This window comes from Perca fluviatilis, chromosome 7 (assembly GCF_010015445.1).
Source record: "Perca fluviatilis chromosome 7, GENO_Pfluv_1.0, whole genome shotgun sequence".
Taxonomy (NCBI): Eukaryota; Metazoa; Chordata; class Actinopteri; order Perciformes; family Percidae; genus Perca; species Perca fluviatilis.
This window is the reverse complement of record NC_053118.1, coordinates 29,748,009-29,976,936: the sequence shown is the minus strand read 5'-3', so window position 1 is coordinate 29,976,936 and position 228,928 is coordinate 29,748,009. Positions and strand designations below refer to the sequence as shown.

At 40.3% G+C, this 228,928-nt stretch overlaps 5 protein-coding genes across 9 annotated transcripts in view; 4 read left to right on the top strand and 1 right to left on the bottom strand.

Annotated features, from left to right (window-relative positions):
* si:dkeyp-72a4.1 (uncharacterized protein LOC100148058 homolog) overlaps nucleotides 1-1,423 on the top strand; it is a 67,579-nt gene extending 66,156 nt beyond the window's left edge. Inside the window, exons 3-4 of the mRNA XM_039806154.1 lie at nucleotides 458-563; nucleotides 1,308-1,423. Coding sequence (XP_039662088.1) covers nucleotides 458-563; nucleotides 1,308-1,423 — 222 coding nt within the window. The remainder of the gene's footprint in view (nucleotides 1-457; nucleotides 564-1,307) is intronic.
* Nucleotides 1,424-53,665: 52,242 nt separating this feature from the next.
* syngap1b (synaptic Ras GTPase activating protein 1b) lies at nucleotides 53,666-99,728 on the top strand. Of its 3 annotated transcripts, none has more exons than XM_039805610.1 (19): nucleotides 53,666-54,047; nucleotides 58,888-59,009; nucleotides 64,733-64,886; nucleotides 65,252-65,350; nucleotides 68,041-68,280; nucleotides 69,903-70,238; nucleotides 70,371-70,515; nucleotides 71,908-72,052; nucleotides 72,209-72,445; nucleotides 73,217-73,418; nucleotides 74,059-74,261; nucleotides 74,566-74,767; nucleotides 75,144-75,737; nucleotides 76,369-76,806; nucleotides 77,622-77,795; nucleotides 78,185-78,396; nucleotides 83,816-83,888; nucleotides 88,716-88,777; nucleotides 97,078-99,728. In XM_039805610.1, exons 1-19 carry the CDS (start codon nucleotides 53,862-53,864, stop codon nucleotides 97,193-97,195), a joined length of 3,942 nt encoding a protein of 1,313 aa, XP_039661544.1. In that variant the 5' UTR covers nucleotides 53,666-53,861; the 3' UTR covers nucleotides 97,196-99,728. The 3 variants fall into 3 exon arrangements, with proteins under 3 accessions (XP_039661544.1, XP_039661546.1, XP_039661545.1); XM_039805612.1 differs by having other exon boundaries at nucleotides 74,023-74,261; nucleotides 75,444-75,737; XM_039805611.1 differs by having other exon boundaries at nucleotides 74,023-74,261; nucleotides 75,204-75,737.
* Nucleotides 99,729-103,532: 3,804 nt separating this feature from the next.
* Nucleotides 103,533-125,194, top strand: smg5 (SMG5 nonsense mediated mRNA decay factor). Its single transcript, XM_039806497.1, has 21 exons — nucleotides 103,533-103,987; nucleotides 104,369-104,467; nucleotides 107,516-107,639; nucleotides 108,913-109,069; nucleotides 110,959-111,048; nucleotides 111,388-111,477; nucleotides 113,610-113,688; nucleotides 113,783-113,908; nucleotides 115,861-115,929; nucleotides 116,791-117,017; nucleotides 117,894-118,031; nucleotides 118,453-119,370; nucleotides 119,484-119,653; nucleotides 119,737-119,812; nucleotides 120,654-120,829; nucleotides 121,775-121,933; nucleotides 122,179-122,238; nucleotides 122,929-123,088; nucleotides 124,386-124,476; nucleotides 124,646-124,720; nucleotides 124,837-125,194. The coding sequence occupies exons 1-21, from the start codon at nucleotides 103,923-103,925 to the stop codon at nucleotides 125,051-125,053; spliced, it is 3,366 nt and encodes a 1,121-aa protein (XP_039662431.1). The 5' UTR covers nucleotides 103,533-103,922; the 3' UTR covers nucleotides 125,054-125,194.
* A 2,387-nt stretch (nucleotides 125,195-127,581) lies between these two features.
* paqr6 (progestin and adipoQ receptor family member VI) lies at nucleotides 127,582-164,008 on the top strand. 3 transcript variants are annotated; one of them, XM_039805689.1, is made up of 8 exons: nucleotides 127,582-127,814; nucleotides 141,817-142,088; nucleotides 143,776-143,903; nucleotides 148,925-149,130; nucleotides 152,366-152,492; nucleotides 155,606-155,702; nucleotides 156,950-157,094; nucleotides 159,514-164,008. In XM_039805689.1, the coding sequence occupies exons 1-8, from the start codon at nucleotides 127,754-127,756 to the stop codon at nucleotides 159,777-159,779; spliced, it is 1,302 nt and encodes a 433-aa protein (XP_039661623.1). In that variant the 5' UTR covers nucleotides 127,582-127,753; the 3' UTR covers nucleotides 159,780-164,008. The 3 variants fall into 3 exon arrangements, with proteins under 3 accessions (XP_039661623.1, XP_039661625.1, XP_039661624.1); XM_039805691.1 differs by lacking the exon at nucleotides 127,582-127,814 and adding an exon at nucleotides 127,977-128,284; XM_039805690.1 differs by lacking the exon at nucleotides 127,582-127,814 and adding an exon at nucleotides 131,368-131,613.
* A 1,139-nt stretch (nucleotides 164,009-165,147) lies between these two features.
* Nucleotides 165,148-196,758, bottom strand: ntrk1 (neurotrophic tyrosine kinase, receptor, type 1). The gene is made up of 17 exons (XM_039805688.1): nucleotides 196,273-196,758; nucleotides 190,765-190,839; nucleotides 189,596-189,667; nucleotides 186,128-186,196; nucleotides 185,356-185,510; nucleotides 183,768-183,913; nucleotides 182,487-182,625; nucleotides 179,750-180,082; nucleotides 178,529-178,549; nucleotides 178,342-178,400; nucleotides 178,144-178,246; nucleotides 175,999-176,154; nucleotides 175,521-175,651; nucleotides 174,541-174,713; nucleotides 171,079-171,319; nucleotides 170,166-170,324; nucleotides 165,148-166,604 (listed from the first exon to the last, which is right to left on the bottom strand). The coding sequence occupies exons 1-17, from the start codon at nucleotides 196,467-196,469 to the stop codon at nucleotides 166,419-166,421; spliced, it is 2,415 nt and encodes an 804-aa protein (XP_039661622.1). The 5' UTR covers nucleotides 196,470-196,758; the 3' UTR covers nucleotides 165,148-166,418.
* Between the last annotated feature and the right edge of the window lie 32,170 nt (nucleotides 196,759-228,928).

Sequence of the window (228,928 nt, the reverse complement as noted above, 5' to 3'; positions counted from 1 at the left end):
CCACTGTTCATCACACCCCCAACCGGCTCGTCAGACACCGCCTACCAAGAGCCTGGGTCTGTCCGAGGTTTCTTCCCAAGAGGGAGTTTTTCCTCGCCACTGTCGCACTGCTTGCTCTTGAGGGAATTACTGGAATTGTTGGAATTGTTGGGGCTTTGTAAAATATAGAGTGTGGTCTAGACCTACTCTATCTGTAAAGTGTCTCGAGATAACTTATGTTATGATTTGATACTATAAATAAAATTGAATTGAATTGAATTGAATAGCAGTATTGCGTTTTTTTTAATCATCACAGTGTGAACACAGTGTTTTCTGTGAGAAAGAAGTGAAGGACAAAGAGTTTATCTAGTGTGTTCATAATTTGTACAGTCAGGTGTGTGTTTGTGTACTAACCTTGTGCTCTCTGTCTCTGTATCTGTCTCTCTCTCTCTCTCTCTCTCTCTCTCTCTCTGTGCAGGTACACCCTTTGCTGATGCGCGAGAGGCGCTCAGAGTCTCACAGGAACAAGCTACTGCGGCGGACAGTCAGCGTTCCTGTTGAGGGAAGGCACCATCCCGAGATGGGTGAGCAGAAAAACCTTTAAACGGCTTTACTGTAAATCAAAAGTGTTCTAATCAAGGTCCAACCAACAGTTATTTTCTTTTTTGTCTCACTTGAAAAAAAAAAAAAAAAAAAAATCCCATTAAATACATTTAGGACACTCTTGAACATGCCAGCCTGAAGTATGTGCTTGACTTTACAGAACATATTTTGGGTGATGCCCTGGATGTGTCTCAACTTTATTTCAACTTGTCTTCCTTCTTGTGTATTTTGATTTAAAAAAAAAAAAAAAAAACATCACCTGTATTACTTTCGGTCAGCTTGCTTATAATAATAGGACAGTTGCATAGCAACGGCAATGATGTAAAGCTCTTTGCATCCTTTGAGCCATTACTTTCTGTGTTACTACAGTAGCAAAGCTCACAGCAGTGCTCTGCATCTGAGCGGAGATAAAAGCCTCCCATCTGAGGCTTACAGCAGCTGTTTTCTTTCTACCGAGCTATTCTTTTGTGAGGATGGGTGATTGATCACTTATCTTGCTTTGAAATGAAATTAATGTATTGGTACCTTGATAATCATGCAAATGATCTTTTGAGTTGTCTGTCTCTTTATTTGCTCCTCAATCTATAAAGACGTTTTATTTTCTCACTCTTTTTTCTCATTTTCCTCTCTGCTTTTATATGGCTGTATTGTCCTCTCAAACTCTCCACTGACTCTGTGAAACTGACCCTCTAGCTGCCTTCCTCGGTTTGTTTTGCCTGACTCAGTCTCTCTGGGCCCTCTACAAATGTCCCGCTCAGTTTCTCCCTCTTCCTTCACCCTCCACCTCTCCGTCTCACTCAGCTATTTTAAGGGCCTCCCCTGCGACGTCCTCCGTCTATGATTCTGCCATTGCTGCCACCTCAGCAGTTGTGCTGAGTCAACTGGATAAATATTCCCCTCAGTTTTCATATGAGTGGCTCTCTGCACTCGAAGCAGTCAAGCACTGACACATCAGTTGACATGTGCTGACACAGCAATGCCAGATCATAGCCAAGTGTATTGTAAATGCATATGTTAGCATGCTACGCTACAGGCTATAATGCATTGACACCATTATGGACCATCTGTGGTGACAGCTCCCAAAGAGCCACAAGAGATTAATGTGCCCCAGGCAATTAGTAATTATCAGATCAACAAAAATGTAAATGAAGGTTGTCATAAGGCCACAGTTAGAGATTAAGTTGACATGTAGCTACATGAGCTGTTCAATATAATACCTTACATATAACATTAAGCTGATGAAGGTTCAGTGACGTTACTAATTCAGTGTGAAGAGGTGTTTAATGTGCATCAAGATAGTTTAAGTCATTGTATGAAAACTAATTATATCAAATGTCCTTTTAAGGAGTAGTGTAAATTGTGGATTTCTGTCCCATTTAAGGTGCAGTCTAATTGGAGGTATGTGCTGCACTGGTGCTGCACAGTGGCCAACCGATCACACTGTGGGCACTTTCTCATTTTCAATATTAGTATCTGTATTAGGAGCTTTGTTGGAAAAGTTGGTTCGTTCTCAGCAAATGAATGAATCAATAAGTAAACAGATTGACTAATAAAGCCCAAAATGTTAGTGCCCTGTGCCAGCTTGCGCTCACTTTGTTTGACATTTTGAAAAAAAAAAACACCCATTTGCTTTATTGCCAAGAATCAGATGAGGAGATTGATACCAGTCTCATATATGTATGCAAAATATAAAGCTACCTTAAGGAAATGGTTAGCTTAATTTAGCAAACACTGGAAACGGAGAACTGCTAGCCTGGCTCTTTTTCAGAGGCATCAATATCTGCATGCTTTATGTTGAACCTTTGCTGCATCTTCTTAAAATATAGCTGTGTGCTCCAGATCTCATCTTTCCAGATCCTGTAATAAAATCTGCATATCAGCACCTCAGGAAGTAATTAACACTTTATATCTTCTTTGTTTAATTGTACAACAACTTAGAAGGGTGAGGTGGAGGGGTGAGTCTCAGGCTGCTATATCTGTCTGTCTTTATTTAGATAATTTGATTCAGTGTGCATTGAGGCTATTCATATACTTCTAAATTAGGCTTCCATTGAGCATTTTTTGGAAACATTTAGGACCATTCATTCCTTTCCAAAATAATGAATGAATTGTGTCTTTCACCAAATTAAAAGACATGGCCTCACTGTCATCAATAGATTTAAATTCTGTCCGTTCAGAATATTTCCATGTTCTGAGAGAAGATTAAACTGCAGCTACTGCAGCTGCCAAACACTCGTCTGTGTGTTTGTGACGACATTAATACGTCACCCTTGATTCATTATTCATCAGAGGGGTAAAAGCCTGCATTTTTCACAAGATATTGATGAATGGAGACATTTGACAACAATCCCAGCTGGATTCCTGATATAGTGACACACTCAGATGGAAGATATTGGGCTCCACATTCAATATGCGATTAGTCAAAAACATAATGCCTCAATAGGTTTTTTCACTCTCATTTCACTGTCACTGTCATAACACATCAAGCGATGCAGATGCATTGATTTTGCTCTTTCTTTCACTTCTCTGTACCTTTTTAAGGTTCCAAAAAACATTTGAAGTTGAGGAGGCAATTATCGCATAATGGAGACATTAATTTAGCTGGATAATTACAGTGCAGCATAAGCATTTTATGCAAATATAAGGCTTAATTAACCTATCATGATTGTGACAGGGGGAAATGACTTTTCTTGGCTAGACAAAAACTTATTTCTTCCTCTTGTGTTTGTTTTACGTTTGGTTGCAAACTACTAAGAATTAATTATATTACAAAATGACTACCTTAGTACTTAGTACTTAGGATTACTCTACTCATGAGTGATAAAAATGTAGATGTCACATTAACTGATAATGGATTTCTGAGGGTGATTCCATATTTAATATTCATCTGATAATGATGAATTGACTGATATTTAAGTTTAAGTTTTTTTTTTGCATAAACACATAACTTGAACAACGATTTTGGCAAAGAGTTGTGGCAAAAAATATATTCTGCAGAATAGGGATGTCACCAGAACCGATACTTCCGTACCAACTCTGTAACAAAATTCTAAAAACGTGTCGGGACTCATTTTTCCAGGTACCGGGGAATGCAATCTTTCCGGACCTGACGGGGGCAGTATATACGCCTAACGTTAAAATTGTTCTAGATTGCTGCTAAATGCTGAAGAAGAACACCGACCAGGACGGAAAAACAGTGAATAGCCCCTCATCTCCCTGTACGGCTTGACCGCATTCAGCTTCTGGCTTTACCGTACATCTACGGCGGTGGCTTTCACGACTTCACCTGGAACTCCCAAACCGCAAATGAGTCTATTTCTCTCTGCCGTTGTCTATCACAACCTAACGTGTGCTCTGATAGCGCTTGTTTTAACGGACCTCTATAACATCAGTTAACTTTAACCAGCCCAGTTCTTTGTGGAAAAACAACAACGGCAGAGAGAAGCAGACGTAACTAAACATGCTTGCTGTCTGGGAGTTCCAGGTGAACTCATGAAAGACGGTTCCGTACGCTGGCTGTGTGGTGATGCCAGGCTTCAAAGCAACGGGCTGTGGGGTCCAGAAGACTGACGGTTTCGTAATGGGCGTAAATCTGATCTAACAGTTGGGAGGGACAATAAACATAACATTTCTGAAGAGCAACTTTTGAAGGGGACACAAATAATACAGCCACAATGATACTTGTGTACACAGAGGAAAGCCTTAATACTATCATTAGTGTAGCATGGCGACTGAACAATTATCCTTCTTTTCAGTTTTTCTTGATTCAATGAAAAAGCTGACTAAATTGACCAAAAATATTCTTCTTTAAAACCATTTATTTATTTTGAAGTTGTTTACAATCAAGCCACAAAAATACCTTAAAACATAATGACTTATTTTGAAAAAGTGTCCCCATATAAAAGAAATACAATACTTTTGTACACTTGTTAAATTAGCTGATCATAATGTAAATTAGGGAGCCACTAGAAAAGCTCATCTGCTCAAAATATGAACTAAGCTCAACAGACTTACCTGAGACTCTCCACCTGACTGTTCCTGGTCTCCCTGAGACTCTCCACCTGACTGTCCCTGGTCTCCCTGAGACTCTCCACCTGACTGTTCCTGGTCTCCCTGAGACTCTCCACCTGACTGTTCCTGGTCTCCCTGAGACTCTCCACCTGACTGTCCCTGGTCTCCCTGAGACTCTCCACCTGACTGTTCCTGGTCTCCCTGAGACTCTCCACCTGACTGTCCCTGGTCTCCCTGAGACTCTCCACCTGACTGTTCCTGGTCTCCCTGAGACTCTCCACCTGACTGTTCCTGGTCTCCCTGAGACTCTCCACCTGACTGTCCCTGGTCTCCCTGGTCCTCAGTTCTTTCTGTCTCCTTTGCCTGTGACAAAGATGTTACCAAATTGTCTTGATAGGAGGACTGATTGTACTTACTTGGCGTTTTGGTGTACTGAAAAAGGATCTTATGTCTGTTTTTCTTTTCTCTGTCATTTTATCTGGACAACAACAACACAAATCTTGAACGTCAGATGTCTAAATATGAGTCAGGTTCATAGGTTCACCACACGGTCATATTAGAAATGATCTTGCGTCCGCCACATAAAAATTAGGTTTCGTCTGGGACAGAGGATATATATTTAACTGCAGCAAACCTACTGATCAGCCACTTAACATCATATTGAGCAAAACACAACTCTAGATCTTCAATATTAACCCTAATATCAGTTCACGCACACACAACGTTAGGCTTATCGCCGTGTTAACGTTAGTTGTAGTGGGTGCATTTCTATCCAACAAGCTATTAAACAAGCTAGGTAACGTTACATTATATTACACTAACATTGTACATTACATAACATTTGTTTGGGGTTTATATTGTTTTACTACTTACACAGATATTTTAAGTATACATCATTATGTTATTTACAATACACAGCATTGTTTTTAATGATATTTCTAGGGGGGGGGACAACCCTTAGATGGGACCCCTCCGACCCCCATGGGATTTACACCTATGGTTTTCGTTTTTGTAAATCACACTCTCCTTGCCCCCTCCACTCCACTTAACAGAAAGTTGAAACTAAACACCACCCACCCCCACAATATTTAAATAAAGGAATGGATGTTTAATGTAATATAAAGTATTATTATTATTTTCTTCCCATTAGTATTGAGTATCATGTACTTTTGTTGCTATCGGTACCGAATACTAAATTTTTGGTATCGTGGCATCCCTACTGCAGAATATTTTACAGTACAACAATAGATATTGTCATAAAAAGAGGACAGTCCTTCTGTCTCTTTTCCCTTCATTGGTTATATGGCCAACTGTATTGTAACGTGAGGATCAGGACAGCTGGATGTGAGTTGAGGACACTTTCCAACTATTTCCATAGGATTATGAGATCCTATCCTACAGTCCTTCATATTTCAATACAAGTTGTTGTATTAGATCCACAGTGGGCAAACAAAAAGAAAGCATTCACATTCTCCTCCCTCTCTCCCTCATTAACCTCTCTAGAAAGTGATGTGATAATCCCCACTAATGAATTTGGCCTTTAATGTTTTGTGTTCAAGTTGTAAATTGACTTCATCTAAGTCTGCTCTGTTATAAGAGGAACCTTATTATCTGAATGACTTAGCCACAGGGAGAACAAAAATTGCAGCACTACCAAGCTGATTGGTTGTTAACAGTGGTTTAAGCATACTGGACTTCTCCTCAGTTTGTCCTTGTAGATCTCACTTATTCCTTCAGCCACCTCAGCTTAGCAGACAATTGTGATAAAGCAGGCTCAACTGAGCATTTGTTCCAGTGCCTTTTACAATGTGTGACCTTCATACAATCTGTTGGTGTATTTCTGCAGGGGTTCTGCATTCTGAGCATACTGCACCTTTTTTCAGTGTTTGCTTTTAGAATTTGTTCAAGATTTTAGATATAAATTATACATTATCAGTATGGATGCTAGATTTTGAACCTCCTCCTAACTAGGGATGTCACGAGAACCGATACTTGCGATACCGTTCGGTTCTAAAATGACAAAACACCGACGATGCCCATTTATTTGAAGCACCGTAAGCACCGTGAGCGCTGATGCCAGTGTTAGTAGCATCGGTGCTACGCCTCTTCTGGAACTGATGGGGGCAGTATATGCTTCAGAGTGTTCCAGGGACCTATCTTTCGAAAAAAATATGAACAAGAGTCAACCGAGATAGATTCTACCTGACCTAAAAAAACAGTTGCATGAACAGAGACGTTACAAACCTGTCTGGGTAAATATTGGAGATGTATTTGAAAGATGGAGATAGCTTAGTATGGAGGAAATATTTATTCATAATTCAAATTGAAAGTCCAAAGAGAAATTGAAAGTCCAAAGAGAAAACAAAGCAAGATCAAATTAAAAATATAATTTTTTTTTTTTTATTTTCCATTTGGCTTTGGCTTTTGAATTTCAATTTAATATTGGCTTTTAATTTTCATTTAATATTTGGCTTTTGAATTTCAATTTAACATTGGCTTTTCATTTTCATTTAATATTTGGCTTTTGAATTTCAATTTAACATTGGCTTTTCATTTTCATTTAATATTTGGCTTTTGAATTTCAAAAGGTTTGAAAATTAAAAGCCAATGTTAAATTGAAATTCAAAAGCCAAATATTAAATGAAAATTAAAAGCCAATGTTAAATTGAAATTCAAAAGCCAAATATTAAATTCAAAAGCCAAAGCCAAATGGAAAATTAAAAAAAATAATAATATTTTTAATTTGATCTCGCTTTGTTTTGTCTTTGGACTTTCAATTTCTCTTTGGACTTTCAATTTGAATTATGAATAAATATTTCCTCCATAGCATAGCACATAGAATTATATAGCTAGAGTGCCCGAGTTGGTAACTCGCAATACAATTGAGACACAGCCAGTAAAATGATCCCGACTGGTCCAGGCAAGCGGCCACGGCGGTTTACAACGTGTGGCCTGTTCAGCGGCCGTAGCTGACAACGGTGAGTTATTTGAAGCCAAGAGAGGGGGGCTGTAAATTGGAAAGAGGGGAAAAGTGTGTCTGGCGTGTGAAGAGGACGGCGAGGTTGTTGTGTTTTTAGCGGTTCCTACCGTAATTCTAAGCCCTCTCATCTTGTGGAATGGATGGAGGCACAATACCTCAACTTACAGAATTTGTAAGGAGGTATCTCTGCATTGCGGCTTCAAGCTGTGCTTCCGAAACGGTCTTCAGTGTCTCAGGAATCATTGCCAGTCTAAGAAGTTCCCGACTTACCCAAGACCATGTTGACATGTTAGTAGTTAGTTCGTTTGTAAAAACCTTGAACTAGCCAAGAAAAGGTGTGAAATGCTGTGAAAAATTATGCAATTTTGCCAAAACCATGTTCATCTTGTTAGCTGAATGGCTGCACTGCTATATCCACTGTTTTGTTTTGCACTGTTGTTGTTTTTGCACAGTACCTTTTGAAAAGATGCTTGGAAGTCTGGAATGTGTCTGGGGGCACTAGTTGTTGCACTATGACCATTAATTGCAATTTATTATGTTGTTCTATGCTCTATTGCACATGTTTTGTATGTCTTGTTATGACATTTTGATATTTTTCAAATATTTTAATAAAGAAGTTCATGTTTCAAGTTCAAGTACATGGAATCTTAGAAAATCCTTTTTTTTAACCGTCGAAATTGGAATCAAGAATCGTGTTATTTTACTGGTATTTGAACCAACTACTGAATTTTTGGTATCGTGACAACCCTACTCCTAACCCTATACTGTCATTCTCCCCATCCAGCCGTTTTTATTCTGTCTCACCACACAGCCTTTACCATGTTCCCTCCCTGCTCCACAGTCCTGACACCATCCCACTCCACTCATTAATTGCGTTAGCTGTACATTTTAAATATATATTTGTATTTTGTGAAATGTAGCGTAATGTGAAATAATGTCTGTGTGTGTGTATTGTGTTTTAATGTGATGTTGTAAATTTTATTGTCACGAGACAGATTGTAGGACCCCAGGAAGAATAGCTTTTAGCTTATGCTGAAGCTAATGGGGATCCAAATAAAACAAAACAAACTCACCCACTGCTACGTGTTCCCTCCAAAAAAGAGGAGGATAAAACAATGACACTATAAATTAAAAGACCGAAAATACATATCACGTAAGGGAAAAAAGGTGTTAGACTTTCCACTGTTAGTTTTGAGATGAGTATCATGAGCCATTCCAATCTGTCATCCCAGGAAGACTTAAACATAAGAGTATAGATGATTTCTCTGCATTAGTTTGGTTTCTGTCTTTTAAGGCAAACTTAGGGAGAATGAGGTACAAAAAAAGCAACCACATTGTATTAGCTAGCATTATCGGCTTATTCACTCTTTGACTTTTCTGTTTCCCAGAATACATGTAGACTTGGGTCTGACCTGTGGCTTGGCGACACATTGAATTAAGTTAAATCTCTGTTTTTGCATGATGTGTAAAATGTCTACATTGTGAAAACCGAGTTATAAGCACAGAAAGATTACTTTTAGTCAAAGTAAAACTCAAGCCCGCTGTCTTGAGTCACAAACTATATATGTATATATATATATATATATATATATATATATATATATATATATATATATATATATATATTAGAGATGCACCGAATACAATTTTTTAGGCCGATTCCAATTTTTCATTGAGTTTGACCTGCCTATAAAGATTTTGGCCGATTCCGATTTCATTTTTTCTAACCACTTTACAGCATACACAAATATTTATTTTCTATCTTTTCTTTAATAGAAAATTTTACATTTTGCATAGAACATAGAAAATTTTTTGAATAGATAATCGATTGCTATAAAATAGAACTATATAAATTACTCCTGGTGTGGAAAATTCACACACATCTAAAGTGCAATGTTATGGAAGAACCCTTTCCTTCTTTTCACATCCAATATCCAACAAAAGAAATTTGCTATATTTAGCAAACTAAACTTCTGTGTGTATGAAAACAGGGAAAACAGGTAATGGCAATAATATATAAATAACATATAAAAATAAAATAAATATAGTCTTAATGCTGTATAAAGATATGTCTCAAAACACACGCACAGGCCTGTTTGAACGTCAACAGTAATGTTACCTGAAAACAGCGTGTAGTTCCTTTTTTAGCAAGTTTGCTTTATTTGTCAACTACCGTTGCTGTCAATGGGCTTATTCAATTAAATTTTATTTCAAGTGCAATATCACCATAAGACATGGTCTCAAAAGACTGTACAACAGGGAATTCAGTAAAAAGTTAGGATTAAAATACAAAACAAAAAATACATTTAAAATCATTGCGGGTATATATGTACATAAAAGTGAAAATAAAAAGTGGTACAAGGTTAAAAACAGAAGATAGAGGAAGTCATAATAATGGTCCATAATGTCTGGAAAAAAAATGTTTTGAGTTTTGATTTAAAAGTGGTGATAGAGCTGGCTTCTCTGACATATAACAGAAGGTTATTCCAAAAGTGTGGTGCTCGATAAGAAAAGGCACGGTGGCCTGCCGATATCTTTTTGACCCTAGGAATTTGTCTAAAAGATTGGTACCCACGGAGTGGAGTGGTCGTGCGGGGGTGTAGGGGTTAATCAGTTCGGCTAGGTATAAGGGTGCAAGGCCATTCAGCGATTTGTAGGTTTAAAGAAGGATTTTAAAGTCTTGCCTGTATGGGTAGCCAGTGGAGTGAGGTTAAGACTGGAGTTATCCACTTATCTGCTAACGTTGGCTACCGACAGTTACCTCGGAACAATCCAGCAAATAGACGGTGCCCTAGAGTGCCGTTACTTGAAATAGATGATTTAACGTCGCCGCTCATTTTACACAGTTTAGCAACAAAACTAAACGCTGAGGGAAGATTACTTTTTTTACGTTTTTAATGTTGGTTTTGAGCGGTATGCATCCCCACTAACCTGGAAAGTTAACCTGTTAACCTGTTTTAAACAGTAACGTTAAAACAGCGTGTCTCTTTTAAAAAAAATTTTTAATACAGCGTGTCTCTTTTCATGTTCCAGTTTTTCAGCCTCAGAGGGGAGAGAGAGCAGCTGACTGTTCGCCAGAGTTCAGTAGAGCAGACAGCTCTGCAGAGCCGTGTATAATTACGACTTTATGACATTTCATAAACCGCTGATTGAGTGGCAGTGCGCCGCTGATACATGCATAGCGGAAACCCAAGTTGTTGAAACCCTGCATGTGATGTTGCGCGATGTAAATTATGTTGCGCGATGTAAACCTTATATACTTATATATAAGTATATATATACTTATATTTACATACTTATCTGTGTAAATGTTAAAGCTACGTTTATTAACCGTGCGCATGCACCTGTGGTGCTGATGTTGCGCGATGTAAATCATGTGGCGCCCGAGTTAATTTGACCGGCATAAAATCGGAATATGTCAGACTGACCGGCCGGTCGCCGGTCATGGCCGATGTCGTGAAAATCGTCAAATTACGGTCACCGGCCGGTCAATCGGTGGATGATGGATAGATGGATGGATGGATGGATAGATAGATAGATGGATGGATGGATGGATGGATGGATGGATGCACACCAGTGGCAATTTATGGGACTCTTTGTGGTGGCTACCTGGCTCTGTTTGAATGTTATTGAATCTAACTGTAACATCTATGAAAGGGAGAAACAGAAAAAAGACATGCACACTAACATGAGCTTTCGGTTTGTTGACGAGGTATCCTCTCTGGCAGGGATGTAACAATTACCGGTGTAACGGTAAACCAAGGTAAAAATGTTGATAACAATTACCATTTTCATTTAAAATACCATTATCACGGTGGATTACCACGGTGTGGAAACCGCCTGTTCCCAGCTTCAGCCGAGTCTCCTGAAGTTGCCGCGCGGGCGCACTGCGTAGCCTACAGTGCATTTCTTGAAGTTGGAATCATGACTGAAGGAGGAGATGACAGCGCTCAGGACATTTATCAGCCTTGTAAAAAAAGGCCATAGTAACACTTGCTCTCTCTCCTGAGATGATTGGTCAATCAGTGACGAGAGTCATCGCTTTGATCTCCTGCCAATCCCTCGTGCTCAGACAGGAGAAGGGGACAGATACATCCGTTTTAAACAGACTTTTTTCGTTATCGTTGCTTTCCCGTTTTCGGACTTGTTGAAGTGATGTGTGTAGCCCAGAACGGAAGTTAAAACTATTCTGTAGCTTGCTAAACTGTCATGGGTTTTACTGCCTCGTTATCTGTGTAAATGTTAAAGCTACTGTGTATTCATATTTCAATAAGTGTTCTGCTACGATGTGGAAGTTGTATCTCTTAAATGACCCCACTAATAATGCCCGAAATTATACCAAAGGTCTACACTAGTATATATAGGTTATGCACTCATAAAACGATGGATTGGAAAGTTTGTAAGTACACCAGAAGTTTATGAACACTTGCCTGCTCTCTTCTGCTCTCTGTTGCTGTTGCTGCTGCTGCTGCTGCTACCTGCAGTTAGACGAGTGCTTAGGGCCGTCTATAAATTACTACACCGAAAAGAGATACAACAAAAATATGTATTAATTTAATGATTAAATAAGGTAATGTCTCCAAAATTACCTCAATTATTACTTGTCTCCTGCTAGTTATATTACAGCACTTACTTAGTAAAATAAGTTAAATAAAAAAATATTTTTGTTGCATCTCTTTTCGGTGTTGTAATTTGTAGATGTCCCTAAGCACTCGTCTCACAGCAGCAACAACAACAGCAGAGAGCAGAAGCCAGCAGGCAAGTGTTATTTACATAACCTTCTGGTGTACTTACAAACTTTACAATCCATCGTTTTATGAGTGCATAACCTATATATACTAGTGTAGACCTTTGGTATCATTTCGGGCATTATTAGTGGGGTCATTTAAGAGATACAAACGTGGGTCCATTAGCCCCGCGCTAAGCTATTCAGCGGCTAACGCTACTCTACGCTAACTCGCCCAATGTTAGACCCAGGTGAAAAAAGCTTCTGGGGGGGTGTTTGGCTCAAGGTCATGGTGCAAAGGACCCTAGGGTGAATTACTCCGAACCATCACTTTAATGTGCATTATTATTTGCTTATATTTCAGAACCACATCCAACTTCACATGTAACGTCAGATTAGGGCAGCTCGATTATGGGAAAAAATATAATCACGATTATTTCGGTCAATATTGAAATCCTGATAATTTAACACGATTACTTGTTGACTTCTGGAAAGATGTTGCCATTATTGAACTTAAAAAAAAAGTGGAAAAAGTTAAATAAATCCACAGTAAAAAAAACACATCTGTGAACTTTGCTGTAATACTTTTCCTATTTTAAACTTTATTTTTTCATTCAGAACACGAGAGAAAATAAGAGTTTTCTTGCAAAACGTAATGAGCTAAATAATTGTTTTTTTTCGATTATTCTGTTTTTGTGATCATTAGGAGCCAAAATCATAATCACGATTAAATTTCGATTAATTGCACAGCCCTACATCAGATTCAACTTCATATAGTTAACTTCATGTTGGAGTTGTAAATAAATCTTCCTGGATCTCAAAGTCAGACATCTTTGGTTCAAGTACTACAGCTAATCAGTGTTTCAGTAGCCAGATTTCAGTAGTTTTTACAAGCCTATTACCTATAATTTTGTAAAATAATGAACACTGTTACACTCTTTGAAACTATTTCAGCTTGTGTAGGCCTATCAGTGCTTTCTGAACATATTGAACACACATATGCAATAATACCGAAAACAGTGATAATTTTGGTCACTATAACCATGAGGTTAAATTTTCATACCGTTACATCCCTAATCTCTGGTAACGAGACGTTCAGTCTGTCCCTACCTGCTGGGTAGCTAACGCTAGCTAGCATCGGTCTACAGATGTCATGCTGATGTCAGAAAGCACAAACAGCAGGACCAGATAAATTCCTTTGCAAACTGTTCTGCTCTAATCTGTCCAGAAACTGATTATTCAACTAGTTCCCTGTGCTCTACATAGCAGATGCAGTTATAGCTGTGTGGGATAACCTTTATTTTATTTTTTTTAAATATGCATAACAATGACAGCCTTTCAAGTGGAGCCAGTGTTTTATTATTCTTGCTTAACTGTCTTGCATCCCACATCTGATCATTGTTTTGCCAAAATAGACTTAAAATATTCCACTTCTGTCTGAGCTTTGCAGCTTCAAGGGCAATAACACAACGCAAAGGCTGTATTTTGCAGATTTGCAGACCAAACTACTAAGCATGAATGTATAGCCAGCACCTAAATGGATTTTGCTGGTTTGAGAATTTTGCACAGCTGGATTTATGGATGTGTTATATGTTTTTCCCTCTGCGATGCACTTGTCTTCACTAGAATCCATTGAAAAAGGAAAATACAAACCTTACAAACTTAATAGCCTACAGAGGGTGCATGTTTGATACTTTTAGTTTTAGGGATTGCTGCAGTATCACCTTAAAGTGATGCATGTGTTTGTGAGTGCATATGTATTGTTGCTTCTTCCTGTTTGTGTGTTGTTTCTTTTGTGGTAATACCTGGTATTACCACAGAATATCTGAAAATGACAAACGTGGTACCTACAGAATGAAATATCAAAGCAGGCATGAAACTCAAAATGCCATTGTCGGATCCTATCCTGTCTGTCAGTGCACCAACTCTATGCTACTAACCTGACAGAGTCACAGTGCTGTATACCTAGAATTCATTACTAAATTTCTGTTGAGTGAGCCTTACATACATGTAGACTCAACGCTGATTTCGAGTGCTTCGCTACAGTTGACCTTTTGCGTCTGTGATCGTAATGTGCAGTAAAATTAGCACAACCAGCAATCTGCAAAATCCTTTTCTTGTTAAATCAACTCAAGAAAGACCTGCCAACTGAGCTGAGCCCTCTGTCATGGATTTTAATGGTCTTAGTGAGGGCTGGAAAACTGTCAGGCTGCAACTGTAGTTGTCAACAATCTGAAAAACCTGATTGATTTATTAAGTAGGTCCATGAAAAGTCACAGAGGTACATTTCGAAAGATATTTTTCTGCCTTTTTAGTATTAAACTGTTATCATGAAGAAAAGCTGGATTAAAAAACAAATTTACAGTCTATCGCTATGTGATACAGACCAGGATAATTAGCTGATTCAGTGTTTTGCTCAGAGATAAGAGTTCATTTAGAGTGTTATGACAATAGAGGCATTTTGCGCCAGTGTGAGCAGGAGTAGTAGTGTTACTGTGCAGGGTGACAGTTTATAAAGCTTGTGATTCAATCCCTGGGAAAAGTGAAAATCTGGCCCTAAGAAGCCCGGGCTTGTGTTTAGAGAGATTTGCTGCGTCATCTCCTTGTCTTGCCTTTGGAACTGCGAATGAATGCAAATGGTTTGCTACACTGTTGTGTTCGGCTTTTGATGAACGTGGACCCAGAGGCCTGCTGAAAACCTATGCAGTACTTTTCGAAGCTCCATGTCCGCTGGCTTTGATCAATAGACTGTCTAAGTAATGCTGCACTTTGCTAAACTGTTTTATATGTACTGATTACTTTACAGAGTTGCATATGTTAGCTAAATGCAAACAATGACTCATTATCATACTGGAAATCATAGAGAGTTGCTTCTTGGAATCAAAGGCTTGGTATCACTTGACTTAAATGAATAAAATGATGAGTTATCAGATAACTGTCAGAAAGAATGACAACATCTTTGTATTGTACAGTTTTTGGTCTTTGTCTTTGTTCCTCTTCACCAAGGACTCTCCACAGGTTTGAGACAGTTAAAGCAAAAGTACCAAACTGTTTATATGTAATATGAATATACCCAAAGAATTATCTAGCATCTATATTTCTTACATCTTCGACTTTTACTGTCTGTGTGTGTGTGTGTGTGTGTGTGTGTGTGTGTGTGTGTGTGTATGTGTGTGAAAGAATTTCGATTTAGAATCTGCCTGAAGGTTTCATTTTGGTTGTAGGACCAGCCAAATATAAAATGGTTGTATGCTTTTGTTTATGTCTTGAATTAACTAGTGATTAATGGAGCCACCTGAGACATCTTGCCTTAAAATTGCACCACAAATGTGCCGTCCACCTTTTTGGAGTTTCTGTCTAACTATCTAAATAAACTAGGAGGGACTTGTTGTAGAGTTGTAGTGGATGTGGAAATTTAGCCATGGGGTATGGAACTATTTTTGTGAAATACTTTAGATGTATTCCTTAGCTGTGGTAAACATTACTGAACAACTTTATTCACCTAAGCATCAAAGGCTAAAACTTAGAATCGAGTGGTCTTAAACAACATTGCGAGGGCAGAGCTTTACATTCGAACATCCAAGGTCTTTCTCAGTTGAGACGAGATATAAGTCCTCCTCCGGTGTTTGGGTGGGTGGTTAGAGTCAGATGGAGCGACATTGAGTTTTTCTGACATTAGAAAACAGCTAAAGATAAAGACATTTCTGATATTTCAGACGGAACCTTCTGACCACCTGAGTGACAATCAGTTCTCCTTCACTTCTTTCTTGATTGTGTTTGCTCACAGTTGGCATGTTGAGATAATATCGCAGGGCACTCTTAACGAACACCATGCACTGACACTTTTATGCAAAACGATATGTAAATGGAATGATTATGTAACATGGAATGTCTTTCTGAGTGATATACTTCGTGGGCTGGTGTGACATAACGGACAGCTATATTATCATACCTTAACAACATGCATAAAGTGAAAAATAGCGAGAGAAAGCAAGTAGCCCGGCCTCTGTTTGAGTGACAGTTGGCCACCAGCTCAGCGCACACAAAGGTCTTTAGCTCTCCAGCACTGCAGTTCTTAGTCAGCTTCAGGTGTGGTAGTCAGCTTACGCGCGCACACACACACACACACACACACACACACACTCTCTCTCTCTCCCTCTCTCTCTCTCTGTCTCTCTCTGAGCATCCCCCCGGCTCTTTAGTCCATGTGGACTGCTTCTGTCTGCCATGCAACGATGAGAGGATTTAAAGCCTCTGTGAAAGGGTCACCAAATATCACCAAACGCTACTTCTCTTCAAGGTGTTTGAAACAGATGATTTCAGAGCAGTCCATCTGTGTTTGATGTTTTTAGGCTGCATAGATCATTAGTGTAAAGTATCCATATATCTATATAGTATCATGTATATAGTATCTGCATTCATTAGTTTTCTATAAATGTTCCAGGTATGTGTCTTGACGGCGTTGGCACTGAGAGATGCTGATGGTTTCATCGCAACACTTCAATGATCTTCACAGTGCATGAATATCACTGATCTGCAAGCTCAATGACCAATTAAATGCTGGTGATCTACACCAGTGATTCTCCACCATGAGTACTTGTAACCAAGGGAGTACTATTGCAGTCGTGAAAGGGTACGAGAAAAAAAAAAATATATATATATATGATTTGGTAAAATAAAATAAAATATGTCCACATAATTGTTTTAAGGAGGAAAACAAAAATAGGTTTACTCATACAATAGCAAATAAATGACAATGTGCTACAATGTGCAGACTGCCGCCCATCAATCTGAGACAGTCCTAACACCTTAACACCACCTGCTGTAACTGAGCGCTCATTAAAGGACAATTCCAGTGCAAGTCAACCGTTCTCTGGGATATGTTTTCATGCTAATCAAATGTGTCTCTAGCTTGAAACAAGCTAGCGCAAACCGCTGATTAGCTTATAAAGCTAGTAGTCGGGTCATGGGTAAAGTAAAATGAAATTGTTATTTCTATGCCACTAACAAGGCTCAAAATAGCACCCAGGGCTCTAGAGTGTGACCAATTTGGTCGCAAACGCGACCAAATTGTCTGTCTGTTATTGTTGTTGAAAACAAGTGAAGGAGCTTTCTCAGATATATATATATATATCCTAGGCTATTTATTTCAGATAACTTTCATTTACATGTGTTGCAGCTGTATATTTTCAAACTGGTAAAGGAAACCCTGTCTTTGCATATCTGTTTTAATAAAAGAGCTTGTGAAAAGTGGCTTTGACTTAAAACTGAACATTTAGCCCACTTTGTAAAAAAATACAGAGCTATATATCGTGTATCGGCATTCAGTGGTAATGGCGACGCAAGGAAAAATTTGGGTGCACCTAAATTTTGTGCTGGTGCACCTAAATAAAAAAGTTAGGTGCACCAGTGCAACCAAGGCAAAAAGTTAGTCTGGAGCCCTGGCACCACACTTCCACGGTAGCATAATGTAAACATGTAAACCGAAGCACTGAGAACTTTGTAAGTGTACGGACAGTTTATTAAAAAGATATAGCGTTCACGTATACAAGCAGGCGCCATCTTGGGAAAATAGTCATGACCAGTCGAATGACGAACGCCGTGCTTGAGCTCTTTTACTGGTTACTGGTTGCACGGCGTTCGTTGTGGCGCCTGCTTGTATACGTGAACGCTATTGTCTTTATAATCTATCTTTTTAATAAACTGTCTGTACACTTACAAAGTTCTCACATGTAGGGACCCTTATTATGCTACCGTTGAAGTGTGGTGCTATTTTGAGCCTTGTTAGTGGTGTAGAAATAGCGATTTGTTTTTACTTTACCCATGCCCCGACTACTAGCTTTATAAGCTAATCAGTGGTTTGCACTAGCTTGTTTCAAGCTAGAGACACATTCGATTAGCATGAAAACATTTCCCAGAGAATGGTCGACTTAGTACACGTGTTATTAACCCCTAGGTTCATTTTGCGTCGGAATTGTCCTTTAAGCCGAAATTATACCATGTGCGAGGGTCCACTGGATTCTGCGTGACGTAAATGTCGTCATCAGAGGGTATTCGCACAGACTCTGTGTGGACTTCCGCGTACCAGCAATTTTTTGTGGTCGCACGGACGTGTTCGCGCAGCCACTTCTATCCAAGTGGTAGCGTAGCGATCTACTACGCATGTGTGGAACTCGTCCTCCAAGCGAAGTATAAACAGAGCTACCCTGCGCCTGTGGGGTCTGCAGCTGTCTGAGTACGTGTCCATTCTGGAGTATAATCAAGCCTTTAGACAGCAACAAAGTTAGACAAAGTTATTGTGCAATGACGAACTGTTTCAGAGATTTTGAGTATGTTCTCTTTCGGTTTTACCTTCAAAGTAGTTTGAAAAATCTGGCTAAACTGCTTGTTTACGACTTGTTTGATCATCTGACTACTCGTGTTTCTTGCCCTGTCTTGCAATGTTGCCGTGTTCCCAGATCTCAGCAGTTACTTTGCTGAGTAACAAAACGACTGATAGAAATGATGGCCAAATTCTAAAAAATAAGATCCAAGTTGAAATGAACCAGAATTAACCTCAAAAAACAGATGTTGATGTCTACAGACCAAGCACGGTATTCTTAGAATTTTTTTATTTTTCATTTGGTCTGTTAATACTTCCCAGTTGGCATCAAAAATGTCTTCATGACATTTTCAGTCAGACATCAAATGCCTGCACATATGCCACATCAAACCACATCACCTAATTTGACAATTTCCCCTGGGGTGGCATTATTTAATCTGCATACACTCTCTCATACAGCTGCTGGTTAATAAGTTTCTCCCCCAGGACTCAAACTAGTCAGCATCAAACACCAGACAAGATGGCATGTCATTTTCTCACTGCAGTTTTCTTCTTTTATAGTTTTAGCTGAGTGCATGTGCTCAGTGACAACCTGCTTCACACGGAGTTACACACATTCACACCTGGCAGATGCCAAGAACAACCAGTCTTTTACTATTGGGCACTTCACAGCTCTTCAGGCAGAGTTTTGGGGTGAAGTGTGATGTTCAGGCTCATCTCAACAGTAGCTGCAGGTGTGGGAGCGTGTCTCATTCACTGCCCTACATTTTACCGAAATGTTCTTGCTTTTCCACACATTCAGACCTACAGAGTGTGTGTTAGCGTATTACGAGTGAGAGATCAAAGTACATTGCATAAAAAGTATGTAAATAGGTCTGAAATGTGTAAATGCAATATTGTAGAGCCTCTCGACTGATGCTGGATATCAGTCCAGCCTGCATATTACCAACATTAGAAGCCATTAGTTTGTAGTACAGTTTTTTTTTTTTTCAGTCATATAGTAATATATTGGCAACTGCTGTTAACTTGTTTGCTACACTTTTAATCAGAATATTTCCCTAATGTTCCCTAATCAAAAGCTTCCTCCAACACAAACAATACACTATATCAAATGAAAGCTCTCTGTGAGATCTTTTCAGTTCCAAAAGGACACAACTGAAATGATGACCCATAGGTTATTATTAAAAGAACACTGAAAGGCGTAACAGTAAGCATCGTGGGTAAAGCATGTTAACAACATGTAAGTCAAAATGTCCCGGAGAAAAGAATGGCCAAACATAAAAAAAATATATATATATATATATATATTTTACAGCAGAGGAGGTTTTAATGATTTTGATGAAGAATGAAGATATAATAGCAGTGTGCATAATGTAGCTCCAAATCCTGATGTGTATTGGATGCACGGTAGTGTCAAGCATCAAAGAAACAAAACACAGGCACTCCGTTTTTTTTCTTTGATGGAAGATGAACCAGATTCATTATAGATGATCTTGATAGAAAGGTAAAATCTTTTATACTTTCCTCACTCAACATTAGCATGCTAGCAGCCTGAGCATGCTAGGAACATGATCACATCATTTTCAGTAGCCTGTCTAGCCTAATATTAGATGAATGAAAATAGGATAATATTCCTATTAAATGATTAGGCCTCTAGATTCAAAATGTTATTTTAAAACTTAAGAGCATAAACTAGCCAGAATGAGCTGTGGCTTTGGTTAAATTTAGCCTATGAATACTATAATGAGTACCCTGTAATGCATACATGCCATGTACCTTACACACATGTTATGCAACACAAAAAGCATAAATGATATGCAAAGAGGAAGGAAAAGAAGAAGAGATACTGAGAACTGGAAGAAAAGGAAAAAAAAGCAAGAAGACACTAACATTAACACAGTTAATGTCCGGTTGATGGAGAAGAACTGGGCCTCTTGTCAGTATAAATGCAATGAGAATTTCCTAGAGTCAGACGGGTTGAAAATATTTGATATTAATAATTATATATAGATAATATGGGAAATTTTGTCCAGGCCAGTATATTACTGACCCAGTTGCCTGACGGGGCCAACAGCAACAAAAACATTATTGTTGGAACCTGCCTGCATGAACACAGTTCAAGCACTGGAGACTCATCAAGAAAAGATGGTTGTAAAATAGCTTTAATTTATGTACGTCTATCCTCTGGCCTCGATACAAACCAGCAAACCTGCGTATACCGTATAAGCCCAAAGCTCTTTTCTAACCTTTTAGCTTCCTGCCAGCTCCCAGCGACTCATCAGCCACCCAGGTGTGAATCATGAATAGCTTGATAAAAGCTGCAGCGCCATGGAGCTACAATAAAGAAGAGAGATGCACAAAGAAACCAAGGTGCAGCAACCTTGACAGAGCTGCTGGCCAGTTGGCAATACATCCGCCTTGACAAAAGAGTAAAAATAGACTTGAGGAAGCTGTAGACAAATGGCCTGGACAAGGTGATCAGCATGGCGACAGCAGTTACTGTACCGCTCGCTTTAGAGGGTTTGTGAATGGAGACGTCAGTTCCAGCTCTGCGACAGGAAGTTTAAATGGTGTTACTGTAGATAATTTGGACTGTTCTCACAGCCAAGGCGCTCCAAAGTTTGGGGATAAGATGATAGTGGAATAATTGTCTGCCAAGTTTTAGATTGTGTCCTGTCCTCAGTTTCATCTCTTTTCCCCATTTGTTATTTTAACAGTACATTAAGGTACTATGCCATTTCTAAAGTAAATCTCCAAACCCCTCTTCACTTTGGAAGAATAATTACCTGAATCATCAAATAGCTCTAAAGTAATGATGATTTACTGATATATATATATATATATATATATATATATATATATATATATATATATATATATATATATATATATATATATATATATATCAGAGATGGGAGTAAGTCACACATGGGCAAGTCACAAGCAAGTCTCAAGTCTTAACCTTCAAGTCTCAAGCAAGTCAAGTCATAGCTTTGGTCAAGCAAGTCACAAGTCAAGTCATACAAAAGTTTCCATTTTTAAACAAGCTAAAGACAGTGGTTATGAACTCCTGGAGTTTTATTTGCATTTTTCCTACTCAATATTCAAAAGACATTGCGTCCAAGCCACATACATCTGAACAATTTAAATTCACTCAAAATAAAATCACTCAAATATTGGTGAGTGAATGTGTGTATGTGCGTGTGTGAGAGTGCAGTGTGTTGTGTATGTGTGCCTAGCTTTATTCACATAATTATGTCTGCATGTGTGTGTGTGTGTGTGTGTGTGTGTGTGAGAGAGAGAAAGAGAGAAAAGTTAGTGTTGTGTATGTATGTATGTATGTATGTATGTATGTGTGTGCCTTTTATTCGCTCTTACCGCCACCTTGAACAAAGAGGGGAGGGTGTGCTTATTCATGGCCCAAAACTGAAGAGAGTTCTGTCCATCACAAACGTCCAAATAGTGGTTCAGCTGAATATGGGGACTGGAACCCGAATCTCTCCCGATTTGAAGTGTCTGATGAAATTCGACGTGGTGGTGGTTGTCATTTGTTTCTTCTTTGCCTGGTCAGATGGGTAATCCTTATAGCCAAACTTTATTATTTTCGGTGCAGAGGGATCCATGATGTTAAGTTACTAGCCGTAGCGACCAGTCTCGTTTACTGCAGGTCTGCCACCGCGTGCTGCGTCATCATATCAACAGGTTCCAGCGCATGCAACAGCACTAAAATCGTAAAGTTAACTCCTCGTCAATATCTGAGTGGAAAAGTCAAGTCATTTCAAGTCATTTGACTCACGTCTAAGTCAAGTCTCAAGTCATGAATATCAAGTCAAAGTCAAGTCCAGTCTTTTATGAATGTTTATCAAGCAAGTCCTAAAATTTGCGTTTTATATACACACACACACACACACACACACACACACACACACACACACACACACACACAACCTTTCTGCAGATGTGCTGTATTTTTAAGCTGGTCCAGCTGTCCCTGCTGCCTTAAAAATATGAGTTGATTAATTATTTCAAAGTTGTCTCATGAGTTTTAAACTTGAACTGGGGAAAACAAGTTCAATTACCCTGAGGTATTACATTTAACCAATTAGGCAGTTCGGACGGGATGCTCCACGGTGAAACAATTTTTTTTTTGTCAGTGGAATTAAAACTTTGAAATGAAATACCTCCAGCAACTCCTGCAAAATACCGGTATTTTGAGTCTGTACTTGCCAGAGGGACCAGAAGACAAATTCATCACAGATGGCCAAAACGGACAAGGATTTAGCAACTTACTGGTGTTCATTAATTTCTTCTTTCTTTTTTTGTTGTTTGATCATTTCTAACTCTCAAAGCAGCCAGGCAGTTTTCCATTGAGGCATATTATTAAATGTCAAAGTGAGACACTAATCAGTCGCATCACAAATCATGCCCTACGGTGGTAGTAAATTTGGAAGTGATAATTTATGAATGAAAAAGCGAATGGGACAAGACAGGGAAATGAAGGCGAAAGCTGCATCGCATATTAACTCATTTTATATTTTCCTCGCAGGCAAATCAACTTCTCAAATGAATTATTCCTTATCTTAAACAGATGTTTGCAGCATGCAGAGACAAAGATAAACAGCTGGTGGTAGTATAGGAAAGTGTACTTCTTCCAGATAAGAGTTTTCTCCTGATCATTAGCCATGTAGGACTTATACATACATAACACCAATTTGTGCTATATTCTACACAAAGTGTCTTGCAGAACTCGTCTCCACTGTGCTCTGCTTTTCTCCCATACCCCACAATGTAGCAGAACACATTTTGAAGAATACAAATATGCATAAGAGAAGAGTTTTGCGACCTGATTTTCATTTTTTTCACTGGACTCAAACATTACTTGTATGCTCTCAACAGGTCTGCACCTTGCTCTGAGTGCACACTTTGAATTCATACTGTATTGACTTATTGTATATTTACCTTATCAAACTCGTGCAGATGAATCCTGATCATTCTGGGTCAGAAAAAGGTTGTGCATTGCACTTTTCACTTCTTAGAAAACACAAAATGCTGCTGGTAGCAGATTCAAATGCATCACCTTGGGCTTTTGTGAACTAAACTATCCCTCTGAAGTATTTTAGTCTCTGCGATCAAGAAGGAGGCGGCTGCTAAGTAACACCTGGCTTTTCTTGCCCTATAGACAGTTGCCTAACTCTGCATAATGAACGGACTGACTGTGGGTCAATGCCAGAGAAGTCTGCCAGAGAAATAAGTCACCTTCTGATTCCATAGCAGAGAAAAGCATCTGTAGTGTGCTAGTTAAGGGATGCTTTGGGATTAGCTAAGAAATGGGTCTTTAGTAGGCTCTACAGAAGAAGGTTCTGTGCCTTCTTATTTTCCTCAAATTGTTGGGGGAAAACAAAGTCATGCATCCTAAAAGGAGTGTGTTAGTAGGCTTTTCAAGATTACAGTGAATTAATGGGATAAATATGATCTCAAGCATGCCTCCAGATTTTGCAAATAAGGCAAGTGTTCTTTGAATGCATCCCCCAATCCAGGGTAACTCAAAGGATAAAATAATAATAAATGTCACCAGCAGTATATCAATGCCATTAATTCTTTGATTCATTTTTCACAGAGAATTAATCTGAGAGGAAAAATAAAACCTTTTTGTAAGTTGTGTTCACCACAGAACAAATAAAAAAAAACTGGACTGAAAACTGTGGAATGAGCTTGATAATATCTGCAGCTGTGTATAACTCTCGCATAAATCCAATTGTGCCTCAATGACAAATATCCCAAGATCTCCCCATCCCTTTGAACCTACTGGTGTGTGATATTAGTCTGCGTCTCCCTTTCACTCTCGTGTCTGTGTGTGTGTGTGTGTGTGTGTGTGTGTGTGTGTGTGTGTCTGTGTCTGTGTCTGTGTGGTATCATTAGGCTTTTCAGTTTGTACTCAACAGCCTTATAATTGAATATCTGCACACAGCAGTGTAATGCAGCTTGGGAAGAGAGAGATAGAGGGCGGAAAGAGGGAAGGAGGAAACGGGGAAAAGAAAAGGAGGAATTGAGAGAGAGAGAGAGAGAGAGAGAGAGAGAGAGAGAGAGGGGAGTGACGATTGTGAAAGAAAGTAAGAGGCTGGTGTTGTCAGGCCAACACCAGCTCTGTGTCTCGCTGTCACTTCAAGGCTCTTCGCTGTTCTATGCTGATGCACACAGTCTTCTTCACCCTGGAGTGTGTGTGTATGTGTGTGTGTGTGTGTGTGTGTGTGTGTGTGCCCGGCGCCAGGGTAAAATGACTAAGGGGGCAGGTAAAAATTGAGAGGCGGCGATTTTTTTTCTTTCTTCATAAAGTAGGCTAAAAATAACTAACGTTAATTTACCCAGGCTTTACCCGCTGCAGCAACAGGGTCAGCACTCACGAATATGGCATTTCTTGAAGCAGTTAAGTCCATATTTTTTGGGGCATTTCTGCCTTTAATGGATAGGACAGCTATGAAAGGGGGGAGAGAGAGAGGGAAGACATGCAGTTAATCATCACAGGTCGTACTCGAACCCTGGACCCTCTGTGTCAATGAATAAACCTCTATATATCTATGCCAGCTCTACCAACTTAGCTATCCTGGCCACAGTTAAGTCCATTTTTATCTATATTTTAAATATATTTACGACTTGACAAAGTCAAAGTTTTAAAACTCGCTGGGCGCTCGTCGTCATCACATGAAGAGTCGTCATCAGATTTAAATGACGGGTCATTGATCTCTCCCCGATCTGATTCTCCCTCACTCATGTCCAGATCTAGCTTCTAATAATGCACAAATGTCCAAATGTACACAAATCGCTTTGCTAGGCTACCGGCGGTGGTCTGAGCGCAGCACAGCGGCTTTTATAAGGGGGTTAAACTCATGGACATATGAATGTAAAGGAAAGAGGACGGCAGAAGCGGTCGCTCTCTGTCAAATATTGCCCGGATGGGATAACATTGTAACTAGTCGAAAGCAGTGGTGTAGTCTAGTTTTTTGTAATGAGTTTACTGTAATTTTTTCCCTCCCAGCATTAGACTCGCCCATCCCAGAGGGACAACCCCATAGGTTTTTTTGTAACGTTACCGCGTAAAGCATCAGCCTCATCTGGCTCATTTTCTGTAGTTTCTGTTGGCTTAACGTTAACGTCTGCTACAGTATCACTCGAAGCGCCAGTAGCTTCAGGGGCAGGCTTACCAAAACACTGAAAGAGTGTAGTTTAAATTTGTTTCTTTCGTTTCATGTATCTACTTTAGTGATTCACATTAGTTAATTTCAAATTAGCGTAGATAATGACAGCGTAATATCAGCTGCGTTGTTGTTCCTAGGTGACTCACAACACAGACGGGGTGAATTTATAAACGTAAGTGTGGAAGTTCTCTCACAAAACAATCATTGTTACGTAACGTTATCCTTGCGTTTTTGCCCCCTCGTGGCACCGTGTGTGTGTGTGTGTGTGTGTGTGTGTGTGTGTGTGTGTGTGTGTTCAGCCTCACTCCTCAACACAGAAACCCAAGTTCTGTGCTAATTTCTGCCTACACATTTGCTTCTGGTATGTCAGCCACACCTACCTGCCTATAAAATATATTTCCATATGCATCACCTGTTGCTGTTTGTTTTCTTACTCAGTGTAACTCAGTACGTCAGAGCAATGTCTTGTACAGTATGTGCAGCACAGTGTTCCTACAATTGGTTGTTTTTAATATGTATACATACGTGTGTAGGTGGAAGTGACAAAGCCAGCAATATGTTCATGTTGCTGTGCAGGTTTAACATATGTTAGTGCTCAGGGTGTGTGTGTGTGTGTGTGTGTGTGTGTGTGTGTGTGTGTGTGTGTGTGTGTGTGTGTGTGTGTGTGTGTGGGAAATATCAAATCCAAGAATGTCTTTGTTTGTGCTTTACACCTCATGGTGAACATTCTTTGCAAGTTATCTTGGTGTTAACAAACTTCATAAGGATCTCAGTGTCCTTACAGTTTTAAATTGACTGTGGTTGATGTCATTGGAACAGTTAAAATGCACAGATCCTGCTTTTGTTATCTGTTTACCTACAGAACAACATACTTAAATAAAATGCTGATGTGATGTGTTGAAGACACACACATTAATCTGTACTCTTCCTTTTCATTCCCGGCTTGGCTCAGTGGTTGGAAGTATGAGTTACAGTCAGGACAATGTCAGGTTTTGCTCCTTTTTCTCAAAATGCATCATTTTGTCTTCAATGCACTTCAAACACAATATTATATGGATAACAGTCAGCCAGGGATGCATTAAGGATGACTTGACCAAGGTTTCAAATCCAAACCGAACAGCCTTGTATCTGGACTGATGATGTCTACTCAACCGTCCATGTCAGAATGCAGAATTACAGCTTTCCCTTAAAGAGATTGTCCTCTCCATGACAACTTGGAAAAGATTGCTTCCCACAAAAACACATGATGAACGGCTTGGCTCTGTTGGATCTGATAGTCACCTCTTCAAATCCTTCTACATCCCCTGGCACAATAGAAGTTGGCGAGGCTTTGATGATTCACAAATGACTTTGCAGTAACTGGATAGCAGAAAACAAGAGCTGCAGAGATGTGATTGTGTGGGTGGTCGGTGCACCATTGGCAGGTGGCAGTATTTTAAAGGTTAAGAATGTGGGTTTTTATTTGGAAATGCTCTGATTTGAATCTGCAGGAAGGCAGAGGAAAAATTATAAATTCAGGGCTAAATAATCAAAAATAGTGACCAGAAATGCCAGCATTTGAAGCAGCGTGTTGCAGATATTTGGTCATAAATCATGGATATCTATACAAGATTTCATGGCAATGCATTTAAAGATTTAGTGCGTAACTTTTTTATATTAATGAACGTCCGTTAACTTTCAAGCCATTGCCAAATGAGTTGATAAAAAGCTAATTAAGACTATCAGCTCCACACAACTCTCTCTGGATTTCTCAGTATGGCTATGTTCAGAAACTGTTGTTGTCCGGCGACTTTCGCGCAGAAAATCGAGCAAAGATATTGACCTCTTCTGAGGAGTCCATCATGTTTTTTAATCCTCCGTGTCCTCCTTGGCTACAAGCAACTGCATAGAGGAGGGGTGGGGGTGTTGCACGATCACGGAAGGCTTGTATCATGTGGATGTGCCGACAGTTTTGTTGTCATTTCTTAGAATTCCTCATGGGGGAGACAGAAACTACGCACTATAGCTTTAATAGCAGTTGAAATATTTCAGTAAAAGCCAAGAATTGGTCAACCTGCTGGTGGCGCTAGAGGTAACTTTAATGGAATCACCAAAGTAAGTAGACTTCATCCTCTGGTTGCAATATTTCTGTCTGGACCAAAGTGCTGGTCCGACCAGCAACAACAAGTGCCCTTAATGCCAGTGTGATGGACTTTGCGCAGCCATTATAAATTGAGAAGTGAAAACACTATCGATCAGAGTGTTCCAACTGGTCTCATAAAAAACACTTACGTTTACATGCCAGCCCATTCCACACTGGCATCCTCTACACCTCATCGTCATCCTGCCTTGGCATTAGGCCCAGCCAGGTGGCAGTATGCACATGTCTAGTCCTGTCCTCCTTGTTCAACCATCCATCATCCCGTCTTTCTGTGGCACTTCTTAAAATGCAACATTCGTCCCCCTCCCACCATCTTTCTATTTTCTCCTCCAGCTCTTCAGGGGTCTGGCTGTCAAAGTGTGTTTCCTGTTACAACTCTTCAGGTTCCTTTCTCTGCTGTCAGCCCCAACATTCTCTTATCTATCCATCTGAAACATGGAGGCTGACATTAGCTGATCTCTGCAGTGGTTCCCCTGGAGTTGGTCAAGTTTGGACTGGTGGGGGGTCCGATAGACATGGCAGTGTGAGATTCACATGTCATACCACCTGCAATGAAAGCACTGGTTCCCTGGCAGTTGAGCTCTGGGTTGTTAGTAGACTTTAAGAGAATATGTCTAAAAAGTAGTTTCATTAGCATGGTGGGGTTCTGAGGGGGCTGCTGCACCCCCTGCTGGCCAGAGTGAGTGAATTCTACCCTTTTTAAATGATCTCTTATAAAAAATAAAAGTAATTTTAACACTTTCTGTTTATGTGCTAGTGGATGCATTATTATGTTGTGTTTCAAGTATACACTAAGGTATCTGAACATCACTGCCCACCCTCATCGCATCTAAACATTTAGTGGAGCAGCTAAACACAACTGGACATAGCATATTAATGGCACACAAGAAACAGTATATTTCTTCATTTTAGATTGTCCAAGTAAATAAAAGGCTATATGGAAAAAGGCAATCAATAGTGAGAGGGAGGCTGCATGCTTTCTGTACATCCTCAGGCACATTTGTGCGGAATTTACACTAGTTTTTCACAGCTTTTATCCAGTAAATCCAGTGTTTTGTTATTTTATTGAAGCAGAATATCTGTGTTATTTTATGTGCACAGAGCAGCAACCAACCCACTGTAGACTTGTGGAGGTAAGAAGATAAAATCTTTGCCATCATGGAAATCATTAATATGTGTATTAAACTGCATCAGGGATTCATGACATGAGAAAAGAACAAGAGACCTGAGGGATCTCCGACCAAGACAAAGAGACAGTCTCCTATAATGCAATAATTTCCCTTTATTTATATTTGAATACGCAAAAGAACAAATAGTCCTGCTGTGGAAAACAGCTGGATTACCACTGGTTGAAATGGTGTGACATTTCATTGGCAAGCATGCTGCAGCTCTGATTTTACAGGGGAGAATGGACTCAAATCTATACTAAAGAATCATGTTAACAAGACACTAAACCTTTGAACATAGTCATGATGTAAAACCTGAATTCCAGGTGTGAGTGCAGGGTCAGGTTCAGCAGAGCTCAGCTTTCAATAGAGTTACAAAGCAGGAGACGCCGCCTGTTCTTGTATTTTTTATGACTGTAAAGTCCCGTTCAATGATGTTCTCAGTGGTTCTTTTACATGCACTGTCTCCTGTATAATTTAACAATACTATAGGTTTATGTACTAAGAAGATGTTTTGTCCATGGCAACATTGCACCCACAGAAGCCTTTAAGCTCAGTGATCAGTGATTGAACATTTGAGGGTAGTAGATGAGAAGATGGATACCACTCTTATGTCCAGAATCAGTATTAAGCTACAGCCAGCTGCCGGTTAGCTGCTGGGAATGAGGGAAACGTTGTCCTAACTGTCCACAGGTTGCTTACTAATCAATGCATTCTCGTGAACGGGTTTGTATGATATCGTACGAAAACTTATGCACAACAATTTGTATGATATCTTACAACGGAAAAATACTTTTGCACAACAGTTACGTGACACGTGCGTAGGAGAGGGACAAGTAGTTCAAAGGTTGCAAAGAAACTACCGTGTCTAACTAGCAACGATAATAATGGCAAAGTTTCGGTGCTAGACTTCATCAGGCAAAATGTTAAAGTATATTTTTGCAGTCACCATGACTGCAGCCGTGACAGTTCAGTTTAGCCTAGGGGTGCATGATATAGCGACTCAATATCATTATCGCAATATCACGTTGTGCAATATTATATCGAAAGTGTCGCAATAAGTATGCAATATTTTGTTTATTTTGTAGGAGCGCTGCGTCCCGTCCGTGGGCTGTGTGGCTTAGTTGTGTTTGATTTAGAGCCCGCTTGAAACGCTATAATGCTCATGTTTCATTGGCCAGTTACCGTGCCACTTGCACATGTTAGTACATGTCAGCACACAGGTCCACTACTTGACAAACACTATGTAGTATAACAACTGTGTGCATATTTCGACAGAGGGACAGTGTAAGTGAAGAAATAGATAGAGTCAACAAAACGGAACGAATCAGAGAAGCAAAAGAAAAGTTGTGTCCTGTTCTCTTTATATATTTTCTACTGTCCAACCAGTAAAACATGTCCTGTTCTGTAGACATGGTCCTTATTTATTTATTCATGTTATACCAGTCCAATATGACATAATAAACCTTGTGTTGTATTTGTTATTAATCTATTTTGATGCGTTTTCCCATAACTTTTGTGATTTTACATATGTTTAAAAATATCGATATTGGTATTGCAATATTCATAATCGATATCGCAATATCACATTTTGTCAATATCGTGCAACCCTAGTTTATCCACAGAAACTTGATTGTCATGCAGCCATGACCGTTTAGGCACCAATATGACTAGTTAAGATAAAAAAAAAAAGTTTGTGGCTTGTCTTAAAACACCGGGACATGGACACCCGTTTCCTCGGTGAAAGTTTTGTGTCTCGTGTCTTCTTTCGGGACGCGAGCTCCCCTGCTTGGAAGTCTTTTTGTTGTGAAAGAAATGGTCCTGCACATAACCCCCCCCCCCCCTCTCAAGACAAGATATGATATATTAGTTAGTGAGCTTTAGAGGTGTTGCTAGGTGGATTTTGTTAACTGTGGACCGAGCCAGGCTAGCTGTTTACCCGTTTCCAGTCTTTATACAAAGCTAAGCTAACCAGCTGCTGGCTGTAGCTTCATATTAACCGTACAGATCTAACCACTGGATTGCACCAGGCGCAGATGCCACCATGTTCCGGCTGCGCTGTGTTTTTGTTTCGTTGTTCGCCATGTCCCATACCACACCAGGAGCGTCTCCGAAATAGCGTCTTGCCACCCCGGCTCGCAGATTTTGTTGTTTTAGTCATTTTTTTTAGTAAGTGGTGGTTCATTTAGTCTATTTATGAACGACATGGATCAAAGATTTGTGGCTGTGTTTTAGTTAAAATAGTGTAGTGATATACGATGAGTAGTCTGCAAAGGATGTTTATTTTGAAAATTGACTGGATGCTCAAAAATAGAGCTGCAAAGATTAATCGATTCGTTGTCAAATCTTAAATTAATCGGCAACTGTTTTGATAATCGATTAGTCGTTTTGAGTAATTTTTAAAGACAAAAGTAAAAATTCTTTGTTTCCAGCTTCTTGAATGTGAATAATTTCTAGTTTCTTCTCTCCTCTGTGACAGAAAACTGAATATCTTTGAGTTGTGGATAAAACAAGACATATGAGGACGTGATCTTGGGCTTTTTGGAAACACTGATCCGCATTTTTCATGATTTTCTGACCAAACAACTAATCGAATAATGGAGAAAATAATCAACAGATTAATCGACTATGAAAATAATCGTTAGTTGCAGCCCTACTCAAAAATAGACCTAGCGCGTATTTTTAGCGGAGCAGAGAGCCAGCTGGTGGAATAACAAGCATTGTCCACGACGCTGCCAGAACGCTGGGCAGACGCGCCTGGTGGAATTTAGGTGTTAGAGTGACATCAATTTTCTCATCTAACTCTCAGCAAGAAAGCAAATAAGCACAATCCCCCTTACGTTGTTATTTATAAATTTGTATGCATTTTACTTTTGATCAAAGAACCAGCTATTTTCTAACACAGTTGCTCATCATTTATACCGATGATTCATGCCCATCAGACCTTGGAAGTGCACCAACTGTCATCTCACATTGTGTTTATGCAAAAAATGAAGGGACTTTTATTTCCAGAATCCTAGATAACCATAATAAAGCATTTCACTTTGCTACCTTAAATCTTGCTCAAAAACACCTTTGACAGGATGGGTGTTTGCCATGCACCTTTTGCTTCTGATCTACCAGCCTCATGCAGTGTCTCACACTGAGAACTACAGCAGTATGAAACGATCTGATTAATACTTATGGGACAGGTTAACTTCCTTACATATGGATTACATTGGTATGAGAAATGTTTACATGTACTGGAGCTGCATAAGCTGCAAAATGAAATGTTGGTTTTAAGCAGATTGCAGACGTAGCAACAGGAAAAGTGCTAGAACGGAGAACGTAAGAGAAGGCTGCAGAGACTCACGCAGCATAAGAAGAAGCAGAAGCAAGAAGAAGAAGCGACAGATGAGAGGGCAGGACAGAGGGAACAGGCTCAGGAAAGGACAAAGATTACTACCAGAGTACATCAGGCTTAGCTTCACATCCTTAATGGTAACCATGGAAATAATTATAGAGCAGACAGACAGGCTGTGTTAGAGAAAGAGGGAGTGAGAGCTAGAGAGATAGGGAGGGAGAAGAAAAGACAATGGCAGAGGAGGAGAGAAAGAAAACCGTGGGGGGTAAAGTAGCTGAAATGTTTGTTGGAATTCCTAAACACTGTCTCTGCAGTCCCTGGTGATTGGGAACTATTTGAAGGTGGCATGAGCAGGGATGTGGTGGAGGTTAACCCTTTGTAAAGTCAGTTTAACCACCTTCTTACAGTAGCTGCAGAATAGTTTATCGTATTTTTAGCCTGAAATAAGTCTTCTTTTTTTTAAACATGAGACTACACAGAGATAGGGTATCTTAAGGTGGGAAACAAACATTAATGAAGATATCCATCACCTGCAAAGAGGTCATATTTTCATCCATCTTCATATCTAACCAGCGATAAGTGACTGGTGCGGTGAGTACAGCAACAGTACAGTGACATAATACACCAATGGTTAAAAAAGTTGCTTCAAACCCACAGTTGTCATGGAAACAGATCTAAGATACCCTTTACCCCTCTGGAAGTGCTGATTGCTTATCATTGCTGAAAGCCCAATCAATGGTGATGTCTTTAAGACTGGAATTAAAAAGTACTTGATGTCACTTGCATCATTTATACAATGTCAGATACAGCCTACACTGAGACATATAAGTGCGTGGCTGGTTTACATAATTGGATGGATTTGCTGGCTGGTTATTATATGGATTTCTGAGCAGTATTTAAATATTCCTATGGAGCAGCATGGGAGCTCGTGGGAAATTAACAGGAATCATGCAAGGGTTGGGTATAAAAAAATGAGCATTCTAATTTTGATTGGTCATGGTTGTGTGTGGCGTGTAACAGTATGCATGGGCAGGCACACTCGGGGCTTTGAGAATGTATATTGGATAATGACATGATGCTTGCAATGCTTCCCACACATTTGCCCCTGGCCCTGAACTTCACACTGCTATGTGTGCGCGTGTCAGTAAAAGGTGAAAGGGAAACAGAAAGGGGGTGAGAGGCGAAGGGAAAAGGATGAGAGGAAGACTTGGAGAGAAGATAGAGGAAGGAAAAAGTGATGAGGGCTTCTTGCAGAGCTTACAATCACTCCAAGTCCCAGTAGGGATGCAGCCAGCCCCCTCTCTCTCTCTCTCACTCACTCACTCACTCACTACTGGAAATACAGAGAGAGGGAGGTGGAGAGATTAAAGCGCAGGGCATCAGTGCGCTGCTGCTCCCTCCCTAAACTGTAGTGCTGTCCACCTGTCCAGAATTATTTCCGCCCAGGCAGCAGACAGGAGACACTTCAACATCCATCGCTTGCCAACGGATTACTTGAGGTTGATCCGCCGTTTGGTGCGAAGGAAGACGAAGGACTAAGTTGCCATTATCGCCTCGTTTTTTTTTTCCTCCTGCTGCCTTTCAGTTACTGGCACACGTTCAGCTTTTTAGCCATTGCAGTTTTTAAGACTACTTTATTTTGTGGCGGTTGCTTGTTTCTTTGCCACTCTCTCTCTTTCCACAACGCTCTGTGGTTTTTGGGGCTTATCCACATATATCCGCCTGCATTGGAAATTAAAGCTTCCGTTTTTCTTTTCCCTGCTTGCTCGCCGGCTGCCGCGCTGAAGGGGTCCGATCAGGACAAAAAAGGCGCAGTACAGAGAGCGGAGCGGAGCGCGTCTTCAGCGAATTCCTGACATCGACGCATAGGGGGGGGGGGGGGGGGGGGGGGCGCGCCCCCCCCCCCCCCCCCCGCGCACGGGGGGGGGGGGGGCCCCGCCCCCCCCCCGGGCGCCCCCCCCAAAATAAAACCCGGACCCCCCCCTTTTTTCCCTCTGGGTGCATACCTAGCTTTTGATAGAAATTAAACTCCAGAGTTCTCTATTGAGTTTAAAGCAGGAACGCGTTTCCGTCCACCCATCCATCCACCCTTGGCAAGTTAATTTTTGAAATGCACAAGACGGACACCCACTAAGGAAACCATCGCAGAAACATTCCTATCTAAAAGATGAGAGAAATTGGCCCCAGCGGATCTTCCGTCGGTCACCGGAACAGCGAGTGCAGGGTCGGGGCGGAGGGCACCGGGGAGAGAGGACAGGGAGAGGCCGGGGAGGAGGAGCTCTCAGCCGGGCTGCCCGCCGCGGAACAGCCGCTGCTGCCGGTGCTCAAGAAGCAGGCTGCTGCTGCCGGGGGGAGGCGGGGGGAGGATGAACAGTGCCTCAGTGTAAAATTATAACACTCAGCTGGCTTTGGGAGTGTTTGTTTTTCTGTCGTGTTTCTTCTCTCTAATTAGTCTGAAGATGCGAGATAACGAACAGTGGCCTACTTAATAACTGTCATCCTGTACTCTTATCAACGTGGCACTTTTGGGTCACCTTAAAGGTAAATTCAGCACTTTGGAGAAGTAAAGGCCTGCAGTGGCGAATTTACCTGTGCAGTTGCGTCTGGAAGGACATCCTCCCACCTACAGGCCACTTACACCAGTTTAACTTTGTGTAATTATTACTTTTTCTTGGTAGTGTTTGTAGTTGATAAATCAGATTTACCCAATAGATAATATTCCTATAATCTTCGTATAGGGACTTCTAGTGTGTCTGTGGTGCTCAGTAGTGAGTTTATGGTCACCATATTGCACTTGATGGTATTTTATATCTCCTAAATGTTACTAGGCTATAATATTTCTTTAGGATATTATATATAAATATATAGTTTATAGTTTTCTGTGATATTTGTATAGTATTGCACTTTAGATTTATTATAAGACTACTATAGTTCTTTTTCTAACATACCTTAAGAACTCACTTGTTTTAAGATATATCTAGATAAATTGAAGGAGCCCTGTTTCCAGGTGCCTTGGTAGTGGAGACTAGCAGTTTATCATTTATTCATATCCCTATTTGTCTATGAAATATTTAAAGGTCATGGATTGATTTAAGGCCATCATTCATCCAAAATGGAAGTGCTTCGCTATATTGGGCTTTTGTAGTGTCTTCACTGGCTTTGCTTTAGTTATTTTATTTGACAGCTGGCTATTTGAGCAATACTTCTCTGTATGGAACTTGAACACGGCCTTATAAACCCTCCAGAGGATGGTCACCTCCTCAGAAAAACACATGTGTGTCATGACACTTGTTGGCAGCTGCCGTTTGCTGATACACCAACACGCTCAGTTATTTATAGACACTAATATCACTGTGTGCTTTTGGAGTATCGATTCAGAAGTGTCGATGCTCGGTGGAATGTAACACAAACTACTGAGCTGCTGCAGTTTCATACAGACACCGACATTCAGTGGAATGCAACTCCAGTCTCCAGTACTGTCATATAGACTGGAAACCCAGAGACATTGCCTCTACAAGTCTGGACACAAAGCACAGCAAGTCCCACCTGATCTAGGTAGGACATATATGTCTTCTTATTTGACTTTTGTTCCCCATATAGTTTATGTGAATCCAACTCATATCATCTGATGCAGGCATATGTCTTCTCTATGTCGAAAATTGTACATGTTTTCTTTCATTATGTCCTCTAAAACTGCAGTTTTGTAATTACAAGATTTAAAATAGATCAAACTGACCATCATGTTTAACGGTGTATACACCGTTAATACCAGCGTTCATGTTTTCTGTTTTCAAGTGGGCGTATCAATTTCCTTGCCAGATATCTAATTTTGGGGAGACATTTGTGTAAATTACTTACAGTATAAATACTACATAAAACATGTCCAAGTACATATATAGCTGTAATATGCTGCTAATCTTCACCCCGTTTGCACCCATCTCTGGTACGATGACATCACTTTTCTCTGTGTGTTTCTGTGGGTTTGTTGTCAAGCTCAAAAGCACAATCAGACCACAGCATGCCATCTGCCGTTTCCTCACATGCAATGTGATATTCAAGCAAAAGACTCTCCATAAAACAGTATTCATGTTGCTCCTTCAATGCTGGACAGTTCAGTCCATTTTTTGCGTTAAAACAACTTTACCAAAGCTAAAAGCTCAAAAGACTTCATAAATCCAACACCTGTTATGTGCCACTCTGAGCATCACTGAGTAGCTCACTGAGGTGCAAGATCACTGTTTGGTTTTCAGGGTTTAAGTGCATGGTGGCTCCTGATGTCTTTGTGTTGCACTGTGGGGAAAAGCACATGTACAGTAAAAAATGTACAAGCATTAGCTTGGTAAGTCAGATCAGACTTCTCTTTGCTTTAAAAATCAAATAATTCCCAACGTGAAACATAAGATTGATCCTAAATTAGACCTTTCTTTGCGTTAAAGCTGCAGTAGGTGCATTTGCAGAAAAGTTTTGAGACACTCGCTCGCTCTCAGCTCCCTTCACTTCCCACAGAGGCAAAAGAAATCGAGTTGATTGACAGCTTATAAAGACAGTATCGTTCACGTATACAGGCGGGCGCCATCTTGGGAGCAGTCACGACCAGTCGAACGCACGGCGTTCTTCGTTCGACTGGTCGTGACGGTTTTCCAAGATGGCGCCCGCCTGTATAGGTGAACGGTACAATCTTTATAAACTATCTTTTTAATAAACTGTCTGTACACTTACAAAGTTCTCAATGCTTCGGTTTACATGTAGGGACCTTCATTATGCTACTGTGGAAGTGTGCTATTTTGAGCCTTGTTAGTGGTGTAGAAATAGCGATTTCTTTTTACTTTACCCTTGCCCCAACGACTAGCGTTATAAGCTAATTAGCGGTTTGCGATAAAACTGGTCACATTCAATTAGCATGAAAACATAACCCAGAGAACGGTCGACTCGCTACACATGTGTTATTAACCCCTAGCTTCATTTTGCGCCGGATTTGTCCTTTAATGTTGACAGCAAATCGCAGAGAAATGTCACTACCAATATTAGCAAAATTCTGACATTATTTTAGTCATTTCTCTTAACCCAGCATGAGAACTACTTTTTCCTGATTCAAACAAAATGTCAACTTATAGAAATCTACTCATGACAGCTTAAGCATCATACAAGTACTCACCAAAGACAGAAAAAATAACTCATTTTCTACTAGTGGCTTGTGGATTAATCGGTTTTGAGAATACAAAGGCTTGTCCAGAATTTTGGTCGTCTGCCAACTTGGCTCCTACTGTTCATGTAGAGTAGAGAAACTTGTGATCAGCAGTCAAAATGTTTCATGATCGGGCTTTGGCTGCTGCCTTTCTCTCTCACACTGTCATTTTTTGAGTTTGCAGTTACAGTAAGAGATATTTGAAAGCCCCATCATTTAACTGTACGTTTCGGTATTACTGTATGTTTTCTATTTTCAGCTGTTTTGTAACGTTTCCATTCGAGATGATCTGACTTATTAATGTAACAATGTGTTTATGTCTATCTTATGGTTCTTCCAGTCAGGGTTTGCATTACATTTTCAGACCTGCCAACATGCACGCATTTTTCGTACTCGGCACGCATTTTGACACTTAAGTACGCTTGTACGATTCACTGCTCTCTAGGTACGCATTTTGTTGCATCTCGCATTTCTCCGGTTTCAGTTTCTATGTTTCTATCTATGACGTTGATTCTGCCGCTGAGCAGTGGAGTGAAAAGCTTTCGGCCAATCAGAGCGCTGCATTTTAACCCTCCGCCCACCTGCCCCTCCTAGCCAAATGCTTCGCGCGTTTAATTCACTTCAGTACCTCAGCAAGCCAGGCTGTCCGGATAACTGTAGGCTTGCATGCCATGGCTGAACCGCCTCAAAAAAAGGTCCAGAATGATAAAACGATTTCTAAACGGAAGAGATGGCCTTTCCTCCACACGTCCAGGCTACCTCACATAGACAGTATATAGAACCTCCTCAGGCCTCCACATGTCCAGGCTACCTCACATAGACAGTATATAGAACCTCCTCAGGCCTCCACATGTCCAGGCTACCTCACATAGACAGTATATAGAACCTCCTCAGGCCTCCACATGTCCAGGCTACCTCACATAGACAGTATATAGAACCTCCTCAGGTCTCCACATGTCCAGGCTACCTCACATAGACAGTATATAGAACCTCCTCAGGTCTCCACATGTCCAGGCTACCTCACATAGACAGTATATAGAACCTCCTCAGGCCTCCACATGTCCAGGCTACCTCACATAGACAGTATATAGAACCTCCTCAGGTCTCCACATGTCCAGGCTACCTCACATAGACAGTATATAGAACCTCCTCAGGTCTCCACATGTCCAGGCTACCTCACATAGACAGTATATAGAACCTCCTCAGGTCTCCACATGTCCAGGCTACCTCACATAGACAGTATATAGAACCTCCTCAGGCCTCCACATGTCCAGGCTACCTCACATAGACAGTATATAGAACCTCCTCAGGTCTCCACATGTCCAGGCTACCTCACATAGACAGTATATAGAACCTCCTCAGGTCTCCACATGTCCAGGCTACCTCACATAGACAGTATATAGAACCTCCTCAGGCCTCCACATGTCCAGGCTACCTCACATAGACAGTATATAGAACCTCCTCAGATCTCCACATGTCCAGGCTACCTCACATAGACAGTATATAGAACCTCCTCACGCGTTCTGCACCGTGTGCAAGACAGACATCAATATCAGTCACCAAGGGGCAACAGGTAACAAACACAGTCCCATAAACAAATACTCCCCACCCCCTGAAACATAATGATATAACTATAACTAATATAATATATATATATATATATAATATAAAACTAATATGAATAAATTATGATGTATTAAAGTGGATAAAGATGAGACTTTGTTGACCCCGTGGTGAAATTCACAAACTACCTGCCAAGTATACTTCCGCTTCTATTTTGGTGAAAGTAACTCAAAAGTAACGCAAAATTAGTGTAAGCATTACAATTCAGAGACAGTAATATTGTAATATAACTAATTACTCTCAAATGACAGTAACTAGTAATCAATAATGTATTACATTTTGGAATTAACTTGCCCAAGACTCGTGTCAATAGGCTAGCCTATCACATCTGCCATCCTTCCCATTAGTTGGGGGCAGTTAGACAAGTGGTGGAATGGCTAGAAAACTAAAAGGTTTTAGAAAGGCCAGGTGCTGATTAACGTAAGATAAAGGTAACAGTTAGGCTATTTATGTGATGTGATGGCAACTGACATAATGCAATGTCACCCATGTCAAATTTTTAAAAGCGTATCTGAAAATATCTGACCTGTTATTTATTAGCCTATAATTGGGTCTCTGTCAGGCTTCAATCTTGTGCTTTTTTAGTAGTTGCTTTAGGCCTATTTAAAGGTGCTTTATGAGTAAATCATTACTTAAACTACTTCATTTCCCTTCAGTAATCAGAGGAAGGCTATGTGTTAACCTGGTCTAACTTTCATCTTTAACACAGAAGTAGGCATATTTACTAGCTCTCTCTGCCTCCTGTTGGTTAGACTAACAAATATATGGGCACAAAATATTGGACAGGATATAAGAAAACATTTGTATAGTAGTTTCACTACGCGTACAGCCATTCATCCACTCCTCTACACAGTAATAATAATTTATTGTAATCTAGAAGGTAGTAGTGATGAGCCAAACAATGTATTTTCAGGTGGAAGAAGTTTCCATGGGCTATGTCTCCTGTACAACAGTTTGTTTTCACTTCAACGTTAGGAGTGATAGCAGTAATTGTATAACATTTATGGTCTACTTGTATATGATTATGGAGTAACTAATACATCTTAATCATCTTAATAGTGATGAAATGATTTGTTGATCAACAGAACAGTTGAATAATCATTTAAGTGGCACTCCAGCTGTTTAGCACGGTACTTCCATAGAATTGGACTAAAAAAGATAAGTCAAAATTGCTGCAGCAGAGGCAGAGATATCCTGACTTTTAGTATCTAGTATAGAGAGCCGAAGCCATGACGTCACATTCGGGTTAGCTTCTGTTCCGTTAGCTTCCGTTACTCAGTGCAATCTCTCATTTATCAGTCGTTTAAAAATAAAATGAAGTCTGTTCCTGGGATTTACTTCCCAAATTGTAAGGATAATTGACTGCAGTTACCATAAGAAGTTGAAATCATGATTTTAACAAAGAAAAACAAAAAAACTACGGCTCCATCTTTTCAACTTTTTAGCTGTAATCTTTCTGTAAAGAGCTGTAAACTTCTCCACTGTTCTGTCCTGCTGTCATTACAGCAAAGGCTGCTAAAAATCGAAATATTGAAGACTACGCTATTAGATTGCTTTTTAAAATGATAGTACTGAATCAGACAAACGGAGTACACAAGATACTGTTGAGAATGCATTTGTTTTTAGCGTGTGGTTTTGAACAAGGTATTCTTACTTCTGAAACAGCACCTGGTTCTGTTTTCACTCTGGCACTCTATTAGTCAGAAACTCTGGATCTTACATTTCCATAATATACGATTTGATAGCGTCTTTCATAAGACCCTCCCTGCCTGCTAAACACCCACATCTTTCAAACTCCACACCTCCTGTTTGTAACACAGGCTCTTTGTTGAAAAGTTTAAATCTCAAGCCGAAACTGAGATTATTTTTTATTAAAGATTATTTTATTTTTTTCCCATCCGGAGCCACAGAAGATATTATACAACTGAGCCATGATGAGTAAACTGAACTCTGGTGGAGTCCACATGCCATTTATCAGTGCAAAAATGCAAAATATTTGCTCTTCTCCAGCTTCTCAAATTTGAGGGTTTGCTGTTTTATATGAATTTAGTGTTGGTCGGACAAAAGAAACAATCTGATCACGCTTTGGGCATTTCTTGCAGATATTCTATATCTAAAACTAAATGATGACTCAATTTATTATGAAAACAATCAGAATCGGAAAAAGGTTTATTGCCAGGTAAGTGCTTACAAGGAATTTGCCTTGGTGGTGGGTGTATACGTAAACAAACATATTGAACATTAATAGTTAATTAGTTGCAGCTGTATTTATATGCATCACCATCAAAAGCACTTCACAATATTGCTGCTCAACAAAGTGATCATGCCACAGTTAACTTGTAGACTTTCTAAATCACATTTATTATTCATGGAAACATACCGTACTGTAGCTGTTTGCACACTGTCCACAATTTGTTCAGAAAGCAGAATGGACTTAGAGAGGTCAAGGTTTGCAGAGGAATGCTGCTGTATGAAGTATTGAATCCTTGCACGTTATCTGTGTTTAAAATCAGCTCTGTGCCAAGGTTCCTCAACATCCGCACACATTTTCCTCTTTTGGATCGGTTTGAACAGCCACTGCAGAACGACCAAGACTCGTCCAGATAAATGTTTCCAAATTATTTCATCGATGCAAAATGTTCTGTGTATCTAGCTACTGTAGGGAATGAAACCCCAAACCTCTTGCATGGCTAGTGCCCTGCTTTACCTGCTGGGTTCTAGGTGACAGGAGTTATACATTACATTATGTAATGAGAGGAACAGAGGAGCGACTGCCTTGCATTTGTAACCAAAGTTCATGGATCAAAAGCAAACAGGGAGCCAACCAGCGTTCTATTATAACAAAGGCAAACATACAAAAAGCCCTGAGCGTTTCAGCGCTATTAAGACACCCACTCCCTCTCCAGCCTCCATCTCTGGCTCTTTTGCTCCCTCCCTCTCTCCATCCAACTCCCTCTTCCTCAGTGCAACTCCCCCTCACCCTCCCTCTCTTGTTACCGCTCCCCCCAGATGCATTTCCTCCATTTCACTCTCTTCCTTTTTTCCCCTCCATCCAGCTCTCTTTTTCTGTCGTCCTGTCTTCACTCCACATAGTCTTGCACTTGCGCTGTCCCTCCTACTCCTACACGAACACTTACCCACCACCCCCATACACACACACTGTTCCTTTTACTGTTGTTTTTTTTTTCAACCAACCTCTTACTCATGTGTGTCTACATCCCTCCCTCCCACTCTTTTAACTCTGTCTCTCTCTCAGTTCTCTCAGAGGGTCTAAGCTGGAAGCGATTGCCACCCACACATTCCCTCTTCAGCTTTCAGCTCGACATCAGATTTACATTCACAATGAGCAAGCGCAGCATTTCACATGGTGCCTCGCACATGGCTGTCCACACAAACATGTGAACATGCAAACTGGTTGTCTGCACACATGAACACACATGCCTGTACCGTATGTGAGATGTAAGGTTTTGTTACCTGTGTGTACATGCGGATCCTATGCTGGAATAATTAGCCAGTAAACCAGTTAGTTGATTGACAGACACGCAGTTGGCAACCAACACATAACGCCTGAGCAATGGAAAAATTGCGTTAAAAAAACAGACAACAGCGTGTAGAGATGAGCTGGTATTTTAAACTTTTGCCAAATCCTGTCAGAAGTACGGCATATACATCTTTCTTCTTAAGAAAAGCTTTAGGTGCATTTGATTTTTCTTCTTTACGGAAAAAATACCGTCCAGCTCGTTCAATACTGACGCCATATGTGGAAGCAGGTTAATGCAATTTACACAATTGGGCCACATTCTTTAAAAGTAACTTAATGCACTAAGAACCTTACATTTTTAATGCACTAACATTGTCGCTGACACAGCGACAATGGCTCTGCAAAATTTGCTTTGGTGGGACATTTGCACATACAATATTAAATGAAGTTAACTTTTCACACAATACAGTAACGTGAGCTGTTTAAATTAACTGGATACACGGTTAAACATAATTTGCTCTTACCAGTGTATCACTGTGGGTACTTCGTCCATAGCAGTCCTCTCATATCAGTCCCAGAACGTCCTAGTTAGATTGTAAATGCCGTAAACCTATTCTTTGTAAATCCTTACAATCATTCCCTGAAAGAACCAAGCACTCAAAACTTTCTTCAAAACTTGCCATTTTCAGTGTGTAGCTTGCCGGTCCGACGGTTGTTGTTATTTTCCGAATCACAGAGAGCTGAAGGCGAGGGACATCCGTCTTAACATTCATCTTACGCAAGCCCAGCAAAATGCTATACAGACCGACAGTGGCGCAAAAAGTGGGTATGCGCTATATGCGGCACATAGGGGCGCAGCACCATAGGGGCACCAAAGTTATGGTAAATTATTTAAAAAAAAACAACATTTTAGAGGACTAACTAGAGTAGGTGCCCTCTCATAAGATTCCATCATCGTAGGTTGACATAGAAGAGGGAGCGGGGGTGGGGGGCGCCTTGACGCTGAGCGAGCAGGTACGAGCGTGCGAGTATTGAGTTGTTGTCCATGGAAAAAGATGGATAAAGCAAAAAAGCTGTCGGGGGGGCTAAAAATAGAAAAAGAAAGAGGGAAAAGGAGATGGCATGTCAAGGTAAATAAGTGGATGGTGAAAGGCAACAGGTAGGATTTAAAGTGTGATGTGACGTCTGTGCTTTGAGGCTTGCAAATATTCATGTTAACAGACTTGCTAGCGTTTGCTAACACTGGGAATGTAGCAGCCAAATGGGGGGTTACCGTGGAGTCACATCATATATTTGCTACCAAACTTGGAGGCTTGGAAATATTCATGTTAAAAGACAGCAGCAGCTGAAGTGGGGTTTACGGCTAGCTTAATGCAAACCAATTTTGCTTATAGCTACATTTAGATTTAGAAAATTGTTGCTGCATACCCATCTGACACTGGGTAGTTGCGCCCCTGCAGACCAATACTCACCATTTTTGTTGACCAGTCCTCCAGCTTCAGCTTCCTAATTTGCCTTTTGAGTCCAGAATCAATATGACAAGAACTAATATTACCAGGGGTCTCATTTATAAAACTGTGCGTAGGATCCTTACAATAAGTGTACGTATGCCCATAAGCCCAAAATGGCGTATGCCAAAAAAAAATGCCGATTTATCAAACCGTGTGTATGCACAACTGTAAGCAATCTTCCCTTTATAAATCAGAGATTACCTACAAACGTGCGTACGTGGATCAGCCTCTTATCCCGCCCTGTACACGCCCATTTTTAACCATAAATAGTCAATGCAAAGCACCTCGTGAATGCTAATCAGTGTATGAATGACACTGGCAGTTGTTACACCGTATCATGATGACTGGCAGAGAAAAAGCAAAAACTTCTCAGACGTTCAGGAATTGCTGCAAATTGAATTATAATTTCGGCCTGTTCTTGCACAGTGTATGGAACCCTGATCTATAACTATGTATTAATAATACGTCCAAAACGGCAGACATTACGGCACTCGGGGACAGCTTCGATATACCAGACGTATATAATAACATTTAACAGAACTATATATTATATCCAAACAAGGCTTAGTGATTAAGTTGAAGATTATATATAATATTTATTTAAAAAAACACTTAGCTGTCTGACATTTCCTTCTGGAAACATACCCCAGAAGTGGCGAGGACCTGTATTTGGACCGGGATGGCACGGTTCCGGCGCGTTGCCCTCTACTGGACCCAATTCAGTGCATAGATCCAAGAGCTCAGCTTTAGAAAATCTAAATTGGCATATTAGCCAGTCATTGTCATGGTCCCTGAAGTCTCTTTTTCTCCTGATTCTTCCATTAGCGTAGTCCTCCTGCAGGGCCAGATGGGCCATCATGCAGCATTACGCACGGGGGTCACCGCAGTATTTACAACAATTTTTGATTGTTAACACCTTGCCAACACAGCATCAACTAGTGGTATCCCCCACCCCAAGATACAATTTGAAGACAAAATAAAGTGTAATAGGCAAACACACTTTTCTTCATGCAGGTTTTGTAACAAACAGTATTAAAGTTCGGACTGATAACGAGGACATTAAGGGTAACAGTTGCGCCAGAGCTCAACGGCTGTATTTCCAGACTTTGACATTTTATGATATATGCACAGTTTTAAAGACAGATATTTAGTTATTTACACTGTGTTCTGCAGTTATCTAATGGTAGGGTATTTGATGCTATCCTGTATTCCATGCAGTCGGACCATCTCCTCCTCCTGCGCTCCATAGCGGACAATGTGACGGCGAGACAGCGCCGATTAAATATTTAGAACCAATTTTTATTTAAGATTTGAGTTGGAGGTGTTTATGGAACAGTTATCACTCAGTACAAGCGCAAATAACACTGCTGGATTTCATCTTCATGGTAACGTGGATGATATGGAGTGAAAGAATGTGCGTGAGGCATCAATACTAGAAAATATTAGAGTAATCTTATTCCCATTTACTCTCTGCAGTCTGACTTCAGTTCACCACCTCGCGTTGCCAATTCCTATTTTGTCTCCAAAATGTGCGTACGCATGGGTCAGAGTTTGCGCGGAGGGCCGCACATTCTCCCATCAGGTTTGTTTTTTATAAATCACAACCTTTGCGTGGGAAGTGGCGTACACACATTTTCAGCACCGTTTTGTGCATACGCCACGTTTATAAATGAGACCCCAGGTGTAAATACAAAGACCTTAGATCAGAAGTCACTACCTCGTTCACTAACAGACATTCTACTGTTTACTCTGCAGTGAGCGGTAATAAGGAATGCCTCGCGTCGTAAGACTGTAATATTCACATCTATATAATGGGAAGCATAGCACTGTGGGATTGTTACCAGGAAAAGGTGCACATGCCATGGACACCTTTTTATGAGGGCAATATATTGTGGATGAATTTCCCACTCAGAACCTGGACAATATACAATGTCGGACAATATAATACACAATACAGGAGTTATTTTGGACACAGCCATAATCTCACATTGAGTCTTACTTGTGATCTCAGTAATCTACCACCGGGGTTTATTCCACAAGTTTTGGCAAGACTATTTTGTCCAGTTTCATTTTGGGATGATTCCATGTACCTGGCCATCTTTACAAACATTTCAACACAGTGATGGTAAGAATGAGCAACTTGAACAATGTTATTTCAGCACAGGGATGATTTATTAAGCAGCTAAATAAAAGAGACAAGCACATCTACCTGCCACATTACCCCAGCCATACTGAATTGCAGCCTCTCATGTAGGGCTGCACGATTATGGAAAACGATATAATCACGATTATTTCGGTCAATATTGAAATCACGATAATTTAGCACGATTTCTCGTTGACTTCTGGAAAGATGTTGCAATTATTGAACTTAAAAAACACAGTGGAAAAAGTTAATTAAATCAACAGTAAAAAAAACACATAGAACTGTGAAATTTGCCTTAATACTTTTCCTATTTATACTTTATTTTTTTCAGAACACGAGAAAATAAGAGTTTACTTGCAAAACGTAATGAGCTAAATAATTGTTTTTCTCGATTATTCTGTCTTTGTGATCATTGGGAGCCGAAATCATAATCACGATTCAATTTCGATTGATTGCACAGCCCTACTCTCATGTCATGATGACCTCAGCCAGTCTGCATTTGTCAAGTCTGCTTTTCAAGCCTTTACATCAGCCAACGTCAACTGGCGGCCCGCGGGACATATCCGGCCCGCCAAAGCTTTTAGTCTGGCCCGCAGAATAATCATGAATTCACAAAATGTAAAGAGGAAACAACGCGTTCTGTTATTTATCATTTCAAGCATTTAGAGCAAAAACCCAGCCCTCTGTATTTGCATCTCTATTCACATGCCGGGATTCTGTACAGCGATGCCCGAGCTCCACACATAGAGCTGAGCCGAGATTTGTGTGCGTTAAAACACGCAGCACCTGACTGGGAACGATACAGAGAGGATTACCAACGGCCACTGGGGCAGGTGAACTCACGCTAGTCTCTTTTCTGTAAATAGGCTACAATTAAGCGAATTTTTACAAACAAGCTGTCGGTTTTTAGTCTAACTGTTTATCTTAGTTTGCCGGGAATCTGGAAATTTGGACAAATTCTTGTAAACCTCACTGCTGGCTGAACAAACCAAACTTTCCGCTCGAGCGGACAATCTATGGAAGTATTATAAGACCAAAACAGATACATCTGTCTACTTTATATGCACGTGAATGACGCGATCGTTATGTTCGCGTTCTTCGTTCTTGATGATGATTATGCTGGTTGTATTATTTTGCAACAGCATCTTTCATTGCAAATGATACATACATGACGAGTGCATAGCCTGCTTATCAGTCCATTCATCATTAAAGCTGGGCTTTTCCACGTCAACTTTTCGCTTCAGGCCTCTTTGACAGTGACATGTTTAGCTGACAACAGCCGTTTCTTTCTGCAAGCATTTTCCACCAATCAGGACACTGCATACTACAACAATGTTTCCATATATGGCATTAATTCAGTAAAAATTGAAAATTTCGAACAAGAATAGGCGTATTAGGTATAAATTCATTTTATTTTCTTTATTTGAGCTTCCGGCCCCCAGAGTGTCTGCTTAGAAAAATTCTGGCCCTTGAAAAAATGTAGTTGATGATCCCTGCTTTACATCATCTCCAAACGATACACTAGTTTTATAATTGCATTTTAAAAGAGGTACAACAAGTGAATCAAAAGATGTTTCTAGATGTCTCCACACGTACTGGTTCATAGCTTTGTTGAATGGCATGTTTGAAACAAAAAATTTAAGGTACTTCAGGGTAAAAAAAAAAAAAAAGTGTTGCCATGGCAACGAAACACAGAGCCTGGGTTGGTATCAAAAAGAGATTGAGTGAGAAATAGATTTAAATGGACCTATCCAGACTTTTATTTTCGTTCCAGGCCGATGCTTTTGTTAACACTTTCATAAACCATTAAAGTGAGAACACAGGTGTTGAAAAAAGACAATGACCATGCCATTTCTTTTGGGTTAATTTGTCACGCTGCTCAATAACTCCATCCATCTCACATCCTTTCATTTGCATAAAGACTGTGGATCAGAAGATTTATACACTGATTCTGAATGGGTCTTTGCACGCGCTGCCGCCCACATTTCTCCACTCTGTGCATGTTAAGTGTAAAAAGAGGCAGGTAGGGCGTATTACAGTATGTTTGAAAAGTGAATTTTGGTCTGTATTCAAATTGAAGAGTACCATTTTCCTAAATCTGCTCTTGGCGCCTACTCTTACTAAATTATAGATAATGCAGTATGTGGAGTAAATCCAGGTGCATGTCCAAACCCGAGTAAGGGATTTATTCTTGGTTCAAATGGTGTAAAAAGTCTCTGTTTCGTCTATTTCCAACTATCTTTCTAGGGCAAAAAGTGACTGTATTCTTTAAAATGAACAGGAGGAGGTAACCTAATGGCCTTTCATTGGATGTAACCTGTAGCAATCCTTTATATTTCTGAGATTCTGAACTGCATATGTTTAAAAACTAAGCTTTGATTTTTTTTAATATCATTTTAGTTTGATTTTTAAGTTCATTCAAGATTAGTATTGTTTGTCCATATAAACTATTTCAATAACTGATTTAATTTTTTCTGATATTCTTTTTTTTAGGCTGAAGTCTGTATGTAACATCTGTTCAGCGACTACAGATGGCTAATCCTGGAACATTTACAGCAATAATTAACTATGTGCACTGTCTAATAATCAAATTATATAATTATTTATTTATATTATATAATATAAATAAATAAATAAATGAATAATATACTTTAACGGGTTACTTAGTAGTCCCAGTAGGTAGTAGTAGTTAATTGATGAATAGCATGCACAGCTACAGATGTAGTCAGTGCCACTTGTAACAGCAGGCTTTAGTCAAACATGCACATTTTTATTGCATGTTGGCACTTCATGCAAATAATTGCCAGCAGTATAAGTGCAGGATGGTTGAATGCATGAGAGAGCATTTAACCTTTTACACTGCTACCACTGCACAGGGCTCTCAGTAAGACATTGTGTTGCAGACTTATGTGTCTTTAAATTAAAGTCATGATTTAAACACTGTATACTGTACTGTAAGTCAATTGTAATCTGCCCTCTGTGGGCAGAGAAAGGATTAATATGCCCCATTCAGGTCTCCACCCTATGTGTGGTTACGCATCTGAATAAAAGCAGACAGTGTGTTCTCACCGGTAGAAATATCATGTTTTGGAGGACAAACTGCATTTAAATTCCAACAATGCTTCAGAGTCTGTTTGGAGTTAAGAAAGAAAATTCCTCCATGGTTCTGGGGATTCTTGCTCAGCAATTTCGGAATGAAATATAATGTGAAAACTGCTACAGTACAAGTGGCTCTGAATAAACATAATGCTTAGTAAGACACTTCATCACTTGTGAATAGTAATCATCATAGTTTTGTTTTGCTGGTTACGGATCACTTGATAATAAATTTTTTTCCATGAAGCCATCAAATTAATTTCTCCATCTGTTTATCACAACATGACTGCCTTTATATCCCTCTGAGTCGCCGGTTTAGGCCGAATATTTTGTAGTGGCTCCAGCTTTTTCTTTTTTTCTTTTATAAATACTCAACATTATTACTGATGTGTTTTTCTTTGATTATGAGAAATATATTATGCACGGCCGCCAAAAACTAAACAACTTACAAGTGAACTCTGATTTGAATCTTCAATGTTTAAGGGAGCAGTCCTGGTGGGTAGTCATATCACAACATATAAACTCTTCAAAACATAGAAAACTAGGTATTTCCTAGTATTCACTTTCTGTACTTTTGGGGAAAAACAACAACAGCTGCAACCACCTAAAGCAGACAAAGACTTGGTTGATTTCCAACAGAAATCATGACCCCAATGAAACCCTCCATTGGAGGATGTAATAAAACACATGCTCTCTCTGAATCTTATGACTCCAAATTTGCACCAAAAGGACCTTTGTCAGAGGGGTTATGTTGGTACACTAACTCACAGACTGCTTGTTTATCGGATCTCACTGTCTAAAGCTAAACCCACAGAAACGGCGCAAATATTTATAGATTTTCTTTACCGTGAGTCCTAAATCACCATTCTCTGGTTGGCACAATCTGCTCCTCCAGGAGAAACTAATTAGTTTGGGAAACAATATATTCTGAAGAGGATCTTGATATCACTGTTCTGAGGCCTAATTGAGATGGCTGCAGTTACGATGCATATATAATGATGGCATAACCTCCAGCCGTACAGGGCAGCCCCCATGATAATTGCTGTTAATTAACACTTCTTGCAGAGTAACAAACACCTAAGAAACTATGAGTATGACTGTGAGCGAGTTATGGCAGCCACACAAGATAAATAAATATTTGGAGAAAGCTTCTAAGGTTCATGACCCGAAACTCAATATCTCTAAACTGAAGAAGATCAATTCCTGGAACAATTTAGACAATCAGTAACCTCTTGAAAATGTACCAGGTACCAAACAGTATTATTTTCTTAAATCTTGTGTCAGTCCTCCTGTAAGCGAAGCTTTAGGTTTTTGAAATGAATAAGTTTGCCATTATTTAACCCTATTACAAAACGCACTTTTGAGGAGATTAAAATTAACTTACTTTTCATAAAAGTGCGATTAACTGTCAAAAGCGCTCTTGACAACTTTTAATGGAGCTAAATGTGGAGTTTTCCCACTCTCCTGTGATTTGTCAGTTATCTTTTCATGTACGATCCCTGCTCTCTCAGATTTCATTTAGAAGACTTCTCCACCAGTCAGTCATCCAGCCTACAGAGGTTGATTTGGTAGTTTTGAAGATGTGCACTTAGGCAAACGGACACGGCCATAGTTTGATGTCTTAGCTGGGTGATAAACACCGTTGTGGTCATCTTTTTCCCTCCGTGCGTCGGTTGGAGAAAATGTTAGGTTTGCAGACAGAAAGACAGGCAGGCTTGTGGTGAGAAGATTGCCATTTGGACAGGTAAATGAAAGAGCGTGGAAGGAGAGTGAAAGGGGCAACGAGGATGAAAGAGAAATACAGATTAAGGTAATGTGGAGAAGATGGAGGGTTCTAGATGTCACATATATCTGAAGGGGGAGGGAACGAGAGGACAGTATGAAAAAAGGAGAGGGTGCAAGGAGGAGAACGAAAATGAGAGAGAGAGAGCAGAGATATCAGGGACTGAAGAGAGGTAGAGGGATAAATGCACACACAATTATGTAAAATAGCTGCGTGGGAGTGAAGGGGTGTGTGTGTGTGTGTGTGTCTGAGTATTAGTGTGACTGTGTGACAGAAGAGGCTGAGAGAGGGAGAGAGCAAAGGAAAGAGCAAGATAGACAACATTAAGAGTCACGGGAAGATGGCTGCAATGCTGGAAAAACTGACAAGAATTATGAACAAACAAGCAAACTTATATTTTAAATGACAGTTATCATGCCGTATATTTGTCTTTGATAAGGCCATGCAAAGGGAAAAAATGGGGGGGGGGGGGATTAGGAAAGGAAGACATTAAAAGAACATACAAAATAGGGAAAGAACAAATCATGCAGAATTGTAAAGGAGGCTTTGATGATAAAAATGATTATGAGTATATACAATGGTTTCGTCTTCATCTAGTGGAAATGTGCAACATGCTATTGACAAGCTATAACGTTACATATTCAAGTCAAACCCTAGAAACGTTTTTGTACTCCTTTGATAGCTGCATGTCTCTAGGGATGGCAATGTCTGTCTGAAATATATATTGGATGATTTGCCATTAAATTTTGTGCACACATTCATGGTCCTGGGAGTGTTCCTCCTGCTTTTCATTTAGCTCTAACAGTACATCAAAATGTTCACTTATCCAGTGAGACCTACCAGATGGATTGGCACAAGGTTGTGTACAGACGGCCGTGGTTCCAAGATGATGGTTTCTCTGGCGTCTCCATGAGGTTCACATTTGTGGTTTTAAGTGAAATGTCTCAAGAACTGTTGGATGTATTGGCATGAAATTTGGTACAGGCATTCATGTTCCCCTCAGAATGAAGTATGCAGACCTTGCTTCCATTCAATGGCATAATGAAGTGAAGAACAATTGAACAAAATGTTCATGTAGCTATGTCCATCACCACCGTGTCGCAGCGGATGATAATAACTAGTGGATATTTGATGACCAAAGCCAATATGGACATCTGGTAGCTGTGGTAAAGGTCCACACCACATACTGTACAGTAACCGCAACGTTACCCCCCTCTCTCTCCCCACGCATTTTGTCTGAATCTCTTTTGTTACTATCAGATTTTGGCAAAATGTTAGTTTAAGCCTGCCTTTAAAGGTGGTCAGACACACCTTAGTTCCTCTGCTAATTTGCTTCACAAGTGTCGCAGTTTCATACTTTACATGCAAGTCAGAGATGTATTTGGTGGACAAACCATTTATTGATTCATTGACACGCAGTGAGATTTGTAATTATATTCTGTGAAACATGAGGGCCATTTATGGTCATTATTTTTCTCCAAAGTCACTTTCATCATACAGTGCATGCACATTTTCCCCCTCTTGAGCACAGTGATGCAGAGACAGAGCTACAGTCCTGACATTTCATTGAGTTTTTCAACATTTGGTGACAGGGCAACAGGGATGGGGAAGTGGAATACATGGCCAACACAGGTGATACCTGGAATATATTTACGCATTCAACTTTCACCCTGGTTTTTTATGCAGTTTGTTGGTTCTGCAGTGGTTAAACAGGCAGGCCAGGTCAACCAGGTCTCCTGAGTTTTGTTTCTTGTGTTCTCTAACTGTACATTTACACTCTCTCCGTCAGCCATTAAGCGTAGGACAGGAGTTTATTCCCTTACTGACCAATTTAGTGCATTAGGCACCGACTCACTGACGGAAGTCAATAAGTGCTTTGTTTGTTTAATGCTCGCTCCTCTCTATCCGTGCATCTCCCAGCCCCTCCCCTCTCCCATCGCCATAACCTGCAGACTGTTAACATTCGCCTCATCTGATGTTCAGACAGAAAATCTATCCCTCCAATAGTCTCTCGCCCACTTTGACAACCCTCCTACCCTCCACGTGTGAAGGTGCATTTGAGTTTATGTGTGTGTAGAGTGTAGCAGTAGAGGCAGCAGCAGTCCAGGTGGATGGGTGTGACCCAGGAAGGTTTTTCTTCTGCCTCACTCACCTCTGACCTCTATCTAGCGCTCATATTCTTTCCTGCCCTCTTTCATTCCTTCAGGCTGACTGTCAGTAACAGGTCTCCCAGCTTCTTACTTCCAATTTCCCCCTTCTTTCTTCCTATTTCTTTGGATCTTTCCCTTGTCCATTGAGGTTTTTATTCTCTTCCTTCCTTCCCATTTCAGCATGTACGTCCCCTCCATTGCGCCCAATTACAATCCATTGTAAAAAACCCCACTGTTCCCGGTCTTGCTCGCTTCCTCCGTCCCTTTCGCTGTCCCTCCTCCCTCCTCCCGCCCTAGGCCCCGCCACACACCTGTGGCCACCGGGCCGGTGGCACCCCGCCTCACCCTTTCCCCCTCTCCCTGGTTGTCTCCCCCTCCCTCACCTTGTGCCAGCAGCAGCAAAAGGGCTCCAAGAAAGGGTCTGGCATGCCCCCCTTGCCCTGCTCGCTGCCCCTCTCCCCCTCCCTATCCTTCACGCTTCCCCACTCGCCTGCTGCCTTCTCTTCCTCCTCCTCCTCCCCCCCCTTCTCGTATTGGGGCGGAGACTGGAGGGCTGCCAGTTCGAGTCCAGTGGCAGGAAGAACGTTTATTGCACCACTGCCGCCTGTCGAGGTATGTGACACAAACATGGCTGAAGCAGTGACACTGGCTATGGCATTTAGGAAGCCTGTAGCATGGAAACATGGAAACATCGCACTCCTTTCACTTGTGATCTCTGAAGTTACTGTTGGCTCATATTAACAGAATTATTGGAACAGTACACCTCAAAGGGCCATACCAGTGTGTTTGCAATTTGTAGCTCCTTAAATACAAACTGACTCTTTTCAAATGCAAAAAAAAAAAAAAAGATTTCCGCCAGTTCAGGCAGCCATTGATCTCCATTCATTTGCCAATGGTACAAAAACCAATTAGCAGACTTGCGTACTTGAGTGTAATCTGCATTGTGTGTTGTGTGTATCTGTATACACCGTGTGTTTATCTGTATTGTGTGGTCATGCAGTTTAAGAGCTGTTCGGTTGAAAAATTCGGCTTTTTGTTAATTTGTTTGTTTGCAGAATTAAAACATCACCATTAGGGACATGAAATAATAGAACTTCATGAATATGCAAAGAGGAGGAGCCTCCGCATCACAGAAAACTCTCAAATTCAATTAAGTGTTAGCAGAAACAAACAAGACAAACTAAACGGACGATAAAGAAAAATGTAATAAAATGCCCAAATTTATGTTATCTCCAATAGCCAATTATAATGCTAAAAACACTTTTGTATGGATGGAAACCTGTAATGGCAGGAAATTGTAATAGTTAACTGTGATCTGAAATAAATAGAACTTGTAGTAAATGGGTTAAAACACATGAAACACCTGGTATGATTCTTTATTGTAGTAAAGTAATATAAAAAATGTTCTGTCACGGTTACTCTTCTGGGATCATCATGTCTCTGTTTTATACTAGAGACAACAAAAAACACATTCTGTCTGTGGACAGAAATAATCTGTTTATTGTTTTATTCATGGCAACAGAAGATCAATCACAATTGGCACATAAAAGGGCTTAAAGGGTGCTTTGGTGTCTTATTAAGTTTGTGCAAGTGTTCTGTGTTGCCCATCTCCTTTCTATTTCCATGCTGGTGTTTATACACTGTCACTATAGCTGGAAATAGCAGGACTTGTTTGTCTCCTTTTGCAGGAAACTATTTGCTGTTGCTGTATACAGCTTTCATAGACTTGAACATTACAGGAGCCAAATAATCCATTAGAGTAAATGTGAAGCCCTACTTTGGGTTGGCCAAAGATTTTGTGTTTCATCATTATTTCATAGTGGCTGAGATGAGTGTCATATCAATATTTCAGGTCCTCAGATTGGATGAGCAAGCCTGAAGGATGGGGTGTCGTAATGTAAACTTAAGATGCAGGCAAAACTTTCGAAAAGTCACAGGCAGCCTTTGTGATTTTGGTACATTTTGATTATTGTAAATCACCTGACACTTAGAGGCAGAACTAGACATCTTGGCTAAAAAATTATCCCTAAAAAGCACATTGCCTGGTGTAGTGGTACCTGTGCATGCCCACCTCAGAGCAGCTGGATTTACCGTATACCTCCCTAAAAATAGCCACAAATACAGTTACAGTCTTTCATGTAATAAGCTGCCGTGTTAAATGCTTACGAGAGACTAATTTGATCCTAAGAAAATACTCCATTTCAAGGAAAAGGCTCTCATTGAAAATAGCCGCTTTCCGACCAGAGGGATTTTTGCAGTTCCTAGAACATAACGTTCCTAGAACCCTTTTTTTCTCCTGTTCCGACTGGACCAATTTTGGGGAGTTCCTCTGGTCACAGTTCCTGTAACTCTTTCAGCTCCTACTTCAGGGCAGGGTCTTTTCCCTTTTCTTTTTTTAAAGCTAAGATGGCTGTGTTATAATAATAAAAGGTCAGTTCCTATGGCCACTTTGGCCACTGTGAATGCAAATGGCAAAACCGGTTTTGGGGGAGAGTATTTAGTAGAACTGTTTAGAAGTGGACTGTTCCTATAACTACGTTCCTGTAACTACTTGGTCAGAAAAAGAGGCTAATGTCACTTAAGTAGAAGTATGCAAGTACCATATTATTAGCAAATTGTACTTAAGTTAACAAAAGTTAACAGTACTCATAACTATATTATCAATTATTCTGCAGATTATCATATAAAATACACGTAGTGGGGTAAAAAGTACAATATGTACCTCTGAATTGTAGTAGGGTAGAAGTATAAATACTTGAGTAAAATAAAGTACCTGCGTACATGTATTTTGGTACATCACACCACATTATTAAATGTGGATAGTAGCAAATGGGCTGAAACAAACTAAATGACCTCATTATTTTCCTTTTAAACTGAAATGAACTAACTTTGTGCATGCAAACGTAGCCACTGAAGATGAAGTTCCCCCCCTTCACTCTATTACCTTCCTTCATTGTGGTTTAGTGTGATTCAGGCTTCTCTCTCTCTCTCTCTCTCTGTATTGAATACTTTTACTTTTTGAGACTTAAAGTGTCAGACGGAGCGGCCAATCAAATCAGATTTAGTCATGCAGGTTATTAGCTTGGAAGCAGCAGATGGAGCCAAGTCTTTAGTCATATCCTCAAGACAGGCTTCAAAGCCATTTGACTCACGCCAGATGACGAGGTGTCATTTCCCTCCAGTCATTCTCCCACTTAATACTGCTGTTATGCTATAGGTATACAAATTATATAACGGTGAGTCTTTCAGGATGCACCTGAAAGCTGAATAAGTGAAGCTTTTTTAAGGCGCAGTAGACAGAGAAACCGCAAACTGATATTTCATGCATGATTTGAGCTCTAAAGTTACCTTCACAGCTTTCAGTTTAAGGTTTAGAGCATGAAACCAGCTGTGAAACTTTACATGTATGGTCTACAAGCGTAAACGTTTCATTGTTTAGGTTTTAAAATGCTATTAGTGGACTGAAAAAAACTCATTTGGGGTGGGAAATGTCACATCTTTTAATGTAGTTTCACTTTTTTCCAAGATATTTTTAAGAAGTTACACATTATATTGAAATATGAATTACTGATCATGACACAAAGTAATCTTCCTTTTAATAAGTGGAACAAGTAAACATGGAAAATATTGCAATTTTCTCACTTGCTGTCAATGAAATATCATTTTATGGAAAAATTGGCAGGGTTCTTGTACATTTTACACAAATGTCTTGTTTCACTTGGGCCCCCTTTGAATGGATCAGTTTGCAGGCCGCTGTTTTAAAAACTGCTCACGGTTAAAGTCATGGTTGAAGTCTAATCAGGTTTGTTGTAAACCAAGGGTCTGTCCCAATACCTACACTTGCAGTCCTGAGGACTTAAGTTGGTGTTTACCCACGTTCTGATACGGTTTAGAAGCAGTATTCAGAGCTACAGTACGAAAATGTATCCCACAATTCACCACCGTCACCATCTACATGTGCCACATGAGTCCAGTTGTAGGCGGTATTGCGCCCATAGGCAGGTTTAAGAAGGAACAAAAATCAGCAGGCATGAAGAAGTTTAAGTTCATGACATGTTGGATTCACCGTGAACAATATGCATGTACAAACTTTACAGTTATAGCAGAACCACCATGTACGGTTATTACGTAACGTTTACAATCTGTTCTTCTTAATGGGACTGATAAGAATATCATTGCAGACACTGTTAGGATAAATATTGAATATTATATCCTTGTATCAAAGATTTTGAGAAATATGTTGCGTCCTTAAAACTTTTATCATACTGAAACCATTACAATATTTTCATGTTGTAAGTCACTTTTGTACAGTAGACCTACGGCCTTCGAGATCAGTGGTTCCCAAAGTGGGTGCGTTTTCACCACATTTAAAAAAAAAACAATGACATTCATATTCATAAAGTTTTTTGTTGCGTTTTCAAACCTATCAAAACAGAATAAGAGCTTGCTGCTTGTCATCGTATTCCGACTCGGGAGTTTTTTGGGAGCTCAGCAGTCAGAAAAATAGTGACCATCAGAGCAAAGAGGTGGAGAGCTTTAACATGGTAAACAGGGCTCAAAGAAATGCTGATACATCTCAACCGTCAAAAGACTGAGACAACTGAATCAGCAAACAAAAATCTGACTGAACACCACTCGGCTAACAGCGTAATGGAGGTTCCAGCTGCTTGTGGAAGACAGATATCCGTCATTGTCCAATAGCGTGTTCACTGTGGTATTGCGCGCTGCCATGTATGTGTGATCTGGCTGTCTCGTCCCTGGTATACATGTTAAAAAGCCAGTTTAGTTAGGCCTGTGGGTTGTGCCCCTTGTCCTTGCATCAACAGCAGGCTCCATTTAAATGACTGCAACCTTGTTTGTAGTTGTATTGCTAATACAAGCCCATTTAAATTTAGAAGAAAGGGGAAAAAAATACATTGTTTAAAATATGTCACACAACTGTGGATATTGGGACAGACCCCAACTCATGTTCTCCCTTTTCAAGTTATTTGATAATCATATTATTTGAAGCTCATGTAGGACAAACTGCACAGCTGTTTGTACTGCTGAGCTTGTGGTTGGACTCTATGGCTCACCACTGCCCACCACAGGATCTGGCAGGACACTGCAGTTCCCTGTGACAAGTGGACATATGTGTCTGTATGATTTCCTGTTGATAATAAATTTACCTTGTGTTCTCCCCCATCACGCATCATTTGTTTCATTTGTATGTGTCTCCATCTGATTTTGGTGTTACTTAAATACATCTGACACAAACCACACTGACTCCATGGTCTTTATTTAACCATCACACTTTGTCAATCTTTGTATCCTCTCTTCGCCACTCCACTCATCTTCTCCAACTCACGTCAAACCACTTCTTCCTTTCTGTAACTTCGCGCCATGCACATCCACCCTTTCCTCCTCCATCTGTTTGCCCCTTGTTGTTGCTCTCCTCCTCCACCCACTCCAGAGTTTCCTCAGTAGAAGGTTGAAGGGCTCGATCAAGAGGGCTAAGAGTCAGCCCAAACTGGACCGAACCAGCAGTTTCCGCCACATGATCCTCCCCCGCTTCCGCAGTGCCGACCAAGACAGGTCAGTGAGTAAGCGTGTGAGGGTGATTTCAAGCATTTGTATGTGGATTAATCTGCTGTGTCAGGCTGTGTTTGGCTGTGTTAATCTGCAAACACGGTGTAGTTGCATTTATGTATGAAATCCAGCCCGTCTGTTTAAATGTTGTGGCATCACAAACTATTTACTTTTCCATATACTTATACAATATTAAGCGTCTCTATGATTGAAACAGGAAGTGGGGATGGGGCATAACACAGTTAGTGGTCATTCAAAAGTGTAAACCAATTCAGTTAGGGAAAAAACTCGGATTTTATTAGAAAATTGGTGTAGAGGGGGAGCCTGCTCAGACATTTGTAATGGTATTATTGTGTTAAGACCATGGATAAGAGCGTCTTGTTAGGACTACAAGTGTGTTTATTGGTACATGAAAAGGTGCCTCTTTTCCTTTTCTATTACATTTTTGCCTTAAAACGCAACAATATACTATCCATCTCTATCTAGACCTCTTTTTATCTTTTTCTCTCAACCTCTTTTTATCTCTGTGTCCATCCATCGCTGTTATAAATTGTTTATTTTACACTCTCAGTGTCACTTACAATTAAAACACTCGGCACCATAGCTGTTTCTCTGCCGGGGCGATGAAAAAACATCCCCTCTCTCTCCATGGCAACCAGCAGACAGCCATATGGTCGCTGTACAGACCATAATGAGTCAGTGGGAGATTTGCTTAATTATACCTCCTCTGTATCATGTACATAGTTGTAGCAGCACTGGCATTCGTCAGGCACAGCAGCACAAGAGTTACACAGCGAATGTTTGAGGGAAAAACTTCCTCAGAGTGCCGAATTTTGGATTGGCAGAAGTTTTTTGGCAGAAATGTTTTTATTTTGCAGGAGAAAAAGATGATATATGACAGAATATACTAAATATAATTTGAAGTTTTCAGTTTTCAAGTAATGTTATCTAGCTGTCATACAATTGGGATTAAGTGTGACATTTCAAATTTTTTAATTTCCTCCTTATCTTTTCTTAATCTACAGCTCCACCTTGATGAATGGTATGGATGTTATGATATGTTAGAAATATGCCCAATTGGGAAACAGTACTTCATTAGAAAAGGAGGTGTCCACAATATTTTGTCTATGGCTGCAACTAATGATTATTTTCTTAATTAATCAATTATTCTTTTGGTCGTTTTGTCACAAAATACTAAAATATCCCAATTTCCACAATCCAAATTCCCTAACGCTCAACATGATGTTGCACACAACTTGTTTTCGTCCAACCAACAGTCCAAACCCCAAAGAGATTCACTGTTACAGTCACATAAGATGAAGATGAGCAGCCACTCATCACAATTGGGAAGCTGGAACAAGATTATAGATTGATAGATCAATAGCTTGTCAAAATAATTGCTAATTAATTGTCTGTTAATTGACAAATGAATTATTTCACTAATAGTTCTAAGCTTAAATTGTGTCCATTCAGTTTATCTGTAAGCTCCCACTGGACACCTGCAACCAAGACAAACTCAAACTTCAAATGTGAACAAGGTCATCTTGATAATCTGAACACAGGGCAACAGTGCACTCAGGAGAGCGCTAAAACATTTCCTGAGCCAGGTGTCTGCCAAGGTGCGTTTCCACATGATTTATTCATTTGGGAAGGTTGTACAGATGTCTATTATCCACCGCTGGTCTGAGGAGACACGGAACGGACAAAAAAGTCAAGTCGAGCTTGTTTGCCATTTTCACAGCTTCTGGTTTACTCTGGGTGTTTTCTGCCAGGCATGTCGGCGAACATCTGCAGCTTTGATCATTATTATTCATTTTTTTATCTTTTTCTATTTATACAGAGAGAGTTTGCTGAGAACACTTTTCAGCATTGACTGAAATTCATGAAGCAATAAACATGCCTCTGAGCTCCCAAACAGGCTCTAAAACAAGGATATATATTTTTTCAATAATTACTTTTAACTGATTCTTCCTGCAAATGCCCAATGGGTCTCAGATTTTCTTTCCCTTGCAGTACTGTAGGTCACCCTGTCGTATAACTTATACATAACTGTTCTGTATATCGTAGCCTGTTTTTTTTTAGCAGAGCTTCAGTGTCCTGTGATGACCTAAATGCAAATTAGAGCATTTTCTGTCCTAAGTATAATGTTCTGTTTATTTTTATTATCAAGTATACTGTTGAGTACTCTTTTTTATTTATTTTTATTGTTAGATTAATTGTTTATTGCCTATAAAATATCACAAAATTGTAAAATGCCTGTTATAATTTTCCACAGCCAGTGGTGACGTCTTCAAGTATGTTTTTTTTTTTTTTTTTTTCAAAACCTAAAGATGTTCAATTTGCAATCATGCTCCCAACTTGTGAAATATGTCAGCTTGGTCAGTGGCCCTCAGCGTCTGATGCCAACGCCCAAGACACCCTTATACATCCATGGCTTTAGCGTTTGTATAAGACGCACCAGGCTTTTAACTGCTGGACCGCGGCACTGTGATATAACAGTATAAAGAGCAACAGAGTCTGCTTAGGGAGGATAATAATAATTAAAGCTGCAAACAGCGTTGGACGGGCCCTCGCGCCTCTGGGAGGCCTTACTGGCGGACGCCGCTCCTTGCGTCTGTGCATTTGCGCGGCACTCAGACACTGCAAATCGTCACCAATGAAAAGGGAACTCCCTACTGAGTTCAGTGATACCTCACACAAGACTGCCTTAAATGGTTCAAATGTTATGAAATGGGGCGTGGCCTGAGAAAGGGGCATGGTTAAAGTATAGGGGGCGGCTCAGTATCACATGTAGACCACACCTAAGTTTCATGTAAATCGGATGATGTTTGTCATATAAGGCGCATTTCCTGTTGCCAGAGGGGGACGCTATGACCAAAAGTCAGTCTTGGCCTATAAATGTCCTCAGGCCTGGACCCTCAATCGTAAGAAATTTCGGCCAAATTGGACAATATACACTAAAGTTACAACAACTTCTTCGTTCATCGATCAATGCTCAAAATGGCTGCCACGCCACGCCCACATCGTTGGACGAAAAGTTTTGCTTTTAATAACTTTTCATTGTTAAGGTCTTTAGATGACACAGACCGAATGTGAAGGCGATCTGATGAAATCTCTAGGAGGAGTTTGTTTAAGTATAGCACCTTGACTTTTAGGTCTACTTCCTGTTGCCACTAGGGGGCGCTATGACTTTGAGTAAATATCGGCCTTTATTTGTCCTCAGGGTTGGACTCTTATGAATCCTGAAAAGTTTCATGTACACTCGAGTTACACCCACTTCCTGTTTCGATGGCGAAACGCACAAAATGGCCACCCCGCCACGGCCATACCCTGTGACGAAATGTTTTTCTTTTAATACATTTTCATCTCTAAAGTCTTAAGATGGCACAGACCAAATTTGAAGTTGATCGGATGAAATCTCCAGGAGGAGTTTGTTAAAGTACGATGCGTGGAAATGGCCAAAATCGCACACATTTTTTGAGAGGGGAGTGGGAACGGTGCAGGAAGAGGTCTCGCTCTACTTGAAATTCTGAAATTTTTTGCTTTCTACCTAATCGATTAATAATTTAGTCTATGAAATGTCATTCTGAAAAGCCCAAGGCAATGTCTTCAAATGTCTAGCTTTGTCCGACAAACCAAAAATCAAAGATATTCAATTTGAAACAGACAAAAGCAGAACCTCCTCTCACTTTAGAAGCTGGAAGCAGCAAATGTTTGACCTTTTTGCTTGATTTACTGTAATGGCTTCAAAATTGTTGCAGAATAACTTTTTGCCAATGTACTAATTGATTAATTTTCTTTCAGCTCTACTTATATAGTTTGTTAGTTCAGGTAAATTTCTTTGCATAGTGTTGGCTCTCAGAAAAAAAACATGTTCTCAATATCTCTAAATGTTAAGTGTAGAATTGTATCTGCTAATTGAATCCTTGTTTCCAGTCTATCATCACTGGTGCTTAGGTTGTTTTCTCAGATGTGAGCTTTATCAGTCATGACATGTTAAAAACAATTTGCAAGGTGTGTGTGTGTGTGTGTGTGTGCGTGTGTGTGTGTGTCTTTTTTTTCACTTCCTGCGCTTCAGCTCCCCACTGAGACCTTGCATAGACCTTCTTTTACCTCCAGCACTCTCGCTCTCTTCTCTGCCCCCTCTTTCCACACTCCTTCCCTTTCTTTCCTCAAATCCATGCTCTCACGTTCCTCCTCTCCAAAGGATCCACTGTTAACTTAATCAAAGTGATTTCCTCTGAGAGGTCTCTTCTCTCTCGATCCCCTCACCCCTTCCTCTCCCAGCCTTTCCTTCTCTCACATCCCATCGTGACCTCCCCCACTCTTTCTCTCTTCTCTTCTGTATTCCCCTCAATCTGACTCATTCCTTTGGGTCTATTTTTATCTCTCTCTCTCTCTCCCTCTCTCTCCCTCCTCGGTCCCCTACATGTATTCAGTGCTCTGTTTATGAACGTTATGATTGAACATAGACAAAAGCCGTGCGAGCGCACAGGAGAAGCTGAGAGTCGGACGCAGCACGGAGGACATACAGTATCTTTTCTTTCTTTTCTTTTTCCTGATTTCCATCCTCCCTTTTCTTCTTTGAGGGGCTTCGTCACACCTGACCATCCCTCCTCGCTCTCTGGTTAGACTCACTGCATGTCATCATGCGTCTGTCATACAGTATAGTGACTGTCTGCTTTTCATGCCTCTGTGCATGCATGTGTGTGTGTGTGTGTGTGTGTGTGTGTGTGTGTGTGTGTGTGTGTGTGTGTGTGTGTGTGTGTGGGAGTAAGTGTGTAGGTGAGCATGATGGATGGGTTTTAAACCTTTTTCACTTCTATGTGTCTCAGGATTAATCATATTATTAAGAATCGTCTTTAAAATGTTTTTTTTTCTGCAGGGGAAAGACTGGAAGTATATGTAAAGACAGCTACGTAAATACTGCTTTTTGCCCCGCAGTCATCTTTAATTTTTGACAAAAACTGACAAAAAGATAAAACTGTGTATACTGTATAATTGCTGACATGATACGAGCAATTATGTACATATCAAACAAGGTTATAATGAGCATTTCAGAATTTTCACTTGGATTCTCCTAAAAATTCAACTACTGAATCTTGTGCTATTAGAAGCTTGATCAGTCTGTCCACTTCACAGCTGCCTGTTAAATTATTAACAATGAATAGTTTCAAAATGTTCATTATTTTTCATGTCCTGAAGTGTAGCGTCTACTCTTTCTCTCCCTTTGGCTCTTGGCAATACAAGGTTAATACTGTACTGCAGCTTTGACTAATAACTTAAAATGTTGGAAAGTCAGAAATACTGTAAAGTCAGTGTAGGCAACATCTTAGCAGAACCTGGAATCCAATTGTGGCATTTTTCCTGCCTCCAGCCACTGTAAGAGTAGTCAAAGCTTTTCCTATGTTGTCTATTTTGCCGATATTCAACTTCACAGACAGACACATCTCGTGTTACCAGCTGAGTGTCTTCTTCTTGGCACTAGATATTCATAGATAGATACTGGGGAGGTGTTAAAAGCCTCTTTATTACCATATTTCAACATATTGTATAGCAGTTAAGGCTGGTTGTTAGTGCGCTGAGGTTTAGAATTAACATATTTTCATACATTGACAAATAGAAACTTGCTGTAGTTTTGTGTACACAGAACTAAATAAAGTGTAACGCAACCTCCAATGAAAGAGCCTCCCCTCTCCACATCTAAGCACAACTATCACTCCTCCCAGGACCCGTTTGATGCAGAGCTTCAAAGAGTCCCACTCCCATGAGTCCTTGCTGTCTCCCAGCAGCGCTGCCGAGGCGCTGGACCTCACTCTGGACGAGGACGCCGTCATCAAACCTGTCCACTCGAGCATTCTGGGACAAGAGTACTGCTTTGAGGTGAGAACCGAGCTGCACGGTGTGGACAAACAACTGCACACTCACACACAAAGCGGAGTGTACAGAGAAGTACAATTGCACCAAAAAAAATGTTGTTCCGTCCTGACAAGTGCCAGTGATGTGAAAGAGACTGTGACTTGAAAGTGTTTTTACATGTGAAGAATGAAAGAAACAAGGACACTGAAATGAGCCCTAGTCCCTAATAATTCGCTGCAGGAGTCTGTCAGCTTTTCCATCATATTTCCATTAGTGGAACATGACAGAGGTTGAGAGTGAATACAAGACATTGTTTTGGCGCCTTAGTTGCAGTCTCCATAGTAACTAATGGCTGTGGTTGTTGAATTTACCATTGGCTATAACCTCAGGTGACTACGGCATCGGGAACCAAGTGCTTTGCGTGTCGCTCAGCTGCAGAGAGAGACAAATGGATCGAGAACCTGCAGAGAGCTGTCAAGCCCAACAAGGTGAGGGGAGAGAAAGGGATGCGGTAGAGGAAGAAAAAAAGGATGATCCCTCTGTCTGTGTGTCTCTCTCTCTCCTCCCGTCTCCCGTTGTTGTCTGTTTTCAATAAGAGCGCACCGCTTCATTTCTCTGTGTGAACTCCATCCTCGTGTCTGTGTGTGTCTGTGTTGAACAATTTAGCCGCTTCTCCACGCAAATATTAAAGCTGCACAAGGTAGTGTTGCTGGGTGGAGGATCCAAATTGCTGTTTTTGAAAAGCGTTGATAGCCACAAATCAGGTAATGTGATGTCAGTCAATTGCACACCGCAGGCTCATGTTTACCAACCCAGCGTGTCTGTGATACTTGATACTAAAGGATACTGAAGGGACAAGAGGCAACAGATTGGATACTGGTGAGTTCAGGTCCCTTCTCACTGTGGGCCTCATGCAAGAAACGATTGAAAAAGACTGAAACGAATGGTTCTTAAAGAGCCCGGTAGGAATAAAATAAGAGCTTTATGGCATTCACCAATTTTCTCGACAATTTTCTTTTTGGCACAAAGGAAATTCACAAGAGGTCCAGACCTGCATAGATGCCTGCATAGATGCCTTTCCTCATTTATTTGGCCTTTGCTGTTAATACACGAATGAGTTTGGAGTTTAAATATGGTACCGGAATTAAATCAAATACATATATATATATATATATATATATATATATATATATATATATGACAAACTTATTTTAAAGTTGAGGGTTTTAAGATTGTATGATTTTTATTGGCATACTTCAACTTGCATATAGTTCAGCCACCGCAGGGTTGTTTTGCAGGTTATGTTGCACCTGCCAGTGAAACATCACCTACTGTAGGCTATAATATTATCCCGTATAACATCTCTCTATGACTGTCATGTCCCCTTGACCGCTTCTCATTTTAGACTAACATGCACCTGCTTGTGGAAAGGAGGCACTCATCCGGATGAAACGCTTTGTCCAGTTATGGGAGTTTGGCAAATCCGACTTGGATCACTCAGATGAACAAACCTCACAGAAAAAAAAGAGTGGTTTAGGATGAGAATAGGAAAATATTCTTGCATGAGGCCCAATGTCAGTGTGTTCATATCGGACACCAGATTACAGTTAATACGTGCAGACGGTATGCAGCTCTACTGTAAGATTCAAGCAGATATAATTGTGTATTTTCATATAAAAAATATTTCCTAGTGCAGCTTTAAGGTACTGTGGTTGTATTTCCATCCTCACAACTTAAAAAAAAAACACATCAAACAACAAATCTCAGCCCTTTATATTGGCTCAAAAACCAATATCCAAATTTTTACCCAGATTACATAGTTCTGTAAAAGTGTCCCATATCTCGCCTCGCTGTTATAAAAAAAAAAAAAAAAAGTGAACAGGCATGCAAGAGATGCCGCTTTGATGGCAACCAGGGACTAAGTTATTAAGCCAGACTGAGATGAAACATCGCCCGAGCTGAATGCCTCGTCCAGATGCTTGGGCCGCGGGGGTCCTGGCTGAGTCATGGAGCTCCAAGGACTCCACACGGGGGCTCTTTCCAAAATCGTCCCCCTCCTACCCCTAAACAACATGCACCGTGCATCTCAGACCAGATGCACCGACAGAGATAAGACTTACTGCAGAGACACAGATTATCATTATGCTTCTTAACTTTCTTTAATTCCCTCTTTGAGCTTCGATCGTTTGTTTTTTCAAAAGGAGAGCATCCACTTCAACCCTGCCTTCATGTTTTACTATTTTTTTGGAAGTAAAATCGAGATCTTACTGAAACTAGGGAAGCTGTAACATGATATGAAGGCGCAGGACTCGGGCCCATGCTGGTGCTGCTGCACTGTATGTGCACTAGCAAACTGAGCCACCAGATGCCCAGCACATTCAAACTATGACATTTGGAATTAATTATGCCTTGTGTTTGGCGCTGGTTATCAAAGAGCATACAAATGGAGAACTCAAGAACTGTGGATCTAGCTGATGCTCACATATTGAGTTGTCTAAATTAGGACTTAAATAGCCTGAAGCAAACAGGGGGCTAACAACAATGGCATTTGAGCCCAATTGAAATGACTCACCCCCCCCCCCACCCCCCCCCCCCGTTCGCTGAAACATCACTCTGCAATCAACACTGCACTCTCTCCTCCCATGGGGGATGTCAAATATAGCTTGGGCTTTGTGATCATGATTAGGAAGTGTAGCTGTCTCCAGAAACATTACCACCATTGTTTGTCCCGCGTCTTTGCAGCACATGTGCATTGTGTCATTTGTGTCTTTCTACGTTTAAGTGAATTACTTTTTTCAGCCAGTGAAACCACTCACCTACTCTTATCCTCCACGTTGTCGGTTATCTTTCTTCTCTGTCTGTTTCTCTGTCATGCTGTTGTCTGTCTCTGCATTAAAGTCCAGAATTGAGAGCCAATGATCAAGTATAGCCTCAGATCCACAGTAGCTCAACCGCCATGTCACCAGCTATTTCTTTCCTGTCATTTACTCCCGCAGGCGGACCTGCTGTCGCCCTTTATTCACACATGCTGTCTCTATTTCCATATCTCTGAACTTTTTTTCTTTGCTGTTTGTCATTTCTCCCCCTCCCCCTGCATTGTATCATCTTCTCTTGGAAAGCATCTTTAATGACAGTGTATGCACTTGACCTTATTTGACCTGACTTCATCTCCACGCAGGACAACAGCCGGAGGGTGGACAATGTGCTCAAACTGTGGATCATCGAGGCCCGCGAGCTTCCAGCCAAGAAACGCTACTACTGCGAACTTTGTCTGGACGACATGCTGTACGCACGCACCACCAGCAAGCCCCGCACCGACACCGTTTTCTGGGGCGAGCACTTTGAATTCAACAACCTGCCAGCCGTCCGCAACCTACGCCTTCATCTATACAAAGAGACAGACAAGAAGAGACGCAAGGTGACAGAGAGATCTGTAGGGTAACATGGAGGTCTGACAGTGGCTAGTTTGACAGAATCACTGTAGTAATGTTTGGTTTATTTGAGCATTTTGTTGCCTTTTTTTTTTAAAGATAATTTTTTGGGCTTTCTGCCTTTATTTGATAGGACAGCTAGGTGAGAAAGAGAGAGGGGGGAAGACATGCAGGAAATCATTACAGGTCAGATTCAAACCCAGGACCTCTGTGTCGAGGCATTAACCTCTCAGTATATGTGCGCCTGCTCTACCAACTGAGCCAACCCGGCAACAATATGCTATGATTTTATAGTTTAAAATGACTCAATCGCTCAAATGTACCTAAAATTCTAAAGTAGCTATAATTTAATACAATTTATCGGATAACTATGACAGTGTAAGAGGGGTCACTTGTAATGATGACCCTACAGAGAATGATCACCCAAACCTGGAGCTCCCCTCAGCTTTGTAGTTTCAGGTCAAACTGCAACTTTACTGTTTTGGTTCAGTCTCTCCGCTCACCTAGGGTCATGTTTAGCCACAGCAGGAAGCTATTTTCAGCGAAAAAGCTCTAAAAACCAACTTTACAGTACCTTCCCAGCACCAAACAGCAGACAAACACAATTAGAGACTACTTGGTGGAGCATTTAGCAGCTAAAGAGCCAGATATTTCCCTCAGGAGATGGTAAGGACCACAAAGAGAACTTAAAGAGAGTGAATATTGGACTCACATTACTAATAAGAACCATTTTTTTAACAAGTTCGCCATTTATAAATTATAAGGTGCTGATATTCCTGAAAGTTCATTTTAAAGTTAGAAGTCAGTAGAAAGTCTTTCTCAGCCCTGGCACAGCCCCCTTCTCCTCCAACATTTGTATAACAGAAATGAACAATTTGTCTCATTAGAGCATCACTTCAACAAAAACAAGGAGATGAGAAAATAACATACTGTGAGGATGTAACATTATGCAAACTAGCTGCATTGTCATTCAGTGGTTTAATAATAAAATAGCCAATAGCAAAATGGGGTCTTGTCTGTGATAACATTGCTTTTGTCTTTGTCATTTGCTTTAATGGCTTCATAACAAAACACTTATGAATATGCAAAATCCATAGTTTGGGTTGCAGGGAAACTGCAGTGATTCTGTTCAAAAGCAGAGTGCCTGCTCACAAGAACGAAAATCCAGAAACAATCATAATTGATGACGTAATCACTGAGTCATTGCCATGGATCAACAAACCTATCAGCTCCCTGTGGATACACAGTGTTAAGGCCATTTTGTGTTATTTGACATATTTTTTGCCCCTTTACGTTTTGTCACTTTTGGAAATATATTTTTTAAGCAAAAGAATAAATAGTGAGTCACAAATTCGATAATTTCCTTTCTCAATTTAGTACAAGAGCAGCACCCTCATAGCAAAACAACTAATTTCTAGCTTCAAACAACACTGCAGAGATCCAGTGTTAGTTTTACTATTCAATACTTATTTAGTGAAAAAGCTTTAAATGAACTTTTTTTTTGACATTTTAGACTTTTTATAAAATGCTCACAGTGGAGCTTCATAGGAGGCAAACCTTTCTTTGACATATGCTTATCTCGATTAATATCTTTTTTTTTCTCTCTAAGGAAAAAAGCACATACTTAGGACTTGTAAGCATCCCCATCTCAAGCATCACTGGACGTCAATTTGTGGAGCAGTGGTACCCGGTCATCCAGCCCAGCGTCCTCACCAAGGGAGCTGGTGGCGGAGGGGGGAAGATCATCAACGCATCCCTACGCCTCAAATCCCGCTTCCAGACCATGAACATCCTGCCCATGGAGCTGTACAAGGAGTTTGCAGAGTACGTCACCAATAACTACCGCACCCTGTGTGCTGTGCTGGAGCCTGTGCTGAGTGTCAAGAGCAAAGAGGAAGTGGCCTGTGCATTGGTGCATATACTGCAGAGCACAGGGAAAGCTAAGGTAGGGACACCTCTATGTGACTAATCAGGATGTGAAAATTTGCCAAAACAAAGCTTTTTCAGTCCTTTTTTATTTCTGCAGTAAACATTATGTATAAGAAAGAACAATAATTAAGTTCCTTCTTTTCTCTAGGACTTCCTGTCAGACATGGCGATGTGCGAGGTAGACAGATTCATAGACCGAGAACACCTTATCTTCAGAGAGAACACTCTGGCCACCAAAGCCATAGAAGAGTACCTCAAACTGATCGGACATAAGTACCTCAAGGATGCTATAGGTGAGCCAGAACAGAGGGGCATTTGACACTTGATTTTATCTTTACTGTATAAACTGAAGCAACTGTGCAACACCAAATAGAAATTGATTTAATATTCAGGAGATTAACTTTTGGAAGTGTTGGAATGGCAAAACGTTTAATTAATGGATTAAATTTAGCGTAAAATAAGATACTGTTACACACTTTCTCTCAGTCTGCCTCCATGTTTTTGCTTGATGAGAGCACTTTTAATATTTTCCACCTTTTCATATCTCTGCACATAGTTTCATGAAATATTGAAGGATGTGATTAGCCAAGTACAGCTCAAGTGCCTGACGTCTGTGCGATCAAGAAGCAGCTCTTCTCAAAAGTAGAGAAATACAGCTTCCCTAAAGGGAAGGACAGACAGTATAATATATTGTACTCATTAGCCTAATTTCATTAATGAAGCACATACAAAATCATAAGAAGAAGAAATACTTTTTTATTGATCCCTGAGGGGATTTTTTTCTCTCTGTTGTTATTTTTTAACATTACACACAGGCCTGACATACACACACATTCACAAACATATACACATGCATTAATGGAGAGATGTGAAGGACACCTAGGCAGTGCCCAGAAGGTGAACTAGCACCTCTCAAGCTACCAGTCCACACTCCGTACTTGGTCTGTACTTAAAGCAGCAACCGTAGGTTCCCGAGCCAAATCCCCACAAACTGAACTCTTGCCACCCTGACAATTGTATTGTATGGTCAACCACCATTACTCTTGATACATTTAAACAGGAAGTTGAAATGAGACAAGATAATGTAATTTCATGGTAAAAGTAAAAAAGAAATTCAGCTAAATTAAAAGTAGCATCTCAAACTGCTTTACATCAAATTGTATATATTAAAAAACATCTAAACAAATAAAATGTGGCAAACAAAATTTTAAAATATAATATCATATTATTGATAATATAATAGATATAATCAAATAACAAAAGGGTAGAATGATGAGAACAAACTTTAGAAACGAAATAAAATAAAGAAGACCACTTTAAAAGTACTGTAGTTTTTACATATCCAATCTGTATTTTTTCTTTCTAGAATTACTTTCTACAAAATCGATATGTTTTAGTTAAAAGTGAGTATTTTGGATCAAAGATACAGCCTACTAGAGCTGCTAGAAGGTTTGACTTCAAGTTACAGTAGTTAGCTTGTTGGCTAATTAGCCTGCCACCCAGGCTTCCCAGCTTTGTCTTGGTTTTACAGTCATGACTCTTTACCCAAACTGCAGCATGTCTTGTGGCAACACTACATTTGGTCTGTTGAATTTGCTGCTTTTAACTCTCCCATAATAGATTCCTTTTTGCATTAACAACACTGAACTGATCTTGTTGCTGTTACTAATGAAATGTATTTTTAGGTGAGTTCATAAGGGCCTTGTATGAGTCAGAGGAAAATTGCGAAGTGGACCCCATGAGAACGCCACCCTCTGTGCTCCCAGACCACCAAGCCAATCTCCGAATGTGCTGTGAACTAGCACTCTGCAAGATCGTTAACTCCCATTGGTAAGTAGCTATGCAATGCTTTGTTTTGAGTGTGTGTATTCCTATCTGCTACTATAAAGACGCATGAGACTTCAGATTCTTTCACAGGGAAATGGAGAAACTCAGAATCTCCACAGTTTGTTTCTGATCCTGACTTGTAGTATATCCCTTTCATAGTGTTTTCCCTCGAGAGCTAAAGGAAGTTTTTGCCTCCTGGAGAGTGCGCTGTGCTGAGAGAGGACGGGAAGACATTGCCGACCGTCTCATTAGTGGTTCCCTCTTCCTGCGCTTCCTGTGTCCTGCCATCATGTCCCCATCACTCTTCAACCTCACCCAGGAGTATCCCGACGAGCAGACTTCACGCACGCTCACCCTCATCGCGAAAGTAGTGCAAAACCTGGCCAACTTCTCCAAGTCAGTTTTATTTCATTACTTTACAGCTTTTACACTTTGCATCCAGTTACTCACCACTACACACCAGTACACAAGACAGTATATAACATGCTTAAACAGCAAGCATTCAGTCAAAACCTATAATCAATCAAGCATAAATACATAGAAGTAACAATCTCTTCTTGAAATACAAGAAAACAGGTCTTTATTTCTGAACTAAAAGCTTAATTTAGTGTTCCTTTGTGAAGTCAATTAAAATACATGAAATACTCAAATATTTTCACCTTTAAATATGTTCGGTTTTTCCTGCAGTGCTTAAAATGTTTATAAAATTAATATCTGGAGTCATCTTGAAAACAATAACAACATACTCATAGTTTACCTGCATTCATATTTATAATTAAAAAATAAATGTTAGACACAAGCTTGACTGAAACAATGGACACAATAGTAAATTACGGTGTCATTTGCATAAAGACATAATAATAGGCAAGATTTGGAACATTTGTACCCAACTATATTGATGAAAATGGTGAATATTAGTGGGCCGAGGACTGAACCCTGGGTTACACAGACACGTTCATTAGTTTTGCCCTTTCATTCTGTACCTATGAAAAGTATCATGTTTGTTCACGCTTTGAAAATCGACATTGCGTACAATAATTTCCATTATAACGCTATTTTGGTTAAAAATTTTCCCTAATTTTCCATCATATTGTGCTAAAAATGTCGAAATCCTCTATATCTTTTAAGTCGCTGGACTTTCTTTCTTTCTTTCTTTCCCACCTGCAGGTTCGGCAATAAAGAGGAGTACATGTGTTTTATGAATGAGTTTTTAGAGATGGAATGGGGCTCCATGCAGCAGTTCCTGTACGAGATCTCCAACGTAGACAGTGTCAGCAATGCAGGCGGCTTTGAGGGATACATCGACCTGGGCAGGGAGCTGTCCATACTCCACAGCCTTCTCTGGGAGGTCATAGCTCAGCTCAGCAAGGTAAACCCAAACATGACCCATCATCTATGCCATTATAAACTATTTTGTTTTTAGATTTGTCATCTTTTTACAAAAGGCTTTCCCTAAAGTTTTTATCAATTATTCATTGTTCTTGTTTGGTAATACTGCTGTATTTTTGATCACTTTACCATACAAGGATTAGAAACCTACATTGTACTTTCATGTAAAGGGAAATAAAAAATAGCTACACATGATAATATATTAGTCCAGTACAAAACCGCCAGTAATTACGGCTTAAATGAAATAAAATTTCTAAAGATGAGTGAAAACATTTCTGACAACAAAAGTATTTCAGAGCTGTTGCATTGAATAGCATTACATTGTGCAGGTTGTCATGTTATTGTGTCCAGCCCTTGTACGTCACTTCAGGTTTTATTACCAAGAAGCCAAACTCAGACTCCATATGTTATTTCAGGATCGAAAATTTGGTCTCAAAAGCGTCTCAGACTTCCTTGATAAATGAGGCTGTAAGTCCTTAATCAGCCTTGAGCCATCATTAACTTAGGTGGAGGTGGACATATGACATTTTAATTCAACCCTGAAACTAGATAACTCAAAAATAAACTATTTTTTAAATCCGCAGCAAAACTCAGCAAAACTGGTTTTCTTTGAACCACAGGATGCTATCATCAAACTGGGTCCTTTGCCTCGCCTCCTGAATGACATCAGTATGGCCTTGCGTAACCCACACCTCCAGAGGCAGCCGAGCCATCAGACAGACAGGGTGCAGGAGAGGCAGACAGAAAGGCTGCTGTCACGACCGAGCTTCAACAGGGGCATCTCATCCGAGTTCCAAAATCTCATGATGAGGGATCTTAATAGGTCGGTGACGTTAAACGCCAAATGTTATCATCAACTGTCTCTCTGCTTCAAATAACTTCATTATCAAATTATGAAACTTTGATTTCTCTGCTGTTGTTTTTATGTTCACTTATAGACAAGATGAAGGAAACCAGTGAATTTTATCCTAAAAAAATGACTCAAAATGATCAATCAATTATCAAAATTGTTGCAGATTATTGTAGATCAACTAGTCGATTGATCGATTGACGAATCATTCCAGCTCTAATTACATCTTAGTCTCTATCTTCAGCTATTGTTGACCTTACTCACTGCTGTTCTCCAGCTCTATAGATATCACTCGCTTGCCTTCCCCCACCTCCACCGGAGGGGTCATGCCATCCCGCTCCCAGATGGGTTTTCAGGACCGTGACCAGCTCCATCGAGCGTCCTCCAAAGACATGTTTTACGTATCACGCCCTCCTTTGGCCCGATCCAGCCCGGCCTACTGCACAAGCAGCTCGGACATCACGGAACCAGATCCTAAGGTGAGTTTTATCTTACTGATTTGGGGAACCATCATCCCATCCACTAGGTCTATCTTTATCAACGTGAGGTTAGTATGACGTGCATGTTAGTCATACTTAATAGAATCTGCCATCGTGTGATCGAGGCTGTAGTATATCATGACATCTGCTTTTTTTCCACTGATTCACCACGCAAATCATCCTAGCGGTATTTCCTGGGAAATACTTTGAGGCATTCCGATATCCAGGCCTCGCGGTAAAAACACCCGCACCACCCTCACCCATATCATCCGTGGCCAAGTAACATACATAATATCAGGGGGCACAATAGCCTCTCATTCCCCTTATTATTAAGATGCTCAGTGTCAATAAAAGCGTATCTATGATGGACCTCCAGGATTCCCGAATGAACAGCGTGTCTAACCTGCAGTCGGTGGACATGCTCAACTCCTCCCAGGCCTCCATCGCCGGCATGGGCAGCTTCGGAGGGCTGAGCAGCGGAGGCGGTGGCGGCCTGGGGTCAGGCCTGAGCAGCCAGCTGCGGGCCGGTGGGAGGTTGTCAGCTGGCTCTGGCGGCTCCAGCATGTCCGGCGGCCTTCGGCTGAGCCAGCTGAGCCAGATGGGCACCACCACCGACTCGCTATCCCAGCAGCAGCAACAGCAGGCCGCCGCCATGCGCTACCCGCTTTCCTTCCAGAATCCCCTCTTTCATCTGGCGACCGCCGATGGGCCTCAACAGCAACAGCTCCATCACCAGCACAGCCGGGCTCAACCTCCAGCACCCCTGCTCCTGGCCCCAGAGCCTGATCCCTCTCACCCGACCTACATGCCACAGTTCGCCCATGGGGGGTTCTCTCGCAGTGAGGACCTGTCCACCCTCAGGACCAGGGACGGTCACCTGGGACAACCCAGCATCATCCACTCACACAGCTACAGTGACGACTACAGCAGGGCTGAATATGGACGCAGGCAGATGTCCACACATGTGCAGGTACATGTGTGTTCATTGTGTTCTTGTCTTGTTTCTTTTAAATTATTCTTATGGCATTACGGCTTCAACTAACGATTGTTTTCATTATTGTTTAATCAATAGATCTTTTTTCATTTAGTGCATAAAACGATTGAAACTAGACACAAATGTCCAGGGCCCAAGGTGAAGTCTTCAGGTTGTTTGATTTGTCCTACCAATGGTCCAAAAACAAAGCTGGGAAACTGGACCCAGATAATGTTTGGTATTTTTCCTTTTTAAATGAGTAAAACGATGAAGCGATTAGCAGAATTGTTTCAGATCAACTAATTAATGTACTTCAGTGTTGTTTTGGCTACATTTGACAGAAGAGTTCAAATATTTAGTCAATTAATCTATTAGTTAATCAACAACCCATATTTAACAGTAGATAGACTGATGGAAAATGATGGGGGGGACATGCAACTGAAAAGACTCATCGATCCATTACTGAAACTAAACTTCCTGGATTACACGCCCAACCATCGCAGCCTCTAACATTATTTTTGACACGGTGCTCATTCAAGTTTAAAGTAGCATCATCTGCCCAAGAAAGAACTGAAACCAAAATGTGAAAATGCTAATTATGCTGTTATTTACTATTTTTCTTCCTAAGGATAACCTCCAACAGCAACAACAAATGATGGGCCTGGCCTCCCAGACAGGAACGTCCCACTCCTCCCTGGCCACCACGCCCCCCACCACAGTCCAACCCGTTCGCCAGAGTTCTGTTGCCCCGCCTCCCGTCCAGCGCGTCAAGTCCCAGACCTCCCATCAGCTGTCCGTCAGTGCGGCTGCTGCACCTGCTGCTCTGGCTAAAACACGACCGCCGAGCGCAAATCTCCTCCAGTCACCGGAGTCCGGCTACGGCGGCAGGCAGCACGGGTCCCGGCAGCTGTCCGTCAAAGACAACACTGCCCCGGGGCTGCCCCACCAGCAGAGCTCTGTCAGGGAAAGCCAGAGTCCACAGGGAACCACCAGTCAGAGCACTCAGCAGTCACCACAGCAACAGCCTCAGCAACAGCACCTGCTCAAGCCCACCATGAGCAAACAGGTAACATCTGCACGCTCTGAATTGATAAGGCGACTGAATTTTTTTTATTTATTCTTCTCTTTAGCGCTCCAGTATTTTCTATCAGCACCTGTGCTTCTGACTACTTCCCAACAATGTGTGTAAGATGTCAGTTACTGTATTTGGGTTTTAATTGTAAACGGCACTAACATTGTCAGGAAAGACAGTTTCTTTCCGACTGCAGTCAGACTGTTGAACAGCACCACACTGTAAACTGAGACAATGTGGAACAAATGTATGGGTGTATGCATGCGTGTGTGTGTATATGTGTGTGTGTGTGTGTGTGTGTGTGTGTGTGTGTGTGTGTGTGTGTGTGTGTGTGTGTGTGTGTGTGTGTGTATGTATGTGTACATATGATATATGTATATGTATGGCTATATGTATGGGTATGTGATATGTGTATACACATCTGTATTTCTACATCTCTCATATTTTTAATTGCTAGCTATCTTATTTATATATCATACTTTTACTACACCATATTTATTTATTTACCGTATTTATAATTGCATTCTTCTAGCTGCTGATGTTTTTTTTTTTTTTATGGTGGTCCTATTCAACGTAATTTCGTTCTACACTGCACTTCCTGAAGTGTTTTTTGGAATGACAATACAAGTGATCTTGAATCTTGAATCTTGAATAAGGGCTTGGGTCCCATCAGGGTCCAGCTAAAAATGTATGCACTCTGAGGCACTCTGCATAAAAGCCTGCAGAAAAATAGCTTTATTATGAAACTGACTCTCATCCACTTAAGAACCTCATGTTCTCACATTCAGTTTGCTGGCCTTTCTCCCCAGGGCTCCCAGACTCCATCTACCCTCAATCCCCCAACCCCAGCCAATGAGCGAACGGTGGCCTGGGTCTCCAACATGCCTCATCTGTCGGCTGACATTGAAAGTTCGCGGATTGACCGTGAAGAGTTCAAACTGAAGGAGTACTCAAAGAGCATGGATGAGTCACGCATGGACAGGGTAGGTATCTAGTTTCAGAACTGCCCTCTACATAAAAAAATTTTTTTATTCATGCTTATAGGAACGTTGAGTCAAGTCTATCATTGCTGAGCAGATGGCAGTCAGATCTGGTCTCAACACAAAAGTGCAGAGGTCTCAAACAGTTTGGGAAACAACAGCCATCAGCCAAGTGTTCAAACCTTTTTCACTGTTTGGTATATTCACTGTACATCAGCCTTTTCATTTGGAATATTTGGAGTCTGTTTTTTACTTTCCAGTATGTTTTGTAAATTAATGAATGTGCATAAACATCTTTCAAATCCGCTAGCCACTGAGAAATCAAGGCATGGAAACACTAAACCTGGTTGAAACCTTACTAATTTAGCATTCTCTCCACATCTCTGCCTCAGGTACGGGAGTACGAGGAGGAGATCAACTCCCTGAAGGACCGCCTGGTGATGTCCCACAAAAAGCTGGAGGAGTACGAGCGGAGGCTCCTCACGCAGGAGCAGCAGACCAATAAGATCCTCCTACAGTACCAGAATCGACTCGACGACAGTGAGAGGAAGCTACGGCAACAGCAAGTGGAGAAAGACTCCCAAATTAAAGGAATAATTAGCAGGTAAATGGAGGCTGTTGTTGGGATGGAGGGCAAAAGACAGCTAAGACGCTATGTGTTCGGGAGGCCATTGGCGGGCCGCATTGACTTTATCTTTGTATATTGTGATGCCTTTAGTGAATAGACTATATGGGTTTTCTTCCAAAATATGTGGAAAAAGTGACATATTCTCTCAGATAATGATTGTAAGGATTAATTAAAATACATTATCATGCCTCTGAGGAGCAGAGGTCTTTGGTCTTTGGTTGACACACCACAACTTTAGCATTTTGGATTCTATTTCAAAAGAGTGAAACACTGACTTGACTGCGATTTTTGTTTTGCCTAAAATACATATATATTGCATATTGGAATAGGACTCTATTTACAGGGGTTGTTATCTTGCAAAGAATATTGGAGAGTAGGAGGTTGTTTCAATTTCATTAAGTGCAACAGCCCTGGGAGCAGGGCAGGGAGCTGTACTGTATATTGAAAGCCAAAGCTGCAGACATGTAATGAGTGACAAATTAAACGAGAGACTAATAAAAGGAAGACAGAGATCTATATCTTCTTTGATAAGTGTGCAGGGCATGTTCTCTTGGTGGTTGGTTCTTTACAGCTGATTTAAGCTGGACAAGGAGTCTTTGATTGTCCTCTTAGCTCTTGTTGTATCATAACATGGTTTACTAGTTATTCAAGAGCATCATATTTGGATGACCGTGAAGAACTCCAGCTGAGTCCTAATATTATTGAGTGCTTGTGTGAATTTGTAATGGTGCAATTCTGGAGCGCAGTCTTAAGTTTTTATTGATCGACCACAAAATTAAGTAGTTGATGGGAAAAGAGTGGAATTTTGATCGTATCTCAGTTGTGTTCAGACACTAAAAATAACAAATGTTTGCTGTGTTCTAAGGATTCCTTGAGCATTTTCAGTGTGACTGCATATTAGCAATGCAGCCCAAAAGTAGTTTTATTGTAAAGAGAGTTCAGATAAAAAGGTTCTGTAAGGAAAAGAGTCCAATATTTTATTGTTCACATCTTATAATAGCCTGTGGTCTGCAACTAAAGGGTGGATATCTGTGACAGAGAATATTGCCACTTCTAATCCACTCCAGGAAAGAAGACATGGAATGAAGACAGAGACAGTCCTGCTCGTCTTTTATGGGAAAACATCTTTAACGCCCTAACCTTGTATATAAAACCACCCTTAAACCACCCTCCCAAATCCTTGTGCTGCTGCACTTATCATCAGCCATTTTTATGAACACAGCTTTTAACTGGATCTCGGGATCATTTCAGATGATTTCACTTAGCTTAATTTCCAATTGACTCTCTCACAAGATTGCACTGTAAAAGCACAAGAGGATTGAAAATGTGATAACTTCAGCAACATGTCTGCACTTTTTCAAGCAACACATTGTTTTGGACCTCCAGGCACAGGACTATGGAAGACCACGGTTTCATATTTGCTCTTCCAATTCAAATCAAAGTCAGCAGTCACTGAAGGACTGCTGATGTATCTTTCTTCATGGGGAACGATACCTCTATCCTTTTTTTTTTCTTTTTTTTTACATTGAGGACAGAAAGTCACAAACAATGATCAAGATCCCAGCATGAAGGCATGAAGGAAATATGCTGTATAATAGAGAACTTTATCAGAGCACTTAAAGCCAAACCATTGATTATTGCCCCCCTGGAGTATGAGCTTAAAGCGAATATAGTAAATCTGCTGCACACATACTGCATAGTGCGCAGGAAACTGATATCTCCGAGGCGTACACTTGTTTCCTGTGTGACTTTTATCATCCGACCACACAAGGATGAATTAAGTAGCAGATCTGGATGCTTCCAAGTCACTTTTATTCAAAATTCACTGAGCCAGACCATATCATCGAACACATTGCAAGACTAGCATTGTCTGGATTTTAATTTGAACGCATGTATGAGCAATGCAAAGAGTGCAGAAAATGTGTGGATGCCAAGAAACATGGTCTCAGGCCATCGTACTGGATTGGTGGGACTCCAAAATCTTAGTGTAATGACAAGTGTAACCATAGCCTTCTGTTATATTTCATCTTAAATTGACTTTTATGTTAAATTCTCACATTCAAATACATTACGTTGATGCAAATGCAAGCTCAGGTTCTGCAAAAAGGAGCAAAAGTGATCCTGAATTCATGGCTCCTATGTAGGCTTGAAAACATCTCTTTATCTGCAGAACTAAAACACTTAGCGTTGTGTTTCAAGTGTCAGAGATTTTCTTTCAGAGAAGCCTTAATGTTCTGTGCATAACTATACTTTAAGCTCAGAGCAAATCAAATATCTGTCATTAGACCAGATGCACATTTTTTTTTTTGCTGTTCAGCGATCTAATTTAAACCAAAGCCAAATATTGAGTTTTAGGTCATTCTAGGTTAGATCCACGGAAAACACTAAATCCACTTTACCTGTAGCACTTGTATATTTCATTAGGGTAGTGATCTTATTAGTTGGCTACAGGCTCTCCATGTTTTTTCCCCCCCACAAATATTTTAATGCATTTTAGTAATTATAAATATAAACTATTTATCTTTCCCGAGCTGTTTGCTGTGAACTGAGCAGATGAACTGAACATATTTACGGTGAGTTTGCAGTAGGGAAAAAAAATGAATGGTCTTAACTGCACCTGTCTAAGTAATAATCTATTTTTAATTATAATCCATAGCATATTAAAGTCTGTGATGCAAGAGCCATAACAATAAGTATATATGAAATATTTATGAAATATATATATATATATATATATATATAAATGAGAGTGAGATTCTAATTATTTTAACCTTGCAATAGCTAACTTTTTAGCAGAAGCGCAATAATAAATACGTCTACATGTGCAAATGCACAGACAGCACAGATCCTGCTGAGGTGTATGCATCGTGTGTACATAAAGAAACAGTAACTTCCTGCCAAAATATTTTACCAGGTGCCATCCACAGTATCTAAACAGAAAACATAAAGACCTGGAATACTGTAAAGTGCAAAATAGCACAGATGACAGCATGACAACCAAGACGTGACTCTTTGACAACAGTGTGTTCTGCAAAGTGTGTTCTTAAGTTCTTAACTTGTGTTTGGCTTCTCTGTACGGTGTTTGTGAATTTATCTGCATTTAAAATGAAAGACTGCAATGGATATTATTTATTAATTAAAGCGAAAAAGACTTTCTTCTATCTGTATGATTTTGCTGTATATGCTTGGTATGCCTTTTGACCTGCAGTCCGTCATTGGTGGTGTCCAGTGACATGGTGATCAGAATAGTTGTTTAAGAAAGTTAGACAGTACTGTCATTAAACTTATGCAGTTACAGTATGATTTAAATAGTATTAATAAAAGGGGAACCATATTATTTTTCTTTTTCCCTCTCCAGAGATAATTAAAATATTCTGGTGTCAGTATATCCGCCTCTCTTTTGTAGCAAGAATATATTGATAGGCTGTATAGATTGTACTACGGCAAAAACCTGTTTAAATCTTGCAAATGAATTCATAGTGGTGAAGAGTTTTGGCTTGATGTGTGTGTGTGTGTGTGTGTGTGTGTGTGTGTGTGTGTGTGTGTGTGTGTGTGTGTGTGTGTGTGTGTGTGTGTGTGTGTGTGTGTGTGTGTGTGTGTGTGTGTGTGAGTGTGCGTGTGAGATCAATATTGGTCCGATTGACATGGCTTGTAGCAACAGCCAAGGGTTTTCGAGTCACTTTTATACAGACCTGTGTCAAAATAGTTGCAAATAATTCTTAGTTTGTTTTAAGCAGATGGGTGGGGGTCTGCTGCATGAACACCAATCAGATGTTAAAAGGTAAGTTTTCAGTCAAAGAAACGTACTTCATGTTGCACTTGTTGGCAAAGAAAAAGAAAGTATTTGCAGCTGCTGTTTGATCCAGGTCTGGTTTGTCTTTCCGTTACATCAACTTTACATCCTACTTGACACCTTTGTCTCTTGCCTTTTTTCTCTGTAGCAAAATATTCAGACATTGTGACCTCATGTTGGTAGATACACACATTGTTTTGACTACATGTACGACTTGACCTCAAAAGCACACTACTTGAAGTACAACTGGATATAAAAAGCTCAACTCTTTTTTTTTTGTAACATATCACCCACATGAATCATTGTCTGCCTCTAGAAGTCATGTCGAAATCTTAATGCTGTATACCCATGTTACATTCCATTGTTTTTTGGGACAGTGCTTATATTTCTGTGTGTGCTTACAGTATGATTGATTCTTTTCTTTTCCTATTCACTTCTTTTGTAAAATATCTCAACACTGTACATTATTTATGGAATAAAACATCCAAACACTTATGTTTGAAACTTCATCTGTGGATTTCCCTTCTTTATTGTCAAACATGTGCCTCTCTGTGTTCTGAATAAAACGATTATGAATGTGCATTAAGTCACACAATGGGATTGGATTGGTGGTATATTTATTCTGCATGGAAACATGGTGGCAGTTAAATGTTGCTGTCAACTCTTTGATTGGCTTGGTGGCTTAATGAACACACAAGTGACAATCTTCCTGGTCATTATACCCAGACAAATTGACATAAAGTCACTCCTTCGTTCACTATTATAAAGGAATAATATTCCAGTAATCTTATTTCACGTCAACAACAAATTGCAAGAATATTTGTTCTGCTGCTGCAAAAGCTTGTAAAACAGATGGAGGGTCATGAAGGCAACCCAATGAAATTGTGTGAAGAGGGTTTCTTGTATTCACACTAACTTCTATTTGGCATTTATCACCACCATAACAATATTGTCAGTTTAGCCAGTTGGCTGTGTAACTGCAAGATAACCCTGCGTGAGAATTATCCTCGAATGACCTTAGTTGGAGTAAATCCATGGCGCTTGGATATTCATGAGAGCTGGGAATCCTGCATTTTCGATGGCTCATGAAATCTCCAGCAGTAAGCGGAGCCTTTGAAACGATAAGTCAAAGGATTTTCCACCAATGCCTTGGTCAGTCCATGTTACATAAGATGGGCAATTCCCTGGGGATGATCAGGATCTGTTACTTGGTTCACTTCACATAACAGAGCGGAATTGTCCACAGTTGGCCGTAATTGCGCTTTGAAAACACCTTGAATTGAGCAAAAAATGCTTTGATGAATCCCATGGGGCCGAGAAGAAAAAGAAAAGCTCCACCAGTGAAAATTGGCAGTGCCTCAGAAAGCATGGCTTGGGTTACTGCTGCTCAACGTTTGCATGGGCTTAAAAGATTGAGCTGCCTATCAGATATGGGATACAGGTAACCAGCATCTTATCACTGTGGTGTTGTTGAGACAGATGTTGGAGATGCACTTGCTCAACCTCTTGTTAAGTATCATTGGATTCATAATACTCCCTCTCTCTCTGTCAACCCCTCCCCCCACCCCTCCTCCCCCCTCTCTCTCTTTCTCTGCTTCCAAGACTTATGGCTGTGGAGGATGAGTTAAGGGGAGGACCCGTGATTGAGCCAAAAACCAGGATTTTCCCTGATCAGGTCTGTGAGACTGCTTATTCTCTCGTCGAGTCCGTACGATGGCCTGTGCTATCTTCTCTGCTATCCCCCTTTACCTCCTCCCCCCCCCCCCTCCCCCCCACCCCTGCTACTGTTATTATTTCGTCTGCTGTGTGTATGTGGTCTCTCTGATTGCCATGCCCTGTCCCTGACCTGTCCCCGTGTTTGGATTTGACTGCCATCTGTCTGCCAACCTACCTGGGAGCTTTGAAGATCAGAGCGTGTTGCTGTTTGCATTCGTCAGCTCAAGCTGTCAAGATGTCTGACTCTAGCTGGGTTTGTGAGCATATCTCGGTCTGTGGTGATGTTTCTGTGAAATGTTTCTGCCGAGCATGTCGGGGTTGAAACTCCTTAAACCGGTTTCATACATGATGTAGAGCCAGACATATGCGCAGGTTATTGAACTGCTGAGCCCCAAATGCTGTGTGGTGGTGGTGCTGTTGTGTCTTCAGGAGCTTCCCTCTTTAGTGGTTATCATTTCATGCTCTCAACCCGCCCTATTTCTTCCCCTGTCAAAGTGAACTAGCCCACGTCCGAGCATGACTCATGCTGTAAATATAGTGTGTGCGTGTGAACATAAAATATATATACATATATACGTAATATGCATATATATATATATATATATATATATACGTAATATGCATATACGTAATATGCATATATATTTGTGGTTAAGGGAATAATGCTAAGACTGAAAGAGGTGATGGGAGCCACTACTCAGCTCACTCATGCACAGAGACTTGGACATTTATCCAGATTTATCTCATATTCAAACTGAAATAATCCTTTTTTTTTCTTAATGGCCGTCAATATTAGTGGTAGAAGAAGAACTCCAATCTTTTACCTAAAAGTAGCAATAGGGTAGAAATACAAATACAAACATCTTCAATTTACAATCTTGTAAGACAAAAAAATCAGCTACTTCTTAAATTTCGGAACCTAAAATTGACGAATTAACTAATTGTTAAAGCTCCACGTCGCTTGTTCCTATTTGCAAGCATTGTGTTTTCTGTAAGCCTAGTTTCGATGCCAGATGTTTAAACCAGTGGGAGCTACTGTGGAAGGTAAACATCTGTACAATATAATGCAACTCGACACAAACAAGACTTTACAGCCATGCCAGCAGCTCTGTGAGCCTTCACTATGGAACAGTGGTGCCTTGAGCTAAATGCTAATGTCAGCATGCTATCATGCTCACGATGACAACATGCTGATCTTTAGCATACACAATGTTTACCATGTTTACCATCTGAGTTTAGTCGTGTTAGTAGTAACATTTGCTAATAAGCAGTAAATATAAAGTACAGCTGAGGCTGATGGGAGTGTCATTAGTTTTGCAGTTATTTGGCCATACACCAAAGGATTGGTCACATAAGAATGTTGACCTTGGTGCTACATGAAATATTAAGGGATCATCAAAGTTATTATATTGATCCTGATTGAAATGTATCCAGTAGTAGTCTGGATATTTCACTAAAAAACACAAATGTCAACGTCATTGTGGCACTAGAGGAAAAGTCAGGGGATCACCAAAACAAAAGAGAGGCGAAGTCCCTCCCCTTTCGGTGGACCGCCATGTGACCTTAATTCGGAAAAAAATATGAACGGGGAAAGACAAATTATTTTTTGATCCCGTTTGAATTGAGCCATGGATTACAAATATGATGTTTGTAAGTTTAAAAGATAAGTTTGCATGCCAAGAAGGTCTCAGTTTATTCTTAAACTGTTGAAGTATATATAAGACTGTGAAAATACGTAATTAGAAAGACTACACACTTCAAAGTCGCATGGATGACGTCTCGCCGAAGCTATGATGTCTCTGTGTGTTTGGTACCGGGATGTAACGTAACCCACACGAGCAGCAGATCTTGCTCATTCTTGCGCTTCTCTGCTGATAAAACTTCACTGGATAAAACACATCAGGTACATCATATTTGTAATCCATGGCTCAATTCAAACGGGAACAAAAAATAATTTGTCTCTCCCCGTTCACTACCGTTCATTTTTTTTTTTCGAATTAAGGTCCCATGAGGTCCACCGGAAGGGGAGGGACTTGGCCTCTCTATTAGGATGCATCATCTAGGGACCTTGAACAAACACAATTTCATGACGATCCATCTAATAGATGTTTCAAAAAGTATAGATTTCATTTTTATTGTACAGGTTTGTGTTATTGCCATATAAAAGGGTATAAACGGTACTAATTAATACACTGGAAGAAATGTGATGAGACAAGGAACATTTCGTTAATGTTAAAATGCTCCTTTGATCTACATGCAGCTCATGGTGCTTGCAGCTAAAAACAGACGGTGCTTTGAGTGTTGGAATTTTGTGAAGCTGTACTATCAGAAATTACAGGTCTGTTTTGTATTTTAGCTTCAGGGCCTCGTGTTCATAAACCACAGCACTTAAGACAAGCAGATAGTTCAGTCCAGTGTGATGCCACTCCGCTTTATTGGGGTGATACTCGTGCACAAGCAGCAGCAGAGACGGGGAACAGTAACTGAATAGGGGGGGTGAGAGGGGAGGGACATGATGCCATTGTTTCCTCAGGCCAAAACTACACCACACACTTTAATTAGACCTCACATAATGACACAGGTGCAGGGTGCCAAAATCCTTCCCACTACAGCATCCCGATGCCTGCTAAATAAAACACACTGCAAAAAGTGGACTTCCCTCCAAATATTTCACAACTGCTATTAGGACATGAATACATTAGTAACTACTGTATACGTAAATAAAAGTACACTTTAGCAACTGATAAGGTGATAACTGGCAAATATTGTAACAGGGTATCTGCAAAAAAGTATCTAATAGCATTGAATTCAGTTCCATCAAAAACTCTTGAACACTTCTTTTGCCTGCCACTAGTTTTTATGTTTTTTGTAAGTGAGACAGGTGCAACAGAGGGTAGTGTGTGCAGGAAGCTGTTAAAAAAAATGTTTGTGGAGTTTCATTCAGCAGCATCAGACCTGTAGCAACCACTTTCACTATAGTGCTAGCTACAGTGGCTAGGTATGCTTAGAGGAACTTAAATTAATGAATGATATATTAATTGTTTAAATACACCTGTCAATTTTCTGCAGCTTATCTGGGTTGTTCAGGTCACATAATTACACTCAGTTGCCAGTTTATTAGGTACACCGTTAGGTAAAACTAATGCAGTACAACAGTCCTGCAATAAATCCTTCCTTCATGAAGGTTATAATGTTTTAGAGAGTTGTTGATTTTATTGTACGGTCATTTTGGAAGGTGTAGTCTGTGGTATATACTTACAGGTGTTTCTATTATTTTGTCCATCCCATTTCTATCAACGAGGGTAGGCTAAATAACAGAAACACCTCTCTTTTAACAAAAGCTAACATTATTGCAGGACTGTTGTATTAGATTGTATTAGTTTTGCCTAGGTGTGCCCATAATAAACTGGCAACTGAGAGTATTACTAGGAATTATTGTTATATTCAGAAGGAAAACATGGACAAAATATGATATAAATGTCAATACATTTATGTACTTGATAAATAAAGGTATAGGCCTTATTGTCCATACTGGTTTTCTGTCATGCATTGATTTCTGTGAAAAAGGTGTTTAATTGCATTACGTGTAATAAAAAAGATACTAAAAGCCTTACATTTAATTTGGTGAACACTGCAGAAGCCCTGCGTAAATGTGGTAGCAAACATATTCAACGAAATGGGTTGAAAATATAATGAAACTTGTTAATCCAATAAATTACATCATATTATTACAGTAACAAATTATGTATTTTAAAATGGGTGGAATATATTTTAATTGATGATGATTGAAACATTATGAATTGATATTGAACAGCTCTTTAAAGGCAATCAGTGCAAGGTAAACAACTCAAATCACTTATAAATACATTTAACTTTTTACAGTATCTGGCTGTTACTGCACTTTATCAGTTGTAAAAACAGAAATACATTTTTTAACATTTAACTGTTTTATTGATCATTTGTCGAGCCTTCCTGTAGATTTAGCTAAACTGTGTGGACTCCTTGTTTGATCAGCAGCAGCTCCCTGTATCAGTGAGTTGTATTTAATGAGGAAATGGCTTCGTGAGCTTGCAGGGACATTAAGCATATCAATGTTTCATTCATATAAGATTTGATTTCACTCCTTTATCCGTACTTATTGTTGCAGCTTCTAGAATGTTAGTCATTTTTGAGTGTGTGTGTGTGTGTGTGGGGGGGGGGTGGGGGGTGTGTTACAGTAAAATGCAGAAATCCTATTCTCTGTTATTTCTCTGTTTTAAAATATAGTGTGTTGATGCAAATATAATTCTGGTTTTTCCAAGTGTGTATATATTTATCTTCCTAGATGATTGCATGTTTGACATGCGCATGTTCTTTTACGCTTCTGAACCAGGAAACGTGCAAGATTCAGCTTTCCAAAGTCTACTGGATTAATAGCTGCTTTCACATGCAGATGCCGTTTGGAGTGCACGATTGAACGCCCTTTTCTTTCTTGTCCTAAGCATGATTTCTGGTAATGATACACCGCATGGCAAGCTGCTTTAACACTTTTAGGCTGTTGGGTTGTCTGATAATGTTTTGCGTGAATGGTTGCCATTATGTATGTGTATGCAAATGTGCGTTAGTAAGCATTTTTATCTATATTTATGTCCTTCTTTTCTGTCCGTTTTTGTTGGACATTGTGAATGTATTGTTTTGGGTGGCTGTAGTTTTTCCTCCGCTTCCTCCTTCTGCCTCCTGCTTTCAACCCCCCTCTCCTCTCCTCTCCTCTCCTCCTATGTTGATGAGATACGGTGATTTCTCTTAGGGGAGGCGTCAGTCCATCCTAGTGCAGCCCCGTCTCGCGCCTGTCCCACCCCGAGTAACCAGGTAATAAACAAACCGGCAAACTCTCACTCTCCATCCATAACCTGCTGCCTCTTTTCCACTTCTACTGTTCTCAATGTGCGTCCCTGTCCATACGCAGCATCCTGTGAACTCACTGCAAGCTAACACACTGACAGGCCCACTTACTTTTCCATTCATCCTTCAGGAAAAGAGGCCTGTCTGTCACAGAGCGTTTGGACAGAGGTTACTTGAAGAGCACCGCTCCGTGTTGAAAGGGTGACAACAAAACATTTCAAAGATTTAAAGCTACACTAAGAAACTTGGCAGCGAGGGGTGTTCATTTGAAACATGTCTGAAGTATTGTACCCATAAATCATGTCACCAGGCTGACTGATCACTTTTTACACAAGGATACTAGAGAGGCTGGAAATTTGATGAAGGCGAATAAAAGTTTGGATTGAACACAGTTGCTGCCATTTAGAATGACCCGTTCCAAAAAGACAGCATTATCACAAAACAGGAGAGGTTTTAAGGAATTTAAGACAAACTGAGGCAAATTAAGAATCTCTATGTCTCTGTTTGACCTAGCTAGTGTGTTATACTGTAAGTCCCACTAAAGGTGGGGGTGTGAGAGCAATGGGAGAAGATATTTCAGGAGCCTCCAGAAGTAAAAGTCCCATTCATTTTTCCCGTATACAATATTACATGACTCGCAGTTGGGAGCAGGGCCGGCCCTAGACTTTTGGGGGCCCTAAGCAGGATTTGGTTTGGGGACTCTCCAACTTGTGTATTGTAAATATCAGTTTAAGCACTCATAATGTACAAATAAGCATTTAAAGACGAATGTGAGACCTATTAGCAGCAACACTATCTTTAAATAGACCGGCTCTGTTATGAGATCTGTTGTGGGACATTTCAAGCGCTCTTGGGGGCCCTCTGGTAGCCACGGGGCCCTAAGCAGCCGCTTAGTTCGCTTATGGGTCGGGCCGGCTCTGGTTGGGAGCACTACAATGACTTGGACTTGAGTCGTCTGTGCAAAAGATTAACAATTGACAACAATTTTCCCACCTTGCCTAATGCAGCTTTAAAGCTATAGTGCGTGGTTTCTGTCTCCCCCATGAGGAATTCTAAGTAATGACAACAACACTGTCGGCGCGTCCTCATTATACAAGCCTCCCCATTTGCTAGTAGCCAAAGACGACACGGAGGATTAAAAAAACATGATGGATTCTTCAGAAGAGGTCATTATCTTCACTCAAGCTTCTGCGCGGGAAAAAAAAAACGACACAATCTTCTGAACATAGCCATACTGAGAAATCCAGAGAGAGTTGTGTGGAGCTGATAGTCTTAATTAGCTTTGTAACAACTCATTTGCCAATGGCTTGAATGTAACAGACATTCATTAATATCAAAAAGTTATGCACTAAAGCTTTAAAGTCTATTCTTCTCTGACGAATGAGGAAAATAAAGTAATGTAATTCATGCACAGTACCATGGTTGGCATTGTATGAAGTTAGCTCCAGCTTCCACCACACAAAAATAGTTTTTCTTTGTTTTACCAAACAGGAAACAGGTGGTAAGCTGCTACTGTGTGGTTTTGTTGTCACCCTTCCAACACAATAGCACGCTTTCTTGTATCCACCAGAAATATTCTGTGACACGCCTCGAGTAGGGGGTTTATATGAATTATTTGAATTAGGTTGCTTTATGTTGACCAATGAACATATTATATGCCTTGGCAGAAATATATAGAAGCAGCTTCGACCTTTCTAATCTCAAAATATTAAACGTCAAATGTTTTGTGTGTAGCTGTTGTAGCCCTCTACAAGTGAAAATCCCATCACACACACGCACACACACACACACACACACACACACACACACACACACACACACACACACACACACACACACACACACACACACACACACACACACACACTTCATTTATAACCAGCAATCCATAGACATATATGAAAACATTTATTTGCAAACATTTTTCATGTCATATACGGAGACCTTCCTGTAACTCTTTGCATTGGGTAAATCGTTAAGATGCAGAGAAATACACACAAATCAATGAATATCATTGATTCTTAAGCTCCGTTGGCATTTGCAATTATTCAACTCAGATTTTCATCACATTGAATAGTCACCTCATTATTTCACTATGCGAAACATTATAATCTTTATAAACAGTAGTCAACTGACTAAGCGTTGAAAAATATACAGTATTACTGTTACATGTACAAACATGATGCAGTTTGCCTCTGGTTCCTGCAATAGCCCGATAACAATGCATTAGTTAATTAATATACAAATACTAGATAGACAATTTTGAATGCAAAGTTGTTATTTTCTGCCAAGCAGCCACGCAAAAAAAAAAATCATAATTTAAAGAGAATACACACAATAACATGTTTTATGGTTCCATAGACTTCCGTCCAGATTTGTGAACAAGAAATAAGACATGAAATGTTACATTTTGTGCCTGTTAACTGTTTAAATACCTGGTTGAAAACAAGTTTTTAAAGAGATTACCATTCTTGCTGATGAATCTGTTCTGAAAGTCTTTTGAAATATTGTGTGAATTCTCTTTTATTTTGGATTTTTTTTTCTTCACACACAACATATTTTTGGACCGCTGTGTTTTCCTACCCACATGAAGTTACATTTCCATTCAGTTTTCATCCCTCCCGGCACGCCCTCAGATAAACAATGGGAATTATGGGAAATCTCCGTATCTGACCCAATCCTTCCCTGAAGAACACCGATTACTGTGCATATGTTTTTGTGTGTTTTCTGTGTCTTTCAGTGAGTCTGTTTTTCTGATATTTATGTGTTTGTGTATGTGTTTGGCACCTGGGCACATTATTTGGTTGAATGGGTAGGCTAGTTGTTACGGTGCGTCTGAGGATGTGTGAAATGCATATGATTTGTTTTGATTTTTTGCATTAGAGTTAAAGCTCTTCACCCAGCAAGCTAGTCATCTTAAGCCATACAGGGGTTCTTTTAATTTAACAACTGCCATACATAAGTTGATTAAACCAACACTTGCATCATTTGCGAAATGTGTAGGTGAGAAAGATTTTACAGTTTGTTCTATAGACATCCACGATTCAAATTGATTGGAGATTGGAGGAGATTGGTAATAACCTGTGTGTACGATACTCTATCTGCATCACTACTATACACCAAACATTTCAGTTCTCCACTAAGTGTTTTGTGTTTTTGTCTCCAGTACCCCCAATTTTCATTAGTACATAAAACACTCTCACACCAAGCTGTAATTGAATGTACCAAGTAATCAAACACCACAGCCCACAGAGAGTGAAGCAAGTTTGGTAAGTTTAAAAAGGATGTCAGTAAACATTTTTGCCATGTCTTTGTTCAGCTGCTTGATTTCTTGAGTTTAATAGACATGTGTATTGGTCTACACATGGGTATTAAACAACACTGTCGGTTGTGTTTGAGAACGAAACAAGTGTTAGTGGAGTCATGTTACTGGCATCCTGTAACTGTCTGTAACCAAAGCAGATCATGTACAATATAGCTGTTCATAGCACCAGTTAGCAGCTGAAAATGTTTTCATTTATTTTGGTTCTGATTGAGAAGAGAAAAGGCCCGCTAATTCACATCAAATGTTGGGGTGATTTCTTTCGTTCTTTTCACTTCTATTTTTATTTTTATTTTTTTCTTAAAGTGAAATGGAAACACCTTCCACTCACAATGGGCACACCCATCAAATACAGTTTATCCAGTGATAATTTGCTTTTGATCCTTTTGATCCATTTCCTCTTCTGGATGCCGACCAAACTATCCCTCCTACCTCCTGTCTTTCCTCTCTACAGTACGTCACTCCATTCATGTTACAATATTTCATACTTCTCGTTATCTAATGTCACACATATTTTCAAAAGTTTGATAAAGAAAAAACCTGAGTTAAAGTATTGCACATATTTAAAAGCTCTTCTAGACAGCTCGCACTCGTTGTACATTTTCAGGGAAACAGAGTCTCTGTAATTATGTCTAGACACCACACAGCAAATGTGCCGGGCAAGATAAATCAAGTGCAATTATATCAAGAGGTTCTACCAGAGGTCTGATGGAAAAACTGTGATTTTCAGCTTTCAAAATGCTTCTATATTCAGATCATCTTGCAGTAGCTCTTGCATACGTTAAGTACCATTATGAATAGAGTCCTCATAGTTGTCTATTGGCACAATAACCCAATTGTTTTCTCTTCCCACTGCTCCTACACAGATGTCAGTGAACAAGACTGGGAGTGAAGGCTTGATATAAACTAATAATGAAACTAGTCTTGCATTGCTGTTATTTCTACGCCAATGTAGGTAAGAAAAGATGGCAAAACCAAACTTTGACTTAATCACTAATCCAAAGCTCCAACCCACGATGAACACCCATGCAGCAGCTTATTGCTATGTGGTCAATGGGTTTGGGTTCGACATTTTGGTTGGTGAATTCGACAGGTTTGGATTTCCTGCCCGGCTTTAGGATGCACCTTTATCTTGCTTTTTTAAAAATTTGGCGCTGAGCTCTTTGTGGCTTTAGGTTTTTGTGCATGTTTTTAGAAGCCGGCTGATGCTACAGTATGTGCTGTTAAGATGTTTATAGAAGCCATAATTGTAGAGTTCCTCTATAGTCTTTAATTTAAAATACTTTCAGCTACTCAAGGTCGCACATTTACATTGAAACGTATTGATCATGATTTGTACTCAATGGCAAAGAATGACACTTGACTTTTCCTGACACCCGATAAACACTCCTTGCCACTCATCCAAAGCGGATCAGGACCCTTTGACCTCAAGAATTTTAATTCCCCTTCATCCCCTCTTTTCCTGTGTTCCTTTTTCTGTGCTGCCATTTCTATTGATGTACGTCATGCATCAACTTCGTAACTCATTTGGCTCTCCCTCTCTCTCTCCTCTTTCTGTCTGTCTCTTTCTTTCTGTGTGGTTCTTCCAATCCCTTATCACGTGCCTTTTATTTTCTAATTCTTCCTTACTTTGCTTCTGCCATTGCGTTTACATGTACTCATTCCAACCGGTTCTTTGTATTTGTCAATGTTTGATGTTTTTTCTACTTCCACACAATTCGATCACATCCTTCTCTGGTGATTTTCCTCCTTGTCCTCTTCCCATCTTTATCTCACTATTCTTACTTCCTCCCACACTCTCACCACATGTGATTTTTCCCTCTAAATGTCACATCATCTACTGGACATCTCCTTTACAACTCCTCACATTCCTCCCATCTTTCTTTGAATGTCCTCTCTCCTACGACCTCCCTGCTCCCACTCCTCTTTCCCCTCCCCTCTCTCTCTATCTCACTAGGAAGAGCAGCTTTCCTCCCTGGGTTATGCAGACCCCGGTGTGAAAACTGAAGGTGGAGGGGGAGGTGGTGGTGGAGGCGGAGGAGGAGGAGGAGGAGGAGGAGCGGTAACCAACGATCAAGGCCTCAGAGTTTCTTCCTCGGGCATTTCCTCTGACAACTCGCCCCATAATGGAGTCCTCCCCCAAACTGTAGACCCTCCCTCTCTACCCACTCCTCATCAACATCCTAGTCAGAATGGAGAGCTCCGTGGCAACCAAACATCCTCCCCCATGACAACCTCACAGGCAACTGGAACCACGGCAACAGCAACCACAGGCATAGCAGAAGAAGGGGGAGTAGGTCAAACACAACGCTGAGCCAAATCAGAGAGAGATGACCCAAAGGAAAATACTGTCCCTGTCTTTCCCATTTAGCAAGACAATACTTTTGAAAAGAATTGGCCGTAGATATTCTTAATCCCCGGGCAAGAGAGAGAAGAAAAGTGTGCGGGAGACGAGTAGTAATCATGCAGTTACTGTACGAGCATAACACATGAACACACAACACAAAGGGCTCTTCAATGGACACTTGTTCTCTTGATGCTCACATGGCGCAGCAGTTAGTATCAGTCTTGCAGGACAAGATAATGATACCTCGTCACATACTGTTGGAATCAGTCAAGCAAAGCATTTGACGTACATACCAAGCAGATATGTGAACACATGCTCTGTACACTCATTGCCTGTCTGTGGCTTCATGAGAAATAAATACACATAAGGAACAAGAACTATAGAATGTCTTGCACCCCAAAGACTTCATAGTAGCCATTAGCAAGTGCTATAAGCTCGCTTATAGTAACCCCATGACTCCCATGGATGTAGGTGCATTAAATATACCTATCCTGAGCACGCCAGGCTGCAAATTGTATAGGTAGAGATGTGGTGATGTAGTCTGGCTTTCTTAGTGCCTTTGAGCGTTTTTCAACAGGGTTATCCAATAGAGATCTGATACAGAAGTAACCGATGTAGATCCAAGTAAGCTTTGCTAGTAAGAGAAGTGATCTGTGGGCTAAAAAAACAGAGATTCAAAGACACAAGATCAAGTGTCTTAGAGGTTTGACGGAAGACATTTTTGGGAACTTTTTCTCTTTTTTTCAATCTAAGGGACTTCTTGTTTTTAGACTGAGCTCGTGCAATTTTTCTCTTCTCAATCTCAGAACCGATATGTGATAAACTGGTGCTAAACAGAAACAAATGGTGCCATTTTCCAAGTCAAATGTCTGTGTCTGCCATAGCACTGCCTCTTTCATGATTCACTCACTGTCTTTTTCTCTCTCTGTCTCTGTCTCTGTTCTGCGGTCTTTGACAGGACTTGTATTCCCCCAGTATGTTTTGTATGTGTCTTCTTTGTTTTTGTTCTTTGTGCATCCTGTTGTGTTCTTATGTCCAATGGGGTTGTTGGGGTTTCCATATCTGTGTTTTAGAAGCGGCCTCCTCCAATCTCCGGTTTTATTTACAATTAATAAAAGCAGGTCCCGGGCTCAAAATTGAGGGATCATCTATTGAACAGGTTATTTCAAATTTGTCAAAGCCCTAAAGTGTTATTTTCAGTTTACATTGAGAAGTAATAATTTTAATAATGAATGAAGAAGATACTTTGAATGAAATGGATGAATGGCGTTTTAAAAGTTTTTTTTTTTTTTCAGTTAAAAAGTGTTGGTCCATTGTGTTCACATAGTGAAGATAAGTGGTGCCATTATTACAACTTTTTATTCATTTTTTATTTATTTTTTTGAATTCAATTTTCACAAAAGACAAATTAGTGATTGCCCACTTATGTTTTTAGTTTAGGTCACGTACCACATATTGCCACATTTTACTACAGTAAACATTGCCAGTGTGACATGATAACAAGGATCATCTTATGTGTGAAAAGATCATTTTGTTTGTTTGCCTGCCATTAAGTGCCTGGGATTAATATATTGAGCATCCTTTGGCCAGTAGACTAGCTAGTCACCGACCAAATGCACAGTATAATGCCTTGCTTAAGACAATAAGAATATATTACACCCCTGCTGCTTAAAAAAAAAATCCGTAACGACATTTTTCTTTGTGTAGTTTACATAATTTGACGTTTCATTTCAAAATGAAAAGGCTATTTCTGAAACCGTTTGATAACAGCATTGAAACAAATTTAAAAGACGTTCCGAGTGCATTTTAGAAATACTGTATAATGTGTTTTTGAAATGAACCCTTCAGTTTCTTGTGTGTCAAATGCTGAAAACACGAGTCTACAAAATGTTTGTGATGTGTATCCATATTCCTTCATTTTGTGTATGAACTGTCTGTTGTACTGTAAGGTTTGTCTGGATGTGAACTTGTTTTTTGTCTCTTTAGCCTCACACACTGGTATCGCTCTGAAACAACTCACCTTGTTTAAACGTGCAGGTTGGACAAAGAGGAGTTGAAGAGTTTCACATCAGCTTTGTGTCAGCCATTTTTCTCTTTGGAGTGAACAAACCACTTACTTTGCCGTGTCAAAGGTCAATTTACATGGCCAATGCTAGCACTTTGTAGGCCAGTGCTTTTGGATTAGCTTGGATTCATACCCTCAATGAATGTTTTAACTGTTGAACCACCAAATGTTAATAATGCTAGCAGTCTTACGCAGGGAAAGATTGTCTTTCATTTAGACAGCTTGTAGGGCTACTTTTTTTCTTGTAAAATTACTTGTGTGTGAAGAATGTTGGATTTAAAAGCGGTCGAGGTTTAAACATCAGTGTCTTTTCAGAGGTGTGAGATGATCCGTGATTGAGAAATTAACATTGCTGTGAAAATACCTCAGTGACTCAGGTAAACAAGCAGTTGCCTCAGAGCTGAACACAAAAACTATAGAAAAGAGATGAGTCCAGCTTTGGAAAGACACTCGGTCTCTCGCTATGCTTCAATAGCACCTGATCAAGCACCCTCCCCCGTTTCTTCTCTCTCCCCTTTTTTTTCTCCCCATAGCCACTCTCAAAGCTTCATGGAGGACAATGTGGAACGTAATTGGCTGATGCACCATCGGCAGTCCGCAGGGTGGCATAGCCAAATGTCCAGAGCCCTCTCTCGTGACGCGATTGGCTGACAAAGGGAGAACTTGGGGCATTGGTCCCATTCTCTTTGCTCAAAGGATGGTGCAGAGCCCCAGCGGACCATGTAAGGAAATGCTGGGTTGTTTTTTTATTTATTTATTTTTTTCACTTTACTTGGGCCCTCTCTCTCTGATTTGATAACAGGATTTTTTTTTTTTTTTAATCTTTTTGACGCCTTGTGGTTGGATTTACATTTTACTTTTAAAAGGTAGGCTGGACACATATTGGCGTTTGTTAGCCTGCCGAGCATGCAAAGAACAGCTATGCAGTCTGATCAATCAGCAGAACGGAGGACACAAAGGCCAAGGAAGGCATGATGCCCAAAATGAGAGAGAGGGGAGGTGTATTTTGGGTAAGATATATTTCAAAGGTGCTTGACTTCTCTTAAATTTCAGTCAAAGCTGATTTACTTTTAGAGCATTTATTTCCCTCCCTCTCTCTCTCTCTCTCTCTCTCTCTCTCTCTCTCTCTCTCTCATAGTCTTTTTAAATTAGCCTTTGATTCCTCTTCATCTACTCACTCTTTGTCTATTTAGGATTCTCAAAGCATTATTTAACCACTTCATTTTTACTCACACGTTTTAGACACACTTGATCTCTTTCTCGATTCATGGTTTTAGCTCTTCCGTTCCAATCTCTTTCAGACTTTGATTTTAAAGGAAACTAAATATGCACAGCCTAATACAACAAGTGAAACTGCTTCAGAACAAAACTCTTGCTTCAATGAAGACTTTGAAAAACCGGACAGAATGTTATTATTTATATTTCTATGATACTGCTTATTCTTACAATAGTATATATATATTAAAAAAAAAAAACTCATCAGAAATCTTCCGGAGCAGATATTTATTTCTTGATATAGATAGATGCCTCTATCTAATGGAAGTTCATATCCATTTTATATGAACCAAGTTTTCTTACTAAGACAATCTTGTGGAGAGAATCATTGCCCTAAAGGACTGTGAATAAAGGGACAAACTTGTGTTTTACCTACTCCCCTTACAGCAGTTTGCACGTTGCTGTGACCTGTGCCCCCCCCCTTCCTCTTGGTTATAATCATTCAAAACAAACAAAAAAAAACGACAAAAAAAAGTGGACGGATGTTTCGCCAAACAATCGCCATGGAGCTCTCCATTAACGGACGATGTGAAAGTCTTTGGATGGGGACATTCTTACAGCTATTGTTTTGTACTCCACTTTCGACTACCTGTCCGTAGAGTTTTAAGCGAGCAGAGGATGAACTCTTGGTTTCAGTGTGGCCACATTTCTGCAGTCAAATTGCTGTAAAACGTCCCATTTATTTCAATGGATGGACCCCACTGACACCTGTCTGAGTTCAAATCCCTGCCATATCCACTTATGACTGAAACAACGACAGAGAGAGATATGTTAGAGGTCCCGCTGCAACGAGTGAATGTGTTTGTATATAAGTGTGTGTACTGGCTAAATCTTTGTGTATATACTGGATAAATGTGTATATATGGTATGTCTATGTGTATATACAGTTTGTTTGTATATGCAGAGTGTACAGTTATTTTTCCTCTAATGTTTCTCTCTCTTTCTATGACTAGGTCTTACCAATACTGAGGCATGGAAAGGTTTTTAAATGTACTGAGCTATCAGAGGCACTTTGTGTGCAGACTTAGAATATCAGCAAGGTCTGTCACTTATAGCTGCATTCTCGAAGCTCTCATACAAGACGTAAGTCACATAATCTTTAGCTTGCACTCATTTTCTGACCAACTAAAAAGCTTTTCTAAGTAGATTTGGGTGACCAAGCAATGTTTGTACATATATAGACTAAGACATTTTTTTTTCTCCAGAAACCTCCATTTGCATTTCTTTGAAAATGATCAACCTGTTTTGAGTTCTTGCGTATCTGACTTTCACTTTAGGTTCCTATGGTATATGTTTTCAATGGTTGTCATTCAGAGTTATATATTTATTCCGACAACCCTTATATATTTCTTAAAATTTTGTTCCCCAAATTCTGCCTCTCATGGAGCCTTCTAACCTTTTGTTAAGATTCGGTCAGACTGGCAAATTCTTCCATGAAAGTATACTGTCATTACTTAACATTGCCTGTTTTTGTATAGGTCCTTACTAAATAAGTGTGCCTCCCCCCTTATACTCTTACTAACCTTAGAACCATTAACTCCTCTGGTCACTCATCTTCATACCCCTTGACAAGCCATAGCCCCCCTCCCCAAAACTCCTCTATTGTTGTTTTGACAGGACAGACATTTGGGGATTTTGTGTATATTAATGGAAGAGTGGTGTTGAAGAGTGTATTGCAGTTGTATATGGATTTGTTATGAATGTGGATATTCTGATCATTGAATTATTATTGTAATAATGATAATAATTATTGCCATTTTGATTTTGTTGATTAATTCTTTTCATGCGGCTGATGAAAATGCCATTGTTCCTCTTTTTTTTTTGGAATACACCGGAATTTATATTTTTCGGGTGGGTGAATCTGGAGATAGAAACACGTAAATAAATAAACAAATAATTAAATTCTTAACCTGCTGTGGAAATTTGTGTTCTATTTCTTAATGCACTAACTTGGGCTTTTCTCAATTTCTCAAAGTATTGATCCATTTTAGATTAAAGCTGGTTTTAGTCTATCAAAAACACATCAGTGGGCCACGCAGTTGCACTGGGTGACATGTTCCTTTATTGTGATGAACACACACATTATAGTTTATTTTAAGTAATCCCATATACACCATCCTGCTGCTGTGAATTATCAACAGAGCACCAAATGTGTATTAATCCGTAGCTGAAAATAGTCCCTAACAATTGTACGATTCTCTCCTGTTTGAGTCGCTAAAAGCTACAGTGCCCAGCTTGCTTTAGGAAATCACTGAGCCTTTAAACAAATTAAAGTATACATTTGTGACGGTTTAAAAGTTTTTTTTTTTTTTGTGAAAGAAAAATAGAAAAAAAAAAAAGGGGGGGGGCCCAATAGGACCCCCTTTTTTTGGGGGGGGGGGGGGGGGTTTTGGAGGGGGGGGTTTTTTTTTTTTTTTAATTTTTTGTGGTTTGGTTGCAGTTCCACCAGAGTTCCACTGGGGGTGATCGCAGGCGAGGGCAAAATGAATGGGACTCTATGGAGCTGTTTCGCCATGGTTCAACATGGATTATAGGTCAAAAGTTGAATCAACGAGTTCTTATGTCCTTTTGATTTCTTACAGGTTGAGTCGTTGTTGCCTGTAACACGCTAGCATTCTGCTAATTAATGCTGATTGGTCGGTGAAGGACTGATTACGACCAGAGTTCCCGCTTGACGGCATCCGAAGCAGAACCAGAATGTCAGAGTGAATATTTTTCGGCGTGGTCTTTAAAACATTAGCAGACCTCTTTCTAGCACGTGTATTGACAGGGAGAGCCGAACCTGTCAGCTGTGTTGTCGATGCCTCGAGAGAAAAAAGGAAGCGACTCAGAGCTTGCCGTAAAGCAGTATCTCTGGCCGTACGATGTGTATGATGTCATTGACATTTTAAAAGGCTTTTTAGAACAAAAAAGCAACTTCAAAAAAATCTAACACCCAGCAGTGTGTATTTTCTTTGCCTCCCCTTTCGAATACAAGACATTTTTAGGTGACCAAAATGTTACAGTTTACTGTCATTAAGTGAGGACACTGTGAAAGGGTCAAAGTCCACACACAACACTCAAAACAAGTTCACGTCTATCTAAATGTACATATAGGGCCATGGCGACCTGTCGATCACAAATTAGCCACGCCCTAAAAAAAATCCAACTTTATCGTCTATGTTTCAATCTAAATTGGACCATAATTTACAAAATGCAACCAGTGGAGTCGGCCCCTGCTGGCCATTAAAAAGATTGCAGGAATAAGGCACTTCTGCATTGGCTTCAGTTTTCAGACCGGGAAGCTACGTCCATTTCTTTTATACAGTGTATTGCAGGCATGGACAAAGGATGAAGAATGAAGGAATGGACAAAAATATAGAATATTGCAAGCCTTATCATTTAAATGGTAGGAAACATCTTCTCTGGAAGTAATATTTGGTCACTTCATTGTAGACTAGGGCCACAATATTTTACACAAGTTATTTTCCAGATTAGTTGATAAATTGTTTAGTCTATACAATGTCAGAAAAATGGTTTTACCATAGATTTCCCAGAGCAGAAACTGTCCAAACTCACATTTGAAAGGGTTGTTACCAGCAAAGGTTTGGTATTTTGCTTGATAAATGACTCAAAGATTGTTGTCATTTAACCTTCAGACGATCAACTAATTGATTAATTGACTAATTGTTTCAGCACTACTGTATGGATAGACTCACGGCATGCAAGGTTTGTAAAGAAAGTCAAAAATTCTACACTTCATATCTAAAAACTAAATTCAGGTTATTGATCTGCTCTTCCAATGTTTGCAATAGAAAGATTCATTTTCTGGACTTAAAAGCTTGTGGCTGCACACATAACTGGCTCATCTGGGTCATCTACATTTTTCCTGTGTCTCAGGACTGTGATTTTTCTCTTGGTTAGCAGAGCAGATCATTTCCTCACACTCTCTCCAGCTAAGGTGCTGAGAATGAGGATGGCAGGCAGGATCTGGGAAATGGACTGATTATAGCAAGCTTGTAATTATCCTCATCCTCCTACACTTAATCGCCTGCAGTTCCTTAGTGGGTTGGCAACTTCTGAGTTTGGACAGAGCACAAAAATTGCACATTGGAGGAGCAATAGACAGTTCATGCTGTGTAAAAACAACAAACAGAGCTGCGAGTTCCACCTTAACCTGCTCCAGACCCGAGCATCAAATACATTCATATAATTATTCTGCCAGGTTAAACTGTGGAGAATATTATTGTCACAATGAAATGACCAATAAGGTTTTCATTTTGTATGTATTTATATCAGATTTACATCACTTTTACCGCCTGGAAAACAGCATTACATCACATAATTCCAACAAAACCATTACACTGTGAATAAGCATCTTTACAGAACTATATTTTTTCTCCCTAACTCTACCCATTGACTTACATATTTCAGTGATCCCCTCCATCATCATCTGCCATACCAGTACCCTGTTTCCACAGTCAGGAAACACATGAAAATGTGTTAAATTTAGGAAGCAAGTGTCTCTCAAAATGCAATTTCTCTGTCACCTAAATAATTGCATTTATGGGGATGTAAAATGATGTGTGATCTTTATAGACCTCTAGTGGTAGCAGGAGGAATTACAACAACAGAGTTTATTAGTGGCTATGGTTCTTCATCACAATGGTCACTGTGCCATCCTGCAATAGAGTAAGTTGCGGTTTGAAGACGCAGTCCTAGGACTGCATTTCTATTAACCTAGTTAATAACAAAACTGACATATTGCACAAGCGCCAATATATAAGTTAGCAACTAGCTAGCTATGAAGGGTTAAGGTTAGGGTAAGGTTAAAAGACAGTGTTTGGGTTAGGGTTATTGAAACTACATAATTCTGCCTTCAGTAGCAACACTTTTTTTCATCAACTTCATGTCCTTTGTAAGGAAAAAAGACAAGGAATGATGCAAATGATGGAAGTATGGATGCAAAATTGGGAACTGAAGAGTGATGTTGTTTGTGACACAACTATAATGTAATTTGCATATACATATATAAAAGTAAAAGTATAAAAGTATTCAGGCTACAGCAAAATCTAGGCATACTGAAAATATTATAGTAAAAGTGCTTGTTGGGCAAAATGGTCTCTTTAAGAGTTATATGTATCAAATTATTAAGTATTTTATATACTTTTGGATACTTTAATCTTATCTATCTTATCTCATATTTTATAAATTGATCATGTTTGTTTGTAGCATACAATCGAAATACTCAAGTAAAGTAATTGTAATTGTAATAAAGTAAGTGGTGATGTAACTGTTACTTTATACTGCTACTTCTATTCCACTAAATGGTAGATTTGGAGGCAAATATATAATATATTTTACTGCACTACATAGTTACTTTGTAGATTTGGATTATTAATACAAAATACAAACCATCTAATAAATGATGATATATTATTATAGGCGAGGCTACCCAGCAATATATCAAGAAATTATAATTAGCCCCACCTTTAACAGCTGCAACATTAATGTTGTGTACACATTAATACATCAATAATTATAATCCAGTGATTCATAATATATTATGAATCTGAAATGGGTCATTATGCACAATGAGTGGTATGGTATGGTATTTTAAGTAATACAATGTATAATTTCCACTGACAAAGTAAATGTTTTCATCAAGACTTTCGAAAATGAGGGATCTGTAGACAACCTGGCAACCCTTAATTTAATCTGCTGACTGTGTTCTGTACTCTCGCGGTATTCAGGCGGTCACTGCCTGATAGAAATAATGGCCGCCTTCGTAGCAATGGCTGGAATAGGGAACAACACAAGAGGCACATCAGAGCGTTTTAGCTGACCAGGAAGAGCCTAAATTATAGGGCACCCCCTCCTACCCGGGTTTCAGAACGGATGGGTAGAGGGGGTCTTGCCAAAGGACACAAGAAACGAAAGAGACTCGGAGGGAAGGGGAGGAAAGCTAACGTTATCTTGATAGCTAGCGCTAGCTGGCTATCAACACGGTTGTCACTGCCGGGGAACAAACCCGAGTAGCCCTGACAACTGCGTGTCGGGAGGGTTGAAGGAAGCGGTGACCAAACGCTGGAGCGTGTGATCAAATAACTGACTAGGCGCTAATATGAGTGGACCGGTGCAGGACAGTGAGCCAGAGGCAAAAGTCCTTCTCATCAAGCGGCTTTACAGGTAAGTTGTAAGGCCGTTTTGCGTTGCTAACCAAGGTGCTAATTGAACGTTATTGTGCCGGCTAACTTAGAGCTAGCCAATCAATGTTTGCTACCACAAGAAAGGGTACATCTTTTTTTCTCTATTCAGTAACCTGTCACGACAATGAGTAGCCCAACCTCCCCGCATTCTCAGCCAGTGTAACGTTAACTCTAACATCAGATCAATCTGACCGGGCAGTCATCATGCTTTGTGTAGCTTTAATTTCATTACTGCGGTTATTACAAAGAAATGAAACAGAAAGGATGGTTACTAGCATGATAGTCCGCAGTATTGTTTAGATCACGGCGTTAACCTTGTCATTATGCTAACTAATGCTTTCCCTTGCCCAACACTACCCAGGGCTGTGGTGGAATCTGTGCACAAGCTGGATGTCATCATCGCCAGCAAAGCATCCTACAGAGAGGTCTTCAAGCCGGAGAACATCAGCCTTCGCAACAAGTATGTCCAGCTGTCTCAGCAATGTTTGTGAAAGGAGGCAGGAGTGTAACTTAAACATCTGGCCAGTTGTTCTGAACATAATTATGAATGTTCCTGTTTAAACCAATAAACCAGTCGCCGGTGGCTCACCTCTAGTTAATTTAGCTGACCCTAGCTAAGCCTAATCCATTAGCATTAGAAACATGTCTTATGTATCAAATCTGACCACTTATGCTTCAGTATTACCATTTGCTCTGTGGGAAATTGTGATCTCTGCAAGACTAAACAAAAAAGATAAACCTACTGATTTGCGCTTAGTCATACAACCTGTGAACAGAATCCAAGTTGGTATTTTCATACTGGATACAAGTGGAAGTTAAAGGTAAATGTGAAAAATAGACTGGACTAGGGTTGCACGAAATTGACAAAATGTGATATTGCGATATCGTGTATGAATATTGCGATTATAGATATTCATTTTGATATTTTTAAACGTGAAATTACAAAAGTTACAGGAAAACGCATCAAAATAGATTCATAACAAATTAAACAAGTTTTCTTACAACACAAGGTTTATTTCAACTGACGGTCATATTGGACTGGTACAACATTCACTTACACGGTCACTCTGTCGAAATATGTACACTAGTTGTACCCTACATAGGGTTTGTCACGTAGTGGATCCGTGCGCTGACGTGCAAGTGGCACGGTAACTGGCTAATGAAACATGATCATTGTAGCGTTTCAAGCGGGTTCTAAATCAAACAAATATACACTTATACACTTTCAATATATTGTGATAACGATACTGAGTCGATGTGTCTTGCACCCCTCGATATAATATTGCACAATGTGATATTGAGTCAATATATCTTGCACCCCTAGACTGGACCGTGTGGCCACACAGACAGGGAGACAGAGGAGATGGTATCTTGTTTTGCCCAGTGAATGCCTTGGGAACCAACATGCACTCTAAAAAGTTGACTAGATCGGCCTTCATTGTGGTCTGTTTTTAAAAAAAATTAAAGATGCCAAACGTTTTTCTTTGTCATATACGATAGTACATTAAAATACACTCAAGGATTATTAGGAACACCCTATTAACACCGAGTTTGACCCCCTTTCGCCTTCAGAACTGCCTTAATTCTTCGTGGCATTGATTCAACAAGGTGCTGGGAGCATTCTTTAGAAATGTTGGCCCATATTGAGAGGAGAGCATCTTGAAGTTGATGGAGATTTGCACATCCAGGGCACGAAGCTCACGTTCCACTACATCCCAAAGATGTTCTATTGGGTTGAAATCTGGTGACTGTGGGGGGCATTTTAGTACAGTGAACTCATTTTCATGTTCAATAAACCAATTTGAAATGATTCGAGCTTTGTGACATGGTGCATTATCCTGCTGGAAGTAGCCATCAGAGGATGGGTACATGGTGGTCATAAAGGGATGGACACGGTCAGAAACAATGCTCAGGTAGGCTGTGGCATTTAAACAATGCCCAATTGGTACTAAGGGGCCTAAAGTGTGCCAAGAAAACATCCCCCACACCATTACACCACAACCAGCAGCCTGCACAGTGGTAACAAGGCATGACGGAACCATGTTCTCATTCTGTTTACGCCAAATTCTGACTCTACCATCTGAATGTCTCAACAGAAATCGAGACTCATCAGACCAGACAACATTTTTATAGTCTTCAACTGTCCAATTTTGGTGTACTCGTGCAAATTGTAGACTAATTTTCCTATTTTTAGTGGAGATGAGTGGTACCCGGTGGGGTCTTCTGCTGGTGTAGCCCATCCGCCTCAAGGTTGTGCGTGTTGTGGCTTCACAAATGCTTTGCTGCATACCTCGGTTGTAACGAGTGGTTATTTGAGTCAAAGTTGATCTTCTATCAGCTTGAATCAGTCGGCCCATTCTCCTCTGACCTCTAGCATCAACAAGGCATTTTGGCCCCCCAGGACTGCAGCATACTGGATGTTTTTACTTTTTCAGACCATTCTTTGTAAACCCTAGAAATGGTTGTGTGTGAAAATCCCAGTAACTGAGCAGATTGGGAAATACTCAAACCAGCCCGTCTGGCACCAACAACCATGCCACGCTCAAAGTTGCTTAGATCACCTTTCGTTCCCATTCTGACATTCAGTTTGGAGTTCAGGAGATTGTCTAGACCTGGACCACACCCCTAAATGCATTGAAGCAGCTGCAATGTGATTGGTTGATTAGATAATCGCATTAACGAGAAATCTTACTATTTTCTGACATCAATTAATAAAGAAAAGAATTGTTAGATTAAGTGTTTGTTGCATGTGCCTTTACACTACAATACTAGGACATATGCATCCTTGACACACTTGTGGCAAAAGTGATCAGATTCCATTGCAGACATTTTGATATCATTTTACACCCGTATTCAGAGGTACCCCCAAGTGATCAGTTCCCCCAAGACATAATAGGATAAGAGCCGTAGTTATATATTGTACTTCACTTGCAAATGGGATAATTTGGCACATTGGTGCAAGGTGAAGTTCATATTACTATTAAGTATTATATTATCCTCTTTGGCATTGAAGAATAGAAGAACCAAGCGAGAGAGAATAATTTCTTCAAAGAGGAGATAATGAGAAACACTGCATGTACTTGACTAAGTACAGTAACATAATCTTGTCATTAGCTGCACACATAAAGTGGGGACTGAGATTTCATCACAATACTCTGGTGCACAACTCTGACTTCTGAATCAGTTTACACAGACCATGTGAGTCTTAGAAGGGAGGGGCACGCTTTATTAGTGATTTTTGTCCGACAGTACCAGAATCATCAGTTGTCACTGATGTAGTGTAGTGTCTACTATATATAGGAGGGCTGGCTGCAAATAATGATCATTTTCAATATTGATTAATCTGCCCATGAATCACTCGATTAATCATGAAAAATGCCCACCTACTTAGCCTCACCTGTTCATGTGCAACTAGGTTGACTCATTGGTCTACTTGTCAAACCGGTGACCCAACTACCTCCTTAACTGATGCATGTGTGATTCTGTTTACCTGTCTGTTTGTTTTCAGGCTGAGGGAGCTTTGTGTGAAGCTGATGTTTCTTCACCCTGTTGACTACGGCCGTAAGGCAGAGGAGCTCCTCTGGAGGAAGGTTTACTATGAGGTCATCCAGGTTATCAAGACCAACAAGAAGGTAACTGGCCCTGCAGCTGAGGAAAAGATCATCTTTGCATGTGTTAGCCAACCATTTGTTTCTGTCAGCTGGCTTAACATCATGGCTGCCACTTGAAAGTCAACTCTACTATGATCTCTGCCATTTTTTTGGTCACTGGTGTGTAACATACTTCCATAGAGTACCAAGAGTGTGTTCATGTTATGCATGGGGGGGTCCCAATGGAAATCAAACCCCTTCACTGTTGGCATTTTGCTCTGCTATTGGACCAACATGGGAAAACCATCAAACATTATTCCCCTCATCAAATGACGCAGGATCGTTTCTGCACTGAATTCTGTTCTAATGATGTAATAAGTGTTAGCCGTGATTCAGTTGCTTGTGAACTTGAATATTGAAAATGTTGAATGTCATCAGCAGTTGAGTTATAGTCATTTGTTGCACATTTGTTTGTTTTAAAGGTCCCATGGCATGGAAATTTCACGTTATGAGGTTTTTTAACATTAATATGAGTTCCCCCAGCCTGCCTATGGTCCCCCAGTGGCTAGAAATGGTGATAGGTGTAAACCGAGCCCTGGGTATCCTGCTCTGCCTTTGAGAAAATGAAAGCTCAGATGGGCTGATCTGGAATCTTGCTCCTTATGAGGTCATAAGGAGCAAGGTTACCTCCCCTTTCTCTGCTTTGCCCGCCCAGAGAAAGAGAGAGACATCATGGCTTTCAAACGAGCAAAGTGGCAGTTGGTCAACTTCAGTTAGTGTTGGAAGTTCTGCGGGTGTGGAGTAAGAAAGGAGTGATCTTATCAGAACTCTGTAGCCTACACCTTATCTCTGTTTTAGACTAGCGGCTAGAGTAACATATTTAAATCTGCAAACAAACTGTCATTATTAGAGTTGAATTGTCGGTAATGTAGGCGGCTTGTTTGGACAAGAAAGATGCATGCATGGTATGAAAAAGACAATATATTTGGGTTTGCTGCATCGATGTTTTAGGGAGCCTACTTGGTGGAGTATTCTTATAAAGTTAATCTTCCCTCACAATATTCATTAGTTTGCCAGTTTTAATATATTTTTTTAAATTTTGTAGTGGTTTTATTTCTTTCTTTATATCTTTTGTTGTAAACGTTTCCCCATGGCTTGTCTTTTTTTTTTTTTTTGTCTTTTTTTGTGTTCAATGCTTTAGAGCCTTTTTGATGCTCATTGTAAATTACAGTCTGTATGCAATGTAGATCCTGTTTATTATTGTGGTTCACATTTCTAATGTATTGGCTCATTTCTCTCTTTTACTCCACTGTAGCACATCCACAGTCGCAGCGCTCTGGAGTGTGCCTACCGTACACACCTGATTGCCGGCGTGGGTTTCTACCAGCACCTGCTGCTGTACATCCAGTCACATTACCAGCTGGAGCTGCAGGACTGCATCGACTGGACCCACGTCACAGACCCACTGATAGGTCAGAGACGCAAAACACAGAGACACAGATGTAGAACATTCAAATGTGCAAGCAGCATCTAATCTCTTAATAAATGTTTGTCAAAATCTTGATTGAATTTAGAAATCTTGATCACTTATAGGGCTTTTTCACTGAAGAGGTTTTGACAAGTAACACTCGGAAAAGCACAGGTGTGAATGATGGCTAGATTCTATTTACAGTCCTTCCAGAAAAACGCGGAGTTTTTTGTGATTGTTGCGGACAAAAATCCTTGATTATGCGGCACGTTTTCTTAAAAAATGCGATGGAATATGCGGGATATTTATGCAATTTTATGCGATGAAATTGCGGGAACTTGCAAAAAATGCGGTTTGATGAAAAAGTGATTCCCCCAACACCCTGCTTTTTTTAAACTTAATTTCCAAAAATAGTTTACAGATATTCAGTCATTGCAATAAGTAAAAAAATAAGATACAAAAATATATACAAATAATATAATATTAAATTAAAAATAAAAGTAATAGTCTAAACAGAGGGAAATAAAAGATTTTCAAAAATCCTTAATAATATAGACAGCAGGAGCACTTAAAGAAATTTGAGTAGACATCAGATATTAAGATAGCTTTCTTATTGGATACCAACTTAAGAGACTCAAAGTACATGTCAAATTCAACCTCCAACACCCTGCTTTTCGATGATGTTCACTTCGGGTAATTGCGTCACTTCATAACGTTCCCATGGCAACATGGGAAAATGGCTGCTGTTGTGTGAAGTCCATACTGTCTATGGTGAAGTAAATGCAAAAAATTTTCAACTTTCTGCTAAGATATATGTGACTTTTTTGCAACGCAAATGCGGGGATTATGAAATCATGCAAGCACCGCATATTTTGCGCGGAAATTGGCAATTTATGCGGCATATTTGAAAAAATGCGGCCCCCGCATGAATATGCGGACTTTGGCTGATTATGCATTGAATTATGCGATCGCATAATGACGTCTTTCTGGAGGGACTGTATTTAGCTGCGCCGGTTTCAGGATCCTGGTGTTGTGCATGCTGGTTCACTTTAATGGCTTACTGGAATACTAACAACTCAACATGTTTGCCTATTATTACAGTGTAGTTTGTTTTGGGTTTTTAATGCACTCTCTTCTAGTGAGAAATTAACTTAAATCCACATATGTATAGCTTCTTTTTTGCACTATTCAGATTTGCTTTTTTGTGTCAAATGGGTGTAAAACCCATTCAGCTTGGTATCATGAATATTTTGATACTTGTGGATTTAATATTGAAATCAAACTGGAAGTGTCCACTGGAACGTTGCGCGTCATTTACAGCTGGTATTAGAATGTACTTCTACCTATTCAGATAATGAATAGTGTGATCACACCATTGCATTCAGAGCGGGTGTTTATGTGTCCGTTGTCTGAATTCAGTCCGTATCAGATGTCAGTGTCCCCTTGCGCTATGCAAAGCACACGTGCCAAGTCAGTCTATTGTCGGCGAAGACAAACAGACAGGTGCAGGGTCACCCAAGTTTGTGGTACGGTGCGGCCGGTACTCGTCCTTTGCCTCAGATGCCATCAGACAACAGGGGCTAATACCAGGTAGGGTCTGTAATCCTGTCTTCCAGCATGAAGTTTATTTTATTAAGAAATATAAATGTTTTTGGCCACCTAAAACAAACGCACCTGTGGACATTACTGCGTCATGGACGGAGAAACAGTGTTTGAAGTAATAACTGGGTGCTGTCTCTAACGTTCAGATCATTCTGCTGATTGCAAATTGTTGCTTTGCTGGAATTTAAGCTTGTTTTCTTTTGTCACATAACTCCAAGTCATTTTGGGTAAGTGCATTAGCTAAATGCTTTAAATGAAGAAGAAAAAATGTGGTGTAATTGTTCCCCGCAGGCCGAAAGAAACCAGTGTCAGCCACCCCCAAGGAGATGGAGTGGGCACAGATGGCCTGTCATCGATGTCTGGTCTACCTTGGAGATCTAGGTAATAACATGATAAAAGAATATGCAATTATATCATCTCTCTACCCAGCTTGTAGATGTGTGAGACAGCATGTGTGTGTCATTTAGCGTGGGAAATGTTGGCTCAGCTATAGAGTATAATTGGCAGGAGGCTGTTTGGTTGGTTTACAGAGATCAGTATTTTTTATTGATTTCACATTATTAAGCTGAGAATTACAGAAGCAAATGGAATTATGTCCGCACCGTTTTTGGTTTACCTTTGATATATTCAAAGAAATTTGAAATAAATTTTAGCCAAAGTCTATCTTGATGTTAACATTTATTATTGCTTTTTTCTGTTATTTTAATATTTCCTCTGCAGCCCGTTATCAGAATGAACTTGCTGGAGTGGAGGCTGAGCAGCTGGCAGAAAGGTTTTACCATCAGGCGCTGTCTGTCATGCCACACATGGGTGAGTGACTGTAATGTAAGATTTCTTTCAAGTTTTCAACCCTTTTCCTATGTTTTTGTGTCTAAGTGACTGATGAGAACAACAATCTTTGATATTGGTCCAGTATTAAGCAAGATCACTGCAGTCGGCAGCGGCGAAACAAGCTACAATGTAAGTTAATAGGGCAATTGTCCTGCTGGTATTTACCTTCACAAAAGTGCTTGTTTTGCCACTGACAGGCTCAGATTAATATTCTAAGTGTCTGACAACATTATGGGAAGGATTTCTAAGGAGGTTGACCTTTCTGTTAAAGAGTAAGATCCTTTTTTTAAAACATAAAAACATCCGCGAAATTGCGTTCACTAAATCCACCAGACTTCAAGTAAATAAACAGTAATTTAAGCATCGTAAAATACATTTCATTCAAAGTCGACAGAAACAATATAAAACTATGAAACGCCGTTTTGGGTCGTCTTTCCACTTTTTTTTCTAGTTTTGGTTGAAATAAACACATAGTTTCCCAATTTACATTTCCTTTTTTTTTTTTTTTTTTTACAATATTTTGGCTCTATACACACTAAAAGTATTGTTTTTCTAAATGGAGTCTGGTGGGTTTAGTGCTAGCGGCTTCAGAGCTGTTTCTGGTTAAACAGAAAGGTCTCAAAGAGGTTTTAATGGTCTTTCTCTGAAGGGATCATTTCCATGATGTTGTCAGACACTTAGAATATTAATCTGAGCCTGTCAGTGGCAAAACGAGCACTTTTGTGAAGGTAAATACAAGCTGGACAATTGCTCTATTAACTTACATTGTAGCTTGTTTCGCTGCTGCTAACTGCTTAATACTGGACCATTGTCAAAAATAGTTGTTCCCATCATTCACTTAGACACAAAAACATAGGAAAACAGGTTGAAAAAAAACAGTAGTTACCCTTTAACATTATATGTATGTAATGAAATATTACGTATATGTAATATACATAATATCTTCCGCAAATTTAATATTCACTTCCACTGTTATGCTGATGACACCCAGCTCTACCTCTCCACCAAACCCTCATCCACTCTCCCGCCCACCTCCCTTACTGATTGCATCTCTGAAATAAAAACCTGGTTTACCCAAAACTTCCTGAAATTAAACCGTAATAAAACCAAGGTTCTCCTCATTGGCACCAAATCCACTCTATCCAAAACCGACAGTTTTTCTCTCACTATTGATAACTCCCCCGTTTCTCCCACCCTCCAGGTTAAGAGTCTGGGTGTCATCCTTGACACCACTCTATCCTTTCAACCCCACATCAATAACATTACCCGGTCTGCCTACTTCCACCTACGAAACATAAATCGCCTCCGCCCCTCCCTTACCCACCACACCGCCGCCATCCTTGTCCACAGTCTCGTCACTTCCCATCTGGATTACTGCAACTCCCTCCTCTTTGGCCTTCCTCCATTCACTTCCCCCCTCCATCCATCACATCACTCCTGTCCTCCAACAGCTCCACTGGCTCCCGATCCAGTTCCGTATCCAATTCAAAGTCCTCCTGTTTGCATTCAAGGCCATTCACAACATCGCCCCGCCATATTTGTCTGATCTCCTCCAGCGTCCCACTACCTCCCTCTCCCTCAGATCCTCTCCCTCCATACTCCTGTCTGGCCCTCCACCCGTTTCACCACCATGGGGAGCAGAGCATTCAGCCGCTCTGCTCCCTGTCTCTGGAACTCATTACCACCCCAACTCAGAGACATTGATTCATTCCCCCATTTCAAATTGCAACTCAAAACACATCTGTTTAAAACTGCCTTTTTTTTTTTCTTTTGTAACCCTGTACGGTGTCCTTGAGTGCCGAGAAAGGCGCCAATAAAATGTTTTATTATTATTATTATTATTATTATTATTATTATTATTAAAAGGACCCATAAGGTCATCAACACCAAACATCATGTCATCAGTTTTTTGTTAAGTTATTAAATGTTATTTGTGGTCTCCAAATCTTGGTTTATAGCACTGCAACATTTTGGCATCTCTTCTTCTTCTTTATAGATTGAGCAGGACTTTTAGGTAATTAGACTAAACATTAGGTAATGATTCTGTCCACATCAGGCATTTCCAAAAATGAAGGTTGCCTTATTTACCCATTTCACCCACCTGTCTACAGGAATGCCTTTTAACCAACTGGGCACACTGGCAGGGAGCAAGTTCTACAATGTTGAAGCAACCTACTACTACCTACGCTGGTGAGGAATGTTAATGTACAATTACGTGTGATGTTAACTATTGAACGACAACCCCCTAAATTAGGAGTCTTAATAGAGTTTGTATCTGTGCTAGCATCCAATCAGAGGCCCCTTTTGAGGGTGCCTATGGCAACCTGAAGCGCCTGTTTGACAAAGCTGCCAAGATGTACCACCAAGTGAAGAAGCAGGAAATGAAGAAGCTGTCTCCATCTCGACAAAGGTGAGGAGTAATCGCAGGATTCTGATAAGGTCTGAAAAGTCCAAAGAAACATCCGCAAGTTCCTCTGAGGCTTCCTTAGACCAGGAGCCCTCTCTGGACAGCAGTGGTATCACTAATGGGTTTCTCTGGCTTCCTTGGTAAAAATCAATCTGAGATAAACAGACTAATTTGACATCACTGTGCTGAAATCCCAGAGTAATTTTAACGTAGTCCCAATTGACATCTGGGGTTTTCACATAATTACCGACTTGCTTGCTTTTTGAATCATAAAGGCTCTCTAACCATTGGTGGGATAAAGCAGCATCTCTCTGCAGATGGGATTAGATAATTAATGATCCCCGTGGGGAAATTGTGTTGTTGAAGCAACAAAAGTAATCGAGGAATCAGTAGAAATAAAAGGTGAATATGCACACAAATGAAGCATCTAAAATGCTTGAAGAAAAAAACTCTGGAAAAGAGTGTAGATCGGTCATGTTGCTAGTCTATTATGGGATTATTTGGATTATTTGCATGGAGCAAATAGGATTAACACATTCTTTTGCCACCTGGACTGAAGTCAGTGCTGTTTTTGTTTCATTTACATGAATAACGCTTAACTCAGCTGTGGTGTGTGTGTGCAGTGTGAAACTACATTATGTGTTCGTGCTGTGTTACTATGCTTTCATTGAGTTAGATGAGGAGATTGAGTCCATACTTTTTGTTTGTGTATGAAGTAAACAGACAAGACACATCCTTTATACTTTTGGAGAGACCCAGGCTAGGTGTTTGCCCCTGCGTCCAGTCTTTATGCTAAAGGCTGCTAGCTCAAACTTCATTTTTAGTGTAAAGTCATGAGGGTCGTGTTGATCTTCTCATTTAACTCTCAGAAACAACAAAAAAGCAAATAAGCATATTTCCCAAAATGTCCAGCTATACTTTTAAAGGTCCCATGGAACAAAAATTTCACTTTGAGGTTTTTTAACATTAATGAGTTCTTCCAGCCTGCCTATGGTCCCCCAGTGGCTAGAAATGGCGATAGGTGTAAAGTGAGCCCTGGGTATCCTGCTCGCAAAATTACGGATCCCACTATGGCCACGCCAAGACCCGCCCTACGAAGCAGCTCGGCATTTCACCTTGAGTGGTTAAGGTTAGGGGATTGGTCAGGGGATAGGACCTGTACATGTAAGCATGGACGCCTGGCCAATAGTAGTGTGTGAATGCTATTAAAGGGCGCGTCTTGGCGTGGCCATAGTGGGAAGAAAAATATTGTATCCTGCTCTGCCTTTGAGAAAATGAAAGCTCAAATGGGCCAATCTGGAATCTTCTCTTTATGACATCATAAGGGGAAAGGTTACCTCCCCTTTCTCTGCTTTGCCCGCCCAGAGAATTTGGCCCACCCATGAGAAAGAGGGAGACATCATGGCTTGCAAACAAGCAAAGCATGGCAGTTGGTCAAGGCCCCCCCCCCCCTCTCTCCTCAATAGCTAAAGACACAGAAATGGCACATACTAAGGAAAGCTCATTGTGGGACTGGCTCTAGTGGCTGTAATTCTGCACCAAGGCTGAATTTCGGGAAAGAGACTTCAGATACAGTATTAGGGGACCACTAAGGTCTATATAAAAGCATCCAAAGAGCACCATGTCATAGGACCTTTTAAACTTTCTCTTTAAATGTTCTCGTTATTTTTATCTGTTCATTCACCCAGCGGATATAGAATGTCTTAGAAAAAAAAAAAGCAGTAATAGAGTACCAACACTTTGCAAACAATAGGACATTCAATACACCCCTTTTCCATTAAAAAACTTTTTGCTTGGGTTAGTTTTACAACATGCACCTCTTTAAAAAATAAATAAAAAAAAAAAAAAGTTAAATGGAAAGAAAATGCTCAATTTGATTCATAGAATTTTGATACAAAATCAACATATCTGTAATCTATGATGTCAATTATAATGCTATGACTTTTCTTCTGCAGATCAAAAGACATTAAGCGCCTCCTGGTGAGCTTCATGTACCTTCAGAGCCTGCTGCAGCCCAAGAACAGGTGAGTCCTCTCCACTGTTTTAGAGCCAGTCCACAGTGCAAATTATTAAACCATTTCATAGGTATGTTAAGACTACAGACTACATACTGTTTATGTTTCTAACCTCTTACCTGCACCCGTGACATCAGAGTCAATATTTGCTTTTGTTAAGTGTGGACAGAGGTGTTCTAGTGTTTACTACCTGTAAAAATCTTCAAACTGATTTAACAAGCAACAAACTGTACTTGATAGTTCATGAGCACCTGGTCGCCCTACTAGGTCCTCGGTTATCCTTGGATTATTCATTCTTACCCGTATTTTCCACTGGGCGCGTCTGTGCTGCGTACGGGTTTTGTTCCGTCCTCGGCTGCCGCGCGCCATACCACCCAGGGAGGGTCTCAGAAGCAGAGCCTCTTGCCTGCCTGACTCAGATTTTATCGTCTCTACAAGTACTTGAAAGAACAATCACGTGTTTCTTAAGCTAGTATCTACCATCCACTCCAAGCACTCCTGCAATTTAACTCCATACCTTCTCTTTTCTGGCTTTTCTCGTCGTCCGTGGTGGTATAGAGGAGACATAAATGACACTGGGTCTGAACACCTCGCGGCCCGCGTGAAAATAGACCTGGCGCGTATGTTTAGCGAAGCGGAGAGCCATCTGACGCGAGCTCCTGGGATGCGCCGCGGCGCTGCTGGTGGAATATCAAGCATTGACTTGAATATCAAGCATTGACTTGAATAGCCGCGATTGTTCGCACGGGTCGCGGCGCCTCCACAACGCAGCGCAGACGCGCCCGTTGGTAAATAGCTGTAAGATTGTGACATCGTATTTTTAGCGCTTCCTTTTCATGACATTGCTTCCCCTCCTCTGTCTGTATGTAGTCTAATGGAGACGGAGCTGACGTCACTCTGCCAGTCGGTGCTGGAGGACTTCAACCTGGTGCTGTTCTACCTGCCGACAGCGCCCCATGGCGGTGCTCACCACTCCCCCGGCGAGGAAGAGGAGGAGCAGCAGCACGCTGACAGCTCCTGTCCGGTGCTGCCGGACACCCTCGTCTTCAAGATGGTGGTCACTTGTCTGATGGTGGTGCACAGCCTGAAGAGGGGAGGTTAGTGCTAGTGTGATGTTAAGGCTGGTGTGTGTTTCACCATTTTTTTGTCTTCCAAAATTATTTTTAATACATTTTGATATCTATATATGTACATATAGCTATAAGATAGTAGTGAACAAACGGTAAAGTTTTTCTTTAAATGTCCTTTTTAAAGCGGTAATTCTGTTTCAGTGTCATCGTCAGTGGGCTTGTATATCTACATGAGATAAGGACTGGAATAATTAGGCAGAGGAAGAAGTCCCAATCCAGACTCAATTTTATTTCTGTGGAGCTCTTCAGTTAAAGCTTTAGTGCGTAACTTTTTGATAATATTGAACGTCCGTTACATTCAAGCCATTGCCAAATGAGTTGCTACAAAGCTAATTAGGACTACCAGCTCCACACAACTCTCTCTGTATCTCTCAGTACCGCTATGTTCAGAAGATCGTCACTTTCCCCCACAGAAGCTCGAGTGAAGATAATGACCTCCATGTTTTTGTAATCCTCCGTGTTCTCAACTGCGGGGAGGAGGGGTGAAGCGCGATCACAGAAGGCTTGTGTCATGTGGACGCTTCGACAGTGTTGTTGTCATTACTTAGAATTCCTCATGGGGGAGACCGAAACTACGCACTATAGCTTTAACTAGCCAAGAAAGGCCACTCAACTCTGTCCAAAACACCCATTAAAGTTGTCCACGTTTCTTGCCATCATAGTGGATCTGTGATGAATCGACTCCCAAACAAAAATTTGGAGACTTACTTGAAATATAAAGATATAAATCTAAAGAACCTAACCGATATGTGCATTGAGTATGCGTTAGATAGTCTTGTGGCATTTATTAAGAAGTACGTAGATCATTTTTTTCTATTAACAAATGTTGTATTGTGTCTTTAGGATCAAAGCAGTACAGTGCGTCCATAGCTTTCACTCTGGCGCTGTTCTCCCATCTGGTGAACCACGTCAACATTCGGCTGCAGGCTGAACTGGAGGAAGCGGAGAGCCAGGTGCCGCCACTTCACACTGACGCCACAGGTGAGAGAGGAAATCTCTGTTTACATATATAGAGAGAGAGAAATGAAAACAAATGCAGCTGCAAGTTAGTTCAAGGCTAATAAGTCGGTCCAGTAAAGGAAATCTCCCGGCCAGTGTCTGCCACATACGTAGATCAGTTCGTCAATCCCAGTGTCTTCTCATTAGCAACATCATTTAGGCTTAAAGTGCTGCTTTTTGTCGTTTTAAAATAAAATCTTTTGGAAGAACTACAAGTCACGAGCAATTTTAAAGTTGAACACATTTCTTAATTCTTTTTGGCATACTCTTTCAGGACTAAACCCTTGGAGAAAATTGTTTATGTAATGGGAAATATGTAGTTAGAAGTAAGAGACATATTTGCCTGAAAAACAGAATGAAAACCGAAAAAGTAAAAATGTTTCCTTTTTTTTTTTTCTTCTAGATGACCTGGAGATGAGGGATTTGTCCGCTCCGTTGACAGATCGCTCTGATGACAAGCCTCTGCAGAATGGCTCCCTAGAGCAACAAGATGAGGAGGAGAAGAAGGATGAAGATGACTGTGAAAGGGATGGTGCCAAAAAGCATTGCAGTGTGGAAGAACAGCGCAAGTTGGAAGAAGAGAAACAGAGACAGAAGAAGAAGTACACCCGCCTCTCTAGACTCCGCCGACGCCGCTGTGCCCGCAAGGACACTCGAGGAGAGGATGAAAGTGACTTGAGCGAAGGCTTTGAGAGTGAAGAGGATGAAGATGACGACGACGAGAGGAGGGGTCGCGCCGACTCCACAGGCGCCACCACGACAGGAACCCCGCCCAATCCTCCATCCATCAGGAAGGAGACTAAGAGAGTACCCCTGGGTGAGGGGGGCAGCTGGGGGAATAGCTCAGAGGAAGAGGAGGAGGAAGGAGGGACGGCGTTTGATGTAGAGACCGACTCGGACATGAACAGCCAGGAGTCTCGCTCAGACCTGGAAGACATAGAGGACACGGAAAACTCCGACAACTTGGAGGGTCAGGCGCGGGAGCACCAGGACGAAGAGGAAGATGAAGACCAACCCAAGGAAGAAGGAGGCATCCGAGACAGCGACACGCCTCCGACCACCAACGGGCCTCTCATGCCCAGCGACGCCAGCATCAGCAGCAACCTCCAGGCCATGTCCTCACAACTCTTCCAGGCAAAGCGCTGCTTCCGCCTGGCGCCAACCTTCAGCAACATGTTGTTGAGGCCTCAAGGCTCATCCTCCCCTGGTATTCCCACCCCTACTGACACCTCTGCTCCCCCCTCCCAAGAGACACCCCCTCCCCCTGGGGAGTTACCCTGCGATATGAACCCTGGTACTGCCAACGGAACCAATGAAAATGGTAATGTGCTTTTTACCTCCCAATGTTACATATTATCTGTCCTTTTTGTGTGCTTTTCCCCCACAGTTACTCAAACTTGTCTTTTTGCTTAATTATTGTGTCCCCTCCTCTAGACTTGGACTCGGATTCGGAAGGCAGCCAACACAGTACCCCATCAGTACATAGTGAGAAAACCCTCTTAGAGAAGATGGAGATCCTGACCAATCAAGGGTTGATTCAAGTGGTGAAGGTCTTTGTTGATTGGCTAAGGACGAACACCGACATTATCCTTATGTGTGCACAGGTGAGGGGGCACAATGTCCTGCTTTTTTTCTATTTTTCATTGACATTTTAGAAGTATATTTAACAAACTGGTTCTCTCTGCAGAGTTCTCAAAGCCTGTGGAACCGACTGTCTGTGCTGCTCAACCTGCTACCAGATGGCAGCAAGATTCTTGAGGCTGGTGAGTAACTTAGAGACTGCGCTGCAAAGACATTTATACTTCTGAATGGCTCAGTAGGCACAGGATCTACTTATTGGTTTAGTCATAGACATGGGCCGGTGTACGATTCTGACGACCCTTCAGCAAAAATGTCACGGTATTGCAATATTGCAATTACAGCTTTAAAATGTATACATTTTTTTTAAACGTCTGGGTAAAAAAAAAGGGAGGGAGGGAGACGGATTACTAAACTGCAGTTTCTCTCCTTGACCACTCATAAACTGTGTGTGTGTGTGTGTGTGTGTGTGTGTGTGTGTGTGTGTGTGTGTGTGTGTGTGTGTGTGTGTGTGTGTGTGTGTGTGTGTGTGTGTGTGTGTGTGTGTGTGTGTGTGTGTGTGTGTGTGTGGTGTTGTGTGTGGGTGGGTGGGTGGGTGGGTGGGTGGGTGGGTGTGGTGGTGGTTGTGTTTTTTTTTTTTTTTGTGGGTGGTTTTTTTTTAAAAAGCAAGTATCAATTACAAGCTTTAGCAAAATGAGATCTGAAATGAATGAATTTTGGCCGGATTAATGTAATGATTATTTAACATGTGATCTTCCAAGTTGGTAAATGTTTTTGTTTTTTTATGTATACATATCTTATGATTATTGTGATATTATTTTTGTCCATAATCCCAAGATCTTATTCCATCCCTGTACTGTGAGCACTCACTTAACAAACCTTGCTAATATTCAGCTCTCGAAATGAATATTTGTTTTCCTGTGTGATTCATTTTTATTTTTTTTTTATTTTATTTTTTTTATATACTTAACGACTGTGCTCTGAGTCTACAGCTCATTTATTTATGTATCCGTGTGTGTGCTGCAGAGCTCGGCCTGAACGCAGAGGTGACAGAGCTGTTAAATGAGTGTGAGCAGCCCGGTTTGGTCCAGAGTCTGCTGCTGCCTGAGGATTTGGCTCTGCGACACCTGCCTGCTCTCAACGTAGCTCACCGCCGTCTTGATTTTACACGCCGCAACCCCTCTCTCAGCTCCCTACAGGAGGTACACACACAGATACACACAGGATTCAGCCTTAACAGATGTTCATTGTTGGTTGAAAACATCGGATAACAACCAGAAGGCATCAGATCCACCATGCCAATTAGCATCTTATTATTGTAGAATCATGGCACTTGGCTTTTGCCAACTGTGGTGCCTTTTTTTTATTTATAATTTTTTTTTTGGTGAGCCAGTAAGTTGGCAAATATCAAAACAGTATTATTATCTTAGACAAAACTATTTTCAGTGTACAATATTCAAATCATGGATATTGTTGTACTTGAAATACTGAAGAAAAAATAAAGTGGAATTGCCTCCACACAGCTCTCACAGACAGCTCCCCAATTCGTGAAATACCAATGGTTTTTCATGGCCACATGCATGCGCTGCCGGACCGGCTAGCAGAAGCTTGGATTACAACGCACACACAGGGAGTGTGACTTCATTCTGTGCTCAGGACGCCATTACTCCATTATATCTTTACATGGCAAATATTTGTTTGCTGCTGTATTAATGTTCTGAATATCAAGAACGCATGGTGGTGGAGGTGACAAAAACTGCCACTATTTTAAAACATTTCTAAAAGATTTAATGAAATTAGCTCACTAATTCAGACTGGAGCTGGAATGATTGTTCGAAAATGAGCTATGATGATGGGTTGATCGTTTAAGATGCTTTTGTTTACATGTAAATATTAATTAGAGCATCTTTGAACCATTGGTATGTATATTCTGTATTTAAGACATTTAAGTTTATCTGTCATTATCCCAGCTTTCACAGGACAATGAAACATTAGAGACACACACAACCCTTTTGTTACACACTCAAAACAGGTTGTATTTGTGGTTGAAGTCCTTTTTTTAAATGTCATTTATCCAACACAATATTTTATTACCAAACATAACATAGAAGCAATAAAACATGTTCTTCTTTCTCTTCTTCCTTCAGTGTGTAGTGCGAGTGTGTTGCATTCGAAGTTTTGGCCACTTCCTGACGAATCTCCAGGGCAACGTGCTGCACTACAACCCAGAGGCGGGCATATTCACCAGCATCAGCCAATCCGTACAGGATAATCTGGTGCAGCAGGCCAAGGCCCAGTTCCGAATGGTGGGTGACATCTGAACAGAACAGCAAGGAAGAAGAACCACAGGGCGCTTGCATTCAGTCAAGTCTCGTTATTCTGTGTGCAGTTTAGAAAGGGAAAATTGTGTGGTTGTGTAACTGTTGAACTAAATAAATGTGAAGAATGTTTATATATTTATGACCTGGAACCAACATGGGTTTGTACTTCTAAGCAAAGCAGCTGTTCCTTTTTGTTGTTGACTCTCCTGCCTTTATCTTTATTTGTCCAGGCTGAAGAGGAGGCTCGTCGAAATCGCTTAATGAGGGATATGGCCCAGCTTCGACTACAGGTTTTTATTTTATTATCACTTTCCACTGACTGTTTACCATGTCTGTGTTTTCCTCTTTTAAATCTGAGCAGTCATACATCAAAGACCCAGCTGTGTGCTGATAGTCATCACTGCCAAAAGAGCAGTTCCCAGTGTTTTGTTTGAGATAGAAAAAATGTTGAAACATGTATTTTCTTGTGTATGGAAATTGATTACAGAAATTGTATATGGTTACCTTTTTATTGAGTGTAAGATCCACTTTGTGAAGAACAAAGCAGGCATATTGTTTGCCCAGAACATGAACCAGCTGACATCAGTCTAAATCTCACTGAACACTCGCCAAAATCATCTGATGCAGGTAGTGCAAACATTGTAGGAGCTCTGAGATAGTTGTATTATATTTCTGTGACCATAAAACCCATCTTACGGGCTCCTGGTTAGCTCACCTGGTAGAGCAGGCGCCCACATACAGAGGTTTACTCTTCTACGCATCGGCCGCAGGTTCGACTCCGACCTGTGGCCCTTTGCTGCATGTCATTCCCCCTCTCTCTCTCTCTCTCTCTCTCTCTCTCTCTCTCTCTCTCTCTCTCTCCCCTTTCAAGTCTAAGCTGTCCTATAGAAGTAAAGGCCTAAAAAATGCCCCAAAAAAATATCTTACATTAATTGCACATTATCAGCTGTTGGATCTCTTTCTCTGTCTGATCCCTGCAGTTGGAGGTATCCCAGCTAGAGGGCAGCCTTCAGCAGCCGAAGGCCCAATCGTCCATGTCTCCCTACCTGGTGCCTGACACAGCTGCTCTCTGCCAGCATCTGAACCTCATCCGGCAGCTGGCCAGCAGCGGCTGCTTCATCATCATCATCCCACGGACAGGTCAGTGCATTGATTGCCTCATCCTTTGTCTGTCCTGAGCAGCATGGTGCGTAGCATATTAAACAAGGTAGATGAGTGGTGATTCATTGATTTGCAGGGTTGCTTTTCATGATCTCTTACATTACTGTAGAGAGGGAAAATCATGCCAAATACAATACAGACTACTCCTGTATTACATGACTACATCTTCCATTCAGTAATCTCACATAATGTTACTTGATGTCTGGTATTAGACCTAAAAAGTCTTTAAAAACATTGAATTCAGTTTCCTCATATACTGTAAAGGCCTTAAAGTTAGTTAGTTAGTTAGTTAGTTAGTTAAAAAATGTGTTTGTATCCAATTGCGGGCTTTTGGGAGACGCTATACAGTACCCCTTTAGCAAAAAGTTCAATGAATTAATCATTTTCTGCCACTTATGCGGGTCCAGGTCGTGTGCATTTCATTAATTATATCATTAGAGATTATTTTAACATACTGCAGGGAATGGGATAACATAATAAATAATTCTAGGCCATTTCATCCCTACTGGTTTTCCATTATACTTTCATACTTTGGCTGGTATAATTGTGAAATGGGTATTAAATTGCATATCATGGGTATTGAAGAGGTCTTAAAAAGGTACATTTGCTGTTTTGGAACCCTGCCGAAATACCGATATGTACACAAACACAACAATAGACACAAGTGTATTGCAAAAAAAAGTGTAGTTATTCTGGTCATTTCGCCTCCGATTGTATTTTTATCAAGTGCATTTCCTGTTCAAAACCCAATATTCGGGGTGACCTCTAGCTCACCCAGTAAGAACATGCGCCCCATGTACGCGGAGTCCTTTGCAGCGGCCCGGGTTCGAATCCGACCTGCGGCTCTTTGCTGCGTGTCATTCCCCATCTCTCTCCCACCTTTGCTGTCTATCCACTGTCACTATCAAATAAAGGGAAAAGCCCCCCCAATATTCAACCTCATTTTTGTTTGCCTCTCTTGCTTTTCTTATATTGTCACAGATATATGCTTCTTTTGTGGGTTTAGAGTATAATCTCACACTTTTCTGCACAATAGTTGTTTAAATTATTTGTCAAGCAAAGCAAAATGCCAAATACTGTATTTGTTGGAGGATTTGCTGATTTTTGTCATTTACACGTCATTTTGGGGCACTTGGTCAGACATGACAAGCTATTTGAAAACATCACCTTGGACTCTAGTAATTCTCTTTATTTTCACAAAGTCGGTTTCTGATTGAAATTTCACTGACGTGACTGTTTGCTCGGGCACTTAATCTGGACTACTTCTGTGTTGTAGTGATTGATGGACTTGACAGGTTGAAGAAGGAAAATGCCGGCGCGAGGGATGGCATCCGCTTCCTCGAGTCTGAATTTCGCAAAGGCAACAGGTGGGTGATTGTGTTACGTGTAAGGTGACTGATGGAGGTTCTTGCTGCTCTTTTAGGATGAAATTCTTTTTGTTTCCTAGTACATGAACACAAACCTCACTTTTTACTCCATAAAACTCCCCTTATTTTGGTGGATTTCTTAAATATTGTGTATCCCATCCTTCTGCAGGTACATACGCTGCCAGAAGGAGTCTGGTCGAAGTTTTGAAAGAGATAAACTGAAACGTCAGGACATCGAAGCCTGGTAAACCATGCTCTCCTTTCTCCAGTTACCGCTGTGTGTATTCTAAAATACTCATTGGATGACTATAACTTCTATTTTGATTGGTCCTCTTTTATTTTTATTTTTTTTATTCCTAGGCATTTTTACAAGATGGTGGACAGCTGTCGTCAGCTAACTGTCTCCCAGAGCAATGGAGATGAAGATACAGCCGGTATGGTGACCATTCTCACTGGCCATCAAGTGGAGGAGCTTTGCACTCGGTCAGCAGCAATGAAGGTCAGTCGCTCACTGCATTTTCTTACGTTGCAGACACTCAGGAAATTGACATTTTCCACCATGACTAGTAAAAAATAAATAAAAATAAATAAAAATTCCAAATTTGTCCTCTCCTGAATCAGAAAAAGGTGTATTTCCAGTACTTGCAAGGAATTTGCCTCGGTCGTTGGGGCATACATAAACAAACATATTGAACATTAGTACGAAATAAACAATAAATACAGAAACGATAGCGGTTTAAAGGTGCTCTATGTGATGTTGGGTGACGTCACTTCTTGTTGACGTTCAAAGTATTGTCAAATAAAACGGAGGCTAGCTCGCCCCTCCCTCCTCCTCAAAAAATGCTGTAGCCTAAAAAACTCGCGATCGCTTAGAGCACCTTTTTAACATAAAAGTAAAACAAAGAAAAAAGGAATGGGTTGAGTGCAGAATGTGGAAAAAGCTTCATGCTGTTCAGTTTGTGCTCTATTTTTGCTCCAGTGCTGTCCTATCCATGTTCATACAGATCCCACAGCCATCTGGTGATGTGGGGAGTTGGAAGTTAAGATGCTGTTGGACGATCCAACAAACACTTCTGTTGAAGCACACAGAGACCCTTATGGCGTTAAGATTGTAGCTATATGATTTGACAGACATTTCTAATCTTCCATTCTTTCCTTCGTTTCAATAGACTTCTGTTCGAAAAAAATCTGCATTAACTGTAATGACTAAGAAATGTATATAAAAGCGATGTGTAAAAACGGAGGATATGTTTTGTACACATTAGCATGTCTGTTATTTCGGGGGGAGGGGGGGGGGGGGGGGGGGGGGGGAGGGAGAATGTGGAGTTCTACCGGCAGTGGAAGGAGATTGGCTGAGAGGTCAAACGGGGGCAGCTGTCGGCGCTGCAAACAGCTGATCGATCACAACACTCGCTCCCTCTCTCTCTCTCTCTCTCTCTCCCACTCTTTTGCTCTGTGTGTATCTGCGTCTCCAAAGGCAAAAACCAACTCAAAAGAAAGCTGAATCGAAGGAAAGAGTTAAAGCTTAGAGGGGTGGAAAAGTTAAAACGGTGGAGTAAAAAAAATAAAAATAAAAAAAGAGAAATGCGGGCGAAACGGCGCTATAAGAAAGAGCAGATCTCCCACCTCCCAATCCTAAACATAAAGATTGACCCCTAGTGGTCGGGGTGCGGAAACAGTGGGGGGGGGGAACGCTACACAACTTTTAAGTGCCCCTGGTTCACACTCTAACCAGGAATACACTGTATATGTTAGCAAATGAGTACATACATGTTGAGAGAGAAACCGCACACACACACATAACCACATTCACACTCAGATGAATCCATATAGATGTTTAGAGCAGTGGTTTGGATTCTGTTCCCTACTTCCCTTTCCATTCAGTCTGTATTGAGAAAACAGGGTAAAAAAATGTGCGAGTCTGGTAGGGCTGCATTTTTTGGAAATTCAAGGGTGTATGAAGACAACTTTAAAGATAGAGAAAACACACTCTGTCCACCTGACACCCGAGGCTTCCAGCCCTACAAAACAAGCCCGGAGTCTCATAGCTCATAGGCCTCTAGGAAAGGTTGAGGAAGACATATGTACACTTCTCCGGGATCGGTTTCCTTCCTACGTGGCTCTTTGTTTTTTTTTTTGTTTGTTTTTTAATTTGTTTTTTTTTTTTCTTTATTTGCGGTGCACTTTTGTGACCAGTGACTTATGTATTGTGCTATCTCTGTATGAGAAGAGAGAAAAAAAACAAAACATGACAGTGGTGTTGCCCTGTTAAAAGTTTTAATTTGGATTTTATTTTTGTACCCAAATGTTGTTTATTTGCTTTTTTGTAAGCTAAATCTGAATGAGATATGCAAGAATGTTTAAGGGAATGGGTTGTTGTTGTGCATTGATCCACTGAACAAATCCTTCAGTTCTTAAAATGGGGAGGAAAAAAAAAACGTATAATCGAGAATTTATTTATCAAGGTGTCATGTTAGAGGGGAGGTAGAAGCTGAATAGCCTCATGTTGTAGCTAGTCATCAAAAGAGGCTCAAAGAGAGGGGCCAGCTGACTTTCCCCAGAGGAATGTGGGTTGTGTTTGGACCCCTTTAAACTCCTAAAATGTATCCCATCCACATCACCATTTCCATAGTGACTGTCCCATCATGCACAGTGCAAAAGAAAACCAGTATATGTGTGTGGCCATGCATTGAACAATAAAAAGAAACTCATATAAGCTGATGACTTCTTGTTTCTTCTTGCTATTGTTATGTGCCGGAGAATGAATTGACAGCTATCCAGAAGAAAAAAAAATTCTCAGGTGCCAAATTAGTGCACACAGGTGTGTAATGCCTAAACCCTCTGAACTCCTCGTGAAGTCTTTCTAGGCACTGCCTCTTCCTTCAAACTAGGTCTCCATGTGCCATTCCCCCCCATCTCTTGTGTTCCTCTCTGTCCCGGGCCCCATGCCCACCACTGACCGAGCACACAGAATGACCAATCCCCTGGCAGCAGGGTCAATGCCACTCCAACAGAAGATGGCTGGCACTGGGGCTGCCCCTTGCCATTTCTTTTCTTTTTTTTTTTTTTTTTTTGCTGGGTAAGGGGGTTGGGAAATCTCACTAACCCAAGGCAACCCTCTCTCTGTGAGCCCATGAAGCTGTGGGGCTGCAGGGATTTCAGCTGCAGTGGACAGATTGGAGTCCCGGGACAGGATGAGAGGTTTAAACATACAAACAGCCCGTAAATTAGATTTATAACTTTAATTAATTAAAAGCACCTGTCATCTGTTTGAGAAATGTCCATGCAAGGGTCTGTGCTTGCAGTGGGGAAATGCCTCGCTTGCCTGGAGTTTATGCGTAAGTACATTTTCAATACAGTATTTGTCTTTTGGGCATGTTTATTCATTTCTACATCTTGCGTAAAATTTCTCAGAAATGGTAAGGAGTTTAATTTAGATTTAATGGCATCCATGTTTGCTCTTATGTTAATGATGCTGGAGCTATCTGCCTTGTCTCCTGACAGTGAAAAACAAGGCCTTTTTTTTCTTTGCCACATCCAATGGGGAAAAAAAAGTCATTGCCCTGAGGGTGGGATCTCGATTATTGGCGATGCAGTAGTGTTTTTATTCAGTCACTGACGGAATGTGCAGAGGAAGAGAGGGAGACTACTTGGTGAAATAGGCATAGTGCCCGACTCTGGAATAATTATGGATTTATAATTTTTATATTCCCAGAAAATTATTTCTTAACTTTTTTCCCCCTCTACACGCTCCGGAATCCCTTCATCTGAACCTACAATGATCCGATCGAACACATAAAGCTGAAAGGTCAGACGTGTGTGTGTGTGTGTACATCATTACATCAACCGTGACTGAGTGTTTCTTCCTAAATACTAATGTTTCAGTAAACTTACTCTACTTTCTCGTCAACAGAGGCTCTGGGGTTTTTTGCTCTAAGTCACTCCCATTTATAGGAACTGAACGCGTCTATGCCAAATAGTAAGCTACTTACGAAACATTGTTGGATATTAGTACAGCCATGTTTTCTCACTTCAAAATATTAACACGCTCATATAATTGGGGATTGATCCTCTCATGTGCTATGGCGCAGCGTTTTCAGTGTTTTAAGCATCCTGGGTCAAACTTAGTTTACGCATGCACCTTGCGTATATAACAATTTTACATAATAATAATAGTCTTTTGTAGCCTATAGGAGTACTATTGATGCTTTATGTACATTTTGCTGAATACTTCACTTTTACTTGAGTAAAAATAATTTGAATGCAGGGCGTTTTACCTGTAACTGTAATTTGAGTATTTTCAAATGGGGATGGTACTTCTTCCACAACTTGCGATTGCGGATTTTGATTAGTGATTTATAAATATTATTAACATTATTATGACTGTATTTGTATAGCACTTTTCAAAACACAGTCATAAAGTTACTTAAAATAACATATAATACAATCCTTCAAAACTAAGTAAGCTAAGACAATAACATAAACAAATTACTGGAAAGGCAACTTTAAAAATGAGTTTACTGGAAGGGATTTAAAGGACCTGTGTTTGCTCCCCTGATTTTCTCGGGAACGTTTTGGAGACGAGCAGCTACATTTTTCACAAGCTGTACACAGAAGAGTTTTTATTTTTATTTTTACTGATGTCTCAAAAACTGTAGGCTGTATTGGATACACCCTGCTATTTTAAGAACTCAGAGTATTATGCCATGCAGATGGAATTGATCTGGAAGTTATTAAGGTGTGTCATTTGTTTTGGACATACAATTTTTGATATTGAATATGACGTGTGCAGTGTATTCATTTCATTTGCTTTCTTAAAACGTGACACTTGAAAATTGATAACTTATTTTTGCCAAGAACATTATTTAAGGGTATTAACTGCATGGCAAGATGTAGCACTTACCTCTGCCATAGTAAGTCCAGTTTGGGGTTCACTGAACATCAAGCAAAAATAGTTTGTATAGTTTGGTGCTGTTATTCATGAGCTAAAATATATTTTGTGCCCCAGCTATGGGTTTGGCGAGACCTTCACGGAAATGTTATGGGATAGAAAGTTGTGACACAAACTGGATGTTTGTCCTGTACAGAATAAAACAGGATGTCCTCCCTGCCCTGGCTGGAGTTTGGACAAATGTAGTATCCCCACAGGCTCACATGACGAGCTCTCATTCCTTGAAGTCATGCGATATAGAAGAAATAACTCAAAGGCAACATGGTCTTCTTGTAACCTTGAGGGCATTTCTGAGACATGTGGAGTCACTTCCTGTATTTTAACCATTATGGGTGACTGACATCACTGGCTGGGTCACTGAGGTCATCACTGTCACGAGTCATTACAGTATGTTTTTAGCCATGTTGAATTCTTTACTCAAGTCCCTCAGTTTGTTAAATAACAAAAAAATTAATCTTTTGCAAACTATAGAGCTTCCCCGCTGAATTCCTGACTGAATATGATTTCATTGTGTACATGTACTTCTGTTATTTTGAATGTAAGTTCTTGTCAATTTTATATTCGTCATAGGTTTTTGTAAATAAAATAAAGAGTATATATTGTATATTGAATTTTGTTAATATTTTTTTTTTATAGACATGTTAGCGTCGTGGCTTTTAGGGATGAAAATATTGGTCTGTTGGCTGGTCATCCGCTTTGGTCCAGACTGAAATATCTCGACAGCTCTTTGATGGGTTATCATGAATGCTTTTACAGACATTCATGGTTCAAATGTTGTAGCTAGTGAAATGATTCCCATTTGTGCTGGGGACCCCCTGGAGGTCCCAGGACACTGCTAGGTCTACTTTGGGAACCACTGGGCTAGAGGATCAATAAAATACACTACCGTAAAATGTACAAAGGCAGCTTGTGGAGGGGCTCATAGTTTCAACCAATTTGAATTATAAAAACTACAAAATCATAATTTGGCGTGTTTAAATCTCGCTCGGTTTCACGTGCTAATGTTGGGCATGTCTAATATTTATAACGGTCTCCATCTCAAGCTTTACATTCGTTAATTAGCACAAAATCCAAACTACAACTTAGGGCTGCTCCCTCTTAGTCGATTAGTCGACTAATCGGTCTTTTTGGTCTTAGTCAACTTAGATTTCTTAGATTTTCATGTTTTATGCTTTTTTTCATGCTGAAAACTTATTTCCAAGGAACGTACGAGCACATCTCTGGTAAACACAAGAATTAAAGTGGTGCTTTTGCATGACTCTTTGTGGAGAAACTCAGATTTACAGATCTGTCGATTAAATCAACTGAATCAATTGAATGAGCGTTAATCGACTAAGAATTTCTTCAATCGAGCACAGCCCTACTACAACTGAGGCTCCACGGGAATGGCGTTAGTTTTGCAGGTATTTAGTCAGAAACCAAGTATTGAACACATTGAAATTCAGGCCTGTTTACATGGCTACATGAAAAGTCAGAGAATCACCAAAGTGATTACAATTAATCCCGAGGGGGGGGCATGAATGTCCGTACCAAGTCTGATGGCAATCCATCCAATGGTTGTTGAGACATTTCACATTAAACCACAAATGTCAACCGCATGGTCAATGGTAAATAGACATGCTGTCTTAGAGACCACTCAAAGTGCTTTACAGTACAGGCACCAATCACCCCATTCACATACACATTGAGAAGACCAATGTGTAGGCCTATTTACAAATGTGTATTTGTAAAGAAGATGCATCTTGTTTACATAAATACACATTTGTCTTCTATATGTATAAATAAAATCAAGCCAAGATCTCTGGCTACCCCCTTTGACACCCCATGTAACATGTTCTAGATCCGCCACTGGTTTCATCACATTGACGTTCTTACAACTTTCCACATCCGTCCCCTTGTCTTGCAGCAGTAGCCTAGCGCGCGCACAGCCGTTGAGGACACACATTGCTCGTGTTGTTGTGGCTCCAGTGGTCCACGTGAGCACCGAGCAGCGTTTCTTACTGGCTCGCGCGGGACAAGAGGAGACGAGGAGGCTGTGTCTGTGTACTGTAGTCCCTGACACTATTACAAAACGGAGAGACCAAACGACGCCAGCTGAAGCTGTCACACGCGTTAAGCTTTTGGCGTTTTTACCGAGACAGACGGGACGAGGCATCCTTCAAACCTCCGCATGCCCGAGGGCGGCGGTAAGTCGTTAAAAAAACATTTTAGTATTTGTTTGAAAAAGACGCCAAGATGATGTCCTCCGCTGTTAATCGTTGCATTGTTGAGGCGAAGTTTTGCAGCTTTCAGTAGAAGCTATATATTTTTTTGTCTTTTCACTGTCTTCTTGAGCTGCTATTGCATCACCAAATCTTCTTTTTTTTTGCGCAAAAAGGGATTTCTGGGACGTCTTGTTCAATAAGAGGGAGAGGCAGTACAATAACATGCATTGGGTTGAAGTCATTCTAAGAATTAGCTCCATGTGACTGGCGTGTTTTTCCTAAATGGTTTCTCTGCAGATGTGTCCAGGCGGAATAACTTGGAGATATTTTGGAGTTTTCCATTATTGTAAGCAGTTGTCCACATGGACTTGAACTTCTCTTTCCCAGTTTACAGCTCACATGGCATGAGCAAGGGAATGTGTTCTGTGGTCATTTATTCACACGTTTGTCACCTTCCAGAGTTTCATACTTTTTTGGATTATGGACATCTCAATTTAGATCTGCAACAATTATTCAATGTAACTATTTTGATAATTAATAATAAGAAGTTCATTTGTCATGCAAAAAATGGCCAAAACACCCAAGTTCCAGCTTCTCCAGTGTGAGGATTTGCATTTTCCCTTTTCTTTTTTTACAATAATCTGACGTTTTATAGATTATCTGTTTAAGCAAGAAAGTAATCGGTAATGTAAATAATCAGAAATTGCAGCCCTATCTTAAATTGAAGCCAAACCTGTTGAATGTTGTTGTTATTGTTATCTTTACCTGCAGCTGATTTAAAAAAAAAAAAAAAAAAAAAATATAAAATGAGCTTACAGTTGGAAAAGGGAAAACAGGGAACATGGAAATACTGTGTTGACAGTCAGGTGCTGTAGTAGAGGAATGAGGCAGGGTGGGGTAACGTGCACATGTCTCCACACCAAACCCAGCCAGTTGTCTTTTGTTTCCTGCTTAAATTTATAACATCATAATTGACTTGAAACTGGTTTCTATTTGACATTGTGCTGCAATGCAAGCCAAGTGCACACGCTGATTGTTTGTCAGTATTGAGAAATTAAGGGTTTGTCTTTAAAAGACAGAGGCAGGTTTTAACAAGTAGCTGAACTACTTGTTTGACTAATACAATAAAAAATACATTGATAGAAATGAACTGCTTTGATTGTGCAGGGCAAGTGTTGGTTACCGCTTTGTTCCTGCAGTTACTCAATGTGATCTGTAAGACAACATTGTGTTACATAACTGTGAGCAGTGCTTTTCATGTGAAATGTAGACACATACCAGGAAGGGAGGGACCAAGGGGGAACACCTTTTTGAAAAAAACATTGGACCGACTCCAGACTTAAAGCCAAAAAATGGAAATTACAAAACACATCTCATGACAAGGTTTGGCGTATGTTCCTGTGTGCAGGGTTACCCCATAAAATGTAAGGAACCTCAACCATTTGGTCAGAGGGAAGTAGTCTATATCTGCTGTAGCAGAAGATATGAAAGATGTAGATGCGAGGATCATTTTTCTTGCGAGTGATTAATCAGTCTATGAATTGTCAGAAAATAGTGAAAAATGCCCAAGATGACCTCTTCAATTAGCTTGTTTTGTTTGTCCAAAACCTAAAGATAAGTTTTCTTTGATATAGAACAGAGTAAAGCAGCAGATCCTGTAGAGCTGAAATGATTGGTTGATTGAAAGAAAATTAATCAGCAGAAATTTTAATATTTGATTAATTGTGTGACTGGTTGTTGTTTTTTAAGGAAGAATGCCAAAGATTCACTGGTTTTAGCATCGCAAATTCAAACTCTTCTATGAAAGTAAACTGACTCCTTCTGAGTTTTGGACAACATAGGCTTTTTTTCTGTAATATTTTCGGACTTTTGACCAAACTGATTATTCAAATTGATATAATAGATCAGGGGTCTTCAGCGTTTTTTAGGCCAAGGACCTTAGTGGTCCCCTAATACTGTATCTGAAGTCTCTTTCCCGGAATTCAGCCTTGGTGCAGAATTACAGCCACTAGAGCCAGTCCCACAATGAGCTTTCCTTAGGATGTGCCATTTCTGTGTCTGTAGCTATTGAGGAGGAGAGAGGGGTGGGGCAAGGTGAAGGGTGGGGGTGTGGCCTTGACCAACTGCCACTTTGCTCGTTTGAAAGCCATGATGTCGCTCTCTCATGGGTGTTCCAAATTCTCTGGGCGGGCAAAGCAGAGAAAGGGGAGGTAACCTTGCTCCTTATGACCTCATAAGGAGCATGTTTGCATGTTATCGGTCTCAAAATCAAAAGTTTTTTTCTAGACTCCAGGGTTTTTCCTGCATAGAGGAATTTTTGGTACCCCCAAAGAGGTTTTAGACAGCCCCAAAGGAAAATCACAAGTGCCTAAACGTCTTTGACTTCCAGCAGTCAACTCCCCTCTCTCTGATATATGGCATCAGTAATAACTTTAGACAGTTTCATAACCGGTTGAAAACTCCTTGTACTACTGGTAAAAAAGTTGTCCAATTCCATGTTTTGGTGCAGTTGATCGTTTTCCTTTAACATTTGGAATTGTGTGTTTTCCTTTACATATATAAAGACTAGGGGTGTGCAAAAAATCTATTTCTATTCGAATTGCGATTCAAGCTCTACCGATTCAAAATCGATATTTTTTTTTAAATATTGTGTGTATATATATATTGTTTACTGCAATCACATGGGAAAAGTAACTACATTTACATACTGTGAATTGTTTGTTTTTTTATCGAGAATCGATTTTGAATTGAATCGTGAGCCTAAAAATCAATATCGAACTGTGACATTTTCTGAATCGTGCACCCCTAATAAAGACATTTACCCATGTGTGAAAATGTATCCGTATGCAAGAAGTCTTTGACGCAAAAAAAAAAAAATGACTCCCAGACCCAACGCTTAATACATGTCCCCCCCCCCCCACCAATGGCCCATTTTGAGCCAGGAAAAACACTGGACTCATGTTCAAGGATCACAAGAAATGAATCGTGGAGTAGACATCAATTCTCCTCTGGCAGTTGTCTCAATGGGTCATGCAGCACAGCCAGATGCATCTTATGCATTGACTAAGACTCTCATTTTCCTTTTTAATTGAAAAAATTGTTCTCTTTATTGCTTAGTCCTCTCTTCACCAGTGTGAAAAAACAAAGAGGTGGATGTAACATGTTTGGGCAGTGACTCACAGATAAAAGTTAACCATAATGAATAATCACGCACAATTACTCGAATTGTAAAAGTACAGAAAATATTTTTGCTTTCAAGAAATGGTGCATTTACTATGGGTGAACCCAAAGGTCAGTTATGTATGTGTGAGTGTTTTTTAGGCTGAACATGTTTCAGCAGGACAGTGGAATTCTTTATTATAGCTTGAGCCGCAGAATGAGCACATGCAGTACAAGGCACTTGTGCCCATCTGTGTGGGCAACATGCTCTCTTGCATAGCCTTCTTATTGTCAGCCTCTGGTCAATAAAGACATCCATTGAGAACGGTCACGTGACAACATCACGAGGGAGTGGGAAAGAATTTCAGATGTCAAGAAAATAAAAAAAAGGGAAGTGTTTAGGTCAATTCAGAATTGCTGCAGGTCTTGCAGGTAACAACGGCAGTTTGAAAGAAAAAGAGGGTTACGGATGTCTTTATAGTCGCTGTTAAATTTCATGAGCAGTCAGAGATAATCTCTTGCATGTCGTTAGACTTGTATTCCTCCAAACCCATTTGCTGAGTTAACGGCCTTTTTAGCCAGATCAAAAACGGAACAAACCAAATAGATCACTTGTTAGCCTACTAAATCGACTCAGTCAGAAAGTATCAAAGGGGGGAACTCTGTTTACAACTGTATTGGTGGAAAAAAAAAGTTGTATTGTTGTGTAAGTGTTATGTGGCTCCAGAAGAAGCTGTGTAGTCTAACAAATTGGAAAGAAATCTTTGGCTTTCGAGTTTGAACGAATTGAGTTTGCCAGAGCTCTGTTACGCATTGCTCCTCCCTGCTTGAGGCTAGCCTTTACCTTGAAGCTACATTAGCTGCTACTAGCACAACACACCCAAATCTCTGGCCTGTCAGTGATTGAGTTGCATTATGGGTAACATAGGCGCCAGGTTTTGATAAAGAATAGTAATATTTATAGGGGAAAAAAAGTTGGAACGAATTGAGTTTGCCAGAGCTCTGTTACGCATTGCTCATCCCTGCTTGAGGCTAGCCTTTACCTTGAGGCTACATTAGCTGCTACTAGCACAACACACCCAAATCTCTGGCCTGTCAGTGATTGAGTTGCATTATGGGTAACATAGGCGCCAGGTTTTGATAAAGAATAGTAATATTTATAGGGGAAAAAAAGTTGGAACGAATTGAGTTTGCCAGAGCTCTGTTACGCATTGCTCATCCCTGCTTGAGGCTAGCCTTTACCTTGAGGCTACATTAGCTGCTACTAGCACAACACACCCAAATCTCTGGCCTGTCAGTGATTGAGTTGCATTATGGGTAACATAGGCGCCAGGTTTTGATAAAGAATAGTAATATTTATTGGGGAAAAAAAGTAGATACCTCTCTACTACATCGATTTTGAACCTTATTTTTTAAATTGTCCAATGTATTAGGAGTGCAATGCTGAATCAGTGGAGTACTCTTTTAAGACACTTGTGTGTTTTTCATTCTACTCAAGTACATTGGATTTGAAATAAAACAAACTCTGAGGTTGAAGTGCTGACTTTCAGCTTTACAGGAATAGTTTGACATTTTGGGAAATACGCTCATTTGCGTTCTTGCTAAGAGTTAGATAAGAAGATTGATTTCCTACACTGTTCATCTGATGTTGATTTATACACCTACACTTCTGTCATTGTATTCTTTCCAATCCAATAAATTGTAGCTAACACAAAAAATGTCACCATTTCAATACGTTTTGACTGCATTATATTCACTTTACTAAGTCAAAACATAGTTATTGTGTAAGAAAATAAGTGTGAGGTAGAGTATGTCCAGGGGATGGACAATTATAGTTTCATCTTCTTAGCTCATGGATCGCAGCGACGTCAGAATAATAAAGGTGAACAATGTCTGTCAAAACAGAGCTGAAATCATGCTGAAGAGTGTTTTTATAAAAGCTTTGCTAAGACTTTACAGCCAACTAAACTTCATAAGCAAACGGTTGTTAAATTATCTCTACAAACATGACTCCCTCAAACACCTTTTGGTTTTACTTGGACATAAAGTACTGAACAGGAGGGGCCAAATATCTTTTCTCAAATTCTCCATGAAACCGCCGTCAACAAAGGCGAGTGTTATCTTTTTGCGGCTGGATGCATACAAGATTGAATAAACCACTTAAACAAAAAGCTCTAATCCCGGCCAAGTAGTGTGGGGTGAAGAGGAGTATGTTTGTGGCCGATGCATGCTTGTCTGATGCTTCACTGCATTATCTTGAGTTTTGTAAATTAGTGATTTAGAAAAGTCAAATTATGTTTATTACCTCACTTGCTGTGCGTTTCGTATTATGATCGTGGAGAGTTGAGTCCTAATGCAAAGTTGTTAGGTGTTTTCCACTGGTTTGGTTGCATTTTCTGGTTCAGAGCTGTAAAAAAAAACTAGACTAGAAATCTAGACGCACCCTAGCAGCAGCAAATTTAATTTGCAGCCAGGGGGGTCTAGGCACTCTCCGTTGGCTTGCGAGCTGGAAAAACCAAACTCTAGTCAGGCCAATCACCTCATATATAGAGTCGGTGGGCGGGCTCATGACCGCTGCTGCTGGGAACAGCCGTCTTCTGGAAGACTTGGAGTTAAAGGGATACGCCACCGTTTGTTGAAATAGGGCTTATCACGGTCTCCCCTAGCAGTAGATAGGTGGGCCAACGCATTTTTTGTGCATGCATTGTTTTAGTCCGGTGCAACAATGGCAGCGCCGCCGCTAGTAAGCTTAGCGTAGTGAATGGAATCCTATGTTGCCGGTTAGCATGCTGTGAGTAAAAGTGAGCCAACAAAAGACAAAAAAACAACCTAATTACTTGCACTGAGACAAAAAAATGCATTGGCCCACCTATCTGCAGCCAGGGTAGACCGTGATAAGCCCTATTTCAACAAACTGTGGCGTATTCCTTTAAGCTTTTTCGTTGAGAAAAGAACAAAGAATGGCACTGAAATCATTCTTAAAAAAGGAGGATGTGTTGATGAGTTTTGCCAACTGGATACGGCAAAAGTTTAATCTATCAACTAGCTTCTCTTCCTTCTTCATTGCTCTGCCTGGTTGTAGAGCTATCCTATTGCGTGCAGAGGGAATTTGAAAGACAACCGTTTATCCCGCCCCTCGGATTGAGCTCTGTCAATGGTGAGTTCCCAGAGGCCTGTACTACGAAGCAGGATTTGGCGTTGGCGAGCTAACTTCAGGTTCAACCCAGGATTTTCTGTATCACAAAGGTGGATCACTTGTTATCGGGTTCAATCGCCGTGGTAACTCATGCTAAACACCTAACCTGGTCGGGAGCAGGTTAAGTTGGAGATTAGAGATCAACCGGTGTTAAAGCACCGCCTACTGACCAATCAATACTCGACTGATAATGGCGTCACCGCTCTTAGAAGATCAGGCGGAGCTCGGTGGAGAGAGAGAGGGGGAGAGAGAGGGGTGCGCTCATAAAAGTTAAAACATTTAGAGACCGACAACCCCGTTAACATTCACTGATGGGTATCTTTATGAAATATATAGATTTTAAGAGGAGGGAATTACATATCGGCTATTTGTCGGCTTCTTCAGCCGTGTGTTGCCAATATGCACATCGGTTAGAATTATGTTTTGATATTTTTTTATTTTCTCTCACGATCGCTTACCACTGCCAGGGTTTCAACTGAAATAAATAGCTAAAGCAACGACAGTTCATGGAAAACACAAGTGTAATTATGGTCAGATCTTGTACCTGACTGATGGGGAAGTGACCAGTGTAGTCTAATGTAGGCTATTATAGTGGGTGTACTGTAGCCTACTGTATATTGGCCAGAATCTGCCTTTGGGGGAGGAGGGGGGCGTATCATAGTGGGCGGGCCTGGGTGTCCTCCACCAGGGAAGTTTTAAGCATCAATGACTTCATTTCCTGCATTCCGATACACTTTAATGCACCAATTTACGGTAAAAATACCTTTTATTCAGCCTATAGATGTTAAGAAAAAAGCAAAAAACTATTCGAAATTTATCAAAAATATAATGGAAAGTAGCCTATGTTGTTACGTGTCATTGGGTATTTTTAAGTGGGTATAGCCTAAATAGAAATCCTGGAGCTTACTATCACGTAGACTACACCACTGCAAGAAATATTGATAGGATAAGCATTGTGATTTACGTAAAAGAGCGTCGGCTTTTTTGCCAGCTTTCCTTCCTACATTTTACCTGTAAAACCGTGTTTGTGTTCTTCATATTTATATAGAATTATAGTTTGCTCTTCTTGTTTAAAATATGCGGCTCTGGTAGATGTTTGCGATTAGTCGTGGTGCGCAAACACCGCCTCTTTTAGGTGAACGTGCACGCCGCTGGATTGGAAACCCTGAGTTGACTGAACTAGTTGTTAACCAGTGTCGTGATACAGTTTATGCGGGACCGCGGTTGTTAGTTTAGGTGAAGCCGGATAACTGAAAGAGATCCAGGGCATGTTGATCTTGCTTCGTAGTACAGGCCTCTGACCTAACATCTTGATGTGGGTCTTGCTTGTCAGGCTAGTAAAAAACAAAACCAAACTGCAAATTAATTCTTGTTGTTTATTATTTAAGAATCCACATGTTGTCTGTCTCTTTCTACTCTGGCCCTGAGCTTGAAACTCTATGTAGAGTTTGTTTTTATATATATATATATATATATATATATATATATATATATATATATATATATATATATATATATATATATATATATATATATACACACACACACACACACACACACAGAGGTATAACGCTATAAACACTTCTATGTTTGTTCATCGGAATTAGTGTTTTGTTCAAAGGTAGCGCAGCATTTACAACTTATTCATATGGTTTTTACACTTTTTGTTGGACAGTATGTTGGTATGTTGGTACTTCCTGGGTCACTAAGATCAGAGGAGGAGTGACATAAGTGTCTCCCTCTATATTGTCCTGTCAACTGTCCAAAATTAATCGTAACAATTACATGATTGAGTTGTTTGGCTCCTTTTTAAAAGGCTGCCTTTGGCTTCAAATAGTCCTCCTCATTCATCGTCCATCTCTCAAAGCAAGTTATAATCTAATCTGCATAGAATTTGCATGCATAGATGTTGCAATTCAAATCCGTCCCACAGTTTGCAAAAAAACACATCTATAATCTCAAAATAGCTATTTAAATCCTCTAATGTTATGACTTCAAATGAGCTATGTTTTTTTCCCACTGGCTTTTCAGAGCCGTGTCATCGATACAAGCTGTTGTCTCGTTGTTTTGTTGTGTGCTGCTCAGATGTTATCCAGCCGTGATGAATGCAGGATTTGTGCCAGTGTGCATGCATGTCAATGCTCGGAGTATTTGAGCATGTTCTCCATGGACCGATACTGGTTGTGAGAGTGTGTAAGCAGCCTCATTTCCATCCAGTGCAGCGTATAACAGTCATCCTTTGGTCCCAGTACTCTCAAGGCTTTAGCCTCCACAATGCCCACTTTTTCACAGTTGCCAGGCCGGGGCCTGCAGCTGGGTTGCAGTAAGCGGTGACCTCCTCTTGTTGTTCCCACACTGCAAGAGAGGAGGACCTCAGGTATGAGCTGTAATGACAGGAGAGACGCCTGTCTGGTCTTATCTTATAATGCATTAGTGCCCCATCCATACTGAATTTTTGATGCAGATGCTATCAATATTTTTGAAGTCGTTGAAGAATTGTGAACAAAATAGGTGCTAAACTGGACATTTTACAGTGGATAATAAACTTGTCAGTGTGCTGTGGTGGACAAACTTTTTCTAAAATGACTTAGAGCCAGATATTGTCAAGGTACAACTTGTCTGTAAAGTTGAAAACGTGTTGTAAGAAACCTTGATGAAGTTACCTGATGATGTTCCCCTTCTGTTGACTGGGAAGGAATGTACTATGTAATATTGGCTGGCTCTCCTCACAAAAATGTCATTATTACATGCTTGCCTTCAGTAACAGGCTGCTGCAATGTGACAATGCCAGGCATTCTTCAAATTGATGTCTGGGTATGTCTCAAGAGCTGCGACAGTAACAGATTGTTCTCTGCTCCAGTCAACAAAGACCCCACACTTTGTCATATAAACTTTAATGCTGATATAACATTTGCCCCGTGATGATCATTACAAAGATTAATCTATGAAGAAATCCAGTATGTTGCAGCTGTGCCTGTGTCAGTGTATGTGTGTGCTTACCAGCAGACCAGCTAGTGACCTAAGTCTGCAGTAGACCTTTTAATGTAGAAAATTACTGTTCTGGTGTAGCGTATGTATTGTGATTATTTGTTTTGCAACAATTTTTCAAAATGAATCCTTTCCCCAGAATATATATATATATATATAAACCAATAATTACCTGTTTATATGGTACAGCTGACAGCAAAACAGAGCGATAGCAGAAAATACTTTACAAATAAAACAAATGTAAGACTGACTGAAATGTCATGTGCATTCTTCTTAGAAAAGTATTTTTAGAATTGTATTATTCAACTTTTGTCAGTAGGGGGGAACTGGAGGGTCGCTGGTTCAAGTCCCCATACGGACCAAAGTATGGTGGTGGACTGGTAGCTGGAGAGGTGCCAGTTCACCTCCTGGGCACTGCCAAGGTGATCTTGAGCAAGACACCGACTGCTCGGGGCGCCTTTCCATGGGCAGCTCCCTCACTTTGACATCTCTCCATTAGTGCATGTATAGGTACTGAGCATGTGTGTGTAATTCAGGCCTGTGTGTAATGTGTATAATAACAACAGAGTGAAAACATTGTAATTTCCCCTTGTGGGATTAATAAAGTATAAATTATTATTAATTAATTAATTAATTATTAAGAGAAGGAAAAGAAAATCACAATACTCAAAATATAGTTGAATCTGTTGAATCCCAATACTAAAATCGCAATAAATGAAAATCGCAACACAAATCTATTCGCCACCCATGTATCGTGATAGAATTGAGTCGGGACAAAAGCATATCGTCCCAGCCCTATCTGTTGGTGTCTCATTGTATATGTTTGTTGTATATCTCGGCAGTGTTTCCAGTGTGGAGGGGGATCGGGGTCGGTAGTGGCGTTGGAGGCGGGTGGAGCCAGGGCTGGGGACGCGGCTTGCGATGGGAGCCTGCCAGTCCAGGACAAGGGCCCTGGATCCCGGTATTTGACTACCCTGTATGGGGTGTCCTCTGTCGTGGGGGACACGCCAGGCTCAGGGAGGTTTGTCAGAGAGGGAGGAGTGCCATCAGACTGCCCACAGACATGCTCAGCATCAAACTTCCCCAGCTCTTTGACATCAATCAGGTCCCCAAGGTAAGAAAGGTTGAGAAGATACTGCTGTTTATTTTATCCTGCGATTAAATAGAGGAGGGGGGAACTGGTCTGGCATTGGGTCACACAAGGTGGTGCTGTGAGCTTAATAAATAATAGTAGTATGTCAGGAAAGGCTGATTAATATCTGGTAAATACTGTAAATATTTTTGCAGCAATAGTTGTTGAAAAAAAAACTTGATACCTGCACATCCATATTATTTTATTATTATTATTATTATGAAAGGGGAGAGAGAAGGGGAATGACATGCAGCAAAGGGCTGCTGGTCGGATCCAAACGACGTGTCGAGGACTGAGCCTCTGCATATGGGCACGCCCTCTAACAGGTTAGCTACCCAGGTGCCCATCCCTATTATGTTTTTGACAGGAAGTATTTACAATCATCCCATTGTTCTTCTACCTTTGCATCTTCATTACACTTCAACTGCTTATCTTCCAGTATTTATATACTGTAAATGAACAATGTCCTGTTCCTATAAGCCCAACCCAAATGTATATTTAGGAGATTAAACAACGCCTTAGTAGGAAAGGTTTGTGGTAGCTGTCCTCCAATAGGAGGCAAAGCACTGCAGTTCAAGCATCTGTGTTGGAAGGTGTCCACCCTGCTGTAGTGCCCTTATCTTATGTGATAAGCAGTCCTTGTTGTAGTGGTTTTACGTCACACTTTCCAAGGAACAGTTGCAGTGTCAAGTACTAAAATATGTGACCTTGATTTATTTTTTTTGTAGAGTTTAAATATTTGAGGTTCTAGAAGTTAGTTTGCAAACGCACTGTTGTGTAAAATACATCTGTTTCCATGTGCTAGAATAATGTATCCCTGGAGAGACCAACTGCACTATCAGGCACCAACAGCAAATACAAAAGCTTATCTAAAGTCAGTATAGGTTGAATAACATACGTGATGTATGAGTGGTGAATAAAAAAGCTATTATCAATGGAGCTCTGTTACACTGATTCACCATGGCAACAGGTAAATTAAGACTAAGAGTCACCATTTTTAACCCAATGAACTGAGATTTTAATGCATGTTTGTGCACATTTATTGTGCACATTAAAAAAAAAAAGAGACTTTGCATTATTCGCATGGGACTTGTATTACCAGGGGACCTCATGTGATTTAGAAATAACCTTAAATTAACTTCAACAAATGTAGTTAATTTAAACACAGTCACTGAAATGCTGTTAAACACATTCAAACTACATGCAGCCTATTTTAAAAAAAACAAAAAACATAACATAATAAATGTGAAAAAATGAGTTTCCCTCATCTCAGTGATAACAAAAAAATAATTTTCAACGTCCAGTTTTCTGAAACAGGGCCCAGCCCTTTTCCTGCTTGGGAAAATATTTACGTTGTTCATCTTTGTTTATTATTCTGCTTAGCACATCCTGCTAGAAGTTATTTTCTTGTGAAATGTTTGATGTTTGACCATTTCTGGCCTTTAACAGTTATTTAAACAAAACAATACATGGTGGAATTTCTCAAAACTCAGACATTTTAGACATGCAACCTGTGACGAGGGGCCTCAAGTAGACCTTGCTTCATTTAAATGCTCTCAAACCAAAAAGGCTAGGATAAATATGTCATAAATTCCAGGTAAGGTCCAGTGAGGAGTGAATTTCTCCCCATAGGAATCAGCAGTGTAATTGCTGTCTGACTGGTCCTCAGGTGTTCAGGGAGGATAGCATCATCTCTGGATACCGTCACCCGCGGAGCTCAGCGCTGGACTGCGTCCTCAGCAGCTTCCAGATGAACAACGAGACGATCAACATCTGGACCCACTTCCTGCCAACGTGGTGCGTGCAACAACATGTAACATGGCATTTGTCACATTTAATGTGTCTATATCGTTCGGTGCGTTTGCATTAGGGCTGGGTGCCGAATTAAATACTTTTTAGGCACCGAACGATTGTCTCTAAAAAAAAAAAAAAAAAAAAAAAAAAAAGCCTCTTCATTCAATACCTAATTTTAATTCCCTAAGGAGTAAATCTCGTCCGCGTCAGTGAGCCAATAAGCATGCAGCATGCTTGTGATTGGCTGTTTTGCGTTACATGTAGGCCTACTAGAGGCAGGCAGGAGAAATCTACGTTGTTCACAGAGGGGGCTCACTTAGCAGGAGCTGAATAATAAATAAAAAGATTTGTGCCGTAACGTGTAATGTGATCATTTCTTTTTGTTTTATTAAATTGGTATTGAAAAAAATATCGTTTAGGAACCGGTATCAAAGTACCCGAAACAACACTTTTTTTTTTCTTTCTTTTTTTATGATACTCTGTCTTTGTTACCATTGCCTTGTTGCACAAAACAGCTAATATGAGACAATGGTGACATGCTCAACATTCATTGCTGTGTGCGAACAATTTAAGTAGCAATTAAAAAAAAAAAAAAAGAAATACTACCATTTACAAATGTTACCTATTCACATGTACTCACATTTTCACACAAAAAAAGATATGGAAGGATTTGTTTTTAAAGGTCACATGACATGGTGCTCTTTTGATGCTTTTATATAGACCTTAGTGGTCCCCTAATACTGTATCTGAAGTCTCTTTCCCGAAATTCAGCCTTGGTGCAGAATTACAGCCACTAGAGCCAGTCCCACAATGTGCTTTCCTTAGGATGTGCCATTTCTGTGTCTGTAGCTATTGAGGAGGAGAGAGCGGGGACGAGGTGGATGTTGGGGGTGCGGCCTTGACCAACTGCCACTTTGCTCGGTTGAAAGCCATGATGTCTCTCTCTCATGGGCGGGCCAAATTCTCTGGGCGGGCAAAGCAGAGAAAGGGGAGGTAACCTTGTTCCTTATGACCTCATAAGATTCCAGATCGGCCCATCTGAGCTTTCATTAGGCTTGTTCGAGATGAGCCAGATCTGCGCAGAATCGATCATCGGCGATCGCCGCCCAATGCATGCCGGTTAGATTTGTGTCCGACTTGATCCCGACTTGCTCTGACGTCACAGTCAACGATGGGCAACGATAATCTCATGAGATCAAGGCGGCCGCAGTTTTTGGAGCCAGGCGCCGCAGTTGCTCTCCACCGACTGCAAGACCTAGGCGGACCCAGGGCATGCTGGGAAACGCCGGCCTCTCAGCTGATCTAACAGCTGATTGGTTCAGAATCGACTCAACATGATGACGTTTTATATAAACTTTTTATTGATTTTGAATCGGAGGGATTTTAACTGCGATTTGTACAGTGGCCCTGAGAGGCCACAGCACGCATTAATAAGACAACACATGCAACTAAACCACAGCATGCAACAATAAGACAACACATGCAACTAAACCACAGCACGCACTAATAAGACAACACATGCAACTAAACCACAGCACGCACTAATAAGACAACACATGCAACTAAACCACAGCACGCACTAATAAGACAACACATGCAACTAAACCACAGCACGCAACCATAAGACAACACATGCAACTAAACCACAGCACGCACTAATAAGACAACACATGCAAATAAACCACCGCACGCACTAATAAGACAACACATGCAAATAAACCACCGCACGCACTAATAAGACAACACATGCAAATAAACCACAGCACGCACTAATAAGACAACACATGCAAATAAACCACAGCACGCACTAATAAGACAACACATGCAAATAAACCACCGCACGCACTAATAAGACAACACATGCAAATAAACCACAGCACGCACTAATAAGACAACACATGCAAATAGCCCACACCACAACGGAAGTGTTTCCAGGGGACACTTTTAAGTGATGCACACATGCCTCAACCATTGGCTTTCCGGTACATAGACAGACCAGCAACAGGACAATTTTAACAATTTTCGCCATTTTATTCATCACTAAATTATCTTCTGAATACGTTTTAGGCGAGAAATGAACTCTTTAGATTTCGAATATAGGCAGTCTTGCGTAAATCGTTGCCGAATTGACAATTTGCTTCAAAGTTTTCGGAATTGAGAAGCTCCATAAAGTGACGCGACAGCCAGCTAGCGCCTGCCGGGGCCGCTAGCTCGTCACTCAGACAGTCCTGCTCAGAGACCCCGCTCTAAGCTGGAGGTCTCTCAGACCGCTCTCGTAAATAAGATGCTTTTATTTCGCCGTTGATGGATTATTTGTTTAAATGTCACAACACATGTCCATCACCCTACGTGTGCCAGACTACCAGTAGGCTACATTCATTTAAAATTAAACATAGCAGTTGGTGCTGAGTGGAGCATCTGTCATAGTGTGATTGGGTATGTTGGTGGCATTGATTCTTAATTTCCCACGAAGCTGATCACGGTTACGTGTCAGTTAAACTTCTCATCTCCAATCCTATCTGTATCTGTGAGAAGTGGCGCTGTCCTGAGTTGAAAGCCTACTTTACGGCTTTATTATCAAGTTAATAGCATAGTATAGGCGCGTGTGTTCGCGTCGGCCGCTCTCCATTTCCTAACGTTCTGAAATGCAAAAAAATTTTGACAACTTTTTTTTTTTTTTGAAGGGCGTGCGCCCGTGAGCACCCATGGGGGAAAACATAAATCGACACACACACACACACACACACACACACACACACACACACACACACACACACACACACACACACACACACACACACACACACACACACACACGATCACAGCGCAGCAGGCAGAGGCGGAGGTGGGGGAGAGAGAAAGATACCCGTTACTCTTCGGGAGACTTGTTTAAATTATTTATTATTAATTAAATTATTATTATTAGCTTTAATTTTATTGTTTATGGTTTAGCTCTAACACCCCTAACTTATTCAAAAGAGTGGAACACGATCCCGACTAGTGTATTAGTTTATGTCAGTTTAAATTATAAAAAGAAGTAGGCCTATGCACTGGCGTGTCCTAGGTGTCCCGATTAGTGTTATGTGGAAATATCATTTCTATATTATTGTAGTGCACTGTATATGCCTAGGGACAACAGATGGAAATTAGCAATTCAAATTGTAAAGGTTGGTGTCTCCCCTTTAGTCTACATAACATGTCATAGCATGTTACCACTTTATGTACAACTGTTCATTTATCATACAGACTGAAACTCAACTTCTAATAAATAAGAAAACAAACACACCAAAAAAAAGTATGAGCTAAATACCTAATCTAATAGCCTATGTCATAATTTAAACAAGTCTCCCGAAGAGAAACGAGTATCTCTCCGCGTGTGTGTGTGTGTGTGTGTGTGTGTGTGTGTGTGTGTGTGTGTGTGTGTGTGTGTGTGTGTGTGTGTGTGTGTGTGTGTGTGTGTGTGTGTGTGTGTGTGTGTGTGTGTGTGTGTGACGGCCGGCCGGCCAGTGAGGTTGTTAAGCCTGCAAGCGCTTGTGGAGTTTAACTTTAACTCCGAAAAATGCAGCTAACCACACAATCTTATGATGGACATGTGTTGTGATATTTAAACAAATAATCCATCAACGGCGAAATAAAAGCATCTTATTTACGAGAGCGGTCTGAGAGACCTCCAGCTTAGAGCGGGGTCTCTGAGCAGGACTGTCTGAGTGACGAGCTAGCGGCCCCGGCAGGCGCTAGCTGGCTGTCGCGTCACTTTATGGAGCTTCTCAATTCCGAAAACTTTGAAGCAAATTGTCAATTCGGCAACGATTTACGCAAGACTGCCTATATTCGAAATCTAAAGAGTTCATTTCTCGCCTAAAACGTATTCAGAAGATAATTTAGTGATGAATAAAATGGCGAAAATTGTTAAAATTGTCCTGTTGCTGGTCTGTCTATGTACCGGAAAGCCAATGGTTGAGGCACGTGTGCATCACTTAAGTATCCCCTGGAAACACTTCTGTTGTGGTGTGGGCTACATGTGTTGTCTTATTAGTGAGTGCTGTGGTTTATTTGCATGTGTTGTCTTATTGTTGCGTAAAGCTTATTCTGTTTCTTAACACATGTTGTGTGGCTGATATTGATGTTTAGAAGTAGGAGAGACTAAATCTGTTCAGATTACAGATCATCTAAAGGTGTGTTGTTAATTAAAATCGGCAACAGATCGCATGTAGAGAATTTTGACAGCTACTCTGTCATAATAAAAACAACTGTAGACTGTGTACGTAAGCTGATATATGGGTCTGATAAGATTTTATTAAATCGGAATTGGACCACAGTGTTTCTGTCACTTCCTGTTCAGCCTGAAGGCTGCTGGAAACGGCTGGAAACTGTCCGACTTGAAAGCGGACTTTTGTCAACGCCCCCGACTGCTGCCGCCTGCTCTCGTCCGCTTTACAGGCGAGGCGCAGTTCATCTCGAACGAGCCTATTTTCTCAAAGGCAGAGCAGGATACCCAGGGCTCGGTTTACACCTATCGCCATTTCTAGCCACTGCGGGACCATAGGCAGGCTGGGGGAACTCATATTAATGTTAAAAAACCTCATAAAGTGAAATGTTCATGCCATGGGACCTTTAAGACGATGTTGTGCCTGAGACCAATTTAAGACTAAAACTGACAGTAAAATGAACACGTTAACTATTCCAGCTGTAAAAACATGATGAAGTTTGTAAGGATCAGTAGAAGTATGAAGATCTTTAAGTGTTTGAGATGTAATCCCTTTAATTCTTTGTAGCATTGGAAGGAAAATAAACAGGTGGCTAAAACATACTGTGAAGATTTTTAGGAAGGTGGGAAAAAGTTGAAAAATATATATAAGCTGCCAGAATCCAAATAAACAGGAGACTGACAAGTCCAGGATGTCAAATAAGTCCAAGTACAACAGCCTTGAAAAGCGTAGGACAGTAGAAGTCAGATGGAAGCAGTTTTGAGCAGAGTTGATGATTGTATATATGCTGAAATTAGACAAAATGGTGCTTTGCAGGTACTTCCTGTGGCGTTTCTGTGTCCTCTGCTCCACTATGAACTTCCTGACCGACAGCTACACCTGGCCCCTTCTGGTGTACATGCTGCTCATCTGCATTTACCCCTTCACATCCAGCTGTGCACACACCTTCAGCACCATGTCCCCAGAGTCTCGCCACATCTGCTACTTCTTTGACTACGGCGCGCTCAGCCTCTACAGTCTGGGTAAGACTTCAGACTTCCACACGGTGGTGGAATCTTTTAAAATACAAGGTTTGGTAGATATTTAGTTTTTTCTTCTGCAGAACTTAGAGAGGTGAATGAGCGATTGTAATTAGCATTTTTTTCCTCCATTTTTCCCTTTTCTACCTATTACTTTGTGTCACAAATGCCTTTTCCCCCCTGTAGACTGTGATGGTCTACATTTATGTCTCAGGGCATAAAGTCCATGGAAAATCTGTTCAAACCATTCGCATCATTAAAAATCTCTATATATTTTGTTAAAAATATGTAAAAACAGGGAACCTTAAAGATCCCCTCCAGACATGTTTTAATATAAAAAATACTCTACTTGTTATACTGATTTGTGTCAGATTTGATTTAGATTTTTACTTTTGCATTTTACCTACATTCTTAACAGTGAAAACACACTGGGCGCGTAAGTGAAAATAAATTATTTCACTTTTTGCTGGGGACCCCCTGGAAACCCCTGAAGGACCCCTGGGGGTTCCCGGATCCCACTTTGAGAACCATTGCTGCAGACCACTAACGTTACTGACCTCAATCAAGCCGCCTTTTTTTTCTCTCTCTCTCTCTCTCTCTCTCTCTCTCTTTCTCTTTCGTTCTCTCTCTCTCTCCTTAAATATTGTCCAGTATCCATCTGCTCAATGAATTGAAGGATATACCGGTACAATAGCATTAACAGTGAGCATTGTTTTCCATAGCCAACTAAAATATCCCTTTATCTTTACATCAAGTAAACGTACCTAAAGTTAAGCAAGTAAAAGTAATTTAAAACAACTTACAATTTCACTCTGTATCACTCACTGTGTGCAGTAGTAGTAGTTCACGACGAAACAAGATGAAACCTGCAGCTACTTGCAACGCACCGTTCTGAAAGCTGACAGTTTACACCAATGAGACGAGACGGTGTATCATCTTCATAGCCATCGACTCTTTGTACTTGTGTCTAACCCTAAACCCGTAACTTACTACTCGTGAACTCGTACCAGATCGATCTTTGCCTGGAACGCTACAAAGTCGTGAGTTGTGACTTGAAGTTGTAACTTACGGGCAAATTTTTTTTTCGACTTTCCAGATTTTTTGTTTCTGGATATATTTTGTTTCTAAATATAAATTTGACAATAAATTTCTGACAAAAATTTGTGATAGTGAGATGCTTGCTTCACTTGCATTTCGAGTAAATCGGCGAAATTATCGTTTTATTTCTCAGATTTACTGCTTTGTTTTAATGCCGCCTGGCACTCTCTCTATCTTCAGTCACATTCCTCGCTCGTCCACATACCGTTTTGTGCATGCGGGTGATCGTTGAGCCTCCGTCTACGCCTTTTCCACCAGCTGACAGTTCATGAAATATAGATAAAACGGACAGTACACTGCAGTGCACGACGACACAAACCGATGAATGGTGAAGGAAGATTGATTCAACGTAGTGAGTGATAACAGAGTGCACTGTACTTTTTTTTTTTTTTAATCTAATAATTCATTTTCTTGTTATTTGGAGGGGGGTGGGGTTAGGAACATTTTGGGGTAGCTTCAGCCCCCCTAAAATAGGCCTAACGAAGTGCCTGCTGACAAGTAAAAATCTCCAACTTGTCTGGATTTCATGTTTGTGTCTGTATGCTGACAATCCTAAGAATACGCCATACAGAATAGGCTGGTTCTCTATTATTTTGCTGTTTGTTCAGTAGTATTTATCAAATTCCAAGAATGCTGACATGACAGCTTTAAGGGAACTGTAATATGTTATTTACCTGGAAAATGACAAAGCATTCAGAGACCTGTTTGCATCTGCTGCTTTTTTAACATAGCTGTGTGTGTCAGCTAGATGTGAGCAGGGGATGTTTGATTTCCATATTATATCAAATCACATTAAATAGCATCTCTCCTTTCTGCCTCCCTCCTGAGAAATTATCTATTTCATGGCTTATCAGCACCTCAGGCAGCGTGCGTTGAGCCTCACATCAATCTTCATCTATGAATAATATTCACTTGTCACTATGTATCAGCCTTTACAGAGGAATTTCATGTGTCTTCGGAGCTTTTTCCACCAGTGGTCATTTGAAAATGTCTTCCTGCAGTATCTGCTGTCAACGTACATGCAAGGCAGATTAAGTTTGTCTGTCCTCGACCTTTAGAATCATTGTTTTGTAAGGTGAGCTTACTGTATTGTCAGTGTGTATGTTCAGTGTATGCATTTCAGATTATACAGTGGTGTATTTGTCTTTAGGGGTGTGTTCATGATCCCTGCAGCATGTATAAAATCAACATTAAAATGAACCAAGGGCCTCTTCAGTTCCCTTTTACAAACGGTCTTATCCCCTGCAGACTGATTCTTAATCTAGCACAAAGCCTCTTAGTGCCAATATTTGCCCAGTTTAAAATGTTCAAAAGTCTGTTTAAGGGATAAGAGCTGCAGAAGGGCTTTCTCATTGCAGGACAAAAAAATAATAGGACAAACTTTACAGTCAGAGGCTTTACAGCAGAGTATACAGCAGATGCTCTCTAGGGAAGAAGGTGACATCTACACTTTGCTTCTTTTTGATAGCAAGTCTTTAACTTATTTCAGTCCACTGAAAAGCTTTCAGGTGGGCAGATCATTTCTTGGTAAATGTGAAATGAAATCACAGACACTAGTCATATTAAATGATTTAAAATGCAAAGAAAGTAAAAGGCCATAATGTGAACAATTTGAAATGTTCCTACTATGGCAGCTCCGAGTGGTTGTGTCAGAAAACACACTGTAGCAGACAGACTGCACCATTTCATATTGTCTCTGCCACCAGAACGAAATATATAATTTATGGTTTTAATACTCAAATGGGCAAGTGTCAATATTTATATTTGCATAGCATGCTTTATTAATGACTGTATGTTGAGTTACTTTGAGGTGACTGCACATGTACACTGTTATACAAGCTGTAAACTTAATACTTTACAGCAAAGCAAAGTGTCATTTCTTCAGTGTTGTCCCATTAAAAGATATAATGAAATATTTACTAAAATGTGAGGGGTTTACTCACTTTTGTGAGATACTGTATATAACCTACTCTTACCTACATACTGTATACTCAAATGTACATTAATGTAAAGTGAACAAAAGCTTGTGTAGGAGAGGTAGAATGCTAAATGTTTACATAAAAACCTCTCTTCGAACAACATTAACCTCTCAAGTCAAATCAATTAACTTTTGTTTTTAATGTGCTGTGTTTGTGTTCAGGTTGTGCCATAAGCTACGGATACTACGTCATTCCAGACTGCTGGGTGAACAGCTGGTTCCATCAACACTTTGTCCTCATTGCCATTGGAAACACACTGTTCTGTACCAGTCTGTCCTGCTATTCCAGGTAAGAGACTGCTGTTAACATCCCCTCTGACTCTGGCCGAGAATCTACAATTAATTTTTCAATATTTAAGCTTTGCATTTGTGGGACTCTTGCTTTCTGGAGTTTAGGTATAATCAAGTAAATGTTCCTAATGGGTTAGCAAAAGATTTTGATTTATATAAAAGTTACTTTTTTATGCCTGGAAGGGTTTAGTTTTTCTCTCAGACTTGTGTTGCTAGGATTAAAACTCTGCTGAAACAGCATTTACGCCGTCATGTGACCCTTCACTTCTCCACTGAAACCCAGACAAATGAAATTCCTTTAGGCTCAGCAGCTCTTAAAGACACTATGACCTATTGCAACTATTCCTTGAGTATGTTTGTGACGTTATTATTGACTGATCGGCAGTAAACTGATGTATCAGTCTGACCTCAGTTGGTGCACTTCAAAATGCACTTATACCATCTCATAGTAGATTAATCTGTGAAGAAAATGTTTTGTCCTTTTTAAATTAATATTTTTATGAAAGTATTCGAATGTGTAATTGATTAATGCTGTGGTCTGCTCCTGCACGGTTAAGTGATGGTGAGGAGTCGATGACAGTATGCCTTTCATGAGGCAAACACTATTTGCAACTCTGCCAATACCCACTGCAACGTTCAACACTAAGGTTGAAGAGTAATGTGGATAAAGGGTCTTAAAGGGTAACTACCGTTTTTTTCAACCTGTTTTTATCTCTAAGTGACTGATGGGAACAACAATTTTTGACATTGGCCCATTATTAAGCAAGAACGCTGCAGTCGGCAGCGGCGAAACAAGCTACAATGTAAGTTAATAGGGCAATTGTTCAGCTTGTATTTACTTTCATGAAAGTGCTCGTTTTGCCACTGGCAGGCTCAGATTAATATTCTAAGTTTCTAACAACATTATGGAAAGGATGACTTCAGAGATAAACCTTTAAAACCTCTTTGATACTTTTCTGTTTAACCAGAAACAGCTCTGAAGCCGCTAGCGCTAAACCCACCAGACTCCATTTAGAAAAACAATACTTTCAGCGTGTATAGAGCCAGCATATTTTCACATGTAAATAGGTAAACTATGTTTTTATTTCAACCAAAACTAGAGTTGTGATGGTTGGAAAGGTGGAATAACGACCCAAAATGGCTTTTCATAGTTTTATTTTGTTGTTGACTTTGAATGAAGTGTATTTTACGATGCTTAAATTACTGTTTATTTACATAGAGTCTTGTGGGTTTAGCGAACGCAATTTTGTGGATGTTTTTATGTTTAAAAAAAAGGAACAGAAAGGTCGTCCTCCTTAGAAATCCTTTCCATAATGTTGTCAGACACTTAGAATATTAATCTGAGCCTGTCAGTGGCAAAAAGAGCACTTTTGTGAAGGTAAATACAAGCTGGACAATTGCCCTATTAACTTGTTTAAATTGTAGCTTGTTTCACCGCTGCCGACTGCAGCGATCTCGCTTAAAGGTGCAGTAGGTAAGACTTATAAAACAAACTTTCTGTCGTATTTGCTGAAACTGACCCTATGTTCGAGTAGAACTACATGAAGGAGGTAATTAAAAAAAATCTGGCTCCTGTGGCACCACCTACAGCCTGTAGTGTGTTTTGCAAAAATCCACAGCTCCCTGTTCAGATGCACCAATCAGGGCCGGGGGGCGGGGGTGTCTAAATGTGTGTCAATCACTGCTCATGCACACACATTAATTCTCCCCTGTGGGGCTTAGGAGACCGTTTTGGACTTTAGCAGAAAGGGGGGAGGGACTGAGAAGTTGCTGATGTTCAAATTTTTTGGCTAAGTCCTGGATCTTCACAATCCTACCTACAGCACCTTTAATACTGGACCAATTTTAAAGATTGTTGTTCCCATCAGTTACTTAGACACAAAAACAGGAAAATAGGGTCCAGGTTGAAAAAATGGTAGTTACCCTTTTAAGCTTGAACAGCAATGGTGATTACATAATATCTACTGCAAGTTATACTTAGACAGGAAAACTAACTTGTGTGAGAAGTATTGTCCGATTGATGCAGGATTTCTGAGGCTGATACTGATATCAATGTTTGGGAGTTAATTTTTTTTAGTTTTTACATTGTGACCAATGTACATACCAGGGGACATTTTAAAGTTGAAAAATGAACTTGGTGCCCTCTGGTGGACAAACTATGTAATTTTGACACCATTTCTAAATTACCTTTTTAGACCTGTGCAATTTCTTTTTAGTTATCAGACAAATACTCATATACCAATATTGTCCATGAACCAATATAAGCTCTAGAAGAAGACAAAGTAAAGGGAATAAAATCTTTTTTCTTATTTTATTTTATGAATTTGGAGCTATTAGTAGCAAGGATGCATGCAATTTACTTACAGTTGAAGAATTGTTATAGTGCTTAACGGAGATTCTAATATCATATTGTTGTTTTATGTATTTTGCCCTCTGGATGTCAAAGAGATCCTTTCTGGGTTTTGGTCTGTTGATGGGTGGTGGTGGGGTCACCACAGGGTAATTATTATTTTTGTATCTTTTTGTTTCTGTATGTATATATGTCCTTTTTGCTATCGATGATAGATATAGAGATATGGATGCACCGATCCCACTTCTTCACTCCCAATATCAACACCTGGGCTTTGGGTATCGGTCGATACCGAGTACCGATCCGATACCAGTGTAAGCTGTATGCCTCACTTTGTGGAAGTGACTGGCATCATTCTTTTATGTGTAAGGCAACATCAGGCTTAATTTAAACAGTGCTTTCCTAACTTTGTAAAACAAGATGTAACAAATACATAGATATTATTGTTATTATTATAAAAATAATAAATCATGCTCCAGCAACTTTCAATATTAAACAGGAATTACAATTCAAGTTTAAACCTTTTAAATGCAGCAACAATTTGGTCAAAACTTAAACAGGAATTAAAATTCCAGTACATAATGTATATAGTATATAAACATAGAATTGAAGAGATCGGCCCTATTGTCACTGATACCCAATCCAGCTATTTGAGACCGTATCAGCCCGATATCAGTATCGGCCTGATATCGGATTGTTGCATCCCTAATAATAAAAATGAATAAAAATAGTTGATTATTGCCCTCTGTCTGTCTCCACAGGTTCCTAGAGCTGCAGTTCCCACAGAGAAGTAAAGTTCTAAGAACAGGAGCGTTTGTCCTTCCTTTTATATTTGACACTGTTCCTCTGTTTTACAGGGTGAGTGTCAGTATTGTCTTCAGATATGCTTTTATCCACATATTAAAATATACTGTATGCACACTTGCATTCTTCTCTGACTCAATTTAAAGCTTTAATTTTCACTATGAACCTCTGTGTTTGTGTCATTGTGTTAGCATTCAGAGCTGATTAGTGCCAGGCTTTAATACTTTTGAGCAAGACTTTGGCTCACTAACCCAGAAACTGATTTTCTTTCTCAATCTAATACAGATGTATCGCTGCCATCATTAATCCCCATAATCACTGTAATGACTGTGATGATTGTGCAATATGCAAGTCATTTGTTGAGTTCTTTTTTGGCCCTAATTAGGTCAGAAAGGCTGTTAACATAATGTGAATAAAGAAAATACACACATTATGTACAGATATCTTAAAGGGTAACTACCGTTTATTTTATTTTTTTTTAACCTGGACCCTATTTTCCTATGTTTTTGTCTAAGTGACTAATGGGAACAACCATTTTTGACATTGGCCCATTATTAAGAACACTGCAGTCTGCAGCGGCGAAACAAGCTACAATGTAAGTTAATAGGGCAATTGTCCAGCTTGTATTTACCTTCACAAAAGTGCTAATTTTGCCACGGACAGGCTCAGATTAATATTCTAAGTGTCTGACAACATTATGGAAAGGATCCCTTCAGAGATAGACCTTTCTTTGAGACCTTTCTGTTTAACCAGAAACCGCTTTGAAGTCGTATGAATGAAGTGTATTATACGATGCTAAAATTACTGTTTATTTACATGGAGTCTGGTAGGTTTAGCAAAAGCAATTTCGCGGATGTTTTTACGATTTTAAAAAAAGGATCTTACTCTTTAACAGAAAGGTCAACCTCCTTAGAAATCCTTCCCATAATGTTGTCAGACACTTAGAATATTAATCTGAGCCTGTCAGTGGCAAAACGAGCACTTTTGTGAACGTAAATACAAGCTGGACAATTGCCTTATTAACTTACATTGTAGCTTGATTCACCGATGCCGACTGCAGCGATCTTGCTTAATACTGGACCAATATCAAAGATTGTTGTTCTCATCAGTCACTTAGACACAAAAACATAGGAAAATAGGGTCCAGGTTGAAAAAAACGGTGGTTACCCTTTAAGTTGGTGGTGTCTGTTGACATTTTAAATCAATATTTTATCTTTTAATTTTCTTTTGAAAGACTTTGAGATAAATCTGTTGGTTTCTAGTGTTTTTCTGAAGGTATTTGTATGTTTTTCTGTGTGCAGATCCTCCTCTGCTGCGGGGGAAGCTGCAGCCTGAGCGATGCCTTGTCCAGTCACTGTTACCACCTCCTCTTTGCCGTACTCACCTGCTTCCTGTTTACCGCCCACCTCCCGGAGAGGTTGGCCCCAGGACGCTTCGACTATTTTGGTATGTCCTTCATGGATATCGTCATTATAGGTTGTAACTGGCTCCTTTGACTTAGCACAGCATATACTGATAAGGTCTTTAGATCTTGATGCCCTTACTGAGGAAATAACAATATAAGTACATGTAAGAAAGTATATAAGATGCTTTATCCCCAGTTGCTTCAGTGGAGATATAGAGGGCATTTTCACAGTGAGGTTTTACCTTCCACATGGGGCTGTAACTTTTATTTTTGTCTTTTGTGTTGCCTGTTCTTGAATGTTTTCCCTGCTGACTACTGGACACAACCGACACAAAACAACGGGTCTGTATCAAACAGGCTTTTTATTTGATAGTGTTAACTTGCCAACAAACTTTTCAGCCTCAGTGGACCGTTGTTTACCCTGGTGAGGTTTCAACCAGGTTATTTCTTCATGTTTGTCTCAAAATGTTCTGCACCAGTGGTTCACACACTTTCCAGTGCAAAGGAAAAGCTGCTGTGTTTAGCATTAAATGTGTGTGTGTGTTATGGATTGTGAAGAAAAAGAGGATATGGTTTGCTAATGCTGTTAAAAATTGGTAACTGATAGAGTGCGGATCGGGCCGCATTTTTCTGTCCGAGCCCGGCCCGCGTCCGACAGAGCAGTAACCGAACCCGACCCGAGCCCGAGCGGCATTAAAATATTTATGTCCGAGCCCGACATGGTTAAAATCAAATTTTTTTTCTCATACTAATGAAACATGTACGTTTGTTTGTGTGGAAAGCCCGCTTTTATTAAGCAACTGTAGAAAGGCATTCGGAAATGTCAACAGATGAGCGCATCAGCGCACACAGGGAAACAAGCACACGTTAACACAAGCGTGCACCTACATAATAAGCTGCTTTTAATTAAAAATGTTCTTATCGCGCTGATGTGACCGAGCCCGACCCGAACCCGAACATCGGACTCGGGTCGGGTATCCATCCTCTACTAACTGACAGAGCTTGTAGTAGTTGAAACGCCAAAAATAAGGCACTTATTTATTTAAAACGTACTTAATTAGAAGAAAGTTTAGAGTCTCTGTTTCATAAACGGCCATATTGGCTTTACAAACAACAGAATTTTGTCCCTGTGGTCTTTTTGAGAAGTGTCAGTGTTTGTGAACCTCAATGATAAGTTGCTCTTCAAAACGCTGCATTTGATTAACAAAACCTTACATTAACAAATGAATGAATTGCATACATTTAATTAATAGCCTATATCTGAGTATATTAAATTATTAATGGATTCATCTGTAAGTGATATTTTAATGCTGTTGGTGATGTGACTCTTCTATGTCCCTACTGTTGCATTGGTTAAGCTCTAATCAATTGTCTTACTTAATTATCTTAGCACAGCCTAAAGTGATTCTGCTGTGATAGCTTGTGTGATATTAAGATTCAGTTTACTACAATTATAAATGACAAAGAAAATCATCAGATGCTCACATTTGAGAAACTGGAGACAGGTAATGTTTTCATTTTTGCTTGAAAAATTACAAAAATGATTAATCCATTATCAAAATAGTTGCTGATTGATTTTCTCTCTGTCGAGCGTTTCCCAAACCTCCCCTGTACCCCCGTTGTCCTGCATGTTTTAGAGCGCTCCTTGCTCCAAAACAGCTGATTCAAATGATCAACTTGTTATGAACTCCTGAAGCTGCTTAATAACAAGGTGTTCAGCTGTGTTGGAACAGGGAGAGATCCAAAACCTGCAGGATGAGATGACAAGTAGGGGTACGTCTCAAAGCCCTTAAATTACATCCCCGACTCCTCCACTTGCCTCCCTTCCTCGCGTCTTAGTCCCTCCCCCCAAGGAGGCCCGGGAGAGAGGCAACAAGCAAATGTGTTTTTAGAGGGTTGAGACTTCCTTTCCTCTGAAGAGTCACATGAATACGTCAGCTGTTTGGGCGGAGTTAGCAACTCCTTCAGCTGCACGGCTTCCGGAAACGCCAGTTGGTTAAATTGGCTCAAAAACACAAGTAGAACCGCAACTAACAACTATTTGTAAAATAAATTAATCCAACCTTTATATAATAGCCTAAAGATTTATCATTTAGGCTATGAAATGTCAGAAAATAGTGAAAAGTGCTTGTGCTTTTGTTCAAAAAGCCCCAAACCAAAGATGTTCAGTTTACAGTGAAACCAAGAAAAGCAGCAAAGTGGAACCGGAAAAACATTTGGCACTTTTGATGGATAAATTATTTAAACAATAAATTGTTTCCAACATTTACTGTGGATTGACTAATTGATTGATCAATGAATCCTTTCAGCTCAAACTGAAAAACATAGTTCTTGAGGGTTTTAGCGTGTGTACGTACACGGCAGTGCAGAGGTGAAAGATTCAGCCGTGCACATTTTAGCATTTTTAGATCCTTACCTCATTGTTTCCTACACTGAATCTCGTCTTCCCTGCTCACACAGGCCACAGCCACCAGCTCTTCCACATCAGCGCTGTGGTGGGGACCCACTTCCAGATGGAGGGCGTGATGGCAGACATGACGTCACGGCGGGCGTGGCTCCTAGCCCGCGGAGCAATGCCCTCCTTCCTGGGGACCGTCGGGGTGCTGGTCGCCAGCCTCATCCTCAACCTGGGAATCATCTGCATTTTCAGCGCCCCGCTGCTGTGGAAACCCTGCCACGGCTCCAACCAGCCGCACACATCGAGGCGCGAGTGCAAGGAGAAGTGAGGGCGTATTTTCCACCAACCAACAGCCACAAAATGTCTGATTCACTTTCCAAAGGAAAGGTTTGGGCTGTTTGTCTGTCTCAGCGGTGTGTGTTTGAGATGACTAATAACAGTTCACGGTAGTGCTTGTTTAATACCAATAGTTTTATAATTCAGAGATAAAGATTTTGATGCATCATGTTCAGTGCTAAAGGATTTCCCTAACACAGTTGTACACCTGAAGTATTTGTTCATGTGTTTTCTCAGCGCCTAAGGACCCAGTTGCATTCATTGAAGCCTTTTTCTGATGTTGCATTAAGCTCGTATGTGAGAAAACAATGTCTACCGTGTACAAAATGTCTGTTTAATTTATTTTTAAAGATCCTCAAAGTGCATTTATTGTAGACCCACACTTCATATACGATGTTTACAGTAGATCACTACAAGTTTAAATCTCAAACTGGAAACATCTAATGTTGCAGTGGCAGGGATTATATTCTGAATTAATGCTTTTTTTTTTTTTTTTTGCATGTACTGGGCCAGAATCTCCTTTACTTTATTAAGGATTTATTGAATGTTTTTTTTAACTGGAATACTTGGTTAGTGTGGTTGTTCTATGTATAAAGTAGACAACCCTCATGTAACTCTACATAAAATAATGCAGATTGTGCTGCCGGGTCTTATATATATATATATCCACCTATTGATTCCACTCCGCACGGCCCGGAATTGATTTGCAGGTCCTGTGGTTCTTTTTTTTTTTTTACTGATTGCCTGGCTTATTATGAACCCCACAATCTGCCCTCAACATAAAAAAAAAGAAAGAAATGTTACAGCGCGGCAGTGATTAAAAGACCGGTACCATTTTTACAACAGTACGTTTCCAGGGCAACGCTAGAGTGGCCCCTGGAGCAAACCGCATTATTTTTTTCTTTTTTACCATCGCGCATAAGATCTATTCTGAACATGTATTATGTGTCAAATTTCCAACACCTGCGGTTTATAGCTAAAGAGTAAAGAATTTAGAGACCTGGAGAGGCAGAAAGTACATGTAGTCATAGTTTGGGGTCGTATTAACATTGTAGTACTGTAGTTTTGAAGTGCTTTGGTGCATATACAGTAAAACAAAGCAGTAACACTCATACTGTATACTTTGGTTATCTTGTTGTCCCATGAGACTGTTATTTACCACTGAAATAATAATTATATACTGATAGAATCTATTATATGTATTGCTTGTTTTAGGTGCATAGGCGGTAATGAAGATGAGGGTTTTTTTCTTTTTGGAGGAAGTACCATGGATTAAGTTACTATAGTTCTCAATAAATGAACACTGCTATTGAGCTTTGTTTTCTTAAAACAAGTGAAAAAAAAAAAAGTACAGACAGATTATTTCATTAGCTCTCCAATTTAAGTCAACTTTTTTCAAGAAAATACCTGCCTGTATTGGAACTGAAATGATTAGTTTATTAATCGATTAGTTGACTGACAGAAATATTTTGATATTAGATTAATCATTTCAGTAATTCTTTAGGCAAAAATGCCAAACTTTTTAAATGTGCATATTTTTTTGCTTTTCTCTCTTTTTTTTATTGTAAATTCAATATCTTGAGGTTTTGGCCTTCTTGGATGAAATACGGGAAACTGTGATGGGCATTTTTCCTTTTTTATATATTTTATATAGACGAAACAATTGATTAATTGAGAGGAAAATGGCAGATTAATAGATAATAAAATTTTGAAAAAAGGGTTCAATTCAAATGAGCTAATTCACTTGTTTTAAGTAAATAAAATTACAAATGAATTGATAAATTTAATAAATTAGACCATTCAATAACATATATAAAGCCATAGCAGTAGGCTACTGTGTATGCAGCCTATGTTTCGGAGACTTGACAAAGAAGAATTTCCTTTTAGGTTTTAATGGGAGATAGGGCGTCGCACTACTAAACCTCTCTGTTGAAGCACTGACATACTGTAGGTACAGATTTCAACTATAATCTTTTTACTTGACAAATGGTTTGAAAGGCTCATTTGTATAAAACAAGTTTGAAAGCATATATGGCACAAATTTACACTTGGCTTCACCACTAACACCAGAAGTGTGATCACACAACTCACAGGAAGCACATAGCAAACACACACTCACACGCACTCCCACTCCCACAAATGTCTTTTAGCTGTGTTGGTAGAGAGTTTTTAGTAAGAGGGGAAAATGTATGTGATATTATGGGATAATGAGGTGTGGTACAGGTCCACGTTGGATGCTGAAGTAGAAATGTCAGACGCAGAGTGAATGTGTAGAATCACAAAGAGCACACACACACTTTGCATCAGAGCAACCAAGGTTAGTGTGCAGAGTATAAAAGTCACTTCAGTCTTTATCGAAACAGAGCAGTAATTTCCCTAAATTTTTCTGTATTATCTCTTTTTTTTTTTTTTTTTTTTTTTTTGTCTCTATCCAGTCATCATCTTACAGCATTCCTCTATTTGACCCGTTGATTCTTGGATTTGCATCATTACTGGCTTCTGTTGTGGTTCTTTTGAAATCATTTTTTTTCTGTTGTTTTTGTTCTATCATCTCATTCATTCTCAGCCATTTGGTGCCTTCAACCAGCAGTTGGACGGTTATGAAGCTCAGAGATGCTGATCGCCGAGGCTTCCACATCAAATAGATAGATGCCGATGTCGCTTTTCTGTATTGTATTTTTACAATTATTTTTGACCAAATTATCATTTTCAAGCCCAGATATTCTCCATACCAGATCCCTGTTACTTTGAAAGCTACTTTTCATATAAACCATGTTGGTTTACTCCTCAGTGGACAAGCAGATTCAGGTTGTAATTATCAGGAAAACTGGGCACTTTTCTCATGAAGCCTTTAAAAATAAAAAACAGAAAGTGTATTGAAGGATGTTTTGAAAATATGAAATAGAGCGCAAAAACGAGTGCGGGATGAACCATTCGATACAACAAGAATACAAAACAGAGTTGGGTGCCTTTTTTTATGTTTTATACAACCTTTCTTTTGATATAATGCTTGGTTTGTTCCTTGTCTTTAAAAAAAAAAAAAAACACAAACTGCTCTTAAAATGTATGAATACTTATTTGTTCTTTGCTGTGTATAATTTGTAATTTTCTACTTTGTTCTACTAGACTTGTGTAATAAATTCCATATTTATAAGTGTAATAATTGTCACTGGAAAAATGTCAAGTGTCTTAAAATAGACTGGTTCCCTTTTTACATTCATACCACAGCAATTTCTATACTGTGTTCACACAGTATACTAATGATTATTTTCATTATTGATTGTTGAAAGTAAGAAATTCCATTTTAAATTCCTACAGCTTAAGGCGATATCCTCCAATGTCTTGTTTTATCTGACCAACAGTCTGAAACCCAAAGATCCATTATTATGTATTACAAAGAAAAAAACGTTTGGTATTTTTCTATAAAAAAAATGGCCAAAACTAAATATTCCATTATTAAAATAGATGTTGGTTGATTTTCTGTGCATCGATTATTCAACATATCATTGCAGCTCTGTTTTAAACCTGTATATATCATACAGATATGCAACTTGATTTTGAGCAATGAAATTCAAAATGTGGTCAAATATATATTCTTTTTGTTGGCAGACACTGCAGATCCTTCATTTAAACACCAGTCGGAGTCTGAGCAGTGTGTGTGAGTGACCAGCAGAGGGCAGAACAAGCCAATAAGAGGGTGTCCTTGTCCTGGTTGAGGAGCTCATTGCTCCCATCTGCTGATCAGCTTTTATTCGCCAAAATATGGGCTGCAGCTGCATTGTTGCAACAGTGTGTGAATCCTTAAAGGTCTATCTGCAGGAAACCCAACTTGGGTGAGAAATCTTGCAGCAAAAATGGTCAGTGTAACAAGAAATTGTGTCCAGTATTCAGCCTTCAAACCATATTTTTCTTAAATCGTGTGAGATCCTTCAACTTGTTCCCAGTGAAGATGCTTTTGTTTAAGGCAGCCTCAAACTGATGGATAATATCCTGAAAAAATCACTGCAGAAAAACGTTTCACGCTAAAAACATAATAAATAAATAAACTGATGTGAAATTATCTCTTACTGCTCACTTAAAGTGTTTGGATGCAGGAAACCTTGTAGATTAAATGACTTTATAGACGTTGTAGACTAAATGACTTAAATGATATTCATTTCAATGCAGTCAGTCACAATGAGCTAATTGAAGTGTGAATTATTAAAACAGGTTGATTGGAAAGCTGTTTACTTGTGTTTTTTATCTTGCACTACTGACTGCAGATCAGGTTTCCCATTTGGGATAATAAAGTGACTGAACTAAACTGAACGGGCTGCTTACAGTTTAGTTCAAAGGATAACACTGTTCTAAAACAGCGACCACCAACTTGAGTTTTCTTCATTGTTGCTCCTCTTCTCTATGAGGTTGTATAGATTGGATGCTTTGGTTTGACTAAAATAGTGTCAACGTTGTGTGCAGGAGTTCTCTTCCTAGTGACTTGAATGCCTTACAGGATGGATAGTAAAGCCTCCAGAGTGGTTCATTATTAGAAGAGGACACCGACCCTAATTAATCTGCATTGACAGTATCATAGAAGAAAATAATTACCATTAAAAAAACAAGGACATAGGACGAGGTGGAAGATTAAAAATGAAAATTTCCCGCTGCAAAGCTCTACTAGGGTTTCCATTTTGAAAATGGCCTAATTTACAGCTCTTATTATAGTCATATCCAATATCTAACCAGGCTGGAGACACGAGTGCTTATTAAAAAAAGGTCCATTCTAAAACCACAAATGGAGCCCTTAAGGATAACAGGGACAAACACTACAGAGTGCACTAATCCTATCTGGCCCAGAATCTGCTTGTAGACACAAGAAGAAACAATAAGCCAGACACGAGTCCTCCAAGTGTTTTCATCCCCCCCCCCCCGGTACACCAGAGGAGGTAGAGAGAACGAAAGAGACAGAGAAAGGGATGATAGCATTACTCACAATCCATTACCACTCCCTGGAGACGCTCTGCATACAGAGTGCTGGAGGGAGGGTGGTGGTGGTGATGATTTGGGGGGGGGTGGATAGGTAGAGAGAAGGGTTTGGTTTTTGAGGGTGTTTGTTTGCTGAAGGCCCGGCGGAAAGGTAATATGAAGCTTGATTATTCCTTTTCAATACCCATCCGCTGAGGATCCCATGGAGACGCCGCAGGTTGCTGATTAGTTTGTCAAAAATAATAGAAGGCTCTTAAATAGCCTTCTTAAGATGTCTAACTTTAAGTACAGACGGCGGCCCGAATCATTGTTCACTCGAAAGCATACGATCATTATGGATCGAGTGATGCGGAGGGATGTTCCTGTGCAGGCTGCAGCCATTTTTTTTTAAATCAAGTTTGTTTATTTTTAAGGGCAGACAATATACAAAGTGCTGGAGTAACATTACATGAAGATATATATATATTTTTTTTTTAGACATTAATACAGAATATGTACAGTTAGTATTTACACTTAAAGCTATCACAATGGTTTGTAGGCTCCCACTCAGTTTTTCTAAATGCCCCATTTGGTTGAATTTAAACTTTTCTTTTTTTTTTTTCATGGAGGACCTCCAGTCTCTGTTTCAGTGCCATCTGTCCCTCTCCTCCTGGAGTTTCACTCACTTTAATCCATCTGTTGCCTCTAAAACCATCTCGGTGTGTCACCTCCCCACCATCCTGCCCCCTTACTGAATTTCACTGCAGTGCTTTGATTTGGAAGCTCTACATGTTAAACATCACTAATTCGTACAAAAGCCACTCCTGAGTGTCGCAGGCAGGCTGCAGGTCAAAGGGTTGTTCTTTGGAAGTATTTTCTTTTTTCATATTCGACATTCAACATTAAATGTAAGCACACACTTTCACTGCTAATATATGACATTTTGTTCTTGTTTTTGAAAAATACTCATATGATACAATGGTTTTGACACATCAGAAACAAACAAGCTTTCCAAGGTTTTGATTGTACAACTTTGATATCTTATATACATTTTCTGAAAGCCTTAAAATGACCTGCCATATCAAAACTTATCCAAAATCAGTGACTATACTGTACAAACGATTTTGGCGTCTTCTGACAAAAATGGTTTCCATTTTTTGACTCATGATGTGAAGTGCCCTCTCTTGTAATCATCCGTTTCATTTTCTAATTGCCTTTTAACACAGGTGTCGGCTGTAGAGTCGTATAAAATGCGCCACAGCTCAGCTCACAAATCTTTGCAGGGACTTCAGAGCCAAAATCCCCCCCAACAAGCCATCATCTGAGATCGCACTCCCAGCAACGTAAAGCCCATATACAGTTACCTCAGCACTTATCCATGCATGTCCCTCCATCTGGCTGAGACCACTTCAGATAAACATTAAAGACTTTGGTAAACATTTGACAGGTTTCCGGAGAACGACGGGGCAGTAAACAGGTCGGGGTCGAGCCGGGATGAGGAAAGGTCACTGCAGATGGTTCGTCCATCAAGCATCGGGACATATTTTTAAACTCAAACCAAGAGGAGCCTGTTCAAAGTAATTACCCTCGATTAGAATTAAAGGAACAAGTTTTAGGTCTCAAATCAAAACCTCAACCACCTCCCCAGCCTTTTCAATTCCGCTCCCTGGTTGCTTCTCGGCCCCTTTTAGCCCAGGATATCCAGGTAAACCGGCGGGTTCTTGACCAGGGCCAGCAGACGGCTGTGGATGTCCTTGATGACCATCCTCTGCTGGGGCTCTCTCTGCCAGCAGCCCTGCATCAGCAGGTACACCTCCTTGGGGCAGGTGCGTGGCCTTTCCAGTTCCCGTCCCTGCGTGATGCATTCGATGGCCTGTTGGAGGTGGGAATTGAAATATAACGTTATATTAACAGGAAATATAGTGTATCTGTCCTCAGATGCATCACCTCTTAAGCTCTTTGGTGAATACCTCTAAATTCAAATGCAAACTGACTTCTTATTATTTGAAGAGTTAGTTCATGTTGATGTATTATTGGTATAATGTGTATCGTCTTAGTTCAGCGTGTCAGTATGCAAACATTTGCTAATTAGCGCTTAACACAAAGTACAGCTGAAGATGATGGAAATGTTGTAAGTTTTGCAGGTATTTAGTCATAAACTTTGACTTAAAGATGGGGCTAGCACCTAGATAAAAAGGTCAGGGGATTCCTGTTTTTGCAATTTATCCTCTGGGGACCATGAATGTCCGCACCAAATTTCATGGCAATCCATCTAGTAGTTGCTAAGATATTTCAGTATTTATTTTTTATTTTTTTACATTGTAAAAAAATAATAAAAACCTCATGGTGGTATTAGAGGAAAAGTCAGGTAATCACTAGTCTCACTTTGCCAGACCCTCCTCCAAAGCGCGCTGAAGGAGGGTCTGGCTAGTCCATATAGTATTCCGGGATGGGAGGAAAATGCTCTGGTTTAATGGAATTTCTTTAAACCAATCACAATTGTCATGGGCGGTGCTAAATGAAGGATATAGACTAGGTAATCACCAAAGCCATAAGTATTTAGGAGAAAGAATACTTGAATATCTGTACAAAATCTATGCAGTAGTTGCTCAGATATTTCAGTGGATAAGTGAAAATATTGACCTGCTGGTGGAGACACCTCTGAATTCTCTGAGTTTGCTAAATTTTATTCAGATAAATAGCGGATGCTGCACCAAGGATACACATTTTTTTAACAAACAGATACTTTTTGGCCCAACAACCTTCGTATCCGCAGATTGATAGATACATGTGCATTAGCGGAGACCTCCACAAAAATGAAAGCAGCCACAATATGAATAACCTCCAGCTAATGGCTATGATAAATGATTGAATTCACAAAATCTTGCTGCTCAGTGAATAAATTACTGTTGAGGATGAGAGAGAGAATTTCACAGCGCTCTCCATTTGAAGGGTTACTGACTCAATCTCTTCCCCATTGTTAACCTTGGCCCGATCCAATGAACAGAAGAGGTCTGTCAGCGTTGAGTCAATTCACACCAAAATGGCCTGTCAGTCAACCTCACAGCTCAACACAGTCGCTGGATCTCATGTCGCTTAAATTGCCTCCTCGAGACCTCCACTTGACTCCTGTCCTAGTCCCTCCCACCGAGGAGGCACAGGAGAGACGCGAGGAAATCATGGGAGGAGAGAGGAAACGAGCAAATGTGTTTTTAGCAGGATGAGAAGTTCTTTACTCTGAAGCGTCACATGAATTCGTCAACTGTTTGGGCGTAGTTAGCAACGGCTTTCAGCTACACGGCTTCTGGGAAAGCTGCCCTCGTGTAACTTGGCTATAGCTCCTCGATGATCCCTTCTCGATGCTCGCTCCTCGGGGCAGAAATAAGAGCTTTGAGATGGCCTTCACCGAGGAGGGACAGAAAAACTTCCGGTTCAGCCAAGGACCGAGGAGTCGAGGAGCTATCAAATAAGGGTGATGAGATTCAGCCAAAGACTCACAGACTCTCTGCATGCTGTCGTTACAGCATGCAGAGATCGGTATTTTGGGATGATTTATCTCCGCCGCTCTGTGTTTGGGCAACATGATCACCTATCCCTCATTGGCTGAGACAGATTAAGTTAACAAGGTTAAAGCTCATTGGCCCTGGGCAAAAATGAGAGCCAATGAGATTAGAATTGAGTGCCAGGGAAAAGTGATCTACCCGTCTTGAAAGGAGAGATGGTTTCGGCCTGTAATAACACCACTGTGGTCGCAATGGAGTCCCACTTCTTGGTGCTCGAGCTAAAAAGGCTAGACTGGACTGGCCTTAATTACTATGAATTTATTGATCATTTTAAGAGTGCAGAGCAGTGAAAAACTTCAGCAACATATGCTCTGAAGTATCCATGGAAGCACCAAAACATTTCAGGCTGCCATTGACGTGTTTGCACAAGTATGGATTGAAAAAACATCTAGTTAATTTAACATATAGACTGATCAATATTTGTATGTATCAAATGACTATGTAAAAACAATGTGAACCAGATTTATCATCCTGCAGCTCCCCTCGGCTTTATTGAGCCTTATAGTGAGGTTCTGATCATTGCTTAGTTCGACCGTAAATTCACTGTCACCGCTCTCATAGCTGTTTTGGGTGAAAAAGCCCCACTTTTCACTGTAAACTCTTATCAAAATGTAAACTATAAAGAAAACATCCCTTTAATCTCGCACCTCTCACAACATTTGTGCAAAATATTTAAAGGGATAATTCGGAATTTTGGTAAATAATCTTACCATTATTCAATTTATTGATTGAGTCCACCATCATATCTGTCCGTTAGCCAGAATAAGATTTGCTTAGCTAGCTAGGTAACAAAGTTCTCCTCCCAATGCCTCTAAAGCTTACTATTTAACAAGTTGTATCTATCTCTTTAATCTGTACAAGATTAAGTGTAGAAACAAAAGAAAAGTGGTTTTACGGAGAGTTCCGTAGGCTACTAGACGATTTAAAGGCATCAGTCAGCTAGTTTTTGCTAACTTTGCTAGCTTGTCTCCTACTGTAGAAGGTCAACAGCAGTTGCACAGTGATATTAAAAACACAGAAGCCTACAAATTCAACAATGAATATCACCTCTCTCACAAACATTGCAGGTAAATCAGCTGACAATATTTCAGAAATGCCAGTAATGACTATTACACGAGATAATTGCCTGTAGTTTCATCTGTCCACTTTAAAAGGACAGTTGCCCCAAATTACCCACACACACGAAAAAACAAAGACACGCTTCATTTTTTCAGAAAGACTGATGAAAGAAATGCTGAATGGCTAGCCCGCAAGTGATGTCAGGACTTCAGCTGTCTTGGTGTCACGACCCTGGGTTTTGTTTTGTAGGTTCTTCTCATGTGTCATGTCTTCTTTTACGTCCTGACTTGTGTGTTTTCCTGCTTTTTTTTTTTTTAAAGTTCTGTTTATTGGTATTTAACAGACGTTACACAACAAAAACAGATCCCCACCCAACCTTATGTTTTCCCGCCTTTTGAGTGTCTGCTCTGCCCTGATGTGTTTCACCTGTCCCTCGTTACCGCCCTCCTTTCCTTGTGTATATTAGTCTTGGTGTTCTCTTGTGTCTGGCTCGGATTGTCTGTGCTTTCATCTGGTTCTCAGTGTATCTTTCCACCCGTGTTTTGTCTTCCTGGGGTTTCAACAACAATTTTTGTCTTTTTTTGGATCAACATGACTACTTGCCTTCACTATCTGGGTAGCTAGATTCCCAGTAAGTGATAAAATGTCTTTTTGTAACTGACCCTTTAAATGAGACATGTTTGTGTGGGTGTTTCCTTTGGTGTTTAAATAAAAGGTATTAAAATGTTTCCTGGCAGTAATACATTACTTGCCCATAACCAATGACTTTATTGACCATCAAAATTGGTGATAAACTTTCCAACCCAACCCACCTCACTGTTGGACAGCTGGTACCAGGGCTGTTTGCCGTAGGTGAAGATCTCCCAGAGGACAACACCGAAGCTCCAGATGTCGCTCTCCGTGGTGAACTTCCTGTACATGATGCTCTCCGGGGGCATCCAGCGGATCGGCAGCATCGTACGTCCGCCCACCTGAGGAGGGAGACAAGGCAATGTATGTAATGTTTCATCATTGTTGCATAATGGAAGTCTCAAGGTGACCATGTTTGTTGATGGAATATCATCTTTTAGTAAATCGCAAATAGATTCCTGTTCAGCTTTAAACTATCTATAACTAGCAGCTTGAAATCAATGTGAGGTAGACAATCTGGACAATATGTGTTTAACATCCAAAATAGCTTAACCCTTGTGTTTTTCAGAATCAGAAACATGGGTTTCTTTCTGCTAAATTAACATGGATGCATGTATGTATGGGTTCCATAAAATGTTACACGCAGATACAATTAATGATCACTTTAATGAATTTTTGGGGTGTTTTTATTCAATTTTATAGCATTTGAAAAAAAAATGTTTAAATGGTTTCAAAACAGAATCCTGACTAAACTTTAACATAACTGTGATCCACTCAACATCCTCTGATCTTAACTATTAGTCAAAATAATTCTTAATTTCTGCTTTTTTTTTAACCCAAAATGTAGGTATGATTTCATTTAAATTTAAGTTTATTGACCCTGAATAAACAAATCTTTGAAAAAAGTGACAAACGTTTTAAAAATAAATCTTCAAAAGCAAAACTATTCTCAAGGCCATACAACATTAGAGCTGAGTAGAAAAATAATTGGAATGGGCTGAGCCGATAATTTTGAGAACATCTTAGTCAAGTTTTCATCTCCGGAAAACAAAACGTAAGTCTTTTGTTAAGTTTGTATCTTTTCCAGCCACTTACCCGATAATAATCTGTGCTGTAGATGTCTCGGGACATGCCAAAGTCTCCGATTTTGACCACCAGGCCCTCCCCCACCAGACAGTTGCGGGTTGCCAGGTCACGGTGGACGAAGTGCAGCGACGCCAGGTAGACCATACCTGAGGCGATCTGGGCGGCGATGTGGAGCATCTGAGGCAGAGTGAGCTGACCCAGCGGGGGCATCTTCGACTCCTCCAGGATACGAGCATCAGGGCCATGAGCTCTACAGTTGACACATGAGGAACACGTGAGTGTTTTTGGATCAAGGCTGCTTTTTAATGGCATTTCTGCTTTGTTAGACAGTTAACAGGGTAATACGTGAGATGAGAAGGGGGTGGGGGGTGGATTAGATCCAGGCAATGGTGGAAGAAGTATTTAGAGCTTTACTTTAGTAAAAGTACTAGTACAACAATGTCAAAATACTAGCCTACAATAACAGTCCTGCATTCAAAATCCTACTTGGATAGATAGATAGATAGATAGATAGATAGATAGATAGATAGATAGATAGATAGATAGATAGATAGATAGATAGATAGATATATATATATATATATATATATATATATATATATATATATATATATATATATATATCTATAGCCGATGTGAGTGATGTATTATATATCAGGGGGGTGAGAGAAAATAAAATGCTGGGTGACTCGCTGCTCTGGCTTTTAATTTCGATGATTGAAATTGAAAGCTCATTTTAACGAATTTAAGAATCTAAATCGTGACCCCCCTAGAATATTGTGTAAACTACTAGTAATATTTCCCTTTGACATGTAGCGGAGTAGAAGTATAGTATAAAGTATCTGAAAATCGTATTTTGGTACAGCACTTTAATTTCCACCAGTGGACCCAGAGTGTAGCAGTTACACCCTGACAGTTTTTATTTCTGCCAACTGCCACTGCGAGGATGGTCTGGTCAAGCAACCTTTGCATTAGATCATTAAATAGTTTCAAGGTAACCAATCTGGATTTTGCAAATTTTATTTTTCAGTGTACACAAAAACAACATTGCTTTTTTTTATTTTAGTTAACTTTGTTAATGGCACAGACATAACTGAAAAGAATATATATCTTAAGTAAGCAGTAGTCTTATATCTGCATGTCAAATCTAGTTCTACTTTAAACTGTAAAAGGCCACTTTTTAAGTGAGCCCTTTTCGAATGAGGATTTGGCTTGTATATAATTTGTAATTTCTGAAGTTTCATTGCTTTTTCAAAACTACTTTTGAGGCCAAAGGTTTTTCATTTAAATTTTTTTTTTATTTTATCCATTTATGCTTATCACCACTTGTAGATGACAAAATATTTTCCTTTATTGGTTTTCCTTTCTGCACCGGAGCTGAACTCCTGGCCACTGTATTTTCATTTGTAAAGAACAGAACATTCTGGCCTTTGCTATTCTTCTCTGTTTCTATTGGCTGCTCGGATTACTCAAATGCTGGGTTTGGGCTCCCAGTATTTTGGTAACTATGGCATCAACCTTGGGTGACCTGAAGGACAATGACCTCAGCATGCAATCTGCAGATTGAACATTTCTGACATGTATGACTCTTGAGAGCATTACAGACGTGGTCGGCGTGACCACACCATAATAAAGCCATTTAACATGACGGTTGATAGACACAGAAACATAAGGCTTGTAATATGCCTACAATTGATTTGCAATAATGCAATTCGGAGATGCAGAGCACATTGACTCTCGGTTGTTCCTGTGGATCATAAACGCCCACTCTCATGTCAAACTCCGGCCTAAATGAGCAAATCACAGATGATGTCTCCATCCATCCTAATATCTCTCCTCTCCACTTTGTCCCCTCCTTACAAAGGAAGTTGTCTATACAATCACTATTAGTTTAAAAGGCAGGTGGCAGGGTGGGAAAGCAGCTGCATTATGGGGGCCCTCAGACGTTTCACCCATTCTGTCTGCTGGAAATGCGATTTTCCATCCATTGGTGAACATATATGTCAGGCAAAGTCTGTGTGCACGCATGTGTGGGTTGTGTATTTTCATTCCCAATCTGTCTCCTGTGAAGGGCACCTGGCAGACAGCATCAACTGCGTCTGCTCTAATAGTTTTGTCAGATGGTTTCCCAGGTGCCAAGTGAGCTCTAATAGGTCAACATGTCTCAGTCCTCAGTGACTCCTTTAGCTCCCTCCTGAGGTTTTCTTAACTTAGTTTTTAGATTACAATTGTGATGACAAAGTGATTTCAACACATTTTAAAACTCTTCCATCACCACATTACAAAACAAGTGTTATTATGAACCTCTTCTTGAGACATTGCGTCAGTACAGTGTACAGTTGAAGGCAACTTGTTTTTCTGCTTAAGTGCTGATTAACTGTGTCCATCAGTATTCAAATAATATCCTGCAACATTTGAAATTCACTTTATTTGCTGTTATCATGTGAGGACATCTTGTAAATATACATTTGCACCGTGCCTTGACATGTTGTGAATCCAATTAGCATCAAATGAGACCTTCATGGGATGCAACAAGATTTTCTGATTTAACAAAGCAAACTGGTCTTCCATACAATCTCCGTTTTCTGTGACAGGTAATGTAAGTGGAGGAAAGGGAGGGGGAGGGTCGGGGGGGGGAGGGTCCTGGCCGATATTAAGACGTGTTTGAGTGAGTCGCTTTAGCAAAAGACAGTGAGCAAACTATCAAGGACATGTCAAATTTACAGGATATCTCTATGTCCCCAGATAATCCAAGCTTTTGGCAAATATGAAAGTGCAGAGACAGAATAAAAGCAGCAAAATCTAAATGTTAGTCTGTACAGTAAACACTTCCACAGCCGTCTTTCATGCATTTCTATTGAAACACAGAATCCACAGAGGTCAGCTCAGTGGGTTTAACATTAAGCACACATCAGGTTTGACTGCTGCTGTAGCTGCACTGCTGCCAATTACGTATGTAGGACAGATGCAGAATTTGGTGGTTAAATGCTTTGCTCAAACACACTAAAAGTTGTTGTTGAAGGAAGTGAGGAAGATGTGAAGTGGCTTAATGGAGAGAGGAAGATGTGAAGTGGTTTAATGGAGATCACTGAAAGGCCAAACGGGCAGATTCAGACAATAGACCTTTTTCACAGAACCATCACAAAATCCAGAAGCCCAAGCAAAGATTTTAATTGTTTTGTTTGACCAAAATATTTATAAGAAAAAATATCAAATATTCTCATTTGCAAAACTAGAAAAATAATATTTGGTAAATAATAAAGTTATAGATTCATTTGTTTGAATTTTCAGCTCTAGTGTAAATAATAAACTTGAATGATGGCTTAATTTCCCATTTGGGTGAGGACTCGCCTTGAGCATGTACTTCAGTTTCTAACCCGCTTCCTGATCATAAGAACATTTAGTTCAGCAGGGAAGGACAGTTGTGGGAATTGAACTTGCCATCACGCGCAGGTTTGCTACGGTACATACCTAAGAAATCGGTTGAGGTCTCCGTGCCTCATGTATTCGAACACCATGGCCAGCGGCTCTCCGTCTGTACAGACGCCGTAGAATCGCACAATGTGCTGGTGTTGGAGCACCGTCAGCAGCTCGGCCTCCCTCTGGAAGTCCTGCCGGGTCGACTCGTTGGCGTCCTTTAGAGTCTGTGACCAAACAAGGGGTGTGAATTTACATGAAGATGCTGATTATTGGGCTTAAAGTGAAGTAGCTATCTTTTAAATCAACTGCGCTAAAAGCAACCAACAGTGTCAAATGTAATAAAAGGCAATTGTGTGATAGAAAGATTGAAAGTAAACATGCTGTTCGAGAGGATTTGGGTGTAGTACTGAGAAGCATTGGGCCCAGAATTCCTTGCTACGCGCCTGCTTATGAGTGATGCTGTGTTGCAATAAAGGCACACGTCGGATTAATGGGATGATAAATCTGAGCAGAGCCAGATTCATTGTCTTGTTTTTTATTCGCTGTGGTTTGCATTAACCTGCTGTGTATTAAACCACCTGACAGACATCTCACTCTGTTATTTCAGTGCACGGAGGATTTGAGTGTAAGCGCAGTATATATATTTACCTTTTAGGCTTGTTGGTGTCGTATCAAGCCGCTTTTTTGAGTACTAACAAGTTTTTGAGTATATTTTTCTTGGGCATTTTTGCCTTTTTTAGTTGGTGAAGAGCAGAGAGCTGACAGGAAAAGAGAGGAAAGCGGTGAGGAATGACGTGCAACAATGGTCCCAAGTTGAACCCTCCAAAATTTTACTTGCTAAGTACTGACTGTTGCAGTTGATACAGACCAAAGTGGTCGCTACAAAAATATAGCTACTAAAAATAAAAAAATAAATTTTCATTCAAAGAATTCATGTACTTCTTTTGTTTTATGTTTTAGAGGGAATAAAACAACATGAATAGAGAAAGTGTTGTTGAGATAGTGAGAAGTGAAAGTGTACATTCTCTCACCTTGATGGCGACCAGCATCTTGTTGCTGTCGGGGCTGAGGTTGGCACACTCTGCCAGGTAGACTTTGCCAAACGCTCCTTCACCCAGCTCCCACTTCAACACAATGTCCTGCCGTTTAATATGCTGGACACCTGATCATAAAATACATAAACGATTTGAAAATCTGGGTAAAATTATGTCTTGTTTGAACCAAAAGTTATTGGCCTCAAGATTTCTCCACTTTATTTTACATTGTAGTCCCTTATGAAATCCATGTTGTGCTTATTGTAAAGGCAGACAAAAACAAGTATTACAAACATTAATGGAAGAAAAAAAACGGACAGTGGCCAAAACCTCCTACATGAAAAAGTGCTTGGTGTAAATAACACCAACAATCAAGACACTGAAATTTAATTGCATTTGGGGGGATGAGCATAAGTGTGGATTCAGTAACACACCGTCAAAAATCACTAAAGTGGAAACAAGCAATAATACTCACACATGTCTTTCTCTTTGATGATGCCGCAGAAGTATTGTGGATTCTCTACAAAACTGGATAAACCAGAGTCTTCATCTGAGGAAGGTGGGCTCGTTCCAAAGTTCATGAAACGAAGTGACACAGCCAGGTCATCCTCAGTGCCCAAAACTGATGAACCTAATGAAACGGGAAGGGATGCAAACAAGCAAAACTGAGAGATATGTAACACCTAATCAGCCTCCAACCACTGGTAATTGCAGCGACCATCAAAAGAAAATTCAGAACTCATTTCTTCCCTTCGAGGAATCGACATTCTCCACTACCAACTTGGCTGTTTGTTGGTGCCATGGTGACAGTTGATGACAAGCTCAAATAATCACCATCATCAACCATGCAGCAATCAGGACACATTGAAATGAAAAAAGGGGACGGAAGCTTGAATGGTTAGCGACCTCTGACTACAGTGCGTATTAAAAGCCAAACAAGTGGGGCCCAAATTGTAAAACCCCACTCAGCAAGGCAAACCACAGAACCCCTAGAGTCCAACAAATGGAACAACAAAGAGAGAGCACAGAAGCGATGGAGGGAAAGAAAGAGGGAGCAAGGTCCACTTAGGCAATCAAGTCCACTTAGGCACTGAGAGCGAGAAGAGTAGATGTGTGTGTGTGTGTGTGTGTGTGTGTTGGGAGGGGGGGTCCAAGTGGAGCTATATCACATGTAGCTGTTCCTCCATCCATCCATCTTCTTTAATGGCCCTCACCACGTGGCGGTGGCCAAGGGAGGTTTCTGCTGCCATTCTCATGCAGTAATTAAGGCACTTTAGCCCGGCCGACACAGCGGCTGCCTGTGTGCAAAGTTACAGCTCAGTGGAAATCCTATATTATTCAGTCTCTCCTGCGCATTACCTTCTGAGAGCCTGACAGAACTATCTGCGATTTGAAACAATAATTTAGCAGAATGTTTGATTATGGCTCATTCCGGTCTTCAGATTGGGGTTCTGGGCTCAGACAATGTCATCTACTGGGTTCAATTCAGCAGGGCAATATATAAGAGAAATGGAAGTTGAATTATATGAGTGATACGGAAAGCCACATCACATCAGTCATTCTCTGCAATAATGTCTTTTGTTGTTTCAAATAAGTATTGATGTCACAGGTGGACATGGTTCCTGATGCAGTTTGACTTGCTGATCATATGCATTACATGATACCACTCATGTCTGTGCGTTAACGATTTGAGCTGGAACTGGGCGTAGATTAGCTTAGCACAAAAACTAGAAGCAGGGGGAAACAGCTAACCTAGCTTCATCCAAAGTTTAAAAAAAAATTCAAAACATTGATAGTTACAGGAAGTAGCTGCCTGTAAAACAAATTGTCACTTTTACATTTCTATTTTTGAACGGATTAATCCAACAAGATGCAATGTGTTAACCTCATGTTAGCGAGCCAGGCTAGCGGTTTCCCCCTGCTTCCAGTCTTTGTGCTAAGCTAATAGATTCCTGTCTCTAGATCTGTAATTATCGCTATTGTAAAATAATCGTATAAAAGATTGATTTTTAAACTGTGCAGGGGAAACATACACACATGAGGGGGGGGGGAATCATCAGAGAGAGTGTGTCCGGTATTATGTTTAGACTACGGTACACTTAGATAATGAGCCAATGTGTTAAAGTCCACCTGTTGTTGCTTTACACACTCTGGAAGTTCTTTAAAGGCATAGTTCAATATTTTGGAAAATATTCGCTCTTTTGCCAAGAGTGACAATAGAAGATTGATACTACTCTCATGTCTATACCCTAGATATGAAACTAGAGCCAGCAGCTGCTGCTTGGCATAGCATAAAAACAACAAGCTGTGATTTTATGGTGAGCTAGGCGCTGGGACTATTTCTTGGCCAGGCCAGTGACCTCCTAAAACCGCAACTCTTTGTACGCATTCAACTTCTGAGACAACCTTTAGGTGCTGGTAGGTTGATTATCTTACCCTTTTGGACAGAGCCACGCTAGCGGTTTCTGGCTCTTGCTTCATATTTAGCGTACAGACATGAGAATGGTATCAAGTTTACATTCAGCAAGAAAGGGAATAAGCCAACATGTCAAACTATTCCTTCAATCAACTAGCGGCCATATTATGCATGCAGTAAATGAAATAATGTGTTTCAACTTACGGTGAATACCAAACTTGGAATGCTGGCCACACTTGTTAATAACCAAAATCATGATGAGAAGGAAAGTGCAGGCAAACACAGCAAGACCCACAGCCACAGACACCTGTTCAAACAAAGAGAGATTTGCAGTCACACTCACTAACATCATCGATAGTCATTACATATTTGCATTGGGAATTATGCTACGCACAGACATACCACAAACACTCGACTCTCAGGGTTCTCTGTGACGTCCATGTCTGATTTGTCTGTAGGAACTGAGGGGCAGGAATGAGTTTAGTTACAGAAACCCGACTCAAGACAGACTTGACATCAACTCTATGCAGTGCTGAGGAGACATGCAACATGCAAAGATGATTTTTAGAAGAGTAAAAATCAATCTTACTTGGATCATCATCATCAAGGACTAGCATGAGGGGAAACAAGGACACAAAGACATTAATGGGCACACATATCAGAGAACCAAAGCTGCAACCTGTGATATTCAAGTGAAGACTGTGATGGAACACCCAAGAATGTGTATCTTGTGCACGATGCAGATAACCATCTGTGTATACATAATGTAAATTATTCCTAAGAAGCTTATTTTATTACTGCAATGTCTGGTATCTAGTGTGCGCCTCTTAACTTAGAACAGACCTCTATGTACATATATTAAATTAAATCATGCACCTTGTACAGCCTATAGAGATATACGTATATTTATTTGACTTGCACTAATGAAGTGTGGTGTCAATAGCATATAAATTGTTATAAGTAGATTACTGTTACTTATTACAGTGTTAAATGTGCAACATGTGTGGCTGCAGTGGGTGAGGTTGGGTTCAGGTTAGGTAGTCTCACAGTGCGAGAATTTACGTACATTAACATCACGACAAATTTATGAAAATAATACATTTGTTTCTGGATTGGTGAAGCTAAATGCAATGTATGGAGCCAGAACTGGGTGTTAATTAGCTTTTGGGACTTTCTGATCTGCTTTTATCAGTAAAATTATATTTTATTTATTTACGCTCCATAGTCACAATCTAGAAATGAATAGAACTATGTAAAAACCTATTGGACTAAAACAGTAGTCCATACACTTATTTAATTGATTTTTAAGGCACAATATGACGAATATTTATGTTTTTCACTTGAGTAGGCACGGATTAGAAACTAATGTTTAAGTAATTAGTAGGTAATGATTGTTATTTTAATGCCGCTCACCAGCTGATTTAATTAAACGACTAATGAAGAAAGTGGTCAGTGTGTTCATTCACAGATCTCTGAGAGCTAATCATTACATAATTAGACATTTTGATAACTTATAATTATCTACTATATAGTCCTCGATGCAGACTTGTTCAGGAACTACAGTAGTTATCAGTCGTTTCTGATTTGTTCCTCATTCATTGCTTTATAACGACTCAGTATTTTGAGGGCCGTGTTGAAAGATGTTGCAGATGAATCAAGACATGGTTTCAACACTGGACCAAGCAGTGTTATAATAATAAGATATTCAGATAGATTCCTCTTTTAGCCGCCCTAATGGCCTTCTCTGCTCCTTATGGGATGCTGCTCGGAAAAAACATTCTGCAGCTCCAAAACGGTTTCAGGAACTCACCTGGAATTATCCCCTCAGGATCGAGCGGGTCGAAGGGGTTGTGCATAAAAATCCCAGAGGCTGTGGCCTCATCCCTTCCCAGTTTGTTCTGCACAATCAGAGTGTAGAAGCCGTTGTTGAGGTGTGTGGGCTTGTTGAGGAAGAGACATCCGTGTTTCACTGACCCGTCACCCGAGTCAGGGATGAGCTGGGTGTATGTGTACATGCCCTCTTTGAGTTTGTTGCCGTTGAACTGCCAGGTGATGGATGGTTCAGGATTTCCATCCACAGCAAAGGGGAAACACCAGTGGTGCTGCGGCACGGCATCCCTAAGAAAGATGATTTTGACTGGAACTGTTGGGAGATGACAGTTTTGGGAGTTCAGGTAGAGAAGTAGGATATTGGGAAAGTGAAAGTATTTCCTTTGCAAAAAATGCTGAACTGCGAGCTGGTAAACTGCTCCTGTGTGAAGGGAATCAAAGACTTAAAGGAATAGTTTGACATTTTAGGAAATACGCAATTTGCTTTCTAGCCCAGAGTTAGATAATATTTGATATCACTCATGTCTGTATGGTAAATATGAAGCTACAGCCAGCAGTCAGTTTACTCTTAGCTCAGCATAAAGTGTGGAAACAGGTGAAAATGGCTAGCCTGGCTCTGTCCAAAGGTAAAGAAAATGTCCGAAAATTACTCTGCAACTATTTTAATGATCTATAAATCATTTCAGGTGTTTGAAATGACGATCATACTCTAGTTCCAGCCTCTTCAATGTAAGAATTCCTGTAAATTGAGTTTTGGAGTTGGTAGGACAAAAATAAGACGTTTTTAATCTTTAAAAAGACATCACATTCGGCTCTAGGAAACAATTTTTTGAGATTACATAAACCAATTGATTGAGATATATAATATAATCTGCAGATTAATCAATCTGAGTAAAACGTTTCCCTCTGAAATGTAGTGAAGTAGAACTACAAAGCACTACAGTACAGGTAAAAGTACAAGGCAAAACAATACCGTACTTTACTTTCCACCACTGGTAATTGCCAATTAGTCAATTACAATTTTCTGCTGAATGTGCACCTTGATCATATTTAACATAAAGTCAGGTTGGTGAAGCGCCCTATAGGTTCCATGTAATAAGTTTCCATGAATCAATGTTCTCCATCTGTTCTGCAAACCTGTGCTGACCTGCTATGAATAATGAATCCTGGTCATGGTTGTGCCCCCGACCACAAAAGCTACCTGGAAGCTCCACTAGATGTAAAATTACAGGAAATGGCCTCATTTAGATCGAACACGTCTCTCAAGTGCAGAGACCCCTCATACTGCACTGACAAGTCTGCTGCTCTTAACCCATGACCCGGCCTCCCAAAGTGCTGTGCTAAGGGGATACTGAGGCATTTGTCTCTTTATCCAGAGCTTGCTGAAGTCTGTTGCACTGAGTGAAAATTAGCGCTGTTAATCACATTTGACTAATCATCCATTAGCGACCCCTACTAAACTTACACAAGCTATCGCACGGCAAGGGTTAAAAGTATGGCGCGCATTATGTTCAATGAACCTGCCAGTTCTTTTTGAAGAATTAGACAATGATCATTTTGAGAAAATGTGGCAACTACACAAATTGATTCCTGGCATCAGTCCAGGCAGATTCTAAGTTAATTGGAACCTTTACATACAAAATATTAGCCTTTGTGATATTGGATATTATTCAAACGTACACTCTGAATCCACCTTTAAAGTAAAATATTAAGTAAAATGACCAAAAAACATGTTTTAAAGCAAAAAAGCTCTTTTGTGAGAGGGAAGCCACACAAGCACCATGAATCAATGGCACAGAGAGCCACTCAGCAGTAAACACCCACTGTTCTGGGAGGTAATTAAGAGTAATTAAAGGGCTAGCGGTTAACGAGTGTCCGTCCACCAGGGGGGCTGATGTTGATAGATTAGCTGCACTAACGCATTTACAGACTGCCAATCACTGCGGATGAAGCGGTTTTCCGGAGTAGGAGGGAAAAGTCCATTAGCACAGAATCAAATCAGATCTTAGCACGGGTTATCAGCCCCATTTTCCTGACGTTCATTATCTGTCCCTTGATGCTCGTGCATTTGGCTTCAGCTGATTGGTGCCCCCGCTCTTTTTTGGCTTTATTTTCTAATGAGTGTCACTGAGTTGGTGATATAGGATATTGTTTGGGCAGTAATTTTTCAGTAATGTATCACTAATGCATCTGACTCTGTTTTCTGTGGGACCGCTGGGTGCTGTCATTCCTCTGTGTTCCTCAACTTTCAGATGCACTAATGCATCTGAAAGGAGAATAGCCTACAACAGTAAACCTCCTGGGTCAAGCGGCAACTGTAATTTAGAAGTACAGCATACTGTATGTGAGGTGAAGGAGTTCTTTTAAGAGCAAGGAGACGTATGTTCACTCACATGCGTTCCTCATTGTACTGTATCCCTGCATTAAATGGCTAGCCATACCTGCAGCACTTCACTCATATTATTTTAACACTTCTCACCAGTTGCCAGAGTGAGTGGCAGCTGACAAAGAGCTCCATTAGAAGCGTGGTGGGTACCTACTCGTATTTGTAGAGGGGGCATTTAGAAAAAATCACTGCTGTGCATTTTTCTTTTCTCTGGCTGTCCACCCTGCCTGCACTTGAAAAAATGGCCTCACTGTGCTCTCGCCCTAACCTCCATTAAGCCCGACGACTTGTATTGAGCTCTCAAGAATGGTTTTATTTTGCAGGCACTTACACTCTATGTCCAATTGCACCATCTCCTCTCCCAGCCCAGCTTGGTTCTCGGCCTCACAAGTTAGGTTGTGCAGGTTGTCACTGGAAGAAACGTTGGTGAGGAAAAGGACCAGCTCTAATGTGGAGCCCCAGATTCTCTCCTGTCAGCAGCCAGCGGCACAGACAAAGAGCAGAGGGGGTTAATGCAGCCAGGTCAAAGCTACATATGGATCGCTTAGAGGCAAACAGGTTCGAGGGATGAAATGGGATCCAATTTACTATACTGTGGATTGACAGATTACAGAACCCAACTGAACTTTATTCAAACGGCTTTAAGCTACAGTTTATCTAAAAAGCCTTTCAGCACAGTGAGAAAAGCAGAAAATAAAGGAAACGGTACACACAGACATGTGGCCGGTGAGAGAGAGAATTTTTGAGTTGAAGCTTGAAAGCATCAATGAAATGATATCAAATAGAGGAGGGGAAGGAATATATGTTTTTGCGGAAGGCTACTGAGCAAATCTCATCGCAGTAATAGTGTAGGGACAGGAGTTTACGTGTGTGCGTGTGTGTGTGTGTGTGTGTGTGTGTGTGTGTGTGTGTGTGTGTGTGTGTGTGTGTGTGTGTGTGTGTGTGTGTGTGTGTGTGTGTGTGCGTGTGTGTCTGTGTGTGTATTCAAACCGTAGTAAAAAGACCATTTGTTAGGGACTATTTTCAGGAAACAGGACGGTGTATGTGGAATTAACTAAAAATAAACTACAGTTTGTGTTTTAAAAGAAGAAACGTGCAACAGCGTGGTTCATTGATGTGTTTTTAACAGACAAAACAACGGAGCTCTAAGGCACAGAGGAATAAGATATCAGGCTACACAAACAATACTTGTTGGTCAAGTTGTGGTCTTTTCATAGGATTTGTTGATTTGTTGACTTGAATTATAAAAATATACATGATCCCAACAAGTATCCTTCAATTATGCCAAAATGTTTAGGACATGAAGATGTGGATGAAAATATTCTTGAGTTTAGAAACAATTTGAAGTTGATTGAAGCGGATTTGACTACTTAAGTATATTTTATTTCTAAAGCCCAATATCACAAATTTGGCTCAAGGTGCTTTAGAACACCCTTTATCCTTAGACCCTCAATTTGTATCTGGAAAAACTCCCAAAAAACATTAAAGAGTAAAAAAACAGAAGAAAGGTCTGAAGAGAAACAGATGAGGGACCCTGCTTGTGTGTACAGAATAGCAAATGTTATTTTGTTAATCTGTATGATATATGCATATACTGAAACGTCTTCACTACCTGGGTAAAGAAGCGAGAGTGAAGCTCATCAGTTCGCCATCTCACATTGGGAGTAGGACTTCCTGTCACTTGACACGCAAATGTCAGGTTTCCCCCTTCTTGAATCTTTGAATCTTTGAAAGAGACGATCGTCACATCAGGCAGACCTGAGAGCAGCAGAGGAGACAACATGAGCACAGGTCACTAATGTGAGTAACTAACTGAGTGAAGAGAGACAAGCTTTCTTTTTCTTTTTTTTTGAAGCAGTTCAGAGAAACGGCACAGGGCCAAAAACTCTCTCATGTTTCCTGGCAACAAGATGTTCCCCCGCTCCTATGCGATTAAAACAACAATGCTGGGCCAATTTCTTCCCTGCATTTCACTGCACCTGCTTGTTGAATGCATTAATATGGAGAATGGGAACAACAAATGGTCATGAAGATTAATAAATGTCATGAACTTTACAAAAAATATTTAAACATCTCCTCCAGATATGTTTTAAAGGGGCTGTACTCGATATTCAGACCATTAATATAGCAGTAAACAATTATTTGCTATGTAAAGATCTAGTGGAGTTATAGCGTCCTGAGCAGAGAATAAAATCAATTGTAATTTCTTTTAAGCCGCTCCGGCCGCGCATGCATGTGAGTGCCTTGTGTCGGTATCCGACACTAAGGGCTGTGACAAAGTGTTGGTATTTGACGAATTGGGGAATGATCTCTGAGAGCCGTGTGGAGGCAATTCGAGACCACTCAGTATTTTGAGTACTGCACCTCTGGTACATGCCCTTATACGCATCATTTTCACGGATGAGATCGCCCCGCTTCTCAGCATTGCACGCTAGTCAGCTTGGCACCAGTTTCTCTTCACTGACCACTGACAAACAAAGAAAACAGTCTACACCCTTCTACAACCGAGATGGCTGCAGCTGATTGGACGAAGGCGTCACGTCACATTTGAAGTGAGAAATAGGTCGTGCAGTCTTAATTTCAGATTGACAAAGGTCAATTTAAAAGATTTTCATCAACTTATGTGAGGCGGCGAGCCGAGCCGACTGCTCCTCATTTGCATAAAGTTGTCTGGATTCAACTTTATGCAAATGAGGAGCGGGCTACTCGACACCCCGCATCTCCAAAGTCCCCGCGACGCTACCAGAATGCATTGCATGGCTGCTCCCATAGAAATGAATGGGAAGAGGTGAAATTACGCTGACAATGGACACATACTAGAAGACGGGGTCCTCAAAGTTTTGATGCCAGCAGGGACTGAGGACACATGAAAAATTCTGTTGTAAATTGTCCACCGAAATTGCTAACTTTAGCTAACAGCCTTAGCATTGATCACAGAACGTAATCCCTGCAACACTGACTTTTCCAGTTTTTCCATAAAAATGCCACAATTTAATTACTGTACCTAATTACATTTCTTAAAATTACATCTCCTACTATACTCCCTCATTGAAATATACACAATCTATGAATATGCAAATATTTTCATTTGATCATTGTTTGAACAATTTGCAGTTTGCTAACTGTAAACATGCATTACTAATAAAAATATATACAACAGCATAATACAGTGCAAAATAGGAAGTTCCGATATCACTCACTGCAGTTATGTATCACCAAAGAGTTGAGGGGTTCTTCTCGATCATGGGAGAAACAAGACAACATTTGGTTTTCCAGGTCACCGCGTTCATTCCGCTGCCACTGCTGGAGCCAGTGGAGGTCACAGGAGCAAACAAGAGGGTTGTCCCTCAAAACTCTGAAGCGCAAAAGGAGGAATATTTAATTTTCTATTCCTTTTTTATTCAATTTCTATGACAAGAACATATAATAAAAAACAGAGATTTAACTGTCAAACATTTTTACAGAGAAACCAATGGAGTTAATTTATTGCAGACATGCCCTCTTCGTGGTTAAATAGTATTTGCTCACCCTACTGTATGAACACATAATGGACTTTTTAGTTCAGATTGCCATTCAGCAATTCAGTCACAGTTTTCTTTCACTAAAAGCCTCTTTTCTCTCGATTTCTTTTTTGTTATAGAACGGAAAAATACCGTTGTCAAATTGTGTCAGTAAGTAGCCTGGCAAGGTTTTATTCAACACACATTAGCCATCAAATTACCAATTGCCAAATTTATGGCAAACAAGTGACCAATCAAATTTGCAAAATCTACTGTAGACGACCAGGAACTTGGAACCGAGACGTTGGCTGCTGCTAGGCTGAACCTTTTTCTTGTTTTGGCTCCATCTGTTGATGTCAATCAGTGAGAATATTTCCTCCTTTACAGCCAACTTGACCTCCTGGGAATTTTTACACATTTGAATGAATTGAGAGTGTTTAGAGTGAATGAGTGTTGATTTTAAGGGACTCACAGGTTGAGCAGTGGGAGAAAATGAAACACCCTCCAGGAGATGTGTTCCAGATAGTTTGATGCCAGGTTCCTATAAAACAAAGAGAGAGGACATGATATTACCAAAATTTGTTTTACTGTTCTATCGCTTTATAACATGACGTTCATTGTACCTGGTTCGCTTTGCCTATATTTTACTTTCCTATTGCACGAATAGCTGTTTTTCTATACCTTGATAGAGGAAAGAACCACCTGAAGAAATTAAGAGATCCGTGTAGGCTGTAGACAATGAGGTAACAGTACCTTGCCAGTGTATTTTAATGTGTTTGGCAATCATGCAATCTGCTCACATGTTGCTTCGAGAAAAGTGTAAGAAAAAAGTAAAAATGTTCTTTTCATTGTTGTAAGTTTATCCTTTTCTGCAGTTGAGTCATGCTGTGGTTTGATTGCTCACTTTCAGAGCAATGCTTACCTGCTTTGAATTACTCAGTGAAAAACGTTAATGCATCCAAATGGGTTCTGATCAATTACCTTGGCAAGTATTTCACAGCAGCCAGGAGCCACATTCACACACACCTCCAGCACAGCTCTCTCTGTGTTTACTTAGTGTTCAGTACATTAGGTGATTAGGCCAGAGTCACAAACACTTCTCGGAGGAAGGACACAGCTCGGCTACGCAGACTGAAAACCTCCACAGAGATGCATTTAGGGGAAAAGGTATCCAATTTATTGTAGAAATGTTACTATTTGTATAGAGTGTAATAGTAAAACCACTGAAAGCCAGATGGCAAGGTCAGTCAGTCGGTCGGTCAGTCCACCACTTTGGTCCAACTATTGGATGGATTGTCATGACAGTTTGAAACATTCATGGTCCCCAAAGGATTAATCCTCATGACTTGACTTTCTACTAGTGTCACCAACCGGTCAAAGTATTCACTTCTGTTGTGAAATATCTCAGCATCTGCAAGTCGGATTAGCACACATTTTAATCCAGGAATTCATGGTTCCCAGAGGATTTTCCCTAGCACCTTAATGAGGTAGTAGAGCGCTCGTCGACCAATTGAAAGGTTGCTGGTTCAATCCCTGTCCCTCCAGTGTACATGTTAAATTGTCATTCGGGCAAGATGCTAAACCCCAAATTGCTACCGATGTGAAGGTTTATCTGATGATTGATTTTATTTATACATATAGAAGACAAATGTGCATTTATGTAACGAAGATGAATGTGTATGTGAATGAGGTGATTGGTGCCTGTAGTGTAAAGCACTTTGAGTGGCCTCTAAGACAGCATGTCTATTTACCATTGACCATGCGGTTGACATTTGTGGTTTAATGTGAAATGTCTCAACAACCATTGGATGGATTTTTTGCCCCACCCGCCCTGGCGCCACATTTTCCCCCCCGGGGGGTAGTTTTTTTTCATTTTTTTTTTTTTTTTTTTTTTCATGTAGCCATGTAAACAGGCCTGAATTTCAATGTGTTCAATACTTGGTTTCTGACTAAATACCTGCAAAACTAACGCCATTCCCGTCAGCCTCAGTTGTAGTTTGTATTTTGTGCTAATTAACGAATGTAAAGCTTAAGATGGAGACCGTTAAATAAATATTATACATGCCCAACATTAGCATGTTAGCAATGTCATTGTGAGCATTTTAGTGTACTCACATTAACTTAAAACTTAAACTTAAAATTTAGCTTAAAACACTGCTGTGCCTAAGTACACTAAAATGGCTGTGGACTTTTTTTTTACTTTTAAAAACTTTAAAAACATTTGAATGCAAACATTGTGAATAACATAATCCCACATCTAAAATTGTGTATGTCAGGATATCAATATAATCGGTGATAGATGAATGCTACATGTCTTTTTGTAAATCCTCTCAGGGCACTAAAATATCATCACAGTAGCTCTCGAATGATCCTCAGACAGCCAAAGAACCAAGCTGTAAATAAACCTCCCTCAGAAGATGACACAAAGCCACACTGGGGAGCGTCCACATGGAAGCCAATACATATTCACTCTGGCAGGGCCAAGGGTTCAATTATTTGTTTTCCTTGCTCCCAAAAGTTCATGTCAGATGGGTTAGCCATTGTGGGGCTTATCCATTACCAGCTCGATTCCTCCCTATGCCCACAGGGGGAGAGCAGAGCCGGGAAGAGCAGCTCATTTTCATTTCGCCCCTCTTAAGAAATGAATTTTATAAAAAGACGATGGAGTTCCAGAAGGATTGTGGATGAAGTTGAGAGCAGAGGGAGAGAAAAGAAAGTGGTCCAAACTGACGTATCCTCCTGTTTAGTTTGGTTATAGTTTGTCCCTCTTAATCTCAGAAATACATCTGTCACACTGAAGCCCCCATACTCCACCCAATCGCAGCCCACCCACTCCCTCCACAGTGAAATATTGATTAAGTGATAATGGACCCTTAGTGGAGTGTATTTATTATGCATCAGTTGTCGATAATCCGCCAAAGTGAGCGAGTAAAAGGTGACTGGTGGATGTCTTCTCCAATTTCTCGAGCTCACCCCTCCTACCTCACCACCACCTCCCCCCCCCCATCTCTGGTCCTCGAAACCCGCCGGTCTTTTAGATAAACAACATTGGCGATGTCACACACACTCAGTAAAACGATGAGGACAAGATGGTGGCGATAAGGGTCAGCTGCAGATGAATAGACAGATTTGCTGGTTCCAGTCGATAAGTCTTCATAGTATTATTTATTGTTGGGCCTAGATTGTGAGGCCAAACTGAACAGAAATAAAAAAAAAAGTGAAAAGTTTCCAATTTAAATATCTTAGAAAGCTTGCTAATTATTTTTTACTAGATAATTGTTGAAAAAGAAAGTGGTTACTATTGAATATGTATTTATTATCACACAACAACAGTATGTTTCTATGGTACAGTATATGATTGTTTTCTGTCAGTGACGGCAGAATTTATTGACTTTGAGGGCTGCAACTAAAGATAATTTTTACTATGTTAATCTGCATTATTCTGACTGCAGGTTTGTGTTTCTGATTAATCAATAACCAATTAGTCTACAAAATATCAGAAAATTGTGGGGAAAAATATTTCCCAGAGCACAAGACGATGTCTTCAATTTGCCTGTTTTGTACAAAACCCAAAGATATTCCATTTATAAATACTCATATTAGAGAAAACTGGAAACTAATGTGTCAACAACTGGATCTTATATTTTGAACACCTATTTATATAATATCCATCTAGAAAGACTTCTTCAAATAAATACAATTTGTGGTTTCAGTATCATAAATGAGCTCACAGATTTACCAGATCTGTGGATGAGTAATACAACTATTTAAACGAGCGACTGAGTCAGTGATTTTGAGAAATGTTGCTCTCACTTTATGTGACGTGCAATATTAAAGGGCTGGCTGAGCCCTGACTGACAGCGACAAATAGGCTGACCCACATACAGGTCAAAACATGACAGGAGGAAGACAATCCTTTTGTATTGACAAGGACACTTACACATACTGGAGCTTGAGGTTGTGTTGGAAGGCATTGGCAGAGATGAGCCTCAGTTTACATGATGTGACCGTGCTGGAGAGGGAGGGAAGCACAAAAACCATTGGTTTGTTTTGATAGAAATAAAGCATTGAAACTCAGAAATACTGACACTTGCGTGAGATGGATTAAAGCAGGGGTTGCATTTTCCTTGAAAAAACAACTTTTTAATAATTATATATTTACTGATACATTTTCTGTCGTTCAACTAATCAATAAATTGACTACTTGTTTACGCTCTATCTAAAAGTTAGTTTGTTATCGAACTGACTTTTATCTGTCTCAGACAAACTCAACTTCTCCAACGAGGTCATGAGATTTTTAGTCTAACTGCCCATATATTTTTCTTAGATAATGGCCAAAGCCATATGAACACCCACACACTTTTTTGAGTTTTGTGGGTCTGTTTTTCTTGGTTTGTTCAAGGCCCTTTGGTTTTATTTAAGGTAAATCTTCAAGCTGTCAAGCTTTGGATGTACAGGGCTGTAGTAAGAGTGAATAGCTTTAGTAAGAGCATTTAAAGAGTGTGTTTTTCAAGAGCAAAATTTAAAGGAATGGATTAAACAATGGATTTCACTTCTGTAACGTAAACTGTGATTGTTAGCATGTCCAGCTAACTAGCTTACTACCTACAATAGTAACCAAGGTTACTTCCAAAGCCATGGAGCACAAAATTAACAAACCACATAAATTTTTTGGGTTTCAGATTAAATTAAAAAGAGCCGCGTTCACAACAAGTGCATCCACTGTGTAGTATTTCCACTGTGTTTATTGGATTTGAACAACACATCAGGTAGTCATTTCTCCTGTAAAAAAATATTATGTATTGGTACTTATTAAACAGTTTTATAAATTATAAAACTGTTTAATAAGTACCAAAAAATATGATCAAAACAGTACAACATAACAGTCTGATCTTACATTACATCATGTTCCTTGGCATTGTAACAGTAAGTAAGTAAGTAAGTAAGGGTCAATTGTATGGAATGACATTGAGAATTGCACTTAAAGAACAAACAGTACTCAGTACAGTACAGTAAACCAACCAGTGTTACAATTTGAAACATGATCTGTTGAACATGTGTCTTTGTCTCACAGTAAGTTGTCTAAGTTGTGAGAAAAGCAGTACTTACAGGTTTTTCAGCTCTCTGTAGTTAACAAGATCAATTTCTGTTATATTCTCCAGGGTTGCTTGGTTTTCGATGTAACTGGTTGAGAGAGAGAGAGAGAGAGAGAGAGAAAAAAAAAAAAAAAAAAAAAAAAAAAAAAAAAAAAAAAAAAAAAAAAAAAAAAAAAAAAAAAAAAAAAAAAAAGAGAGAGAGAGATTTATTATCATTTGCGTTTTTTATTATATTCCATTACTAGGAACAATAAAATACTGATTTGCCATTTTTAAAAGGCAATTTTGTATCCAGACAACATAAGGTCCTCCATGTTGTACACAACGTAAACCAGATAAATGCCTTTTGACAATGACAGCCCACACTGCAGATCAATTCAGCGCTCGACGCAAGGACAGCCAGCTGAGATGTTTGAATAGATGGGACCTTTCCCAAGGATCTCGCAGGAGCAAACTGCTGATGTTACCGGAGGACCAAGTGGGCCACGGCTGTTTACAACCACCGTGACAGACATATGACAGAAACCGCAAGTTTGACTTCCTCATAATGGAAACATGCTATTTAACTTTGGCAAAACATCCGTGTAGCCTGTTCAGCAGCCATAGCTGAAAAACGGTGATTGCGACCTGGGTACAGACACCGTGAGGTTGCAATGTTTTTAGCGGTTGTTGCCATCATTTTAAGCCAAGAAACGGCGGCTGTCAGTCGGCTTAGAGAGGACCGCGTGGTTGCTGTGTTTTTAGCGGTTGTTGCTGTAATTTTAATCCAAGAAAGGGTGGGTGTCAGTCGGGTAGAGAGCTCTGCAAGAGCACAGGCTTTTATGACTGTCAACATAGCCAGCATCTAGCTACTCCGCTGTGCTGTGGAGGAGGGTCTGGCTAGTCCACACAGCATTTCAGGATGGGAGAAAAACGTGCATTGGTTTGTTGGCATTTCTTTAAAGGGGTGATAGAATGCAAACCCGATTTTACCCTGTCATAGTTGAATAACGAAAGTTTGGTGGGTAAATAGGACATACATATAAGCTCAAAATCCCATTGACACCCCTTTACTATGAAAATCTCATATTTTGAAACTGCCGCTGAAAACGGGCGAATCTCAACAAAGCTAGTTGCTTACGTAAGCATCTCAAAACCTGAACCTTTGTCACGCCCATGGGTGTATTAAGAGAACGGTCACGCCCCAACATTTACATAGGCTACACAACTGACCTTAGATCAGTTAGTCTTCTGAATCTAGGTCGGGCAGATCTCTGCTATTCCATTACAAAATTCACTTCTGAAACTTTTTTATGCGAGAAATCAACAATGTAAAGCTCAAATATGGGCCGCTTTACGAAAATGGATGGCTAATTGCAAATTTTGAGGTCAGCGGCCGGTGCTGCCTGGGTTGTTACATCGCCGCCCTGCCTGTCCTCCGTCACAGACCCCGGCTATGTGGATATGTGTGTTGAGTTATTTAAACAAACAATCGGGGAAATAAACGCCTCTTGTCCACGAGTCTCATTGATAGAGCCGCGGTGAGCTGGAGTCCATCAATGAGAGCTAGCTTGCCTCCTCCTAACTCTGACATTCACAAAAATGCATTCAATTCAAGTGTTAGCTAAGCTTTGTAAGACCTTGGGGAACCTGTAATATACATGCCGTGACGAAATTCAAACTGTAAATATTCTATAGTTATGCCAAAAGTGTAGCTAGCTAGATGCGATATTTCCCCATTGTATTGAATGGGACATATAGCTAGTTAGCTAGCTGCTCCTCCTAGCAAGACCCTGAGTTCATAAAAATACCTTAAATTCAAATCTGACACAACGTTGGCTTTGTAAGACCTTGGGTTAGCTGTGATATAAGTGCCGTGACGAAATTCAAACTGTAAATATATAATAGTTATGCCGGCAGCCAGCCGCGGAGCCCCGTAGTGCAATAATCCACAAAGGGTGACTTTGCGCTGGGTATGAAGCCCAGCAGGCTGCCGCTTTCTCGTCAGACTGTGTGGAGCCCCTAAAGTCCGACACGTCTTACCAAATTTGCAATTAGCCATACATTTTCGTAAAACGACCCATATTTGAGCTTTATATAGTTGATTTCTCGCATAAAAAAGCCTCAGAAGTGAATTTTGTAACGAAACATTGCAGTGTCTGGAATATGAGATTCTGTTGCGTCTCTAATGTGTGTGTATGGCAATTCACTCAACCAATCAGCGCGCAGCTCATCTAAATATTCATGAACATACCATATTTGGAAGAAAAGCTCTTGTTACAAATAGGGCCAAAACACAGGGATGCATAAGGGCCAATAAAATATCAACCAGGCCATTTTCAGCCCAACCAATGTTACATACCCCATTAGGAAACCATAAGGAACAGTGTGAAATACCCTCTATAATCATTCTATCACCCCTTTAAACCAATCACAATGGTCTTGGGCGGCTCGAAGCGTCGGACAGAGCAATGGTGCCTCTACAAAAAAGCCTCGGGAGGGAACTTGTTTTGGTGGAACGTGTATACGTTCAAAGTTGTTTTAGTCGAGCAACAGAAAACTCAGATTGGACAGATAGTCTAGTTAGCTGTCTGGATTTACCCTGCAGAGATCTGAGGAGCAGTTAACCATAGTCCTCATAAATCCACCGGAGTTTAAAATGCAGCCGAGATGAGGGACATCCGAGTGATTTTTCCGGCGGCACCTGAACAATCACGGAAATTAAACTTCGTAGCTATAGACTAGCATTTAGCTAACATTGACATTGTGGGAAATTGGGTTCAGCGTTCTCAGCCTGGCAACCCCCGTGAACTACGAGTATGGGGAGGAGGGGCTGTGGGAGACGACTCTTTCCAATATTTTGAATTTGGACTGCAGTAACCATTTTAAATGCTAGCTCTCAGTATTACACATTGCACCTTTAAACCACACATACACAATCCTGATGAAGCAGACTAGCTGAGTTTTTTTTTTTTATAAAAAAGAACTGTTTATTGCTTGCTTAAACAGAAAATCTTTAAAGAAAATCTTTCATTACTATAAAATTCTGTGTAACCAGAAATGGCAGCATACAGTATCTGAAGAAACAGTTGATGCTTTTACCAGAAAACAGGACCCATTAAAAACCATTACAAGTTCTGTATAGACCTGATGACCCACTAGAAGCTAGTCTGCTGTCTTCAGCCCCTGCTGTGGTGTCTCAAAAGCATTCTTTCACCATATTTAAACCAAAAACTTGGTTTTAAATATTTTTGTCTTATTCACGATTTAAAATCTTACTTTCCTCTTATTTTCCTCTCAAATGTAGGGAATGTAGTGAAAATGGCATGGTACTGTAGAACAGGGACAGCTGTCATACAGTATATACCAATCAATGGAATATAGATTTGTTTCCATGTCTAGTGCATATGTTGAAAAATACCTGCAGTAATTTCCAGTTAATGATAGCCACTTTCAGCATGTGGCATTGTTTCAACCTCCCAGTTCTCTGTTTGTCAGCTGCAACACACAAACTGTTTTATTCATTTCTGATTGACCCACACAGCAATAATGTGATTACAGGGCAGGTGGGCCCAGGATCACCCATCGCCCTTACTTATTGGATTGAGCCAAGTGGGTTGTATATCATCCATTGTTCCCGGGTGGAGTCATTGACTGGCAATTCACAAAATTGAATTTATAACTCAGCATATGATGAATTTTGGCCCCGGTTTCACAGTTAATGGCCCCTTGTTTGTTCTGCATATCTGCTGTATTCCCTTGCACAGCCAATACGGCGAAGTGTGTTGTTTGCTGGCATGTAGAGCACCGCGGTTAACAAAAGCCAGATTATAGGCCCGCTCACTTATTGATTGAACGGTTCAGAGAGAATGCCAAGCCTCACCCTGAGCTCTACTACAAAACATGTCTAGCTGCAGATAGAAGAAAATACCTCTGTGATAAGACTAAGAAAGAGAGGGGGAAAAGGAAAAAAAAGAGAGAGAAAAGAGAGAGGGGCGGGGAAAGACGAGGAGAGGTATAGGTGAATAGAGGCAGTAAATGGACTTGCTCCACTGAAATAGCATTTCTGAAACATATTTCCTTTTTTAACAAGTTCTAATTGCTCACATATGGGGACAGGAACAAAGAGAGAACAGCGTGGTGGTGCAGAGAGTGACATTTAGTTTTCCATGTTGGAGCTGATGGTGGGTTGCATAATAATACAGGAGCCATGTTTAAATCACAGGTGCTCACTTTCTTCTTCCTTTTTCATACAAAGTTTTAAAAAGTCAATGTTAAATGACAGTCATCTGCTGCTGTAGCTTAGTGAGAAGTCTCAGTTCATCTGAGCAATTACTTGGATGAGTTTTATTCAAACACTCTTTCCATAAATATGTGACAATCAAAAGTGTGGCATGTAGCTTATGGTTGTAAAGAACTAACTAACTAGCCTTCAAACCATGAACATCATCATCCGTCCTTATAACTTTATCTTTTGAGCACCAGTTGAACCAAAGTGAAAATAATTTGGGTCAGAACAACCTCAGTGGTACACACAGGTCAGCAGACCTTTCATCAGAAATGGAATTTAAATTTGAGCTTTGAAAATTGAAAAATACTTTCTCCAGCCACATCAGATAACTAATACATAATATTAGTTAACCTTTAGAAGATGGTACGTATGTATCCTGTCCTTTAGTAAAGTTAGAAGTCACAGTTTATGGAACTGTGCTTTGATAACAACTTTGTTTGTCATTAAACGTTGATCAGTGATCATTTAGATATGAATATTTAATGTTTTTGAAAAAAAAGTACGATTTTAAATCAAGTTTTCAGGGGTATAGTTAAAGTACATTTTGTTGAGAATAAAAAAACGCACCACAACGAACATCAGAAAGAAGATTCAAACTGAAGTCAGTTTATTCAACTACACCTAATCAAAAAAGTATATTTCCAAACATTCAGTACACATTTTCCATCTCAATGGACACCAATAGTGTTATGTCCTTAAGAGTAGAGTCAGATTGACGCTTTTATAACATAAGAGAATTCAAATGACTTTGGTGAGGTTTTCCACAATAATCAAAGAGCTAATAGTGCTGAGATCCTTTAAAGACCCTGAGGCCACACTTTGATGAATATGATGGATAATAGGACATCAGTTCCCGTCACTCTGTGCCAGTTATTGTCAGTAGGAATCCACAATTGATGTTCATGCCATGCTAATGCATCTGCAGTATATTATCTTTACGTCAAGCAGTGGATGGATTTGGCTAACGCAAAGAACAAACTCTCTCTATTCCAACAGAGCAGAATCTGACTGTATCAAATAAGGATAAATAAATAAAGCCTTGCAGACAATTTGCAACCAGTTGCAAATTGTTCCATTAAATCCAAAACTCTGCCATTGAGACACTCCATACTAATCCAACACCAACCCATAGTAATAACATGAAAAAACAGAAGAAAAAAAAACAATTTGGCAAACCACCAACATCAAGGCATCTGATAAACTCATGCTGATTTAGAGGCACATGCAGAGCAGGTGGAACATCATACTCACATCTCCGTCACATTCTCGCTCTCTTGCGGTGCCAGTGCCGGGATGCTGGTGATACCATTGGGCTCCAGGCACTGCAGCATGGCGAAGGAGCACCGGCAAGCCGCTGGGCAGCCTCCCAAGGTGGGCGCCGGTGCCAGGGTGAGCAGGGCGAGCACCAGGGGCAGAGGAAGTGCCAGGGCCCGGGGTGCCACAGCCATGCTCAAAAGAGAATATTCTCAGCACCAGCAGAGATGTTGCTGTTGTTGTTGGAAGCTGTAGTTAAAGTTGGTGTCTGTGTGCTTCACCTAATAGTCAGCGATGAGGAGCTTTCACACACAGTGTGAACACGCCCACAGTGGCTGTTGTCGTGGCTCTCTGACAGGGTTGAGATCCCAGCTGGTCAGGGTCTGGTGCTGAGCCACAGCTGTACTGAGCAGCAGGAGGAGCAGGCAGGCAGGCAGGCAGGCAAGGGGCCTCTAGGGACATGGTGGTAGTGGGCTGCAGCCTCTCTCTTTCTCCCTCTCTCTTCCTCTCCTCCACGATGAAGGGAGGGGCAAGACAACAGGGGCCAGAGTCACCAGACACCTCTGAAAGAGAGAGGGGGAAGAGGGAGGGCTTGGGGTGAAGGGTGTGTGTAGATGATGGTGATCAGAGGAGGGGATGGGTGAGAGGTCTGCTGTCCTGCCAGCAGCTCGAGGTGCAAGCAGAGCCAAGAAGTCAGGGCGCTTGGGTGCCAGGATGCATGCAGCAGCGCTCTCACAGTCACACTACTGTAGCAACATCCTGCCGAATAGATGGATGGATCTCTCTGTTCTTGGAAAATTGATTGTTGGAAGGTGCGTGATTGTTGAGACTTAGGAGGTCTGTGATGAATGTAATGGCTGTGGGAAAGTGAGGAGACATGCTATCTGCAATAAGCTGTTTTTAAACAGTGTGAACTCCCAGCAGGATTTAATAATAGGAAATGAAAGCAAAGGACTATAGGTCTTGAGTTTATTGCGTTTCATCACCGGAACATATAGTGTTGTAAGCCTTGCAAAGCTTACGCACATTATGCATTTGGCTCAATTTGATCCTAAAAGCTCAATAGGCAATGCACTTTCACTTATTTCAATGGGTATATTCAACAGATAGATAGATAGATAGATAGATAGATAGATAGATAGATAGATAGATAGATAGATAGATAGATAGATAGATAGATAGATAGATAGATAGATACTTTATTCATCCTGAGGGAAAATGTAGGCATCCAGTAGCTTAGACAAACATAACACAACAAACACATATGCACACATATATCTCACACAGATAAAAATCACTCACAGAAATTTAAATAGTTAACTATTTGTGATTACAAAGGTCTGGTATGGACTGGCCATGTGATGCAATGACCATGATAAGGTGCTATGGTAGAGTGTGTGAAATGGTGGTAGTGCAAAAGTGAACAGTGCAGGGATTGAACAGTGCAAGAGGTTATTATTAAATATTAACAGAACAATATATAACAGGGAATAAGTTATAAGATGTAGATGTTATGACCACAGTCCAGATTGTCTGGGAGGGCTAATATAGCCTATAAGACAGTCAGGTGTACAGCAGACAAAGTGATATAATGGTAGGGGATGAGAGAGACAGGCTCATGCTGAAAAGTTCATTTCTCCCCTCCCCCTTTGTGTGATATTGAAGAGTTGGATGGCCCTGGGGACAAAGGACTATGGAACTTTAGCATTATCTCTTGCCTCACACGACTGGACAAACACAGCGTGGAATTTGGAACGACCTGATGTGAAGTTACCCAACCAGACCTCTGTAGTATGCTCCTCGCCTTTGCTTAAGGCTAGCCGCTCGAGTCTACTTCAACCGCTAACACACCCAAATCTTTGACTAAACCGTTGGTGAATAAATTGCATTGTGGGTAATACAAACACCAGGTTCTGACAAGAAAGAAGAATGTGAATAATAAAAAAGACAATGTCTCAGGTTTTGCTCCATCAGTTTGTACACTTTTTATTAAAAGTGTCCCTCATGAGTCCGACAATGTTATAAAAGTTTGATGCTAAGTTGGTGGAGTTCTCCTTTAAAGTCACAATAAAAGGGAAGTATGAGTAATGAAACATATTTCCAAGTGAAACTGAATTTGAGATGACAAATTGGCAACACAGTTGAAGAGTCAAGGTTCACTCAGTTAAAAGTTCTTTGTAAGACTTTTTTTCTCATCTCTGTAAGAGGGAGAGATGACAAATTGGCAACACAGTTGCAGAGTCAAGGTTCACTCAGTTTAAAAGTTATCTGTAAGACTTTTTTTCTCATCTCTGTAAGAGGCAGAGATGTCACCGATGTCAATATCTGGTAGACCCGCAATGGGCCGCAAGGTCAATTGACAAATGGAGACAGTCAAAAACTAGGTAGGCTAGTTTTTGGTTGTCAACAGTCCCTGAAAAATTAATAAAACTCTCTATACAGTAGAGGTTAAGAGTTGACTCGGAAACAAATGGCCTCCTGACCTTGTAAAAGTGTGTGTAATGAATGTATAGGGAAATGAAAGGTGGTGGAAAGTACAGAGGAGGTGAAGTGGACACAGATGGCTGAGAAAATGGGAAGTAGCTTGACCCAATTATGAGGCTTGATTTAGTAAATCAGCAAAAACAATTGATGAGCTGAGAGATCCTAGGGTTATGGTCCATAACCCCAGGACATCTCTTATTTGTGATTTCATTTTAAACATATATTACTGATTCACTGTTGAAAGCGTCTGCATAACTAAATAAATTACACTATCTGCAGTTAAAGTGAGTGCTTCTTTGTATTATTTATAGATAGTTAGCTTTCTTGTTAGACTCAAATTCCACTGAGGACATTTCCCAAGCATCAAAAGAATACTTGCAGCAGCAACTATAACCGCTACAATTGAGGAGGGAGCTGTCATTTTTGTATCTTCAAGTCAGGCCACTAAGGGTGCTGGTGAGAAGGTACTTTTGTGGGGAAGGCTTTAGAAATAAAATAAAACTCCTCCGCACATGATTATAAACTTATTAGAAAATAGGCAGGTTAATCTTATCCACTCTAATACGAGGGCTGGTCTGGACTCTTCTACTGGAGGGCCATGGTAACAAAATATCAATTGAAACAATATTTCCGAACCTCCTTCCACATTCTAGAACTCTGAGTTTATAAGGCAAGGTAAACCGTGCGAGCAGGTGAACTTTACATAGCATCACTGACAGTGCCTCTAATCCCGTAACTGCTAACATTAACTTGCTGTCCGTCACACATATATGTTCTTTACATGAGCGGAGCCGGTTTCTACCCATGGGACAAATACTGTGCCCCACCCCCATTCCTCTTAGTCACTCTGCACATGAGTAAGGTCATAGTGTCCCAACCACAATTGCTGACCATAAGCTGGATAGCCATTTTTGCTGCCGTCGTCAGAATTATCTGGTGGCTTAATTACTCTTCCTTTTACGCCCCTTTTTCTTGGTCTTAGCTCAGCAAATTGTGTGGAGGGACAGGGCGTTTGTTTGCAGGAAAAGTGTTTGAGAGCTCAGGGAGACCAGTTAAAAGATGAAAAACTCAATGGGAAGCATTTGCTCAGAGGTGTAATTACAACATAACCACGCAAAACAAACATTCAAATGAGATGTTAGAAGCTTGCAAAATACATTATGATAAAAAACAATACGCTTATGTTATTACAAGAGCTCCTTTTAATGGTCCAACTTTATCCGTCAGTTTACTGAACATATTGTGCTTACGGATTGGTTTCATATCAAATTTACAAGTCTGGACACATTTGTGCATGAGTCTCTCCCATGAGTTATCTCCAGATGAGAGTTGCACTCTTGTAATATATGTTTAATGTGGAGACATTTCACACACCCTCAGTACATCTTGTAAAATGTAAATACCTGCTAAAATATTTTGCTTAAGTTATTTGCTGTATTCTGTATATATATTTACAAATTGCTCTGTGAGTGTGAATGTTTATTTCTCCTGATAAGCAGGTGGCCCCTTGCATAGCCTCTGACATCAGTGTATGAATGTAATAGGTGAATGGGTGAATGCTGGCTTGGCTTTAATTGCTGTTTACCATTTGTTATTTTCCTCCAGTTTTCCCTACAGTGAAGTTGCCTGCCTTCCATCCACCTCAGAGATTAAAGATAACATGTTTGACTTACTCAAATCAATTCATATTCATTTTCTAGAAAAAACTGCCAACAAGAAGTCCTGATAAAACAATAACCAATCAAGTAATTTGCATGTACCGACCACACACATCCTCAATCAGTTTCCTCCAGAGGTACTTGTTAACTTTATAAAGTTGACAACTAGAAGAAAATTGAAATAAGCCTGCTCGAAACAATAGATGAATAGGAGACATGATGTGAAGAGTTTTATTTATTCAGTAAGATATCCGCCAGCTGATTCTTACATGATGATAAATACAAAAACACTAAAATCTTCACACTATGGCTGATATTTTTCCAACCTTTAATGTTTTAGTTATACAACATTTGAGTGGAAAAAGACTACTGTATGTGGCATGATTGCATTCTGTCTTTTGTCTCCTGATTTCCAAGAGATGCAGCCTATTTAAACGTGACTGCCAGTCATTTCCTTCTCGTTACGTCAATCTGCACAATTAATTTACAGACAATCTGATTTCCTACGAGCCGTATGACAATTTTCAACCTCAAATCATTTGGTAGTATATAGTGGACATTTGACAGATAATAATGGCCTCATTTCTCTCTGGCTATTTAATTAGATTACTGTTTTTATGCATTATGGTGATTGATGGTCATAGAAGGGGTTAATTGCGACACTTGGCTTTTGAGTCAATCTCCCGCTGTCACGTCAAAGACAAATACACTGGTTAGGACTCGACCCACAGGGAACAGACCTTCGCTGATGCATCCTGTGTTATAGACTTGACCATGTTACCAGCCATATCTCCAACATGTGTCCCTAACATCCTCTCTGTATCTCTCTCACACACACAAACATGCATGTACACAGTGCATGAAAACAATCCATACACTGATGAAAGGATAAGGCAACAAATCCCATGAAAAGAAAGCCTGTCGTGTCTTATTCCTCAGTGCCATAGAGCTCCATTTGTTGTCCAAAAACTATTAAAAACACATCAATAAGCCAAACTGTTGAACAGGGTGACATGTTCTTTCTGTCCCTTATCATGAATATGGGCGCTGTAGCTCTTTAGTCCATCCTACACATACTGTCCTGCTGCTGTAAATACTAACTAGACAACAAATGTGTATTAATCCCTGGCTGAAAATAGTCCCCAACAACTGTGTGATCTCCTTCTGTCTGAGTGATGTTTGCTAAAATCTACAGTGTCCACCGGTTTTAGAAAATGATTTTGCCTTATTAGCCATGCTAGCAGTGTAGCCTGTCATTTCCTCTTGCACCACCAGCAAGTTGACTTTTTTTTTTAGCAAAATATCTCTATAACTACTTGATGTATTGCAATTCAATTAGAATGAGATAGAAACCCATAGCAAAGAGGATAAATCAAAGTAACTGGTGACCCCCTGACCTTTCCTCTAGCGCCACATGCAGGTCAAGGTTTTCATTTACCCTGTGAAATATCTTGGCATCTACTCAATGAATTAGCCAACACATTCTCACTCCCGTCGCGTAAAATACGGACGCCTGGTCAGGTGCCTTTGGCGTTGTTATTGACGCTAAAAGTCTCCTTTGGCATCAGATCTAAATGTGCTTTATCTAAACTCGCTGGGTCTGGACTATTGGCGCCACTTTTGCACAGTTAGGTTTAGGAAAAGATCGTAGGCGGGCCTATAAAAGGAACGTTTTCCGTGACACACAGGACAAAAACGGGACAGTTGGGTTTAGGAAAAGAACGGGGCAACAACGGGACAGTTGGGTTTAGGAAATGAAGAACGGGACAGTTGGGTTTAGGAAAGGTGACATGTTGGACAAGAAGACCCATCCACCACCCCAACCATCCTTTTCAGGCTTTCATACTACTCGCTGCTGTTGACGCTCTTAATACTACGTAATCTTCAAGCGCCGCGGAGCTGCTGCTGGGCCTGGTGCTTTCTATACATACGCTGCATGGTGCTTTTTGCGTCTGTATCTGATGCTGAGAGCCACTGACCAAGCGTCCGTATTTGGGAGTTAGGAGTGAGAACGGGTTGAATTAGCAATTTTGACTGTGATGAGCCTCTGACTTTTCCTCTAGTGCCACCATGAGGCTGACTTTTGTAGTTTTAAAGTGCTCATATTATGCTCATTTTCAGGTTCATAATTGTATTTAGAGGTTGTACCAGAATGGGTTTACATACATTTTTAAAAAACACCGCATTTTTGTTGTACTGCACATTGCTGCAGCTCCTCTTTTGTGTTGAGCTCTCTGTTTTAGCTACAGAGTGAGGCATCTCACTTCTGTTCCATCTTTGTTGGGAGCCACACATGCGCAGTACCAAGGTAAGGACTACTAGCCAGTCAGAAGCAGAGTATAAGGGCGTGCCACGCTAGCAGCTAGGCTAGCATTATAACGTGTGTTACAAAGTGATGCACGTTCGTCACGGAAGTAAAGGCTGGACTACAATAGAGCTGTTTGGAGCAATTGGTGAACAATTCTGTTGGAGATGATAAGTCCCTTTGGGTGGACTTTGGGCTTTTTTACTTTGTAAACTTATAACATGCACAAAAAAGATTTATGACACAATAAAGGAAAGGGAAATAGCCAAAAAGCATAATATGAGCACTTTAAGTGAAATATCTCAGCAACTACTGGACTGGTAACTCATGTTCTCAATTAATGTTCCCCCCCAGGATGAATTGTTTTAACTTTCGTGATCACCTGACTTTTCCTCTAGCACCACCTTCAGGTCAAATATTTCATTTGTCCAATGCTTTGGTTTATGACATACAGATGTTGGTCTTTCATTGTTTTCAAAATATCTCCCGCATCAACCATGAATATCAACAACCGTGTGAAAAGGTTCCCTCTATTCCTTTTCCCATGCCCAGATTAGTCTCTTCCTCTTTCTGCGTGACCTGACACCGTTGGCTAGTTAAGAGTGGGGGAGAATAAACTTCATCCTAGGAGGAAGGGTTTATCAATAGTTGATCACCTTGAATTATTGTTGTCATTCAAATGTTTGCTATGTTCCTGTTAGGAACAGGTTTCAGTGGAAATGTCTCTCTCTTGTTTATCTAACCCAGTTGTTTAGTTCAATTAGGTAACCCCCCATGTTTAGTCCAATTAGGGCGGGCCAGTAGAGTTATATAAAGCCACTTAAGCATTGACTGTGGGAGAGTTGTTGTTTGTAGCAGCTTTCTGTAACGCTGTGTTATTTCAGTTATTTCTTTGTTTTCTCTTTATTATTTTTCCCTGGACTTTTGTTCTTCGCCTCTGTTTCATTGTGATTTTGAGTTCCTGAGCTGTTCTTAAAAAAATGTTCACCTCTACTGTGAGACAGCCACAATAAATTCCCTGGTAGAATTACTACCAGTAATGCTACAAATAGATTTCGAAATAAATAGTTCCATTCAAGTGGATGATCGATCACAGATGTTGTTTACAACTTTCAAACATATTTCCAAATTTCCTCATCTCATCTCAAAGCCCATTTCCCAGCTGTTCTGGGGCTTCATCAGCAGGTGTAGTTTTCTCCAGTTGTTTTTTTTTAATAAATTACTTTAAAAAATTGCATTTCTGTGATGGTTTAAAATAAAAGACTGATGTCAGTGCTACAGTGTTTTTGGAATAGAAACCATACTTGGGATTATGAGCAGGGCTTTAAATTGACACCCGCCAACGGGCCAAAAGCGGGTAAAGATCAGCTTTGGCAGGTAACATTGTAAAGTTACCTTTGATGAATGAAGCAAAAAGACCTGCGTCTGTTTGAATCGGTTGGCTGTCAGTGTTTTCGCTACGAAATTTAGGCGGTTTTGTGTGTTTGGCTTAGAGATGTTATCATTATCTGGCAACACTGCTTGTAGTACTAATCCTACATTTACCATGAACACTTTTAAGATAAGAAACAAGAAGAGCTAAAGATGAAGGCTGCAGAGACGAGGGACAATGAAGACGAAAGAGGAGGGGAAAAGAAGTACAATTTGGCTAGTTGAAAATCTAATTGGCTGGTAAACCTACTAGCCATGTTGGTTGTTGATCAAAAACGTTTATTAAAGCTCTGACTATAAGTCGCAATATTACAACCTCTGCTTTTTCAATTTTGATAATTCAGTTTTTTTGTTAATCTATCTATAAATTGCAGGAATGTGTGTGTGTGTGTGTGTGTGTGTGTGTGTGTGTGTGTGTGTGTGTGTGTGTGTGTGTGTGTGTGTGTGTGTGTGTGTGTGTGTGTGTGTGTGTGTGTGTGTGTGTGTGTATATCTCGAACCGTTAGTCCGATGGATTTCAAACTTGACAGGTGCTACGGGCACGAGTAAGTGCAGTGCCAAGTTTGACATTGTTTGGATTAGAGATGCAAAAAATATCGTTAAATATATATCGGTAAAAGAAGCACACATTGAGAGGGTCGAAGAAAGCAGCTGAGCTTTGGCAGCTAAAATGTGACATACACGTCAGACCCACAAAAATGTGCAAAGTAGCACTACTTTGGACTGTCTTTGAATTTGAATAAACAAACAACAATTCCCGAATTACCCACTACTTACCGCCTTTTACTCTTTTCCTGCTGCCAACGTTAGCTACATGATTGCTGGATATACCAAACTTACTTTTCTTCACTTTCCTGGAGCACGAGCGGATAGCTGAAAGGAACATCGCGACTGTTGTGTGGAATAAGGTTGGCGGGAAAAAAAGGCGCTGTGCTTTTCCGTGTCTATTTTTTCGCTAAGAGGAAACTCAACAAAAAGCCATTTGCCAACACTAAATATCAAACAAAAGCCAGACACTATAGTATTAAGTTGCTATGAGCTGTAGCCTACATTCACCCCTTCTAACCAGAGGAAGAACGTACCGTAATCTCGGAGATTATTAAACAGGGGAGTTGCATATGAAGTGGTTTGGGGTCCTTCTGTAAGTAATTTTGGGGTACAATTTGGTTTTGATGAATTCTACAAGCAGCAATACCACAGGCCAGCAATCGTCCCATTCCCAACAGGTACATTTTCAGTGGGCACTGCACTAGTTCTATTAATTCTACCTCCTGTGAGTCACCCAACTTTATATAAAATCCTTTCTCATTTCCCCTGTTTAAAGCTTGTCCTCTCCAGTGGAAGCCTTGGTTAGATCAACAGGACATTGAGTTTTCTTTTTCTAAAAAACAAGTACATTATTCCAAAGTAATGACCCTGTTTGGTCTTGAAGTTGTTGTGTTTTTTTTACTGGCTAAACTGTAGCTGCATTGGAAAAGCCTGCGGCCCAGCTAAATAATGTCTACTTCTATAATGATTATGATCATTTTTCCTCACTGCTCTTTTGTAAAAACTCTGTTATCACAAGAACACTCAAGTGTTGCTAAACTTTATAACCTCTTCATCTTACCAAGGATAAAGTGCATCTCATTCCAAATGAATATGATCCACTTCAGTGAAATATGAAAAGTGGCATAAAGATAACATCTGGATGTTGAATCAAGGAACTGAGCTTTTATTTTAAGCACTTTCAACAATTGAACGATCAATGTGGGGCTAATAGTAGGCCTAATAAATACGAGGACACTGCAACCTGACCAGTGGTTCCTGGCGGGGATTTTTAGCCAAAAAAAAACACTTTAAAACCACCAGAACTTTAATTTGTACAAAAACCAAAAAATATATTGAGTCATGAGTTAATGAGTAATGAGTAATGAGTAATGAGTAATGGTGCATCTTCATGCAATAAACAAGCCACTTGGGGTCCATTTATCTCGAGAAGAGCTGAGCAACTAAGACAACTGGCAATGATGTGTGGACTCTCAACAAGCTTGTATACCAAGAAAAGTTGGCGACAGCTAAACCTTTCATTTTGCTTTGATTTCATTTCATGTATTCAACACTTTTCTCAAGAGAAACATGGACACCTGAAGTTGATTGAGTTATATAAAATAGATGCATTTGTTTAGTTTGAGCCTGTTGCATCTCTAAAAATCAGTCGAGCGAACGATCGACCATCAGACACTCGCAGTGAGAGTTCAGTATGAGTGGGTGGCCTGAGAAAACCGAAATCAGAGACCTAGTACTGGTCGTGTTAGTGGCATACATTTATCCAAGGAGCACATGCCCTTTGTCTCTTATCAGATGAGGTGGTGTTCAGTACAAACTGATGGAACAAGATACAGAGAGGAGACTCTGTGTATGCTGGCACATGCTACAGTGTCTTTATCTACAGATCTGGACATCGCAGCCTCAAGCCCCTCGTCAGACAATATCATCTCCTCCCTGATCGATACACCACCAAGCAAAACAACAGTGTTGGGTGTAGCCATCTAAAATTCTACATCACTTTTTTTTTTTTTACGTCACCCAACCCTTCCCCATCTTATTTTCCATTTGCATCTGTGGCTGGATCATCAACACCCAGCCGTGTGTGTGTGTGTGTGTGTGTATAAACCCCTTGAGATGTATCATCTCGTTTTCAAGGGGGGTCCCAACATATAACACAATCATTACATAACAGAGGAGTTAAAGAAAAAATAAATTAAAATACAATTAGCAATATGGCAATGTACATATACAAAGCAAAAAAACAACAACAACACATGCATATGTTCATCAATACATTACAACCACCACATGGCCAAGATGGCCAATAATAAGTAAGTAGAAAAACGTAGAGTGTGAGTGGATTTCTAACTACAGTCAAATATAAGCATTAGGTATAGACAGTAGGCATAAGGATTGACTGCATCATTAATAACAATGGCAGTTCATCTTAAAGTGAGCAGACAGGGCATGTTAAACAAACCAAGTAATGGAATTGATCTTATTTCCACAGATAAATTATTCCAATCTGCTGGAGCCTTAAACTTAAAAGCTCTTTTGCCAATTGTTTTTATTTATTTTTTTTGCGGGACAGAGAAGTAGAGTTGAGTAGAGTGCCGAACTTCATAGTTTGAGGTATAAGGTACAAGATACTGTTTTGAAAAAGGAGGATAATTGAAATGAATACATTTAAATATTCGTAAGTTGAAGCCAGGGTGTGTGTCTTCTACTACTTAGAGATGGACATTTAAGTGCATTATACATTATACAGTGATGAGTGAGATAAGTACATCCTTCATCTGTTATATACTCTGTTACTGTAAATGGAACAAGGTCTGAGGTAAATGCATTTTGATATACAACATCACAATAGTCAAGAATTGAGTGTGAAAAGAGTGTTTATCTGATGTATTAATAATGGTTTTGATTTATTTCCAGAATTGCTTAGGATTTAGGAAGTGTGTGTGTGTATATGTGTGTGTGTGTGTGTGTGTGTGTGTGTGTGTGTGTGTGTGTGTGTGTGTGTGTGTGTGTGTGTGTGTGTGTGTGTGTGTGTGTGTGTGTGTGTGTGTGTGTGTGTGTGTGTCTCAACTCGTATGCAAGCTTATTTCAGCCCTTACCGTCAGGCATTTATGTGTTTGCATGCTTTGTGTGTGTGTGTGTGTAGATCACAGGGGTAAACCCAGAATCAATGGGTTGGAGTAGGGTAGACGTGTGTGTGTGTGTGTGTGTGTGTGTGTGTGTGTGTGTGTGTGTGTGTGTGTGTGTGTGTGTGTGTGTGTGTGTGTGTGTGTGTGTGTGTGTGTGTGTGTGTGTAACCGGATCAGCACGTCTCAGCCCCTCATTAGTAGCCAGGCTGTGGACACCAGAGGCCTCTGAGAGGCTCATGCAGATGAGCAGAAATCTGAGGAGCGGTGGTGGGAGCTGGTGGCAGCAGTTAGCTCAGGAGCTAATAAACGACAACAGCTCATCTCTATTTCTCTATGTCCTCTTCCATCTATCTCTGTCTCTGTTGCTACTGTCCCTCTTATCTTTGGTGTCTTGTCCTCTCTTAATTTGTCTTCCTCCTCCGTCTTTTTTCTCTTCTCAACAATGCTTGACGGTGACCCTTTTTTTGCTTCAACCCAAGCCCACTCAAGTGACCCATTTGTTAAACCTCGCTCAGCTTAACTGTAGTTGCTGCGTTCAATTCAAGTTTTCTGTTCTCGCACACAGCAAACATGCAGTTTTTAATAAGCGTGTTTCCATCCAGGCCCGGATTATCCATAAGGGCACTTGGGCCAGTGCCCAGGGGCACCAACCATTCACAACCAGTGGGGGGGCACCACATGACACAAGCTTTAACAATATTTTTCGTAAATTGTTATTTTATTCACTTGAAATTGTTGAAAGATCATACATTAATCGTTTATGAACACTAATTTCACAATAATAATAAATAAATCAATATTACATGACCACTATCACTCCCCCTCCCCAATCTGTCAGAGTTGAGTTGGTCCACAGGTACGCGCAAATGTATAATTTGGGGGATGGGGGGAGAGGATTTAACAATAATCAAAAGTGGCCAGTTTAACCCCCCCAAAAATGTTATCATAATGATGAAAGTAAAATATTAGCTATTATAAAAAATGATAAGTGGTTGGCTTTCTTAAATTTCTTTCTTAAAAAATGGCAAGCAAAGAAAAACATTGTCTTAATACGGGCCTGTTTCCATCAACAAGTTTTTGCGCATTTTGAATTTGCACACAAATAAGAGTGTAACTAGAAACAACAAACAAAAATGTTTTTCTTCTTCACATAGGCTAAATAAAGGTGTTTCCACTGTAAGTTGGTGCATAACAGTGTATCCAAATAAGGAAATTAAGTCGTTGATGCTCAAAACTTCCCTGGTGGAGGACACCCAGACCCCCCACTATGATATGTCTCTCTACCAGCCTTCCTGTCTCTATCGGTGCTGCCGAAGCACTTGAACACATTCAGCGTTAGGTGAATGAGTGACAGCAGTTCCTAAGCTACAGTATAAAAGGACCTGGGAAGAAAAAGGAAGGCCAAACTGTCTGGCTCTACATCTTTCCTCAGCAGCACCCTCTGATTTTCCTTCTTTCTTACACAGTGCATTTTCACTTTCAAAGCAGTTGGCCTTCACTGTCAATCATTTCATTCTCACCTCGGCCTAAGGAGTAGTCTCCATAACCGGTCAAGAGCAGTAGAACTGTCAGGCAACGACAAGTGATACACCGACTAGATTAGATAAGATAAGATAAGATAGAGTTTATTAATCCCACACTGGGGAAATTCCTGTGCTACAGCAGCTCAAAAGAAAAATAATGTACACACATCAGAATAACACAAATACACATTAAGTAGACATAGGAGAAAAAAATATACATAAAGTATATTAACAAGAAAAAATAATATAATAATAGTAATAAAAAGAGTAATAAAATGTGTGTGTGTGTGTGTGTGTGTGTGTGTGTGTGTGTGTGTGTGTGTGTGTGTGTGTGTGTGTGTGTATATACTGTATATATATATATATATACAGATGAGTAAGGTGCTGATGAATAGATATGACATTTTGCACAGTTGATAAATGAGTGCAGAATATTGTCCAGAGATGGCTCATATTGCAGAACCAGCTAGCAGTGCTACATTATGATGTTGTATTAAAGAGTCTGACTGCTGCTGGAATGAAGGACCTGCGGTAGCGCTCCTTCTTGTACTGAGGGTGCAGCAGTCTGCTGCTGAAGGAGCTGCTCAGGGAACTCCCAGTCTCACGTAGGGGGTGAGAGGTGTTGCCCATGATTGATGCCAGCCTGGCTAACATCCTCCTCTCCCCCACCTCCTCTATGGTGTCCAGAGGGCAGACCAGAACAGACCTAGCCCTCTTCACCAGTCTGTTTAGTCTTTCCCTGTCCGTCTTTGTGCTCCCAGCTCCCCAACAGGCTACTGCATAAAAGATTGCAGACGCAACCACAGAGTCATACAAATTTTTTAACAGAGCCCTGCACACACCAAAGGACCTCAGCCTCCTCAGTAGGTGGAGACTGCTTTGGCCCTTTTTGTACAAGATGTCTGTGTTTTTGGACCAGTCCAGTTTATTGTTGAGGTGAACACCAAGGTATTTGTATGTCTCCACCATCTCAATGTTGACACCCTGGATGTTCACTGGTGTAGTACCAGGCGACCTCCTGCGAAAGTCAACCACCATCTCTTTTGCCTTGCTGGTGTTGATGTGAAGGTGGTTTGACTCACACCAGTTGACAAAGTCCCCGATGACCTCCCGGTATTCCTCATCATTCTCCTCTGATACCCTTCCAACAATGGCAGTATCATCAGAGAACTTTTGCATGTGGCAGCTGCTTGTGTTGTGCCTGAAGTCCGCTGTATACAGGGTGAAGAGAAAAGGAGGTGGGGGGTCAACTCCAGCTCCCAATAGCTTTCCCCAAAGCAGTGATGGTTGAATCGTATTGAAAGCACTTGAGAAATCAAAAAACATGACTCTCACAGTGCTCCCAGTGTTCTCCAGGTGTGACAGTGATCTGTGTGATAGATAGATAATGGCATCCACTACCCCTATGCCTGGTTGGTAAGCAAACTGGTAAGGATATATAGGATAGTAAAAGAGAATTCACTGAGCAGTGCATGTGCTTTCTGAATTCAAAAACCCAGAAACAAACTGCACACTCTTGTGATGCATGTTATTACAGGTTCATCTCACTGTTTTTGTTTTTACTTAGTTCCTCCCTAAGAATGACTTGATTTTTAAAAACAAAATTAATTTAAAATGATCTTTACCCAGATTTTATAACTCCATGGGGTCCTATAGGGTGATGCTGACAGCTACAAAAAAGCTTTTGGTAAGACAAAAAAATGGGAGAAAGCACAAATGAGCAGCTGATGATGTGTCAGATTTCTTTAGGTAAGAAAAAAAACAAGTAATTGTTAAATTACAGACAAAATGTGTTCAAAAGGGTTGAATTTTACCAGTTTGTCTAAATTCTAAATCCAGTTTGCACCCACTTAATTTTCGAAATTTTAAATAAATATGAAAAACACTAAAATATGAGCTCAAATTAAGGATAGAAATGTTACTGGGGATTATACAACAAGTAATCTGACCAGTTAATTGGCACGGGGCTACGTTAATTATAGCCTGCTACATGTGAATGTTACGGACGTACAGGAGCTAAATCTGTCGATTAGGAAACAAAATGTTTTCAGCAGATATCTTAGTTGCAGCTAGCAAAGCAGTTTTGTGTTTATATATGTTGTATTTATTCAGTTTGGAAAATCCCATGATCTCTACAAAACTAACGTTAAACAGGTACAGGAAATCGTCTCTGTTCCTTGAAGTTCGCGGACGTATAGTAGCTAAATCTATCTATTAAAAATAAAAAAAATGTCAGCAGATTCAATTCAATTTTATTTATAGTATCAAATCATAACAAGAGTTATCTCAGGACACTTTACAGATAGAGTAGGTCTAGACCACACTCTATAATTTACAAAGACCCAACAATTCTAGTAATTCCCCCAAGAGCAAGCATTTAGTGCGACAGTGGCGAGGAAAAACTCCCTTTTAGGGAGAAACCTTGGTGATGTGAAAAACTTCCTTTAAGAGAGAAACCTCGGACAGAACCAGACTCTTGGTAGGCGGTGTCTGACGGTGCCGGTTGGGGTTGTGATGAAAAGTGGCAATAATAGTCACAATAAAGATAATGGAGAAATAGTAGTTGTAGTAGTTCATGGCATAGCAGGGCACAACAGAGCATGGCAGGGCGTAGCAGGACGCAGCAGGACGTAGCAGGGTGTAACAGGGCATAGCAGGGCGTGGAGCCGGAACACCGGGACAGCTTCAACCATGATTTAGGTGCCACCCTAATCCAAGGAAACATGATGGGCAAAAAAAAAAAAACATAAGGACTCCGGGGAATAAGCTCCCCAGAGCTAGGTTAGTAACAAGCATTTCTGGGACAAGGATGCACACAGATGGAAAGAAAGAGGAGAGAGAAGCTCAGTGTCACAGGAAGTCCCCCGGCAGTCTAAAACTATAACAGCATAATTAAGGGAGACAGGTTAAGGAGAGGAGCCTGGTCGGACTAGAACTCTCCCCTGCCGTATCGGGCTGCCTCCCTCTACTTTGATATCTTAGTTACAACACAATTGGTTGGCTGATTAAGCGGAAGGGGGCTAGATATCGCTGTTGCTTTTTTTTTATTTTGAGAGTTAGTTTACAGTTACAGTTTGATTATAACTTTTATTTTGTTGGTAACCGTTGTTGTATAATCGCTTACGAACCAGCCGCGTCTCTGTTGTGCTAATAATGACGTTAACTCACACCCTCATGTGTAATATTGCTTAAATCCAACAGACTCACTGCTGACCTGGAGAAAGTTCTCATGCTTATTATGTTTTTATTTCATAATTTCTTGTAAGAAGATAAGATTTCCTATTGGTGACCAGATCAGACAAAAATCTAAACATTTTCTAAATAGAAGGGATGGGACATTTTTCTCTGTTCAAATCTAAAACAAAATGCAAGTTAAATGCATGAACAGAAAGTAAGAATGTAACAATATAAGGTAACAACAGATAACAGAACAGACTGTAGAAGTTTTTCTTCTTTGTTTGACTGTCGCTCTCTCGCTCTGTCTCCCCCTCCCTCCTTCCCTCCCAGCAGCCACGTCTCCAGCTCATATCCATGTTTATAAAGAGCTGCTCTCCATTATCCTAATTGAAAAATGAGAGCAAAGTGCCACTTTATTCACAATACAGAGCCATGACCCCCTCTATTCATCTCGTGCACTACAGTTCACCCAGAGGCAGCAAGACGACGCCTCAGTATTGCTGCTAAGAGATGACAAGTAAACTATAGAGAACTGTCTGTAGTACATTTTCATGTTTTATGTTATTACTGAGACAGAATCAGACAACACATGCAGAACAGCAAAAAACATACACGTGCCCATAAGTACAAAAACTTCCCAGAACAGCCAGAATTGTTTGTATTATTACCTTGTGACTCATACATGTTCTACATCTAGGTCCACTCATGATAAAAGGTTTATGGAATAGGCTTTCTGCATCTCTGGGAAAAGTCAATAGTCCGGTAAAATACACAGCGGGAACATATAATCGTGTACCGCTCTCATTCTGTGATGCCACCAGTTGTTAGTGGAAAATGAAGTACAAATACAACAAAACATCGAGCACAGCGGTACAATTGATAGAGAAAAACAACAGCCCCATCAGGTGATTTACAGCATTTCTGAGTTACTGTATATAGACTTTTAAAAAAAGACCAATAATCTGTAATGTGTTTGATGTGTACTGTATATGTTTTTCTAAGAAATGTGCAACATCTAAAAGATTTCAACTTTACTTTTACTTTTATTTTTTACTTTACTTTTACATTACTTTGACTCCACTTTCACCGTTTACACAACGATTCAAGCCAACCAAAAAAAGCTTTTACTGTCCTAATTACGGAGTCTGCTTACAGTGCGTTCCATTTGTACTCCATTTGTTTTCCGAGGTCAAAGTCGGAAACACGCCCCCTGACCTCAGATTTCCGAGCTCGGAAGTCTGACAATCTCAGAGTACCCCAAAATCCAACATGGCTGTCCCCTACACAACAGTAGTGAAAGCTGTAGTAATACACAGTTTATTAGCACTTCAACTACTTTCAACTTGGGTGTGACGTCATTCCCAGCTCCGGCTTCTGAGTTCCGAGGTAAATGGAACTCACTTAGTCTTCCTTGTAAATCACTTCCTGTATACCAGGAAACAACAAATATGAACTACTGTAACCCCAGTGCTATGCGCACAGGTCAGCTTTCCCAGTCAGCATGTATGAACTGCAACAGCAGTGTTGTCCTGCTGAATGCCTGATGTTTTACTAACCCTAAATTAGCTTAACTTGTTCTGTTTTACAATGTTAACTACAATGATTAAATAAGTCACATGATTAGGCTACAATTTCCACCACGGTCATCTTTTAAAGTCACATGTTTAAAACGGCCACTGTGCAGCAGTAAATAATACGATCATATATTTAGTTTTGGAAGTCATTGATAATCAACCTATTCTGTTGTTGTTGTACTGTGGAATTGGGTAGTTTGCAGTTATTACTATCACATTTTTAAACACTAAATCCACTTTTTTTGAGTTAGCAAACTACATGTACAGTTACTTTGTTACACTATGAATTGATCCTGGTCCCAGTCATAGCCATTACAATCTTAAATCCAGTAATTCTGTCCAAATTCCATGCTCTCCCTTTAAAAAATGCAATGAATCATTAAAGTTAGTTTTTCTGCAGTTCATTATTTTAACAACAGTAACAGTATAAATCAATACACAGCTTGTTCATTTGTACTGCATTAAAACAACACAGTAGTTAATTCTGTCACTTGTTGGTTGAGCTGGCGCGTGAACAAAAAGCTGCCAGGCGACTGCTGAGTGTCGACTTGGCAGGATCGACTCTTGCTGTGTGATCTGAATGTCAGATCAGCTGTTAACAGCACCAGCAGGAGTCAGTGCAGCTCTTTCCAAGTCACGCAGAACCCCGCAGAGTGAAGGACCATGGACTAGCTACCTGAGTGTGTGTGTGTGTATATCTGCATGTATGCATCTTTTGTGTGTGTATGTGAGTATGTGTCAGCATGTACACTTAGACTTTTGCACAGCTTCACTTGCGCTCTATCCCTATCCTATGTGAGCGTGTGATAATGATAAAGAGCACAAGGCATTGAGTGTCAAAACTGCCTTTTATTCAATGAATAAAATTTGACCTGCAATTTTATAGTATTTGTGACACTTGCAGAAGCAGTGGGCCATTAACATGCGTAAGGCAACAGAAACTCAGTGTCCTTATTTGCTTTGCATGGGAACGTATTTTGGAGTATGAGCTCAAAGTTTCCATCAAACAGACTTTGAAAAAGACATGATTGTCAGAAGGGCAGGTGTGAGCATCAACAAGACCTCAAAGTTGTTTTTCTGAGGCAGCAATCTCAATCAGAACATCATCAAAACATTTTCTGTGTGAGAGAAAGGCATTGTTCCTCTCACGCCATTAGAAGTAATCACCAGTCCACAGTAACACAAGGCAGGTAACATCACAATTTGAGCAAATTCTGCCAATTTCATGCACCATGCAGGGTGGATTTCAAGTTCATGGTAAATCGCTGAACGCAGTTGCATTAGGGGGGGACCCACAGTACAATTATTAGTCCAATCAAAGGTTACTTGGGCGTCACAACTGATAGGACCAGCTTGGATAGCAACAGTTCCCGTCTGGTCATTTGCTCTCCAGTCAGAGTCCGTTATTCCCATTTACATTATTTTAAACATGTATAATGACTGGAATAGAAGGGAGGAAGACATAATAATTAAACAAGGCTAAAAGTCTACAGCCATGCTAGCAGCTCTGTGAGGCTCAAAGCTATAGCGTGTAGTTTCTGTCGCCCCCATGAGGAATTCTAAGTAATGACAACAACACTGTTGGCACATCCACATGACGCAAGCTGCAAGTTGCTAGTAGCGTTTATCCCGTCAAATCAAGAGAGGACATGGAACCGGACACGGAGGATACAAAAAAACATGATGGACTCCTTAGAAGAGGTAATTATCTTGTAATTTCCAAAGCGGTTCGCTGCTGTTGTCCTGTCTCAGCGGTGACGTAAAATGCATCACTCGGGTTTCTGCTCGCGAATGCCACCGGACGACAAAATTTGTAAAGATAGCCACAGTGAGAAATACAGAGAGAGTTTTGTGGAGCTGACGGGCTTAATTAGCTTTGTATCAACTTATTTGGCAATGGCATTGACTGTAACGGACGTTCATTAGTGTAAAATAATCGTGCAAAGCTTTTGAACACCGTTATCAGCACAGTAATTAGCAATATCCTGACTAGGGTAAGTGGAGAGAGACAGACCCTGAGCAGCATAAATGACTGCATAATGATTTAATTAGTGAGTGTACTGACCAACAACAAAACCAACAACCCTTGGGCAACATCTTAATTGATCAATCAGATGTATCCCTTTGTTTGGTCCCTGTTCAGGCAGAGACTTGCCCCATCCCATTGGCCGACCTAGGACGGTCCTGGAAGGAGGCAATAAAGCTGCCATTTTTGCATGATGGATGGGGACCAGTCACCAGACTGGGAGATGTGGTCTACCAGAGGTTTGCCAGTAATTACAGTAAATTGATGGTGGATGGTTTCTGTGTCAAAGGATCAGGAACATGCAAAAATTGTAATGCCACGCTTGTAAATCTTTGCTCAAAAAGGTGAAATGTAAGGCTCAGTGGATGTCAGGCTATGACAAGAGATGCTGTGGATATAAGTTCACTTCCAAACCAGTTGGACATTGATCAGCAAAGTGGTGCAAGGTGCTGTTGAGTGGTTTGGACAGAGGCCAACCACCACAAGATCCTGCCCTCAACCTGGAGAGTCACTGTCCCCTGCCACATGTGATATCTCAACTCTCAGCGTTATTTAGATCATCATGTGTATATTGTGTCAGGAACACACCTGAAACATCCTAGAAAATGATTGGATGATAGATTACTATCCTGACCTGGTTATGTAAAAATACTGGGTGTAGTAAGTAAACACTTTTAAGAGTTTTAAAGGCCAAATGATCCACTTTTGATAAAACTTAAAGGAATAAGAAATCTATAATGACAAATTCATGGACAAATATCCATATAGCCAAATGGACTCCTCAAAACCCACAGCCTGCAAACTCCGCTAAATCCTGTTATTCCCGGCAAACTTTGCCACCACTAAATCCATTCATTTATTTTGTTTTTGTTTGTTTGTTCATTTGTGTATTACTTATTTTTCCTTCATGTAAAACACCGGGTCCCTTGAAAGGCGCTATAAAAATCCAAGCTTTAATATTATGATACACTTATTACAGTGATCTCAGAAGGAGTTACAAGACAGGCATCTCGATTTCATGATATGAAAATATTACCACTGTAGAGCTGATCTAGTAGGAATGCCATTGTGACTTTTATGTGACCAGAGTCAGACACGAGACCAGCATGTTAAATTGCCGTCAAAATAACGTAAAGGAGTACATGTCTGAAAAGGGATTTAGTTACTCACCCAGGAAGTGGAGAAGGGAGAAATTACACTCTGCATGAGGATGAAATCATAACCCAGGGCAGACACTCACTACTGTAAACATATCCTCCAGCTCACTATTGACTCACTTGATGTTGATCGTCTTTGAATAAAAAGCCGAATTCTGGCAGGCTGCAGTCACTGTGAGAAAAAAAATAGAATGAATGTTTTGAAATTATAATACAATCATATGATGCACTTCATTCATTGATCATGTGTCAAGTGACCGATTAAATATTTGCCCTGCTTCCCCATCTATAGATTGTCAGAAAAATCATCGAGCAGGGGCATGTCCTATCTCTCCTAGTGTCATGTTCTCATGTTTACCCGCTGCATATTAACCCCTGGCGGGATCAGTCCAAACTGTGGCCATGACCTGTGTGACCCGGCCGGCCTCTGTGGGTCAGAACAGAACAGGCCGAGTCCCTGAGCCTCATCCAGACCGATCAACAACAGGCTCAGGCCATCATTGATCAAGGGGACGAAGATATCATCACCGCTGAACAAGGGGCAGCTGCTGATATTATTTGTGTGTGAAGGCTGGAAATAAAATGGCATCCATGCCCAACACCTATATGTCTTCATAATGCTTAAATGTGCATTAAGTAATACTTTTAGTGCCCTAATTGATGTTTTTGGAAAGCTGTCGATCAATACCAGCGACTCAATGGCTGCAAAAATCTCCTTTCTCACATCCGAACAAAACCCTCTCACTTTCCCCTACGGTACATCTACCCAGTCTCCTCAAATTTTCTCAAAAGAGCATGCTGTCTTTAAAAGCAAATCCATTTCTCCACAACAAAAGAGTAGTGCGGGGTAAACAGCACAACACAGACAGCTGGCACAAAAATGTTGTGATGTGATGGTTGAGCTCATGGATGATCAAGTAAATATGCCCTCTGCCACTTATTTGAACTCATCCTATAACCAGAATGTAGATGTTTTTTCTGCATTTCTAAATTCTAAAGTCGAATTGTTTTCTATATAACAACAACAGAAAGAAATCTGCTGTATTCCTGCAACTGACAAATAATCATTTTGGGATGAAGAACTATAATCTTTAGTCTTTGTCTTTAACTGTAGGCTACTTGACATTTTGTAAACCATTTTCAAATGAATGCAATAAAACAGAGGTTTCCAAAGTTCACATCTTTTCTATATCTTTCCTTTGTGGACGTCTATGTGGAAGTTTCTTTAACGGTATGCTCCTTCCCTTCCTTTGTAAACGTAGTATGAGGCCTTGGTTGCCTTCAGTCACTTTTCTCTCTCAATGAAATGCCTCCATTATCTGTCTGAAGGATTTATACAGTAACTCAACATGTCTAGTCCTTCTTCACAAAACACACACGGAGTCACGTAAAATTGCTTATCATATTTGTGTATATTAATGGGCCAAACTACAATAACTAACTTTCTGTTGTTTTCAGAACACCTGTCCATTTCATCTTGGTTTCTATTCATGGTACCACGGTATGAAAATCTATTAGCAGACTCTGTTGTGTAATCCATCAACATCAAGTCTGCTTTCAACTTTTTTTCAAGTCAAATTATGACCTCCGCCTAGGCAATGTTCTCGGGTTTGCTTTATTTGTTTTTCAGCAAGAAAGCCAAGAGAGAAGGGTCCAAGGTAGAACCCATTAAATTCTGAAGAACCCATTGAATTCCGTATACAAAACTTTTTTCACTTTCGTTAACGTTGATAAAGGTTGATAAAGGTCTGTGCTTTACGAGTGCACTTCTAGTTGTGGTGAGGTAATGGAATGAATGAAAACCATTGGATCCTGAAACAGTAGAAAGGTAGGCATTTAAAACACAGCAGAATGGTTGACAAAATTGTTGTTTTGATGTAAAGTATATGTGATTTATTGTAAAAGGGATAAGATACTTTATTAATCCCACACTGGGGAAATTCCTTAAAATATGCAAAACCATACCTGGTATGGTCTTTCAAAGAGACTATAGTCTTATTAAATCAGGTTGTCTACAACAGTCCACTGTATCGTGTACTAGAGGCCAGTATATGAATATTGAATGTGTATATGTTCGAGTCACAAAGTCCTCTAAATAAACGTGACGTTCAACAAAAATGTTTGACTTGGTCATGGGAGTCAACTGTTCAGTTCCTGACAGTTTACGTTGGTTTCTTATAACAAAGACCACAAGGTTTTCCTAAGCCTATAACCAAATATTGTTTTGCCTAGCCAAACCATAGCCATGTAAGATCATTTGGTGAATAGTCCTGCTGATATGGGTCCAAGTGTATTTTGAAGGATGGTTACAATACAAACAATTTATTTTGTCCTTTTTAATTTGGAAGACTTTTGGATAATCTTGACATCAATATAAAGATAGTCGGAATGGATCTTACTTGCAATATTTATTATAGTCCTTGACATGCAAAAATCATCCAATGCATACAGCAAAAGCTGAACATGACTGGATGATATATACAGATAAATACAGGCAACACATGTTGAGCTTTGAGCTTTATTCTTACACGTAAGACATGTTGATAGGTGGTTTTCTGACACTGAAATGAAACTGACAAGATGTTTGAGAGCTTGATAAATGTGTTGGCAAGAATCCCTCGAGTCTTTCATCTTACTGTTGTGTGTGCTTCACTAAAGAGCGTCTGGGAGCTGTGAAGAACCAAGAGTAGGAGGGAGAATATAAAGACAGAGCTGTGGGAGAGCAAAAAGCATGAGTGGATTGTGATGAAGAGCATTAGGAATAAAAGAAATGTGCTAGAAATAGGAGAATGAGGACAGAGAAATGGAGGACAGCGGTGTGTTTATGTGTAAGTGAAAGGAAAAAATGGAAAGGGAAAGAAAGAAGTCCAGGAGGAGCAGAAAGCAACAGAGGGAGGGAAAGATGATGATTTGTGGCTCTCTCCAGTGTGCTAGCGTTACAGGAATGGCCCTCCAGGGCAGCATGAAAAGCCTCTTGATTGTTAGGAGTGGTAACTGGAGCCCCCAGCTCCTTGCCCTGATAGATTTATTTACAATTCAGCGCCTGGACCCCACTCAGAAAAAAATGATACGAGGCAGCCGGGGCATCAATATTTTGTAGTAGTGGTGATCCCAACCCCCAGCTCTTTTGTTTCATGATGATGACTCAATGCTGCTGGTGATGCTGCATGTTGCACTGGTCAGTAATTGGCTGACATGGACACAATTGGTTTACTGGCCAGTATATCCATAGTCTACGCTCGGATATTTAATATACAACAACGCCTTTGGAGATATGTTTTAATGCTCATGAGTCTGAGTCTTTTGGTCTATAATTAACTTTAACTAACACTTAATCAATTGCCATTTTACGAACATGATTGCATTAACACATCTGATTGAGCACCATACAGCACTTCTCAGTTGTAGCACCACTATGACTTGCACTATAACTGCACTATGACTTTCAAGTCATTCAAAATTAAGAGGTCACTTCATTTTGAAAGGCTTAAAGACATTTGTGCAGAACCCCTGCTGTGCTAAATGTTAAACCAAATGTGCAATCTAAAATTACAAATGGCACTCAAGGTTTTAATTGCTGCCAACTATGTAATTAGCACAGTTCAGCCAAGGAATGCCACACTTTCTCTTAACCTTTAGACTGCAGGCGACCGGATAGCTCAGTTGGTAAAGCGGGCACCCATAGGTACAGGTTTACTCCTCGACGCAGCGGGCTGCGGGTTCAACTCTGACCTGCGCCCCTTTGCTGCATGTCATTCCCCCTCTCTCTCCCCTTTCATTTCTTCAGCTGTCCTATCAATAAAGGCCTTAAAATGCCCCAAAAGAAAATCTTTAAAAAAAAAACACTTTAGACTGCTTCTCTGTATAGTGTTAACTTTTGTTTTTTTTGTTCATCCTGAGAAGATTTACCAACAAAACATTTTCAGCACTATCTGGCTGATTTTCACTTCTCACATTTTCCAGCTGGTCATGGGAAACAGTCCACACGCAGTCCAACCTCTAAAACCTCAGGGCTCCTGCATGGACAGAGGTTTGGCGGTATAGCAATAGGCATCGACTGAGCTCACAGTGAGAGAAAAGCCATGAGAGTGAACAATTCAAACAAGATTGTGAGTCTGCAGCCATTCCAGTGGCTCTGTGAGGCTGTACTTGATACACAGCAGGGTTTTGAGCTGTGCTGCTAACATTCTCAGGTATAATGTTTACAATTGTTCACCAACTAGTTTTCCATTCACTTATTAGCAATAAACACAAAGTACAGCTGAGGCTGATGGGAATGTCATAGCAACTAAATTATTAGCAAAGATTTTATTTTTATTATTAGAAAGTATTAACAAATGAAAAATTGACAATGCTATTACAGGAAACATTCGGGGACCAGCATAATCAGTAGGATTCATCTTCTCGGAACCATAGATATCTGTACAGAATGGAATGCAATCAATACAATAGTTGTTGAGACATTTCAGTCCAGACCAAAGTGGTGGACCATCCGACATCCCTTGAGCCACGCCTCTGGTAAATGAGTAAATTAATTAAATTGTTTTATTTTTAACTGAAAAGACGGAATTTTGTAACCGGTTTAAAATCATCAGCAGTTAAAAACTGTATAATGTTCTATGAATAAACAAAACCAGAACCCAAACCAGTGGACCGTTTCAATTTAAAATGTTGAAAATGAGGGAAGTATAGGAATTCAGCTTCATTGGAAAGGAATTTAACTGTTAGAGGAGATATATCAAAGGTGGAGCAGAACGGAACGTAAAAGGCACAAGCCCAGACTGAACAGAGAGAGACATCCTGCTGAATTATGATAGCGAACAATTACCTACAACATAATGACTTTGATTGTTATGAGTTTATTTTATGGCACATGGCAATCCCATTCAATTTAGGGAAAGTGTAAACAAACCATCACAGAGTGATTTTAAAGAAGTCAAAGTAGGTTTCTTATCCACTGACGGACTTTTTGCAATAAGGTCTTGGTTGAAACAGCACAATGCATATGATCAGAAGAACATTTAGTTGAGTAAGTACACTTACTCTTACACTTAACTCAATAAAGTAAGTACAATAACTTTTACACTTAAAGTAAGTACACTTACTCAACTTGTACTTTACTTGAGTATTTCCATTTTATGCTACATTTCAGAGGGAAGTGTTGTCCTTTTTACTCCAATGCATTTCTTTGACGACTATTTATACTAGTTACTTTACCGATTAGATATTTACACACAAAACAAGTTTATAAAATAAGCCCAGTTGGCATACATTAAGCTGTCCAACAGTGTATACAGTAGTTACAATTATCTTCATCTGCATCCGATACATATTTAATAAGCTTATTGCAAATGTAATAATAATGCAATTAAGTAACATTACCCTTACAGGAGCCATTCTGCTGTGTACTGAGTACTATTTAAATACATTTAGCTGATATTACTTCTGTACTTTTCTGTACTTGAGAAAGATTTGGGTATTGACACTTTTATTTAAGTAAAACATCTGAATACTTCTTCCACTGCTCATGATGTAGCTTTTATGGCCTCACTGAACTGTCAGATTTCTTCCCAAGATGTTGGATATTAATTAAAAAATAATAATAATTCATGGCCAAGCTTCTTCAGCTTGTATCTTGTATTGAGAGTGATTTCTCAAAAGGAGAACAAACGGAAAGAGGCAGCAGCAGTTGATCTGGACAGCCAGCAGATATCCACACGCAGACGGCTCTCAGTCTTAAGTGGAAGAGCAGCAGCCTCTCTCCCATTTAGGATAGTGGGCTATTTAGCCTGACAGCCATTAAATATGAATTAAAAACCACACAGGCCTCTTTGCCTTCGAAAATGTCATTACATATCTTTATGGCGGCCGATTGTTGAATAAGCAGTTTGCAGGGCTCCCCTGGGGGCAAGGCTGGGGATGGGAGTGGAGTGGAGAGGAGTGGATGAAGGGAGGGAGGGATGGAGGGGGAGGGGAAGGGAGGAAGAAACCGGGGTGGTCAGATGAGTGCTGGAGTGGAGAGATGGGCAGGATGGAATATGGGGACAGATGGGTGGAGGAGCGAGGAGGAATGAGAGGATGAGTGGAGGGATGGCAGAACGAAAACAGAAGGGGGAGGAGAGATGGATGGCAACGTGTGGAGGTGAAGCATGGAGGATCGAGAGAGCAGTGGAAGAAATAACGAACAGGTCGGTCTGCTGTAACGGATGAGGCCTAATAGCAGCTGAAATGGAATCTACATTACAGGTCCTAACTGAGTGCAGTACTTCAGGGGCCGGGCCCCTGAAAGGAGCAAATAATAGCGCTGCCTTGAAGTGGTGCTTCATTTTCTCTCCAGCAGATGAGGGAGATGTGTAGGGGGGGATGAGATTGAAGGGGAAGGGGAGTACTTCAGAGAGATACTGGCCTTCTTAGTATTTCCAGGGTTGTTAAAAATGTCTCAAAAGGTCAGCATGTGCCTGGCAACTCAATTTATTGCACAGTGTTTGTGGCGTGGCCAGGAAGCCCAAACCACCAGGCTGTAATTATCCAAGCTGCACCTCCAAATTGTGATGGCTATTGCTAAAGAAAGAAATATATTACCACTGGTCTTGAATACACCCTTTGTTGCCTTAATACAGCTAATTTGACTGAAATATATTAGCCCCCACTAACAATAGACATTTAATGAGGTTATTTTTACTGATGCAGTTTACCCTACAGAATGATGCTTCAGATTGTCAAGAGGACCTGTAAATGAGAGAGAGGAAAACATACCATAATGTATTTTGTGTGACGTTATTATATTCAGTGAGTAAAACACCTCATGGTAAACTGCACTTGTCTGATTGGGCTGCTACAAAGGAACAGTAGGCCAACAAAAGTACAGTACCGCGGCAGTTGTCATACCCAGAGGACAAGGCTGTTTTTTTTTTTTTCCTTCTTCTTCTGTATCTTGGCTACATTTTGCTGATTGGACTTGTGATTGTTCTTCATATAAATGTTTCTGAATAAAAGTAAACATATCTGCTCTTTGAATGCGATGTGTTAGATCAGAGACCGAAGGAGAGAAATGTATATTTTATATTGTTTGGTTTAATGAGGGCGCCAACTATCTTTGTCGGAATAACGTTTCTATACAGCCAATCGGATTGCTTCATTTTTAAGTGAAAGCAGTGATGTCACGTGTTCTATCAGGCAGACCATACACTGACTACACTAACAGCAGCCTGATACGCAACACAAGAGACACAAACTTTGAGCAACAACCCACATTAGCAAATTCCTTTTTAAATAAATAAATACAAAATACAAAAATGGCTGAGATTATTTTGGACTGAAAAATGGGGATTAGCCTACTAAATGTGATTTCAACTTTATATTTCTGGGGATTTGATTGATTTCAGAGTCAAAAACTACAAATGATTCATATCCAAATGTTGTTATACCTATTATTATGTCCTCTTTTCACTGTCCAGCTTAAAATGTACAGATGGACATGAAGCAGGGACACAAAGTTGTTTCAGTAACCGGTTGATTGGATGGATTGACAGGTGGATGGATGGATGTTGGGGGACACATGGCAGCAGATAGATGTAAGGATGGAGGGATGGACGAACAAATGAACAGACAGATGGAGAGGCAGACAGGCTGCCAGACGTGAGCAGCCACTGATTGTTGATCTATTGACCATGTGATTGGTCAATACATTGCTCCGTCTGAAACATTATCTCCCACTATCAGGTTGTCCCAAGCCGTCTTCGAAAACAAAAAAGGCCCCACAACGTATTTATCCAACACAGGCATGTAGCAACAGCTTATATAGACAGTACATACACATAGCTTTTCACACGTCCAGGACTAGCATGTCTATTTTTTGCTAGTTTCTAGTCTGTGCTGCCCGAAGAAAACACCTGATTCACTCCTATTTGGTCCAATCCTTCCTCATGTTCTAAACAGCAACTGCGATATTTCGGTCGAGCGTTTACACAGAGGTGCACAGCTTCACTTACACTCTCCTTTTCCCTGCATCGCTCTATTCTGTGAGTGTGTGTATGTGTGCTTTCACTCCTGTCAGTCCACTTAAGGGCCTTTGGTTTCAGAGGAGGCCATTGTATTTCCTCCATCGCCTAGCAACCATCACCAAGGCTGACACTCCATTGTTGCGGAGGCTGAGCACCTGAATTGCCTGCTGCCTGTTTCTACTTTTCAAAATTGTCCTGTAATTTCACAAAGTGGTGTTTCAGCATTAGAGAGAGAGAGAGAGAGAGAGAGAGAGAGAGAGAGAGAGAGAGAGAGAGAGCAAGAGAGTGAGAGAGAGAGAGAGAGAGAGGGAGGGGGGGGGAGAGAGAGAGAGAGAGAGAGAGAGGGGGGGGGGCCTTAGCTATATGAAAATTGGGGGAAGCTTCATTTGCTGGTTTCGGAGGAGCTGCCCACATTTGTTAAAGCCACACAAATAGTTGAGAAGCGAAGACATTCAGAGCATGTTGTGCATTCAGCAAAATGAAAACAAACTGTGTGTGTGTGTGTGAGAGAGAGAGAGAGAGAGAGAGAGAGAGAGAAGCAGAGATTTATCCCCCTTACTTTCTGTTTAAGTACATTTAAATACTTGAGTATTTCAATGTTATGCTCAGACACACTAGTGTGTTAAAGACAGGAGCTGAAACAGATAAAGAGATGCCTGTAAGTGTTTTCTGTGAGTTTACAGCAGATGTGTGTTTATGGCTTATAGTTTGTTGAAATGTTATAGGCTGAGAAAGTGATAGAGAGAGATACAAAGACAGGCAGACAAAGAGTGAAGAGAGAGGGAGAGAGAAGTGGAAATACAGAGAGAGAGAAAAAAGGAGAAAATGGGAAAAAAATATGAAGAGAGCAACATGTAGTGGGCGGGACTTGAGCATTGAAAAGGTTTGTGGGCTAGATTTTGCTCAGTGACGTCACTTTTACACAGTTTCCTTGAATAGCACCTGTGTGCATGGGGGCTGTCCGTCAGTTCTGAGTAAAAACATAACCCATGCCAGCAAAAACATATCTATCTGTTTTCTGCCCTGGCCATTGGAGACAGACTGTGTCCTTTTTTCTCCTCAGAGGCCAACATCGACTCTGCTGTCTTTAACCGCTGGGTGTGAAAAATTGGCCCCCTCAAACCTTCTATTTTCTCAGCCTATGTACATAAAAAAAAAAAATCCTTTTTGTGAATTCTAGTGAGTTTCATTTTTATTTTGACAAAGACTCCGCTTTCTCTTTGTGCAGTGCAAATTGCTCTTTTTTGTGCGCCTTCAATTGACGTCCTTGTGGATGACCCCAGGTGCCTAATTCAGAAATGGTAAGTGCCAACAATTTCAGTGTGTCTTTCCTTATATTGTATATCTTTTTATTGTTTTGACTGAGCCATACAGAGAATATCTGTATCGCCTTTTGAATATTTACTGTTTTTGTAGTGTTCACTGCAACCATTTTGCTCTGCTAATCCAAAGACACATTTTTCCTCTTCAACTCGTGTCTTGTCATTGTCTGTCAGTGTCAACCGCTTTCTCGTAATGATTCTCATTTGTGCAACCGGTCCATTCTGTCTCTGCACTCCTGTATTTCACATCAAACTGCACAAAGATCCTGAGAAGTCTGGCTGTTCTTAACCATTCTCATGAAAATCATTTACAATACACAAATTTTGATCTTTATCTACCAACATCCACACCTTAGACTGGTGCATACACCCCACTGACATACTGTAGATGTATGCACAAATCTACAGCATGTCAGGTTCAGGTGGTAGAGCGGTCGTCTACCAATCGGATGGTTGGTGGTTCGATCCCTGGCCCTGCAGTCCCGTGTCAAAGTGTCCTTGAGCAAGACGCTGAACCCCGAATTGCTCCCAATGCTGCACCTCATCGGTGTCTGAATGTGTGCGAATATTTAGCTCATGATCAGGTTGCACCTTGTATGGCAGCCTCGGCCACAGTGTTTGAATGTGTGTGAACGGTGAAGGTTTCCTGTACTATGTAAAAGCGTAGTCGGTAAGACTAGAAAAGTGCAATATAAATACAGTCCATTTACATACAAATACAAGCAAAAGCACACACACAGGGTTGTCTGTGTAGAGGACGGTGAGATGGCAGCACTGTTGGCCAACATGCTATCAAGTTTCACTAAATACTCACATTATCCTCTGCAGTCATGGTCGGGATTTAAGTTCAGCAGGAACTTACACAAGGAAATTCTACATAAATCGTGAATGCAGATCTGTGATTGCAGAAATAATAAGTCACTTTTTCTTTAGGCAATGACCGCAAAGATTGAAAAAATAGATTTATTTTTTGTCTTTTATTCTGTTGCAAGAAAGTAAACATCTTTTTATCTGATAGAACCTAATAACTAAGCAAGTAAAACACGTATAAAAATGACAGGACAATCCTACTGCCAACAGCCATTTCCTAGGCAGCTTTATTTGTACCCTACTCTTAATATGTTGCATATAATTTTATGACATACACATGTCATAATTCTAATGTTTGTATAACACCTACTGTACAATGAAAGTGCTTTTTCTGTTTCCACTACTGTAAGTATGTGTCCATTCCCTGTTGTATGTGTCCAGCTAAAGCATTAACAAAATGGCAAAGTGCCAGTGAGAAACAACTGACTGTCGGTTATTCCCTTAAAAGCTGACTTCCGATGTCGAAAACTCTATTATTCATGTTAAATTATTGATCATTATTGACAACATAAAGACCTTACCTGTAACCTGTAGACATTATATACATAGACAATATGGAATTGAGTGCAGTACATGCGAGTGGGAGAAATGTTAAATGAATGCAATAGTTTTCATCTGAGGCTGAGAAGGAGCTGCTTTATGGAATTAAAATGTTTTACTTTCACATGTAAAATAATTAGTTTTTGCAGTCTTCTGTAGCTTCATCCAATAAGTAATCAATTGTATCTGATGGGAAATGATTATCTGATTCAAAAATCCATTATTCTGTACACAGCAACTGACAATCATTTTGATTACTAATTGATCTGCCAATTATTTTCTCTTTGATTTATTGATTAATTGTTTAGTCTATAAAAAAACAGTTAGGAATGCCTCTCACAGTATCCAAAAGCACACGGTGATGTCTTCAAATGTCTTATATTGTCAAAACCAACAGTCCAAAACCCCAAAATATCCAACTTGCTATAATGTAAGACCAAGAAAAGCAGCATATTCTCAGATGTGAAAACTTGGAACCATCACATTTTTTGTTTGTTTTTTGCTTGGAAAAGGACTAAAACAATTAATCGATCAAAAATAGTTGCGGATTAATTTTCTTTTGATCAACTAAACGTTGCAGCTCTACTTTTAAGCTGCAACGTTTGGACGTTGTTCTGTTGTAAAACATGATTAAAAGCCTAGTAAGACTGCAGCCTTAAATCAGTGTGAACTTCATAATAGGGACAAACAATTGGCTGAGTAAATATTTTAATATTATTTCAGCGAAGCTTTAAAGTTTATTCTGAAATGGAAAGGATTTTAACATGCTCACAGCATCCTTTCTCTCCAACATTCACCTGCTTTATTGCAGCAGCAGCATCGCTGACTGACCGCTGAATCAAACTGAAACTGATCTAATTAACACTGACGTCGGTACATCAAATCACACCACAGTGACTGAACGACA

What these genes read in the sequence shown, in the direction of transcription:
- syngap1b (XM_039805610.1), top strand. Translation starts at nt 53,862, where the DNA reads ATGCCCCCCTTGCCCTGCTCGCTGCCCCTCTCCCCCTCCCTATCCTTC. An exon ending in GTACCTCAAGGATGCTATAG is followed by an intron (nt 70,516 to 71,907) that starts GTGAGCCAGAAC and finishes ATGTATTTTTAG; the next exon opens with GTGAGTTCATAAGGGCCTTG. An exon ending in ATGATGAGGGATCTTAATAG is followed by an intron (nt 74,262 to 74,565) that starts GTCGGTGACGTT and finishes GCTGTTCTCCAG; the next exon opens with CTCTATAGATATCACTCGCT.
- smg5 (XM_039806497.1), top strand. Translation starts at nt 103,923, where the DNA reads ATGAGTGGACCGGTGCAGGACAGTGAGCCAGAGGCAAAAGTCCTTCTC. An exon ending in ACTTCACACTGACGCCACAG is followed by an intron (nt 118,032 to 118,452) that starts GTGAGAGAGGAA and finishes TTTTTCTTCTAG; the next exon opens with ATGACCTGGAGATGAGGGAT. An exon ending in CGTCAGGACATCGAAGCCTG is followed by an intron (nt 124,721 to 124,836) that starts GTAAACCATGCT and finishes TTTTATTCCTAG; the next exon opens with GCATTTTTACAAGATGGTGG.
- paqr6 (XM_039805689.1), top strand. Translation starts at nt 127,754, where the DNA reads ATGTCCATGCAAGGGTCTGTGCTTGCAGTGGGGAAATGCCTCGCTTGC. An exon ending in AGTCTGTCCTGCTATTCCAG is followed by an intron (nt 152,493 to 155,605) that starts GTAAGAGACTGC and finishes CTGTCTCCACAG; the next exon opens with GTTCCTAGAGCTGCAGTTCC. An exon ending in CTGTTCCTCTGTTTTACAGG is followed by an intron (nt 155,703 to 156,949) that starts GTGAGTGTCAGT and finishes TTCTGTGTGCAG; the next exon opens with ATCCTCCTCTGCTGCGGGGG.
- ntrk1 (XM_039805688.1), bottom strand. Translation starts at nt 196,469, where the DNA reads ATGGCTGTGGCACCCCGGGCCCTGGCACTTCCTCTGCCCCTGGTGCTC. An exon ending in TACAGAGAGCTGAAAAACCT is followed by an intron (nt 189,668 to 190,764) that starts GTAAGTACTGCT and finishes CTCCCTCTCCAG; the next exon opens with CACGGTCACATCATGTAAAC. An exon ending in CATCAAAGAGAAAGACATGT is followed by an intron (nt 175,652 to 175,998) that starts GTGAGTATTATT and finishes TTTTATGATCAG; the next exon opens with GTGTCCAGCATATTAAACGG.